Below are 244385 nucleotides of genomic sequence, written 5' to 3'. Positions count from 1 at the left end.
TTCAATTTGTGAAATGTCTATTGGAATTTTTCTTGATTCTGTAAATTTGTTTGTTTCATCCATACTTGGTGATTTATTTTTTTGTTTTTAAGATAATTTTCTGAAAATATATAGATAAATGAAACGATGAACATTAAAACTAAAGTATAGAAAAAATAATAAATAGTATATTGTATGATGAAAGATAATATAAAAGTTGAGTCCAATCTTTTCGGGTTAAAAACTAGAAGAAGTTTAAAAAATATTATTATGACTGTATAAAATAATTGAATTATCAATAGTTCATAACACAAACAAATTTTAAATTTTAACCAAATTTTAAAAATTCCACTCGTATACAAAGAAATATACTTTTGTCTATTCTTCTGACTCTAATGAGTCATATATTAGTATATTAAAACAAATAAAAAGAACTTTTTGATTCTAAAATTAAAAAGAAGACAAAAATGTTAAATAACAAATGAAGATATATAATAAAATCAATTATTTACAGATTTTTAGTCACATATTTGTAATTTAAATATAATTTACATACCACAAAAGACAAAACATACAATTTTTTCTGTTGAAACACAATGTTCTACTTGGGTATTATCTTCTCTGTTTTATGACTAAATGACGAATACAGTAAATTTTATCATTCAGGGGAATTCTTCAACTGGTTGAATAAAACCGTGTCAAGTAACTTAAGATCCCCGAACAAATTTTTTCTTTTTATTCTCATATTTTTTCTATATTTAAAAAGTAATTCTTTTTTTTACTTATAACATAAATATGATAAGTTCTTTTTGATTTATGAAAATATTATTATAACAATTTAATGAATTATTTAATATTGTTTTTAAAGCAAAAGTTAAGAAGAACAATGATTGCAAATCTAAACGGGAACAATTCTGATATGATAGGCAGTATCTTTTATATTCATATGCATATGCAAATGCATATATTTAATACATTGATAAATATTTTAATAGTAAACATTATAAATAAATAATAAATTACTAATTGATAAAAAAAAATTTTATTTAAAATAAAATTTTTGTCAACTGTGAAAATATTTCATTTCATACAGAATTACTTTTCTTTTAAAAATATATATACTATACAAACTTTGCACTTATATACTTATACATAAACATATATATCACAGTTTCATATTGTGTGCAATAAGAAATAGAAGCATTGATTTAAATAAAAAATGAGACATAATAATTTGTACGTTACATTTAGAAAAATATTTTAAGTACTTAACATCACTTTGAATGTCTTTTGAGTTGCATAGATTTTTGTTTGTCACTGCAATCCTCAAAAAAAACTATTTTTTTTTATTATTTACGTTAGATTTGCACTGAACATTGCAAATTCTGAGCCTTGTAGTGGTAGTTTCATATTTTTTCTCTGATTCACCAAATAGAAATTATAAATAAAAAGGGCAGCAGTAATTAGTGTAAAAATCTGAAATTATTACAAAATTTTCAATATTAAAAATAAAATTAAAATTAAATATAAAAATTTAAATAAAATCTTACCAGTGCAAAACACAATAAAGCAGACAGTGAGCCTAAGAAAGTATAAAGAGGAGCGAAAGCACATAAACAGCAAAGTGCAGCTCCTACCCCACAAACTGTCAATTCCTGTAATTTGTAATAAGTATTTGTATTACTTTTATTGAAAATATTTAATAATAACATAATTCAAAAATAAATAGCATCGAAATTTTGTAAAAGAGGTGTTAACTGAGTTCATTAATAAGACTGAATCTTTGCATTTGTATTAATAATAACAATAATAAATTCTTATTAAATATTGTAATAATAATCATCATGGTACATATGTAAATAAACTAATTGCTATGTTTATGATTTAAAATAAAACAATTCAAATGTTGAAAAGAAACAATTGTTTATAAAATAATAATGCTATTCAGTGTTAATTGAATAATTAATATTTTATTAATTTGTAATTATAATTTTACTCACAATTGAATACCATGGATATTTGTGGAAATGTTCGACTTTATGAAGTATATATAACCACATTAAGACATGAACAGCAGGCAGCAATGTAGATATTAAAATTATATAAAGAAAGAAACCAATTAACATTGGCAGTGAGATTAAATGAGGTACTCCTGAAATGCCCCAAATAAAAGTAATTGCTCCAAAGCTGATGAATAACTAAAAAAAAATTAAATTAACATAATATATTTTTTTTTAAATTTTAATTAAAATCAAATATTGAATTTTTTCAGTATTAAATATTTTTAGACTTGATAATTTATAAAATAGATTAATAAATTAGGTTTATTTAAAAAAAAATTACCTGTTGTAATATTTTTAATAAACCAAATTTTGTCCTTATAAATGAAAAATCAACTATTGGTCCAGAATTATATGTTGTAGTTGGAACATAAACTGTATTTGGTGGAATATATTCATCAGAATTTGGTACTGCTGAATGAGAATTCATCTTTTAATTTATACTGCAAAAAAGATTATTTGTTAGCAGATATTGAATAAATTATAACTACTATAGTAAAATTTTTAATAATTAATTAATCTATAAAATTAATGTTGAAAAAACAATTATTTTACATGTGCGCAATTCTATACCACGTGGAACAAAATATTTCGCAAAAAAGAAAAAAACGTAACATTATAAATTATTTATACGCACAGGTATAATTAAAAATTTCCACTTACCGTCAATGAATAATGAAAAATACTTGAAAATTTGTATTAACGTGTTTTTTTTTGTAAAAATTTCAGTGTGTATTTTTTATGTATAATTTTTAATTAATTAACAATAATTTTTTATGTGATTATTGCAATTTAATTTAAAAATGCAGGAGATACAATATAAAATAATAATTTTATAAATACGTTATATACAACTAGAACGTATCACTGTAGAAGACTCACTGAATGTTTTAACTATAGCACGCAGTGGAGTTTCTTTTCTCTCATGTATGAGTAATAAAGTACATTTATATATATACGTATAGTTGTTGAATCATCTAAAACATTTTCCGAAAATGACGTACTCATTTTCATTTATTTCCTGCTTACGTTTTACTATACAACAATCGTTCATTCTTTCTTCAACCTTATAGTAAAATGTTACACTCTATAATTACCTTTCATTCTATTGTAATATTATCAATTAAAAAGTACTTTATAATTTTTGAAAATACATTTCACTCATTGTCCGTTATCTTAGTCTGTCATTAACAAATAATTTCTCTTCACATTCATTCTTGTCTCATTATAGTTAAGAAAATATCTAAGACGTTCCGTTATTGGTCGAACTCTAAGACATCATAAAATGTCTTAAAAATAAGACATTCGTTTTTGCACTAGAATACAAAAATTATAGTAGATTATTTTAAATATATTATTAATTAAAAACTATTTATAAAATGAATGGGACAATGAAATGAAAAAACAATAAATTTGCGGAAGCTCATATAATTTATTAGTATCCTTCGTTACGGAAAACATGATTTTTCACATGCACAGTTGATTTAAAAATTAGTTACTTTTTAATAGATCAAATATTGTAAATTTTTTAATTGTAGATTATAGTAAAATTTTGTAACAAGAAATTCATAATAAAAAAAATATTGTTACATATATACTCGCTCTCCACATATTTTAAAACGCTTTAACGGCGACAATTTTTTTTCTTTTAACTATTGCACTATCTGCGATTTTGCATTGCGGTGCATTAACAAATTTTACTTTAATCGTTTATATTTTCTTTTTTTTGACTTCAATAAAACATTTTACCACAATATCCATATATATAGTTAAAAAATTTAATCTGATTTTAAATCAGTAGAATTATAAAGAATTATATAATTTTTAAGTAAAATTTTGTTGTCATTATTTAAAATGTTTATCAAAAAGAAATTCTAATTTACACATAAATATAAACATAACTTTTACATATAAAAATGTACAATTAGATAGTAATAATGATAATAATAATAAAATTAATAATTTTTAAATTCTTCAAATATTAAATAAGATTTGAAACAAATTTTAGATCCGTGGATCTATCATCGGCATCGGGAATAAAGTGCGGATAATACAGCTGGACTGAATGTCTATATTCTCAATGATAAAGAACAGACACAATCCACTTTTTTTGTCAATCTACGTTTACAAATTTCTATCGTTATCTCATTTCTCTAAAAAATTTACATCACGTGTCAATTTTTCAATCGTGGCCGATATTATAGTAAAAGTTTTGAAGCATTTTTTGTTGACTGCTCTTGTTAGATGGTCCATTTTTGTCTCAAAGATGAGACGAAACAAAGCATTTTTGTTTTCTTTTTTTACTATCGACGATCTACTTTTCCAAACTCTTTGTCTAACTCTCTTTTGTCGCACAATAACACGGATCTTTATTTAATCTAAAATAACTAGATGTTTTTTTTGTCGAATAGGTTTAATAAATATGGACGGATTTCACGAAGTCAGTTTTTTTCCATTAAAATCGAGTCTTATATCATAATCACAAGAATACAGAAAAATGGAAAATATTTAAAAACACAATAAATTTCTTCGAAATATATTAAGTTGGAAGCATCAATGTATAACGTTGATTACTCACACAGAAATATTTTTTGTCAAATCTATCTGATAAAATGATCTTAAAAAAGTACGAATATAAAGTATAAAAATTCATGGTAATTATCAAAAAATTATTGAAACCCTTGCGAAACATAATAATTTTCTGAAAAAAATTTATTATTTCGTTTAAATAAATTATGTTTTTGGTATGTAAATAAGCTTTTTTTGTAATATCAGTATGTGAAAAACAAATTCTCTCGTATCTTAACAAATATCACGTTAGTTTTATTTTTTCGTAAGGGAATCAACTTTTAAAATATCTACATATTGTATCGTGTTAAAATTAAATACTAAATACAAGTCTGTAAAGAGGTATATTTTATGAGATCAACGGGTAGAAAAGTATAAAAAAATGAGATCAATTATTCATACTAACTGTAACTTATCTATTTTCTTTTAAGAAAACAATCACGTTTGGATTATTCAAAATCACAAACGAAAATTAAAATAAAAAGAAATTCTTTATTATTCGAACGTTAATCTTGAAATGTTTTTGTTAAATTCCTTCATTATTTAAAATGAGATGGAGATGAAGATTTTAAATCATATGAAGGTGGAGGAGGAAGGGCTAATGATGGAGGTAAACTGGCAGTGCTAGTTAAGGTTGAATCCAATTTTCGAGCTTCATGTTCCAATAAAACAGCATCTAAAGATGGATCTTGAGATACTGTTCTTAAGGAGTCGCCCAATGCTTGTCGCAATTGTTGCATTTCTCGACCAGCTTGAGTACTACGATAAACGTATAATTGACGACGTTTAATTTCCTGATTTAGTTGATCTCGTAACAATTGAATCTGTAAAGAAAAAAATATTCGCTAAATAGGTTTCCGTGAAGTCTTCGAAAATTTTAACAGGGACGATAATTTTACCTGATTTTCCAGCCTGAGAACTTGTTGGCGATGACTCTGTTCTCTGGCTTCAAGCAATTTTTCTGCTTGTAACTGAGCAGCTCTAAGTCTTTCTAATTCGCTACTTCGACTTCGGGACAAATCCAAAGACGAATGTGAATGAATATTTAATGACTTCACTCGCAAGAGTTCCGCTTCCTTTTCAGCTAATTGCGTTTCTAATCTTCGAATTCTCAGTCGAAGATCACGATTTTCTTGTTCTAAACTTTCAATTGTTGCACACGAACCCAATAATTCAACATGTGCTTTCTCAGGCCGTTCATAACTCTTACTTCGAACACTTCCAGGTCTTATGGATGCCAACTGACGTTCCAAATTACGTTTATCGGACTCCAAATGTTTTACCTGAATTCAAAAGATTTATTATCGAATGGATAATGAATTTTACGACTTTTTTTCTAGAAAAAAAAAAAATAATAACTATGTTTTCAATTTAAATACCTTATCGTGTAAAGCATCAACTTTTCCTTTTAACTCACTACGATCTCTTTGTGCAGATTGAACCTGTCGCACTAATTCTTCCTCTTTATTTGTTCGTTCTTCATGAGGCCAATTTGATAATCGCAATTGTGCCTCAAGTCCTGATCGAACAACTTCATTATTCGATATTTCGTTCTGTAACCTTACATTTTGATCTCCAAGAGTTTGATTATTGCGTCTTAATTCACCGACAGACTGTTGTGCAGATTCTAATCTTTCAGTTAAAATTCGACGTTCATTTTCTAAATTAGATACCTGTTTTTGCAGCTACAATTTATAATAAATTATTTTTATATCAATATAACATTATATAACATTATAACTTTATAACAATTATATAATAATTACTTCACTCGTACATCACTCGCACTTCACTCATACTTCACTCGTACTTCACTTGTACTTCACTTGTACATCATCGTACTTCATTCGTACTTCACTCGTACTTCACTCGTACTTCATTCGTACTTCACTTGTACTTCACTTGTACTTCATTCGTACTTCATCGTACTTCACTCGTACTTCACTTGTACTTCATCGTACTTCATCGTACTTCATTCGTACTTCATCGTACTTCACTCGTACTTCATCGTACTTCATCGTACTTCACTTGTACTTCACTCGTACTTCATTCGTACTTCATTCGTACTTCACTCGTACTTCACTCGTACTTCACTCGTACTTCACTCGTACTTCACTCGTACTTCACTCGTACTTCACTCGTACTTCACTCGTACTTCACTCGTACTTCACTCGTACTTCACTCGTACTTCACTCGTACTTCATTCGTACTTCACTCGTACTTCACTCGTACTTCACTTGTACTTCATTCGTACTTCATCGTACTTCACTCGTACTTCACTTGTACTTCATCGTACTTCATTCGTACTTCATTCGTACTTCATCGTACTTCACTCGTACTTCATCGTACTTCACTTGTACTTCACTCGTACTTCATTCGTACTTCACTTCTACTTCACTCGTACTTCACTCGTACTTCACTCGTACTTCACTCGTACTTCATCGCACTTTATTCGTACTTCACTTGTACATCATCCTACTTCACTCGTACTTCATTCGTACTTCATTCGTACTTCACTTGCACTTCATTCGTACTTCACTCGTACTTCACTCGTACTTCACTCGTACTTCATTCGTACTTCACTCGTACTTCATTCGTACTTCACTCGTACTTCAATCGTACTTCACTCGTACTTCATCGTACTTCACCCGTACTTCACTTGTACTTCATCGTACTTCATTCGTACTTCACTCGTACTTCACTCGTACTTCATTCGTACTTCATCGTACTTCATCGTACTTCACTCGTACTTCATTCGTACTTCACTCGTACTTCACTCGTACTTCATCGTACTTCATTCGTACTTCATCGTACTTCATTCGTACTTCATCGTACTTCACTTGTACTTCACTCGTACTTCATTCGTACTTCACTCGTACGTCACTCGTACTTCATCGTACTTCATTCGTACTTCATCGTACTTCATTCGTACTTCATCGTACTTTATTCGTACTTCACACGTACTTCACTCGTACTTCATTCGTACTTCATCGTACTTCATCGTACTTCATCGTACTTCATCGTACTTCATCGTACTTCACTCGTACTTCACTCGTACTTCACTCGTACTTCATCGTACTTCATTCGTACTTCATCGTACTTCATTCGTACTTCACTAGTACTTCACTCGTACTTCATTCGTACTTCACTCGTACTTCACTCGCACTTCATCGTACTTCATCGTACTTCATTCGTACTTCACTAGTACTTCACTCGTACTTCATTCGTACTTCACTCGTACATCACTTGTACTTCACCCGTACTTCATCGTACTTCACTTGTACATCACTCGTACTTCATTCGTACTTCACTCGTACTTCATTCGTACTTCACTCGTACTTCATCGTACTTCACTTGTACTTCATCGTACTTCATTCGTACTTCATCGTACTTCACTCGTACTTCATCGTACTTCACTCGTACTTCATTCGCACTTCACTTCTACTTCACTCGTACTTCACTCGTACTTCACTCGTACTTCACTCGTACTTCACTCGTACTTCACTCGTACTTCACTAGTACTTCACTCGTACTTCATCGCACTTTATTCGTACTTCACTTGTACATCATCCTACTTCACTCGTACTTCATTCGTACTTCATTCGTACTTCCCTCGTACTTCACTCGTACTTCATTCGTACTTCACTTGCACTTCATTCGTACTTCACTCGTACTTCACTCGTACTTCACTCGTACTTCACTTCTACTTCACTCGTACTTCACTCGTACTTCACTCGTACTTCACTCGTACTTCATCGCACTTTATTCGTACTTCACTTGTACATCATCCTACTTCACTCGTACTTCATTCGTACTTCATTCGTACTTCACTTGCACTTCATTCGTACTTCACTCGTACTTCACTCGTACTTCATTCGTACTTCACTCGTACTTCAATCGTACTTCACTCGTACGTCACTCGTACTTCATCGTACTTCACTCGTACTTCACTCGTACTTCACTCGTACTTCACTCGTACTTCACTCGTACTTCACTCGTACTTCACTCGTACTTCACTCGTACTTCACTCGTACTTCACTCGTACTTCACTCGTACTTCACTCGTACTTCACTCGTACTTCACTCGTACTTCATTCGTACTTCACTCGTACTTCACTCGTACTTCACTCGTACTTCACTCGTACTTCATTCGTACTTCATCGTACTTCATCGTACTTCACTCGTACTTCATTCGTACTTCACTCGTACTTCACTCGTACTTCATCGTACTTCATTCGTACTTCATCGTACTTCATTCGTACTTCACTAGTACTTCACTCGTACTTCATTCGTACTTCACTCGTACTTCATTCGTACTTCACTAGTACTTCACTCGTACTTCATTCGTACTTCACTCGTACATCACTTGTACTTCACTTGTACTTCATCGTACTTCATTCGTACTTCATCGTACTTCACTCGTACTTCATCGTACTTCATTCGTACTTCATCGTACTTCACTCGTACTTCACTCGTACTTCACTCGTACTTCATCGTACTTCACTCGTACTTCATTCGTACTTCATTCGTACTTCACTTCTACTTCACTCGTACTTCACTCGTACTTCACTCGTACTTCACTCGTACTTCACTCGTACTTCACTCGTACTTCATTCGTACTTCATCGTACTTCATCGTACTTCATCGTACTTCATCGTACTTCATCGTACTTCACTCGTACTTCACTCGTACTTCATCGTACTTCACTCGTACTTCACTTGTTCTTCACTCGTACTTCATTCGTACTTCATTCGTACTTCATCGTACTTCATCGTACTTCATCGTACTTCATCGTACTTCACTCGTACTTCATCGTACTTCACTCGTACTTCACTTGTACTTCATCGTACTTCATTCGTACTTCATCGTACTTCATTCGTACTTCATCGTACTTCACTCGTACTTCACTCGTACTTCATTCGTACTTCATTCGTACTTCACTCGTACTTCATCGTACTTCATCGTACTTCATCGTACTTCATCGTACTTCATTCGTACTTCATCGTACTTCATTCGTACTTCACTAGTACTTCACTCGTACTTCATTCGTACTTCACTCGTACTTCATCGTACTTCATCGTACTTCATCGTACTTCATCGTACTTCATTCGTACTTCATCGTACTTCATTCGTACTTCATCGTACTTCACTCGTACTTCATTCGTACTTCATTCGTACTTCACTTCTACTTCACTCGTACTTCACTCGTACTTCACTCGTACTTCACTCGTACTTCACTCGTACTTCACTCGTACTTCATTCGTACTTCATCGTACTTCATCGTACTTCATCGTACTTCATCGTACTTCACTCGTACTTCACTCGTACTTCATCGTACTTCACTCGTACTTCACTTGTTCTTCACTCGTACTTCATTCGTACTTCATTCGTACTTCATCGTACTTCATCGTACTTCATCGTACTTCATCGTACTTCACTCGTACTTCATCGTACTTCACTCGTACTTCACTTGTACTTCATCGTACTTCATTCGTACTTCATCGTACTTCATTCGTACTTCATCGTACTTCACTCGTACTTCACTCGTACTTCACTCGTACTTCATTCGTACTTCACTCGTACTTCATCGTACTTCATCGTACTTCATCGTACTTCATCGTACTTCATTCGTACTTCATCGTACTTCATTCGTACTTCACTAGTACTTCACTCGTACTTCATTCGTACTTCACTCGTACTTCACTCGCACTTCATCGTACTTCATTCGTACTTCATCGTACTTCATTCGTACTTCACTAGTACTTCACTCGTACTTCATTCGTACTTCACTCGTACATCACTTGTACTTCACTTGTACTTCATCGTACTTCATTCGTACTTCATCGTACTTCACTCGTACTTCACTCGTACTTCACTCGTACTTCATCGTACTTCACTCGTACTTCATTCGTACTTCATTCGTACTTCACTTCTACTTCACTCGTACTTCACTCGTACTTCACTCGTACTTCACTCGTACTTCACTCGTACTTCACTCGTACTTCATTCGTACTTCATCGTACTTCATCGTACTTCATCGTACTTCATCGTACTTCATCGTACTTCACTCGTACTTCACTCGTACTTCATCGTACTTCACTCGTACTTCACTTGTTCTTCACTCGTACTTCATTCGTACTTCATCGTACTTCATCGTACTTCATCGTACTTCATCGTACTTCATCGTACTTCACTCGTACTTCACTCGTACTTCACTTGTTCTTCACTCGTACTTCATTCGTACTTCATTCGTACTTCATCGTACTTCATCGTACTTCACTCGTACTTCACTTGTACTTCATCGTACTTCATCGTACTTCATCGTACTTCATCGTACTTCATCGTACTTCATCGTACTTCATCGTACTTCATCGTACTTCACTCGTACTTCACTCGTACTTCACTTGTACTTCATCGTACTTCACTCGTACTTCACTCGTACTTCATTCGTACTTCATTCGTACTTCACTCGTACTTCACTTGTACTTCATCGTACTTCACTTGTACTTCATCGTACTTCACTCGTACTTCACTCGTACTTCATCGTACTTCATTCGTACTTCACTCGTACTTCACTCGTACTTCATTCGTACTTCACTCGTACTTCACTCGTACTTCACTTGTACTTCATCGTACTTCACTCGTACTTCATCGTACTTCATCGTACTTCATCGTACTTCATCGTACTTCATCGTACTTCACTCGTACTTCACTCGTACTTCACTTGTACTTCATCGTACTTCACTCGTACTTCACTCGTACTTCATTCGTACTTCATTCGTACTTCACTCGTACTTCACTTGTACTTCATCGTACTTCACTTGTACTTCATCGTACTTCACTCGTACTTCACTCGTACTTCATCGTACTTCATTCGTACTTCACTCGTACTTCACTCGTACTTCACTTGTACTTCATCGTACTTCACTCGTACTTCATCGTACTTCACTCGTACTTCATTCGCACTTCACTTCTACTTCACTCGTACTTCACTCGTACTTCACTCGTACTTCACTCGTACTTCACTCGTACTTCACTCGTACTTCACTAGTACTTCACTCGTACTTCATCGCACTTTATTCGTACTTCACTTGTACATCATCCTACTTCACTCGTACTTCATTCGTACTTCATTCGTACTTCCCTCGTACTTCACTCGTACTTCATTCGTACTTCACTTGCACTTCATTCGTACTTCACTCGTACTTCACTCGTACTTCACTCGTACTTCACTTCTACTTCACTCGTACTTCACTCGTACTTCACTCGTACTTCACTCGTACTTCATCGCACTTTATTCGTACTTCACTTGTACATCATCCTACTTCACTCGTACTTCAATCGTACTTCACTCGTACGTCACTCGTACTTCATCGTACTTCACTCGTACTTCACTCGTACTTCACTCGTACTTCACTCGTACTTCACTCGTACTTCACTCGTACTTCACTCGTACTTCACTCGTACTTCACTCGTACTTCACTCGTACTTCACTCGTACTTCACTCGTACTTCACTCGTACTTCATTCGTACTTCACTCGTACTTCACTCGTACTTCACTCGTACTTCACTCGTACTTCACTCGTACTTCATTCGTACTTCATCGTACTTCATCGTACTTCACTCGTACTTCATTCGTACTTCACTCGTACTTCACTCGTACTTCATCGTACTTCATTCGTACTTCATCGTACTTCATTCGTACTTCACTAGTACTTCACTCGTACTTCATTCGTACTTCACTCGTACTTCATTCGTACTTCACTAGTACTTCACTCGTACTTCATTCGTACTTCACTCGTACATCACTTGTACTTCATCGTACTTCATTCGTACTTCATCGTACTTCACTCGTACTTCATCGTACTTCATTCGTACTTCATCGTACTTCACTCGTACTTCACTCGTACTTCACTCGTACTTCATCGTACTTCACTCGTACTTCATTCGTACTTCATTCGTACTTCACTTCTACTTCACTCGTACTTCACTCGTACTTCACTCGTACTTCACTCGTACTTCACTCGTACTTCACTCGTACTTCATTCGTACTTCATCGTACTTCATCGTACTTCATCGTACTTCACTCGTACTTCACTCGTACTTCATCGTACTTCACTCGTACTTCACTTGTTCTTCACTCGTACTTCATTCGTACTTCATTCGTACTTCATCGTACTTCATCGTACTTCATCGTACTTCATTCGTACTTCATCGTACTTCACTCGTACTTCACTCGTACTTCATTCGTACTTCATTCGTACTTCACTCGTACTTCATCGTACTTCATCGTACTTCATCGTACTTCATCGTACTTCATTTGTACTTCATCGTACTTCATTCGTACTTCACTAGTACTTCACTCGTACTTCATTCGTACTTCACTCGTACTTCATCGTACTTCATCGTACTTCATCGTACTTCATCGTACTTCATTCGTACTTCATCGTACTTCATTCGTACTTCACTAGTACTTCACTCGTACTTCATTCGTACTTCACTCGTACTTCACTCGCACTTCATCGTACTTCATTCGTACTTCATCGTACTTCATTCGTACTTCACTAGTACTTCACTCGTACTTCATTCGTACTTCACTCGTACATCACTTGTACTTCACTTGTACTTCATCGTACTTCATTCGTACTTCATCGTACTTCACTCGTACTTCACTCGTACTTCACTCGTACTTCATCGTACTTCACTCGTACTTCATTCGTACTTCATTCGTACTTCACTTCTACTTCACTCGTACTTCACTCGTACTTCACTCGTACTTCACTCGTACTTCACTCGTACTTCACTCGTACTTCATTCGTACTTCATCGTACTTCATCGTACTTCATCGTACTTCATCGTACTTCATCGTACTTCACTCGTACTTCACTCGTACTTCATCGTACTTCACTCGTACTTCACTTGTTCTTCACTCGTACTTCATTCGTACTTCATCGTACTTCATCGTACTTCATCGTACTTCATCGTACTTCATCGTACTTCATCGTACTTCATCGTACTTCACTCGTACTTCACTCGTACTTCACTTGTTCTTCACTCGTACTTCATTCGTACTTCATTCGTACTTCATCGTACTTCATCGTACTTCACTCGTACTTCACTTGTACTTCATCGTACTTCATCGTACTTCATCGTACTTCATCGTACTTCATCGTACTTCATCGTACTTCATCGTACTTCATCGTACTTCACTCGTACTTCACTCGTACTTCACTTGTACTTCATCGTACTTCACTCGTACTTCACTCGTACTTCATTCGTACTTCATTCGTACTTCACTCGTACTTCACTTGTACTTCATCGTACTTCACTTGTACTTCATCGTACTTCACTCGTACTTCACTCGTACTTCATCGTACTTCATTCGTACTTCACTCGTACTTCACTCGTACTTCACTTGTACTTCATCGTACTTCACTTGTACTTCATCGTACTTCACTCGTACTTCACTCGTACTTCATCGTACTTCATCGTACTTCATCGTACTTCATCGTACTTCATCGTACTTCACTCGTACTTCACTCGTACTTCACTTGTACTTCATCGTACTTCACTTGTACTTCACTCGTACTTCATTCGTACTTCATTCGTACTTCACTCGTACTTCACTTGTACTTCATCGTACTTCACTTGTACTTCATCGTACTTCACTCGTACTTCACTCGTACTTCATCGTACTTCATTCGTACTTCACTCGTACTTCACTCGTACTTCACTTGTACTTCATCGTACTTCACTTGTACTTCATCGTACTTCACTCGTACTTCACTCGTACTTCATCGTACTTCATTCGTACTTCACTCGTACTTCACTCGTACTTCATTCGTACTTCATCGTACTTCATCGTACTTCATCGTACTTCACTCGTACTTCACTTGTACTTCATCGTACTTCATTCGTACTTCATCGTACTTCATTCGTACTTCATTCGTACTTCATCGTACTTCATCGTACTTCACTTGTACTTCATCGTACTTCACTCGTACTTCACTCGTACTTCATCGTACTTCATCGTACTTCATCGTACTTCATCGTACTTCATCGTACTTCACTCGTACTTCACTCGTACTTCACTTGTACTTCATCGTACTTCACTCGTACTTCACTCGTACTTCATTCGTACTTCATTCGTACTTCACTCGTACTTCACTTGTACTTCATCGTACTTCACTTGTACTTCATCGTACTTCACTCGTACTTCACTCGTACTTCATCGTACTTCATTCGTACTTCACTCGTACTTCACTCGTACTTCACTTGTACTTCATCGTACTTCACTTGTACTTCATCGTACTTCACTCGTACTTCACTCGTACTTCATCGTACTTCATTCGTACTTCACTCGTACTTCACTCGTACTTCATTCGTACTTCATCGTACTTCATCGTACTTCATCGTACTTCACTCGTACTTCACTTGTACTTCATCGTACTTCATTCGTACTTCATCGTACTTCATTCGTACTTCATTCGTACTTCATCGTACTTCATCGTACTTCACTCGTACTTCATCGTACTTCACTTCTACTTCACTCGTACTTCACTTGTACTTCATTCGTACTTCACTTGTACTTCATTCGTACTTCACTCGTACTTCACTCGTTCTTCATTCCTACTTCATTCGTTCTTCATTCGTACTTCATTCGTACTTCACTCGTACTTCACTTGTACTTCATTTGTACTTCATCGTACTTCACTCGTACTTCACTCGTACTTCATTCGTACTTCACTCGTACATCACTTGTACTTCACCAGTACTTCATCGTACTTCATCGTACTTCATCGTACTTCATCGTACTTCACTTGTACATCATCGTAATTCACTTGTACTTTATTCGTACTTCACTCGTACTTTATTCGTACTTCACTCGTACTTTATTCGTACTTCACTCGTACTTTATTTGTACTTCACTTGTACTTTATTCGTACTTCACTTGTACTTCACTCGTACTTCACTCGTACGAATGAAGTGCGATAAAGTACGAATGAAGTACGAGTGAAGTACGAATGAAGTTCGATGAAGTACGAGTGAAGTACGAGTGAAGTACAAGTGAAGTACGATGAAGTACGATGAAGTATGAATGAAGTACGATGAAGTACAAGTAAAGTACGAGTGAAGTACGATGAAGTACAAGTGAAGTACGAGTGAAGTACGATGAAGTACGAATGAAGTACAAGTGAAGTACGAGTGAAGTACGAGTGAAGTACGAATGAAGTACGAATAAAGTACGAATGAAGTACGAGTGAAGTAGGATGATGTACAAGTGAAGTACGATGAAGTACGAGTGAAGTACGAGTGAAGTACGAGTGAAGTACGAGTGAAGTACGTGTGAAGTACGAATAAAGTGCGATGAAGTACGAATGAAGTACGAGTGAAGTACGATGAAGTACGAATGAAGTACGATGAAGTACGAGTGACGTACGAGTGAAGTACGAATGAAGTACGAATGAAGTACGAGTGAAGTACAAGTGAAGTACGATGAAGTACGATGAAGTACAAGTGAAGTACGAGTGAAGTACGATGAAGTACGAATGAAGTACGATGAAGTACAAGTGAAGTACGAGTGAAGTACGATGAAGTACGAGTGAAGTACGATGAAGTACGAATGAAGTACGAGTGAAGTACAAGTGAAGTACGAATGAAGTACGAGTGAAGTACGAGTGAAGTACGAATGAAGTACGAATGAAGTACGAGTGAAGTAGGATGATGTACAAGTGAAGTACGAATAATTGCGATGAAGTACGAGTGATGTACGAGTGAAGTACGAGTGAAGTAGAAGTGACGTACGAATGAAGTACGAGTGAAGTACAAGTGAAGTACGATGAAGTACGATGAAGTACGAGTGAAGTACGAGTGATGTACGAGTGAAGTACGAGTGAAGTAGAAGTGAAGTACGAATGAAGTACGAGTGAAGTACGAGTGAAGTACGAATGAAGTACGATGATGTACAAGTGAAGTACGATGAAGTACGAATGAAGTACGATGAAGTACAAGTGAAGTACGAGTGAAGTACGATGAAGTACGAGTGAAGTACGAGTGAAGTACGAGTGAAGTACGAGTGAAGTACGTGTGAAGTACGAATAAAGTGCGATGAAGTACGAATGAAGTACGAGTGAAGTACGATGAAGTACGAATGAAGTACGATGAAGTACGAGTGACGTACGAGTGAAGTACGAATGAAGTACGAATGAAGTACGAGTGAAGTACAAGTGAAGTACGATGAAGTACGATGAAGTACAAGTGAAGTACGAGTGAAGTACGAATGAAGTACGAATGAAGTACGAGTGAAGTAGGATGATGTACAAGTGAAGTACGAATAATTGCGATGAAGTACGAGTGATGTACGAGTGAAGTACGAATGAAGTACGATGATGTACAAGTGAAGTACGATGAAGTACGAATGAAGTACGATGAAGTACAAGTGAAGTACGAGTGAAGTACGATGAAGTACGAGTGAAGTACGAGTGAAGTACGAGTGAAGTAGAAGTGAAGTACGAATGAAGTACGATGAAGTACGAATGAAGTACGATGAAGTACAAGTGAAGTACGAGTGAAGTACGATGAAGTACGAATGAAGTACGATGAAGTACGAGTGACGTACGAGTGAAGTACGAATGAAGTACGAATGAAGTACGAGTGAAGTACAAGTGAAGTACGATGAAGTACGATGAAGTACGAGTGAAGTACGATGAAGTACGAATGAAGTACGATGAAGTACAAGTGAAGTACGAGTGAAGTACGATGAAGTACGAGTGAAGTACGATGAAGTACGAATGAAGTACAAATGAAGTACGAGTGAAGTACAAGTGAAGTACGAATGAAGTGTAAGTGAAGTACGAATGAAGTACGAGTGAAGTACGAGTGAAGTACGAATGAAGTACGAATGAAGTACGAGTGAAGTAGGATGATGTACAAGTGAAGTACGAATAATTGCGATGAAGTACGAGTGATGTACGAGTGAAGTACGAGTGAAGTAGAAGTGACGTACGAATGAAGTACGAGTGAAGTACAAGTGAAGTACGATGAAGTACGATGAAGTACGAGTGAAGTACGAGTGATGTAAGAGTGAAGTACGAGTGAAGTAGAAGTGAAGTACGAATGAAGTACGAGTGAAGTACGAGTGAAGTACGAATGAAGTACGATGATGTACAAGTGAAGTACGATAAAGTACGAATGAAGTACGATGAAGTACAAGTGAAGTACGAGTGAAGTACGATGAAGTACGAATGAAGTACAAGTGAAGTACGATGAAGTACGAATGAAGAACGAATGAAGTACGAATAAAGTACGATGAAGTACAAGTGAAGTACGAGTGAAGTACGAATGAAGTACGAATGAAGAACAAGTAAAGTACAAGTGAAGTACGATGAAGTACGAGTGAAGTACGAATGAAGTACGAGTGAAGTACTAGTGAAGTACGATGAAGTACGAGTGAAGTACGAGTAAAGTACAAGTGAAGTACGAGTGAATTACGAATGAAGTACGAATGAAATACGAGTGAAGTACGAGTGAAGTACGATAAAGTACGAGTGAAGTACGAGTGAAGTACGATTTAGTACGAATGAAGTACGAGTGAAGTACGAGTGAAATACGATGAAGTACGATGAAGTACGAATGAAGTACGATGAAGTACAAGTGAAGTACGATGAAGTATGAGTGACGTACGAGTGAAGTACAAATGAAGTACGAATGAAGTACGAGTGAAGTACAAGTGATGTACGATGAAGTACGATGAAGTACGATGAAGTACGAATGAAGTACGATGAATTACAAGTGAATTACGATGAAGTATGAGTGACGTACGAGTGAAGTACAAATGAAGTACAAGTGAATTACGATGAAGTATGAGTGACGTACGAGTGAAGTACAAATGAAGTACGAATGAAGTACGAGTGAAGTACAAGTGAAGTTCGATGAAGTACAAGTGAAGTACGAGTGAAGTACGAGTGAAGTACGAATGAAGTACGATGAAGTACGATGAAGTACAAGTGAAGTACGAGTGAAGTACGATGAAGTACGATGAAGTACGAATGAAGTACGATGAAGTACAAGTGAAGTACGAGTGAAGTACGATGAAGTACGAGTGAAGTACGATGAAGTATGAATGAATTACGAATGAAGTACGAGTGAAGTACAAGTGAAGTACGATGAAGTACGAGTGAAGTACTAGTGAAGTACGAATGAAGTACGATGAAGTACGATGAAGTACGAGTGAAGTACGAATGAAGTACGAATGAAGTACGATGAAGTACAAGTGAAGTACGAGTAAAGTACGAATGAAGTACGAATGAAGTACGAGTGAAGAACAAGTGAAGTACAAGTGAAGTACGATGAAGTACGAGTGAAGTACGAATGAAGTACGAGTGATGTACAAGTGAAGTACGATGAAGTACGATGAAGTACGGGTGAAGTACAAGTGATGTACGAGTGAAGTAGGAATGAAGTAGAGTGAAGTACTAGTGAAGTACGAATGAAGTACGATGAAGTACGAGTGAAGTACGAATGAAGTACGAGTGAAGTACGATGAAGTACGAATGAAGTACGAGTGAAGTACGATGAAGTACGAATGAAGTACGATGAAGTACTAGTGAAGTACGAGTGATGTACGAGTGAAGTACGAATGAAGTAGAGTGAAGTACTAGTGAAGTACGAATGAAGTACGATGAAGTACGAGTGAAGTACGAATGAAGTACGAGTGAAGTACGATGAAGTACGAGTGAAGTACGAATGAAGTACGAGTGATGTACAAGTGAAGTACGATGAAGTACGGGTGAAGTACAAGTGATGTACGAGTGAAGTACGAATGAAGTAGAGTGAAGTACTAGTGAAGTACGAATGAAGTACGATGAAGTACGAGTGAAGTACGAATGAAGTACGAGTGATGTACAAGTGAAGTACGATGAAGTACGGGTGAAGTACAAGTGATGTACGAGTGAAGTACGAATGAAGTAGAGTGAAGTACTAGTGAAGTACGAATGAAGTACGAATGAAGTAGGAGTGAAGTACGATGAAGTACGAATGAAGTACGAGTGAAGTACGATGAAGTACGAATGAAGTACGATGAAGTACAAGTGAAGTACGAGTGAAGTACGAATGAAGTACGAATAAAGTACGAATGAAGTACGAATGAAGTACGAATGAAGTACGAGTGAAGTAGGATGATGTACAAGTGAAGTACGAATAAAGTGCGATGAAGTACGAATGAAGTACGAGTGAAGTACGGGTGAAGTACAAGTGATGTACGAGTGAAGTACGAATGAAGTAGAGTGAAGTACTAGTGAAGTACGAATGAAGTACGATGAAGTACGAGTGAAGTACGAATGAAGTACGATGAAGTACGAATGAAGTACGAGTAAAGTACGATGAAGTACGAATGAAGTACGATGAAGTACAAGTGAAGTACGAGTGAAGTACGAATGAAGTACGAATGAAGTACGAGTAAAGTAGGATGATGTACAAGTGAAGTACGAATAAAGTGCGATGAAGTACGAATGAAGTACGAGTGAAGTACTAGTGAAGTACGAGTGAAGTACGAATAAAGTACGATGAAGTACGAATGAAGTACGATGAAGTACAAGTGAAGTACGAGTGAAGTACGATGAAGTACGAATGAAGTACAAGTGAAGTACGAGTGAAGTACGAATGAAGTACGAATGAAGTACGAATGAAGTACGAATGAAGTACGAGTGAAGTACAAGTGAAGTATGAGTGAAGTAGAAGTGAAGTACGAATGAAGTACGAGTGAAGTACAAGTGAAGTACGATGAAGTACGATGAAGTACGAGTGAAGTACGAGTGAAGTACGAATGAAGTACGATGAAGTACGAATGAAGTACGATGAAGTACAAGTGAAGTACAAGTGAAGTACGAGTGAAGTACGATGAAGTACGATGAAGTACGAATGAAGTACGATGAAGTACAAGTGAAGTACGAGTGAAGTACTATGAAGTACGAGTGAAGTACGATGAAGTATGAATGAATTACGAATGAAGTACGAGTGAAGTACAAGTGAAGTACGATGAAGTACGAGTGAAGTACAAGTGAAGTACGATGAAGTATGAGTGAAGTACGAGTGAAGTACGAATGAAGTACGCGTGAAGTACGATGAAGTACGAGTGAAGTACGAATGAAGTACGAGTGATGTACAAGTGAAGTACGATGAAGTACGGGTGAAGTACAAGTGATGTACGAGTGAAGTACGAATGAAGTAGAGTGAAGTACTAGTGAAGTACGAATGAAGTACGATGAAGTACGAGTGAAGTACGAATGAAGTACGAGTGAAGTACGATGAAGTACGAATGAAGTACGATGAAGTACAAGTGAAGTACGAGTGAAGTACGAATGAAGTACGAATAAAGTACGAATGAAGTACGAATGAAGTACGAATGAAGTACGAATGAAGTACGAGTGAAGTAGGATGATGTACAAGTGAAGTACGAATAAAGTGCGATGAAGTACGAATGAAGTACGAGTGAAGTACGGGTGAAGTACAAGTGATGTACGAGTGAAGTACGAATGAAGTACTAGTGAAGTACTAGTGAAGTACGAATGAAGTACGATGAAGTACGAGTGAAGTACGAGTGAAGTACGATGAAGTACGAATGAAGTACGAGTGAAGTACGAATGAAGTACGATGAAGTACAAGTGAAGTACGAGTAAAGTACGAATGAAGTACGAATGAAGTACGAATGAAGTACGAGTGAAGTAGGATGATGTACAAGTGAAGTACGAATAAAGTGCGATGAAGTACGAATGAAGTACGAGTGAAGTACTAGTGAAGTACGAGTGAAGTACGAATGAAGTACGATGAAGTACGAATGAAGTACGATGAAGTACAAGTGAAGTACGAGTGAAGTACGATGAAGTACGAATGAAGTACAAGTGAAGTACGAGTGAAGTACAAGTGAAGTACGAGTGAAGTACAAGTGAAGTACGAGTGAAGTACGAATGAAGTACGAATGAAGTACGAATGAAGTACGAGTGAAGTACAACTGAAGTACAAGTGAAGTACGATGAAGTACAAGTGAAGTACGAGTGAAGTACGAATGAAGTACAAGTGAAGTACGAGTGATGTACGATGAAGTACAAATGAAGTACAAGTGAAGTATGAGTGAAGTACGAATGAAGTGCAAGTGAAGTACGAATGAAGTACGAGTGAAGTACGAATGAAGTACGAATGAAGTACGAATGAAGTACGAGTGAAGTAGGATGATGTACAAGTGAAGTACGAATAAAGTGCGATGAAGTACGAATGAAGTACGAGTGAAGTACTAGTGAAGTACGAATGAAGTACGAGTAAAGTACGAGTAAAGTACGAGTAAAGTACGAGTGAAGTACGAGTGAAGTACGAGTGAAGTACGAGTGAAGTACGAGTGAAGTACGAGTGAAGTACGAGTGAAGTAGAAGTGAAGTACGAATGAAGTACGAGTGAAGTACAAGTGAAGTACGATGAAGTACGAGTGAAGTACGAGTGAAGTACGAGTGAAGTACGAATGAAGTACGATGAAGTACGAATGAAGTACGATGAAGTACAAGTGAAGTACGAGTGAAGTACGATGAAGTACGATGAAGTACGATGAAGTACGAATGAAGTACGAATGAAGTACGAGTGAAGAACAAGTGAAGTACGAGTGAAGTACGATGAAGTACGAGTGAAGTACGAGTGAAGTACGATGAAGTACGATGAAGTACGATGAAGTACGATGAAGTACGAATGAAGTACGAGTGAAGTACGAGTGAAGTACGAATGAAGTACGATGAAGTACGAATGAAGTACGATGAAGTACAAGTGAAGTACGAGTGAAGTACGATGAAGTACGAATGAAGTACAAGTGAAGTACGAGTGAAGTACAAGTGAAGTACGAGTGAAGTACAAGTGAAGTACGAGTGAAGTACGAATGAAGTACGAATGAAGTACGAATGAAGTACGAGTGAAGTACAACTGAAGTACAAGTGAAGTACGAGTGAAGTACGAATGAAGTACAAGTGAAGTACGAGTGATGTACGATGAAGTACAAATGAAGTACAAGTGAAGTATGAGTGAAGTACGAATGAAGTGCAAGTGAAGTACGAATGAAGTACGAGTGAAGTACGAATGAAGTACGAATGAAGTACGAATGAAGTACGAGTGAAGTAGGATGATGTACAAGTGAAGTACGAATAAAGTGCGATGAAGTACGAATGAAGTACGAGTGAAGTACTAGTGAAGTACGAATGAAGTACGAGTAAAGTACGAGTAAAGTACGAGTAAAGTACGAGTAAAGTACGAGTGAAGTACGAGTGAAGTACGAGTGAAGTACGAGTGAAGTACGAGTGAAGTACGAGTGAAGTAGAAGTGAAGTACGAATGAAGTACGAGTGAAGTACAAGTGAAGTACGATGAAGTACGAGTGAAGTACGAGTGAAGTACGAGTGAAGTACGAATGAAGTACGATGAAGTACGAATGAAGTACGATGAAGTACAAGTGAAGTACGAGTGAAGTACGATGAAGTACGATGAAGTACGATGAAGTACGAATGAAGTACGAATGAAGTACGAGTGAAGAACAAGTGAAGTACGAGTGAAGTACGATGAAGTACGAGTGAAGTACGAGTGAAGTACGATGAAGTACGATGAAGTACGATGAAGTACGATGAAGTACGATGAAGTACGAATGAAGTACGAGTGAAGTACGAGTGAAGTACGAATGAAGTACGATGAAGTACGAGTGAAGTACGAGTGAAGTACGATGAAGTACGAATGAAGTACGATGAAGTACAAGTGAAGTACGAGTGAAGTACGATGAAGTACGAATGAAGTACAAGTGAAGTACAAGTGAAGTACGAGTGAAGTACGAATGAAGTACGAGTGAAGTACGAGTGAAGTACGAATGAAGTACGAATGAAGTACGATGATGTACAAGTGAAGTACAAGTGAATTTTATTCGTACTTCAAAAAAAGCCGATGCACAACTCCTCATTCTCCCCTATAATTTATTTTAAGATGTAAAAAAACATACCTGTTTAAGTTTATCGTTATTGCTTTGTGAGGCTACAGTGATTTCCATTAGATTTCTTTGCAGGGAACTAATTTCATTTCTTAGATCACTTTCTGTATTTGATGATCTTTGAAGTGTTTGATTCAATTGCTCTATAGTTGAATTTAAAGAACCGCAACGTTCTTCTAAAGTTGTCATTGTTCTTGTTTGTGTATCAGAACGATCTTGAAGTTTCTAGAAAAAAAGCTGGCAATTAATTTAATTGTAAAATTTGAAATTATTGCATGAATTATTACAATTTTACCTGAATATGAGCTTCTTTTTCTTGAAGGATCATTTGCAATCTTTGAAGATCTCCCTCAAGAGACATACGTTGAAGTTCTAATTTTGTTGTTCTTGCTTCTGTTTTGCCAAGTTCATCTTGTAAACTTCTCTTTTCAATTTCTAATTTATTCGCAAGCTGTTTTAATTTTTCCATTTTATCCTGTACATAAATTTAGATATTAAAATGTCCATTTTTTTAAGATAGTAAAAACCTTTTCTACAGATAGTAATAAAATTTTACTTCGTATTGAGATTTCTCTTCAGTTTCACTGCTAACTGTTAATTCCAAAGTGGTAACTCTTTCTCTTAAGTGTTCCACTTCTGATGTTTTATGCTGCAAAGCTTCCATCTGCGCCTGGCAAACAGCATCTTTTTGAGAGAGTTTCGATTCAAGAACATTCTTGTCTTCCTGGATTGTTCTTATATTCATGAGTAAAGTATTAAGTTTTAAATCTGTTTTATTAGAATTATCACCAGCTTCCATTAGTTGTTTTTTCATATTTTCTATTTCAGTAAAGTAGTCGTCCTAAAGTTAAAATAAAATAAATTTCTAACAAGGTTATGATTAAGTTATTTAAAGAAACAATACAAAACTGGATAACATTTACCCTTTCTCTTTCGATTTGTGCAACTTGTTGCATCAGAGATCTAACACCTTTTCTTACTACTTCTGGATCAACATCAAAAACAATATCACGACCAGCATTTCCATGATCTTGCACTAAAAATAATGAAATGATTTATTTTCAATTTTATTTTTCCTAGTTAATCGATAAATAATTAACGTACTGCGAACTGGACTCCATCTTCGGGAAGGACTCGTGATTTTAAATGGCATATTGACACTTCCATCTAATTGAATTCCAGCAATGCGACGAAGAGTCGTGCCCACGCTACTTAATTTTTGTTCGACTTCTTTTTTTAAAACTTCCAATTGAGCTAATTGGGCATCTAAAGCTCGAACTCTTCCTTCCGAGCCACCCAAACGTGCCTAAAAGAAATTATTAATTGGTAAAAAAAAGAGTTTAAAGACTCAATTTTTTCCTGCTTCATGGGGGAAGTATTTTTTTTTATTTACTTTAAGCTCCTGAATTTGTTGAGATGCATCGGCAAGACAAACTTCCAAATTGTGTTTCTGATCCTCTAGTTTTCTTTCTCGACATCTGCTATCTTCTAGTCTTATCAGTAATTCTTGTTCTCTTCCACGCCATCTTTCATCATCTTCATCAGCTCGTGCTCGTAATTTTGCGAATTCTTGTCTTGTATTTTCGAGACTATTGTCTAAGTCTACAACCTGAAATGAAATTAATGAATTAAGAAACCAAAGATGTATCATTCTAGAAACAGTAGGAATTTAATTTTGAATTTTTACAAAGTTTGCTTCTTCTGAATTACCTGCTTTTTAACTTGATGAAGTTGAAGTTGTAGTCGCTCTCTTTCTTCAATTTCATTAGCTAGACGTCCTTGAAGTTCTTTCTCTTCATTTTGAGCTGTTGAATTCATCGCATGCGATTTTTGTAATTCATCTTGAGTGAAACGAAGTTGCTGTTGCAATTGTGTGATTTCTCGTTCCATGTCTCGAATATTTGCTTGAAGACGAGTTCTTTCGGCATCAAGTGTCGTTTTCATGTCTTCTAAAGCTAAAATTCATAACAAAATTTTGTTTTTATTTCCTTTAAAATAATTTTAACATTAATGGATGTAATAATTTTTTTGCATTACCTGCAATTTTTTGATGAGCTTCCTCTAATGCTCGATTCTGTTCCCGTTTCTCACTTTCGATTCTCTTTACATATTCCCTTAATTCCTTATTGGTACTACTGTATTTATCTTTCTCGAAATTCGAATCCGTTAATTGTCGGCGAATGTCGACTAATTCTTTACGACATGATTCAATTGTATTTTCAGCTGTGAGAATTAAGAAGAAAGTTTATTTAATATTAGAGTTGTAAAAACAAACAAATTAATAATTCTACATAAATAAAAAATACCCTCTTTGAGTTTTCTATCATTTTCATGAAGTTGATTTTGTAAACTATCGACTTTATCTTCAGCCATGTGAAGTTGAACTTGTAATTCCTCAACTTCTCTTTGTGTCGATTCCTTTTCTTTAAGAGCTTCTTCCATTTTCAGTTCTAATTTGATTTTTTCTTCATCACTCTTTAATTTTGTTTCCTCCAATCGTGTTTTCAATCGATTGAATTCGTCACGCAATTGATTTAAATTGATGCGATCTTGATCAGCACGTGTTGATGCTTCTCTTCGAAGTCGATCTAAATTTCCTTTTTCCTCTTCTAATTCTCTATAAACTCCTTCGAGTTTTTCTACTAATGCCTGCTGATCGTGATGAGCTATAAAAATAAAAAATTAATGTATAAAAATTTTCTATTAAAGAAAATTATGAGTTTTTATTTAATACGAAAATTGTACCAATAAGTAAAGCTTGCTGTTTATCATTTTCTGCTCTAAGAAGAACTTCCTCATGTTGTTGACAAACAGTTTCAACGTGCATTTGCAAATCTTGTACATTTTTTTCTAATTGTGCAATTTCACTATCTTTCTCGCCACTTAATTGTGATAAATTTTGTTGTAGACGTTTCTCCAGTGACATTCTAATTTGTTCCTGAAAAAGTGGAAATAAAATACAATATTGATGAAAGCAATTAAAAATTTGAATTCATTTTTCGTAATTTTTTCACCTTATCTTCATTTAATTTTTTAATACTGTCTTCACTTTGTTTCTTTAGATTTAAAATAATTTGTTGAAATTCAGCTTCTTGATTTTCACTCTGTTGAGTTAGAGTATATTTCATATCCTGGGCACGTTTTTCACTATTTTCCAATTCTTTCGTTAAGCGAATAATTTGTCCTTTAAGACTTTCTTGTTTTATTAATAAATCTTGTTGATCTTTTTCTAATTGAGTTTTTTTAACGTGTGTCATTTCAAGATTACTTTGTGTGTCAAATAGAACACCTTCCAATGTTTCTTTCTCACTACGAACTGAAGCTAATTGTTCTTGTAATCTTTGAAGTTCCTTTTCACTTGCTTCCAAAATTACCTGTAAATATAAAAAATAGAAAAAACTTTGTTAAATTAGATTAAGTTTAAGAAAATACCTGTTTTTCCTCATTGTCTTTGACAAGATCTTCAAGATTTCTATTTATTCTTGCATTCATTTCATTTGCTTGTTCTAATCGTTGTCTTAGTCTCATCAATTCTTCGTTTAGGGTTTCTTTCTTTCTGGCTAAAATTGATAATTGATTACTTAAATCGCTACGTTCTCGCGATACTTGCCCTAATTCAATTTCTACTTTTTCTTTCTCGATTTCTAAAACTTTGATCTTTTCGTGTAAAGAAACTTTCTCAGATTCCAAATCCAAACGATTTTGCTCGGCTTGTAATAATTCCTTCTTCAAGGATGATAAGTCACCTTGTTGATCTGTACATTGACTTGCTATTTTTTCTTTATCTTCATTCAACTGTTGAAAAAAAATGTTAAACATTACTTTATCAGTTTTATTATTATTTGCCTGAAAAGTAATTAACAGTAAACCTTTTTAATTTCATCTTGAAGCCTTGCTTTATCTTCTTCATGATTAACACAAATCGATTCCATTTTTGCCAACATTTCTTGAATATCTGATTTCTCCAAAAGAATTTGTTCCAATTCCAATTCTACGTCACCTGAATTTTAGAAATTAAAATTATTTTTTATAAAGATTACTCTATGAAGATTACCAAATAAAATTTTATACCTTTACTCTTTTCAATTTGTGAAATCAAACTGTCTGTTTCTAGTTTCTGTTGTTCTAGCATATCTCTATCAAGTGACGTTCTACTCAATTCTTCTCTGAGAGTTAAAATTTCTTCTCTCATTTTACTGCATCGTTCTTCTTCTAATCGTAGTGTTTGTTCCCTGATTGATGAAAAAAAATTGTTTTAAATGTTAAATACGAAAATATAAATAATTTAATTCTACCTGAGTTCAGCTTCTTTAAGAACTCTTCCGAGTTCATCTTGAAGATACATTTTTTCATCCTCAAGATTCTCGCACAACTTTTGTAATTTGTTATGTGATTTTTGTAATTTTTCATAATCAGAGTTTAATGTTTCCAACTGGAATAAAATAAGATTTATTACTATTTTAAATATTTTAGTAATTTCATTATTAGAATTCATCAAATTCATACCATATTTGTGATTTCGACTCTATTTCGATCGAGAGAATTTTTCTCCGATCGAATTGAATCTAAATTTTTTTGCAATATATCCTTCTCTTGATTTAATTGCAAACATTGAGATCTACTTGCATCAAGTTGAGACATTATTTCTGTAATTTTACCTTCCAATTGTTGTGTCGTTTCTTCAGCGTTTTCACATTGCTTTCGTGTCAATGACAATTGTTCTTTATTTGTTTGTAATTTTACCTAATAAAAAAAAATCAATTTTTTGTAATATGTATTATTTTTCAACAATATTTTGTTAAATACCTGAAGTTCATGAATGGACAATTGGTATTTGTGTAAAGCAGCTTGAACAGCGCTGATAGTGCTTTCAGCAAATGCAGGTGTAGTGGCACTTCTTGCTCCACGTTTTGGCGATTTTTGAGGTATAGAAATTGAAGGCGATAAATGAATATGAGGTGGTGGCTGATTACTTTCTGCATTTCGTGATTCCGCGTCTTGAATTACAGCGTGTGCAATATCTTTCAAGGCAGTTTGTAAAATTTCAATGTCTTCCTGCATTTTTATTGCTTGCGTGACACCTGATTCTGCCTCTCCACATCTTTCATCCTAATATTTAATTTATGAAAAATAAATTGGAAATTTTTATTTATTTTCATATATATTATGAAACTAACAAAAAATGTTATCTCACCAATGATTGAACCTCTTTTAACAATTGATGAATTCTTTCATCTTTCATTCGAATTTCACCTTGAGCCAAATCGAATTGTTGTTTTATTGAAGCTATTTCTGCTTTTAAATCGGATGCACTTTGAATTTGTTGAAATGATTGGGGTATCTAGTGGGAATTTTTGTTTTATTATTATAAATGTAAATTATATCCTTTAATATATACTAAATAAAATTAATACTGACAACTGGTTGAGCTGCTGCCATTTGCATTTTCACGGCAAATTTTGTGCTGGTACAAGCAGAGACCATGTAATTAGAAGCAATGCTAATTTCATTTCGTAACTTGGACAAATCTCTTTCAGTTGATGATTTAACATCGGAAAATAGACGTTTTACAGAGACGACATTCCTCCATAAATTTAATAATCTATTGTGTTCTGATGTATAATATTCATTGAATGCAAGTTCTTCCTCTTTCCATTCATCTTCTTTAATTAATAATTCCTCTCTCATTGAATCCCATTCGTTGCTTAATTTTTGAAGATCATTAGTTAGGGTCTCATTTGTTTGATGGGATTCTTCTAATTGATCCTTTAAAGATGTGTTTAATTGCAAAAGTTTGTCGCACCTAAAATTATAGAAAAAACTCATTTTTGTTTTTCCATTACAAAATGAAGTTAAATTAAATAAAACAAAACCTTCTTCTTTCTTCGGATAATTTTTTTAAAGCAGTTTCTAAATCATGTATCTGCTCTTCTCGTAATTCCCTCAATGTTTGTTGCGCTGCGTCTAAAGCTGAATTTCCTCTTGCTGAAGAAGAGGGAACTCTTACTATTTCCGCAGGAAGTGACTCTACCATTTGACTTTCTAATTCAGAACATCTTTGTTTATATTGAAGAACCTACAATTAAAAATTTTTAATGATAAAGCCAAGTGGCAAATTTAGTTTCTAAACTGTTTTCTAATAGGAAAAAAAAATTTATTTCTGTAATGAAAACTTGCTTTTGCTTGTAAACGTGATACAAGAGCTGCCTGATGTTGTTGTGCTTGTCGATAGGTATCAAGTCGTCTTTTATAGCTTGCCGTTTCTTCTTCAAGTCGATGTCGTAATTCATAATTTTGTCTCAATAATCCATCAGCTGTAGGATCTTCATCACTAACTCGTTCCCCGTCACTGTTACCAACAATTGGCCTCGTTTCCATTTTTTCACTTCGACCTTTGCCTGGCTATAATTAGAGAATTTTAAAAAAGCACCAAATTATTGCTACTTTATATTAACTATAGTTTATGTAAATATAAGGTACGGGAGTCCCACATACTCCCAAAAAGACCAGCAATGAAAAATGCGCAAACAGAAACTAATTTAAAGCTAAAGTAATTTTTTTTCGAGTCAAGATATTAAGGCTAAGTATAGTTGGAAAGAAGGAAAAAATTTTTGTTTTTAACATAAATCTTTTTATTATTTTCTTACAGTGAAGTAACATTTAATAAAATTACAGTAATTATTTTTACAATACCTTGCGCTTAAAGTACATTATCCGTTATGTTTTCTTATTTTATTAATTAATTATTCTGTAACGCATTTTTACAAATTAAGGTAGGTTTTAAGGAAAATAACTTCATTTTTATAAATTAGGTCACAATTTAAATAAACTTTAAACAAAAAATTAATTCACTTTCATTTATTATACAAAGATAAATTACATTTAAAACCTAATAAATTGAATAAAAAAATGCATTATGTTTTCTGACAGCTGTTTATTATGGTTACTGTTTGGCGTCTGCAGCTGTCATTATCTGTTTATTTACCAACATGCTTTCTGACGTCCCCGATAGAGGTCTCAATCAATATTTTATAATTTACAATTTATTATAGTTAATAAATAAATTTTTTAAAAAATTATAACAAATTATAACAATAATTGTTATCTAATTTTTAATTTTGTCAATAAAACTATAAATTTTTAATAAAAAATTTATTTATTAAAAATAAATTATCAACAATTATAACAAGAGAAAAATTTGTGATATGTTAAAAACATTTATTTTACTAATTTATAGTAATAATTGATGAAATAGCAAAATTATATTACCAACCATCAATGTATTTACCATTTGAATTCAAATATCATTCGATATAAAAGATTCCTAACCGTTCATGTCGATAATTTATCATTCAGAAGATAAAATGTCTTCAAAATTTTTACAGATTTTTATCCCAGACGACTGATGTAAAATTTTTTTATAATTTAATTTTTTGCATATATATTTGTAAATAATATTTTTACAGTTTAAACTAATTTAATTAACGATGTAATTTTTAATTTATAAATTGTAATCAACAAATGTTAAAAGTAATATTAAAGTGTTGCGTTTTTAATGAAGATTTAAAGCATTAACATGCAATTATATAACAATTGTATTTTAAACTCAACAATTTGTTTGATAACAATGTGTATATAATATAACAAATTATTTTTTAACAAACAATAATGTAAAAAACCATTATCAGTTAGTGCAAACATTTCTTAGGATTCATATATAAAATTTATTATGTTTTGACTTCCACAAGGTCCATGATCTTGAAAATGGTCCATTAATTTTAGGCCATGTTTGGGATTACATTATAAATAAATCTGGTTTTAAAAATTCTTGAATTGCATATAAAATCCATAAAAGATTATTGATACAAACGTGGTCTCCAATAAAATGTTAAATTTGAGAATTTTTTGACTCTTCTCCGCAGTTAAAAAGAGAAGTTGAAGTTTGCATCATCAACAGAAGTTTTTGCATCTTCATTAGCATTTTTATGACATTTAGCAGATCATCAGATTCTATTTGAATGTTTTTATAGACAATTTAGAAATTCTTATTCTTTAGAATCAAAGCCGAATGTAAGAATCTATTTCGGCGAATCTTGTAGTTTATATTATATGCCATTAGAAAAATTATTATATCCATTAGAAAAAAAGCGAATATTTGTTTATTTTTTTTACCTCCACGTGGTAGTCATGACATTGTAAAAAGTTAGCTAAATAATAATTCAAGGTTAAGCATGTGTACTAAACAATTGATAAGACATTTAAATGATAAATATATAATTTTCCTTATAACAAAGTAAACGTTTTTAACTTATTGACAAGAAAAAATGGGCCTTTATCGGTTTCTTTCTTATTTAATTATTGTAAGTAATTAACTCCTTTTTTAGAAATACAAAAATTGTTTTTGATCATTAGGTTTACATTATTTTCATTTTTTATGTTTTTGATGTAAAACATCTATACCATTTTTTAATACTAAAGTCTACATTATACTATACTTACAAGCATTATAAAGAATAATTTTTTAATTTCTAAAACAGATTCTTCTTATGGGAAATTATGTAAACTTAAGTAAATATAAATTCCAATACCCGAAAAAATTGTCAACTCTTGAAGAATGTAGACGTGTCTGTTCAGATTACGAACCACCTCGTCATTGCTATTATCATTTTGCAATCGAGTATTTTCACACGATGGGCAGGTAATTTTTTTCTGGAAGTTGATAAATAATGAAATACTGGAGAAATAGTTATACAATATTTATTTTTTTCAATATTATAGTCCTTGCTTTCCTTGTCGACAAAATGGCACTGATCAATTATTGAATATGCCAAATTGTCAATGCATTGAAGCTGATGGTAAAAAGAGAACAGTTATATCAATTAACAGAGTATTTCCAGGTCCAAGCATTCAGGTATACATTACTTGGAAAAATCTCAAGATTTTTTGTCTTTGAATATCAAAGAAAAACCTGAACTCATTTTTGTTGCAGTTCTGGACTAATATACTCATTTTGGTTCTTTTTGAGCTCAGATTTTTTTCTGCGATTGTTTGAATTATTTTAATTCGATGATTAATATTTAAGGTATGCGAGCACGATACATTAATAGTAGACGTTGAAAATAAAGCCGAAGGTCTTGAAATGACTTTACATTGGCATGGATTATTCCAAAAAGGATATCAATATTACGATGGTGTTCCAATGGTAACCCAATGTCCAATAATGGCCGGAAGTACATTTAGGTGAATGTTATTATTTTTCTCCATATAAAAGAACATAATAAATATTTTCTTTAATTACAAACAGGTATCAATTTCCTGTTAACAATGCCGGTACATTCTTTTATCATGCTCATGTCTCAACACAAAGAATGGACGGTCAATTTGGTAGTTTAATTGTACGCCAAACACCAAGACGTGATCCTCATTGGCATCATTATGATGAGGATCTTCCTGCTCACGTAATAATGGTACATGATTGGTTTCATCATTTGTCAAGTGAAAAACATCCGGGAATTTACACTCAACCTTTAGCACCACCTGATAATCTTTTGATTAATGGAAGAGGTCGATTTCAGGCAAGTGGGTTCAGAATTTTGTTTCTATAAAGTTTTCTCAATAATAGGGAAGTTCAACCTGAATTATACCAATATTGGTTCAAAATTTGATATCAATGCTCATCCCAACCTCATTTTATGTCTGGTACAATTGTCATTAGCTTTTCTCACCTGGATAGATAGCAGTATATTAGATACAAGGAAAAAAATTAACCTTATTTATACATCGAGTCTATTGATAATAATTAATATTTCTGAATTATTAAGCTCGGGAATCAGAAATAATGTGAGTCAAGAGATAAAACTATCTAATTACAGGATTTGGATGGTAAAGTAACTAATACAACTTTAGAAACATTTTACGTAGAACCAGGAAAAAGATACAGATTCCGTTTTATAAATGCAATTAGTTTAAGATGCACCGCAATATTTACAATAGAAAAACACGATATCACCGTCATTGCACAAGACGGTTCTTCAGTTTGTCCAGAAACAGTAACTTCTTTACATTCCGGTGGAGGTGAAATTATATTTTAATTTACCTCATTATCATTAATTTATCTCATTATCTTTTTTTAAGAATTGAGTTAAAAAATTATTTCCCCTTTCATCAGGTGAAAGAGTAGATTTTATCTTAACAGCAAATCAAAAACCAGGATCCTATTGGATTCAAACAAGAGGATTAATGGATTGTGCAGAAAAAGAAAATCAACAATTGGCAATTATTTCCTATTTAGGTGCTTCCAAAACACCACAATCATCTATGCCTACATACAAAAATTACCTACCTGAAGGAAAAGTACTAAAACTATATAATTAACATAAAAGTGAAATAAGTTTTTCAAAAATATTAGTAATATTTAAAAGATACAAATTTCACATCCTTTTAGATGTATAATCCAATAGATGGTAAATGTGATAAATCAAAATCAAATGCAATATGTGTTGATCAGTTCAAAGGCACAGAATTTTTAGATAAAAGATTAACTAAAGGTGAACCTGATGAAAGATTTATTTTTCCTCTTGATTTACATTCTTTCGAGTATGGGGAGAAAAATCCTTTCTACAGTACCAATAAGTTTCATAAAAAATCTCCCTGTGAGTATTGTAAGAAACAATTTAAAAAAAATTTTAAAACAAATCATCAATTAAAATTTTTCTTCTCTAGATCCAACTTATCCTTTATCTATTACGGCAACGATTGATGGTATATTATTTGTACCTCCTTCGGAACTTTTAATTTCTAGTAATATACATTCAAGGGATACTTGCAATCGAAAATACAATTCTTATAATCAATGTCCAAATCCTTGTTATTGTACTCATGTTGTGGATATTAAGAAAAATTCTATCGTTGAAATCATTTTATATGACAAAGGTATCATAATATTTGATAATTATTATCAATCAATTATTTTTTTAAATTCTAACCGTCATTTCAAATTAAGTAAAAAAATTAAAAAAAGAAACATTTCAGCTGGTGTAGAACCTGTTGTACATCCATTTCACTTACATGGATATAAATTCACAGTTTTAAAAATTGGACCACAAAGGAGTCAAAATTATACTATCAATGACATACATTCGATTTTGAATGATCATAAAAAAGTTTTAAGCACTACTGGCTATAGTCGTCATTTGCCAATGAAAGACACTGTTATTATTCCAACAGCAGGATACGTTATACTGCGTTTCATTGCTGATAATCCAGGTAGATCATCTCACATTCTAGATTTTTATTTTTATTTATACACTAAAAAATTATTTATCTATTATGCCTCATTTCTTCATACAGGATGGTGGATTTTTCACTGTCACATTGATTGGCATATGGTTGAAGGAATGAATATGATTCTACACGTTGGAGAACGTTATGATCTTCCTCCAGTTCCACCAAATTTTCCTAAATGTGGTTCCTGGTTACCAACTATATAATTGTTTTTTGATGACACTAAATCTGTTTTAATTTTAATTAACACATTGCAATTATATTTCAATAAACAAAAATAATTGTTCATAAAAGCTCTCAGATGATGTTTGCAAAATAATTATACTTCTTGAATTAGCTGGTATTTTTTCTTGTACTATAATACCTCAAGATTATATAAATTGCAATTATGCGATTATAGCAATCGTTAATACAGCAATAGTTTGGTACCCGTACACTAACTGGAAAAATATATAGTAACTGGTACCAGTTAGGGTGGTACCAGTCACTGTATGTGGTACCAGTTGGTGTGGTACCAGTTACTATATGTGATACCAGTTAGTGTGGTACCAGTTGGTGTGGAACCAGTTACTGTATGTGAAACCAGTTGATGTGGTACCATGACAGCAGTTACCATAAATTTTTATATTCCTTTTACTCTTAATCATAGAGACCTGTCAGCGCATGAAAAAAATTTATAAATTAAAAATTAATTTTACCTCTTTGACTTTTGAAGTGCCCCTGAGAAACGGTGGCCGCCGCCTGTCCATCTGTCCGCGGAGCGTCAAATTAGAAGTTCCTTTAATAGTCGGTGTCTGTAACAAATAAAAGTATTTAAAACAATATTTAAAAAAAACAAAAACAAACAAATCAGAAATTTAAAATAACTATGTACTATGTCATCAATATTTTTATCATCATCAGACAGTTTTAGATTAGAAATGAAATTAAAAAAAATACAAATTAAGACACAAAGTATTTCCTCATATATATATATTAAGAAAATTACATATTTTTATCAAACTATCACTATATTAAATAATTGACAACACGCGCAAATAATGTGATAGTAGACAGCGTTTGATAATAATATAATTATATACGAAATTGGATGAAGATAAAAAAATTTATGTAGACAAAGTTTGTCTGGGTCTATATAGATTTCCGAATGATGTAATCAACAATCACGTGAATTCTACATGTTTAAAAAACATTCACACTTTAATTTATACCTAATAGTTTGATAATTTTAATTAACAATTATTGTTATTATTATTTAAAAAACTATGTTTAATATTAATTAAGTCTGCAGAAAATATGACATTTAAAAATTAATAAAAAAAATAGTTACAATTTGAATGAATGTAATTTCTACGAAGGTGAATTGTGTTTTTTTGGATATTACACTAATTCATTGTGAACTAATTATTCAGTGGCCCCTTGATTGTTTAGAGTGAATGAACGAAACGTAAAGTTTGTTTCGCGTGACTTGGAATTAGATTTTTTTTTTTTACTTTATCGATAATTATTATTAATTATTAATTTTGTACATCTATAATTATAAAAATAGGAGGATATATTTCTTTAATGACAAGATAAGAGCAAAATGTCTTAACTATTTTTCAAAGCAATTATTTATTTATTAATTTTGTTTTGAAATAAATATTGTTGACTAGTTCCATGATCTAGATGATACATTATGAAATTATTTGAAAGTGAGGGTGTTATAAGACAACTGTTTTATGATATGAAGCAAAAGAAAATGGTTGAAAGACACAAGAGATAATTATGAAGGGTAGAAGAGAACAGTAGAGGGCGCGTGTGTACCTTAAGGGGGTAGAATATCTCCTACTGGAACTCCTATAAAGAGAGTCAGGTGATTTGTGTGAACAAACCAAGAGGGTTGAGAAAGGCACACAAGCCAACACCTGGCACTGAATGGTACAAATCGATAATATACGTATGTATATATCCTCTTTTGCCCAATCCCAATTCACTATATATATGGCAGACCTAGCCAACCAGTTCTGAATGCTATCTTAACCATTCTCCCACACCCCTTTGAAATAACAACACACAGGACTTTCTTATCAGAATGTAATGTGATCTGGTATTCTGAATTTACTCTTCGTGAGCATGCTCTCTCTTTCTCTCTCTTAGAAGTAGGTTCAATGAGCCAGTTTTGGTTTGTGAGGTGGTATTATGTTACCATTTGAGTAGAATATATAGAGATCGAAAATCGAAACCATTTAAATTAGGTGCTTTGAGGTCGTAACTTCTTTTCTTAAATTTCCCATCAAGTCACGAACTCAACTTGCGAAAACGTATATAGTTAAACTTTGCCAATTCCTGAATGGTCATTGGACTTTATTGCACTTCAGTGTAAGCTCTTAAGAACTATGTATATGATTTTACCAAAATCATTTCTCAAAATTAGCACCAGCATAAAACTTTGCTGCGGTAGTAAAAAAATTGTACAGAAAAAAATATTTTATACTTTATAACTTTGCAATTTTATAATATGATGATTAAAAATGCAAATAAATATTTATCGTTATTAGAAATTTCAATGAAAGGAGAAAAAAATAGTGACAAATTTCATCGAAGGGTCATTATCTTACCCCGATTTATAGAAAGAGGAAAAAAAAGACATTTAATTATTTATCAAAGCAAAGCTGGAGTCTGTAAAAATTAGATAAATCTTTCGAACAGTTCGATCCAGTTTGCATCGTGTTGCTAAGTTGACAGCTCAGATTCCACGGCCGCTATATATTTTTTATGAACAATATGACAAATTGTTAATCTCGATATATAAATTATGTAAATTATGACGTTTTAAAGTTCAATCTAATTCAAATTGATGAACAATGAATATTTTACTATATCAATTATAACAGGCTGAATAAATTCATCAGCGATTTTTTTTATTTTTATTTATAAATACTGACAAACAGAATATGCTATAATTTTCATAAACAACTTTAATCGAAAAAGACAAATTTAATTTAATTTTTTTAATTAAAATAGTATTATATGGTAATTTCCAATTTGCGATTAACGCTTTTAATTATTTTTAATTTATAGATAATACACGTGTAATATTAATATATATAAATTATTCAATTTTTTTCCATTCATAAATGCTAATTGTGTCACTAGATATCATTTTGATATCAGAAATATGTTTGTTTCGATTGCAGATTGCGTTGTTCGTACCAATGTTCATTGTCAGTCGCACAATTTTGCACAAAAAAAAACATTTTATACTGCAACAAAAAAAAATTCAATTTTTTAAAAATCTGTTTTTGAAATAATTCTTTTTCGTAGAAAAAAACCTAAAAATTATGCCAATAAGCTAATTTTATATTTAAGTTATGGAAATTGAACAAGAAATTAAACAGTATTGTTTAAAAAATAAGAAAAAACAAAATATTTCGTTTTGGGTTTTAGCAAAAAAAAAAATTTATTTTCAAAGAGAAATTAACAAATTGTCAATATATTTAAAAAAAACAAATAAATGAAATAAAATAAAATATAAATATAATAATAAAATAAAAATAATATTAATTGAAGAGGAGAGAAGAGAAGAGTTCACTGTGCTGAAAATGATGGTACAAAGTCTAAATGACCAGACGAAGTCAATGTTTCACATCCGCGGAAACTACCGCGGTCAATGTTCATCCAAGTTCTCCTCGATTATATACATTTTACTACGTGACGCAATGAACGTAATGTTGATGTCTAATCAAAGTAGACGAGTTAAATTTTATTATCGCGTTAATATATCTTTTGTCTGCCACAAATAGAATCCTTAATTAATTTTTATAAAATTGACACATATAAAAATTTCCCTTAATTATTAACTAATCATATTGCAATTATTAAAATTAATTTAATTCCCCTCAGATAAATATTATTTATCAATGTATTTATTTAAAAATTAAAAATTATATTAATCATTATTATTAGTATTTAAATATTAATTTTTGTAATTAAATTAATAATTTTTTGGAGATTTTATAAATGATTGCATTAAATAAATAAAAATAATAAAAAAAATTATGATTTAAAAAAATTATTTCTAATAAGAATTTTTAATAAAGTTTTTTAATTAAAAAAAATCATAATTCTTTCAACTTATTGTCAGATAAGAATGGACATTAAAAATCCATGTTTTAAAAATTTCAATTTTAATTAATTTTTCATTACAAAATCAAGAACGATTAAACATTTTTCCAAGCTATGATAAACATTTGTATTTTTCCATAATATATAAAATTGTCTTTTTCTATATTAAGAGTTATATTAATTTTGCTATACATATTCTGATTTTCTTGAATCGATTAGAAGAAATTTAAAAATTTTACTATATAATATCTATCACTATACTGAGTGAGAGAGGGAAAGAGAGAAAGAGAATCAATACTTTTTTTTATTATATTTTCATTTAATGATTCATTATTTAATTAGATGATAAATTTAAATGGAAAAATTCATTCAAATGAAATTACAATTGCAAAAAAGAAATAATTTTTTTTTTTAATATTTATGATAATTTATCAATTTAAATAAAAATTTAAAAAAAAGAATCAATGTTGTATACGTATTTTACTGGACGTATAGCGGTCACATGTTACAATCACGAGGGGTGAATGAAGAGATGTATGTAATGGACACGTGACTAAATATACCTATCTTTCTTCACCACCGCCACCATCCCCCTTTTTGAAACTGACCAATAAAGAAATTGTATGCCTCCCTTGTGCGTCACAAAACCCCCTATGAGAAAGTGACCAGTACTGTGGTTACTCAATTATTTTTTTCTCCCCTATTTAAAAAACAAAAAAGAAACAAAAAAATATGTCAATACAGTGAACAAAAAATTTAGATTCAAATAATCTTGACTATTATGAAATGAAAAATTGATTGAATTAAATAATTATTAATATAATATAATATTATTATTTAATTTATAATAATAATTTTTTAAATTATTAAAAATTATAATTTTTCAAAAGTTTTAAATAATTAAAAAAATAATTATAAATTGACACAAATTTTTTGTTTTTTGTTTTTAACAACTTTTTTGATAAACTCTTAATTAAATTAAACATTTCTTTTTTTTGCCGATAATTTCTTAATTAAACCGAATTTCGATAAAATTTTTATTAAATCACTCTATAGATTGTTAATTGAAATATTTATTTGTTTTTTTTTCTTTTTGAAATTATATTGTCGAGATAGGGCAAAAGTTCTTAAAAAAAGAAGTGAATAGATTTGATGCTGCTAAAAAAATCAAGGAATAAACAAAAATACACAAAACTCACCCGCGGCATTGTGTGATGGGAAATTGTGAATTTCTGGTCCCGCGATTGTTTTGAAGGTTGATGATAATGATAATAATGATGATGATGATGATGATGGAAGATGTTAAAAATGTAACAGTCGCAAGGGAGGGCAGGCGGCGAAACGATTCTCAGGGCTTTCCGAAGAAGTGATCCGACTTCGTCGAGCGAACGTTGGGGTGTGTTCGTAACGGCCGACGGATTTTCACTAAGCAACGTAGTGGAGGTGGCTTTTATGACGACGATCCTTACGGCGCCGTCGTCGTTTTCCTGTGGATTCGTTAGATGATCCTGTAGATCATTTTGATGACGATGATCGCGTGTCGAGTCAAATAATAATTTTTTTATCCATCTTCTTTCATCAAAAGTTGGTAATCTAGTTGAAAGTGGCACTTCTTCGTGCCGACGTCGTCGACATCGTTCTTCTTCCGGTTGATGGACTCGCCGGATATTGTACCCGTCATTTTCCAATCTATCAAGATGTAAATTTTCATCATAATTTTCTCATTCTACCAAAACATCTTTTTAATTATTCTTATTTTAAGAAGATTTACTCTTAGTTTAAAAATATTTAATCTTATTTCAAAAATACTCACTCTTAGATTTAAATCACTAATCTTATTTTATATCTCAAATTTAGAATTTTTATGACTATCTACTGATTTTGAAAAAAGCAAATTGAAACTTTTAAAGACTAATTAAAATCTTACCGATAAGTGCAATTGTAAATTTGTTGAAAACCATTTATCGTAAGTAAAATTTCTTTTTCATTTTGACTGTAAACAGGTGTTCTAGTACGAGGATAAAGACAAAGTCCAATAGCAAAATCAACTGGTGAAATTAATTCTTCCTTCTCAATCATAATTGTAAAGATTGTTCTTCTCTAAACATGCAACAATGAGAAATGTAAAAAAGAAATAATTAAATTTTATGCTTCCATAAAAATATAGATTATCTCGTTTTGCTTCTCTTTTTTTTAGAAATATATTGCTAATAGTCTTTAATGAACGAAAAGTTTTCCAAAAGATAATATTTTATCGTCACGAAGATACATTTCGTACCTGGAAGAGTGTCGTCATGCACGCAACTCAAAATGTTTTCTTTCAAAAGAATTTCTTTCCCCATGTCACGCTATTTGAATTGATTCTCTTTTAATAAATGCAAAAAAAAAATTCACTATTTCGATTGTAAACAATTTTAAAAAAATTTATTAACAAAAATTCACTTAAAAAAAAGAATTGTGATTTTTAAAAAAATTAGTTTGAGGTGATTATTCTTTAACGTGCAAAATAGAACTGAAGGACAATTTCTTGTCGCGCATCGAGTACCCTATAAGAGCTTTTATTAAAAAAAATTTCCACTTGTCGATTTCAATATATGATCATTAGCAAAACTATCATTAATCAAATGCCATGAATCTTCTTTGCTGTCTACTCAAGTTTCCTTGAATTTGCTATTAAAACTTTCCTTGCGGGGTGTTTAATTTACATTCGTGTAAGCAAGTCGATTTGCAACTTAATAGGAATTGAACTACCCCCCCCCCCATTTTCACAGACTATATAATCCCCACATATATCCCCAACATTCTCAAAACAATATCTTTCTCAGCGTCAATTCTCTAAGTTCTTTAATCCTCAAACTTTTATTTAAATTTCAAGACTAATATATTTAATAAAAATTTCATTATAAAAATATACTTAATGACCTTTTATTACTGTACAGAATATCGAGAAATTTATCTATTTAGGGTTCCGTTCACGCAGTAAACCAAAACGGAACCCTTATGGTTTCACTTATGTCCGTCCACAAAATCCTATCCCACCCCCCTCTAAATTCTTTCCATTTTAACAGATTGGGCTCAAACTTGGTATACATACGTATTTTAGCGAGTAGATTAAAAGAAAATTATAGCGAACCCGATTGGAATTGAATTTAATATAGTTATAGTACAAAAACTCGATATTCGCAAAAAAGTGTGTGTGTCCCTTAACTTTCACAGCTTTGGAGCTACGATTTTTTTCATGATAGGGGCCCGAGTAGAAATTTGTAATGGCGCTAGCTCGCGGCGCGAGACTCCATAAGCGGTAACATGGCATCTAGCGCTTCCATCCTAGCGCCATTACAAATTTCTACTCGGGGGTTGCCTCAAGGGTGGTAATAGGGGTCTTCCTCTACTCGGATCGACCTGTCAATTTTTTTCTACACTTTTAGGTGTATTTTGTGCAAGAAATTGCAATAAAATAGTCTGCCTAAGAAAAATTGAATTTTTTTGGAAATTTTTTTATGATATGGGTAGCATTTTTGGTGTTAATATTGGTCTTCCTCTACTTGTATTGGTCTGTCAATTTTTTTCTACACTTTTATATGTATTTTGTGCAAAAATTTGGAATAAAATCGTCTGTCTAAGAAAAATTTAATTTTTTATGAATTTTTCTATGATAGGGGTTGCCTTAAGGGTGGTAATAGGGGTCTTTCCCTACTTGTATTGGGCTGTCAATTTTTTTCTACACTTTTAGGTGTATTTTGTGAAAGAATTTGCAATAACATCGTCTGTCTAAGAAAAATCGAATTTTTTGGAATTTTTTTTGATAGGAGTTGTCTTAAGGGTGGTAATATTCTCTTCAATTTTTCCTCAATAAAATAATAAATAAAAACTTTTTTTAGTATTTTCCGTTTATAAAAATTCAGTTTTTCTTTTTGCGCGAGAATAATCGTCTCGAAGAAACATAAATAAATGGATAATTTATCAGCGTGAAATAAATTGACAAATCCTTATCAGAATCGTTGATAAAAGAAAGAGAGAGAAGTGTGGTTTCTCATAATAGGGATGATTGTCATTTGATGTAAACTTGATCAGTCAATGCTGAATGTTGCTTCTTAAATGGTTTATCGTCAATCTGTGAAATAAGCAATTTCTTCTTCTTTATTTTAATTCTTCTTCTTTTTTTTCCTCAGTTTTGCGACGATGTCTCTCTAAAGAAGTGTTTCGATTAGATAAGACTCTAGGTTCATAGTGCGATCGAGATGCAGTCCACATAAGAGACTGAGATTTCACAGAATCCGAGTCAGTTAAGCATCGCGTGTACCGGCAAATCTTCTCAAGGATTATTAATTGAAAGTGCTTTATTTTAGTGCTTATTATTTACATGTGCTAATCAAAATATGTACCCGCGAGAGAATTTGGACTCGCAATCTTGTCAACGATGATAATCAATTTATGACAATATTGTTTCTATAATTATTTTATCGAATTTAATCAGGACCATTTTTTGTGTCGTGAAATTGTATCTTTACTTGTTTTTTCTGATTTATGGAACTTTAAATTTAGTAATTAAAATCGAGTATGGAATAGAATTTGTATTGTAACGGTTTAATTATTATCATCAAAAATGCCAGCTTGTTCGAGTGAAAATTATCCTCGATTTTGGAGTCCACCGCCATCTAGAAGCAGTAGTGCATCACCACCATTGCCAAGTTCGCCAATTTCAAAATCACCGCCTTCTTTATTGGAGCATTTGCCATCTTCTGTTTCACCAATTCCTCATAAGGAATCACATATTTCGACACTTAAAAGAAGTACGTCTAATTTGTCAAATTCGATTGTTATTAATAGTCCAAGACGTCGTAGTCAACTGATGATACAAAATAATCATCAATCCGAACAACAAAGGGCATTTCTACCTGTACGAATTTTCACCTGGTATTTAGGAATGATTTCCAGTGTAATTCAATGGACTTTAAATACAATGGGTTATGCAATATGGGCACCTGGTTTATGGGCTTCGGCCTGGGTTTGTTTATTTTGGATAATGCTTCAATTACCATTGACAATATTAAAATGGTTCATCACAATTCTTCATACGCCCGCTTCTGAACGTTCACGTAATAAAAGATGTGTTCTTATAAGTGGTGGAAGTACTGTACAAACTGTTCGTCTGGCACAAAATTTCTACAAGGCAGGTGCTCGTGTTGTTGTATTTGATTTAGAGGGTCTTTTTGCACTTGCAAAATATTCAACGGCATGTTCAAAGTATTATACAGTGCCAAAACCTGGTCCAGGTAGTGCGGCAGAATATGTTAAAGCTCTTAAGGATATTGTTCAAAGAGAAAGAGCGGCATATTATATTCCAGTTTGTGCAACTAGTGCAGCATATTATGATGCACTTGCAAAACAATATTTGGAAATAATGGGTTGTGAATGTTTTGTACCGGGTGCTGCTGAGGTTACTGTTTTGGATGATCCATTGGAATTGATGAGACGATGTCGTTCATTGGGATTAGCGACACCGACGAATTTTGTTCTTCGTACAGAAGACGATGTCACTTGTTTATATGAGACTGGAAGTTTGAGAACAGGTAGACATGTGATGTTGGCTGCTGGTCCAGCTGGTATGAGAGATAGAACAAAAATCACATTACCACCAACTGTACGCGAATTTCGTCATCAGGAACATGAGATTAGTGAAAGGAGACCTTGGATGGTGATTCGTGATCCAGGTGGTAGTCATTTTATTACTTGTACAACAATAAAAGATTCAAAAGTTGTTGCCAATATAACGTGTAGAGTTGATGAAATAAAGGGACTTATTCCTGAGGAGAGAATTGATGTTAATCATTGGTTGGAGAGATTTTTTACAAGGACTTTTGGAAGTCGTATCAATGGTCATTTAAGTTTTAGACTGGCCATTTCAAGAGAGACTGGGGAATTGATATCAATTGGATGTCGTGTTGGTATTGGATTGCCATACATTTGTCATACGAGTGTACATCCGCGATTGGTTTGGAGACCTTGTAAACATTTTTCGAGGCATAATTCGGGACCACTTGTGATTGGTGAGAGACCATTGAATCAAGAAGCTATTGACACTGCATTAAAATCATCATCATGTGAAAATACTTCACGACTTTTGGGCACTGTTCTTGATAAAAGACAAGCTCTTTTTGTTTATTGGGATCCGTTGCCCTATTGCGCATATTATTATCTTCAATTGCCGTTTAGGCGAGTTGCTGGTGTCATCAGAGCCCAACCTGGGAAACATAATCCACCTCTTGCGGTAGTGCGATAAATGTTTTTTTTTTGTTAAATTATTGAAAAAACTGTTGTGCAATTACGAAATTCATCAGCTGGACAAGGTGCAAAAGAGTGGAACAAATTAATTAATAGAATGCCAACATAGAATTTAAATCTAATTTTCAGATAGTAATGTAATGCCTCTATAGACTAGACGCGAAATCTACATTATCGGCAGAAAATAAAACAGCACTTCTACTTTATCACTCTAGCAAAAGAAGTATAAACCGGCTCAAATTTTTAACTACATTCTAGGGGTTAAAACAACTGTTTTTTTGTTTGTTCGAATTTGGCTTGTCCTTCATCAAAAAATTTAAATATTTCTTAATTATTACAAACACTTGTAAATATCATTTTAGTCATCAAAGAAATTGTATTTATCACTCAATATATTTTATGTAATTTTAACAGTAGTTTCTTCATCATTATTCTTATATATTAATCATTTTACTTACGCTCATTGTTTTCATAGTGAAAAGGGCAAATAAAAAATTGAGCTTTCTGTGAAAAGCTTGTATAAATTATATTATAAAGATTACATATATATAAATACGCAGTACTTGACTATATAAATATATTTATGATTTCTATGAAGAATATTTAGACTGAAGCAGGACAAATTATATAAAAATAACTTCAAAAATTCGAGAGATAAAATATGTTCCTTATTAGTTATGTATAATTTTTATTTTAAGAAAAAAGATTGTTTCCTTACAGTTCAATAAAAAATAGAAAATTTCCTTTAATTTGGAAATTATTTGTTTATTAATAGTATTTAATATGATTATATGTGAAAACACCAATTTAACGATTGGTAACTGTGATGAATATAAGGGATATAATTTTGTCATTTATAATAAATTATTTGCTCAGAATGTGATTTTTTGTTTTTTCTCGGAGAAATTTTGAAAATTTTACTTCACCCTCTGGATAAATCAAAAAATTTTCAAAAGAAGATATTTTTTTAATTTTGGAATTTTTAGAAATTTTTGTCATGGATGATATTTCTTTAAAATAAAATAGAAATAATTAATATTAAATATCATTTTTTAAATTATTTTTTTGCTTTTAAGAAATTTTTTTTTTAATCAGTTTGTGCGTGAAATGAATAATAACTGTCGACAGAATGGAGAAGTGGCCAGAGATTTTCTTTCACGATTGTATACATGAAGATTGCACATAAACGCATGAAACTGTAAACAATTATTGTTATAGATGATGGTAGGTTGACCCGGGGTTACATGGACTGACGGACTTTGACAGGCAGAGGTCGTCTTCCAGTGATGCCCGCATTATATATATATATATATATGTCTCGTTTTTTCGTTACCTCTTTATTTCCCGCATCTTCATGTATATATCAACCAATTGGCATCGACATTCAGGTTTTTCTTATTATAAACATTGCCCCCATTTTTAATTTTATTTCTCCTTCTCTTGCTTTTTCTCTCCAAAAGCTCTGAATGAATTGATTATTTTCTACTTGTTTTATTGGGAAGTGATTCCATTATTTCTTACTTAGTAATAATATTTATTTACTACAATAAACGATTATCAGAACTGCTTTTTTTATCAATTATTTTTTGTCGCTCTTATTTTGATGTGCGTAGTAAATATTTTGGCTCGAAACGCAAGAAAATGATAAAACGTGTATTATTAGAATATTAAAAATTATTATTCAATAAAGAGATTTCCAATAATCTAATTCATTTTCTTGTGTCTCTAAATTAAGTATTTTGAATTATTGATATAGGATCCTTTACTTGATGAATGATTCTGGGATAATATATTTCAAGTACTTGGTACGATAAATAATAATAATAATAATTGAATCTTGCCATGCGACAATATCGAAATGCAGTTGCCTGACGACAGACTCGAAATAAGTCGATAAAAGTCATTTTCTTTAAACCCTCCTCTGCATCCCCTAAAAGAAAACACGCAAGACAAAAGTTTATTCTCTTATTCTTGAATTTTTTTCAGGTTCGAGTCAATTATAAAAATATGATTGTTTTAAAAGTGTCGTTTTCTCTCATTTTTAAATTAAAGCGAAATAATTTTTAAACAATAAAACGAAAAAAAAAATATTTCCTAATAGGGAAATATTAAAAATACAAATACAATAATTAAAATTTACTATAATTAGTAATGAAATTTAGTACTACTTAAATTTAAAATAATTAAAATTAAAAAATTGGTTTTTATTTAAATGTTTTGTTTTTAAAGGTAGTAAATTGTAAGTTTTTACAAGAATAATAAGCTGGCTAATAACTAAAATGAGGAAAATTCATTTCATGCTGGCGATAATAAAGTAGGATTACTTTCCTATGGGATTGTGTATATATGTATATAAACTGAAGTAACTATATAATGTCTATGTACTACCAGGTACAACTCGCTGGGAACTGATTCACCTGTTAGACATACCATCGTTTCGCTTATCATCAATTATTTGAGCATGCAGTGACAAGATTTAAAAATTTTCATATTTAGGCCAAATATATAATTTATATAAAGATTCTCATATTACCTCTAAAAAATTTTGAGAAACATTTTTGGTATCTTAAAAAAGAAATTTTAATTTTTTTTGCTAATATGAAAATAAAAATAATTATTAACTCAAAAAATAGCCTGTACTATATTGTGTACATAAAGTGTATAAAGTTAATAAACTGATATAAATTTATTAGAAAGATTTTAATATTTCAACAGTGATGCGCATTTTTAGCTGTATAAAATTATTTCTCATGTTTGCCAATGATAATAATTTCAAAGATTTTAATAATCATCATTTAATCCTGATCTTTGACCTTGTATATATAGAAGGAAATAAACAAAACATAATTACAGTGTATATTTAAATTTTAATTTGCATTCTGAAAAAAGAAGAATTGTGATACACTAGAATCGCTGCAGTATAGTCGAGCGGTTTAAATCATTGATTCCTGTGCAGCGCTCCTTAAGTTTCGAATCCCCGCGTAGGTTGGAAATTTTATAAAGTTATGGATGGAGGGTCACTAATCATTTAAAAATTAGTTTCTATAATAGAAAAGTTTTCTAATATGTTAAAACACAAAAATTGATGACAAAAAATTAATATTTACAAATATATTGCTAAAAAATAATATTCGAAAAGAAAGTATAATTTTTCGTTTTTATTCTCTATGTAGTAAATATGTTATTTCAACCGCCCAGAAGAATGTCATATTGTGATTCACACGTTTATAATCTTTTTTAGTAAGTTTTGTAGACTCAACAAAACTTATTATTCATTTTAAACGCAAGCAAAAAAAAAGATTATAATTACATATTTTATTAATTAAGTACAATGAAAATTGAACTTTGGACATAAAATTTCGTATGTTATATATTATTCATGTTTATCATTTAGAATAATAACATACAAATAAGAGATCGTATCAAATAATTTACAATGTCGTAAATTTTATTGTTCATTAATATACGTAATACGTAAAATTAAAAATTAAAACAGTATTAATAATATTTAATATTGTTAATAATATAATTACAATAATAATATTTAATTATAATAATATTAATAATAATAAATAAAAACAAGAATATTAACTAAATAATAGATTTTTAAAAATTATTCGAGTTAAAGTAAAAATTCTAAATTGCAGTCTATGGTAAATTGCAGATCAAACACACAAGTTTACCAATTGATTTCTACCTTACCTACAAATGTACATTTGAATTTTAAACTTTTGGCGCTTGATTACTGCCCCGCCTTAAATTCGACCCTGAAAAGTTTTGAATTTAGAAACTGTACTTCATAATAACTAACATTTTAAGTTAACTTACAAAGTTTATTACTTATTATGATATATTAATATTATTTAATCTCTATTTTGCATCATCATACTGCCATATTAGATATGGCATCTTGAATTATAATATTTTTGAGTTCGTAATTAGTAACTCTAATACCCTGTCAGCAGCGTACGTTTTAGAATATCCTATCCATATCCGTAAATTTGGATATCTTTAGGATGTGCTTAGGATATTCCCGAGATATCCTATGGATATCCTAGTTTTTGGTAATACCGAGGACATCCGTAGGATATCTTGAATATCCGGATGCTGTTGAATTAAATTACAATGTAAATAAAATTTTTAATTTAAAAAAACATTAATGTTTAAAAAAAAAAAATTTTTATAAGATAAATAAAATTAATTGTAAAAAAAATGTGCAATTATCAGTATATCCAATAGATGTCAGCAGACATACTATATATGTAGAGAGAGAGTCAGAGGTACTTTCACCTGGAATAATCATCAAATCCCCTCCACGTGAGAATGTTGGGCTTGGGGGCCCACTGAGTCCCCCCACTATTTCCTTATAGCAGCTTCAAAGTCTTAGTTGACTACGTAGACCGTAGTTTGAAAAATTCCGAGGTACTACCAAAGTCGACATTATACTCTGTGTATTATTGTGATTCAAAAAGGTGGTAAAGGCTGATTTAAAAAAATCTCCCCCACCCCTCCCAAGGATTTATTCACAGTTCTACTTGTTTTTTAAGGAATTATTCTTAAATATAGAGGATTCTTCATACAACACGGGAAGTTGTATTTGAAAATAGGTGAGTACGCGATTTTTAACATTTTATCATCGACCTCATTTTCCATCTATATACACACCAATTGGTTTTTCTTTATATATAAAAGTGCGATTGTGAACCGTTAATCGTGGGGAATAAACCATGATGGCCTATAAGCCTCTCATCGAAATGGCTACCACAAACGTAGGAGTAATCCCTTTTGAGATTCAATATATCCGCAGCGCGTCTATATTGACCAATGAAATTCCTCCTTTCTCAAATTATAATCATGAAACAAGGAAAACAACTTTTATGTGAAACTTGTAGAAACAATTTTTTTTCTGTTAACAAAATTCTATCATCTTGTGAGTATATAAAAATCCGGATATTGGATGTTGCCCCGTGATTTTTAAAGATCACAAGAGATTGTACATTCATTTACAATTTTATGGTTTAGCGGCATAGAAAGTGCAATTGATGCAACCTACTTTTATTTAAAAAATTATTTTTTTATGGTCTATTGTTACAGCAAAAAAAAAATTTTAAATAGCATTTAAATATAAAAAATTTCATTATGAATAAATTTTTATATTATTATTAATTTATATTATATTTATGATTAATTAAGAGAAATAAAATCAATTTTAATGAAACTAGAATAAAGAATAGGTAAAACTAATATTTAATAATAATTGTGCAATTCGCAATGACTATTTTTTCTACAGATAACTTATCGCAAATAAAAGAAGATTTAATTTGAAATTCTCCATACCTGACGAATCATATTTTTTAAAATAGAATATTACGATTGACAGTCAATAATTCTTTTTTTTCATTCTACAATTACTAAATTTTACAATTTTATTAATAAAATTAATTTAATTTTGCTAAATTTATAAATAATTTTTTTTATTATTTAAATATCAATATTGCATAAGAAACGATGACAATATATTTTTTTAATTTCTCCACTAATATCGCACGAATTTATATTTAAAAAGAAATGTTTATAAACACAAGGATGAATGATATATATGATGCAATTATAATTATATATAAAATCTTTATTATTTAAAGCATGAAGTATATTTCATAATGAAATTTTCTTTTATTTACAGAAAAATTTAATTTAAAAATAATTTTTTTTCAAACAATATAAGAATGAATATATTTAATTTATAAATTATATAATATTATTATTATTATTTATTTATTTATACAAAACAATGGATTTTAATCTATAAAAATAAGGAATTGATTAATTTATCATTAATTCGTGATATTGAAATAAGTATTGAAACAATTTTTATACAATATATTAGCAGCGTCTTCAATATATATATATATGCATATGTGACAATGTGAGCTCAATAATATATTGATTATGAGTCTTTATCAATACGTGAATTTTTAAGTAGTCAACAATCGATTGATTACTGTCAATATCTCTGTTTAATGTACACTGATCACTTGCGAAGTGATTACACATTTTATCATCTCTCAAGAGTTAGAATTCCTTCAATGACAAAAAAATACAATTCTTAGAAAAATTATTTTTATTATTTAGAAACAAAAATTATTATTAATTTGTGAATTTAGAAAATTTGGTAATAATTTTGGTAGAGCAATTGATTCGCAAGTCCCCTTTAAATACGGCCCTGGACTTTTGTTAAGAAGGATATTTTGTTATAAAAACAAAGTTTTTAATCTCGGAACATTCAACGATGAACTTATAAGGAAATGATGATCGAGACGTTGATCCTATATAGAAATCCATAAAGTTGAATTGACAAATGCAAGATCATTATGACTATAAAAAAAGAAAAAAAATTCTATGCCAGCATTCTCTCAAAATATCCAATCCCTTTTTTTTTGTCTTCACATTAAAGTAAACCAGAAATCCGGACTGGGTGGCGCCAAGAATTTTATTTATTTATTTCCCGCAAGCAAATTGATACATATATTTTTTTTTGCACGGACTAATTGTTCTGATGACTAATTCATTTTTTTTTTTTTTGGTAACTTAATGCCACATGGGCTGCGGTAACTCTATAAACTTCCAGAATTAAATATTAATTGATTTTTTTCATTTATTATATTAAATTTTTGTAAAAATTTGTTTCAATAATAAATATTTATAGAGAAATTTTTTTTTCTAATGTAATCATGTGAAAATTCTTTTTATCTATATATACTATAGGTGTAAATAATTTGACCTTCGAAAATCAAGTTTTCTCTGGTTTCCAACAGTTAATTTTGTATTCGCAACCACGCGGTGAATGCTAATTATTATTGAAAAGAAGCTTAATGTTTTTCAAACACAAATTTTCAATATTTTTTCCATTTGTTTGAAAAATCATGAAAATTTCCTTATAACTCAATTGTTGCATAGAATAAAAAAAATTTAGGTTTTGACAAGTTTTATCATATTCTTATTGAATCCATTTTAAATCCAAAACTATTTAAAACCATTTAGAAATATATGCTTAGTTTTTATTGCAAATAAATTTTTTTATAATGCAGATTTTTATGTAAAAAAAATAGTAATAAATTTTACTACTTTGTTTTATGAAACAAAAGTTGACCTTCATATAACGACGTTGCTCCCAATCTCATATAATATAAGCTTGACGAATTGTAAAGAAAAAAAAGTAATAATTTTTCAAAGTCGTCTTTTTTAGTTCATATATTCACTGTAAATTGTCAAAATAGAAAATTATCAATGACACGTTGTTAAGAGCAATGTCTATTTATACAAGGGGAAAAAGAATGAATAAATAATTTTTAGTTGAGTCACATATAGACGTCCGGTTTTGAGAAAGAACATTTTTTTTTTTTTTTGAAAATGATTATCAAAGCACTTGTAAGTATTTCAATGCAATAAGAGAATCTTAGACGTTCTACTCTCGTCATGTCGCTTTCATCAAAAATTCTTTTCATAAATAAAAAAAAAGAAATTATTCTAACCAAACTTGATTTTAAAATTTATAAACAAAGAACTATTTTCATTTTTAAATTTAATTTATTACATTTTTTCCTGAAATATGTAGTTATTTCTTTTTTTATATATAAAAGCATGTAAAAAAAAATACCATTTTAATTTGGATTTAAATTTCTTTGCGGAATTTGCTAGTCTTGTAGGAAAACGTTAAAAATGTTGACCTATCAATTTCTCAAGGAGTGCTGACATTAAAAAATTGTTTAATAATAATATAAAAAAAAACGAAAAAATAAAAAAAGTGGCTGAGATGGTATTTGTCGCACGATTGGTTCATGCGCACACACAATACAATTCACATGTGAAAAAATATAATGGGTGAAAAAAAGAAGAAAAAATATATATAAACTCTTGTTTAAGTTACTATTGAGTGACGTAAGCAATGGTAAATAGTTTCCAGTCGCATTGCTTTGCAAACGCGGTTTGCATTCCAATCGTTCAAGCAGCAAAAGGTTTCAAATGCTCAGAAACAGTCGCACCCATCACCGCGTTATTCCAAGGGCTTTCCTTGCCATGAAAGAAAGGCGTCATTTACATATATTCCATTCGTTTTATTTTATATTCGATGAGACTTACAGATCGACCTGTCTCTTTTCACTTTTGAAATCTCTATAATCTCTTTCTCTGTCCCCAATGAAATTCAATTAAATTTTACTGGAAATTAGTAGAATAAACTCATTTGTGTCAGACAAGTAAATTTTTTTTGTAATTTTAGTATCATTGGTTAAAGTATAGTTTAGTCAAACTTTTAAAAATCTTGTATAAAATTGAACGTCATCATTTTTTGTAATTTTTATATCAGTAGTAATAGTATAGTTTAGTCAGACATTTGATACTTTTTAGAAAATTTCACGTCATCATTTTATTTAATTTAAGTATCAGTGTTAGAAGTTTAGTTTAGTCAGACTCATGAAAATCTTTGTAAAATTTTGCGTCAGTAGTAAAAATCATTTATTGTCAAACAATATTTATAATTATTATTTTTTGGTAGAAATCACTTTTAAATTATATTTAAAAGAAATAAAAAAAATTCTTTTCTTTTTTATTCTTGAAATTCGTGATGAGAAGTAAATTTTTTTTATTTTAAAAAGAAGCAACGATTTATTATATGACTTTGATTAAACGTTTTTTTCAATCGTGTGGGTTACATCTGACCGAAAAAAGTTGGATCACGACGCGGATGCAGGTTCTCGATTTCCCCTTGATGATACACCAAGCGAGGTCTCAAAAGGTCGTCGACGTTAAATGAACATTGCCATAGTGCCATACCACCGATCCTCGACCTCGAATCTACCGAGTCGATTCGATTTGTGCGTTTGTCACATCTTGTTAATAATAAACTATAAAAAAATTTTTTTCGTTTTTTTTTATTTCTATTTTTTAAAAACAACTCATAAAAAGGTGTAAATATTTTTTTTATCCGGGACAAACAATTGTGTAAATTTAAATCAGTGGTCAATAATTATTTAATAAACATAACTTTAAAAATATTTAATTTTGGCGGGAAAATGAAAAAGACTTGAGAAAATTATAATTTTTCTTAATAACACGAATGTAGTCAAAAGGTGTTTTGATCAAAAGGTATTTGAGACAAAACAAATATAGAGTCAAAAATGTATGAGTGTAATATCAGGGATATTAAATACGCCTGATAAACAGAAATGATAAGACACTCGCACCGCTATCTTTTTTTTTTTTTTTTTTGATAAAAGAAGATGCCTGCTGGATCTATTACATTGTCATGTACATAGAATAAAATTTAAAAAATTTTAATTAATAAAAATTGCAATCTTATTGAAAAAAAAAATTAAAGGTAAAAGATGTTTACGAAAAATGATGAATTCTTAACTAGAATGCAACTTTGAAAAAAATAATAATTACACACTAAACTAACATTATTATTGTTTATCAAATATGTATCTTGCGGACATTTTTATTTTCTTACGCAAATATATTTGAGATGAACGTAGGTAGCGGATTAAAATTCTATTCTCTCATTACTTTCAATTAGCAAAGTCATTGACAATACGCGTATGAACTCTTTTAAAATGACGCTCATCAGAAAGAAAAATGCGACATTGATTTCATAATTTATTAAACGATATATATAAAAAAAATTATTTTTTTTTTTGATGTTGAGTCATGATCTGTATATGCAATTTAAACCTGTATGCAAATAAAGTATCGTTTTGTATAGGACATTCATAATGTGCCAATTTATCCAGATAATATTTATCTCATATATAAATTCTTCAATAACTAATTTTCTCGATTTGCAAACATTGACCTTGAAAGTGATTTGATTTACCTTGATAATTATTTGCAAAAATTATATTATAGCAAAAAATGAAAAATAATTTTCGCAAAAAAAATTAGGAAGAAAATTTTTATTTTTTCTTTCAAAAAAATATTAATTAAAAACAATTATTAATTTAATTAATTAAATTTAATTATTAGATTGATTATTTATTATAATAATGATCTTAGTTATTAAATTAGTCTATTATAATCGCAAATCTATTGTATTAATATATTACACATCATTTTATCGATGACGTTATTTCATTCTTCTAAACTTTTTATAATTGCATATCTATATATATTTTATTGCATCGATTATTACATAAGTCCATTTTGCTGAAGGCATTTTACCTTATTAATTTTATCTTCAATAAAAAAAAGAATATTTTGTTTTCAACAAAACAATCGTTAGCGGAAATTTTAATTAAAATTATTTTTAAAAATTGAATATTTTATGAAAACATTATACTTTTTTTTATTTTGAAAAAAAATTTACGTCAAAGGACATTTAAATAAAAACAAAAATAGGAAAAAGTTTCTTTTTTTTAATTCCAGATAATGTTTTTTTTAGAAATTATTTGTATACGCTTGAGTAAACTAATTGAAAATTCTTCAGTGATTTTAAAAAGGACAAAGTAAATGGAAAAATACTTTAAAATATCTGATGTCAGTCATTTTTCCTATTTTCTGACATAAGCCATTGTTATTTTAGGATTAAGCTGAAAAATAAGAATTTAAAGAATCCCTAATAAGATGTATAACATTCCTCTTGTACCCCAATTTTCACACGCCAAAAATCGTAATAATAATAAAATTATTATTTTTAATTTAAATATTCTTTTGAATTGTTATAATAATTCATAGAATCTTTCGTGTTTATAAATATATTTCTTCAAAAGGATATAAATGCGGAAGAGATTTCCTCTTTTAGTTCCTTTTTTTATTTCGTCTCGTGATATGTTTGCATGAATCTTTCTTTTGCCGCAAAAATATGTCGTGTGTTCCCACAGAAATAATGTGGCACATTCAAACAGATATCGTGTTCCGAAAACCGCATTTTTCGTTTCTTTTTTTGGTCACATCTGTTTTTTTCCGAAAATTATGGCTTTAAAAAAATATAATACATATAACATCAATTAAAATTTCTTTCTTTTAAAATTAAATAATATCTTTTAATTTGAAGGTAAATAATCTTATTTTGAGAGGATAAGTTCAATAGAAGAATTTTCCTAACAATAAGAGATTATTTGTTTCCTAAATACCAGAGCATATTTATATATTAAATAGAAAGAGAAAAAAAAACGTGGTAAATGTTCCGAAAAGAATTTTCAGATTTGGATGAAAAAAAAACTTAGGCAATTTGCTGCTTCTTTATATTATAGTTGACAAAGAATTCCTTTTCTTTAGGCCCTTTTACATTTTGTCAAACGCTTGTAAAAGTTAGTCACAATATTTTCAATGGACAGGAAACTTGAAAAAGATGCTCTTGCGAAAAATACGATTACCAGTTGTTTTGTGTGTCCTTCTACCGACTATATGGTCCTTTTTGAATGAGTGGAAAAAATTTCTTTAAGACCCTTTTCCGATACAGTATATAAAAACTCAAGGACATAAGTTTAGGAACTCGAAATATGTCAAAACATTCTTATCCATGATAAAGAGATACAGATGAAACAAAAATTACCGAATTTTCCGTAAGTGGTTCTTAGAAAAAAAAAATTGAAAAAGGAATTTTTGTACATGATTTTCTCATTTTTATTGTATTTTCTCAAATTACGTCACAAAATTCTCACATAATTGAAAATCAGTTTTACATAAGACCGAAAAATAATCCGCGATGTAAAACCAGTAAAATTTTATGAAGACGCAAACTTTTCCTCTTGAAATGAGATTATTTTATTTCTGAATAAGAAAATTCGAGAAATGAAAAACTTTTTAAAATAGGTGATTTTAATATGATGATATTTAAGTAGATTGTATAGAAAGGTTCCTTAATTTAAAACCACGTAGTCAGGACAGTGAAAAAAGATTTAGTGAAGCCCAGTAAGTAAAACGAGGGCCCCATTTTTTCTTCCTTCGAGCCCATCAGGATCAGAGCAAATGCGGGAATGGGACCACCTGCGCTTATAGTTTCGCTCAGGTAACTTTACCTGACCGATCGGACCATGTTTAACACAGTGAACAAAGGAGCGGACCGCCGTGCCTGTATCGTCGTGCCCCAGCTGGTGCACACTTCTCTTGTGCATCTCGACGAACTATACTCAAAATCAGAAAATGCCATTCTACACCCAATATATCCCACTATGGGATTCCCCTCTTCACTCATCTCTATCTTTCTCTCTCTCTCTCTCTCTCTAGACAAGAATAAGGAAACTTTCGCTTCAACGCAAAATGAAACTCGAGACGTAACGAAATTCCTTCTTCCTCAAAAGAATACGACGTATGTCTAACTAGAGTTATATATAGGAAGCCGAGTAGGAAGGGTTCTTTTTACAGGATCAAGATAAAGGTTTTTAGCCTAAAAAAAATTAGACCAAATAGCACAACATATGGTCACAATATTGCGAATATTGCACGACAATATTGCTGCAACATTGATTATGTCCGCCCTGCAGAAATATTGCCCGAAGTTTCCAATGAGAGTATCTAAACGAAACTGCGCATGCTCCACAATAATTCATTGTCAAGAAAAGGCGGGCTTATGTGAAATGCTTTATTATAAGAAAATATGTTTTTATTAGTTAATTACAATACTTTCTAATCAATATTAATTTTTTCAACGTACTTAAGTATATAATAATCATAATGTTACTTAAGTACGTTAAAAAAATTAACATCCATTATTATGGAGCACAACGATCATTGTAGTCAATTTATAATAAATCTTGAAATAGATGAAAAGGAAGGATGATTTTCAACAGGTGTCAGTTACAATTGACGATTGAATAGTCCGAGTATATAATATATATTCCGCCAATGCCATCAAGGTTATTTGGCCTCAAATATGTAATATACACTAATACTTTTGTGCGAGCAAAACTATTCTTTTCTTATTCTAGAAGTAGAAGGTTCAATTGTGTGATGAAATAATCTTATTATGATTGATGCTGCAAGAATTTTTATTCTCTATTAATATATCATAAAAATTAGTCATTCTCTTCTTTATTTGTTTATAATATTTTATTTTTATTTAATAAAATTTCAAATTGAATTATTAAAATTTACTAAGAATTATTTGAAAATTTAAATGATTTAAAAAGTGCGTAAAATCTTAAATTAGCAGTAAATTTGCAAATTTCACAAAAAAAAAATCTTTTGAAAGAAATCTCCAGAAATTTATAAATATAGGCTTGAGTTTCCTGTCTTTAAAATTGCAAAGGCTAAACTAAAGTATAAGATATCCTCCATTGTTATCAGCAAGCTCAGGTGACTACTGCGTGAAACTTGCTTGACGTGTCAGTCGTATAAATTATCACAGATAGAAATTTTTTTTCTAAAAGCAAAAAATAAAATAAAAAGGAGAAAAACGCAAAAGTTTTATTAACTTCTGAGTAATATAAAATTTTAAAATGATCATTTTCGAGTATAGTAACTTTTACATATTAATATTAATTTTAAATAATTTATATACATATATACGATTATTTCTAAAAATAACTCATTAAATATAAAAATAAATATTAATTTTTAACTTTTATTTATTTTATATTATTTTTCTTTTAAACAAAAAGGGTCGACAAGAATTATTCGTCATATTGATTGTTAGCTGGATCAAAAACCTGAGTCATTTCTTAGATAAGCATTGAAAGTAATAGATAAAAAAATATATAAAGGTGTCTTTTTTTAACCGTAATCCAGAGAAAAAGTTATTCTATATATTTATTTATATACGTTTATAGTTGACGTATTTTAAATATCCGTACAAAGACTTTTTTTTAATTTCCTACTGTTTTTGTTTAAAAAAGAAAAAAAATTACCTTTTTTAAGAAACTATTAGAATTTTTACATTATTTACAAAAAAGCAGTGTAGTTTTTAATTCTACTTTTTTTCACTAAATGTTTTTAATAAGGATACACAAATTTTTTAATATTAACCATAATTTTTTATTTAATATAAAAAAAATTATAAAATTTGTTTATAAAAATTTTCTTTTAAAAAAATTCTTATAAATAAAATTTTATATAATATTGTAATTAAAAAAATTAAGAAAAATTTTATATAATGAGAAACGAAAAAATATTGAAACAATGCACATCTGTTATTCGTTTTAGTATTATCAGACATCTGTGTGAGTGTATGTATGGATGTATGTATATGTAATTCAATGAAAAAGTGGGTGGTATTAGAAGAGGGTGTAGTTGTAAACATTCGTCTCGAAGCGTAGAATCCGGTTGGTGTAATTCAGTCATATTCGAACAATATCGGTGTACAAATCGAAACTTCCGTGGCCATTTTTGATTTCCGCTTTTGTATATAGAGGAAAAATAAATTAAAATTATATATCCAATGTTTTTGTATATTATTGCTTTTTATTTTAATAAAGTGTAAATTTCCTGTTTTTATATATGAAACATTTAAATTTTAATTTCCGGCTGAAGGTGTAATTTCGATAATCATACAAATTATAATTACAATAATAAAAGAAACGTTTTTATTTATTCCATAAGTTTTGTGCATTTAACAATTGAGAACAATAAATGCATTCTTTTTTTTCTGTTAGTGGATTAATAAAAATGAGAAAACAAAAATTTATCAACTGAAGGATTCTGCGAATGAATAAATAATTGTAATTTTATCATGTTTATTGTAGTTGTTGGCTGTTCAATATTATAATTTATTACATATGCCAAATCATCAGTATTAATAATCGGATATTTTCTTTTTTATTTAGTAATATCTATTTTATTATTATTCTAAACCAATTTACATTGTTTTAGAGTAGTCAAAATGGAGCGGAGGGCAGCTCTGCTGCTGCTTTTATTAGGAACAGTAGCAGTAGTTTCTTCTGAGTCGACAACAGAAGAGAATTTACATGAAACTTTTGAAAAATTTAAAACAACATTGACTTCAAATGCTAAGGAGGTTAAAACCACAACTGAGGAAGTATTTTCCATGAAAAATGTCGATTACAAAAAGCTCATTAATCCCAAACAAACACTTCTTGAAGAAATTCGTTCATTGGACGAAGAAATTTCTACCGATAAGGTTTTTAGATTTAATTTTTGTTAATTATAATCTATATTCGAAGTTTTTAATAATCGTAATTTTATTTCTCTTAGTTCCCGGAAGAGGAAGTTGCTAAAGTAATTAAAGCTGAAGCTCAGAAGATTAAACCAATTGCAAAATTACCATTGCTTCGAAAAACTCCAATTGTTAGTTTTAAGACAATCAACAGTACCACGGATAAAAATAATCCTAAACATTTCGTCGAATCTGATGACATGACCTATGATCTTGATGACGATGATAATGAGGATGAGGATGATGACGAAGAATACGATGATGATGATGACGATGAGGATGAAGATGATGATGATGATGAGGATGATGATGAAGATGAAGGTGAAGATGATCCTAATCATCTCAATGAGGATGAAATTATGAATCAATGTCCCGCAAACTGCAAATGTGTCGCACAAATTGCGTCTGCTACTACTGCCAAGTAATTCTTTTTCACATTTCAAATCAGATTTTTAATTCAATTCAGTACCTACTGTTAAATTTATTGATAATTCCCTTTTTTCAATTGTTAATTAAAAAATAATAATTACAGATGCACGAAATTGGACGATAATCAAATATTTGGTCCAGGAATCGCTCATCTTAAGATCGAGAATGCTGGTCCCATTCAATTTGGTCCTCATGCTTTCAAATTAAGAGGTCTTCAACAATTGGAATCCATTACTTTCATAGATACTCCAATTTTGGAAGCGGATAAAACTGCCTTCGAGGGAATTCCTTATCTTTTTGCTGTGAATTTTACGAGAAGTTACTTGGAAGACATTCCAGTGGACATTTTCCAAAACAACAGCCAATTGAGTTTGATCACCATTTCAGGAAATCCAATGAAACGTTTTCAGACCCTTGTCAAGACAAAAACTAGAGATTATCTTTTGAATGCACCAAGTGTCTCGGAACTGGATTTCTCTGATAATTCCATATCAAGATTACCACACACGGCCTTCAACAAAATGCCCAATCTTGTCTTTATTAATCTAAAGAAAAATAAGTTAAAAACAATTGATAAAGCCCACTTTAGTTCATTGGAATCACTCACCGAACTGGATCTTTCCTATAATGATTTACAAGAAATGTCCATTGATCTTTTTGAAGGAAACGCAAAAAATGTTCAAATCTTGAGAGTTGTTGGTAGGGTATTTGGTTTTTTTATTTTTCATTTAATTGCTCCAATAAGAATAATTAAATATTGATTTGAGAATTTTTCATTCTTAGGAAACAATTTATCAACTTTGAGTACAATCATTGCTACAAAAATGACCATTTTGGATGCTTCAAGCAACAGAATTAAAATTATTCATAAAGATGATTTGATTGGATTGCCAAATCTTGAACAGCTTCATCTTAAATCAAATGGTCTTAAGAGAATTCATCAACATTCTTTTAGTCAAAATGATGAGTTAATTCATCTCGATATCAGCGACAATAAACTTGTTTCTTTAACTGATCATCATTTCCGCACCAATTCGAGATTGCAGACCATCGTGATGAACGACAATCCAGGACTTCAAACACTTCCTGTTTTTAGAACTAATGATCAGGAGTATAACACATTCAGGTAAATTTAAGTATTAAATAAACTCAAATTAAATCTAGATCTTAAATTTTAATCCCTTAATCCTTTTTTCTAGCGTTTATCGATTTGAATGCTCCAATTGTGGCCTATACTCCCTTCTGGAAGGAACATTTGACGCAATGCCAGCATTAACAACATTGAATCTTGCCAAAAATCATTTGACAGGACTACCAAGAAATTTGCTCAAATTTCATTCATCACTTATTGAAATTAATTTGTCTAATAATCGAATTAAAACTCTTGAAAATAATATGTTCCAAGGTGCCACATCACTAACAAAATTGAATCTTGCTGGAAATCTTTTGGTTTCCCTCCAAGTTACACCATTCTTGGTAACGCCAAATCTCTCCAAACTTAATGTCAGCAGAAATATTCTTGAGAGAGTCTGGAGTGAAGCTCGAGTACCACTTAAGAATCTTGAGTAAGTAAATATTCTAAAAGTAGAAATAAAACAACAATCTAGGATTTTTTGCACTTATTAGATTTCCATAGATAACAAATTCATCTTAGGAAGTATTAGTATTATCTCTAGTGATTTGATATTACAATATTGACCGAAGTTTAACTTAGACTTCTTTTAATTCTTATTTCAAGGATTCTCTCCAAAGGTCATTTCATAATGTTTGATATGACTTCTTGCAAACAACCCATTTATCGCCAAGATAGTTGCAATTGTTAAATCAAGGATAGATCCTGATTCTTCCCGTCTAAATACGAACTCCCGTTCCCGGTTTAGAAGCACCAGATAATTTATTGAAACTATCTCGGTGACTAAGGCCCTCCTGTCTAGACAAGTCTCCCCTTATTCCGACGACTTACTATTGAAGTTTCCCGCAATGAGGATAGCCCCGCCGAAAGTCTTAAGTCTTTCTTGAAGAGAGCAAATTTTGGCATCGAACTTTGCAATGCGATTGTTCAGGGAGAAATAGCAGCTGTATATACGTACACCTGCCACCCGGACACAAATAAAACCACTGTCTGTCTCCAGAAAATCGCTGATGGTGAGATCCGTTTGAGTTTGAATTTGTTTGAGAATCCTTGCATCCTGTATTGCGTCTGCATCAGATGATCCTATGCTACAATAGGATTGCTACTAGCAGACGAAAAATGTCTCTTGGCACTTTAACGCTGCCAAGAAAGATGGCAGCTATTCCAAAAGCTGAAGAGGCGCTAACTCTATTTAACACACTCGTAGGTAAAGCAGTGCAACTTCCTTGCCCACAGGAATTAAAAATTAAAGTTTTAGAGTTTTTAATGAAGTTATCCGACTAAAGAAAATTTTTTTTTCAACCTTCTTACAAAACCTGAGCTATACTGATCTGCATTATTAACTATTGATGCAAATACATAAATCTAGTTAGTTCCAAAAAACCAAAGACCTCGTCGTCGTTCTCCGAAATCAGTTCTGAAATCTAGTCAACCCTAAAATATACATAAATTTTTTTAAATATTTCTTTTAACAATATATTTACAATTTTCACTAATTTTTAATAATCTATAGATTCCTGGCGGTTCGCGATAACCGTCTTCAGCGAATCACATTAGAAGAATTGAAAGCAACTCCAAAATTGACTGGTTTGGATTTAACGCACAATCCCTTAAAGTGTGATCAAGATTTCAATGATGCTATTCAATGGCTCACGGATCATAGAGTCATGGCTGGTGAAAATCCCAAGTCAATGAATTATATTGTCGCTAAAGATTATTCTGAATCAGGAAGAAGAACACAATGGGCAAATTTGGCAAAAATTGTTTGTGACAGCATTGATGATGGACCACCACCGCGACCAATACCACACAAACCTAAACTCGAGGATATTTTGAAGAATGATTTATCTGACGACATTGCAGTGAGTTTTTGATTATTTTTATTAATAGCATATTTAAAAAAAAGAAAATATTAAACATTTTTACTTGTCTACAGATCGATCACGGCCAAAATCATCTGGATGAATTTGACTTAGATACGTACGATGATCAAGAATATGAGGATGAAATACCGGAGGCAACTGTTAGTTATCATCCATTTTATCGACGATCACTTTGGCCAGTTTTAACAGTAATTGTCGTGACTGTAATTCTTTTAATGTCCATTGTTCATTTTGCTCTCTATTTGGCAAAACGCAGAGGTCGTGGACCAGTCATTAGGCCACCAATGATTCTTCGTCAAGGTCTTGTCGATAACAAAAATTGTGGTTTAGTATACAAACCTCTTCAGGAAGAGATACCAACACCTCATATGCCGAAAAGAGGCGCTTTCTATTCCAGTAGTACTTTTCATTATGACAAAATTGTACCAGAAAGTGTCTAATTCATAATAAAAAAAATTGTCTTCCAAATATGTATTTCTATTGAAATGCAAAAAAAAAAAAAATTGCGGAAGATATTTTTTTTGTATTGTTTATAATTATATAAGAGGATACAAAAACAATGTAGACTTCTGAGACTGAGAATATTACGAATTCGAACTTTTCGTACTGCCCTGAGAGAATGTCTTCGAGGATATATTTATATATATATAAACACATATTTGTGATCAATTGTTATTTTTTTGCTATTCGTGAAAAATGTTGATTCAGGTAGCAAATAAATTTTTTCAAATAAAAAAAAAGTGATATATTTTCAAATTTTTACCTCGTAAATCATTCTCTCGCGCAGGTAAATGATCCTCCTCTTGTCAAGAGTTTCGTTAATTATACGAACAAATGATCATAAATATTACGATATAATAAACAATCGATCAAAGTTTATTTTTTCTATTTTTATCTTTTTTTTGAAAACGTAAACAATGTCGAGAAATTCATGGCATCAAATCTGCTTATAAAGTTCCTTAAAAGACAAAAAAAAACTTCAAAACGTTATTTGTAAATCTAAAAAAATGTGTTTAACTTTTAAAAATTGAACTTTATTGGTTTGTTTTATAATGAAATCCAGTGGCTTCTTATCCAGTATGATTCATGGCGTAAATATATTTATATAATAAATTCGTGGCATAAAATACTTATAATAACTTATATAGTTTTATAAGTTTATAGCGAGTATATTAAAAAAAATCTTTCTTTTAAGATTTAAGACGCGGTCACTATCTGGGTAGTGTTAATAATTTTAAATAATTTGTCAAGAATTTTTTTTAATCCATTTTTTTGTGCAAAAAAAAATCATTCAAAGTGAGAGTTCTGGACTGTTTATAAATGAAGAGAGTTGCCCAGTCATAGTAATATATGATAACAATTATTATTTATGAACCCACTTTTCTTTTTTAAATTTTTATTTAAAAGTACAAAAGTAGAAGATTTTAAGAAACATATAAGAATACAGTAGACAAATTATTGATATAAAAACAAAATAATAATAATTAATTAAAAATTTATTTAAAATTATTAAATTATTATCTATCTTTGAAAATAAAGTTTTAAATATTCATCATATATAATTAATGAAAAACTTTTTAGCCATAGAATGTACTTTTAGATAGAAAAGAAAGTGAGGATAAATAATAAGGGATAATATTTTAGATAAGATTACAAATAAAAGTTTTTTTTTTAATTGTTAAGTGCCTTTTATTAATAAAATTATTGTTAACAAAACTTAGCTTGTCAACGTGTATGCCACGCAATAAGCTGTAAATAATATTTTAATAAAAGATTATATTAATAATATGAGTTGATTATTTAAAACAATTTCAATATAATATTTATTATTAAGTCGAATAATTATTATAAATATATTTTAGTACCATATATAATTTAAAAATTTCAACCAACTTTTCCCCCTTTTATAATCAGTTATTCGTCTCTAAAAATTGTGACGTTTGCATTTGATACGCATACTATAAAAAAATTCAAGTCACAAACAAATATTATGTGGAATGTATTTTATGATACGTATATGTATGTGAAAGTCAATGTAGGAGGGAAAAATCTTCTGGTGGGGCGAACAGCCGGTTTCAAGAATCAAGAGACTACGAGAAGTCAATTCGACAGTCCTAAGTCCACAAAGAGTTTATAAAAGTGATAACTGAGCAGAATTCCAAAAAGACTGTTCAAAGAATTTCTTAGACAAATAAATTTATTTTTTTTTACAATCATGTTGCCAAGAAGACGTGTCGTTGATCTACTGCAGATTATTTCGTCACAATCGTGAGATTTTTAATTATAAAAAAATTACATGTAGAAAGTAAATGGGGTCAAAAATTTCTAGCATTATATGTTATGATTTTATATATTAATTAGGATTGAAACAATTATTAAAAAATTTTAAAGTAGAATTATATGGCAGTAATTAGTATTTTTTTTATTACCTATACAATACAAATTGTTTCTTAAAATAAAGAATCTTGTTGGACCACTTTTATTTTATAAAATATTTAATAAAACATTTTTAAATTAATTTTTTTATTTTCCCAGATGCAAATGTCCAGCTCATGGAAATCCAGGGGGAAATGGTATAATAAATCATGGGAAAACTCGTAGCACTACTAGCACTACAGTTCCAACGAAAGAATATGCTTTCGAGGTAGACATTGTTTTTTAATTTAAAAAATTTTCGCCTAAATTTTGTTAGAAAAAAATTGTAATATTTTCTTTCATTAACTTATTTGTCCTCTTAAATTAAAAATCAGGTGCATATCGAATCGGAGATAATACGCTCTATACAGATAGTGTAATTTTTTAACAATATTAGACTTTGAAGTTATACAAAAAAAAATGAAATAATTATTTTTTCTATTTTATTTATAATTTAAATTAGATTAAAAAACAAAATAGAATATTTATATAATTATTGCAGATAATAATAAATATTGACAATAATTACTGTAGATGGCTTGTTCGACTGTTCGCTATGGAATTGGAGTAACGAGGGAATTAGGCATGGATGCACAAAATTTAGGAGCGAAAAAAATTTGCCTAATGACAGATTCAAATTTAGTGAAATTATCACCTGTTAAGAAGGCTCTTGATAGTCTGACAAAACATGGAGTAAACGTTGAAATTTATGATAAAGTACGAGTTGAACCAACTGAAGCAAGTCTTCAAGATGCGATAGAATTTGCCCAGAAAGGAAATTTTGATGCTTACATAGCTGTAAGTTAATTTCTTCATTTAAAATACAATTTTAGTATTTTCCATTGGTTGAGAACACTGCGCGCGCAGCATGCGAGAAGTAGGGATGACACATACGCACCAATGAACGCGCGCTTCTTCCACTCTTACCAAGTGACGCTCCCAGTGTTCTCAACTCGGACTCACTAGAAGCTTTCAACCAGAATAATAATATTGATTTGGTTTTAAAATACCACAGGTTGGAGGTGGTTCTGTTATGGATACATGCAAAGCTGCAAATCTCTATGCATGTGATCCAAAAGCAGATTTTCTAGATTACGTAAACGCACCAATTGGAAGGGGTAAGCCAATATTGGTTGCATTGAAACCATTGATTGCAGTGCCCACAACTTCCGGTACTGGTTCAGAAACTACTGGTGTTTCTATTTTTGACTATAGACCACTTAAGGCAAAAACTGGTATTGCTAATAGGTTAGCTCGAAGAAAATGTTCCTTATAATATAAACAGTTATACATAGTTTTATTAACAAAAATTGTTATTAAAATTTCAGAGCATTGAGACCAACTTTGGGTATAATAGACCCTGAGCATACATTGACACTACCGGAGAAGGTATGTGCTTATTCTGGATTCGATGTACTTTGTCATGCACTTGAATCTTTTACTGCCATTCCATACACTGAAAGGACACCGTGCCCAACGAATCCTATTTTGAGACCTGCTTATCAGGGAAGTAATCCCGTTAGTGATGTTTGGGCAAGATTTGCACTTCAAGTAATGCGAAAGTAATTAACGATATTTTTGATTATTATTTTAACTTTTAGAAAGAAAGAATTTGTATTTTTCATGGCAGTAGTATCGCTTCTTCAATGCGATTAGGTTGAGAACATTGAACGCGTTGCATGGAAAGAGTGGGGGTAGTGCAGTGTGATTAGTTCTCGCACACTCCCTCCACTATTCGCGCAGGTGTTCTCAACTTATACTTCTGTGGACAAAACACAACTAACAAGATTAGTCAAGACTTTAAAATTTTAATTTAAATATTTAATTTCACTGACAGATATTTTGAACGAGCAGTTTATAATTCTGATGATCTAGAAGCAAGAAGTAATATGCATTTAGCTAGTACAATGGCTGGTGTGGGATTTGGAAATGCTGGTGTTCATTTGTGTCACGGTCTTTCCTATCCCATTAGTGGGAACGTTCGTAATTTCCAGCCAAAGGTTTTTGAATTTATTATAAATTTATTTTTTTGAACCAAAATCATTTTGTAAACAAGTATCATCAAGGAAATATTTATAGGGCTACAGTGATGATCATCCAATTGTACCTCATGGACTTTCAGTTGTTATTTCGGCTCCAGCTGTATTTTCCTTTACCGGAAGTGCCTGTCCAGAAAGGCATTTAGAAGCAGCTCAACTTCTTGGTGTCGATATCACTAATGCAAAACGTGAAGATGCTGGCAAAATTTTAGCCGACACTGTTAGAGAATATATGAGAATTATGAAAGTTGAAAATGGATTAGCAGAACTTGGTTTTAAGAAAGATGATATTCCAACTCTTGTTCAAGGAACATTGCCTCAGGTAGAAAACAAATTTTTTTTTAATTTATTATTTATTTACAAATTTTTACCTATAATTTTTTTTAAAAGATAATCTTAATTAATTTTTATAAATATTAAATTTTAGCATCGCATTACGAAATTGGCGCCTCGAGAACAAAGTGAAGAAGATCTCGCAAAACTTTTTGAAAATTCTTTTCAAATCTATTGAAATTTAAATATAGAGAAATGAAATTTATAAAAAATTAAATGTAAATAATATTACAATTATTTTTATATTCTTTGGGAATTTATTTTTATGTTATTAAATAATCAGGAAATTATAGTTTTTTTTTACAAACATTTTTTATTGAAATATAAATTTATAAAGTATAACATATTGTAAATAGTGTTCGAATTGACAATTTTTTTTGTTAATAACATTATTAATATACATATATAAAAATATAAAAAATATCGTCTACTATAAAAAAATATTCGTATCACGAGAAATATTTACATGACTGTTTTTGGAAAAATTTTCAACTTTCCGATTTTTTTTTTACATTTGTACAAACAACTTACATTAAATATATATATACAATATTTGTTTCTAGATGACAAATAAAAATTTTATCAGAAATATGTTTTTTTTATGAATAATTTTCAATTTCAATTTTTTAATATCTTGAAATATAAGTCGGGATTAATAACTTTATTTAAGATATAAAAAATTGAGGGGAAAAAATGATTTCATAAAAAAAGAAAACATATTAGTCTCTGATTTTAAAAATTACACATGACAAAGTCGTTTGAAATTTCAGGCCAATTGTTTGACGAGTGATAATTATTATTTTCACTTTTTTCTGTATCATTAATAAAGAAAAGGCTCACAACTTTTGATCGTCCTAATGGATTAAAAAAAACGTAACCATGTCTTGTCCCAGATACATTTCTGGCATCACTAAAAAAAAGAAAGTTTTTTTTGGTTTAAAATTGAAAAATTTTAGTTCAATGTTAATGATAAAAATAAATCGTTACAAAAAAAATAATTTGAACTAGTGCCATTTTTTGTAGCAGGCTTTTTACAACAAAAAATGACGCTAATCCGAATCTAAAAAAAAGAAATCTTACTTTTGAAAATAATCATAATTGACTTCCTCGATGTCAGTTAATAATTCCTTATGAAAATCAATGAATTTATAAGAAAATTTTCTTTGCCTTATTTCATCATATCTGTTATCAATTAAATATCGCAGCCAGTTATTAAAGCACACTAGTGTGCTAAATTCTTCGTAATGCATTCTAAAAGATATATTTGCTAATGGAGGAATTGTTCCAATTGTTATTGATGATTTTGATAGACAAAAATTTTCTTCTAAAGTTTTCAGAAGCTCCAAATAATCCTCTTTCATTTGTTTTAAAGTTCTTCCCTGAAATATATTCATAATTAGAAAAATGATTATATTGATATAAATAAATCAGAATAAGATATAATTAACTAAACAAATAATTATTATTGTGAATTATTAATTATACTAATCTCCGTTAATTAAAATAATTATTTATTTATATACTTTTACACTTATTCAATAATAATAATAAATAATTTTTTTAAACAATTGAATATGATTAGCTAATTTTAATATACATACCTCATATATATCGACGGATCCTAACATTATTGTCACTTTATTTGAAATAGAAAACGTGTTTTTCAATCTTCTTGTGCAAGCTCTAATTGATTGTCCGGAGACGCATAAACCGCTATATAATGGGGCTTTTTCTAAAATAAAAATGTTATTTACCAAATTAATTAAAAAAATTTCATTACAAAAAATAGCAATAAATTTCAAAAACTCACCTGATTTCCTATAAAGTTTGGAATCTAAGGTTTTAATTGCAATTTGAAGGGCAAAATCATCTCCAATTAATTGTTGACCGTTCAAAATTGGTTCATTAACATTTTCCTATATTTTAAAAGCAATTAAATTAATTCATTTGAATTCCTTTATTTTATTTAGTTTTGTATCAGGATAAATAATAAGTAAATAAATTACAATAATTAAATTATTAATGAAAAACAACGTACCATTGATTTATGTGGATCAATTGTAATGTCAGGTGTTTGTGATCTTCTGCTTTTGTAAGAAGACGTTGTACGTACAGATGAAGAAGAACTTGGACGAAAAGAAGGACTTGAGCGAAATGAATCTACATATTGAAAAAAATTGTATTAAATTAATTTATTAATTATTTATTATATTAAAATTTACCTTTCGAAGAAGAGTAATCTAAATTTACAGGTGTCACTGTTCTACGAGGCATAGATGTTCGAGCTTTTTTATAAGGCATGAATCTTCCATCTTTTCTATTATTCTAAAAAATAGATTTATTAGAAATGAAATTAAATAAAAAAAAATAATATTTAAAAAATTTAAATGTTATGTAAATTACAATTAAAATGTAAAAATAATAATATTTAAATACCCTTTTCTCATATCTGGGTTTAGTTGGTTTATATACCACCGTAAAAACACTCTCCGTCTGTTTATTTTTAGTAGTTTTTATTTCAGGATAATTTCTTAATAATTCATTTAAACTATTATAACCAAATGCAAGATATGGAATGGTGCTCTTCCCCCATATTTCATATTGATCTGAAAATAATTAATTTATTGAATTAAGTATTAATAAAATTAAAAATTTAATTAAAATAATTCAATTTTAAAATTTATTATTATAATAAATTACCTTCCAATTGTTCAATAGGTAGACCATCATCAAATGATGAAATGATGGCTTTGATCATATTCACTACTTCAACTTCAGACATGGTTACTTTGTCGCGATTTCTTTAATACTAAATTAAATTTTTCGATTATCAAATATTTGAAGGTACAATATTGTTAGAATTCTATTTATACTATTACATATACAGAAAACAATTAAGCACACATTTATTATTCATCTTTTGTCTTTCCGTCATAGTGTCGAAATATTAAAATATGTAAATAAAAACAGTTTACATTTATTTTTCAGTTCAATTAAAATTTAAGAAAATTACTTGATAATATATTAATTTAGATATTAATATATAATGCATAAAATAATTATAAAAAAAATTGATAATTATAATTTTTTATTTCATTGTTATTGAAATTGTTTAAATCAAAATATAATTATTTTTATTTTTAACCATAAAAACAAATGAATTATTATTTATTCTTATCTACATTCAGTGCTCAAATTTCTCAAGTTTGACATATAAAATATAACCTTTTTTAAAAATATTTTTAATAGACATAAAATTCTTTGTTATTAATCAAAATGGCTAAAATAGGTATTAATGGATTTGGACGAATAGGAAGGATGTGTTTGCGAATTTGTCTTGAACAAAATTTGGAGGTGAAATTTTAGAAGAAAAATATTTTCAAAAGTTAAAAGCTAAAGAAAATATTTTTTTTTTTATATTTCAATTTTATTGAATTTTTATTATTTAAAAAAAACAACTATTTTTTGAAATTAACTCAATTATGTTGGAATAATTAAATTTTATACAGGTGAAGCATATTAATGATCCTTTTATTGACATTGATTATATGATATATTTATTTAAATATGATTCAACTCATGGGACATTCACAGAATCCATTGAATGTGATTCTGGAAAAATAATTATTGGTGGTAATTATTTATTGTCTTTTATTATTACAGTTATTTTAAAATTAAATATTAAATTTATTGTAAATATATATATTAAGTTAATATAATTGTTAATACATTGTAAGATATAATTGACGTAAAATTTTGAGAATAATCATAAAAAAAAATTTTATTTTTTTAATGCCTGAGAGAGACAAATAACAACTTCTCATGAGAAAGATCCCTGTAAATTAAAATGGTCCAATGTCGATGTTACATTTGTGATAGAAGCAACTGGAATTTTCACCACCATAGAAAAAGCCGGGGTAAATAGGAATGTTTGATCAGATTTTCAAAATTCAAAATGGCGGATCTAATATGGCGGACGTTTTTTTAAAATTTATCTTTTTTTATCAGTATTAACATTTGATTGAAACAAAATGCTTGTATTTGAAAATATATTTTCTTATTTTGACACATTTTTCTCTAGTCCGGATATATATTAATGGAATAAAAATTTGATTAGCGTCATTTGGATGCTGGAGCAAAACGTGTCATTATCACAGCACCTTCTATTGATGCTCCAATGTATGTTTATGGAGTGAATCATAAATGTTACACACCAGAGAAAGGAGGACAAGTTGTTTCAGCAACTTCTTGTACAACAAATTGTTGTGCTCCTTTAATTAAGGTGATAAACGATCAATTTAAAATCGATCAAACAACAGTCACAACAATTCATGCTGTCACTCCAACGCAAAAAACTCTTGATGGTCCCAGTGGAAAAGTTAGTTGTTTTGAATTTTAATTTTTAATTAAATTGTATACACATAATAATAAAAAAAAATAATTATATATAGAAATGGAGAGATGGACGTGGATGTTTACAGAATATTATTCCAACTTCAACGGGAGCAGCCAAATGTGTTGCAAAAGTTATTCCTGAATTAAGGGATAAAATAACGGCATTGGCATTTAGAGTACCGGTTCCAAATGTTTCAGTGTGTGATATAACATTCAAGTATAAGAAAATAATTGTTTTAATTAATTTAATTTGAATTTTTTTTTAGAAATAATGATAATAAATAATAATTTTTCAAATATAAAGAGGTGAATAATAATTTGCAGATTACATGAAGAAGCAACATACGAAGATGTAAAGAAGTGTGTGAAAAATGCAACTGAAGGAGAAATGAAAAATATTCTTGCATACGTTGAAGACGATTGTGTTTCATCAGATTTTAATAATTCTCCGTTTTCATGTATATTTGATGCAAAAGCTGGAATTCCACAAACAAATAATTTTATGAAAGTTGTCGCATGGTATATAATGTTTTATTATACTATAAATATATTAATACTTGTAATTACAATTCTTTACATTATATGACATTGCATAACATTCATGTAATAAATGTTAAATGAATGTTACACAATTACTTAAAAAAAAATTAATCAATACGTTTCAGGTATGACAATGAATACGGCTATTCTCATCGGGTCATTGATTTACTGAATTATATGTATAATATTGAATTTAACAATGAAAATGCTCAGACTTCCGTTTCCGCTGATGAATATAGTTAAATTATTATTACTTATATTTTACGTAATAATTGATTATTGATTTTTATATGAAATTTTATTTATAAAATTAAAAGGCCAAAATCTGCAAGTAAAATAAAATGTTTCACAAAATGTATATTTTATTTTCGAAACTTTCAGAAATATAAATAAAATAGTTAAACCTTTTCGAACAATATCAATAAGGGAATAAACGTATGCTGACATCTATCATTTAAAATGCGCAAAAATAATATTATTGGTAATGTCACTTACTATTTAAAAACTATTCATAAATGTATACAAGAATTTTATTTATTATTATAATTATACGTCAAATATTGAATAATTTTTGTGTTTATTAGAAATAATTCTTTTTTTATTTTATTATTAATAAGATAATTTAACTAGTTTTTTCTCTTTAATTTTGAACCCGGTAATTTTTGAAATAAACCGCTTTCAAATGGTCAATACAAATTTTTTGAACACGTGACGTTCTTGTCGACCAATGAGAAAGAATATGTTCCGCGCATTCGCACAAGTTTCACACCGGTTATATTACCGTTTCCTGCCCTTCAAATGACACTGTTCCTGTGATTATCATAGTGTGTGGTTCTATCTGTATCTCTCTGTAAGTATAAAAAAAATTGTCTCCCCTTAAATATTTATATTTCCAAAAAATTTTAGATCCATTTTTCTTTTATAAATTTCTCTAATTTCGACAAATATGTATTTCTTTAGATAAAAGTGTTTCTTTACATATACTGACGAAATTTTATAATCAAAATGACTAATACTAACGGGCGTGATTCGTTTTTTTTCTGAAGTATACGTAATTTTTTTTATCTTTAATATACCGGCTGTTTGTGACGTCAGGACTGGAATCTCCTAATGAATTCATTATATTGAATGATTTAATAGTTTATGAAAGTAAAAAAAAATTGTTTAGAAATTGCGTTCGACCCCCAGGACTGTTAAAATTTTTAGTTACGTGTCTGTATACTTGTAAAGGTTCCATTTTTGGATCATCACCTTCTAGACTTGGCCAGTTGAACTCATTGAGTAATGATTTATTATTTTTAATTATTAATAGAGAATTATATAACTTGGATTACGATCAAAACTATTTTTACATTTTTTTTTTCAAAATTTTCTTTTCACTTTAAGGACGACATTTACTTAATCCAGAGCAGACGATTTTAACCGAATTCTTCACCCAATTTATTGTAAACTACCGCTAATCACGTGATTACATTTTAACGATCTTTTCCTTTAAAAATTTATTAACAATATTTTTATTAGTATAAAAAAGATTAAAATTCAATTTTACACTTTTATGACTTACAATTACATATATATATTCTCACATAATTGAAGGTCTTTTAAAGGAAATTAAAAATGGTGGCTTTAATATTCCTGAATCTTTATTTAATATTTCTTTGTATTATATTGACATAATTATTACATAATCTTGAACTTGAAACTGCTTTTTGATTATAAGATTCGAATGAATCTACCATAGGTACTTTTTTTGATGAAAATGTAAAATTTCTTTTAATTTTTTGAATCTTTATTCTATATAATTTATTGACATTGAGATGGGGAGGGGTAATACAGTTAAATTCGTTGCAAGGTCACAGTGAGGGAGGTATTCAAATTCTGTGACCTTGTATGACCTTCAAAATCAACTGAAGCTCCTGAATTTCTTCTTTTGATGATGCTCAAATTTATTTTAGCCTAATATTAAATTAATTAATATTTATTCATTTTTTTGAGAAGGAATAACTTTTTCAAACTAGAAAATTTGTATGGAACAGATGCATGTTCTGTATTGATTTCCAAGAATGTAGATTTGAGAGGGGGGAAACATTGCATCAGATATTTAGAAATATATATTCATTAACGTAGCTTTATTTATTTATAGACCTTCTATTAAATAATTGGAAATTTTTTGTTGTTTTCTATTTTTTAATTTGCAATATATAGCAGACAACTTGTTATACTTTGTGGCGTTTGCGCCGGTATGTGCATGCGTTCTAATCATCAGCCAATGAGAGTATGTTTTACAAACCGCGCGTATTTTGAAAAGTAGAATAGTAAAACTTAAATTTAAATAATAAATTATTATCAATTAGTTATTATTAATAATTACTATTATTTAAATAATAATATAAAATACAAAAATTTAAAGTAAATAATAAAAACAATTTTGTTGCAGTTTTACAAACAACAAAATGAGTAAAATCGGTATCAACGGATTTGGCCGTATTGGTCGTTTGGTATTGAGAGCTTCCGTTGAAAAAGGCGCAAAGGTATTATATATTATTTGATTTTTATCATCTAAATGTTTGTATCTAGTAATACCCTTTTGAAAATTCCTTTCAGGATCCTTTATAGGATCCCTTATATTAGAAAGGCTGCTATAAAGAATTCCTTTTTTCATATTTACAGGTCGTTGCCATCAATGATCCTTTCATTACAGTTGACTATATGGTCTATCTTTTTAAATACGACTCAACTCACGGCAAATTTAAGGGAGAAGTCAAACATGAGGGCGACTGTTTGGTTGTGAACGGTAACAAAATCAAAGTATTCAGTGAACGTGACCCAAAAGCTATTCCATGGGCATCAGCTGGTGCTGAATATGTTGTAGAATCAACTGGTGTCTTTACCACCATTGACAAGGCTTCGGTTAGTAAATTTTCAGTTAGAATTGTAAATTATCTTTTGTAAAAAGAAGAGGAGAAAAATATTTAGAAACAAAATGTATTTATTTTCCAATTGTCTGACAATATTTTCAGGCTCACTTGGAAGGAGGAGCAAAGAAAGTTATTATCTCAGCTCCTTCGGCTGATGCGCCCATGTACGTTGTTGGTGTCAATCTTGATGCCTACGATCCAAGCGCTAAAGTCGTTTCGAATGCTTCATGCACAACCAATTGTTTGGCTCCTCTTGCTAAAGTCATTCATGACAATTTTGAAATTGTAGAGGGTTTAATGACCACCGTTCACGCAACAACTGCCACTCAAAAAACCGTTGATGGACCCTCTGGAAAGGTTTGTGGTTTTAATTTTTTTTGCGCTTCATTCTTGAATAGAATTATTACAATCATTTTGAATTTTCCAGTTGTGGCGTGATGGACGTGGCGCTGCACAAAACATCATTCCAGCCGCGACAGGCGCAGCGAAAGCTGTTGGAAAAGTAATTCCATCGTTAAATGGAAAATTAACAGGAATGGCCTTCCGTGTTCCAGTTGCTAATGTATCCGTTGTTGATTTGACAGTACGTCTTGGTAAGCCAGCGACATATGATGAAATTAAAGCCAAAGTAAAGGAGGCTGCGACCGCAGGTCCACTTAAAGGAATTCTCGCCTACACTGAAGATCAAGTTGTCTCATCTGATTTTATCGGTGACAATCATTCCAGTATTTTTGATGCCGATGCTGGAATTCAATTGAGTAATCAATTTGTTAAACTCATCTCATGGTACGACAATGAATATGGTTATTCCAATCGTGTTATTGACCTCATCACATTTATGCAATCCAAAGATCAGTAAAAATTTTGAAACATAAAAAAAAATAAAAACTAGAAGAGATTTCATTCTGAAGCAAAATGGTCTCCGCAATGGCTGCAAAGGACGATTTACAAATTCTGGTCACAATATTAATAAAAAAAAATAGTTGTTATCTTTGAGAGAAAACAAAAATATAACAAAATCACGAATTAATGACAATTTAGAATTTTGCTGTTTTAACTGTTTAGAGATTTAAAATTGACATGATAATTAAATTTTAGTCCTTTATTCCTTTTGATTTGTCATGCTGTGAAATTTTCTTGAAATTAATGTATATCTTTTTGTCATTGTGAAAAGTTGTTCTTCATTTTGTAATGTATCTTACGTGTTACATCGAGTTCACTATGTCAGTAAGATTTTTTTTTTAATTCAGTCGTTGACTTCAATAAACGTTAATTACAACGTACATTTGTCTTTTTAATGTCTCCCAATAATTTAAGTTGTACAATTTGTACTAATTTTGGAATATTTTTGATAAGAAGGAAACAAATAAAATGAAGTTAACTTCATTTTATTAAAATCATTACCTATCAACAAATTGTAAGGGTTAAGTTAACCAAAGTTACCAATTTTTCCTTACTTTCAGTAGTAATTAAAATTAATTAATGAAAATCAAGTATTCTTCAATATGTGCAACGTTGGACTTAATGGTTTTGGCCGCATCAGTCGAATGGTTTTGAGAGCTTCCATTGATAAAAATGTTCAAGTATAATTTTCAATTTTTAATGACATGATAATCAAACATGTTTTTAAATAAATATCAAATTAAAGAAAACTGTTTAAATATTATATTACAGATAGTTGCAATTAATGATCCATTCGCTAATGTTGAATACATGGCCCATTTGTTCAAATACGATTCATCGCATAATAAATTTAAAGGTGATGTTAAAGTCAATAATAATTGCTTATTAATCAACGGCTGTAAAATTCATGTCTATAAAGAGGCAGATCCCAAAAAAATCCCTTGGAAAAATGCTTCTGCTGAATATATAATTGAATCATCGGGTGCTTTTACTAACGTTGAAAAAGCTTCGGTAAATCAGTGAAATTCTAAAATTCTTTCTTAATTAAAAATTGAAGGAAGGGAACAAAACGGTTTTTATAGGGACATTTGACAGGAGGTGCCAAAAAGGTGATCATTTCTGCACCATCTGAAGATGCACCAATGTTTGTTTTTGGCGTCAATCATGAATCATATGAACCAAGTGTTAATATTGTTTCCAATGCTTCCTGCACCACTAATTGTCTAGCTCCACTTGCCAAAGTAATCAATGATAATTTTCAAATTTCCGAAGGACTCATGACCACTGTTCACGCAATTACTTCAACACAAAAAACAGTAGACGCACTTTCTGACAAAGTAAAGTATATCAATATTATCCTACTGATGTTAAATCATTGAAAACTTTTATTACATGAATGAGTTTTTACTTTTCTAAAAAGTCTGTAGGGTAGTAAACAGTTAAATATTTAAAGAAAAAGAAATTTTAGGATTGGCGATCAGGACGCGGTGCCTTGCAAAATATCATACCAGCATCAACTGGAGCCGCTAAAGCCTTAGGAAAGATAATTCCTTCATTAAATGGAAAATTAACGGGAATGGCATTTCGTGTACCAGTTGCAAATGTTTCGGTAATTGATTTAACAGTAAGACTCTGTAAAGCGGCAAGCTTTGATGAAATCAAAAATAAAATCAAAGAATCAACATGCGAGGGAAGTCCTCTATGTGGAATTTTGGGTTATACCAATGATGATGTTGTTTCTTCGGATTTTATGACCAGCACTTATTCCAGTGTTTTTGACGCCAAAGCCAGTATTGCATTGAATGAGCAATTTGTCAAACTTATTTCATGGTATGATAATGAGTATGGTTACTCAGTACGACTTCTTGATCTCATTAAATTTATGGAAAGCAAAAATTAATTTTAGAAATTATGTAAAGTATTTTTTAAAATTTATTTTATTAAAAAGAATCACCTTTTTAGTAGACAATATTGTATTTTAAACATGAAAAATGGAAAAAAGTCGAAAGTTTACAATAATTAGGCAGATTTCAGAACCTGGGGGTTAACGACACCAGTGACACTGTATTCCTTTGATTTTCCTGATAATGCCAAAAATTGTTCAGCAACTTCAAGGGCAACTCTTTGTTGTGCCTCTGCTGTGCTTGCGCCTGTAATTAAATTTTTTATTGTTTCATATTAATTACAAAAATAACAAATATATTTCGAAAATTTAATTACCAAGGTGAGGAGTGGCAACAACTTTTGGATGTTTAATAAGTTCCAAAGTAATTGGATTCTTTGGCGGCTCCTCCATATAAACATCTAAACCAGCTCCTCCGCAATGACCAGTTTTTATTGAATTTAATAAATCTTCCTCATTAATTATTCCACCTCTTGCAGCATTAATTATATAAACTCCTTGTTTACATTTTGCCAATGTCGTTGCATTGATCAAATCTAAAATCAATAAATAAGAAAATTTTCTTTTCCTTGAAAAAATTAAAATGTAAAGATATAGTTTTTTGATATTTACTCTTTGTTTGAGGAATTAGAGGAGTATGTACAGTGATGTAATCAGCAACAGGCCAAACTTCATCTAAATTAGCTTTTTGAATTCCTAATTCTTTAGCATCATTATTCTGAAGCAATGGATCGAAAGCAATAATTTTCATTCCAAACGATTTCATACGAATTGCAACCTCACGACCAATACGTCCCATTCCTACAATACCGAGTGTTTTTCCATACAATTCAAATCCGGAATATAATTTACGATCCCAACGGCCTTCCTTTAAAGAGTGACTCGCTTGAACGACATTTCGCGCAAGTGAAGATATTAGGGCACATGTCAATTCACAAGCACTAATACTATTTGCAGCTGGTGTACTGTTGACCAAAAGAAATTTTTTGTGATTTACTGTAATGTCAGGGAAAAAGTTGATTTATACAATTCAGGCGTTTTACAGTCACTTTACGCTATGTGTTTAGCATGTATGAAGTTCCCATTTTAATGCCCAATGGTGGGGTAAAAAGTAGGATAAAGTGATCATAGAACGCTTTTCTGCACATTATACTGTTGTACAAATAAATAAAAAAAATACATTTACTTTAAAACGATAATTCCATTTTTCGTGGCGGCTGTGACATCAATATTATCAACTCCCGTACCGGCTCTTCCAACGACTTTAAGATTAGAAACACCTTCTAGAACTTCGGCTGTAACTTTTGTCTCTGATCTTACAATTAAAGCTTGATGATTCTAAAAACAATGAAATAATTTTATTTAGGTTTAACCCAATTTTTCTGTTTAATGGCATTTGTTGAAGACAATAAAGCATCATCTGCTACAGGACCTTCATAGATCAGAAATCCTAATGAAGGTTTTATTGAAGTAACAGATTTTGTACTAGAAATTACCTCTAATTCCTTAATAAGTTCGTCCTTTGGTAATTTATATTTTGCAGTCACTTGAATTCCATGACTAGTTAAAAGTTTGACACATGATTCGTCCACAGGATCACTTACAAGGACACTTTTGATTTCTACAGACATAATGGTCCTAGAGAAAGTAAAAATTTTTGATAAAATTTTTTTTTAAATATTCAAAATCGAAAAATTGTGAAATTCAATCACATTTTATTTTTGCTGAAGGAATTTAAATAATAAATATTTGTTCCCATGATTAAATTTTATCTATAATCTTATCATCATCAGGTAATTTTTATCAATTTTTCTTTTCGTTAAGCGACAATATTTTAGGGTATAAAAAATATTTTTAAATGATAAATCAAATATAACACAAATTTATCATAAATAAATTTTATATAAATTGTAAAAGGGTGTAAAAAATTGTACAAAAAGTACTAAAAAGAAAAAATTAAATTGTTTCATTTTCAGTGTTAAAACATTTTATTTATCAAAATTATAAAAAGCTTCAAGATTTATTCACTGTGGTTGACTTTGGCCTTGAATTAAATTAGATGAATGTGTGAAAATATACCTTGAGTTTATTGTGCTTTGGCAGAAAGAAAAATAATTTTATTTCGTTAGAGACTTAAAACATTTTTCGAATTTATAAAATGAGTTCTGCATATTTTAATAAATTAATTTAAATTAATCAGTCAATATTGGTAGAATTTGAAGAAAAAAACTGTAATTATAAAAAAAAATTGGTTCTTTTCCTTGTTTTATAAAAATTATTGAGAATTAAAAATTTAATGTTTCTTAACATTAAAATTATAATTCGTGTAGATTTTTATTTATTGTAATAGAATTTTTAACTTGAATCTAAAACTTTAATTTTACTTTACAAATTATGTACATATATTTTTTATTATTCATTATTAACTGTTTTAAAAAATTTAAATATTATCATACATAAGAAAATGTATTTTACAAGAAAAATAATATTTTTTATAATAAATTAATTTTTAATCACCTTGAAAATTCGGCCAAATACTGAAAAATTATTTTCTGATTTAAAGACGTCAGGATCCTTTCCAGTTCGAATTTAGATCCCAGACAGACTGAGGATTCTGGTTTCAATTTGATATATTTCTCTAACGTCCCCTCTACTCCCGGCCACGTCATAACCGGCGATTGGAGTGGAATGTTGTCTGGAGAAATGTTTCAAAGCCGGCCAGGCTCAGTGGCTGGAAAGAAAATTCTAAAACGAATTTAATTCATAAACTCTATATTAAATATATTCTCCAATTTTAAATTAATTAATTAATTAAATTCTATAGCAAATGAAAAATTACATAGTATGTATACAAAAAAAAATTCAAATTTAAATAAAGAAATTTAAGAATTTTTACAAAATCGTGTTGGAAAAAAATTGTTGTTTATTATTGACATTCAAAAATATTTTTCAAATTAAAAACAAAGTGTTATGTTTTATAATAAGTAATTTTAATAAAAACGCGAATTTTTTTTTAAATTTTATAATTATAATTGATTGTCATGAAACTAAGGGTTAAAAAATGTATATATAAAAAAATAAGTCAAATTCAATATATGTATGTAACATTAATGTCTATTTTCTTAGCTTCACCTCTCATTAGATTAAAACCCATTGAGAATCTTTCTCTCTCTCTCTCTCTCTTTATATATATATTACACTGTAATTACATTATAAATTTTCCGTGTAATGCTAGGGTAAAAATTACAAAAAATTATAATACACGTAATTTTGAAACCCTAATAATAATTATTGTGAACGAATAAATTATTTATAAGTATATTTATGATCCTGACTATATATATATATATATGCAAAATTCTGGAGGGCACAAAATTAGTGTGTCAGATACGAGTGAAAAAAAAACGATGACGAAGATACATTTAACAAAATGTCACATCGCATTTTATGGCACAGAAACGTTTAAAAAAATTTAAACGCACTAATCGCAAATTTTTTTAATAAATATATATATATATATTTATTTATTTTATCAACTCCCTCCTCGTTAATGTCAAGGAATTTAATTATTAAAATTGATAAAAATTTACAAATTTAAAATTCATTGTTTCTAATTTTTAAATTTTATAAATCTGACTTCAATAATTTACAGTTCTGTACATGTTACATTTTCATTAAAATTTCCTGCTAAAAATTCAATATTTTCTTCTAGAAATCGATTTACAAATTTAAATTCGTTTAGTGCCTTTGGAAAAGTTGATAATATTAAAAAAAATTCAATTAAACTATAATCAAAATATAAGGCTATAGAATTATAGAAAATTTAAAAATATTTTTATACAATTCGCTATTAAAATTCTAATTATATGTAGATTCATTTTTCTATTATTTCCCGCTGCCCATTTTTGAATATTTTGTTTTCGTAAAAATTCGATATAGGCAGATTTCTATATATGTATATATAATATATTGTACAAAAATCATTTTTAAATTATCGAAAGACTATATATTTATCATAACTAAATTTTTATATATATAGTTGTTAAAAATATTATAAATTCCGAAATTTCAATAGTGATAAATTATTGAATTTTCAAATAATAATAATAATAATAATAATAATAATAATAATAATAATAATAATAATAATAATAATAATAATAATATCAGTTAATAGATTGATGATGAGATGAAAAAATTAATTTGTGTTTATAAAAAATAAATTAAGAATCCGTATATAGAAACCAATAAAATTAAATTAAAAATGACATAATGAAACTTCGGAAACATAAAATTTATGTTCTATTGGTTTCAAACCAATTATAAAGAATTTGTAAAAAAAAGACTCGTAAACTAATTATAACAATATTTTAAAACTTAATTAAGAAATTAACATCGATTAACGTGCGGTAAATTGTACAAATATTGAGAATTAGGTGCTTATGCAAATCGTTAAAATTAAAACTTAAATGTTAAAATTATTTTTAAAACAATAAAAAAGCAGATATTAAGTCTTAATTATAATAAATAAAAACATTTCTATTTAATTAAATCGAAGAAAATAATTTTTTTTTTCTTCTAAATGCAAAAGTTGAAATATTTTGTAAAAAAATAAATTGCCCATCACAGGGTTGTAGAAGAGGGAGGGGACAAAAAAACCTGACTTCGCAACGTATGCGCGATAAAATAAAAATTTAACATAACTTAAAAATAAAGGGAAGATTGACGAAGGGATCATGTCAATAATAAAAGTTTCGCACGCAAATTAATTCGTTCTTGAAGAGCACCAGCTAATTCTTTTGTTAACTCTTCGCAAACTTGCCTCAATTCGGCATTTCTCTCTCGTAATTCCTGTAAAGATAAATTGTTGCTATCTTCAGCATCGTCGATTGCCGCATCATGCTGACCAGCCTCACGCTCTGAAAGGACCAAACCTAAATTGAAAATCAATTCCAATGATTAATTCAAGTTTCTCTTCTCACGATTGGACTTACTTGGACTAGGTTTTCTGTAGATATGAAACGCACCACAAACTCCGGTGAATTGTTGTGAAGCAATATTATCAATTGCTTGTGCCTCCACAACTTCTGGTTTTGTTGAGAACTGCGAAAAATCAGCAACAAATCCTTGACACTCGCTTGCTGTCCTTTGAGTCTCGCCTTCACTTCTTTGACCAACTAATTTCCTTGGAGTAGTCTGTAATTTTGCGAAACAGAAAAACAAAGTATTCATAAAATCGGTAGAAAAAAAGATTTAAAATTAACAACCGATTAGAAAATAGAAAACTTACGATTCCAGGAGATACTCTTGGTGGTACAAGAGGAGGAGCACCTAAAAAGCTCTGGCCATTTTTTCCTGTAAGATAATTTATTTTTAATAAATCAATACAATGGATGTATCAAGAAATTGCGTTATTGTTATTTTTACGTTTAGAAAATGTAATCGGAAACAGGCAAAATACCGTTTACATTTTAAGGAAAAATCAATGGTGAAATTCCTACTCTACTTTTGTATTTTTGTGACGAAAAAAAAATTTCCTACTTACCAAAAATGATCAATATTTTGAAAATATATAATATGAATGTAATCTCCTTTTAACCTTTTATGTTTTAATATTTTTTGAGGGGGGTCAGAAAATCTCAGTTTGCGAGAAACATAATTTTAGTTAGTATTTTTTACAAAATTCGAAATGCCCATGATATATTGTTTTCCGCAAACCAACCCACAGTAAAGAGTATTCATAACCACTTCACCCGATATTTAAGGATATCCTCAGGACATCCATTTGCTTTCGGCAGTTTTGATATCCCTAGGATATACTAAAGATATCTTAGGATATCCTAGGGATACCTAATCCGCCGGAAGCAAATGGATATCCATATGATGTCCCAAGGATATCCTTAAATATCCGTGCTGTGAGGGAAGAAATTCTTATTTTGAATTACATCACGATTTAGTAGATTCTGCACTCATGAGAGTAAAAATTTGTGGCAAAATTATTCAATAGCATATGCTATAGAATTTGTAAAATATAATATAAATTTCTATAACATATGCTTTTGCTTTTTCGCAGTATATGTGAACCATTGTCATACCACCCCACATGGTTCCAAATTAAGGTACAGTCACATGGAGCAGATTAGTAGATTAGATTTCAGCCAATCAACGTTTGATCCGTTAATGCACTATTCTGTTCCATGTGTACTATACCTAAAACAATATTTCTACAAATTTAGATACTGTATGGTCATGTTTAAGGATTTTTTAAATTCGTTAGTGTTACAGTAACTTACCCAATTTATTAAGATCAAGACTAGAACTCCTAGTGTGCGTCCTGTAAGGTCTAGGAGGAGGAGGTGGTGGTGGCTCTTTTTTAGGTGTGACAATGACACTCTCTTCTAGAGGTGGTGGTGGCTTCTTAGCAAGGGGTCTTTGCACTAATGTAGTCGAGGGAATTTGTAATTCGTCATCTCCTAAATTAGATCCAGTACCATTGCTGCCATTGGCACTAGACGCTAAAATTGCAGCATCTGGGGTCAGTCTCAGTGGTACAGGATGCAAAATTTTTGGATCTCTTTCAACAGCTGCTTTTTGAAAGTCAAAATTGACTGGTTTCGGTCCTGGACTTGTCAATGATCCAGTTCCTGTTGGTGAATCCACAAATTTGGTCCACTCTTTACTCTTTTCTTTACTATTGTTCCCAGAATTTGAAGCGACCAATGGAACGTTATTTGGCTTTTGTATTATCAGAGAATTGGACAATGACGTAGGTAATACGTCAGGTAGAGGTATGTGATTTTTTCTCAGTACAACTAAATGCATTGCAACGTAAAATTCCTGAAGGCTCAATGCACCATCTCTTGTCACATCTGCCAATTGCCAAATTCGTCTTAATTCCGCAACTGGAAGACGTGACTTCTCGAAAAATGTTCGAGCCACAGGACCAGCAAGAAGACCTTCAGGATCCGGTTGCAAGAGTGTAAATTGTGCTGCATAATATTCTCTCTGCTCGTCATTGATTGTCCAAACCTCTTCAGGTGGGAATCCATCTACATCGCCATCATCACTGCTGTGACGTTCAGAACTTTCTTCTTCTGTTCCTAAAAGTTGACGTTGTTCCTCAGAGACGAGAAGACCTTGCCATCCACTGGCGACAGTATTGTGAATTGCTTCACTACCAAGAATATTTTCATTTCGTTCTTGAGTTACGCTATTTGTTGGTGTTGGCGAATCTGTACTTCCACCAGTTTCACGTGGTGATTCTGGCTCGCTTTCACTCTCAGTGGTACTCTCAAGAACACGATTTCCTGATTTGATTTTCATCATTCGTACAGAATCAATAGTTCGTTTCTCTTCTTTTTCATCTTCGTTGGACCATGTAAATCTTGGAAGAGCTATCTCATCAAGAACCGATGTTACTGCATCATTATTAACCTCCAATCCTGCTTGATGAGCAGCTACTAATTTTAATATTGCGTAAAATTGTTTACGGCTAATATTACTATTTTTTGATCCTCCGCAAATTTCCAGTATCTGTTGTAATTGAAGAATTAAATTAATTAGATGAATTTAACAATCGATATGGTAAAACCCCTCATAGCACTCGGATATTTAGGATAAACTACGGACATCCTAAGTAAACCTACAGATTACTGTCCGTAAACATCCTAATTCTTAATATCCGCTTGCTATGAGGGACATAACAAAGAATGTAGCAGATGTAATAACTGTTTCTCTAAAATATTTCTCAAAGCAACATAACCTCAAAAATAATCCCCCTCAAGTTTCTGTTATAGAAAATAAATCAGCTTTTGAAATCAATATAACAGTTATTATACCAATTTGAAATTAAAGTAATGTAAATTACAGAAAATGAAGCTCTTAAAATTAAAGAAGAAATGATATTATTACAAAATTGTAATAAATATTTTTTCTATATACATATATACATATATGTGAATGAATTTTAATGTATAGCTAGTGAGTAATTAATGACGCACAATGCAAAAAATCGTGATGAGAAAAAAAATCAACAAACAGAGTAATGTTCTGATTGTATAGATTATACCTTTAATGTGATATTACGAGGTAAATTGGCAGATCGAAGCAAATCAGCGACCTTGACCATCGGCACAGTAGTATCGGTGTCAGAATTTTCACAACAATAGATGAAAATATCACCGTAATATCTGTGCTCAGTTTCAGTAAGTTGTAAACTCGATAATGAAACTGATTCCCAATCCATTTTTTTACTCTGATATGTAACAATTAGGTATTATTCTAAAGCACCAAATTCAATACTACTTTGACCTGAATCTTAAAATCACAAATGAGCTAAAACATGTATATATATACATATATATATACTACTGTAAACGACTACCTAACCTTCCAAAAATTTTGTCTTAAATATTTAATGATGTATTTATAAAATGTTTAATTAAAAATTGGCTCAAATATAAGAAAAGTATTTTGTTGTTGTATTATTTGTAAACTAAAAATGACCAATGACAATAAATAATGATAATTTATTAAAAATTAATAATCATTTGAATTTGTATAAATTATTATAGACTCTTCAATCGTATTCATAGAGATGTTAATATGAAGCATATTAATTTTTTGAAGATAATATTTTACAATTGTTTATAAAATATTTCTATTTTTATAATATGCTCAACAATTTTTAAGTGTAGTCCTTGTGTCCATCTGGTGTCGATATTTTAAGCCTGTCTGAGCTTGTCTAAACTGGTCTAAACCCTATGTAGTCATCTTTGGTGATTCTACTGTAGTAGCAGGTAGTTGGAGGTAGTAGTCAGGCAGGTCGGTAACATATCAACGATTCTTCGTTTGCAACAGTACTGACAGTCGTCGAATCATGTCCTTATTCTATAATAGTCATCAGTTTACTTACTATATAAATTCTTTTATGCTATAAGGTACATTGTAAAGTAATTTTGTTAAACTATTCGTTTACGCAGTGCTAAGACTACAGTGTTTCATATGCTAAAATAAATAGCCAATAGAAAACTACTATTTTAGCATTATGAAACATTTTTAGCATTACCTGAACAGCAACGGACATTTCAGAATATCCTATGGACGTCCTATCCGTATCCAGAAATTTGTATATCTCTAGAATGTTCTCAGGTTATCTATGGATATCCTACTTTCTGATTATACCTAAGACATCCATAGGATATCTTAAATATCCGGATGCTGTTAGGGTTGTAAATGAATATAGTTTAGCGGAAAATCATACAAAAAAAGCAATGTTCCTTTATATAGGTTTTCTTACCTATCTGCAAGGAAAAATGAATTTCTAATAGGGGATCATCTTCTAAATACCGAAGGAGAATTGATAATTATAATTTTTATTCTAGTAAGGGATGCAGCAACAGATATTCTATAGGCATATTCAGTGTCTAGGACATCTAATATGGATATCCTACCCAGTGGGTATCCTTATAGGATATCCTTAATATCCGAATGCTATTAGGGTTACTTTTTGGAAGCCCGCTAGGAGCGTGGCTTAGCAATAATTAAAATTGCACGCAGTAAAATTTAAATTAAAATTTTAATAATCTGCTACTAAAATGTTTTTCCTCGTAATAAATATGTGTAAATAAATAAAATACAGCTTCGATATCTCTTTTATGTTTTTATAAGATTTTATTTTTATACGGTATAAACAGGAAAAATTGATATCTTGGTGATAATTTTAGAAATTTGAACAACGCAGTTTTTTTTATACATATATAGTAGTATATAAACCCCGTTAAACCTCCAGCGAATCAGTTAGTTAAAAAATGTATTTTGAAAAAATTGTAATCTTTGCACTTTTGTGCATATTTGCCTTCACAGTTTCAATAGTTAGTGGCCAATGTCAAGGAAGAACTAAACCATGTGTATTTGATTCAGATTGTTGTAGTAGAAAATGTATACAATGTAAGCCTTATTTTATTTTCAAAATATAAATATAGAATTTATTTTTATACAATAAGAAATTATAAAATTAAAAATTTTTTATTGAAAACAAATAATTTTATTTAAATTACAGATTCTAGTAGATGCGTCTAAAAATTTCCCTTTGGTGATCCTTTAATGAAAAACACATGAAAATGTAATCAAATTTCTATGAATACATATATATATATATATATAGAAAGAATAAATACTATTATCTATTAAAATATTGTAAAATATTTATTGTGAAATAAATGTTAAAATACATGAAAAAAGAATTAATTCGCCGATGAATCATTTTTGTATATAATAATTTAAAGTCCTTCGATGTAAATTCTCATTGTGTCTAGAACAAAGGTACATTTGTTTTATGTTTCTAATTTATAGTTCCCAATATACATAATAAATAATTTTTATAATCTTAACCATGAATTTTTGCCACTTTTCTTTCTTAAGCTTGTAATTCATTTCTAATGTTCATTTCTTTCGAATAAACTCTGCAGAAATCACTAAAAAATAAGACAGCTCCTATAAATGAACACACCTGAAAATAATAATTCGGATTAATTTAATCAATTACATGATAGTTCATTTTGTTAGTTTAGTTCTTTCAATGTAATATTTTTATCTAAAATTCAATTAAATCAATCAAATTTTTAATAAAAAGAACTTACAGATGCTATGAGTAAAGTGAAATCGACGAAAATGTTATATTCGTTAAGCAATAAGTAGGTGTATATTGCTAAATATCCACAAAATATACTCACAAAACATGAAATAGAGTAAAAAAAACATTCCTGAAATGTATGTTTTTTAGTAATTTTTATAAATAATTTAGTTTTTTTAAAATACATGTACTTACAACATAATAAAAAGTCTTATTCTTAATCTTCTCCCTTATTTCAAATACGTCGAACACTATTGTTATATTTGTAAAAAATACAATAGCAAAGGTCAAACATTTGTAGCAATAAAATCCAGTTATTAAAATTCTTTTTGCTTCAATTATTATATATTCTTTTTTAACGTCACTAATAACATAATCATAAGTTGTAAAGTAAAAATTATAATATGCAACAAGAGAAATTAAACTAAACATCTGAAAACAAAATCTGCTTTAAATTATTTTAGTTTACTTTGGTGTTATATAAATATTATAAGAATATGTTTATTTTGATATAAAAATTTCGAATATCACTTACAAATTCAGTAAATTTTAATTGTCCCGAAAGAGATAATAAATACCAATATGGTTTTTTGGAAACTTTTGTTTGAATAGAAAATAAATTAATTTGGCTCGGATTGAACGACGTCATTTTAACACTTATAACACAAAACTACTATGTTTAATTTCTATACTCTATAGACTGAACAGCACAAAGAGAATATGTCCTATGAATAAAATTGTCCCCCACTTTCATAATATAATAAATTTTATTTCATTTCTCCATAAATGTAGTAGAAAATTTGTAATATATAAGTTTCATCAAGGACTTCATTTTTGTAAATGATCCATTGGGGTAATTTTGTAAATAGGATACTTATTGTAATTCGTTTTTTGGCTTGTTGGGAAAGAGGAGGGAAAGGAAATATATCAAAATAAAAAAATATAGAAAAGAAATGACATGATTATAAATCGATATCAAATAATTTCGTATTTTCAAATTATAAATTTTGATTCGATCCAATTTTGATAATTACTTAACTGGTGTTGTTAGTAAAAAGTATATCAATTCGATATATTATATTTCCTGTGTAATGCCACAATAAGAAAAGTAAAATATAAACAATTACTTTAGTTATTGTTTCTTCTGCAAATTAAATTATTCTTTATATCCAAAAAGAAAATCAACTGCATTAAGAAACCAAATACCTGTAAGTTAATAATTAGAATTACAAATATAAATTATATTAATTACAATAAATTATAAATTATTAAGAAATAATTAATGAAAATTCTTACCACCAATGACGAGAGAGGATATGTAATATAAAAATGATACATAAAAATTATTCCAAAAGTGAGCCAAATATATGAGAGAAACATAAATATACAGAATATTAAATCCTAAAAAAAGATAGAAATTTGTATATTTTTGTTATGGGATTTTTATGTTATATATTTCTATTATTATATTTTGCATATACATATAACTCACCCATTTGAATAGATTGTTATTATCAGATTCATTATTTTTCTCTTTAATATAATTGCCTAACAGAATTAGTGTACCGCAAAATCCAACAATGCATATGAGACGAGAATAAAAATCAAAAACGTAAGACATTCTTTTTGGTTGCAGTTCTAAGACAAGTATTAATATTGCGCTAAGAAACTTAAAAAAAACGCCCATTTAATAATTATTAATAATTTTACTAAAGAAAATAATTTATTGAAACATACCATTTCTATAAATTTGATAATTATTTTATTTCTCATGACAGTATTCACTTGACTATTATCATTTTCACGTAATAGAATTTTCCGAATATTCTCAGTTTGTATTTTATAATTATTTTCTGAATTATTTTTTTCTGAACACATTGATTTAATATCCATTATTTCATTTGTCATTGTGTTTCTCTTATTACTGTGAATCATTTTGATGATTATCATCAATTTCATCTTTTCTAATGTACTCTTCAAAATTTGTATTAAGTTATTAATTTTTTGAATTGACATTTTTTCCATAAATGAAAACTTAGTTAATTTTGATTCATCATCACCGAGATTAGAAATATCCGAAACAATAAAATTATTTTCATAATGATTGTCAATAATTGTTAAATCAGACAATTCATTGTCATCAAAAATTGATGAATTTATTTTTATCACCGATTCCCCATTATCTTTTTTTGTTGTATTTTCCTTTGGTACTTTTATCGTTACATCAATTGAATAAGGTGATTGAACTTTATTAAAAACCATGGATTGTTTTGTAGTTAGTAATGAATTTTCCATTGAGCCAAGAATTGATGCTAAATATATATATATATATAATATTTATATTATAATCTTTTAAAAATAAAAAAAAATTGACAGGGAAACACATTTAATTAAAAATGTTTTTGCTAGTAATAAATTTTTGAATGTCACGAATGTTGGCGTTTGAAAGAATAAATTTATTTTTTTATAAATTTTTTTATCAAAAAATAGAAGGAATTTTTGTAATGTACAAACCTTGTCATGTAATTCCCTCTTTTTTTTAATGCAACCTTTTTTCTTCTTTAAAGTATCAACTACAACTGTTCATAACTAAAACTACAAGGTTTTTTTACATCTCTAAAAATACGCATAAACTTTTCTCAATGTCTTTGTGCAGAGTGGGGATTCCGATTATGAAACTAAGTAAATATCTATATATACTCAATTGACTGAATATTATTCGATTTATTTCACTTTTGTTAATTAAATGTAAACGAATTAAAAATAATTTATTTTTTCATGTATTCATATGTTCATTTTTAAATTTTAATTTGTTCTTTTAAAAAAAATTATTTTTAAAAATAATAAATATGAAGAGAAAGAAGAAAATATTTTGTTCTCTTTTGTCTATTGTCGAAGTTAGAAAAAAAGGAGAGAAAAATGTTTAATTAACATTAGGAATCATTATCAATAGGAAATAAAAAAAATATTTCAAGATTAAGGAATTTATTAATTCAAATGTTTATTGTTTTTTGCAATTTTTATTTATTTTTTTCCTTTTTGTTGTTAAGTTTCATTTAAAAATTATCATCTCTTGTAACATGTTCGAATTAAAACAAGTGCATTTCCTGCATAACATCCCATTGCAACAAATCCAAAGATCTGAAAATGTGGTAAACATCATTTACATTTATTTTTCTGGAGATTAAAATTAAATTTTTTTTGAGAGAGAATTTTTAAAAAAATATGCTCACTACAGCAATGGAGGGTCCATTTTTTTTTACTTCCATATGCCATAGTAATAGAGAAGTGGAAGTACACATTAAAATTGTCCATATTATGCAGAAAATGGCATCCTGGAATAAAAATTTTTTTTCGATAATTCTCTCTCTCTCTCTCTCTCTCTCTTTTATAAAATTGCAGAAACATGAGACAAAGAAAGATAGAGAGAGAAGAAGTTTTGAACGGAAAAAAACCCGCAGTCGGGAAGAATCGAACTCTGGACCTTCTTACCGAAAATCCAGTAGAGTAGCCACACGGCTGTCCCACAGGTAAGGATTTAAATTTCAAAATGCTTTATAAAAGAGAGTAATTTCTTGAAATTATGACTTACAAATGAACATACAGTGGGATCAAGTTCATTGATATTGCTGGGTATAGAGATCATCAGGAAACATGCTGATATCGCAAATCCTAGCATGCTGGTTATATTGTAAAAAGTTGTTGTTTCATAATCAGAAGGCTCAGTTGAGAGCTTAAGAAAAAAAAAACCAAAAATGCTAAAAATCTGAAAATCAAATAAAATTTGATAAATTGAAAAAATTCTTTAAATTAAGATTATTCTGCATATATTAAAAAGTATATCCCAATTACCATTTGACATATTTTTAATGATCTCGAGAAAGTATTTGCAAAACGAGTCGATTGCGATTCAATTTCATTTCTTATTGAAATAATTTGTGCTTCAGTTTGTGCAATTCTCAATTTCATTCGATGTGAGCAAATATTTTTAATGCCTATTATTTTTTCAAATATTTCTTCTCTATCGGAATCAGTCATTTTTGAAAAATAAGTTTTACTTATTGTCACGGCATTATTAACTGCTGCCATAAACATATCTCTATCTTCAACTGACGATGATCCTGTGAATGATGATTCAATTTTCCACAAAGCACGTATAATTTCCTCTTTTTCTAAATCAGTTAAACCTAATTTATTTAATGGGACATGATTATTTGATGACAATGTGGAACGTCTAGTGTCTAAAAAATTTAACGAATCAAAACCATTTGAAATGCAAACTTCAGTTTCAAAAAATTCAGCACTTGGCGTATATGATATATTTGGTAAAAGAATTGATGTTACTGGCGTTGTTAACATATCAGCCATTCTAATACCCACTGTTGGTACTGCCATTTTTGTGGGTGTTGTTACTAAAAAAAGGAACAAAATTTATTTTCTATATCATCGAAAAGTTGAATGCTACTTGTCTAATTTTGTAATAAAATTATGTAATTTTCTTTCTATAAATTATTTTGATATTTTTAGGTCAATTTTATTCTATATTTTAGCGAATAATTATAATTTTTGGGTCAATATTATGCAAGTCAACCGACAAATTGTAATTATAGAAACACAATTGGTGAGTGTTCAATTATAGCCATTCTAAAAAATAAAAAATTGAAAATGAAAAAATTTTCAAGACACGTTTTTTTTCATTGAGTTGTCAAAACGTGAAATTCAACAAGTATCAAATATACATGTGTAGCAATTATTTTCTCAAACCAAAAATAAGCCAGGTTCAGATATGAACGACCTTGACACATACGAAAATAGAAAATTTTCAACAGCAAATAGAGCATATATATATATATATAAATATATAAAAAAAAGAAGAAGAAGAAGAAACTTACCAAATATTAGGATTGGCAATTATTTGTTGATTTTGATTAAAGAGGCACTCTGTTCGTTGATCTTACAATCTATTTCATTGATGTAAAATCGATAAAATTTTGTTTTCAATGTAAATTGGAATAATTTATATTTACAAATTGAATTATGATTGTAAATTGATAAATAAATAACTTAAAGTAATTTGTTTAGGCTTCACTGAGTTACTAAAACGAGCTACTGAGTGTTTTTAAAATTTGCTAATGCCGACACGTCTGACTCTCTCTGTTACAAAAATAGAGTATAGTTAAGCACGTGCGTATTGTGTACATGATATTTAAGAATATGGACCCAGCTCTTTGTATAAATCTTTTGCAAATTTTTTTTTTTTTTGTAAGAAAGTAGTGAAAGTAAATTTTAGTCAGACAATAAAAGTATATAGGTAATTTTGATGTAGAACTCAACATTTTTTTTGAATTTTCTAATTAAAAAAAAGTACGTTAAAAAATTATCTATTTGAGTTAAATTTTTTCAAAATGTTTCTAATTTTTGTCAATAAGTAGTCAAAACGAGTTGTAGTCAGACTTTTTTTGATAATTGAAAATTTGATGATTAAGAATCTTATAATTCTATATATATATATATATAAAAAGTAATCACTGGAAAATGATAAAAGAAATCTTGTGCGTTTAATTTTTTGGTCAAAAGTAAATTATAAAGGTCAAGTGTGAAATCTTATGTGCTAGCAAATATTGAGTCTCTAACCGTTTTAATCTCCATTATCTTTTAATTAACAAATTTGTGTTTTTAAATTATTATTAATGACTCTTCATTTAGTATAAAGCATCGTGTCTCAAGATGAAGTTTCTTATGTTCTACATTTTAATTGTTCTAATTGTAAATTTTTCTTATCAAATGGTACAATTGAGTAAGTAATTAAATTTTTTTAGTCACAAATGATTCTCTTTTCTTTCATTGACTAATTCCTCAAGGTCATGAAGTGATATCCAATCATCAGTTCGTGACCCAAATATAAGAAACTTATTTTACTTATTATTATATTATTTTACACAAATTATTATTTTGTAAATTTTATTTATTTTCTTTAATTTTTTTTAAAGTAAAATGTCCTGAAGACTTGATACCAGTAAAAAATCCACAAGAAATTTGCGCTCGAATAACTTGTTTATCTGCTCAGAAACTCGACATGGTGAGGTAATTGTCTTTTTTCAAATTGAAAAATATTTTATAATTTTTTTTCTTTATATCAAATTTGTTATTTATTTATAATATTTTTATTTAGATGTTCAGATATAAAATGTCCTGAAGGAAAACAAATTGGATTCAAGGAAATAGATAATTCAAAACTATATCCTGATTGTTGTGGAGGACCTATTTGTGAAAATTAATAAATAACTAAATCTTGCTTTTTTAAATTAAATTAATTTATTTTTTTACACGAAATTAAGAAAAATGATATAATAAATATTAATAAAAAAATCTTTTTTTTTACATGAAAATATTTTTACGTTTCAATCAAAAACATATATACATATATAATAAATTTACAATAGCCATTTGTATAATAATATTAAACAAAACATTTCTTCGTTGTTTTTATAAAGAAATTATTTATAAATACAAATTTTTTTGTTGTAAAAAATTTTTCTTTTTAATATACACTGAAATGACAATATAATAATCTCATTAGATTTTTTCGTCTCAATATATCACAATAACAATGCTGGAATAAACATTCATTTTTTTCTCTACATTTTCAATTGATTAATTTATAATCGGAAAATAGGTCTTTCTTCTATTATAAGTATTTTAATCCCTGTCATTCTTTCAAAGACGATTAGAAAAATTATTATTATTATTCGAGTCTTGGAATTTTTAAATTTGGGTGATTATTAAATTATGATGTTAATTATTATGTTCTATAATACATAGTCACATTAATTTTCCATATACAGAAAACTCTCTCATTACCTTTAGCTTATTATAACAGTGTAATTTAAACCCAATTGATTTTTTTTGTTTTTTTCCAAAATTCCTTTTTTTTTTGAAAAAAAGTAAAATTTGCTTATTGACAAAAAAAATTGTATTTAAAAAATAATGATACAACCATCGCTTATGGCGTTCAAGTCATAAGAACGTGTCCAATGATCATTTGGATCATTATTGTTGCCATTAGACGAATCTGTACCATTGTATGCTTCACTTGCTGGTTGATTCCATCCTCTAAAATAATCACAAATTTTACTATTTTCACGTTCCACTTGTAATTCCTTGTGTCGTTGAACCATTACTCTACAATTTAAACACGCCTCAATGCTATAAAGTATCATTGAAGCGAACCCGTAAATCTAGAGAGAGAAAGAGAAACATAAATGATGCAATTTTTTTCAATAAATTCAAAAACTAGAATTAGAATTTTTTTCTTATTAAAAAATATATAAACATTTTTTTACGCACTGGTGCTTTGTTGGAATCACTTTTAAAAATTCCATTACTATTGGCTAAAAAACTAGACGCCGCTAAAAACGCACAAGCCCACAATATACAGAACACATATTCCTGTATAAAAACAAAGAAAGTAATTAAAAAAATATATATTTTGTTAATAATAATAAATTAGGAAATTACACTTACAAATGGAAGAACTGTAATACAAGGTTTTTTGAAAGCACCACATGCATATAATGCTAACAAGCAACCGGTAATTGTAAGTCCAAGGGACGAAACCAAACTAAAACATATTCCAGCTGTTGTATTGGCAAAAGGCGATTCTCTCACTGTGATAAAACTAATAACGTTGAACACCTGTTATCCAAAAAAAAGAAATCAATAGTAAACAATAGGTTTAGAAAAAAACAGATTTTAATTCTCTGAATTTAGTATCAGTAGTAAAAGTCCGTTTTCAGTCAGACAAATTTTGCAAATTATTTTTTGTATTAATAGGACAGGACTGTTTTAGCCAGACAAGTTGTTTCAAATCTTTTTAATATAAATCAAGTAAAATATTACTGGAAAACTGATTTTTACTATCAGTAGTAAAAGACAATTTACGTCAGACAAAAAGATGTAACAATTTTTAAAAAAATAGTTTTTAGTTCTAATGTTTGTATTTACGTATCCAAATAGATGATGTCAGTTTATTGTCAAACAAATTAAATTTAAATTTTGTTGTCAGTAGTAAAAGAGCGTCACATACAGACAAAAAAACAGAAAATATAAAAATTCTATTGTAAAAAATAGATTTAGCCTGATTCATCTAATCTTTGTATATACAATTGAATAAATATTTTCACAGAACGTACCATTTCTGCAATTTTTACAATTATCACTCCACTATTCACTTGCGACATATGTATTGTATATTTTAGGCTGTCATTTTCATTTCTTTCTCGTCTTCCAACAGAATCAACAACTGTCAATTCTAATGGATGATTTGTTGTATTTATGGAAGATGCATTTTCTCCCGTTACAGTTGTTTGATAAATTGGCAATTCTGCAATTGGTGTTGTTTGCGATGCTGCTGGTTCACTAACATCTTTAAATTCTATAGCCATTCTTCTTAACACTGAATAACAATAAAAAATTATTAGATTATTAAAATATATTTTTCATATAATGCAACAAAAGATAATAGACTCACCTGTGCTTTATATTTTTCGACATAAAACTGAAAATTGATCCAAATTATATTTTACGTATATGGTTTATTTATTTTTTTCGATTTCACCACTGTCAGTAAATTCAAGAAACATGATGAGAGCAGCTGATGTAGAAACACCAAAATTTTTACAACTGAGGATGCGCAAGACAAGATATAATATATATATTTTTTCAATAAAATTCTAAATGAAAGAAATATAAAGTTATAATAAATTGTAATATCTATATATAAATGAGATGATCCATTTAGTTGTATTTACAATGTACGCAGTTGGAAGACACAAATTAACATACGTTATTCTTTAGTGAGATGAAAATTGTAACTGAAAGAATGACGCCCTCACTTTATTTCAATTTTTTTTCTCTCTGTTCATTCAATGTAAGTAAAAAGAGATCGAAAGATACAATCATATATAAAAGTTACTAGAATGATAAAAGGGGACCCTAAACTCACCCCTAAAGAAAATCGATACTGAACACATAAATATATGTATACTATGAATAAAATATTATCCATAGGGATATTTCTTTTGTCAAAAAATGTAGGTATATAGAAAAAATGTTTATAAAAAAAAAAATTTTAGAAACTTCAAATAATTTAAAAGTTATTTTATCAATATTTAAACTCTCATTTGAAAATAAAACCACGTTAAATATATTCATAGTTAACAATATATTTTATTTTATATTTTCATATTACATGTATACATATATATAAATTTTCATTATTATATACTATTTAAAATTGTTAAAACGTCTAATAAACAACTTTTTGACATAAGTGTTTATTAGAATTTATTGTGGATGAACTACAAATATTTGTATTTATAATTGAAAAAATTTCGCATATAAATATTGTGTATAAGGCTATGATTAACATCATTATTGGTATCATTTAATGGCAGTACTTGTAATCACTTATTTTTTATTTTTATTAGATTAAGGACGGATATTTCAGCATCACAATATTAAGTTACAAATAAATAAAATAAATAATAATAATAATAATAAATTTAAATTTAATAACTTGAATTTATTCAAAACAAAGATTACTATAATAAAATGTAAAATATATCAAACCGCAGAAGAGTATAAAAAATAATGTAATAATCTAAAATATAATTATATAAGCGATAATAGAATAGAATATACTTTGAGCATTTTTGAAAATAACTAGTATAAACAAGCAGTGCTTATTTACTAATTAGCCTTTTATATATGATTATTATATGTATATGTTTAATATCACAGCAAATGTATATTTAGCAATAAAATTTCCAAAGAAAGTCAAGCGCGTAAATTATCATACCAGAAAATGTATATATCTGAAATAAGAATATATTTAGCATTAAATATTTTTTTCAAAAAAATAATGGGTGAAGTAACAAACCAGTAAAATATTAATATACTATAAACAAATTTTTGTAAATTAAAAAAAAATTATTAAATTTGCAAAATATATACAATATATAGGTATCATATTTAAAAATTTACCGAATTTCCATAAAATGGAAAATAATAAGCAGCTATTGCACAGCCTGTTGCACTAAATACACAAAAAATGCAGTCCTAAAAATAAAAAATTATTAAGAATTATTTTTAGAAAATTTTTTTGATAAATATTTAAGTTACTCGTTTTTTTTATAGTGCATTATACTAAACAAAAAGTATATTTACCATTATGCGAATATTGCGTGATTTATTAGCGTCACACCACCAGTAATATACCAAAAAGCATGTTGAAATTATTCCAATTAATTCAAAAAACAATACGAATAAACGTCGATTTAAAGGACGTTTAGAATCAGTTAAATTGACAAAAACTGTAACACTCAATGCCTGTAATTATATTTATATATAAAAATTATTGCTTTCAAATGATATCAGGTTTTTTTTTGTGATAATAATAATAATTTATACCACTTCAAAAATTTTCAGTCCAATTGTCACAAGATTTTGGCGCCATTGAAATTCATTTTGTGTAAGTCCATGATTTTTGACTTTTTCATCGTTTCGTATTTTATTAATTTTCCTTATTTCGGTCAAAAGTTCATCCTTTTCCGAATTGGTAAGTCTCGATTCAACATTATGTAATAATTCAATTACTTCATCTTCAGCAAGAGAAAAATTTCTCTTCTCCTCATGTGATTTCCATAAAACATTGTCCTTCATTTTTGATAATGCAGTTAAAATACAACTTCTTTCATGTTCAGTTAAACCTGTTTTATATTCAATTTCATCAATTGATGGTGCAGTTGGTATTTCTGGATAGAGACGTTTTGTTAATGGTGAATTAACATCACCATTATTGCAATCATCGTCTGTTGATTCGGAAGCATATGGAGGTGGTTTTGTGATTTTTGATGAAAAATTATTGCCATCAGATAAATTTGTTGTATAAGGTGGTGGATTTTGATCAAATGACAAATCTAAATGATATGGAGGTGGAAAAGTATTTTTTGTTTCTGTTTCAGAATTTACTTCATCTGGTAAATAAGATGATAAAAATCCTATTCCTCTTATTGGATCACTTTTCTCATTAATATCATCCATTTTTCTTTTTTTATACTGGTGGACAAATTTTTTTTCCTGAAAAGACAAATTTAAAATTATTATTTTTTATATAGTAAAAAAATGTATATGTGAAACAAAATGTTAATAAATTAATTATAAATTTTAAAGTGCATATTCTTTTTGATTATATCAAGAAAAAGAACTTTCATTTAAAGTAAAATGAAATTAAATTAATTAAAATTATTACCTGTGAATAAAAAACAAATTGTAAATTTAACTGCTATTGATTTTTAAGATCAATGATAATTTTTTAAACATTAAAAATAGAAAAATTCTAATTTTTTGCAAAAGAGATGGAAAATAAATCGACTATTGTGTACAGAGTCTCAAGTTTTACTGAGGAAGTGAATCGATAAATTCCCATAAAATTCGCCATACCCGCTGTTGGATAAATAGAAAATTAATATTCATATAATATTTTTCACTTTCACAATATGAATTATATGTATTTTTTTTACTGTTTTATAGTAATTTTCATTTTACATAAAATATTTCATAATGAGATACGTAATAACGTAATATACACGCATATTAGGTGTATAATATATTCAATGCAAAAGTAGGACAAAAGTACTTTATTGATCTTCTTTATATTTTATGCAATTATTCTTTCTCCTGAGATGTAAAAATAAATTTTAAGAATGTAAAACTAATTTAAAATTTTGAGAAAAAACTTTAGGAATATAAAACAAATTTTATAGTTGTGGAAATAATCATGAAGAATATATATATATTAATCGACGTCGCAGTAATCAGCTTCTTGACATCCAGAATTATCTTCGCAGTTATCATTATTATAATCTCCTCCATAAGAAATATCATTACAAGTGTTATTATAATTTTCTTCAGTATTATAATTTTCTTCATTATTACAATTTTCTTCATTATTATAGTTTTCTTCATTATTCTCTTCATAAGTACAACTATTATCGTCAACTTGAAACTTATCAAATTCGTTGATAGAATATTTGATAAATGATAATTATTAAAAATGTAATTTGTTCGATGGGAACTAGTTTGATTGTATCTCTTACTAGATCCCGAATGATATTTCACGAAATTATGATTTTTTTTATGAAAATTAGAGCTTTTTTGTGGCTCATCAAAAGGCAAAATATAATTGGAATAATTATTTTCTGATGATATTAAATAGATTTGAAAAATTGATTCTCCGAGATATATCACTCCTACCAGGTACATTATTTTCTAAAAAATAAACATTATCTATAATTACATGCATTTTGTGAAAGAATATTAAAAAAACCAAATATCATATAAATAAATTACCTTTATTAAAGAGATTTCAATTTCTGTTGGAAGAAAAAGTATGTAAACCCAACTGAATATAAAGCTGAATATTATGTCCTGTATAAAAACGATAAATTCATGTACTATAGTAAATAAATTATATATAGCAATAGTTTAAAAAAAGAGCTTTGTTATTTGTTAATTTTACATTGTCGATAAATATTTTTTCTTTTATATTTTAAGTTCTGTAAAAAATATTGCCAATACTTACTAATAGAAGAACAGATTATTACCTGTATAATATATTAACAAACAACGAAAAAAATTATAATATTACTTACAATCGAAATAATCTGAATAAAATTTGTTGAATTAATTGGATTGTTAAATTTTATTTTTTCAATTTTTGATTTGGAAATTTTATTTTTATTCATTTTCTTCAACCTAGTCTCTCTCTCTTTTATAACATCATTTCTCTCTGCCATTGTAATTCCTGTTTTATAATTAATTTCCTCAATTGATGGTGCAGTTGCTGTAATTTTATTTACATTGGATGCTGATAGAACATTTTTAGAATTAAAGAAAGGAAATTGCCTCCTCAATAATTCATTATCAATTAAAATAGAAGGAAAAGAGGAGGAATCAATTTTGATTTCCGTTAAAGGATTAAAAGAAGTAGATGAAGTGTTATTAAAGAAAGACGAAGAATTTTGATTTAAATTGTCATTTGGTAAATAATTTGGTAAAAATCCAATGATTGGATTTTTATTAATTGTTCTTATATCATTTAAATTTGAAAATCCTTTTTAATTTTTAAGTTAAAAAAAAGTAATGAAAACATTTGTTTGAATGAATTAAAAAAAATTGGTTAATTGTGTATAATTGTTTTGGATTAATAGAAGAAAATTAAATCCAACAAACATATTTCTATAAGTGAAGATAAGGGAAAGAAAATTTTCATTTCTATGGCGCAACCAATGAAAGTCACGATTGTTCAATCGTGATTATTTGAGAATAATCTCAAAATTAGAATGTATATATAATTTCAATATTTTCAACAACATCTTAAAAAAAACCTACCAATTGAACCTAAATTGCAGTAGACTAAGAATAATCAATTTTATTCCATTTTTTTGAATAGAATGTTTTCCTGGAAAATGAAAAAATTCCTTACAAATTAAAATTAATTAATTAATTTTATCTGTTCCTAAATAATAGAAATAATTTACAATCTACATTTTTTCATTTATGCAATTTTCTACAGAAAAATTGACACTTTTCTTTAAAATTTACTCTTTTCTAATAAATGACTTTTTGTGAATACTGATTAATAAAAAAAAATATTATAAAATAAAAAAGTGTATATTCTTATGAGTTTTAAGTAACATAGAATCACTTATAAAACCATCACGAAACTAAACGCATGTTTTATATATTTTCGAGGCTACTCGAAAAAGAATGATATATATATATATTATTTCCCTGTAGACCAAAAATTGATATAGCTTCTTTTAATTTGTATATATATATGTAGGTAAAACAGGTTTGTTAAAAAAAAGTGTTTCTTCTTTTAAAAAAAGTACACAATTTAAACACCATAATTAGTTTAAAATTTAATATTTAAAATTAATATTTTTCATATTTTTATTGAAATTTTGATAAATAAAAACTATTTTGAACCCTTAAATGCAATATGATAATTTGTCTGTTTAATGAGTATATATGTACAATACTTAAATATTTAATTTGACTTTGAGAATTCAACATCTGCAAACGATTGAAATAAAAAAAAAATAATGATAATAATTTAAATAAAATTCAGCCACTTAGTCTATCATTTAATATTGACATCATAAAAACTTAATTGTGCAATTATATATTTTAAAAATACTCTATAGAAATAGTCCATTATATAATTACGGACAAGTTTTACAGATTTATGTATAACCCTCTAGACGTAAAGACCATACCACATACCATTTTGATATTATTATAAAATTGAAATCTTAAAATTAGTACTTTTAAATAAAAATATATTGGTTAAAATTCTATTCTGTACTATTCTCACTTTATGAGAAATAAAATCTTCTTTTAATTTTTTCTCTTCTTTCACTTTAAACGGTTTAATGTGTAATATTTATTTAATTTTTTTCCTTAATTTATTTAGCTTCATTCAAAATTACAATAGACAATTTTCTATTATAAAAATTGAATTCAATTAATGATTAAACGTTACATGACAAAATGATAAATGAAAAGAAAGTTGATTTAAATATTGAAAAAGTAGATGAAAAAGAATTTAATCCCTTTGAAAATGAAAAGGTTAATTATTATTATATTTTTATATTATACTTTTGTTTAATATTTATTATTATCGATAAAAATCATCAACATTATGACAATATTGCTACTCAAGCGGGATATAACTGTTGTTTACAGCAATATTGACTCAATATTAAATATGATTATAATAAATAATAAAAATCTTTTGTTTAGTATTTTGAATACTATCTTATTTTCTTCGGTGTTTGGCCATTTATCAATAAAAAATATTTGTTTACGATGCGAGTAGTGATTTCTATTCTTTTTATTTCAATAACTATACCTATAGTAAGTATACATATAAAATACATACGTAAATAATTTAATTTAATATTTTTGTAATAATCTAATTTACGACAAATTATACATAGTTGTTTTTCTGCGTATATGTTTCAAATTTTCAAATTTGATTTATTCATTATAATAAATCTATAAGTCGCGAAAACTCAGATTCCAAGTTTAATTATTTTGGATAAATAAAAAAGAAAATATTATTATTTTAAATAACAAAATTCATTTATTCCCATAAATAGTCTTTAAATCTCTATGAGGCTCGCCATGATATGGATTATTTTTGTGAATGCCTGACAATGGGAACAGTTATACCACTGGCATGGATCAGTTTCTATTTTCAAGTTATTAATACATCTTTGGTAAAAATTATTTTATATTTGTTTTGTATTTGAAACATATTTTTAATATATTCGTTTAAAAATTAAATTTTCTGCACTTAATTATTGATTTTTGAGGGTGACCAGACATATCTTGATTTTTTAGCCTACAGTGGTAATGTCCTGATTTTCCAACTAAGAAATATTATTATTTTTTCAATCAATAACCTAACATATGCATTAAATTTTAGATAAGATCTATGTACTTAAGCATTAATAATGATTTTGAAGATATAAAAAAAAACAAAGAAGAATACGAAATATTACTGAAATTTTCAAAAGTAACTAAACAATTTTCTACTATATATATAGGTAAATAACCGAGTTAATCTTTCAATTTAAATTAGTAAAAATTTCAACTAATTTGAATTACCGTTTCACTGTTTGCTTTTGAATTAGTTAAATTTTACTATTTCAAAAGCAAAAAATGATGAGTCACTAATTGAAAAATTTTGATATGTCGCGAGTTGTCAATTAAATAAATTTTTATTTATATTGAATTTTTAATCAGCGTCAATGTTAATTCAAGATTGAATTGAATGGTGCAGTTAAAAAAATAACTCTCAATCTCTAATAAGAATTAGTGCGACAATTTTAACCAATTTGAATTAGTGTCTCACTTTTTGCTTTTGATCTAATTAAATTTTACTAATTCCAATTTAGAGAACAAGTTATAATTTTTTTAAACACAAAATCATTGACCCGTAAATAAAAAATTAAAAAAATTTTTGACATTGTATTCAAATATGTTGAATGAGTTACAAATATTATAAACCGAATTTTTTTATTTGGACACACAATTTTGTATTCTAATCAATTTTTAAAATTGATGTTTTTAATAAAAAATTGTAGTTTGTTATATTTTTAATTTTGTATTAAACCAAGCCCACTTCTGGGCCGAAAGGCTGAAGCTTAATTAATAAATAATAAAAAATTGTATTATTATTATTATTTGAAATTAAGTTTATACTTCAACGACGTGTCTGTTTTATTGTATGTTTGGAGTAATTCCTATATGTTTGGATATTTTCATGCCATTGAATGAATCGCGTCCTAGATATTTGCCAGCTCAACTTGAATACTATTTTTTTGATAGAAATGAGTATTATACATTTACATATATGCATTTTGGTATTATTGGTTCATATGCTGTCATGCTTATTGTAATAAACGATGTTGGACTCTTTACATTTTCTCGACATGCCTGCGCAATGTTTTGTGTCTTACGGTAAAATAATATGCAAATATTTATAAAATCTTGTAGAGTTTGATACATATTTTTTTTGAAAAAATTGATGTAAAATTTTAATAATTTCTTTTAGATACAGATTAAAGAATATTAATAATAATGAAGATGGTGAACGTATTGATGATTCTAACGTTCATAAGATATATAAAAATATACGATCTTGTGCAATACTACATGATAGAATACTTATGTTCGTATAAAATTGAATCTTATAATTTTAATAAAATTAATGAAATATTCAATATAGCTAATTTATAATGCAAAATTAAAAAAAATAAAACAATGACAATTTTAATATATATCTATATATTTATGTATATGATATATATCATTGTAATAATTCTGAATGAAAAATTATTTAATATTTTTTCTTCACTTAACAGATTTTTAGAAAATACTAATTCTTGCTTTGCCATGTGTTTATTGTTTCTAATTTGTGTGACTATAATAATTATGAGTTTTAATGGTTCAATGGTAAGCAAATAGGTTTTTTGTTAAGTTGGACATTTTAGAAATTGAAATAATTATACAAATATGAGGGAAAAAATTGTTTAATGAGATTATATATTTATTATAGATAATCCTAAATATGCACGACAATACGTATTTATTGAGAGGAGTAAGTGTTTCCATGGGACAAATTATCCATGTATTTTTTAATTGTTTTACTGGTCAGATGGTACAATCTCATAGCGCAAATATGCCAAATTATATGTAAGTGAAAAATCATAAATATAATGATTGGTTAAGTAAATATTTCTTAATTTAGTATTATATTACAGATATGATCACGAATGGTATAATTCGAATCATAAAATCAAAATGGTAATATATTTTATGATATTAAAAAGTAAAACTGAATGTTCTTTATGTGTTGGCAAAACTGCAGTTTTAGGTTTAGAATTATTTACCACGGTAAGCATATCACTGTGAAAAGAAAGTACTAAAACATTACCGATTTTAGATATCAAAATAGAACCAAATGACAATTTAGTACCTGAAGTCGGTATTAAATTAATACCTTTCTTTTTACAGTGATAAATTGATGCTATATGAGGTGTTTCAATTTAATAATTATTTTCAATTTTTTTTTCAGATTATGAAAACAATTTTTTCTTATTTAAATCTTCTAAATTCTCGGAATGTTAATTCAAATTAATAATGGATATTTTAAAACAATAAAATAAAAAGTATTTGAAATACAATTATTTTTGTAACTTGTCATTACAAATAAACGGTTTACTTTCGTACCAAGAAAACACTTCTAAGTTTTAATGATATCATAATTAATATATATATTAACAATACAAAAAGAAATTATAATATTATAAAAAATAATACATATAATAGTAAATAATTCCACTTTGAGAATTAAATTTTTTTTGAGATTTTCTCTTCAACAATATTCGTTCAGTATCTGCGATGACTAGAATTTTTTCTTAAACAGATAATTCCAACATTTCCAACATACTTCACTTCCATAAGGTACTGATGCCAAAAATCCAAATGCCTGAAAATATAATTATAATTTATTATAAAAAGAATTATTACAAAAATAATAATGAAATATATATATATTTTTTTGGTTTACTCTGAGTTGTTCATCGTCAGTAGAACAAAATGATACGATCAAGAAGATAAAAGTACACAGGAGACTGTGAAGAAACTCCTAAACAAAATAAATATAAAAATAATAATTTTTTCTTGATTTTTGGACAATAATATTTAAAAATAGTATTAAAAATACTTGCAGAAACACGAGTTCTTTTGGTTCGTCTACATGTACAAAATAATATTAAGTAATATGCTGTAAAAAGTGCAGCGCTTAATGAAATTGTAAAATAAGTTGCGCCTGAAACATTCATTAAACCCTTCATTGCTCCTTTCACACATAACACGATATCAACTACCTGAAATAAAAATTTAAAAACATTGATAGCCATAAGATTAAAATATATTGGTAACGATGAAACTTTAATTTTAATTCAAAAATATTCTTACCAATTGAGGAAATTTGGGTAATAGAGAAGATATATCAAATATACATTTATTATTTGTTTCATTTGCTTCATCACTGCTGTCTTTTCCATCAATTTCTTGTACATTCTCATCACGTACAATTATCTTTCGAATATCATCAATTTCCCTCATTTTTTTTTCAAAATCATTTCGTTCATCGTCAGATAATCTCAATTTAATACTATCAATTTTCATCAGCACTTTATGTTGATCATTTAAAAATGCTCTCTTTTCATCATCAGTTTTACCTAGCATTCGAATTTTCAATTTGGATAATTCTTTTTCAATTTCTTGCTTTTCACTGTTTTTTAGAATTTTTACATCATCAATATCAACAACGTTTGGTGCTGTTGGTAATGTTGAAATTTCATTGAGTTCAATGTCAATGTAATTATTATGATTTAAATTATTAGTTACCATTGGAATGGAACTTGGAATAGGAAATGTTCCACTTGATGAAGCATCAATAGGATATGGCGGAGAGAATTTTCCATTTGATTTAGTAGCAACATTTTTTGATGAATTTGGCAAATAAGATAAAAGAAATCCAATAGGCGATGGTTCTTTATTTGTATTTGTTTCAATTATATCAATAACTTGTGTGTCTCTTGTCATATTTGTTTAATTGAAGCTATTTTAAAATAAAATAGTCTATTATTTAATATGTAAAAGAATTTATTTAATACTTATTTATATTAAATAAAGTAAATTATAATAAATTTAATATATTTACTCACCAATGTGCCGAATTATTGATAAAAAAAACAAATCTCTTCAAGTTTTTGTTTTAACACGAGATAAAATTGTCAGTTTATTTAGTCACATATGAAGTCTATTTTAATAAAAAGTCATTAAATGATAAGTCGGAAAAGCAATAATACCACATTGGAAACTGAACAGGAGAATAATATAGATGACAGATTAATGTTTGCTTTCGCGAAGCTGCCTTCTTTATATCTGAACAAAGTTTGATTACAGGCATCTTACGGAAAGAAATTTTTCCTATCAGTCAATAAATATTATTAGCATATATATTCATGCAACTTGTTCCAGCACAAGTTATTAAATTGTTATATTTAAGAAAATAATTTGTATATTATTATATATAAAGTAAAATATGATTTAAATTTAATATAAAAAATTAATATATTTTTATTATTTTTTATCACGTGTTATCAATTTGACAGTTAACTGCTGTCAAATTATCAGTACGAATAATATCAAAAAATTATACAAATATATTTTTTAAGCTTAACTTTTGTATACAAAAATACTTTGCGTAAAATACTTATTTAAAAGCTTAGTTAATTAACAATTTTCCCTTACATTGATTACATTAATCAAATTAAGAGAGTGCAGATTAAAAACAACATTCATTACAATCTGCACCATCAGGAGTACAAAAATCTCCACAATCAGCACAACAACAATCATCAGGACCCTCACAACAACCTGTACAATCACAACAATCACCATCACAGCAGTCAACATCATTATCATTGGATTCACAACATCCATTATTTCCGTAACAATATAAAAAGGGAAGGCAATCACAATCTGGATTAGATGAAGAATAGCAACAAAAGAAAGAATCGTAACTACTATTGTAGGTAGAATAATTTGTGGTATTGGAAACACCCTGTTGATTTGTGTAACTAATATTCTCAGCAGAATTAAATCTTGTTTGATTTCTATAATCTATACCATTTATCTCAATGAGAAAAGTATTAATCGTAGTCTCCAAAATTTGAATTGCATTTATTCTAGGATCAAGATGATTGTTAGGACTTTGTACAATAACTGAATTTGATAATAATTTATTGTCTCCACTATTCTCATTTGATGATTCACATTTACTTGTAGAAACATTTTTATTCCAGGTATCATGTTTATTTATAATACTAATGTCATTGCATGACTGTCTTCTTCTTTTGGTTCTTTTCGAATTGTTATAATTAAAATAGAATTTTAAACATCCCTGTATAATGCACGTTATCATTGATGTAAATCCGAAAATCTGCAAAACATATTGGAAATTTGTATTTTCGTATAAAGTTATAAATATTTTTCTAAGTTAGAGGCATCATTGTTATACTTTTATTGTTATTGGAGCCTGAGATAAACGTGCAGTAACCATTATTGTAGTAACTCCATAAAGCATCGTCCATATCATACAGAAAATAATTTCCTAAAAAAAAAAATTCAATTTCTAAATCATTATTTATCAAAAATATCAAAAGTTACAAAAACCACGCACTTACAAACTTTCTTTGTTTTGATTCGGAAAGAGTGGATACTATTATAAAACCTGTGAATACAAATCCCAGTATATTCACTCCAAGAATTACCATTGTTAAAGGTATTAATCTATATTGACTGACTAAAACTCCGGACGCAATGTCTAAAATCTGAAACAAATGTCCAAAATTAAAAGGAATATTAAACTCATTGAGACTGTAGTCTCTTATTTCTTTCATAATAGCTATTAATTTATAGTCTCCAATTTTTATTTCAATACATTTGATGAAAAATTATTGTCATCAAAAGTAGCTTATGAAACAAAATTTCACCCCCCCCCCCCTAACCATATTCAAATTTGAATTATATGTAAAATATTTAATATTTACCATTCTTAATAACATTATGGTTATCAGAAAAATAAGGAAGCAACCAGTTGGTATAGTTTCTTTCTCTGTTTGACTGGAATTTTTCAGATGAATTTTTCGTCGTTTTTTCATAATATTATTTAATTCGTCATTTATTAATGTTGCCTGTAATTGAGACATTTTTGATCGTGTTGAAATGATAAAATTATTAATTCCTTCTAGTTCTGCTGTTAATTTTTGTTTCTCTATATCTTTTGATTTTGAATATTTTATTACATACTTTCTTGCTTTTTTCAATGATGATGCTAATGAATTCATTTCACTTGAAGTTATATGGTAATTATTACCCTTTAAAATTTGAGATGTAATTGGAGGTATCGATCGTCTATTAGTGTTGGTAATAATTGAGGTATCAGGTGATGTAGAACTTGTCGGAATTGTTGTTGTGAATGATATCATTGGTGGTTCTGATGACACATTCTTTAAGGTTTCACTTTGTACAGGTAATAAACAATTTGTTTCTATTTCTCTTAATTGCGATGAAGAGGTATCACCAGATTTATGTAATGCATTGGTTGTTGAAGTTATTGGAATTGTTGTTGTCACATTTGTTGAAATGGATGATGTAACAATTGTAGCAACAGAAGTTGTTGGTACCATTGTTGATACCATTGTTGTTGGTACCATAGGTGATGGTGTTGAAGATGATTGGAGAACATTTTCCACAAATTTCATAGTCATGTTATCTACTAATTTAAAAATTTTTTTTATTAATTTTTATTATATATAATTTATTAATTATTAATATGTGAAGCAAGTTAGGAGATTTTTAAGAATCACTGATAACTATTATCAATGATGAGTGGTACACAGTTTTAAAAGAACTTAAAGAAAATTTTATTTCATAAAAATGATTACCACTTATCACCGGTTGCGTAGTTATTTCCAAGGTGAATGCCAAAAAAATACTTCATTATTTTTAAGTAAATACTTTTTATGACTATTTATAAATATGAAATACTATTTTATGACTTTAAATTTATAATAAAAAATAGTATACATCCAGTTTGATGCAATTAATAAATATTAGAATGAAAAGTCCAAATAATAGTTTCATATCTATATATTATTTAAACAATTTTTTAAAGAGTTTATACATTTTTATTTCATTTGTATGGTATTTAATTTAAATAATAAAAAATTAACTACATACCAATAAGAATAATAAAATTATATAGTTTTTATAAAAAAGTTTCTTTTTTATTATACATATTATTTTGATCATTCATATAACGACGAAATTAATATTCAATCTACGTAAATACATAGCCAGTTTCAAATATACACTGCTATATGATTTTAACAAGCTGGCAAGTTTTCAGATATTTCTACAGTGTTGCCATATAAAATCTCAAAAGGATTTAGACAGATGTTCAAACAGAAATTAGGAGTAGGAAAGGGGACTATATGTAGGAGAGTTATCTGTGTTGAATAGAAAAAAAATTCCCATTTATTTCTTAATAAATTAAAAATATTATCAGATTTGATTACTAATTTATTACTATTTAAATTGAGGGATAAGAAATTTATAATAACAATTAAATAAACATTAATGAAGAATTTAAGAATAATTTAATTTAACTTATTCTTCATTATAATATCTATGTAATATCGTGTTTCATTACAATATTCGTCCTTTCTCAATATTTATGAAATTTGCATATATTATTAATAATTATTTTTAAATCAATAATTTTTTTTGATCATCATTTTCTCTTCATTTATTTACATTCACAAATTTTGAATTTATCATCAATTTTTGTACTGCGCATCTTTCCGTCTGCGTCTGCGTGAGAAAAGTCTTCTGCTATGTAAGGTATGTTCATCATGTGTTAAATGTAATAGATGTTATAATTTATTTTACTGTATAAGCGACTAATTTATAAAAATGATTGAAGTAACTGATCAAAATTTCGAGATACTATATCCTAAAATAGAAGAAACTTTAAAGAATGCTACATTTTTTTCTATGGACACAGAATTTAGCGGCATTAAGACAGATTTCTTCGTGAAAGAGAGGTTAGCAGTTTTTATTATAAATTTTTAATTAATTTATTTCTTCTTTTACATGTATATATGTGTAGAGTGTAAAATGTAAAATTGAAATTCTTCTATTAAATCAACTACATAATATTTATAAATTAACAAAAAAAAAAATTTTTTCAGCCTATTTGATTCGCCAAATGAACGATATGCAAAATTAAAGAACAATATTAAACCATTTATTATAATTCAATTTGGTCTCACAGCATTTCAACATGTTCGGGAACAAAATACATATAATGCCCAAACATTTAGCTTCTATCTCTTACCACGATCGATTCCATCAAAAAATAGACATTTTCTTTGGCAAATTACGTCCCTTGAATTTTTATCCATTTATAAATTTGATTTCAACAAAGTAAGTCTTATAAATTAGTGACAATAAATTTATAATTGGATGTTATACATTTTGTTACTATTTTTTTTTATCAGTTTGCTTACGATGGGATCTCATACTTAAATGAAGTAGATGAAATTGATTTAAAAAATAATTTACAAGAAGATATTTTAATGCAAAATTTAGAACGATTACTTTGCAATCGAGATGCAGACGAATTGAAAAATTCTCGTAATGTTGTTGCTGATTGGTTGATTCAAAAAATTGAACCTCCCGCTGTATTGGAAATTGTTTCAGAATCACAATTTTTACAGTATCTTATGGAAAAAGAACTTAGAAATCAATTTCCAGATATTTGGACATATTCTGGAAAGAAGACAGTAAATAATATTTCTTATGTTTAAAGAAGAAATATAAAACTTAGAGTAAATTTTTATTATAACATTTTGCAGGTGACTGTTATGAGAATTGGAAAGGATGAACGACAAGAATTGGAATTAAAAGAAAAAGGAAGACTTGAGGAAAAACTATTAAATTACTATATTGGATTTTCTAAAGTTTTTAAACTTCTAGTCAAGTTAAAAAAACCAATTGTTGGACATAATAGTTTAGTAGATTTAATGTATATGCATCAACAATTTTATAAACCTTTACCAAGTGAGTTTACTTTCAATATAAAGAGAAATTGCTAGAAACTTACTACAAAATGTATATTTTATTTTTCAGAGAAATATACAATTTTCAAGAAGAATATTCATGAACTTTTTCCAACTGTTTTTGATACAAAATTTCTTAGTTACGAGATAAGAAATTTTTTAAAAAAGGAAGGTTTGTCTTTTTTATTATTAATTCTACGACAGTTTTAAATTTCAAGTAATTATTCTAATGGCTGATTTTTTAGAGAAATTTTCTTCTAATTCACTCAACACTTTGTATTATTATTTCAAAAATGAGAAGGGAAGATTTTTGTCTTTACACTCGCCGAAAATATGCTCAGAAACATATTTAAAAAATGGTAACTAGTGAATTTTGTTTGAAACAAAATTTTACTATTAAGATTTTAATTGAAAATAAGAATATATTTTTGTTTCAGATGAGGATAAATTTCATGATGCAGGATGGGATTCATATTGTGCTGGATATTGTTTTATACGATTGGCACATATATTTGCTGCAAAGAAACGTGGAGAGTAAGAAAATTCTTTGTTTATGTCAAAGGAAATATTTCACAAAGACGTTTGCAATATTTTTAACATTTCTTTTTTATGATTATTTATTTTTAATGTAAATTAATTGTTTTATACATTATCTTTTATTTCAGAGGAAGCAATTACAAACCAATGACTAATATTGAAATTTTAAATGGAGTAAAGTCTTTTAGCAATCGTATAAATATTATTCGAGGAAATGTACCTTATTTGGTAAGAAATTAATTTAGTTTGCTAATTTTTTATTTTCTGTTTCAAGTTCGAGAGTTCTCTTCGATAGACAAGAAAATGAACTTACAAAATGTTCTTCATTAATCCTAACAGCATCCAGATATTTAGGATATCCTAAAATATCCGTTACTGTTAGAAAAATCATGAGCCAAGTGATTCACTGCTCAGGGTAATCAAACAAAAAATGATGAAAACATTTTATAGTGTTTCAAAAAGTACTAAAAAAGCGATTTTTTGACACTTTAATCTCGTTTTTTATGGAACTGAACGAATGAAATTTTTTTTTTTTGTATTTTCTTGTTCAGTGAGACCTAAACTTTCAATAAACACAACATCACCATTTTTTTATAACTCAGTGTTATAATATATAAGCCACATGAGTCAGACCATGCCATATTAGTTATAATATATATAAAAATATCCCTAGGAAAGTTAAAAACATTCGGTCCATTACATGGATCTCCTACGAAAGTCCTACACGGAAAGAAGGTTTCATCTATAAACCAGATGTACAATATGATAGCTGAAATCAAATTTCAGAAATTTCAGATGACGCACATAGGGACACTCTAAATTTCATTGCCGTGCAGCTATCGTGGCGCCACCGTATTAACCAGTAAACGTCATGGAAAATTAAGGTTTTTCGGTAACTGCACAATGATTATAGGTGAAACCTTCTTTCCGTTTACTGTCCCGGAACAAAATGATATCCCTATGTCATCAGTAGAACATACTGGTATAGCCCCTTAATGTTAAATAATAGAACAAGCAATATTATTATTTCTATACTATATTGAATTTTTAAATTTGTAGAATTTCGGTGGACCTGATCCAGTTTCAGAGAGACCTCAATGGCTAGTTGTACAGCCAAAAGGTTCAAAAACATTTTGCGTTTCTGAGGTACTTGAACAAATAAGCCGTATAACTTAAGAACTATGTATTTAAAAAAATATTCATTTTTTAAACATAGATTTTCTATTTACGCGTTTTTTTTCATTTTTTAGATCGCAGAATTATTATCATCCTATGGTAGTGTTGATGTTAAACCATTTAATTCGCGCTATGCTCTAGTCGCTGTCTCTAATCATCGAAGGTTAGTCTATTTGTTTAATATTATATAAATTATCCTTCTAATTGTATTCCAATATAAATTTCAAACTCGGAATTTACATGTAAAAATATTTCCTTACTTGAATTGCAGACATTTTTTACTTTTATTAATCGAGAAATAAATTTTAAATGACATAAGTGTTCAACATTTTCAAAAATACACTTTGTAATTCTATTTTATAGCATTTCATGAACTTGTCATCTTAAGAAAATATTATTCACTGCTGTATCTTGTCAAATTGACATCGACTTTTGCTTTCTGAGAAGAGGAGGTCCTTCCCTTTAGTCTGATTTTGTTTTGTGGGTTAACATAATAAAATTGCCCTAAAGTCAATACATATCTCGAAGAAATCTTATTTTTATTTTATTACTGTTTGCTTTCATGTGTTATTTTTGCAGTATCTTAAACCTACAAATCGAGTTGTTGGTGGATATACATACTTCTTAGAATAAGTTTTAAAAATTATATATTTAATGCACATGTAAAGCATAAAGAAAAAAAAGTTTTGCTACTAACATTTCATTTCACTAAAATCTACAAATGTTTAATACGCAGTTTGTATTTAAAAGTATAAACTTTTGCAAAGTAAAGGAAGCGATTTTGGATCTCTTTCAAGGATAACTCGGGTGTTTATTTATCCTCGTATTTGCCGAATTATGATATTAATGTGTCAATTGCTAAAGACAATGTAATTGCTTTTCTTGCAAATTTCTAAAATTGTAATATATAGTATTTTTCTTACATTCTTTTTTTTGAAACAAATAAAATGGAAAACATTCATAATTCCTTTCATTCATTTTTCTTTGCTTCTAGTGCTCGAGATATTTTACAACACTTTAAGTCACATGCAGAAATTCAGATTTTATTTTACAATCCAGTTCGACATTCCACAAAAGTGAAAATCTTCTGTTGGTATGTTTATCAATAAACAATGATAAAATTATTTACAGGCAATTTTGAAATATTTTTTTTTTTAGGTCCAGCTTAATTATTTCTGGATGTATTATCTCTTTAATATTGCATCGGAGAAGTTAATTTTATCAATATGAAAACTGATTGTTAAGGTATTTTGAAAAATTAAAAATATTACTTTTTAATAATAAAAAAAACAGTGATTTCAAATGCAGTTTTTCCTCGAAGAAAAAGACTTCGAAAACGATTGTCATTAAAATTGTCCTCGAGATATAATTAATCATAGGTATTTTTTTATTTATTTTTTTTTTTTATTTTCTGACGTAGGTTGCTCGGATAAAAACTGTCAACATCTTGACAAGTTCTCTAAATAATACGTGACGAAATACTTAAACGAATTCTTTCGAATGTCTTTTTTTTGTTCACTCCGGAAGCACCTGACACAAGAAAAAATGTTTTTTCTCAGATTAAATGTGTTAATAGACTTTTCGAAAATCAAAATATCTCATTTTTTAACTGATCCCCGTAGAACAGAGAGGTGGAAACGAGAATGTCTTCAATTTTTTTTTATTTTGTTGCAGTTATTTAAAATGGAATATCGTATATATAATCAACGAGAAAAAAAGCAAAATATCATGTAAGCCTCTTTTTTAGTTACAGTAGACGACAGGAAAGATGTCGCCGCTGTCACAGTCGTTTAAGATGCAATTTTTTGAAATGTCGAAGAGAAAATTCAAAGACGCAAAGGAGCCGAGTCGTAGCGTTCCCTAATATTTCAAAAGTTTTCTCTGGCCAAGACCCAAGGCCAAAATACTCAAAATAACGCAGCAGAGCAATTCATGTGGGCGAATGGATAACCGTTCTATCGGTCAGATTGATCGCTAAGGCAGGTGGAGAACTCAAGGCTCAATCCTGTCGCATAGAAACATGTCTTTTCACAAAGTGCAGAGGTCACACGTGAATTTTCATCTCTTTCGCGGAAATTTTTTTTAAATTATTTTTTATGTATATATATATATTATTACGACTAGATAATTCATTAAATTTAAATTTATTTTCGAACTATTAACATATATTTATATGTAAATATCTATTGTAACAAGGAGAGAGAAATTGTTATTATTTTTGTATATTTTTATACATTTATAAAAATAAAAATTATCCCGTTCTTTTTTGAAAAATATTTTTACTGTTTCTTTTTATATTACCCAATTGAACTTTTACTCTTACAGGATTTCGACTAAGTTTCAAAAGTTAATTTTTTGATTAAAGTATACCAGTTAAGAAAGAATGTGATACATTCGTCAATAGTTGATATCCCTTTTTACCTTCTACATCGAAAACCACTGTCGAATTATTTTTGTCCATAAGCTAAATGTGCCAAAATAGACTAGCCTAGTCCCTGGCCTAGAGTGTAGGCTTGACCTGTCGCTATATCAACAATAATAATTCAAGGATTCTTAATTTAAAGAAGACCAAAAAATAATTTATAACATATCTCTTTCTTTTTCAGCTATTCAGAATACCATTAGATGGTAGTAATGTTTTCTCAGATCAAAGTAAACTTTCCAAGTTCATTCAACCGTTTTATTCTTGTCCTTCCTTGTTTATTTCCAAAATGTCTCGAGAGATAATTTAAAACACAGTTTTTGAGATAATCGTGTAGCTAGTCAAAAATATATTTGATAAACTATCACAAAAACTGCATTTTTGGATTTTAAACGTTATGGGATTTTTGAACGGCATGTCCGTCCGTCCGTCCATTGTACACATAGTTTGGTTATTATAGCAACCGTTATCATGGCAAGGGAGACCATACCAACCGATTTTTTTTTATTTTATTCATATTGAAAGAGATGCATAATATTTTCGTTGAAGGTATAAAGGAAAAAAAAGAAATAAACTTATGTGAATATTACGAACATTTAAAAATAATTCTGATTGATGATGATTTCAAAAATGTATTTGTCAATGTTTGATGATAAAAAAAAATACATCCATCTTCTTCGAATATTAAGCTTTCAACCTCCAGTATTTGCTCTCTGACAGGTGACACGAAGCGTAACTGATTTTAAATAACTTTTGTCCTTATATTTATTTATAAAAAGAAAAGAATGATTTAATTTTCATTTCTTTTAATAGTTTTGTTCTTTGATGACACGCGTTGTGTCTTAAATTTCGGCAAATGATTTCCGTAATCACACGTGATATCCGTACATCTAACACGTGTGCACCATCTGTTCCTCATGAAAGACAAACGCGAGAATTTATCAATATTTCAGAATTAAAAAAAAAGATTTTTCTTTTATAATAAATTTATCTTTTTCAATGAATTATTGTATATGTTTAATTTTAATAAATAATAATTGTTTGAAAGAATATAAAATTGTAAAAGCATATTCTATAATAGTATATATATATATATATATATATATAAAATTTAAAAGATTTAAGTTATCAGTGCATAGATCAAAAGAATTTATGTTACAAAGTTCAAAAGACGAAAATAATGACTTATTGTTAGTTTTGAGAGAAATAGAGAGGGGACCGGTGCATGACATAAATATCGAGGACGTCGTTTCGGTGCTCACCAGAAAATGCTACAATACCTCTATTTCTGTCCATTTCGGTCCCTTGGCACGAGCCATATACACATATGAACCTTTATAACACTTATTAAAACAACGCCATTATGTAATTAAGAAGAAAATCAAATTTTTTCAATTACAATTTTTTTTGCATATCCAAAGAAATTCGAAAAATTTTTATAAAATTTCATTGATAGAATTTTATCGCAGAATTTATAAATGCTTAATTATTATACAAACTTCAAGTAAAATAATATGAAAAAATATATTATATGGTTTACGAAAAAAATGCTATTATTATAACAAAATCACATCATATTGTTATCAATGAACCATATTGTATATGCGTATTTATTATGTATGAAATATTGAATATCGTTTGAAAATCGCCTTCTACTTAAATCCTATTACACTTGTTGTAAAACAGCAACTAAATACGACCTCGTAATATCCTTGTGACTATTTTCGAGATACATGTTTCGACATGATAGATGAGAGTTTTCTGCGTTTCCACGCGACGACCAAGCGTCCGCTCGGGATCTGCCAAAGTTTCTCGTCGCGTCGTTGAATGCATCGAACAATTTATTATAAGATCGCGAACAATACCTGTGTACTGCGAACTTTATAATAATAAATTATTGTATATAAAAGGAAAAAATAAACCAAAAAAGAAAATTACAATTACAAATTACTTTTTTAAAAAGATTTTTTTTAATCCTCTACCTACGATTAATTACTCCCTTGTCGATTTTTGCCGATAACGATTATCTTCTTCGGCTGAATTTTATTAGATTTTCAAATATTGCCGCGAAAGATGCCTGCGCGTCATATATTGAAGTTCAGCAAATCGCTCATAGGTTGCGTATTTATTCTCTCACAATCGAGATACTCCTTTTATTTGATTAAAGAAGGGATATTGATAACTTTATTTATGAAGTATAATAAAAGAAAATACGTATTATTATATGTAAAATAATTATTTATATTTTTTAAAAATTAAACTTTAGTTTTTTAAAATAATTTTCCAGACTGAGTAGTTTTTGATTCAATGTCCTCGACACGTGGTGACGAGACTCGTGCAAAATGTGAATTACCGGATTGGAATGATTCCGAGACGCTATGCGAGATCCTGGATGAGTAACATTGAGCTGAATATAAATAGGACGACCAGGTAATTTGTATCTTGATTATCTACGAGACTGTGGTAATTCACGATGCGATGGAATCGCATTGCTTGGTCTTAAGCAGAATGATGTAGCGACCTCACTAAAAATACGTGGGTCCAATCAACGGCCAAGTGGACCAAAGTGAAGTAACCGTGTCTCAACCTCCCAAATATAGTCCGACATCTGCGAATGTTATATAGTGCAAATGCTAATAATTGGCATAAGAAAAGCGCGACAAGGAACATTATACTAATGTTTGCCACTATTTACCGAAAGTTGTTAATTACAGCTCATCGATGCAATCAAATTGACTCTTGGCTAATTTTGATCATCCAAATAGGCGACAGATTTTAAAACATTGAATTTGAAAATTTCATCATTTTCAAAGTAACAATTAAGGATTAAAAAAAAATTGTTGATAATTTTGTTTTATTTAAAAAGAAAAAGTCTGAACATGTCCACCCGGAAGACATTAAAGCTAAAATCTTTTGCTCCGGACATTGCGAATTTATACTGAGATCACAATGTTTGGCAAGTGTCCCGTACGGAACTTAAATCACTACAAATCTTAATAAGCTAAGCAGTAAGCTTGAAGGATGTGACACACCAGAAAATATTATTGTTTTTATATACGCAAAAAAAATTCTATATATGTATAAAATAAAGATTTCAAATGAAAAATAAAATATTAGATTTATTTCAACTTTTTGGCTTATAGTTATTAAAATTTCTCTTTTACAAATTAATTAAAAAAAATTGCGAGAAGTATATAAGATATTTCGAATTCCATCGCTGTCACCAAAAATTATTAACAATAATCATAAAAGGTTTTCTAAAAATAAGGATCTTCCGGGTTGTCTCAGACATATTGTGAATCATTTGTCAATAGTCAATTGATGTATGTGCGTACGATAACCCGAAATCTTTCTTCACTCATCGCGCCAATAGAATTGCAAATCACATACCTTTAAGAATACATCGCATACAACATGTATGTCATTCTAACAAATTAATCCTTTAACTGCCTATATAGTGATAGAAAAATTATTTAAGATATATTTTCTATTAAAGAAATTATTAATTAATTTGAAGTCTCTCTAAAATTAATAATTATTAACTATTTATTTTTCTATCCACTAAAATTATTGTGATGAATTTGACATTGATTGAAAATTTGACACTTTTAAAAGTAAATTATAGAAAAATTTTCTTATTTCATAAGGAATAAAAATATCTTTAACTTCGTTAGGCAGGTTATTTTTAAAAAATGTTGATTTAGTCAGACAACCAATATGAATATTTATAGATGTATATACTCGGTAAATTTTTTTAAAAATATTAACAAACTAATTCAATTAAATAAAATAATAAATTTCTTATTTTTGACCCAGTGTAAAAAAATTTAATTAATTTATTTAAACTCTAAAAAGTTTTTAACATTAATTATATAAAATTGCTGAATGGAATGATTTGTGGTTTTTTAGGGTCCTTAATGTAATAAAAATGAAACTAGATGTTTTTTTTTGTTAGACGTTTCGACCCTTCGTTTGGGTCCTCTTCAATAATATTGTATTTTCTGTAAATTACATAGTTTTTAACAGTAAGGAACATAATTCTATTCAGCAATTTTACATTACTATTAATTATATATATATATATAGTACATGAATTTTTTTAAAATTTAATAGTTTACAAGAAAATAACTCTTATTTGTACTTCTATTAATCGCGTTAAATGTTTATAGCTCAATATATTTTTTTTTTGGTAAAAATGCGTTTTTGTTTGAAAGCAATAATGTTCAGTAAATCAATATTAAGCGAGAGATTTACATAACATCCGATGAGTTCAACTAAAAATACAACATCCACGCGTTGAACTACAAAGTCGAAATAAGTGGTGAAATAACGATGTCTATTTCTGCGGTTCATAATGAGCATACCGATAAAACAAGCGATTCGTATAATATAATGTCATTTTAATCAACTTTAATAATTATTAAACAAGTTATTAAATGTTCCTAAATAATTTTTAATTTATATATATAATATTTAATTTAATAATTTAATTTAAATAATTACTAATAAATTCCGCAGCTAAATTTAATTGTCAGATTTATTTACACGATTTTTATTCAATAATAATTTACCTTTGTTTGTTGCTATTCTGAAATTTTGTTTATATTACTAATAATAGTAAAAAAGAAACTAATAATGCTAAATCATAAAATTATATATAGTTAATGTTGAATTTCTTTATACTTTCAAGTGCAAATCTTCAAAATAAAGAAATGAAAATAATAATCAAAGTAAAAGATATGAAAGTGTTATATTTTATGTCCTCATAAAGGTTTTTACGATTCAAACGATAAACGCCGCTAAATACTTCACATTATCGAATAACAAGTAAGCTTTTATATATAGCTTCAGAATTTAAAAAATACCGGACATTTAAAAATTTAAATAAGAAAACTTTCCTTTTTTTTATTTATCAAATTGGCTTTGAAAAAAGGGAGTGAGATTTGAATAATATCAATGAAAATATTAAAAATAAAAAAAAGTTTTCTCTTCCCTTTTTCATAAAATTTTCGATCTAAAGAATTAAAATTTTATTTCTGCCATGTAAAATCAGAAAAAGGTATGATTTTTCCATTCTTTTCTGTGAAGGTTGCATTGAAAACAGAACAGCCTATAAAACAGCCGGGATCACTGGCTCGGGTCCAGACTTTTCCTCGTTTAGTGTCTTGCCACTAGGGTGCGATGTTGATGACTATTTAAACGAATTTCAACGTCGCCCGTCGCCCCGTTTCGTTGAGCAGCGCAGGCGTTGCGACGTTTGTACGATTGTGTGTTTTTTTTTATTTACTCACGCACGACGCACGCAAAAAATGCTCCAAGAGTAATTACGAACACGATTCAGGGGCCTCGTACAAGTGTGATTAATTATTAAATGTTTTTTTGGTTTGTTTATTAATTAAAATATTTCTATATTAAATTGTTCCGATTCGAGGTTTTTTGGATTACTATTGTTCTCGCCGGTGGAACTCTTCGGGTTCTGGTGATTGTTTAAAGAATTTGGTAAGTCCCCCTTAGTGAATTTGTGAATTTTGTTTTTTGTTTTTATGTGAAACATAGTGAAACAAGACGAGAAAATGAAAAGAAAAAAAAGGAAACAGTGATTTGTGAAAAACAACAAAAGCAGGATTTATAATTTGAAGAACAAGAATTTTGTGCTTTGAAAATAAAATTTTTAGCGCGTCCTTCAGTGTGTGATTGAGCATGCGCGAAGGATTATGGAAACAAAAACTCTCGGTGTAACGAGGATTATGTGCAAAAAAAAGGGGATTTACTGCAATTTGTGAGGGGACGGAGGATAAGAATTTCTTAATTTAATTAACATTATATCTACCGAATTAAAATCAATCGTTTAATTTTTTTTTATTTAAAGTATCAATGGTATAAAAAATTTGACAATATAATACTACTTCAAATTTTCTCATATTTTTACTTTTTAATTCATGGAAATAGTACTTAATTCATTGAAATTGTTTTCGATTGAAAATTCTTTAATTTATTTGTAAAAGTTTAAAATAATGAAATAATTTACAAACACTTGGGCAATTAAGAATTGTCTATTAAAAAGAAAATCTTTTAATAACCATTAAAATCAAAACTGAAAATTTTAATAAACTATTTAAATTATGTCATTTTGTAATATGAAATAGAGTTCACTGTATAATCAGACATAAATAGAAAATTTCTCTTAGGGTCATAAGAAGATTGTTTCCAGAGACGAAACAAGATCAATGAAATCTTAGTACTTTATTTAAAAATAGCTTCAGCTTTTATGCTGAAGAATATTATAATAGTGATAATAACTATTATTTATCGTAAATTTAATTGTTTTAAATAAATTTTGATTTATCTTGTAAAGGAAAAAAAAATTTGACGAAACATTGAAGAAGTATTTTTTTAAAAGTACTTTTGAGTATATGTATGTAAAAGAATCTTCGTTGCACTGAGGGTGCATTATTAAAAAGGTAACTCATAAATTACAATTTAAACTTTTAAAACAAAATCAGTTTTAGTTATTCTTACAATCTGCGAACTTATGATCTGCTTTTCTGCACTTGAAGTTGTAGTCTACAGTTTTCTATTTTGTACTTATACCCTAAAAGATTCTTAGTTTCAATAACTGCTAAAATGAGCTTTAGTAGGACTATCAGTTAGACTTCTGGACTATCAGGATTCCTTATTTTCATTAGGGACTTCAAAATAGTAACTCTCCTAAGAATTGAACCAGAAATCTACGATCCTTACGTAAACCAGACTAATCCTAAAACAAACACTAAGAAGTGCATTCATCATTTTCTGCTATTTTCAAATAAACAATGTCAGGTTCAAAAATCTTTCCTTAATCATAATATAGGCGGTCTATAGGACATCACAAGAAGCTATAACTCTTCTTCCTGCGGCTTTGTGCATTTGTTACCTTCTTTGATAAACTGCTGGCTGAACTCTCATCCAGAATTTCTTCCTTCTCCTCCCACGATGATCTATACGATAATACTAATGTTTGAGCAAACTTCATCTTTTAAACTTTCAACTGATTTGATGTATCAATGTCAACCATTGCTTCACTTCCTCTTTCGCGATTACTCCAATTGAATAAACAGAAGATATTTTTGTATACAAAAACAATTTCTTTTTTTCAACTAATGAAAATATTACATTAAAACATTATATATTAAACTACATAGTATACGCTTCTTGCAAGTGTTGTATATTTTCTTCGCTTTTTTTTAATGACGTTGACGAATTGCTTCGTAACTTATAACGACATAAATGACGCGAGTGTAATGCAATGATTGTGTGCGTTTGGCAATGACGTAACTTGGCAAAGCACCACATAAAGTGTAGGTGGCACTTGGTTCTCACAAGTTTTCAAATAAGTGCCAGGAATGCATATATATATAAATTCAAAATTTTATGAAATGTCGTATCTACTTTATTCATTTAGCAACACTGTAACATAACAAAATTTTAATTATATTGCGAAACAAATGTATGTATTTTTGGAAAAACGTATTCAAAGTCAATGTATAACAAAATATTCTTTCTTAAATTCATCCAAAAAGAAGTTTATAATTTCGAACTATAAGGACTAATTTTTTCATATAAGTTAAGCCTGAGGAAATTTTACGATTCGTTCGTGGTGATTGTGATCGAGTCCCTGAGATCGAGTTGGCAGTGTAGTGAGCACGACTATAGTTCTGCCAAAATAATTAGGAAGTCGTCTCGGGATGTGCTAAAAGCGTTCGCTCGGGCACGCGCGATTTGGCTGCGTTAGCCGCGTCCCGGGCGTTTAGAGAAAAGTAATCTTCGTGGGTAGCAGATCCAGACCGGTTCCAAATTCGCCAGTTTGTGTACTGACACCGTATAGTCATTGAATGGTATTGATCTTTACTCTATTTTTTATCTCACTATTTTCACGCGATTTTTCTATAGTGCCCATGATACCCGATTTCATATTTGCCGCGTATCGCGATCTCAGCGCCTCCATATTTAATGACCAAACTTTGAGGTATTTCGATTTTCGATACTTACCTACTGTTGTGTATACCTCTCTCCCTTCAGTTTCACATATATGATTTCTATGAGAAAAAATGTTTTTTTTTTTTTATTTCAATGTCAAACTTATTTCATTTATAAAAAAATTCAATTCAGATATTAATAACTCAAACAAAAATAATTTAAATGACCAAAGTATTGTGTATAAATTACATATTGTATATCTCATGCATTCAAAAGTTGAAAACTAAGATGACAGTGTTTTTACAATATTTTGTATTTTGATACACTGATGTTATTTATCTATAATCTTATTACTATTACGATTTGGCTTTCTAAAACCCACATTAATTGATGATCGTCTTGTTGCACTTGATTACGATACGGTTTTCTAAAACAATCACATTAATCGATGATCTTTTTGTTGCACTTGATTACGATTTGGTTTTCTAACACATTAGTTGATGATCCTCTCGGTGCACTTGATTACGATTTGGTTTTCTAACAAACACATTATTTGATGATCTTCTTGCAGCTGATTACGATTTAGTTTTCTAACAAATACATTAATCGATGATCCTCTTGTTGCACTTGATTACGATTTGGTTTTCTAACACATTAGTTGATGATCTTCTCGGTGCACTTGATTACGATTTGGTTTTCTAACAAACACATTATTTGATGATCTTCATTTTGCAGCTGATTACGATTTGGTTTTCTATAACACATAAACACATTAATCGATGATCCTTTTTGTTCTACATCTAAATGTAAATCCTTAGAATCCTTCAAAGTACCTGTCTTTTCCTTATCGATGATATTGCTATTCCATCTGAAACAAAAAAAAGTAAATTTAGTTTAAAAAAAATTAAGACAAATAAAATTTAATTTCTTCGGCTATAACTGTTACGATTTATATTCTCACTTTTATAATCAATACTTCTGTACTCGTAATACTCTCTTCCTCTAACTGTCTATAATCGTTATGTAATTACAATATAGATAAATTTTCACTTTCAAGTGTGTCAAAGTACGCGCCAAGGAAATAGCCCTAAAATAACAGAACATACTTCCCTCTCTACACCAATCAGATTGCTCCACATGCTCCTGTCTTTTAAAATCATATACGTTAATTCGAATATCTTCCGCCAAAACATGTTAAATGTTATTTTCAATTTAACATCTTTTCTCACATCAAAAATTATGTTTATTGTATTAATGAAATTATAAAACATTATGTTACATTCTTTCATTTGATTTATGTGTGAATATTAAATAATTGATTTATGAAATTCAATAATAGAAATAAATAAATTACTTACCAAGTGGCGTTGCAATCGACATGAATCGTATGTTCCGCGAGGCGGCGCACGTGCGCAGACAATTTTTCCAGAGGGGGATGGAATGATTTGCTGTTCATCGTGTGGTCGTGTCAGTTTTCTGAAAGGAAAGGCAAGCTGGATTGTGTGATAATGCGGTCTAAGTGTTTGCGACGCTTGAAAAAATGACGTATACCTTAGATTTTAGTGAAACCGGCGTCTTGTGATGATTTTGTAAACGTGATTAGTTTAATTATTTGTGGTGAATGTGTGTGAGACTTGTCGTTATCGTCGTTGTGCATTTATAGTGTCACAGAAATAGCAAACAGACAATATAGTCATTTTCTGTCATTGAACTTAAAAATTGAATTTTATTATACGCTTAAATAGTTAAAATATTAGTTTTTCGATATTCTTTACAGAGATTTGCATTTTTTGATGCGTTTCTGTATATAAAAAAACAAAAAACGGTAAGTTTTCTTTGACACGTGCTTACTCCGAAATTTTTTATTACTATCTTATAGTACAGACTTAATATTTATTTATGAAAATATGAAAAAAATGTTTAAATTACATAAAATGGATGATACTATATTGCTCTCTTTATGTTAAACATTATCTGTTACGCTTTATGAATTTATGTAAATGGAGAAAACAGCTGACGTTGATATTAAGTTAGGTTTAAAAATGTAGCGAAATTATTTTCGAAATAAGATTTAGAATTTATTTGCAAAATCTTGATGAATTTATTTCTTTGTTTTGTTTACCTAGTACCATTCGTTATATATATACATGTATATGTATATATATAGTGTAACGAGTACAGGGAACACGGAGGAAGTGAGGTTAGGTATGAAAATAGATTCATCCTTCGTGGCGTGGCTTATAACAAGTTTATCTTTATGTGAAATACATTTACTTTGTCTTGATTCCCTAACCTACCGAAATGCCAAGTTCATTGCCTCGTATCGGTTTAATAGTTTAGATATAGTAAATTATAAGTAAGGAGTAGGTTAAGTAAAAATTTGCATTTTATTAATTTATTTTATTATTTTTTCTGTATTTTACTCCATTTGTCGTAAGATATATTTATTAAGCCTTTACAAAAAAATACTATAATATTTAATGAAAAATTTGTTTCATTTCAGAAATTATTTGGGTGAATGAACGTACATAAACTTTAACAAGACTGGTCACAAAGTAAAAGAAAGCAATAATGGAGGACGGCCACTGTAAAACTGTGGACGAGGTGGTGAATTTTTTCGGTGTTGATTCTGAAAAAGGATTGGCTCCTGATCAAGTGCGAAGAAATCAAGAAAAATATGGTCTTAACGGTAAGTGATTTTATAAATTTATTTACTATTTTATCATCAACTCGCAGATAACTTCGGACATGCGGGGTCTAAGTTTCTACAATCAAATAAACTACAGAGTTTAAACCCTAACAGTAGAGAACATTTCAGAATATCCTATCACTGTAAAAAGTAATATCTTATTTTAAGACGTTTTTGTAGCGTTTTCAAGATATCAAGACATTTTAAACATCTTAATGTCTTAAAAACGCAATAAAACATTTTAAAATAAGGTACTTCTTTTTGCAGTGTATGAATGTCCTATCAGTATCCGGAAAGTAGGATACCTCTAGGATGTTCTTAGGATATCTATGGATATCCCTGAAACATCCTATAGATATCCTACTTTCCGGTTATCCATAGAACATCCGAAATATATCTTGAATATCCGGATGCTGTTAGGAAAGTGTACATACCTACATACATACATACATACATCACAGTACATACAATAAACAGTTTATTTTAAATTAATAAAAGAAATTTTTCATTGTTTTAATCTATCCTTTGAGAGATACAAATAAAAATTTAGTTATTATAGATTTAAATTCTATAGTAAGGTTGAATCAAACAAAATTTGCTTCATTCCATCATATCATGTTTCATTCAACCTTATTTTAGTGTTTATATTTATGATAATCAAAACTTTTGTTTGATTCAACCTAATCTAGATGTAAGATTTTTAAATTATGAACCCTTGAGTGCGAAAGAGACAGATTTATACAAAACGTTTATTTTCCTATATGACAAAAAAGTCATAGTGAAACAAATTCGCATGAGTGAATTTAAAACAATTTTTCATTCCTATAATAATTTTCTAGTACAAAAAAAGAAAGAAATAGCTGATATAGACAACAGAGGGCAGTGACACTCATAATAAATGAAATAGTTTTTTTCGGGATTCGATTTGGGATTCATAAATGATTAAATAAAGGGAAAATAAATTGTGACGATGATAATTAAATTTTCCAGATCCATAAAGTGATAACTAAAGTACTATATGTTCTCTGAACTGTATTATCTTCTGGGTTTGCAGATGCAATATTACTCTAAAAGCGACTGTATTAAGCAATTCAAGGAGTTCGCGTGTACTCCACGTGCTCTGTTTCTGTTTATGTGTTTCACTTTATCAAATGGCGCACACATTTCGTGCTTCCCCTCACCCCCTCTTTTTATCTAACTTGCAGTCATGAAACTTATTAACTAGTTAAGCTCTTTCTTTCTGTCTATATCTATTTCGATAAATATTGAGGAAAATTTTTATAAATTTTTTTCTAAATATAAATACTTTTTTTTATAAAATTCTCATAGAATTAGTAAAAGTTAGTAAACGAATCTAATAAAGACATATGACGCTCCATCAGAGAAGGGATATATTCCCGAAATAACATTAGGCTCAGTTTTCCGTGTACTGTACATGAAAACTAAGCCTAATGTTATTTCAGGGATAGGTCCCTTCGTGGAGCATTACATATATATTTATTAGTTAGAGGTTTACTATTAAGATGTTTGTTAATTAGTTTTAAGAAATTCGAAAAAATTTTAAGTTAAATGATTATATAATAAATACAGATTTTTTTTAATTTATAAAAATTGTAATTTTTAAAATTTTAATTACGTAGTTAAATAGGAATAGAAAATTCATGAAAGTAACATTCGAAATGTCTGTTTCTGCTTTATTTGCAACTTGAGTGTTTCAACTAATACCGGATGTACAGATTAGAAAAGTGGCTCCAAGATCTTACCTTGATGTATTTACGCGTCACATTATATATATATATATTTTTTTTATGCATATACTCTTGGTAAAAGTGGAATATTTTAGATTTTGAAAAGTTTCCTCAGTAAAATGATATTAAATCATAAGTCAAAGTTTATTATTAATGAATTTAATAAATATTTTTGAAAATTATATATCTTTCGCAAAATAGGTATTTCTAGGTAAAGTTTATATTTTCATATAGTAAAAATTATCCCGGCCAAGATTAGTTTCTATTCCTGTGCGAGAAATGTTCTAAAAAGCAATCACGTCATTTTGCCTCTTCTATCATTCGTTGATATTTTTCTTCAGCATTCTCGTGTATCTTATTAACAAAATGTTCGTTTAATAGTTTTTTTTCAATGAAAATTAGAACTTAACAATTTATAAATATTTTCATTTAAAAGAAATAAGTTTAATAATAAAATAAAAGTCTATTATTTAATATTGCTAATAATAACATTAAATCAGTGAAGAAAGTCGGTGCCCTTTATACATATATGAAATAAAAAGAAGATTAGAATAAACGTGTTATAAATAAGAAGATAAAAAATGAAACTAATAATTATCGAGCGTCGTCAGTCAAAAAGCCCCACTAACTTGATGGAACAACGAGCAATGTTCTAATAAAAGGTATCTGCTCGTGTATCTCGTAGGGTTAACTAATGGTAGCTCTCTTATTAATAGACACACTTCTCATTATGTTTAACCAGTATCTGTGTTGTGTTGGCTATATATGTGAGGAAAAAAAAAAAAAAAAAAAAAAAAAAAAAAAAAAAAAAACCCTGAAGCCTTTTCCTGCACGAGCAGATTATACGTTGCAACAACTCGCTGCCATTGCAAACAAAGCTCTCGTGGAGATTTTCAGTACAAAAAAAAGTGCAACGGCCATGAAATACAAACTATGACCGAGACACATTTTTTTGTTACATAATTCAAATGCTCGTTGAATTTATTAAAGTATGCACGCATAAATTATTTTTAATACGAAAATAATATTGTTTTAGTTATGAAAATTTGTAAAATTAAATAGGAATAGAAGAAAAGAAGGGGAAAACGATTAGTTTATTTTTGGCATAGACAAAGTTACTTATAGCGAAAATTTCTTATACTATATAGACGCGATTAAATCTATTATTATGTATATTTGGAAACGAATAAAAATCACGTTTGAAAATTTTTTATATTTATTTCATTCACTAAAATGTATTTGCGCTTTTCAAAGGCTTCACTTAAATTTATTTAATCTGTAAATATACACATGAAAATTATTTCAATTAGCATATACATTTTCCTTGGAAACTTGAGAACTGAAAACAAAATGTTTAAAATAACAAATTTTCAATTTTTAAAAAACAACATTAATATCAATAATTATAGAATGTAGTATAATTTGAAAATTTCATATTAAAAAAAATTGAATTTCATTATTGAATACTTTTTTTTGCTATTTTAAGGAATGACGTTAATGTTATACAGAAGACGTCATATACTTTTTGAAGCAGATTTTTCGTACGGAAATCGCGTGCTAAGTTGTCGACACTTCATTACAGTTCATTGTGCGCGTCAGCGAGACGATTATTGCGGGTTCGAGAAGTCGCTTATAATCTTATTAAAAAGAAAAGAACAACTTTAATAATTTTTGCTTGACATCGTAGAATTATAATTTATAGTTAAATATCATTTGAATGAACAAATTTTCTTTTGTGTATAATTAAATAAATATTTTTATAATAAAATAATTTATAATTTATTATAAAAAAATTTTCATATATTTTTTTATGAAGAATTGGAATATTCTTGTTAATTCACTGAAGAAAATTAATTTCATAATTTTTTAGTTCAGCGAAATTAATTTATATATAGAAATAAGCACTGTTTTGAATCAATCAACGAACTTTATATACGTTTAAAAATCCTTGAGAGCTCTCTGTAAATGAGGTCATTGAACTTCCTTTTGAGAAAATAGTATGTGAAAATTAAATAATTTTGAATTTATTTTTTTAAGGGAAGTACAATATAATATGTTTGTTAAAAAATTATTTTTCCGTTTTATTTACATTTTCATAATACTAATTAAATATATAAATGATTAATTTTTCAAATATTTTAATTTACGCGGGAATATTAATTTTTTTTTTTTTTAAAAAAGAGAATATTTTAATATTGCGAGAAAAAGGAGGAACTGTTTAAAAATTCTTTTGTTCGTTATTTTGAGGCTTGAGGGCTTAAAAGAAACTCGTTATCTCAAGTGCAGTATATATAGTTAGGAAGTATAAGAACATAGTTTTTCTTTCTTATTTTCACATTAAAAATATTAATTCTCAAGAATCTGGGTCGTCATAATTGAAGTTCTTACAATAAATAGCAGTAGTTTATTGGGAAAAGTTTAATTAAACATTCAATAGATTTTTTTAAAAGTATTTCAAAGTTTGGCAATATATATAAATCAGTTAAATTCAAATCAAATATTTCAAAGGATTCTAGTTCACAAGGGGGGAAGGAAACATTCTTTAAGTGACAAAACTAATTAAACTTGCTTTATATTCAAATAGAAAAACTTTAAAAGTTACCAAACTTTGAATGCATTTCGTTTGTATACTATATATATAAGTTGTTGAGAAAAGTTTTAGAGTAAGTTTTATGAGAAACTTAAAAATATAGAATGAAGTTGTTTACATTCTCTTCATTAATTATTATTTACCAAATATAATTTTCATTCAAATTTTATATTTTTAACATGTATTTATTTCATGTTATCAGTGACGAAAATAAGGCCTTCAAATTAATCAATATATCTGCAGATATTGTCGTGTTTCTAAATCAACATCAAGTCACATATATCTACATTTTCACCAATTTACTTAATGTTAATCAAAGGTTAAAGTTCATTGATTTTTTTAAATTTTTTATTCTGAATATTTAGTAGTTTTACCTAATATTTAATATAATTAAAAAGAATTTATCTCTATATTGTCTGATGAAGACTATTTTTCATTAAATATTAATATCGGACATTATTTTTTTTCTTGCAGTGCGTTTGAGAATTTTTTATTCAAAGCGCATTTTAAAAAAAGCGCGCTCTTTTTGGACCAATGAGGTAAATTTTGGTTTTTTTGTCGCGCGCGGGAAATATAACCTCAATATTCAAATTCAAAAAAATAGTTTTCTTTTTACAAATAAATTAAAGGAGATGTCTTTCTGAAATACTCCCAATGGGAATTACGGAAGTACAAACACATATGACGTGGTCAGTCACAAGTAACCACGTCAGGTACATAGTCCCTTGGATGATTCATTATTAATGACAACACGTGTTGTACAAACTGTAACTGTAACAAGCTCTTGTGGTCCAATAAGTTACCATATATATTAATAATATATGTGTCGCGCTCTAAAGAAATGGACCTAAGAAGCCAAAAATTATAGGTTATGTTTTTAAATAAACAAAACAAATTAATTACTTAATTATTAAATTATCATCTTGACACGTTTCTAAATATAGTCAATGTTAAAATTAATCCGCTTTCTACATATTCTATTATGAAATATATCAAGACCGTTAATGATGAAGCTTGAAAAATCGATAAAAATAGAATTTGACCGAAAATTTTACTCTGACTCAGAGGTAAAAGATCTTTGAAGTTTTTTTGCATAATGATCATTAACGATGTGTTATTTTTAAGCTTCCTTTTTGTCTTTCAACTATGTAAATGATTCTATGGCTTGTCAAGTAAAAATAGATTTTGTCAACTTTTTTTGACAATGTAAAAAAAATAACAAGATTTAGAAAAATTTGAATTTCAACGAAATTTGAAAAATTATAAAAAAAAATATTTTATTCTTTTTTTTAATAACATTTGAAGAAGAATTATTTATTTTTTGTCTTTGTAGGAATGGTTCTAATTTGCGGTTTGCCTTCAAGAAAATTTTTATTGCAGGCAAATTTTTTTTTATGTATTTTTCTTTTCGTGTGAAGACGACGAGATTATATAAACCGTGCCTAGTGGTACATTAACGATCTCGTGAAGTTGATCTTAAATCAAACTGGAAGTCGTGGTTAGCCAAATATTTGGACTGATTACAGAAAATTTGCACAAGTTCTTGCTTACGTTTAACTGTGATAGGAAGGAAAATACATTTATATATATATACAATTGAGAACAGTGTTCTTTCATATATATAATTATTCTCGTTTACCTAAATTTCTTAATTCGCATTTCCCTAAAGTGTTTAAAATTTTTTTGATTCGAAATTAATAAACAGTTCCAATAATTTATTGTAATTATCTTATTTATTTACCAAAGTTTAAAAAAAAATTCTTAAATAATATTTTTACATAAAAAGTTACTTTTTTATAGTATTAGCGTAAAAATAGTTGCCATTAATTGCTTTACTTTAAGATTTGTAAGCAAAATGTAGGCGTTTGATTAAAAAAGAAAGACAAAAAAGAGGATTCATTTAAAACCCTTTTTTTTCTTTCTCGCACAGAAACGACTATTTATCGCTTCTTTTTCTGTTTCTGTTTTATGTTATTACAGAAATCTTCTGCACTCTTTTTTTCACGTTCATTTTTGTAAACTGTTTTTAAAATAAAATTTTATTATACTTTCTATGTTTGTAGATTCCATTTATCAGTCAATAAAGGGGTCTTTATTTAACTAATTAAAATTTTTAAGTACAAATGTTATTTTGAAATTTTTTTTTTAATTTTTGTATAATTTCTGTTCTTTTAAAAACAAATTTCTTTGAGAAAAAAAAGAATGTGAGTAAAAAGTTTGTAAGAAATGAGGGGAAAAAAATATTTTTTAGGAATAGTAGAAAAATAGATTTTTTGTTAGTAAAAAATAAAAATAAAAAAAAAATGATTGCTGTTATCAGCTTTGGATTCGTCCTTGCACAGCACAACTCGTTGTCGCGTGATAAATTCGAGCCATGTCGCTTCCAGCAGTGAAAACTCGACCTTCCTATATATCCACTTACAACTTTTCTCACTGGATTAACACCTCTTTTACTTTTGCATACATCCCATCGACGTGTTTATATTTTCCAGTTCCCTGATACAAAAAAATTTCTTAGTTTTTTATTTTCATCAATATATTAAAATTCAACAATGTCTCATTTTTTTTCTCACTAAAAACCTCATTTCAATAGGCCTCTTTTATGTTTCTTGATTAACATAATTATTAATGAAAAAGAGTACTTTTTTTTTACAAAAATTTAGAATTAGGTGAAAAAAATGTTTTTCTTTTGTTCTATTATAGGGTTTTGAAAAAAAATATTGTAAACAAATTTAAATAAGTCTTTTTCTGAGAAGAATAAGAGTGTAATAATATAACAATATAACAAAGTAAAAGAATAACAGTGAAACGATTTTTCTAAAATGGGATATTTCAGTGGTTTTTTTTTAAAGGAAGAAAATGAAAAGGATTCTTATGGGAAATAATTATATAATTTCTTGAAGCGCTTGTCACCCTTAGAAACATGATTAATATACTTTATTGGAATAATACAAGCTATTAGAGTGTATGCAATTGCGATCGATACTGTTTTACCTGATGAACATAAAGTCCATAAAGTGAATTGTTACAAATTATTTAAAAATTATTTTTATATTAAATTTAATTTGTATATTAATAAACAATAATTTTAAATTAAAAAAAAAATATTTTTAAATTCATAAAATTATGCTTGTATTAAAAAACTATTTTTATTTAAACCAAATATTTTCTATCAGGAAATATTTAGATTTACAGAAAATCATTTTTATTTTTAGAAAATAATTCATCATGTTTTTAGTTTCCAAAATTTTTTTTAAAAATTAACTATTACATTTTAGTACTGTGAATCATTATTATAGAAATTTATTTACATCTCAGAAAATTGGGACAATAATTAATAATTTTCGTATTTTATTTTCTGTTTCAGAATTGCCAGCCGAAGAGGGTAAGAATTTATTTTAATTATATAAGCTTTAATTTACTCAACATACGATACATAGAAAATTAAATAATTTTTTAATTAGTCTAAAATAAATGTTAATTAATAATTAAAAATCGAATTTGAAGTTGAGTTCATTTTAAAATTCCACTTAAGAGAAAAAAAGTTTTGTAATTTTCACTTTTAAACTCTCGTTTAATTATTTTGAAATGAATTTGAGGGTGGATTAAATTGATTTATGAACGATTGATAAGAATGAAAGGAATTTCAATAATACAGAATTCACAATGGACGAAAAACGTGCAGAGAAATATTAATAGAATATTATATTCTCTCAAGTAGATTATATATATATAGAACTTTATTTTTCACATGAAAAAAATAACACGTTTTCTTTAAAATTAAAATAAATTTTTCGCATAGTTTTTTTTTCCTTGAAATACGAAAATTTCAAATTATTTGATTTTGTTAGAAATAAATATCGATTTAAGTTTTCGCGTGCTGAAGTTAAATTGAAAAACCAGTTAATCGAAATTTCATTATAATCGTTTTTTTTACTGTTAAAATTAGAATGTGAAATATTATTTGTTACAAAAAAAGGAATAGAATTATTTCTACTCTAATAATTAATTATCACACTGTAAATTATTTTTCAAATTAACAATTATTTTGAAATCTATTTTAAACATTTCAAATTTAATTCTAATGTTTTTCTAATCAAAAGATTAATATCAAATTGATGACGTAACAAGATAAAGATCTTGTGAGGAAGTGTGCCAAGTTTTCTTAAACAGCTGTTTAGATTTACGTCAAGGTGTCGCATCTCTCTCTCTCTCACACACTCTTTCAATCTGCAATATTTTGCGTTGTCGGATTTCTGATTAATTTATGTCGAAAATATCTATTATCGCGTTTAATAATATTTATTCCTCAAAAGGAAGATTTGTTTGAAATTTTGATAATTTAAAATAGCGCAATTATTATACTGTATACTTTGAATTTATAAAATGTAATTTTACAAATATAATTTGCAAAAAGAGAATCGAATATTTTTTTCTTTATTGCAAAATTTAATCATTTAAATTGTTAATAAGAAAAAAGTTTTCATTTTGAAGAAAAAATAATGTTTCAATTGACTTAAGAACTGAAAATTTGATGAAGCTGTCGGTTCAAAGGAGGGAGGAAAAAATGAACATTTCTTTGAGCAAAATACATTTGAGTTTCTGACATTGTCGAAGAAAAAGAAATTTATAAATGTCATGGGATTTGTCGCTATCGAACTAGGTCAGCTTTTATCCAATGCAATTTATGTGGATTGACATGAGCATTACGGATATATCTTATTAATTTAGTTGTACGAGGCATTTGAATGAAAAATAAAAGAGAAAATTTAATAATAAAATTTAATGAAATATTTTCAAAAAATGTTATATATAAATTGCAAAATAAAAAGAAAAACCGCTTTTTTACAATCGCAGTTTGAGTGAATTTTTTGTCAGATAAGATTATATCAACGTGGACAAATAAGTTGAACGCACGTGTTGCACTTTCTTCGATTAAAGTTGAGTCAGTGTTTAATAGGTTTCTAGCCTCATCACTAAATTGTAATTAATGAAATCGGTAAATGCAAACCAAGGAACAATATATGACGTCAATTGCTAATGGTAAAGGCACTTGTCATCAAGGTCATTAGACTTGCTACCATTGTCATTCTACTCTTCTATTGCAAAATTATCTTTTATTCTCTAAATACATTTACAAACAAAAAAAAATTTGCAATAATTTAGAAGAAAATCACATTTTTTATACAACCAAAAACAATAATTTTTTAAATATTGAAAAAAAAATTTAAAGAAGAAATTTTTTTCGATTGTAAAATAAATAAATTCTTTTCATAATAAATTATATATATAAATTAGTATAAATGAGAATTTCGAAAGAGAATTCTTGGAACAAATGAAAATTGCCAGACAAAAGTAAATTAATTTCAAGACAAATTGGTCAAGTGTTTTTCTTTTTTTGTCGAATGAGCAAAATTTGGAACGTTTCATGACTATTAATTTGTGTGTTAAAAGTTTCGAAATTTCTGAAAGCATTCCAATTACACTATAGTCGTTTCAATGTCACGATGTTAATTCTGCTAATCCTATTATGTGTGTGTGTGTGCTGGGTGTATAATCATATTAAAAATAGTCAGCGGCACAAAACTTGTGGCATTTCTAACAATAATTAGATAACAGAATGGGGCAAAAGCGATACCAGTTTCTTGAAAATGTACTATTTCTTACCATCAAGGTTTTTGGCCAGTGACACTGAAGTCCAAGGATTCTAAGCGTTTATTATTAACAGAAAAAGAGAGAGAGAGAGAGAGAGCTTGTCAATATGAGGCACTTATTCGAGCGTGACGTTAAAGGCAGACTCTGCGTTGAGCTGCTTGTGACGCAAATTCTTTTTTTAATTTCCTGTCGTATTAGTCTCGGAAAATCTACAAAGATCGTTTCAATAAATAAAGAAAAAAAAGAAAGACAATAAACACTACATTTTTCTTTTTATTATTTACTTACAGGAAAATCCATCTGGCAACTCGTCTTGGAACAATTCGACGACCTTCTAGTTAAGATTCTTCTATTAGCCGCTATTATTTCTTTCGTACGTATAATGTAAAATTTTGTATCCATAATTTCAAAATTAACTATTGAGAATTTGATCCAAAAAAAATTTCCTTACAGGTATTAGCTTTATTTGAAGAGCATGATGATGCGTTCACAGCGTTTGTCGAACCATTTGTTATTTTGCTCATTCTTATTGCCAATGCCGTCGTTGGTGTTTGGCAAGAACGTAATGCAGAATCTGCAATTGAAGCCCTTAAAGAATATGAGCCCGAAATGGGCAAAGTTGTCAGGGGTGATAAATCCGGTGTTCAAAGGATTCGAGCTAAGGAAATTGTACCCGGCGATATTGTTGAAGTATCAGTTGGTGATAAAATTCCAGCTGATATTAGATTAACGAAAATTTTTTCAACCACCCTCAGGATCGATCAATCAATTCTGACCGGTGAATCAGTCTCAGTTATAAAGCACACGGATGCCATTCCAGATCCTCGCGCTGTCAATCAGGTTTGTATCATATAATTAGTCTAATGGGGAAATTTTAAAGAAGTATTATTAATTTTGCAAAGCTTGAAAGACAAATTAATTTTTATAACGGCTTATAACAATGTTTGAAATACATTTCTGTTGTTTTTTGAAATAAATTAATTAAGCATATTCGGTGCTATTTCTAAAATTGATAGCATCATTAAAAAAATAGAGAATCAAATTACAAACATCGCAATTCTCACTAATTATCACTTTGCATTAATTTCAAATCAATTGTGTAATTTGACTATTCATCTGACTCAATTTTGCAAATATCAATTATTTTTAGGAAACTAATGCAATTATATTTCTCTTTTTTTTTAATTATCTATTAGGACAAGAAAAATATTCTTTTCTCGGGTACAAATGTTGCTGCTGGTAAAGCACGTGGTGTTGTCATTGGAACTGGTTTGAATACTGCCATTGGTAAAATTCGAACTGAAATGTCAGAGACAGAGGAAATTAAAACACCATTACAACAGAAATTGGATGAATTTGGAGAGCAATTGTCAAAAGTTATTTCTGTGATTTGCGTGGCTGTGTGGGCTATTAACATTGGACATTTCAATGATCCAGCACATGGTGGTTCATGGATTAAGGGTGCAATTTATTATTTCAAAATTGCTGTTGCTTTAGCTGTCGCCGCCATTCCAGAAGGTTTACCAGCTGTCATCACAACATGTTTGGCTTTAGGAACAAGACGAATGGCGAAGAAAAATGCTATCGTACGTTCTTTACCATCAGTTGAAACACTTGGTTGCACATCCGTTATTTGTTCTGATAAAACTGGAACTTTAACCACCAATCAAATGTCCGTCAGTCGGTACGTATTTTTTAAAATTCCATTCCTTAAAAATTGAAGATTTACACCCCTATTGACTTAAACATAATTTTCTCTAATGAAACCCCTTTTTTAAATAGAATGTTCGTGTTTGAAAAGATTGAAGGTAATGACAGTAGTTTCCATGAATTTGAAATAACTGGCTCGACATATGAGCCAATTGGAGATGTTTTCCTAAAGGGACAAAAAGTCAAGGGCCAGGATTATGAGACACTACATGAAATGGGAACAATTTGCATAATGTGTAATGATTCCGCAATTGATTTTAATGAATTTAAACAGGCTTTTGAAAAAGTTGGTGAAGCCACTGAAACTGCATTGATTGTATTGGCTGAGAAGGTAAATCCCTTTGGTGTACCAAAAACTGGCCTTGACCGTCGTGCAAGTGCAATTGTTGTTCGTCAAGATTTGGAAACAAAATGGAAGAAAGAATTTACACTTGAATTTTCGCGTGATCGTAAATCAATGTCGTCTTATTGTGTTCCATTGAGAACAACGAAACTTGGTTCTGGACCAAAATTGTTTGTTAAGGGAGCGCCTGAAGGTGTTTTGGACAGATGTTCACATGCACGAGTTGGATCACAAAGATTCCCACTTACAACGACATTGAAAAATCGAATTCTCGATCTTACACGACAATACGGTACGGGTCGTGATACACTTCGTTGTCTTGCTCTTGCAACCGCTGATCATCCAATGAAGCCCGATGAAATGGATCTTGGTGATTCGACCAAATTCTATACATATGAGAAAGATTTGACATTTATTGGTGTCGTGGGAATGTTGGATCCACCAAGGAAAGAAGTTTTCGACTCAATTGTTAGATGTCGGGCGGCTGGAATTCGTGTCATTGTCATCACAGGTGACAATAAGGCTACCGCTGAAGCTATCTGCAGACGTATTGGTGTTTTTGGCGAAGACGAGGACACTACTGGAAAATCTTATTCGGGTCGTGAATTTGACGATTTACCAATGAGTGAACAAAAAGCTGCTTGCGCTAGAGCGCGACTCTTTTCCCGTGTTGAGCCATCTCACAAATCCAAAATCGTTGAATTCTTGCAAAGCATGAACGAAATTTCTGCTATGGTAATAATTTTTTTATCATTTATAATTTGAGGATGCTAATTAGAGTAATAATTATAAAAAAAACAAATTTCCAGACTGGTGACGGTGTAAATGATGCGCCGGCTTTAAAGAAAGCTGAAATTGGTATTGCTATGGGATCAGGAACTGCTGTTGCAAAATCAGCATCTGAAATGGTTTTAGCTGATGACAATTTCTCTTCCATCGTGGCTGCTGTTGAAGAAGGTCGTGCCATTTACAACAATATGAAACAATTCATTCGTTATCTTATCTCTTCCAATATTGGTGAAGTTGTCAGGTAAATTGTATTTCTAATTTGATTTTACAATCAATTTTGCATTTGATTTCATTTATATTTGGGGGTTTTTTTACTTGCAGTATTTTCTTAACTGCTGCCCTTGGTCTTCCTGAAGCTTTGATCCCTGTTCAATTATTGTGGGTCAATCTTGTCACTGATGGTCTTCCAGCCACGGCTCTTGGTTTCAATCCTCCTGATCTCGACATTATGAGCAAGGTAGCTTTTTTCTAATTGTTGAAAGTTGAAATGACCTTCTAAAAATTTAGTTTTGAAATACAATAAATTATTTGCAGCCACCACGTAAAGCTGATGAATCTCTCATCTCCGGCTGGTTGTTCTTCCGTTATCTCGCTATTGGTTTTTACGTTGGCGCTGCAACCGTTGGATCAGCAGCTTGGTGGTTCTTGTACAGTCCAAATGGACCACAAATGAACTATTATCAATTGGTAACAAACATTTTTTTGAAAAAAAGTTAATATAAAAATAAACAATGTTAAATTTTAAACAACATTGTTAAATTCTTGTTTTCTAGACTCATCATTTAGCTTGCATTGGAGGTGGCGAAGAATTCAAGGGTGTCAATTGCAAAGTATTCCATGATCCTCATCCCATGACAATGGCTCTCTCCGTTCTTGTTACAATTGAAATGTTGAACGCGATGAACAGGTAATTTTTGCTACTAAAGAAAAAAGGAAACTTATTTTTATTTCGAGACATTAAATGGAAATAAATTTTTAGCTTGTCTGAAAATCAATCACTCATCACGATGCCACCGTGGTCCAACTTGTGGCTCATCGCTTCGATGGCACTATCATTTACACTCCACTTTGTCATTCTATACGTTGATGTTCTTTCGGTAAGTTTTTTTAATTTAAAAAAAGGTCTTATTCCATAGAATGTATAATATTTTTAACTTTTATTTTCAGTCCGTATTCCAAGTGACGCCATTAACAATCGAAGAATGGATAACAGTAATGAAGTTCTCAATTCCCGTGGTGCTTCTTGATGAAACACTTAAATTTGTTGCCAGAAAAATTACAGACGGTGAGAATCCAATTTACACCGTTCATTGGATTGTTCTAATGTGGGCCGTGTTTTTTGGACTTTTACTTATTTGCCCCATCTAGATCATCCAGGAAAAAAAATTTTTTTCATTCTTATAAAAATTAGTTTAATTAAGGGATACTTTTCCTAAGGAAAAGGCATCCGTCTTGGACTTGCAGTTGCATTTAACTAAATGAATTTTCTCTTCGACTTGCGCATGAAGAGAGAAAAAAAAAACAAAACAACAACAAACAAACAAAGCCTAAAATTGAATTAATTAATGAAGTGTGTCTAAGTCTGAGATTTTTAACCGATTTGACCGTTACGCATGGTGTTAGTCAGTGCAAAGCAAAAAAAAAAAAAAAAAAAATATCGATCAGAACGTGGTCCACCATTGCCTGGTCGCCCATCACATCGTACCCCGGCAGATGTCGCCGCTAACTCAAATTTCACATTGTGATATTTTGAGCGATTCAAAGTACCCGCCCAATCGTATAATTGACAAAATACGATAGATGTTATTATTATTTTATACGAGTGCCTTTTAAAAAAAAGAAGAAGAAGCATTACTAACATTTTAGCACTATTCGGTTTAGACAATAAATTCTCCAAACAATTCTCTTAAACTTCAAGCCGTTCATGCCAATAATGTTTTACACGCTTATTGCTTTTCACATTTTCTAGGCTGCTCTTTCATGAACAATTTTGGCGAAGGTAAAAAAAAATAATACGATGTTCATTCACCTGTACAATTAGTGGGCATTATTCTCTTTCTACTGGCAATCGCATATTTTTATTTTGAAAAAAATATCACGTCATCTTTAATTGATATGATAAAAATAATATTATATTTCAATAAGCATAATGAGGTTTTGTAAATTCAATAGTAAATTGAATAGTAAAATTATTTTCTAGTCAATTATTTTTTTTTTTTATCACGAGAATATTATTTATTAGTTGACGAATTTAGATGTCATTTTTTGAAAGAAAATATATTCTCTTTAGTTGTAATATAAAATAATTTAGTTTTCATATTGTGCAATTTTGAGAATGATTCGATGATTATAATAAGGGAGAGAAATTTGTGGTAGTTTTTTTTGTAGATGTACAAAGAAAAAGAACATATCAATTAAAATGATGTGCATCATTTAATGAGTTGACATATAAATTTTTAAATAAGTAAAATTTTATTAACATTTTTCAAATAGAAATATTTGGATGCGAGTATGAAATGAAATATTGAATAAAATACGCTTTTTGCCCTTTAATAATAGTGAAAAAAAAATTAAAATGACAAAAAGTGTAGTTTAGAATACACTGACTAATTGCATGTTCCATCCACCGATTCTCAGCCAATTCTCAAATTTCGTACGGTGATCGTGTCTTATATCTCTATATATACAATAAATGTTTCCAACTGGCTGCTCCTTTGCATCAGTTGATCTTTATATATATATAAATATTAAAGTGTAGTGAAGATGTTAAGAATTTTTATTCTAATGTCATTTGCACTTAACGTATACTATTCGAATTTCGAGGAAGTATAAACACGTTACGCTAGCTTATATATATGTAATAATAATATAATTAGTGAGAAACGACTCGAAACATCTATTTATACGATTTTTCCTAGAAAATAAGAAAGAGGTTTTTTCTATAAAATATTTAATTGTACATAACAAAATAGCGATTACAATGCTGTACATAATGTTACGAAAGCCGTTGAGAAGTTTGTTCGTTCGTTCGCCGTGCATAATTTGTTTTTTCATTTTTCCCTTTTTTTTTTTTTTGTCAATTTAAATGGCGAAATCGTTGGTGGGAATTGGAAAATATATTTTATTTTAAATTTCGCTAATTAATTGCTGTATCTAATTAGCCACTGCTTTTAAATTATTATTTTGCCTATATATATTGTTTCATAATCCGACTGTTGAAAAGTAAATGTTTTCTGATGTTCTTTTTGGAAATATTAATTTGTCATTGTCTCTATAAGCTTTTTTGGTTTTCATTATATGGCTTTACTCGTATTCGCTCTATATATTAGGCTTTGGATGCACTTTTAGTAATAAAATGAAAATGTGAAACAAGAAGTCACTGATGATATTTCATTCACTTGTGACACATCAAAGATTGTGCATCAACTTTGAATTAATGTGCTCTAGGCTTGTAAAAACAAAACAAAAACCAAAAAAAAACGAAAAAAAGAAACCTGCATGTCTTCCTCTATTTCAAAACTTTATGCATGTATATCTTTTGATCACAGTGCGTCTCTCTCGCTTCCTATCACATCCTGACAAAGAATTTGCAATGTACTTTTTTAATAGTGTCAGAAAAATGACAAAAATTCATAAATTTTGGTAAAAATAAAAAAAAACTGTTTTTTTTCATTGAATTTTAATATAATGGGGAATTTCTATTTACTATAATTTTTATTTAGTCTGACTAAATATTTCTTTGACTACTTATAATAAATGAAAGAATTTTTTAATTTTTTTGTCATTAAATATTTTTTTTAAATAGTGAGGATTCAAAAAATTAATTCTGTCTGACTAAAATTTACTTCTACTACTGATACAGAAGTTTACAGAAATATCAACAATTATGTCTGACTGGAACTGACTGTTACTACTGCGAATTTTTAAAAACGTTTCGTCTGACTAAAATTGACTTGTACTACTGAAACTCAATATTCGGCAGATTTAAACAATATCTATCTGACTAAAATTTAGTTCCACTACTGACAGTAAGATTTTTATCAACATTTTTGTCTGACTGAAACTGTCTGTTACTACTGTTGAAGTTTTCAATCGATTTAAAAAGCTTTGTCTGACTGAAGTTGACTTGTACTACTGAACAACAAAAATTCGTTATTTTTAAAAAATATTTGTCTGATTAAAATTTACTTCTACCACTGATACCAAGACTTTAAGGAATACAAAAAATTTTCTCTTACTAAAAATTAATTAATATTATAATTAAAAATATAGTAGAGAAATTACAAATAAGTCAAATAGAGATTTTTTTCTTTTGATTTCGTTTTGTGTAAATAGAAATTTCGCATATATTATTTTTTTTGGCTGAAGTTTTCCTTTCAATTTAGAGTTTGCCTCATTTCTAAAAAAAATCAAGACTTTTAGCGCAATTAAAATATCTCAACTGAAAGGAAAAGTTTAACTCGTAATGTGTTGGAAATTATTATTTTCATCTAAATCAATAATTCATTTGTTTGAATTTTTATTTTATGAAAATAATTTTTATTTCCTAATATTTGTAATTACTGGTTATAAAAAAATAATTTTCAATCTTTTCTCTCGATCTATTTGCATGCTTGATAATTTTTAAGTGCTTGATAAAATTATCGTAATATTATTTTTTTTTTTAATTGTATGATATATTTATTGCTCAATCATAATGGCAACTATTTAAAATTCCATTTGCAATGTTTTTTTCCGAGAATTTTGTAAGATTTGGTATATATCGAAATTGAATTATCTTTTTAAAAATATCTTACAAAAATTTATAAATATATTTAAAAAGGAGAATCTTTTCGATTTATCGAATCTTCTATATGTAAATTTATTATTACACAAAATTGATAAATTATTTTGGGGTAGAAAAAAGGCGTGAGTTTTTCAGAACGATTTTTGATGAATTTTTTAGTGAATGATTGGTTGTATAAGTGATTGTTGGAGGAAGAAAAGAAAACTATATGAGTGTGTAAAGTAATTAATTTTTTTTGTTTTTAACTTTTATTTTCGTCAATTTTTATTTTTCATTTCGAAGTAAAATTTTTGGAAATAATTTTTTTTTCATCAATTAAAAAAAAAAAGTTTTTAAAGACTTGTACTCATTGATATTGTTACAAAAAAAACGAGATAATTATGTGTGAAAGAGACGGTTGAATTTTAATTTAACTCAGCCGTGAATATTATCTGGAAAAAAAGTTTTGAAAGAACACGCGAGAATTACGCTTTATGAAAAGGAAATTCCGTTTTCTCTTCACTTTGCTTTCAAAATTCCGGAAAATTATTTAATCGGGTTTTAATTACTTCTGTCTTGGAAATATAAATTTTTTTTTCCCCTTCTCTTGGAATATTTTTTTCTTTTATTAATGAACAAGTCTTTTGAACTTATATTTAAAAAATTAGTAGACAGTAATTTAGTACTTGCATTTGTGCGCTTTGCTTGCTGGAATCTTTTTATAAAAACTGGTATATCATTTTACATTTAATATATTTATTGTCTCAAAAAATAATCGTGAAAAAAATGAACTCTTTTTTTATTTGTCAGTACTGCATTTTTTTTTTGTATTTACTATTTTGTAAAAAATTTTTTTTATAAATTCGCAAAAGAAATTAAAATTCGAGTTAAACAAAAATTTAATGACGAGTTTTATTTTTATTTTTTTGAGAAAGGAATCTTTGTAAAAATTGACAGAATATTTTTGCGTGATTAAGTGAAATTTAAACGTGTGTAAATTTTACATAAAAGAGGATTACTGTTTATTCGTTGACATATTAGACTTGGTAATGCAGAAAATGTATTAGAACTCGAGCATGTAAATTCACTTTGAACTTCCGAAGGTGCGTGACCTAATTTTGAGCCCCAGTAAACGTAACAAGACTGATGACGGGGTTTGAGGAATGGGTCGACCACACGAGACACATTCGCACGAGCAATGCGACTCAAAATGTCTCATATTCTCAGCTCGAATTGAATTTCGAAAATTAAATTTTGCCGAGTTCGCCAATTTCAACTCGAAAATCAAGCTAATAAATGCCCAATTAAAACGAAACTTACACATTAAAAATTTTAAGTATAACACTTGCAGCTTATTATCAGTAGCTTATTATATCAATCCTATTTTAGAAAAAATGTCTCATAATCTTTTTTGGTTTTTTTCCTTCTTTTTTTTGGGGGTGGAAAAATGATTGAGATTTTGAGTACCGCGGTTATAAATAGTAATCGGTACAAAGATTCTTCAAATCGATATAGTAAATTTATAATATTATTGTGAGAAGCAATTTATCGTTTTTCATGTATATTTAGAGTTATAATAATAATAATAATGTTAAATAATTAAGGCATGATACTTTGGCACGGCCAAAACTCAACTTAATAGAGGGGGGGAAAATTGAAGAAAAATCGCATTATTTTTTTTTTTTGCAAATGTCGTCTACAGAAAAATCTTCATTTTTTTTTATTTCATCTCTTGGACGGGAGGGATTCGATTTTTTTTTTCTCTTTTTAAATAGCTTCATTCGAACAATTTTTATGAGCGTTTTGACACATTCTTGACGTCACATGTCGAGACATTTTTCCTATTATAGAGAAAAATAATCATTTCTCGAAAGTGAAATTCCAAAAGGAATATTGAAAATTTTTAATGTCTTGAAAGGTGACGTTTTTATGTGTCACGTGATCATAAAAAAAGTTTAATATTTTTATAAATATATATTAGATTTTAGATTGATATTATGAGTCAAAATAATTTTCTGTTTTTTTTTAATTTTAGTTAAATTTTGAGAAAAGAAAAAGATAGTTTTAGATTAATTTGAAAATGAAATATAAGATTGAAATCAATTTGCGAAAAAGGTCTCCGGAAATGAAAAATTGGGGTAGACAAGTTTTATCTGAAAAATTGAGAAAACTAATTTTAGAGCTGCCTGCGGATAAAAACGGTAGCAGTACTGAAGACAATATTGTGATTTTATACAGAGCTACGAATTTTTGTATAATCAATTAATTAAGCATTAACAAATAGGGAGTTTTTTGATAAATTTCTAGGAGGAAATATCACATTTTTTAAAACAATTTTAACAATCTGATCGTCCAAGAGGGGGAAAAAAATAATTAGAATATAGACTAGAAATTTTTTTTTCTGTTTTTTCAAATGTTTGACGATAAATTTTAACAAAAAAAAAAAATCTTTTAAAATGCTGTGCTCAATTAATTGCTACGAAATGTGTTTGATCGAAAGCAGACACATTGTGCGTTCTTGAGTCCAGGAAGTACCTATTATTACAAAATATTAAATAAATGAATAAATATATAGATATATTGAAATATAATAATATATTTATATATTATATAAAAAATATAAATTTATTAATTAAATATGTAAATTTATATTTATATATTACATAAATATATAATTATATGTATATTAGTTATTACAGAGTTTGGCAAAAGTGCGATATGTGTGTATGGGTGTGTGTTTGTGTGTGTGTGTATGTGAGAGAGAGATTTTCTGTAAACGTCATCAAAATGCCAATAATGTGGCTCCAAATGATCCGAGCCCGGTGTCAAATCTGAATTTATTCAATGACCTTTTACCTCTCAACGGGATCGTTAGTACCCGATTTAATTATTGTAATTTTGTATGCAGAGCACGCATCTATAATATTACGAGATACCAGTCAAATTGCCTCTTATCAGCCAATTATTGAGAAAATGCTTTTTTTGCGAATTCCAAATTAATAAATTCTAAAATAAATTATATCTTTACAAAACAGTGATAACATTTTTTTTATTGACAAAATTCTTAAATAATATAAACAAAAATTAATTGTCATTAATTGTTTTTATTTTGTGAAATTCGATTCGTAAATTAAATTATTTAACTAATTTAATTTATTTTTTTTATTTATATTTAATATATTGACGAATAAGATGGCTTTTTCGACTAAATCATGATTTGAAAAAAGATGCGATCTGTATTGTGTATATATACATATATATTTGGTATGTATTGTCATGGGATTCATTGATGAGTCAATAGCGAGGCTCGACGAATTTTTTTTTTAAACTAGCAACGATTTGTTTATTTATCGTCTTATTTATCTCTAATGTACATCATGGAATGCCAGGATTAACTGGAAAAATATTATAACAAGTGAAAGTATAAGGATTATTCCTCTAGTGCATTGCCTACTTGTTATAATAAAAAATAATAATAATAATAATAATAATAATAATAATGTGTTACTAATGCCTGTTTTTAGTCAATGATCGGCCTACTAATAAGTTCATGCGGCTATTTTAAACAATCCTTCATTATACCTGCTGGCAACAAACTTCAATACAGTTATGAAATTATTTTCCATTTTTTTTCTACTTTTAGCTCCTATCAATAATTCAATCAATATCCCAAGAAAAAATTTTTGTTTTCAAATTTTTTTTTTCATTTTTTGTTTTATACTTTTTTTTATTATATTTTTCTCTACTTTTATATAGTTTTTGTTTTGAAATATGTTTAGGTATTTTATTCATTTAATCCTTTGTTTTAAATTTACTACTGCCAACTTTTTTAACCTTTCGTCCACCTAAAATTGACTTGTACTACTGAAACTCAATATCTGACAAATTTAAACAATATTTGTCTGACTAAAATTTAGTTCTACTACTGACACGGAATTTCATAATTGATTAAAAAAAAATTAAAAAAACATTCTGAATATTAATGACATTTTTTATTAATCAAAAAAAAGGAGAAAAAAACTTGTAATATAATTTGCAAAAATAATTTTTTCTTGGGAATTATATAGAGGCGTTGATTTTCTTTTCGTTTGAATCTTTCTGCTTTCGTGCGCTCTTCCTTTATCCTTGATACCATATAATTATTCAGGTGTGGAATTACTTTATCCAGTCTCATCAATTTTTATTACGACTAAAAGTTTCTAAAGTCTCATGTAGCATTTTTAAAAGTTTTTAAAACCATTGTTTTATCATTTCAAAGAAAGAAACGGATCTTTCTTTTGAGACTTTTTATTCTCCCTTTATATAATTATTTTTCTCAAATTATTTTCTTAAAAAGAAGAAAATAAAATAAATTAATATCACTTTTATTTTTTTTTTTTTGAATGATTCTGGATTTTGTAATGTCAGACGAATAATAATTCGAACAATTTTTAATTTTTGCTTCGATTTAGTCATTTATTTTAAAAATTATTGTCTATTTTTATAAGATAACATGTTGCGCAGCTAATTACATACAGATCAGGGGTCACATTAAAATGTTATTCTTTGCCATATTTTAATCAAATTTAAATGTTTTCTCACAATTTCAAATGTTTCAATTATTTATTGAATGTTAGTTAATGGTACATCTGTGTCTTTATTTTCTTCTCAAATCTTATTGTTTTTTTTCATAATGCATGAACAGGGATGTAAGTTTATTGTCTAAAGAATTATTTTTTAAATATTATAAAAAAAAATAATTGAATTACATTATAATTTGTAATTTTTAAAAATTTGCAAGAAATTAAATTTAAACAATTTCTTTGCACTTACATCTCTGAAATCAATTGAATTAATGTTGAATATACATTTTTTATTTATATACATGGTTACATGAAAATCCCGAATGGCAAGATTATCCAAAAGTTGACCCCGATCGTAGCTTTTCGTTTTTCTTTGCTATATTTCCTGCCTGCTGAACTGTTAGTCCACTCCGTCCAAAAGGAAAGCAAGACTTCGAGGTCGTAACTCTGGATTTAAAAAGGTAGAGTATATTTATTTCTATTACGTTTAATTTTTGGCGCTGCTATATTGTAAATTTTTGTCAATTTATGCTTTTTTTTGCATTTAGAAATATTTTTCAAAATGATTATTCACAAATATATCATATATGAAATATTTCTGCTTTAAAAATTTACATTTACTTATATAGAGAAAAGTTTTCTCATATTGTTAATAAAAAACAATTTTTCTTTATTCCATCATTCCATATTGGAAACAAATTGATTCATATCGATTTCATTTTTTTAATTTGCAAAAAATATTAATTTTTTGTATAATTGGAAAAATTTAATCACATTTCACTTTTTTTTGTAAAAAAATTTAATAAGTATAACTTTTTTAAATTTTATTAATAATTAATTTTTTAATTTAATTAATAAATTTTGTAATTTTCTATTTTATTGAAAGTTAAAAGAATTTCAGTAGTGGCAACGAATTCGAGCTTTAATGAGATTTGAGAAGATTAATTAGAATGGATTCAATTTTCTTTTGCAACTATCGTTTCACATAGTTCTTTTTGAAAAATTAGTAATTCTCTATTTATACTCTAATGATAAATGATTCACTCCACTTGGAAAATGAGAATAATTTATAAAATTACCCGGCTTTAACTTTATAATTTAAAGCGATTTAAATATAACTTGAAACATTCTCTCGTAGAAATATATAGAGTGAAATTTGAAAAAATTTTCCACAAAATTTATATACGTTTTTAATTGCAATTCATTCACGATGTTCTATATAAATTTTAATTTGAATAAAAATGAAAATTGTGAGAATATTTATTTTTAATTGCAAAAAAAAGTTTATATATATATATATATATCAATTAAGAAAAAGAAACAAATTTTTAATTTAATAAAAAAATTTCAAAATCTCAGTATAATGAAATTATGAAAAATGTCATAAAATTATGAATGAGTAAAATAGTACAAAATTTTTTTCCAGAAATTCATATATAAAAAAACTTATTTTCCAGTTGAATGTTTCTGGTGCTCCATCAAAAAATATATTTCGTGTATTATCAAAATTTTCTAGATTTATGCATTTTACAAAAACAGTAATTTTTGTTGATTCTGGGTTCTTGTTAAGATACGAGTATACACTACTTTTATTAAAAAAGAACAAAGGTTCATTTATTTCAAATTATGCAAAAGAAAATTGAAGTTCGAAAAATCGCAAATTTCTAATTTGTAAATTAACAATGACAAATTATAGAAATTCAATAATAAGTAATTAGTTATTAATACTTTCATTTATTTTCATTTTTACAAAAAAACGAAAATAGAAATTCCGTTAGCTGTCGAGAAACTTTGACTTTCATTTTTACATTCCTTTTGATTTCGATTGGAATTATTCACTGAGAAATGAAAAATGAAAATGAAAGTGAAAACGAAAGTGAAAGTGAAAGTCAAAATGAAATTCGCATTTTTTTCTTTAAGACGTGGTTCATAATGAAAAAAAATACGATTGCGATTTTCACTGACACGCTAGGCAACTAACGAGCCGACACAAACGTGAGCAAATAAATTCTATTTCACTCAGAGAATTCAGTATAGCTTTTCGCTTTTAGTGCCAAAAAGGAGAAATGTTAAATAGGCCAGTCAAGATAACCCAGTTAAAACCATGTGTTCACAGTTGCACCAGCCGTCAAGCCAACGAAGTAAACTCCAAGCCGCCGCTTGATTCGGCACCTGCAACCACGCACAGGAGATAAACATATATTGTCAAACAATTCACAACATTTGCGTGTGGCAAACTGAAAAAAAAAATTTGCGAAAAAAAGAAACCAATCCCTCTTTAAACAATAATCTCCTCGTCGTCAAATAATGACTATCCTTCCAGACTGAATATGTCCCTTAAAAAAAAATTTTATAATATAAAAAAGAAAACAAAGGCAAAGAGAGAAGGACAATGTTTCTTTTTTATTTATTTTTTTTCAATTTTAAAAATCATCCTTCCTTTAATTTCCCACATTTCTCTCTTTTCCTTCGATTAAAAAAAAATAATAATAATAATAGCACAGGGACACTTCAAGTGGTGATATACAAGCAAAGACTCTCGCTGATCAAGGACCAAGAAGGGGCCGAGGATTGATGGAAATGTTCAACTCAAAATAGTATTTCTATATATAGATTACAATTGTAATTACAATTATTGATAAATTGTTTCCGGAGAATAAAATTAGCGAATAGAGTGGGGAGATGAGAATGAGACAGAAAAGGCAAGTCTATCTCTCTCATTCTCATCTCTCCATCTTAAAAAACTACTCTCCATTTAACACTGTCAAAAAAAAAAAAAAAAACAAAATACAATTTATTGTATACAATTTTATTGTAATATCCAAATAATCCACAAGTGTATAATAATTTAGATAAAATGAGATTTTTGGGTCCCAGGACTGTTTTCTCTCTCTCTCAAAAAAAAGATCTCATTCTTTCCCGAATTGATCTATTTATATAAATATTTAATAATAATAATATATAGATATCATTTGTGGTGTCATTGATTATGGCGTTTGCAAATCATCCTGAGAGGTTTAATTCAATCATTGTGTGTGTATATTATGTGTGTTACAGTGGGCGAGGTTGTGGTCGACAAGTGGTAAAGCCAACACGCAATATCATCCATGCCAATTATTGCACACTGTCAAAAGCTTCCCCGTTATTCGCAAGGGAGATAACTCGCGCCATGATAGGCTACAGCTACTGTCGCCGATAATCACAGCCAACACGATAATCCAACAAGCAATATTCTAATGTTATATAACCATAATAATCGTATGCGGGACGCTAGACGCGGGAGAAATAACTCCTATTTTATGTCTAATAAGCTTTTTGATAAAAAAAAAACATTAATCCTTTAATTAAAAAAATTCCAATTATTAATTTTTCTTCTTCACTGCAAAAAGAAGGTACTAAAACAGTACCGATTTTAGGTATCTAAATAGAACCAAATAACAATTTAGTACCTAAAGTTGGTATTAAATTAATACCTTTCGTTTTACAGTACTAAGTCTGCTTATCTTCTTTTTTTTGCATTCTCATTTGATCTGCAAAGCAAAAAATTTTAGGTTATGTTTATGATAGTTCTACATTCATCATAAGCATAACCTATAATTTTTTTTTTGCATTTTATTCTTTTAAGTTTTTGAAACTTTTTGATTAAATTTGTTTTTTTTAATATCTTTTTTTTCATTTCTTGTCCTCTTTATTTAAGCAATGTTTTCTCGAATTTTTTCTTTCCCTTCTTTATCCGCTTACCGTTATATAACCACGCAGCTTTCATACAGACGTACATGCAACCCGTACACTTTACAGCTTTTTCCACTTTTATAAGCATTATTTTTAAGCCACCATAGTCGACCAACCACATCATCGACCGTCGCCCTTCTTTTTTTTTCTTTCTCTCTTTTTTTCAGTAAAAAGTCCTGTTCGTTGGATTTTGCAAAGTAACACCATTTTCACAAACTCTTCACTTACTTTAAGTTTACATGGGACTTTTAGAACTTTTTTTTTCTTTTTCTTTTTATAAACGAATAGTTTTTTTTTAAAGAAGAAAATTTCGACCAATATTGTCATTATAGGATAATAAAAAGAAAACTGATATTTAAATTTCCCCGCTTAAATTTTGGCGGGAAATTCAAATTAAAGTCGATCGAATTTATTTTTTACAAATGACAATATTATTATTAATATTTTGTCAATGAATTATATCGCAAAAGAAACCATACGTCTCAGTATCATTTGTGCACATATTCGTTTCATTATAATATCAAGATTATTTATAGTTTTCGAAATATTAACATTGCTGATATCCAATCGTTTCCAATTAATTTTGGCCTTTGGAAAACGAATGATGTTCAGTTATTAATAATAATAAAAAAGAAACCTATAGTTGACTAGTGGCCGCGTGGATTAAAGGAGTCGATTGTTCTCTCAAACACATCAATTGAGGTTCGAGTCCCCAAGGCTGACAAAATTTTTTAATATAAAAAAAAATGATAACTATCGTTCATATCTTTGTTGTTCCGTCTTGTTCCTTTATCAGAGGGGATATAATAAAGACGTATATATATATAAATAATTAATGAAATCATGGATTCGAAGGAGATGTCTTCTTTCAACTTGTAAAAAAGGATGGTTACAATGGTTTATACGAGAATGTTTTAGTCACGCGAGAAGTGTACCAACGAGTGCCCTTCCCCCCCTTCACTACAGAAAAACTCGTGTGCAAATTTGATAATCTCCATCTTATATATATTATTAGTGATATTTTCATTTAAATTAATGGAAATTCTAGACGGATCTCGCGCATCAAGATCCGTCATGCGCTGGAAAAGACCATTTTCACATTTTAATAAAAAATAAATAAATGTGAAACATAAAATATCCGGGGATTATTTCCCCCCACCCCCATCAAAGGTCAACATCAAAGAGAAATAAATAATTAATTGTTAAATTATAAATAAATAATTAGGCTCGAAAGTTTTATCTTACAAGTAATGTTACAATGATAACAAATCTTGTACGAGACAAATTATTGTAAATATATACATAATATATATATATTATATATATATTATATGAAAAAAAGTAGAAAGAAAATATATATTTTAAACCAAGCCAGTATAAAAAGTATACATACAACGTTGTTACATATATTCTTTCTGCTACACTCTGATTACTGCACTCTTATTATTACTATAATTATATTTATTATTATTATTATTACTATTATTATTATTATTATTATTATTATTTACTATTCTTAATTATTATTAATATTATTCTTACAATTACGATTATCATTCTGTCAACCAGGTGAACATTACAGTAGAATTAATACATTTTTAGCACAAAGTTTTTATAATTTAACTTAAAAAAAAATAATTTTTTTCATAAATAAAAAATTATTTTTCGAAGACATAAAAATTTTATATTTTTACATTTTATTTTACATTTAATTCTTTGTTACACTTTGTTATAGTAAGTAACACTTTGTAACTTGTCATTTGTTTTGCTTTATTAAATAAATTTCTAAGTCTACAAAAATTTTTGTTATTGTTAAAATATAAAAAAAAAAATTTTTAATTGATTCCTCATGCAGAATTACATGATCTGTGATTTTTCACTTTGTGTTTGATTAATGTAATAATTGACTGTAATGTCACATATAATAAATAAAATTAATGTAATGATTTCTGCTAAATCATTAAAGAAAAAAAAAACGTCCCATTAGTGCGGACGTTATAAACGACAAAAATTCAAGGAATAAAGTTATGTTGACATTTCCTAATTTTTTTTTTGAGTTTAGTGACCTTTCTGTAAAAAAAATAAAATTAATAACCAATAGAAAAATTTTTTAAAAATAACATTTAAAATCTTTATCTCTTTCTTATAGAGTTAAAATAAAAATTAATAAAAATTCAATGACAATTAAAATTTAATTAATTAAATAAAAATTATATTAATAAATTATTTGCGTATATATCTTGACATGTATTTTTAATCATAAATATTAAATATCATATTTGTCATCAAATTTTAGTAATAATTATATATTATTATTGAAAAAAAGTTATTAAATCAATTTAATAGAATTTAATAAATTATAAAATACATATTTTATATAAAATAATATATAGAAGAATAAAATATATAAATCTGTATACAGAACAATAAAATATAAAGTTATACAAAAATTTGCTTATTATTAGTGACAAAAAAATATAATTTCGCGAATTCCGTGACCTAATTTCGCGAAAACTGTGATCTAATTTTGCGAATTCCGTGTCCTAATTTCGCGGAATTCGTGGAATTTGATTACGGTTCTGCGAATTTCACTAATTATATATTATTATTAAAAAGAATTTTTATTTTTAATGAAAAAATTAAATAATAGAACAATGAAAAAAGAGATTGTTTTTTCCCTTTTAAAGGGAAGTTACACGAATAGAAAAAATAAGTCATTGAAAAAATATTTATCGATTTTAAGCGGCAATGCACATTTTACTGAAACTGAAAACTTTTTGAATTTTTCCAATATTCAGAGATCTTATTATATTGACAATATTCTTCAAGAGCATTAATTAAAGAACGATAGCTGAATTACTTAAACGTTTAAAGTAAACAAGTCACTTTTTTCTCTTTTAAAATTTCGAGAATCATGCTTCCATTTTATATTCTATTGATCTTATTCCTTTTAACTGTTTAAACATTTCATTTTTAATTATAATTCAATAGAGAGAAATATGCTTTATTATTTATATATGTTAAAAACAAAAAAACATAATTTTAAAAATTTCGTGATATTGAAATTTGTTATGTTAATTATTTTTTTTCAATTTCACAGAGTCGATATTCACGTAGTCGTTCAATTGTTTTTGATAGTCTCTCATTTTGTCGTGTGAGTTCTTTGATTTTCTGCTGATTTGAATTGAATTGCTGCGTCATGTCTACTTCAGGGTTATCCTCAGATTTCACGACTGACTTCATTCGTGAATAACTGTTAGAATTGGTTTTTGTCAACTTTTCAACACTTCCTGTGCATCTGCAATTCTGATTATTCCTGTTAGTCAAGGATTTTCTCGACACTTTCTCTTCTAGTTTTGCAATTCTACATTCAAATTCTCTTTTTATCTGAAAATAAAATTTGTTTCTCATCAATTTTTTTGTTCCTTTTTTTTGTCACATTTTCATAATTCAGAAAAATTGAATAATTACTTTTTCTTCATTAAATATGTATAAGGTTTGTACTCTCCACTAGAAAGTTTTGTTACTTTCTGAGTGAATGTAACTTTTTATATATATCATATTATTAGAATTGGAAATTGATTGTAAAAACGAATTTTAAAATATTTTATAAATTTCAATATTTTTTGTTTATTACTGAACTTACATTTATATTTTCCAGTTGTAAATTACTTATAACATCATGTAAATTTTGAATCTCGAAATTTGATTTCTCTTTATTAATTTCTAATTGATTGTTCAGTGTATCAATTGTTTTTTCCAATGAACTTTTTGTAATAATCACTTCTATTAATTGTTTCTGTATTATTTGATTACACTCTACTGTAAAAAAAAAAGAATAGAGATGTAATAATATTTTTATTTGAATTAAAAAAAAGAATATTTTAATATTATTAAGTTTGTTGTTGTTTAAAAACTAATTATGAAAAAACTGAAAAATTATTATTAAATAGCAAAATATATATTGTTCTTTTTAAAGAGAACAATTTTTCTATTCGTTTGTACGAGGAGAAAAAGAAGACTGAATGAAATCGTAAAAGGATTAAAGTAAAGCTTGCAACAGGAATCATTTGACATATATATATTTTATATCTCATAATGTATGGAGAGTATAACTCATAAAACTTGTGCATTTTACATTTTTACTTTACATGCAGCATAAATATTATATTCTCTCTCTTTTTTTTCTCTACCATCTTGATTTTAAGACAAACATAAATTTTTTTTCTTATCATTTGACACGACAATTCCATTTCCTTTTTTCAATCTAAAAATTGATCTTTTTTGGGAGGATTTTTTTTTAAGAAAAATACTTTTCTTTTTTAAATAAATTTTTTTTCTAGAGATTTATTAGTTTTAGTTAGATCCTCATTAGAAAAAAAAATGTTTAACCCAGAGGTTTAATTTTACAAACCGAGACTAGACATTTGTCCTCTTGTTTCCTGCAATTCTGTAATTAAGTCAATGTTTTTTTGCTCTGTTTCGAGTTGATTGTTTCCCACTTTTTCCATTTCAGACACAACTGTAAAAGTGGGTCAATGCGAAAAGCGTTTTATAAACTTTAATCGATTTTCTGATTAGGATATATTTATTTTAATTAAATTAAAAAAAGAATTTTTTTTTAATTACCATTTTGTATTTTTTCTTCAAGATTAACATTTTTCAATTTTAATGTGTCAAGTTCAGATATTTTGCTTTTCAAATTCACTTGTAATCTCTTCATAGTGTTATCGTGATCCCTTTTCACCGATTCGCTGATTCGCGCGTTATCTTGCACGAGATTCAGAATGATCCTCACGTCCTGGTTTATTGCTTCCGCCAGTTTGCTCATTACAGCCCATTGGCTCTTATCCCAGAGACCAAACTTGCTAAGTTCCCTGAAACGGATTTTCATCAGTTGATCAGTGGAACTTCAATTTATTACCTTCTTCTTTTTTGTCCTTCTTTTAAAAGTTTAAAAATTTCAAAAACTACTTTTATAATGCACAAAAAACTAATAAAAAAATTTTTTTTTTTAATTTTTAATTATAATTTTAAAGTTGTCTATTAAAATTTCTATTTCTATTAAAATTTGATTTTTATTTAGCCCAAAAATTTTTACTATTCACAGTAGAAAATTGAATTTTGTTTTTTTATTTTAATACCTTTCCTTGGCAGCAAAAGATTGGAGTTTATATTCGTGAAACGTAATTTCGATTTCTTTTACCAGGTCGAGAATCGTAGACGAGGCGAGGGAACAACTTCGACAATCTTTGAAACAACCGCTGACGGCCTGGGAACCTCGTGAGATTTTCTCGGTGAACGATTTGTCGTCCATGTCTTTCATCTTCGCCTAGATATGCATTCCACTCGAATAAATGCACGGCATAAGAGTCTAAGTGGTTCGTCCCTCGAAAGACTCAAGATTTCAAATTTTATTTTATTTTTTTTTACTCCTGAAGACTTCTCCAGTCGGTCGTAAAAAAAATGTCAGAAATAAAAGCGCAATTTTTTTTTTTATAAAAAGGCATTTTCCATCGATATATGAAAAATTTTAAATTTGATTTTTGAAAAAAGAGAAATTTGTTTTTCAATAAAAAGAATTTTTAATGTGTAAAGAATTTATTGATTTAAAAAAAATTGATACATACAATTTTTATGGACTCGGGAAATAATTTGAGTCGTTGCCAAACGAGTTGAATGATAGCGGCTATTGACATAAATTTAGGCCTCTTAAAATTTTTAATTTCTTTTGTATAATCCTCCAAGGTATGATAAATATCCATGAATTCAACGATAAGCCGCAAGACAAAATTAATTCTGCTCATAAAACATGTCATATATGTGTAAATATATTGCACATAATTTAGCATGAAATTCAATAGATATTGTTATTGGTAATTTTTTTTCAATATCGCGACAAAATAAATTAATGAGTTTATGTTAATTAAAGGGGCATTTATTATCAAAATTCATGATTTTAATTATTTATAAATTGTTCTCTATTTAAAAAAAATGAACTCGAATAGATAATATAACTTGAATTTTTACATTTAAAAAAAAAATATATCTGATGAGTACTCGAGGGAAATGAAAATGTTATATCACTTGCAAGATATGCAGATGCAATAATGAATTGCACTTGTTATAAATTACAGTATGTACAACGAATCTCGAGAGTAACATTTCTTTTTTTTTTCTCCCACTCCCTTTTTCACTTATTAGATTCGTGGAATAATTAGAATCTTCTGGATTATACAAAACGAATGAAAGGGTTAATTAGGTGAAATAACGTTGTACATTTTGAATAAGAGTTGGAGTACTAGGAAATTTTTCATTTTCATTATAGTTTATTAACTTTCAACTAGATTCAAATATAAAAAAAGGTTCTGAAGAAATTATTTTACTGAAATATTCATATTTTCTTTATTTCTGAAATCTATAAATTTTTTTAATATAAAGAAAAAATGATTGAAAAATTTATTAATAAATATTTTTATGGAATTTAATTTAATATAAAAAAGCGCATAGGAAAATTTATTAAAAATATTTATGTAATAAATAAATTGCTAATAAATGTTATGTATATAGGAAAATAAAAAAAAATAGAGAAATCAATAAATTGATTGAAAAATAGTGATTGAAAATCATAAAAAAGAAAAACTTGATATGGGCATTTAAAGCGTTGAGTAAAGGAAAATAGAGAGAAGAGTCGAAATCGAGTCATAAAATACGAAGTAAAGCACCTGTCGTAAGCAAGCTCAAGGAGCAGGATGTACATTTCGCCTGCGGTTCCTTTGTGAAGCTCTAAAATTTCCAGGACGTTAATGTTCCTACAATTTTTTTTTGGGAATTTCCATGACTGATGTTCGATATTTCCAATCAATGGATAAATTTCATTACTAACATTAACTAATTCTTTCAAATCACCAATAATTGACATTAGAATGTAATTATTTAATTTTGGCATTATTATTATCTAATATTGGTGGAAATATTAAATTTACACTGGAATTACTTTTAGGTTGAGTAAACAACTGACAGTTTAAATTTTTAATTTGTTACTTCCTTCATAATTATAAAAAAAAAATCGAAAAATGTCAAAGGAATTAAGGAAAAGGAAATAATTATTGACACTAATTTTACGATTTTAAATATACTTTTTTTTAAGAAACAATATATGATACAGATATATATTATAACTATATATATGTATAATAAAATTCCATACATAGTAATAAGTGTGCATGTTATTTACAGTATTAATAATATGTATACATGAGTATATTGTGAGCTCATTTTTTTTTTGTATTTTTCACATTTTAAATACAGGCTTTTATAGACTGATTGTTATTTTATTTTATATATATATAGAATAAATGACATTTAGTACATTCTTTTTTGAATAAAAATATGCAATAAACTTTTTTTTTATAAATATTATTCACGCAAAATTTCATACAATCGTAACAATTCTTATAAATTCTAACCTGGATTAAAAATATTTTTTTTTATATTGTAAATAAAATAAAAATAGTAAAAATTACGAACAGTAACATTTAATTAGAATTTTTTTTAGAATTTTTCTGAAAAGGCAGTTTTTTTAAAATCAATTAACAACCAGTCCAAAGAGCAATAAAATTCTGTAAAAGTTTTTTTTTTCATTTTATAACTTCAAGTAGTGTGTTAAATATTTTAGATAAAATGCGCATTCAGAAAATAATTAAAACTCTAATAAATTGATTGTGCAAAATTGTTTTGAATAAACTAAATATTTTGAGCAAAATTTTTTTTTAAATTTTCATTATTTATTAATTTTTTTATAAATTTTCTTTAATTTCTATAATCAAAAATAGTTAACATTCTTTTATTTAATTAAATAGAATTTAAATCATTATTTTCGCCAAAATTTTGGTATTTAATTGAATAAATTAAAAGAAATTATTTTTTGCGTTAAATTGTTAATTTTTACTTATTATTTTGCTAAGAATTCAAATATTTCCTAGTAAAAGTTAATATTTGTATTTTTCATGAAATTTATTTAATTACATGTGTTTATATTCTCATCAGACAAGAATGTTTTATTTTAATTAAAAAGAAAATAATAATTAATACCTATAAATTTTATTGTACAAATATAAAAATCTCTTTTGTTGATTAAAAATTTTATACATAATGCAAATAAGCAAAATTAATTAATATTATTATTTTATTTAATGATATAATCTTGTTTACTATCGAATCATGTTTCATAAAATTTATAACAATATTTTATTGGAATAATAATATTATAATAATGATTTAATAAATGAAAGGACCTATTAACAATGATAATTATCGGATAATATTTTTTATTTCGAAAAGTGCTACAATATTAATTTATTTTTTATTTAAAAAAATTAATGTTTAATTTTTAGAAAAGGATAATATAAAAAAAAATTCAATTAATAAAACTAATAATAATATAAATTACGTATATATTAAAATTGCAGTATTGTAAAATATCTATTAAGTTTTGAAAAAGATGTCTTTTAATTTAAATTACATATACACTTTATATACAAGTTTCTATACGATTACATTTTCACAAACATCGCTTTTCTTCTATATCACTTAGAAGAAGAAAAAAATTGGATGTTGTTGGTTTTTTTTTCGATTCGCTCGTTATCGCTTCTTTTCTACCGTTTAATGCACTCATGAGTAAATTCTTCAATTGTACGGAAGTTCTTTTACAAATTTTTCCCTTTACACAAAAGTATATTCGCTCATGTATTATTTTTTTTTTCCTTTTGAAGAATTTAATCACTCTTGCGGGAGTCTGAAATGATTCACAATAGGGGAAGAAGAAAAAAAAATTAACTCTGTTTTGTATAATAGAAATTTCTTGCTGATTCATATTTTTTTCCCCAAAAAGCTGTATATTAAATTAAAAAATATTTTAATAGTAGTTCAAAAAAGAATTTAGGGTAATATAATTGAATAAAATAAGATTTATTTCATAGAATTAAATAAAAGAAAAAGTTTCTCAGAAATATTTACCTAAATCTTAAAGATACGAGATAAAGTATTTTATATTTTATCTTTTTATCTGTAAAAGCAGTTTTCTTTTGTTCCAACACAGATAAAGGGGTATATTTTATTTTCATTAAAAGCATGAAAAATTCTGTTTGACTAGTAAATGTATATTCCATGTATTTGATATTTTTCCTTTTTTTTTTAAATAAAAGTTTCGGTTATAATAAATTCAGTGACTAAAAGTTCATTTTTAAATTACTCCATTTATTTTTTTCACAATATTTTTTTATTATTAACGCTGTGTATAATTAAATATTCCTCGTATCAAAAGATTTGGTATAAATCCCTGAAACTTTTATTCCCTTTTTTTTAAATTAAAATTAAATGAACATTTTCTAGATTATATTACAAATATAATTAAATAAATTTCATAAACAATATCTTTTATTTTTTTGACAATTGAAACAGGAATTAATTTTTCTATTTTACATTTTTTTTAGAATCTGAACTTTAAGAAATTTTATTTTATTCACAATACTTTATTTGTAAATAAAGTATTATGGAAAAATTATATTATTAGAAAAACATTCGTTCATTATTATTATTGCTTTAATAGCACATTAAAATTTTATTCTTTTTAGAATTTATGATAAAATTGACAGAGTGCTTTTAATGAAATAATTAAAAGAAAATGGAACAAGAAATTATAAAAAAATATTCTTTTGTGATAAGTTTTTTTGCAAATAAGGATTTAAATAATAAATTAAATAATTAATGATGAGATCATTTGGTTTTCGACTGGTATTCTTTGAGAAAAGTTTACAGTAAAGAAATAGTAATTTAGAATGTTGTGATTTTTAATTTTATGGAATTTATTTAGTTTTTAATTTTCAATAATAAATAATTTGATTTTCAATAATTGTTCTTATTGAGTTTTTGTTCTCAAAAATTAGTTTTCATATGCAAAAAATGTAAAATCTCAAATTATATCTTTGAATATATGGGAGGATATTAGAGATTGCGTGACCTTTCATTCAACAGTGCAAGCAATCAGCATTCGCACAATCTGCCTGATAGGTGAAATAGTCAATTAGCGAATCGCGTAATCTCTCCAATGAACTGGACAGTCAATCAGCGTTTGCGTATACTCTCGAGTGAACAGAGCATGCCTGAATGAATCTTAAATAATGATTGAGATGCGCGAACGAAATCATTAATAATAATAAGTGTTTAAAAATTAATTGAATTTTTAATTATTACAAATCTAATAAAAAATACCAATAATTAGAATTATACTAACCTTAAAAAGAACATACAGCCATATTTGTAAGTGGAAGAATTTTCAAGGTTCTTGATTTCCCAGTAAGAAGCGAGAAATTAAGAATTATTTCTAATACCATTTTAGTTCCATTTCTGTCCAATTAATGGAACAATTGAAAATAATTTTCTTTAAAAATCGTATGCAGAAAAAAATGGTTGGTCCGAGGATTCGAACCCTCGATTATCATTGGGGAAATTGAACAATTTGTCCGCGCAACTATACTATAACCGTCGAATACAACATTCTAAATAATATCTTTACCATTGCCTTTCTCTTAAAGTATATATTTTATAGAAAAACTGATTACTTCTAGATAGATTCTAACTATTAACACCTCTGGTACTAGATGCGCGTAGAACTAGCCAGAGTTTTTTTTTTAGTCACAGTTCTCCTTCAATGGGTAATACAATTTTTCTTTCTTTCTTTTTTTTTACAAGATTTATCTTATTGAGTGATCACTTTGGTCCACAATGAACATTAACTTTCCGTTAGCGATAGTAACAATAATAAGAGTGTTTTTATCAGTAGGGTATTAGTGATGAGATGATTACGATTGGCGGTGGCAATTGATTTTGTTGGTGGATTGCGAGCCTGGTCGTTCATCACGTCACTAGATATAGCAGCACTATTTGGTTCAGCAGAAGGACAACTGATTGGAGCAATAGTATCGTTCAAAGCGGATTCTCTAGAGCAACGACTGGCATGATGATCGAGGCATGCGGCATACGAAATTGCGTGTGGAATGTAACTCTGATCCACACTACCAGAAAATAAGACTGTTGCCAATGGTCCAATTGCAAAAATTGGCACATCCTCACCGCCATGGGTTGCCCATGTTCTTGGAACACCAGAACTCTGAAATTTATAATAAAAATATTTTCTTAATTTTTTTTATGAAATTTAGTTAAAAAATTTAAATTTATTGACGCAATATAATGACAGAGGATAATCTCAAGCATTATATTAACATTAGTAAAATAATTAAGAAGATTGAATTATAAACGAAGAATATAATTAACGATGTAATTATAATTTAAAGTAACTAAGTATACATCGATCCGCTTTGGTTCTCTGACCGACATTAGGATCCATTACCGCAATTCCCAATAGCTCCTTAATGCAAGATGCCAGACGAAATAAATTATTCATTTCGAATTAGAAAAGTCTCGTGCAAGTGAGAATAAATTAATGTAATTAAAAAAAAAATTCTCCTTTGCTAACTTTTTGACATGTGCTGCTTTTACATTATTAAAAAAAATTACAAAAGTAATTGTATTTAATTAATTTTTCATTTGGTGTTAATTATATAATAGAAAGATAAATAATTTAAAATTTTTATGGTATTTTACTGTCTTCAAATAGAAATAGGTGATTATAAGGATATAAGGATCATACAAGGATATAAGAATTATAAATATTATATAGAAAGCTTCTTTTTGGGGAAAAGAAAGAAAATATATACTTTTTCTTGCTTTTGAAAGATTTTATAATTTTTATAAAATATTATGAATGCCCTTAAGGTATATAGATGAGATTTAGCTATGCCTTGAGTTTAAAGAAGGAGTTTATTGAAATAAGAGAATATATAGAGAAGTGAAAGAGACAGTTATTTACACCCTGAGCTCGTTTCTTGAAAACGTTTGCGAAACTTTTGCCGAGCTCAAAGCTTTGCGGCGACTAGAGCTTCGCCTTTCCTAAATGGATGGGTAATGTTCGGCAATCCTGTGAAAAATTGCTTTTCCAATGACTGCTACCTTAAAGATCTCTCTCTCTCTCTCTCTTTCTATCTTTCTCTCTACGTTAGTAATGAAGATGAAGAAAACGGTTTTTGAATAGCATAAATTCTTTGCACCTTGTTTTTATTTCCAATGTTTGCTTTTTTTATTTTATTGCAAATAATTCAAAAATATTAAAATTTTGCCTATTTTCTTAATTTTCTTCGTTTAAAAAATTAAATGGTTATAAAATCAAAGATAATTAAATAAAAATACATACTTTGTGCTTCTTTTTTATCGATAAATGAAATAGATTTGTGTTTAGTTGGATAGAAAATATCAGAAGATAGTTCATGTAGAAATAAATATTAGAATTGAGGTCGCTGAAACTCTCAGAGGTATTAAATCTATATACGAATATAAGCGTAAGAGAATCTCTTCACCTTCACTGGCTTATCAATAAAATATTTTCCAATAGAGTGTCGAAAACCGATATTTGCACATATACACATACAATTATAGGTATTTTCGACATATACGGTTGATGGATTAAGCGGCAAGTTTAATATCGCGATTCTCCATGTTTCGTCCCCGTAAAACTAGAGCGATTGATTGTCATGAAATTGGAAGGAAAACCGTGCGAAATTTTTTTTTTTTGTTTTTTTATTCATTTTACCTGAATGGAATCTTTCCCAGCTTCCCGCACAATCGATCTTGGGTCTGTATGACCTGGACCATTGCTGTATAAAAGAGTTGTATAAGGTTTGCCATCGACATCTGAAACTTTGCTGTCTGATCCTGAAAGCATATTTAATTTCAATTATGGAATTAATTATAATTTAGTATTGAATTTAAAAAATATTTTTTTTTAAATTTCCAAAAAAAGGAATTTTTTTCAGATATAAAAATAGAACAAACAATTGAAATAAATATTCAACTTGTAATACAACAATTGTTATTCAATTGACGGTGAATTGTCGCTGCATTTGACCTCAATGACAATTCTCATTCGTAAAAAAAATATTAAAAAAATCTCCAAAAAAGATTAACATATTATTATTAAAACATTTTTCCGATTTTAATTTTCTTGGGTTATTATTGTAGTGCGATTGTATAATTTTATTTTGTCTGTCACTTTAACTTTCATTTTCACTTTCACTTTGATTGTCACTGAAATTTTCCGCTGGAAAATGGAAAGTTAGTCAAAGTGTAAGTCAAAGTGAAATTAAACATTCGCACCACTTTTTTTTTGTTTCAGGTGTTATTTCAATGACTTTTTTTTTTGTTTTCATTCGTCAACTTCATATTCTCAACTTCTTGAAGTGAGTTTCAAAATATGAGCTATGGTTTTGAATGTCGTTTAATTAAATTGGTCCTTGGAATAAGTCTTAATTTTCCAGAATCCTGTAATTATAGTTAGATCGGTTAATGCTGCATGGAGAACCGATTCGAAGAAATAAACTCTCAGCAATGTCAGACGGCGCCAGAAATGTTCTCGAAGGAATGAGTGGCTTCACGAAATCACTTTAAAATTTCAAAGGAATCTACGATTCCTCAGGGATTTTTTCTTCTTCTTTTTTGCAAAGTGTGTTTTAGATAATTGGTTTCTTTAGCTTGAAAATAAAGTTTAGAGTTTCGAAGAAAAGCCATCAAGAATAATATATATATATCAGGGACTGTCTCGAAATATTTGTGTCGTGTCCGTGTAGTGTCGCGACTCGACACGTTTGAAAACAATTAAAAGTATCGTGGTGAGACCCGACACTTTTAAAACTTTTCAAACGTATCGTGGCACGACCCGACACAGTTAAGAAATTCATAATTGTATCGTGGCGAACCACGATACATTTAGAAATTTGTAATCGTATTGTGGCAGGACTGGACACGTTTACGAATTTCCAAAAGTATCGTGGCGCGACTAGACACAATAAAAATTTGAGAATCGTATCGTGGGGCTGAACTACACGACACAATATAAAAATAATTATGAATTTCGTGTCGCATACAATGAAACTTGTTGATCAACATCTTGACAGTTTATTAATCCTTCAATAACATTTCAAGAAATAAAATTAAAATAAAATAGATATAGATTGAATATATATCAAATGTAAATTATTATATTATATTATATTATATTATATTATATTATATTATATTATATTATATTATATTATATTATATTATATTATATTATATTATATTATATTATATTATATTATATTATATTATATTATATTATATTATATTATATTATATTATATTATATTATATTATATTATATTATATTATATTATATTATATTATATTATATTATATTATATTATATTATATTATATTATATTATATTATATTATATTATTTCCACGAATTTCTGTTTTCATCCTATACTGTTTATTTTCATGTATTTCTTTTTGTATTATCAACAACTTATTGTCTAGTATGTAAACAAACCACACTTAAAATTAAAAATAATTTTGTTCAATAAAATTAATAGATTAATTTAATTTATTAACATTTGAATATTATTATGATTTAAAGAATTGAAAAAAATGTAAGACTTGATTACGAATTCAATATCAGTTTTTTAAAATTCAAAATGGCGGATCCAATATACCGAATCAAAATAACTAAAAATGGGCAAATTCGTCTAAACCATGTTACCCAGGGGTTTTCGGGGTCGCTGATTACGAATCTGACATCAGTTTTTCAAAGTTCAAAATGGCGGATCCAATATGTCGGAAGACAAAATAAAAAATTAATCGGATTGTATTAAAAACCTATTACTCGGGGGTTTTCAGGCTCATTGATTACGAATTGTGACAAAAGTATTTCAAAATTTAAAATGGCGGATCCAATATGGCGGACGACAAAATAAAAAATTAATCGGATTGGATTGAAACCGGTTACTGAGGGGTTTTCAGGGTCGCTGATTACAAATGTAACATCAGTTTTTTAGGGTTTCGTGGCCCATGGCCGAAAGCCTTATAGTTTCACTTTGGCGTCCGTCTGTCCGTAGTATATTTTGGGGCACCACAACTCCCAAAATCAAATTTTAGGGCACAGATCCCAATTTAAAATTTTGGGGCACCACAGATCCCAATTTAAAATTTTGGGGCCCCACAGATCCCAAATTAAACTTTTGGGGCACCACAGATCCCAAATTCAAATTTTGGGGCCCCACAGATCCCAAATTAAACTTTTGGGGCATCACAGATCCCAAATTCAAATTTTGGGGCCCCACAGATCCCAAATTAAACTTTTGGGGCACCACAGATCCCAAATTCAAATTTTGGGCAAACATAGCTTCCAAATTCGAATTTTGGGGCACCACAGATCCCAAATTCAAATTTTGGGGCACCATAGCTCCCAAATTCAAATGTTGGGGCCCACAGATCCCAAATCTCCATTAACTACTGAATGGACATTTTCCCGAATGGACATTACATAAATGGACATTACATGTCCCATTAGTTAACATGCCCCTATAATTGACATGTCCCAGTAGTTGACCTGTCTCAATAATTGACATGTCCCAATAGTTGACATGTCCCAATAGTTGACATGTCCATATAGTTGACATGTCCCTATAGTTGACATGTCCCTATAGTTGACATGTCCCAGTAGTTGACATTAAAATTTAAAGCGCCACGAAACCCTAAATGTAGGCGCAATTGCGCCTAGTTCTTTTCCTATTTTTAATATTCAAAATGGCGGATCTAATATGCTGAACAATTTTTTAAAAAGGATCGGATCTTTTGAAACTTGTTACTCGAGCGTTTTTTGGGACATTTTGAATTTTGAAATACTTTTGTCACAATTCGTAATCAATGACCCTGAAAACCCCCGAGTAATAGGTTTTTAATACAATCCGATTAATTTTTTATTTTGTCTTCCGCCATATTGGATCCGCCATTTTGAACTTTGAAAAACTGATGTCAGATTCGTAATCAGCGACCCCGAAAACCCCTGGGTAACATAGTTTAGACGAATTTGCCCATTTTTAGTTATTTTGATTCGGTATATTGGATCCGCCATTTTGAATTTTAAAAAACTGATATTGAATTCGTAATCAAGTCTTACATTTTTTTCAATTCTTTAAATCATAATAATATTAAAATGTTAATAAATTAAATTAATCTATTAATTTTATTGAACAAAATTATTTTTAATTTTAAGTGTGGTTTGTTTACATACTAGACAATAAGTTGTTGATAATACAAAAAGAAATACATGAAAATAAACAGTATAGGATGAAAACAGAAATTCGTGGAAATAATATAATATAATATAATATAATATAATATAATATAATATAATATAATATAATATAATATAATATAATATAATATAATATAATATAATATAATATAATATAATATAATATAATATAATATAATATAATATAATATAATATAATATAATATAATATAATATAATATAATATAATATAATATAATATAATATAATATAATATAATATAATATAATATAATATAATATAATATAATATAATATAATATAATATAATATAAAAATTATATATTATTGTATATTATTTTGTATGCATATTATTATTAGTATTATTATTATTCTATATATACTATATTATAATAGATAATACATAATAGATAAGTTTAAATTAATTGAACAATTTTTTTTCATGCGACACGACATATTTATGCAGAATTATCGTGTCGTGGCAAGTCATGATACGATACGATTCTCAAATTGTTAATGTGTCCAGTCGCGCCACGATACTTTTGGAAATTCGTAAACGTATCCAGTCCTGCCACGATACGATTACAAATTTCTAAACGTATCGTGGTTCGCCACGATACAATTATGAATTTCTTAACTGTGTCGGGTCGTGCCACGATACGTTTGAAAATTTTTAAAAGTGTCGGGTCTCGCCACGATACTTTTAATTGTTTTCAAACGTGTCGAGTCGCGACACTACACGGACACTTTCTTAAAATTCAACAACATTTCGTGTCCGAGACAGTCCCTGATATATATATATATATATATATATATATATATATTATTCTTTGAGATAAAACTTTAATATAATGAAACATACAAATTTAGAACAGGCGATACAAATTAAAATTACTGTATATAGACTATCTTTACTCTTTTCTATTATTTCAACAATTGTAAATACGTCAGTAATTTGAAATATCAAAAACTTTTAGAACTTCGCATTTCAATGGAAAGTAAAATAAAAAAGAAATCTGATCACGTTTAAGGTCGTACGCTTTTTATATTCGGACCAAGCAAATCATTCTCAATTTCTCATTTAAACTATGACTCAACCTTTTTTTTTCTTTCATTTTAACTTCTTTTTTTACACTTTTATACTAATATATATAGTTCACCTCAATAAAATGGAAAAAAAAAATTTCGCTCGAGGAGGTACGGCTAGTAATCGCTTTTCTACTAAGTGTGGCGGCTTTTTTTTGTGGATTTTATGCCATTGAAAAAATGGTTCATTTTCTTCATTATATGGCGCTTTTTTAATCAAAGGAAATGAAAATAACAGCCCGCAGGAATAAAAAAACAATGAATTAAAAAAAATGATTCTGAAAAAAAGATTTAAAAAAAGAATGATTAATAAAAAACATATGACCTTATTTTTGATTTAAGTCTATAAAATAAAAAAAAATTAGAATACTTAATTTTTTTTCTTTATATACTCTTTTGTTTGAATTTTTCTTATCATAAAAAAATTATCAGTTTTCGTATGCAAAAAAAAGGCAACACAAGAAGATTATGGCTTCACGTGTGTTTAAAGAATATGTGGTTTTTTGTTTACTTCAGTCGATGAAAAACAAACGTAAAGCAGATGGTTCCAGATTTTGCATGAATAGAAAAATATTTAGTTTTCACCTTCCTCGATATATATATATATATATAGTATGCAAAAACTATTGAAATCAGCATCTGGGTCGTTGGTGGCTCAAGCACCCAATGGAAAGCCATTAAGCGATAGACTGAAAATATAAAGACAATAGGCTCCAAAGCATAAAGCTTCAGCTTAAGTTCGACCGAGATTCAGATTATGAGAGACTCTTTCTTCTTTTTTTTCTCTTTCATTCGCTTATATAATTTTATCTTGAAAACGCGAATTCGATTCCTTGTTAATGGTTATATATTATATTGGATTGATAGAACTTAATTTCATTGAAAATATAAAGTCTATTAAAATTTTAACCTAATTACATTCAATATTGACATCATCAGAAACTCGAGAATTATAATTGGATCATTTCAAAATAATAAATAACATTTAATAAAATTAAATTGAAATTTAAAAATTAACAATTATGAAACAATTACATTTTTTTTATGAAACTAATTAAATTTGCATAAACTGTATTGTATTTCTGTAAATTGTATTGTATTTTGTATGAAAACAAATTAATTGAATAGAATATGTAAAACATTTTTTTTTTTTTGAAACTAAAACATCAGTTACTTTACATTTTTGTAATCAATTTCAATGTTATCCGCGTTGGCCAATATAATTTTGTCTGTCAACACGTTTTTAACTATGTAATAGTTTTTCACTTCTGCAGACAGTTACAAATAGTAGCTCTGAATGTCAAATATATCACGACTCCAAAAAACAATCTTTTTATTCCAAACCAACGAATCGTCTGGAGTGCAAATGCTTACACTGGATCATAGAACGCCACATTTATCTCGCGAGGTATTACATATATATATATACCTATATATTTTTTAAAATACTGGTTAATTTTGGGGTATATAGTCAAAATTTTAAATTTCTTTGTAAATTAAAATTTTAGTCCTAAAAAAAATTCTATCAATATAAAGTAAAAACATTTTGAATATTTTTTGGAATATAATCCAAATGAAAAGTCTAAAATGACGTCATAAAATTTATGTTGCCTTAAATTCAAAAATAAAGTCAGTATAAACAATGTTAGAAGAAAGACAATTAAAACAGTAAAAAGAAATATAAAAGTAAAGGTCATGTAGTTGATGCTGGATCAAGTCGCAAAAAAAGGCGTTTCAACATTCACGAGTTGTGGACAATGGCGATGCTGTATTTTTTTACTGCTTTTCGTAAAAAAAAGTATTTTATAAAAATGAAGAAAAATTAAAAAAATTAAAACAAAACTCTTTCTCCTATATTTGATATTAATATTTTTAAAAGTTAGTTTTCAAAAAAAAATCTATTCATTAAATCAAGAATAATTTACAAGTGAATATTTATTTTGTATATTTAAAAATTATAGATTATTTTAAAATAAATATTCTATAAAAAATACAGCAAAATATTTTTCACTATTTTTGTAAAAAAAAAATATTTTTTCTAAATAAAAAAACATTGAATAACATAAAGAATATTTAATTTTTGAATAAATAATAAAAAATAATTTTTTTTGTTTATTCCTAACATATTTGTAAACGAATTTTAATAATAATATATATAAAAATATTTTTTAATTATACAAATAAACTTTTAAATTGAAATTTTTTAATTTACCAACATTTTTATTTATAAAAAATTTTTAAAAAAATGCAAGATATATTTTTAAACAATACATTTTACTTTATTAATAGAAAAATATACATTCCGAAGCTTATAACAAATGTTCAAATTAAAATTCATATCGACAGTGGGGATTTTTTAAATTCCACCATTATTGAACTTTCAATTCAAGTTAGATCGTAATTCATATCAAATAATAAAACTTTTCCTGCATCAAAATAAAACCAAAAAAATTTTTTTTAATTAAAATCTGTAGCAAAAAATTATTTTATAAAAAAATGTATTTTTAAATTACTTTTTCTCATATTCTTTTATATATAAATTATTTAATATAAATTTTAATGTATTATTTTGTGTATAATAAGATAATGTTTCGTGTTTATAAATTATGTAATTAAAAATTTTATTATATAGTTGCCTTTAAATGATATATAATATAGCATAATTTGTTTTGCAATATATAATAATGAAAAATTAAATTGAGAGATTAATTTTTGCTCATCGAATAACTTTTGATATAATATATTAACTTCTCGTGTCTCTGCAATTTCCATGTATATATATATATATATATATATATATATATGAGTAAAATCAGTATTGCAGCATCAGCTGCCAATAAATTATCTGCGAAAAAACCAATGGAATTTTATTAGTTTTTCTCATTTTTCACAGTTAAATCAGTGGGAAATTCAGTGATTTTCCATGATTGAATTATACAGTTGGAAATATAGGACACGTAAATGTCTGTAACATTTCACTGTGAGAATTCAATTGACAAGAATAGATAAGTGGCTTATAAACTGAATTAGCATATCGATATGAGAATATAAAATTTTGTCTACGATATGTATATATATATATATATATATATATATATATATATATATATATATATATATATATATATATATTTAAAATGAAAAATAGTCAATGTTTTCTTACTCTTATCTAAACTAACAGAAAATAGTTTTAAAAAATAAAATTTCAGCAGAAATAAATCTCTTTATGAGTTATACATATATATATATATGTAAAACATCAAGAATAATGCATGATGAATATTAAGAGATAAAGTGCATTAAATTGATTAATCTTTTTCATCCAGCAGACAATTCTGTAAGAATAAAATCTCTCTCTGTATATCAAAAGAAATTAAATGGATTTAATTTTTTTAGAAAAAAAAAATATATATTATAATTTTTTTAAAATATATTTCCTGCATATACTTTCGTGTATAAAGTTTAAAAAAATTCAATTAAACATTCTTCCTTTTTTAAGGGGGAAAAATGAGAGAAAAAAGGAAGCTTACTGCAGAGGAGTAATATTTGAAAAAATTAGCAGTCGATTTATTGATTAGAAAATTGGTTGGCGGTAAAATTTTTTCACCGAGCGGAAATAATGAAGCATAGATATAGCAGTTGTATAATGGGTAACGTTTTAGCCACCTAATTTCATAGCCTTTACTGAAATCCATTGTCCAATTTAAACTTGCAAGACAAAATTTAATACACTTTCGTGAGACCTTAACACGACTCTCGTAAGTTCTCTCGCGATCTGCTTTCCTGATCTTTCTGTTGAGGGGGTAAATGGGCTCACGGAACATGCAATACTCGTAGTTATACTGTAGCTAATATATGTGATAATGACGTACCATGTAAAATCTCTTATCATTTCTAAATGTAACTCAAATTAAATTTTCCCAAATGTGACATAAAAAGATGTTAATGTTACTGAAGAAAAAAAATGGAATTTTTTTCATTACATAAAAAATACTTTTTAATTAGTCAAAAAAAAAAACATTTAGAGAGTAATTTTTTTAAAAAGTAAATTATCACAAAAAACTTTAATATTTTTTAGAAAATAACTTTAAAATATTGTTTCGCCGAAAGCAATTTACGACTATATTTCACGAGCCTTTAAAAGAACAACGCTCTATTCGAGTTTAGGGTCATAAAGTTGTGAATAGTTTTTTTTAAAATTTTTATGGTTTTTACTGTTGTCGAATAAAAATATATAACAAAAAAAAAAATTTTTATAAAAGTAAATCATATTTGAAATTTTTTTTTTTTTATAATGTATACTTTCGAGTTTTTTTTAATTTGTAGAAAATAAAACTTTTGATAGAAATACAAATGTTTAAAAAGTGTGATTAAACATTGATTTGTACTACTGATTTTTGTATTTAGTTCGTATGTCTGACTAAACTAAACTTTCACTACTCATACAATAAGAAAAAATTAATGAAGTCTGACTATATATTGACTTATACTACTGATTTTCTAATACAGTCTTTATGTCTGATTAAATCAGATTTATACTACTGAAAAAATTTAATAAAAACTGACTGAAAATTAACTTGTACTTCTGATTTTCAAATTTATTCATTATGTCTGACTAATACCGATTTATACTACTGACAAAATTACAAAAATCTTAAGTCTGAGTGAACATTTATTTACACTACTGATTATCTAGTACAGTCGTTATGTCTGACTAAAATCGATATATTCCACTAATTAAATTGTGAAAACTCAAAATCAGGCAAAATATTGACCTTTACTACTGATTTCATGATATAGTCGCTATGTCTGACTAAAAATTACATAAACTACTGATAATATTACAAAAAATCTTTGGTCTTACTAAACATTGATTTGTACTACTAGTAAAATTACAAAAAATGAAAATATCAGTTTAAATATTAAAAAAAACCTTTGGATTTAAATATATTTACACTTTGTAAAAAATGTAAACGTGAATAGTGAAAATAGACGATTGAGAAAAAAAATTCGTTAGCTACCAACTTTGAATTCAAAATAATGTTGGTGGATGGGATTCAAAGAAAAATGCTTTTGGAAGAAGTTCGGAATGCAAAACAAGGAAACTTGACGAAACGAAAGTCTTTTCTGGTAATATTGAAGGCAAGCTTCAGTATAGTAAGCACTCTAAAAGTTATAGCTATATTTTCTGCATCTCATTTTCTTTGGACTTATTATAGAATAAATATGGAGAAAGATAATTCATTTTTTAAAAAAATAATATATTTTTAAAAATTGTCTCTTTATAAAATTATATCCTCTTCGACTTTAATCATATGATACTTTCATTGTCAATTTTTCATCATTAATAGCTTTTTAAAAAATTCAAAATAGGAAAAATTTTAATTGTGTAAAAATTGATCATCACAGGATAAATATACATTTTGTTTAAAAAAAATATATTAAAAGATAAGAAAATTTATCATCAGACATACGCTTTAGGATCTCACTTTACGCGCCATTTTCCAAGATCCTCGCTTGATTAGCTCGAAAGGAACTTGTAGTCTGACTGTAAGTCGACCTTATCTATTTCACCGTACTTATCCTTCTTCCCCTGGATCTTACGATCTTAGGGATCAAAGAACTTGTGTGATCAGATATTGGAATTGTTATTAGAGCTGCAAGTTAAGAGAAAATTTATCGATTGAAAAAGTAATCTCTGCAGATTTTCCATGAAAATATGTTTGAAATGATAAAAGTCAGTTTTTACCTAATTGATAATTGTATATTTTTAAAAAAAAAGGATTGACACTGGATGTTATGATAAAATGAATTTTTAATATAATACAAATTATGTTTCACGTAAATTAATAAATTTTAGTATGAAAAATAAACTTAATTATGATAAAATGTTTGTCATTTATGTATATTATAATTTTTGAATTTAATGGCAAATCCATATATGAAGTAAACATCAATAAAAGTATTTTACGACTGTCAGTGACTTTTCAGGACTAAACCACTCATATAGATATCATAAAGTTGTACTAGCAACAAAAAAAATTGAGAAGAGCGGCAACAAGTTGAAACAAACATGCCGCAGTATTGTTAACTGGTGATTTTATTGGCAAACTTTATCGCGTTAGAAGAGTAATTGGATTTTCAACAAACTTTTTTTGTAACGTTTCAAAAAAAAAATATACGTCAAGTAAAAAAAGGCGACTAGGGACTCATAGATAAATTCAGACAAAAAAATTCACTTATTTTTATCCTTGAAAAAAATATAGTTTCGACTTTAGATGAAAAAGTTTTTTTTTCTTTTATAAAATTATAAATAATTGAAAAAAATTTTTTTTTGTATCAACTTTTTTATATAAAGTTACATATTCTTTAAAAAAATTTCTTTTTTTGCTAAACGAAATCTATTTTTAACATTTTAACAATTTGAAATTCAATTTTAAAATTGAAAACTGGTGATTATTGAAGGATAACAAGTTAAAGAAACTGTTTCTTTTCGGAAAATATATCCAAATCATTCATCCGGTAACAGGAGTTTATTCGATAAGAAGGACTGAAGCGTCGTTAAGGTAGGGAAAATTTTTCTCTTTTACATTTACTGGCGATTCGATTTAACACACACACACACACAGATATTACATATGTATGACGTTTGCGAAGATTGGATCTTATTGAATTGCGAGTGGATACAGGAGAAAAGGTTGAAGGCGATTGGACGGTACAACAGGGACTTGAGGAAAATCGGTCCACCATTGAAAGATATAAATAAGTTTATAGTATACACAAAATGTCCCATAAAATTCAGTGTCGTAAAAAATTTTTCAACCATAGGGAATAATGTTTGAAAACAAGTAGTTTTTCTTCTAAGAACATAAAAATTTCACCGTTGATAAGTAATTGTTCCTTTCTATATATTTTTTTTTCGAATAATCATATAAACTTGAACGAAAAAAAAAGTGATATACTTTATTGAAGCAGTTTGATTAGGCAGTAGTCTATAAAAAAAAGTTGAAAATAAATGTTTTAAAGTATCTATAAAGACTTTAAGGATTGTACATGTCATAAGATTGCGTTAGGATTTAGTAAACTTTATATGTATGTTTCGCTATATCAAGTATAGTGATGTCAACAATTCCGTTTTTAGATATCAAAAACCTTTTTCTTTTTTTTTATTACATTCGCCCGAGTTTTATGATTTATGACCTAGTAATCGTGAGTGTCCCTGTGTAGTAATTTTTATCAGTTTGATCCTGACAAAGTAATTTCTTCTTTGGCGACGAACATTTTACAAACAACAAAAACAAAAAAAGTGAAAAAAAATCTTTTGCGTTACAAATTCAAAACTTTTTTCTATATATAATGTCAATGTCGTTATAAATAAAATGTACAACTAAGAAAATTACAAAAATTTAATAAGTCTTATTAAAAATTTACTTGAATAACTGAAAAACAATTAAAAGTCAGTCTAAATATTGACCTGTACTACTACATTATGTCCGACTAATATCGATTTATACTACTGACAAAAGTATAAAAAAATCTTAATTTTGACTAAACATTGATTTGTACTATTAATTTTTTTTATTTAGTCAATATGTCTGACTAAAACCAACTTCTACTACTGATAAAATTACAAAAATAAAATTGTCTGATTAAACAGTGACCTTTAATACTGATTTTCTCATATCGTCGGTATGTCTGACTATAATAAATATTTACTACTAATAAAATTACAAAACAATAAGTCTGACCAAACATTGACTGATTTTATCATATTATAAAAAAAAGAATTAACTTTTTCATAATTCTAAAAATAAAAATTAGATATATATTTAATAAACTAATTAGCTAATGCATTATTGTATTATACAATGTAATTTACAAAAAAACAAAAAGATGTTTTTTTCTACCAGTTTACCGTATATCACCACAGTACTTTTTCTCGGATATGACTCGTTTTTCCTAAAGACTAAAACCACTCTCTCAAGAATACATTTTGTTGGTATCACTCGGGTTCTTTCGAGCGTTCACACCATTGTCAACAAAATGCACTTTTCCATTTCATTTTAGAGCTATCCTCATTTCTTTAAAGTAACGTGTGTTTATAAAGAAACGTACGCAAAAATAATAGATAATAGAATTAAATTAAAATTAATTAGTTTAAAAAAAAATTGTAAATACATGATTTGAGATAAATTAAAATAAATGATGATGAATTTATAAATAAGTAAAATATCGTCTTACCGAAAATTGGATTCCCTCGATGAGTGGCAAGACCACCAAGTGTTAAAACATGGGAGTGATCAGCAGTGACAATTAAGAGGGTTTCTGAGAGATCCACCTCATCCATAACTGCCTTGACTGATTCCTCTAAAGCCAGTGTTTCGTCTAAGGCGCGATAAGCGTTGTTGTAGTGGTGGGCATGATCTATTCTTCCACCTATAGAATAGGAAGTAAAGCAAACCACTATCACGAAACAGAGATGGAGAACCATCACCCTTTTAGAACTAGTATATATATACGGTCGAATGCAATCGAGTGTTACAACCACGCCAATCCATTAGCAAAGATGTTGGGTGACTACTGCTACCACCATCTACTCTGAATTCACTGTGTTTCTGTCTACAGTTTTCTAACTATATAGTCTGATTGGTTGGACATTTAATTTCCACTTTAAATTTAATTTCAAACCACATGCTGTCTATGTTTAAATTTATTACACACATATATATATATATATATATTTATTTATATCACCCTGAAAATTGTAATAATTTTCTTGACAAAAGAATATTTGCGAGAAAATTTAGCATTTTAGAAAAATAGATTTAAAACATCACAAAATATACATAAATATAGGAGGGTAAAATTTTTATAACGAACAAAAATATGGGACAAAATTCTGAAAAGTAATACGTAATTCGCATAGTAGACCCTTTAGAGCATACATATTGTATGTGAGTAACATTTTTTACATCTTTTTTTTATGTCCCTTTTTTCCTTATATGTAATATTTTTCAATAGGGAATTTATTTTTTACTCTCCATTCAAACCAAATGCTTTTGGATGATTTTTTTTAATTCTATAAATTTACTAAAATATGTACATCTTCAATCATTTCCAGAAAAAATGGACAATTACGAAACACAATTACTGAATTTTTAATATATAGTCTTTTCGTCTGACTAAATCTGATTTATACCACTGATAAAATTACAAAAATCTTAAGCTTGACTAAATATTGATTTGTACTACGGATTTTTGTATTTAGTTACTGAACTTATACTACTTACACAATAACAGAAAATTATAAAGTCTGATTATATATTGATTTATACTACTGATTTTCTTATTTAATTAGCCTGTCTGACTAAAACCGATTCATACTACTGATATAATTATAAAAATAAAAATGATCTGACGAAATATTGACTTTTACTACTGATTTTCTAATGCAGTCCTTATGTCTGATTAAATCAGATTTATACTACTGAAAAAATTTAATAAAAACTGATTAAAAATTAACTTGTACTACTGATTTTTCAAATTTATTCATTATGTTTGAGTAATACCGATTTATACTACTGACAAAATTACAAAAATCTTAAGTATGAGTGAACATTTATTTATACTACTGATTTTCTTATTTAATCATCCTGCCTGACTTAAACTGGCTTATACTACTGATAAAATTAGAAAAATAAAAATAGTCTGACAAAATATTGACTTTTACTACTGATTTTCTAGAACAGTCGTTATGTCTGACTAAAATCGATATATTCCACTAATTAAATTGTAAAGACTCAAAATCAGGCAAAATAATGACTTTTACTACTGATTTCATGATATAGTCGCTTTGTCTGACTAAAAATTACATAAACTACTGATAATATTACAAAAAATCTTTGGTCTCACTAAACATTGATTTGTACTACTAATTTTGTTATAAAATCAGTATGTTTTACTAAATCTGATTTATACTACTGATAAAATTACAAAAAATATTAAGTCTGACTAAACATTGACATTTACTACTGATTTTCTAATTTATTCATTATGTCTGACTAAAATGAGATATACTACTAATAAAATTGCAAAAAATTGAAGTCTGACAAAATATCTACTGGGAAAATTCGAAAAAACGTTAAAAGTCGATCGAAATATTGTGAATAATTTGTTTTTCTCTTTTACTAATAATGTAAATCTTTAACTCTTTTCACTAATAAGATTGAAAATTTTATTTGGAATATATAATAAATATTCGGATAATTTTTTTTCGTTACTTTTTTTGTTAAGAGTTCCGTATATATATAGAGAGAGAGAATTGAAATATCACTTTTCTTGAGTAACTGAAGAGTGTAAAGGAAACCTGTCCCGGATTCACTCGGGTTCAGACTTAACTAAAGAATAGGGGAGCATTAAGATGGCGAGTAGAGATCTCTCTGAAGAAAAAAAAGAAAAAAAAGGGAGGGTTGTAACAAATTTCTTCCTCGATATCATTCTGACAAGTAAGGGTTACTTGGGGTCTGCTAGCTTTCAAAGAGAAATATTTTACAAATTTCCTGTAAAGATAATATTAAAACTAATTTTGTAAATTGTTAAACTTTTTAAATTCAAGCGATATAATTATGTTGATAAAATAATAGTAATAACTTAAAAAATAGAAAATTACTTAAATTGTTATAACAATAAACTTAATAAGTATTACAATCAAATGTATTTTTTTTTAAGGAAAATATATGTCCATTGGTTTTTATATAGGCTTGAAGCCAAAATCAGATTTCTTTATTGTAACGAGCAACTAAATCCAACTTTAGCATTTGGCACAAGTTGCCATCAGCCTTATTTTTAAACTTCATTACAATAAATAATAATAATAATAATTAGTATTATTATTTTTATTATTATTATTATTATTACATTGTTATTAATTTAAAAAGTATTATTTTTATAATATAGAATTTTTTGTTGATTCAAGGTGACCAGAAGATGAGATTGTCCATATTTTTTTTCAAATGAAAATCTACGATTTTTCTTTTTTTTAAAAAAGAAATGAGAATAATTTATTTTTTTTTGTTTTATGAATTTTTTTTCTCATAAAACGTAAATTCTTCAACCCACTTGAGTTCTGAAAGTTACATTTCGAATTCAAGTCTACTATTTTCTTTTATGCACCAATGCTCAGCTTTCTCTGCGCTTTATTCAAAAGAAGAACTAAATAAGCAGGTTGGATGTGGTTCTCTTTTTTTTGTCACGTAGATAACGACAGTATCCAACTAGACGGAATAGGAAAAGTCGAGATTGGGCTGAGAGGGTAAGGAAAGTGGCTTATACAACTTCAGGAGCAGAATTTCTGAAGAGATAAGATTATTCGCCAACGACAACAGTTCACTTTGTCGACAACCTCTCTGCCATATAGTTCGCGTTAACGCAGTTGATGCTGTAAGCATTTGTACCTCGTTACATGACTTATTCAATTCAATTTCATAGACTATATACATTTCTATTTTACGCAAATTGTATATATTCCAACGAACTTGCACAATATTTCCAATGTCACAATTTTCATGTTGAATCTTATCATATTCCTTCTTGTTAAAATAGTTTAGTTAATTACGATTGTTTATATCTACAATATTCTTGAAATTTGTCGACTTTAAAACTACTTTAAATGTAATGTAAATGTACTTTAAATCTACTTGCATTTATTACATTAATAAAAAAGTTTCAATGTAAATGAAATTTAAAGTTTAATTTTATTTGTTTCCTTTTTCTTCAAAAAGAGCATTATGCGTGCCAGAAAAAAGCATTAAAAATGATATTTCGCTTTGCTTACCTTCAACAAACAGGAAATACCCTTCGGGATTTTTGGCAAGAATTCGAAGTGCTTTAACCGCCATCTCGGCAAGTGAAGGATCACCACTGCCATTTGTATTTCGATCAACTTCGAAATCCATATGTGAATATGAAAACAAACCTGAAATTATTGAAATTCTAATTAATGTAGCTGATATAATGTAAAATAATTAAATTAATAATAATCATTAATTAAATCGATTCAATATTACATAAATTTAATAACGAGGTAATTATTCTAGTAACTCAATATTACTCTGATAATATACAATGCGTGATAACAATTAATAGGGAAATAAAAAAGGTACATTATATCAACAATGAGAAATTAGATAATAAAATCTTTACATATAATTAACAACAGTAATTGTATTTGGATAGAATATTTGCTCATTGCTTCTGAAACTCAGTAGAAGGAGAATTTGAGAATGAGTAAAGAAATTAAATTCTTTTTTTCTACAAAAAAAGAAAATATAAAAAAAATAAATTTTTAAAAATATCAGAATGAATAATGCATTACCTAACAAATGATTCACTTTTCTTGGATCGACTTTATCGAATTGTTCCTTGTTTGCGACGTATTCGGCGGGAAGATTACGAAGTCGTCGGTTTCTCGACCATTCTTCGATTAGATTTCTACCATCAAGTCGTCTACCCTCCTTTTCAGGCTCCTCTGGATCCAATGCCACTTTAGGAACAAAATGCCTTCGACCACCACCCAACACCACCTGATATGGAAATAATTGACGCATTTTACTTTTTGAAACCGTTTTAAGAGAATATAAAGTCAAAATTTGAAAACTTCTATCAAGTTTTAACATTTTTTTTTCATTACATTATAAGGTTGTGTTCATAAAACTGCATTCATTTAGAATTGAAATGAAAAACTTAAATTGCAAATCTTGTTTGTTCACAAATCAAAAGATCCTTTGGTACAATTCCCGTAACTTTTTAATTTCATTTAATATTTTCCCTTTCACATTATTTTCTGTTAAAAAAAAAAAAAAAATTTCTGATATGATAAAATGACTTACTTTTATTAAAAAATAGTGTAATTTAATAAAAACTCCTTGTATATAAAGCTATACAATTTTTAATTAAGTGAAAATCTTTTAAACTTCAGAAAGCAAAAAAAATGTAAATCTCCACTTTATGATGAGTTGTAAAAATTTAACGTTGTACTAAATTACAAGCTCGAGCGATATTTTGATGTAAATGAAGTTATACGAATTCTTTTTTTTTCGACAAAAATTTTCGGATTCCTTACACGTGTTTCGCGTATATTTTATATTTTGTGTGTGATCTAAGAAATAGCATGTGTTCAAAATGAATAAAATATATATTATTTTCTCAGCAAAGAAGGATATATTTTAAATTCGTCGTATATGTATATAGGAGAAAGAGAGTTTTGAATTTCAGATGACGAAGTGAATTAGGAATGCAGACTTTATAAAATTTCGTTTACTTTTTTTTCTAGATAAATTTAATTAAAGACACGATGAACATAATGTCATAAAGATCAGTTACTTTCAAAAACTAATTTCAATTCTTAAAGCTTTGGGCTTAAACAGCATTATCTTTCGCGTTTATTTTACGTGAAAGAATTATATACATCACAAAGAAAAGAAAATCTAATAATCAACAATGCAGTTAAATAATAAATAAGGTATATAATAATCGCGCATTTGAAAATTAAAAAATTTACAATAACATTAATAAATTATAAAATATGAATTTTTTTATGATAGGGGTTGAATTAAATGTTGGTAATAGGTGTCATCCTCTACTCGGATCGGGCTGTCAATTTTTTTCTACACTTTTAGGTGTATTTTGTGCCAGAAATTGCAATAAAATAGTCTGCCTAAGAAAAATTGAATGTTTTTGAAAATTTTTTTTTGACGAAAATCGCTTTAATGGTCATAAAATTGGTGTTCCTCTACTCGGATCGGGCTGTCAATTTTTTTCTACATTTTTAGGTGTATTTTGTGCCAGAAATTGCAAAAAAAAAGTCTGCCTAAAAAAAATTGAATGTTTTTGAAAAATTTTTTTTGACGAAAATCGCTTTAATGGTCATAAAATTGGTGTTCCTCTACTCGGATCGGGCTGTCAATTTTTTTCTACACTTTTAGGTGTATTTTGTGCATGAAATTGCAATAAAATAGTCTGCCTAAGAAAAATTGAATGTTTTTGAAAATTTTTTTTTGACGAAAATCGCTTTAATGGTCATAAAATTGGTGTTCCTCTACTCGGATCGGGCTGTCAATTTTTTTCTACACTTTTAGGTGTATTTTGTGCAAGAAATTGCAATAAAATAGTATGCCTAAGAAAAATTGAATGTTTTTGAAAATTTTTTTTTGACGAATATCGCTTTAATGGTCATAAAATTGGTGTTCCTCTACTCGGATCGGGCTGTTAATTTTTTTCTACACTTTTAGGTGTATTTTGTGCAAGAAATTGCAATAAAATATTCTGCCTAAGAAAAATTGAATGTTTTTGAAAATTTTTTTTTGACGAAAATCGCTTTAATGGTCATAAAATTGGTGTTCCTCTACTCGGATCGGGCTGTCAATTTTTTTCTACACTTTTAGGTGTATTTTGTGCAAGAAATTGCAATAAAATAGTCTGCCTAAGAAAAATTGAATGTTTTTGAAAATTTTTTTTTGACGAAAATCGCTTTAATGGTCATAAAATTGGTGTTCCTCTACTCGGATCGGGCTGTCAATTTTTTTCTACACTTTTAGGTGTATTTTGTGCAAGAAATTGCAATAAAATAGTATGCCTAAGAAAAATTGAATGTTTTTGAAAATTTTTTTTTGACGAATATCGCTTTAATGGTCATAAAATTGGTGTTCCTCTACTCGGATCGGGCTGTCAATTTTTTTCTACACTTTTAGGTGTATTTTGTGCCAGAAATTGCAATAAAATAGTCTGCCTAAGAAAAATTGAATGTTTTTGAAAATTTTTTTTTGACGAAAATCGCTTTAATGGTCATAAAATTGGTGTTCCTCTACTCGGATCGGGCTGTCAATTTTTTTCTACACTTTTAGGTGTATTTTGTGCAAGAAATTGCAATAAAATAGTCTGCCTAAGAAAAATTGAATGTTTTTGAAAATTTTTTTTTGACGAAAATCGCTTTAATGGTCATAAAATTGGTGTTCCTCTACTCGGATCGGGCTGTCAATTTTTTTCTACACTTTTAGGTGTATTTTGTGCAAGAAATTGCAATAAAATAGTCTGCCTAAGAAAAATTGAATGTTTTTGAAAATTTTTTTTTGACGAAAATCGCTTTAATGGTCATAAAATTGGTGTTCCTCTACTCGGATCGGGCTGTCAATTTTTTTCTACACTTTTAGGTGTATTTTGTGCAAGAAATTGCAATAAAATAGTATGCCTAAGAAAAATTGAATGTTTTTGAAAATTTTTTTTTGACGAATATCGCTTTAATGGTCATAAAATTGGTGTTCCTCTACTCGGATCGGGCTGTCAATTTTTTTCTTCACTTTTAGGTGTATTTTGTGCCAGAAATTGCAATAAAATAGTCTGCCTAAGAAAAATTGAATGTTTTTGAAAATTTTTTTTTGACGAAAATCGCTTTAATGGTCATAAAATTGGTGTTCCTCTACTCGGATCGGGCTGTCAATTTTTTTCTACACTTTTAGGTGTATTTTGTGCAAGAAATTGCAATAAAATAGTATGCCTAAGAAAAATTGAATGTTTTTGAAAATTTTTTTTTGACGAATATCGCTTTAATGGTCATAAAATTGGTGTTCCTCTACTCGGATCGGGCTGTCAATTTTTTTCTACACTTTTAGGTGTATTTTGTGCCAGAAATTGCAATAAAATAGTCTGCCTAAGAAAAATTGAATGTTTTTGAAAATTTTTTTTTGACGAAAATCGCTTTAATGGTCATAAAATTGGTGTTCCTCTACTCGGATCGGGCTGTCAATTTTTTTCTACACTTTTAGGTGTATTTTGTGCAAGAAATTGCAATAAAATAGTCTGCCTAAGAAAAATTGAATGTTTTTGAAAATTTTTTTTTGACGAAAATCGCTTTAATGGTCATAAAATTGGTGTTCCTCTACTCGGATCGGGCTGTCAATTTTTTTCTACACTTTTAGGTGTATTTTGTGCAAGAAATTGCAATAAAATAGTATGCCTAAGAAAAATTGAATGTTTTTGAAAATTTTTTTTTGACGAATATCGCTTTAATGGTCATAAAATTGGTGTTCCTCTACTCGGATCGGGCTGTCAATTTTTTTCTTCACTTTTAGGTGTATTTTGTGCCAGAAATTGCAATAAAATAGTCTGCCTAAGAAAAATTGAATGTTTTTGAAAATTTTTTTTTGACGAAAATCGCTTTAATGGTCATAAAATTGGTGTTCCTCTACTCGGATCGGGCTGTCAATTTTTTTCTACACTTTTAGGTGTATTTTGTGCAAGAAATTGCAATAAAATAGTATGCCTAAGAAAAATTGAATGTTTTTGAAAATTTTTTTTTGACGAATATCGCTTTAATGGTCATAAAATTGGTGTTCCTCTACTCGGATCGGGCTGTCAATTTTTTTCTACACTTTTAGGTGTATTTTGTGCCAGAAATTGCAATAAAATAGTCTGCCTAAGAAAAATTGAATGTTTTTGAAAATTTTTTTTTGACGAAAATCGCTTTAATGGTCATAAAATTGGTGTTCCTCTACTCGGATCGGGCTGTCAATTTTTTTCTACACTTTTAGGTGTATTTTGTGCAAGAAATTGCAATAAAATAGTCTGCCTAAGAAAAATTGAATGTTTTTGAAAATTTTTTTTTGACGAAAATCGCTTTAATGGTCATAAAATTGGTGTTCCTCTACTCGGATCGGGCTGTCAATTTTTTTCTACACTTTTAGGTGTATTTTGTGCAAGAAATTGCAATAAAATAGTATGCCTAAGAAAAATTGAATGTTTTTGAAAATTTTTTTTTGACGAATATCGCTTTAATGGTCATAAAATTGGTGTTCCTCTACTCGGATCGGGCTGTTAATTTTTTTCTACACTTTTAGGTGTATTTTGTGCAAGAAATTGCAATAAAATATTCTGCCTAAGAAAAATTGAATGTTTTTGAAAATTTTTTTTTGACGAATATCGCTTTAATGGTCATAAAATTGGTGTTCCTCTACTCGGATCGGGCTGTCAATTTTTTTCTACACTTTTAGGTGTATTTTGTGCCAGAAATTGCAATAAAATAGTCTGCCTAAGAAAAATTGAATGTTTTTGAAAATTTTTTTTGACGAAAATCGCTTTAATGGTCATAAAATTGGTGTTCCTCTACTCGGATCGGGCTGTCAATTTTTTTCTACACTTTTAGGTGTATTTTGTGCAAGAAATTGCAATAAAATATTCTGCCTAAGAAAAATTGAATGTTTTTGAAAATTTTTTTTTTAAGGAAATCGCTTTAATGGTCATAAAATTGGTGTTCCTCTACTCGGATCTGGCTGCCAATTTTTTTCTACACTTTTGGGTGTATTTTGTGCACGAATTGGAAATAAAATAGTCTGCCTTAGAAAAATTGAATTTTTTGTGAATGCTCAGGTTTGTGTTCACGCAGTGTACCAATTTTTTATATATATTTTAATTTTTTAATATATTTATTAGTATCTTAGTTGTTATATTCGAGATATTTTTTTTTATTAATATAATTTTTCGCAACTATATTGTTTAATGGAGACAAGTTTACTAACTTAATTTAATAAATTAATAAAGAGAATGTGAAGCATTTATCACAAAATTAGAATCCTCCCGTTTATGACATTCATATATTTTACAAATACGAACTTTGTGAATGCAACTTTGTAACTGGAAAGTTTGTGTGAGTCATGCACTAAACAAAAACTTTCTATATCAACTTTGTTCGATGCAAGCTGCTCGTTACTCTGTTTAAAATTCCTCTTTCTCCCTGTAATATTTGACAATTCATTGAAGTAATCAAAAAGTATTTTTCTCTCTTGTATTTTTCTTCAAGATTTTGTAATATTTTTTGCAAAAAAAAATATTATGCTGAGGGTATTTAATGGTATTTTATAAAACCATTTTGATCATATTTAGTAAATGACAGTTTTTATTAGTTTTTGATGAAAAAAAAAATTGTAATACTAACTAAATGACAGTTTTTATTAGTTTTTGATGAAAAAAAAATAATTGTAATACTAACGTTAATGCTTCTACCAGGCTCTTCTTCTAGAAGTTGACGAGCTATATCTTTACAAGTTGTTCGTGCTGCTGCTGGCACTTTACCATCATCTTCCCAATAACGACTTGGTGAATGTGCGTATAACGCAGCAGGTGTCGCATGCGTTACTCTTGTTGTTGTAACAAGACCTGTGGATTTGCCTATAAAACAGGAATAATCTTTTCAGCACATAAAACAGCTTTGTGTAAAATATGCCTGGAAAAGCGAGCACATGTTTTGTTTTTTCTCTTTTTTACGACATAAATAGAAAATATATTGCATGTAAAAATTATTATTCTGATAAAAATCGGTAAAGGATTTTTTTTAAATAAAATCCACTGATCTTCATATAGCTCCATATATAGCTAAATGTCCATTGAAAGACTCTTTCTTTTAGAAAAATATTTATATAATATAATTATATATTTGGAAAATATTATTGTTAAGATACTATATTGTCAGGAAAATTTTCACGTATAGAGAGAAATTAGATAAGAAAATTCGAAATGATAAATCTAGTGGAATTTCAACGTGACCTGATACGAGGTTTCGTAAATCTTGACAAATCTTGAACATTTTATTTTATTATATTATGTGGGGGGCACTTGGAAGATATGGAACACTTGTAATTTGCTCCTGCGTTTAAATGAACAGCGTTACCTAAATACATTGAAAAGTAGACTGCAATTTACATCTTATACACTTGACGAAATATACACGGCGAAAAGAGGAAATACTGTGGATGGAGTACTTTATGTAGTAGTCGAGAAATCGAGTCGTGAATCGTATTTTAATTAGGAGTTGGCAATATCTTCTTTCACCCTTTTCAATCTTAAGAAATAAACGAGGTTGAAAAAAAGAGTGAATATTTAACTAGTAAAATAATACGAATAAAGGGAAATATTTTTGTGTTTTTTTTCTTGTGAATAGACTAGGCGCTTTTTATTTAAGGAAAATTAAATTTGCATTAAAAATTTAGGTCACTTGGAAATAAATTTTTTGTTTCTTATTGCCTTTTTGTGCAAAATAAAATATTATAATTGTTGTACAGACATTAGGTTAACAATGAGATAAAGTGTCGATATAGTAACAGTTGAAAATCCTCTATAATTGTTCAGTGCAATGGATCAATGATCATTATTCAGTGATCGCTTTGAGAGAGTAACTAATGCATTGATCTTAAAGGCAATGCACATGACTTGCATCCTGGCGAGGACAAAGACAAAGCAATCATCACCTATAGCATTGAGTCGTCTGTTACAATATTGGATTCCCCACGCGTCCTTGATGTCAAAACTTTGTCTCGTTTCAAATATACTATTCCTATTTTCATTCTGATGATTTTAGTTGCAATGTTAACTTAAAATTAAGTAAAATTTGTTATATTTTTTGTTTTGTATATATGTTTATTTGGTTCGTGTATGTTCGTGTCAGACTTGTGCGAACAGATCCAAACTTGACCGAACAATGATATAAAGAAATAAAATGTATTATTGTTTTTTTTGAATATAAAAAATAGAATATATCTAGTTAAAATTTATTACTTGAAAAAAAGAATTATAGTTTTGAAATTGGCAAAGAAGGACCGATATTGACGGCTTATGGATAAGCATGAAAAATATGTGAAACAAAAATATATTGAAGATTTAGCCGATGTAGTAAATAAGTTACAAAAGATGAAGGAAATAAAAGCCCTTAAACAAAAGATGGACCGGAAGGCATTTATTGGATTAGGAAGGGCAGCTTTTACGCTTCCACATCGCATCAGCTTGATGTCGACACCAAGCGTTGTGTGATTAATCAACTCGGCAATTCATCTTAAAGACTGAATTGAGGTGGCAGGTTTGATCTAGTTTATCAGCTGAATATACACGTAATTTGTGCATCACGAAAAACGTGATATGTTTTAATGAACCACGCAACATTCATGAACAATATGTAATTAATCAATTAAAAAAAAAGATATATATGTAAATATAAAACACAAAATTTTAACACGCTACATTTGAATTAGTTATCGTTGATGAAAGTTTTTTAAATTGTTTTTGCTAATTTTAGAATTAGAAAAACGTTAAATAAATACTAAAAAATAGATTGTCAATAACTAAATTTAAATTATTTATTAACAATATAAAAATTAATAATTATAATAGTATTCATTTTTCTAGAAGATATAAATAGTTCAATGGTATATACAATAAATAGTGTTCTACTTTCTTATGCGTTTGTTTTTCCCTCCAAAAAAGGTTGGACATGTCAGTTTTGTGGTATATCTATTAATATTCAGCAGAGTTAGCTTGACGGGGCTTTTATCTTTCCAGAGATTGAAAATGTAAAACTATTATTTACATTTTGATTAATTTCAAGTGCAGGAACATTTATCATTTTCATTGATAATGAACTCAATAATAAATGGTATTTCAAATAGCAAGCTTACTGAACTCTAAAGATCTTGAAATTCTTTATAGGAAAATTTATATGACACTTGAAATTACAATTAAGTAAATTATATTTTTAATAATTTTTAATAAAATAAATCCAAAATTAGAATCTTTTTACATTATCATAAAAAAAATAACTTAAATTTAAAAATTATTTTAAATTCTACAAGAATAAAAAAAACTCTTATATTCTCGATTTTAAAACAGTTAACATAATCTATCTGAAAAATATTTTCGCCTAAGTTTCAATGAAGAAAGTTAACCAACTTTCTAAGTTCTTTACTCTTTTCTTAAAGCAAAAGATCAACTGCTTACGGTTCGTGTGATATTCAAGACACGATTCTTTCACGAAAATAAAAGAAAAGTAAATCGTAGAAACCCCAGGTCTCTTTTTCCAGCTACAGCTGCAAAGGTTATTTTGTATGCTTTGAAACTTTTCTTAACTAAAGAGTTAAAAATTCTGTTTGTACACTTTTAGATTGATCTATAATATTAGTTGAATTGAATTTCTACTTCTTTTACTCATTGAGACTATATTTAGGTGTTTTTTTTATTTCACATTAATATTAACTTCTTTTTTATTGATCGAATCATTAGTGGGAATATATTTTGTTTTTTTATCCAATTCATATAGAATTGTTAACGAAATATGTTAAATTTTCCCATCAACAGTGACGTTAGAAACATTTTCAGAATTAATAGCAGGTTACATTTTTCAGTTTCCCAAGAGAATCATATTTTGTTCGTTTAATTAACTCGAATGAATTCAATTTATCTCGAAACACTAGCTCAACGATCAGACTCTGCATAATTAAAATCCTGAGTATAGTGTCTACCATTCGATTTAAAAAATTTAATGTTTCATTATTCATTTTTCAATATGTAAATTTCTACATGACAGTATTTTTCGTAATGTCCATTAATATTACTATTATTATTATTTTCATTTTTACTATTTAGTATTATTATTATTGTTTTTATCATCTGATTACCTTGTTTTTGTGCCCAATTCATTAAAGATGGAACTTTTGCATTAAAGGCAGAGAAACAATTTTCAAAGCGGGCTGATGAATCTAAACCCACTGTTTCATAATTTGCTTTCACTCCACAAAGAAGTGCTGTAGCACATGCAGATGATTCTCCAACTTGAGCGTCCTGGTTGTACGTCTGAAACAAAAAAATATTTTATTTTCCTAAAAAAAATATTCATATTTTTCGCTTGTAAAATAAAATTATAATATTAGAACTCAAAATGCAAAAAAAACAACTTTTTTCTTAATATAAAAAATGAAATTGATGATCATTTTCAATATGCGAGGGACCATTATATAGTTTACTCATAAAAATATATTGGTGTTCGATTATGGATTATGATAATCATGATTTCTCTAACCTCATAAGCAGATACTGCTTAGAATGCATAAATCTTTATTGGTATTATAGGAACGGAAATAAAGGATCCTATAAAATAGTACTGACGTCAGCTTATATTAAATATATAGTTCATTATTGGGAAAATTATTTTTTCTTATTGCTGAAGAATAAATAAATTATTTATTCCTTATATGGTTCAGTTTGTGTTTATTAATATAGAAAAAAAATTCATCTTAAGTCTCTTGAGTTTTATTCAGAAAGCTCGGTTACAAAACATCATTACTAACTCTTGACACAAGGTTTTATAGTAAAAATTTCTATTATAAATATCTTTCTTTACAGTTCCCATGACATTTGTTTCATTTTTTTAGAAACATATCTTTTTCTTGTGTATTTGAAAGTAAAATTTTTTTTTAACTATGTCATAATAGTTTTTATATTGAGAAAATTTAAAGCAGTTATTTTTTTATTTCTTTAGAAAAAGAAAATATGTAATAAAAATTAAATGAATTATTTGCGGTAAAATATTTAAATTACAAAAATAAAATATTTATAACACATTAAGAGTGATTCAAAATGGGTCAAATGGTATGGAATTGAAAGTGTGGTTTTAATGAGAATGTGTAAAATAAATTATAATATGGTATATTCACATGAAAGCATGTCGCATTCTAGCCACTAGTTTATGATTGTTTATACGTGTTTAATACCACGTTCTACGATATATACACGATGTCTCATTAGAAGCTCTGTAGGTACACGTGCGTACGTAGAATGTACATAATATGTAGACGCATGATTTATGCGTATCATGTACAGTGAATGTCAGCATACAAATTCACGAAGCTTAGAAAATAATATTTTGAAAATGTTCATATATATATATATATATATATATATATTTTATTTGTAATATTCAAGAAATAAATAATTTAATTTAATCTAAAATCTAAAAAATATTTTCTACAATATGTATTTTATCTTTTCATATATTAAATATTACAAGACCATAATATGTACATGAAAGTTTGCGTCCAGTATAAAGAGCCCTTTGATTATCAAATTTTTTTTCATCAGAAAAAAAATTTCCATCCTTAGGAAAAAAATCTGATGAAGGTAAGTTCGGATCATAAAAATGTATGTGGCCTTTACATTCAAAAACTTATGGTATCTCTAATGTAATTTTTTCTAGATTAGAAAATTCCTATATATTTCATAGTTTTTTTTTTCTCCGATATTTTTATCGAAGTTAAAGTCAAGTTTTTTAAATATTGATATATAGAAAAATATAATTGAGGAGCCAAGAGTTTTCTGTGAATTTCATATATACACTAACGGGCTACAAACGAGAAAGGGGTGGAATATGCCAATAGTGTTCGTACGATGTACACGAATTTACTGTTGCATATGGGTCGTACATGGAGATTAAAGTTTATCCATACACGATGTACTTGATATCGTGCCAAAACCGATTCCTGTTACTGAGAGTTACCTTATTTATCAGCATAAAGTCGATTCTACTTGTTTCAAGTGAAACGTGGAAATCGCGTGTGCAATATGGAAAAAAAGTGAATGAAAACAAAATTTCAAATTATAATGCAGATTAAATATAAATATATATAAAATGAATTTATAATTTAGCCAATATAATTAATTTAAGAATCACTTTTAATCATCAATAATTTTAATGTATTTTTTATTTATTTATTAATATTATAATATTGAATGAAGATTTTTTTTACCGTTAGCGATAGTGGCGCAGTCTGTAGGGAAAAGCGTTGCAACTCAGGTGGAGTTTGCAAATGGCTGAATATGCTTATGGTTCGTGTATGTTCGAACCTGTGCGAACAGATCCGAATATGCATGAACTTTACTAATATTAATTAATTAATTAACAAAAACGAGAATTGAATAAATTGACAAGAAGAATTATTTTATTTGAAGTAAAGAAATTTTTATTGTAAAATTATAAAGTGATTATTTTTCTCATTGTTAAAGATGCCCTTTTATATAGCGTTTGATTCACGATAAGATTACATCTAGTGTGGTGTTGATTGTAGTAAAAGTGTGAAGAATTTTTACTTTTTTCACAAAGTGTCTACTATAGAGTAAGTTTTGCAGAAAAAAAGTCATAGAAATGGAAACACGAATTCCATTCTCCAGACATGTTGAATTCGAAGGACGTTTTCTTGGAGGATAAAGTTCGACACTATGACATAGATGGATGGTTATTTAGAAAGCCAAAGTAAGAACGTGTTTTTCTCGAATAATACGTTTCAAATAGTTTTGTATATATTTTAAACTAAATATAAAAAAAAAGTTTTTTTCTTTATTATTAACATAACTAAATTAGTAAATTCAGTTATAGTTAAATATTATTAAAAAGATTATATTTTAAAATTCTTTTCTAGTATTGTCTAAAAATTTAAAAAAAAATAAATTACCTTCTTTCTAGTAGCAATAAAATTTTTTGTCATACTCTAAAAAAGAAAAATCGTTTTACCAGGAGCTAAAGTTATTATCAGTAAGCATATGAATATAAAAAAAAGATATGGAATCTAATAGGTCATATTACCTTCTAAACGTCACAATTTTCCACCTAATTTTCGAAGCATTTTATTCCCTCGTAAAAGTTTTATTCGTTTTGTACTATATGCGTATATGAAGGAATTGAAGGAGTCTGGATAATTTAAATTCATGTCAGTAAACGGCAGGAAAAGAGATTTACGAGTCGATCAAACTTCTTAAACTCTGTCCCACCTCATACAAGTTGCATTGGGAATTGGATTTAATAGGATGGAATTAGTAAAAATAATAATAAATTTTAATTTATATTACAACTATAGTTACTAAATTTTTTTTTACAAAAGAGAAGAGACATTTTTTTTAAAGAGAAAACTTGTTTAAATATATATGGCAATTTTGTATACTATATCCTCAACAAAAAATTGTCAAGAGTTTACAGTTGTTAGCGCGCTTGAAAATTCTTATCTTTTTCGACAAAAAAAAAAAAAAAAATTCGCTAGTCTCTCCTCTTAAATGAGACACATTTTTCCCCACTGTAAGTCTTTCTGGCAACATTTCTAAATCCAAGAATATACATTTTTTAAATTCTCATTTACAATGTTTAAAAGGTGTGAAATTAGGAAAATTGTGTAACGCGACATACGAAGCGTTTAAGTAAAATTCTCCATTTACTTCAGAAAGAATTGCGAATAAAATATAATCTCTATTCTTCAAAATAGATAAAATTACTCATTTTGATAAGTGTTTTTATTTATTTTGATTTTTTCTGAGACAACAAATTTTTATTGTTATTAATTATGACATTTCTGTTTTTTTTTAACATAAATATAAAACAGATACAAAATGAACAATCACATTTCTCTTTTCTCTCTTTCTCACTCTGTAAAGTGTCAAAACTCGTCGACGGTGAATTAACACTTGTCCATATAGCGAATTTCTGCGAATGCGCAAACCTATATATATAGAGCCAGAATTTGATGAAGTGCTGAGCAACCGGACATTGGCTAAAGTCGTAAATAAATCGATAACGGTGAATGAATGAGAAATAAAGGTAGCGACACGTATAGTTTATTGGTGAAGCCACGCCGACTTTGTCTGGATATAAAAACTAAAATTGTGGCAAAAAAGATTAATGAACCAATTTGTTCGAGGGAAAAAATTCACGACCTTATATACATTGTATAATATAAATATTACAATTCATATTTTTAGATACGTGAATTGTTACAAATTTTTACCGCATGTTTCTAAAATTTATATCAACATCTTTTTTTCACTCTCAATGCTTCATCAAGGTTTTGTTTTTTGTGAAATATATTTTTTTACTTTGTAAAATTTAAAAAAAATAATATATTAAGAAAATTTTCCTCAATTTAAGTTTACTAATTGCTTACATTGTTTACTTTCATATATATTTTTTTCATTAAGAGTAAAATATAAAAAAAAGAAAGAGAAAAACTTTATAATATATCAAAAATGGATTTTCAAGTACACTATAATGAATATCTATTTTACCTTTATCTTTTGATACTGAATCTTGAAAGTTTTGAAAATGAAATCATGAAAGTTACCAAGCTCTTAAGAGAATGTGGCTGAGATGGCAAATTAAAATTTATTTAAACTCAACTTTCGAATATTTTACTTATGCTTTCTAGAAAGTCATGCTTTCTTTGAACACTTCACTTTGCTTATAAAATGTAAACTTTTAACATTAGGAAGGAAAACTTTTTAGGGAGCTACCATGCAAAATAGTTACTTGTCTATACTATTGAAATCTCAATTTACAATGTAAAAAAATTATTATTATTTTTCAGTGTTGGTTTTCACTTTAAAATTTCAAATTTTTTTTCCTTTCTTCAAAATTAATAATAATTTGATAGAAAAATTTTTAATTATACGAAAATTAAAAAAAAAATTGTTACTAAAGAAAAAGGATTAAAATTTTTGACAAAAATAAAATCAAAAATTTTAAAATCCTTTCATTTCAAATTGATATTTCAGCTTTAACTTTTTTGACTTTCTTTCGGTGTGTGTGTTTTTTTATCAAATTCTCTTTCAAATATTATTTCTTTCATATTGTCTTCATGTTTCATATCTCCTTGTTTGAATTTTCGTCATACAAAATTGTCATCATTGTACAATGACAATCTGTCGATATGTTCGTTGTGGATCAAAAAAAGATATATTCTAGAATCGTCAGAATGACATTTAAACGCTTTTAAAGAATATGCATTTGTTCACAAGCGGAAAACAGTGCTTTGAAATGAAAATTCTCTGCGGTGGAGAAAAATGTTGAAAGCAAATTTAGTAAAGATAAAGAAAGAAAGAACTATATAGTGAAAGGAATAAGGAACAAGAGAGGCAGTCACTTTTTATATCGTTCTTTCTTCCTGTGTTCACCTTTCCCTTGGGAATTTCTGTGCGGTTGTTCTTGAAAAAAAAAACTGTCGTCATCTTGATGTGAGAATTTTTCTTTTCTGAGAATTTTCTCAACGAATTTCTATAACATATTATAACGCTTTCAATTTCACAAATTTTATAAACAAAAATATAACAAATATTTGAAAAAAAAATTTTACATTCCTGAAAATTAAATAGAAAATTTAAAAGCGATTTTGTTTATATAAAATTATTGGTATAAATGTTATTATAAGTGCGGAATAATTTTTAACATCAGGGATAAGATTGTGAAGACCATTTCACTGTTATATATGCATAAATGAACTTTCGAAATTGCCATTGAGATTAATATCTAATACTGTTTTGTGCCAACATATGGTTACATTCATATTCGGTTTATCAGCGTATTGTGCCTTATCTTAACTGGTTTCCAATTGTATTGGAAGCATTTTAAGCGCCTAATCTTATTATTATTATTATTACTGCCGTAAAAGTAAAAACAAAAGGTGCTTAAAACTCAAAATAAAATTGATTTTACAACTTTTTCTTTTTAAATTAATTAATATTTTACGTTTTTTTATAATGATAAAATTTTATTTTAAGTATTTAAAAATAAATAATTTAATATAATTTGATAAAAATTATTATTTTCTACAGAGAGAACACTCAATTAGAGTTCATGTCATGTGGATTTGAATTTTGAAACGTACGACATAAATCACAAGTGGTGTGAAGTAGCCTTAATCTTTAATCATATAAAGTTTGAGAGGATGTCTCCCCGAAATGTTACAATTAAGGATTGCAGGGATTTCAGCAGAATCTTAAAACGTCATGACTTTGCAGTGAGAGTTTAAACTGATCTCAATGTCAAGATTTTCAAATTAGATAGATAAATCATGCTAAATTTATATGTTTTAAATTTTTTTAAACTATAATTGAAATAATTTTTAATTTAAGAAAGTAGGTGATAAAAGGTAATTTGATGATCTGATGTTTTATTTTCATTTTAATATTCACTTCGATTTTCACTTTTTATTTTCAGTTAATTTCAGTCAAAGTGAAAGTGTAACTGTAAGTGGAAGTAGAAGTCAATGTAAAATTACATACAATCGCACCTCAGCGGCAAAACTGAATTCTGTTAATCGAAAGCTGCTCAAAAATAAATTACAAGTCTATTTTTTCTCCCATATAAAAGTGAATTACCTCGTATTACATAAATTACAATTTTTGAAGTCATGCAATTTCGATCGTGTTTGGGGAGTTACTTTTCAAACTTACCATCCCTATAATCAGCAACGGATAGTTGTCTCCACCTTTTTCTCATAAACATGAAACTTATTCTATTGATTTTTACTTATCTATGTAGCCTATAAGAATAAATTTAAGTAAAATCAGTTTTTTTTCCTGTTATATTCAAACTATCAATTTTTTCTTCAATCTCATTCTTATTTTTCTTTTTAAATATCGTTTAAGTAATTATAAGTTTCAGACGAGATTGACAACTTTTTTTTCCATATATTCAAAAGTAAATGTTATATTATTGAATGAGTCGATTTTTCAGTAATTTGCATTTTTTATTTGAAGTAAAATGAGGTTGTTCAAAGTTTTTTTAAAAATAAAAACTATTTTATCAGAGTTGATAAGTAGAAATGTTATAAATCTTTAATAGTGAACATCGATTAAAAAACATTTTAAATATTAAATAAATGTTCCAATGAATATAATCAGTTACTTTTAGCGACATTATTAAAAATATTTTCAAAAAATTTATACTGTTTCAGAATTAAATTTCTTTTTTCTTCTGTTTAAATATGATTGATACTGAATTAGAAAATAATCTCCGGTTTTTAATGAATCTTCTTAAAGTAAATGGTTATTGGCCATTTATAAATAAAAAAAAATTAATAATGATGCGAACATTTTATTTTTTTGTTATAATGTCATTAACTGTACCAATTGTAAGTTTATTTTAGTTTTAAAAATATATTTAAAAAAAATATCAAATTTTCTTTCTAAATAGGTACAATATTTAATTTGATTATTAAATAAAAATTAGTTTCCAATTGTAAAATTAGATTATATTAATTTTGTACTAGCAAAAATATTTAAAACAATTTTACAGTTAATATAACATCTAGTCTATAAATAAAAAAATTATTATTTTAATTAAAATGATAATATTTTAAGGGTATCAATCTCTATAAGGCTCGACATAATATGGATTATTTTTGTGAATGCGTGTCTATGGCAGCTATCATACCATTAGGATGGATTTCCTATTATTTTCAACTTTCTAAAACATCAACGGTAAGATAGAAATGATTTTTTTTGTTTGTTTTACGTTAAAATTTTTTTTAGCAGATTGCTAAAATTATTACAATTATATTGATGAATAACACTGCAAAAAGTAGTATCGTATTTTAAGATACTTCTTAAATCTTAATATTAAGATTAAAATACAATTTACATGTGTGTTAATTTCTTTTTAGTTGCGATCACTTTTCACTAGCATGTTCAAAGATTATGAAACATTTCAAATTAATAAATACGAATATGAAATTTTACTGAAATTTGCAAAAAAGACACAATTCTTTGTTATGGTATATTTAGGTAAATATAGACTTTTTAAAAAATGTATTTTGATAAATTAAATTTATGAATTAATTTTTTTTAATGGTAATTATATTAATATTTTATTTTAAGTTTATACATCATCGACGTGTATTTTTTATTGTCTAATTGGACAAATTCCTTATTATCTAGATTTTATCATACCCCTAAATGAATCACGTCAGAAATACTTTTCAGCTGAACTTGATTATATTTTTTTTGATAAATATGAATATTATATGCCAGTAAGTATGCATCTTGCGACAGCTGGTTTGTATATTATTCATCTTATTGTACTAGCCGATGCTATTCTCTTAACGTTTGCTCGACATGCCTGCGCAATGTTTTGTATTTTACGGTAATTTCATATATTGTACTTATTTATATATAAATGACCCGCTATTAATAAAATAATTATTTAGTGATAAAAAAATATCTATTTGAAATTTTAATAATTTTTCTTCAGATATAGATTAAAAACTATTAATGTCAATGCTGAAGGCGAGCGTATAGATCATGACTATGATCAAATGTATAAAAATGTTCGTGGTTGTGCAATACTACACAGTAGAATACTTCTGTTTGTATATAATTTATAATAATTAGTTACAATAATCCTAATTTGAAAAATTATTTAATACTTTTTTTCATAAAACAGATTTTTAGATGATATTAACTCGTGCTATGCAATGTGTTTATTAATATTTATTGGAGTAACTGTGATTATTATGAGTTTTCATGGATCCATGGTAAATATCTGTTTTTTATTTATAATTTTTAAACATTTTTGTTTGGTAATATCTACTCTCTAAATTTGAATCAGCGATAAGTATACCACTGGTACCAATCAGCGGATATACGCTGAAAAATCAGTGAAATTCCACTAATTCATCAGTGCATATAAGCTGATTGGAATCAGTGGTATACTTATAGCTGAGAATCAGCGAGATTCCGCTGATTCAAATTTAGAGAGTACAGTGAAAGTGATAGTGAAAGTGTATTTTTAGGTAATACGATATTCTAAGAACGTAATTTTATGACATGACATTATTGTTATAGATGGTCCTAAAACAGCACGACCTCACGTATTTAATAAAGGGATTGGTTATTGCCGTGGGGCAAAGTATACATGTATTTCTTAATTGTTTGACTGGGCAAATGGTACAAACACAGAGTGCAAATTTATGCAATTACATGTAAGTAATTCGTGATCCTGACCTTATTGTAATAATATTTCTTACTAATTTAAATTTAAAGATTAGGTGAATGGTAATAGGGTTTATTTACTATTTTATTATATAGTGTTTTTATATTATATTATAGATATAATTTTGAATGGTATGAGGCGCAAGAAAAAGTAAAAATGTCAATTTATTTTATGATATTAAAAAGTGAAACAGAATGCAATTTATATGTTGGAAAAACTGCAGTTTTGGGATTAGAATTATTTTCTACAGTAAGTTATAATTGTTTTATAGTATAGTTATTTTATAAACATTCCATCTCCTAGAAAAAAATTGTTGTTGTAGGTATTTTTAATAAATTTAAAAAATTTTTATTTCAGATTATGAAAACCATTTTTTCTTATTTAAATGTTTTAAATTCTCGTAATTAATGTTTATTAAAATATACAAAAATTAATCTGCCTAACTGTTCTGTAGTAAATATGTAGTTATTATTTCACTCGCAGTCGAGATGATTTGCTGAGGGTATATAAGGTCTGAGTGTTAGAGCACCAGCCAGCAAAGATTTGCCGCCTAACGGCGTGTAGGTCTCTTGCGCACTTTCAATAAAAGGTTCTTTTAACTGAACTTTTCTAGTTTTCTTTCACCCTACTACCGTAGGCGTACTAATCAATTTCTATTTTCAGGCCCCAACCCTCTTTCACACTCTCACTAACGTAAAACGTACGGGGAGTCTCTCTCTACGGGCACCTATCCGATACCGGGAGTCACTCTCAGCGAGTCGGTTAAGGTACGGATACAGAGAGCACGCAAACCCGCCTAACGATACGCACGGGGAGTCACTCTTAGCGAGTCGTTAGGCTACGCGTAAACCCTCCAGCAATTTTGGTAATTTGTTCACATTTTCTTAGCACTTAAAATTTCTCGTTATTATTAGATTATATATACATATATATCTTTGCTTTGATAATGAGGGTTCTCGAGGGTTTCTACTTGCAATTTGTTTCGTCAAAAACAGCCTTCGGTTGAGGGTTTATTTTCTGTTATTGTTTATATAAGATGGTCGATGATCGTTTAATTACTATCCTGTAAGGGGAAGTGGTGTCCCCCATCTTACCAGCCGCGCCCGAGCTATAACCATGTGGTTATACTAAAGAATCAAAATCAAGAAGAAAATCTTTGGTGCCAGCACCTTTGGGTTAAATTGGTTTAAAACACATCGTATAGGTTTATTGTACTAAAATTATAAAACTTTAGAATATTAACATTTATATTTGGAACCATATATGCTCGTAATCGTGAAATTCTGAGAAATATGTCAAAATAAATTAAAAAATGTTTATATTTAAAAATTTTATAATTTTGATGAAAAACTCAATAAGCGTTATAAAATAATATTGTCATTAAGTCTGAGAACGCCACACAGGCCCCCCGCTGTAATTGACTTACTTGAGGTCGAGGGAAATTTGTTTTCTATTATTGTATACGTGACATAGGTGATGACCGTTTAATTCCCGTGAGTGGAAGTGGTGAAACCATACTTTACTTACCAATGGCTATGCCCGATAACGCCACTCAGGCCTACCGCAATGTCTGCCTTACGCGAGGTCCTAAAATAGGCCCAGTCCGATAGAGTATAGTTAAATGTTTCGAAGTGTAAAAAAGCCGATTTGGACTAAGAAATATATAATTTTTTAAAAAGAAATAAAAGAGAAATGTGACAGATTTACCGACAATTTTAACATGTGAGTTAAAACTTCGCTTTTATTTCTTTTCAAAAAATTATATATTTCTTATTCCAAATTGGCTTTTTTGCACTTCGAAACATTTATTCTATTTATTTATAATGCTAACTCTAATAAACAAATATCAATTCAAATGTTCAACAGAAAAGAATTCATGGTAAGAAAAAAATAATTCACCGTAACGTTCCAATTCGCAGCCTTTCGCCAAACCGAATTCAGCTTAAATTACCACCTATTCTTTTCGCTTACTCCCAATTATTTTTTTTACTGTGTTGGCCAACATTGGCAATAAAGATATTTGGATTTTAAGCATAAAATTGGTATTGAATATATTTTGATATTGGAAAAATATATTAATTATTTGATAATATGGAAGCTAGATTTTGGAAAAATTTGTTGGTATTGGATAACATTGTATATGTAGGCAAATAAATATAAAATCAATGAATAATTATTATTTACTTTATTGAGCCGTTGGGAACTTAGAAAAATATATTGTCACCGTATATTATACCCCTCTCTGCATAGAGAGAAAAAGCTACTTGTTCTGGTAGATTGATAGCGTTAGTAAATCCACTAGTAAAACGGAGAATGGTTCTCTTTTAAAATCGTACGATTCTTTTCTTTTTCAAGCACAAACAGTTTTAATTAAGACTGGACATATATATTAATATATTTTGAAACGGTAAAAAAATAGAATTAGAGCTGTTAATTTTAATTGATTAAAAAGGTATATATTTAAAAGTTGCGTTTGAAAAAAAAATCGATGAAAGTACTAATGGGCAGGTATAGTTAATAATTTATCGATTTGGCAAAAGCATCATAAATCGCAGCTTTAATCGTGAATAATAACCATTAGGCGCCTAATGGGATCGTGGGAGCGACGGGTAATCGGGGATGGAAGAGGAATAGATAACGAGACATGGATGATGAAGAGTGTGAAGTAAAACACACCCACAAAATGTATTATGTGCATCATTGCGAGTTCAATAATATAATTTAGGATTCCATTTCTCAGTCGTGTTGAATACAAAAATCCATAACATTCAATATTGGGGTATTAGTCTGTAATTTCACATTCACTTTCGTAATCCCTTTCACATACTTTTGCACCACTTTCACTTTCCTTATGTGAAAGTGATTGTGAAAACCTGTCGCCTAAACGAAAATTTCAACTATTTTAAAATAGGGTAATTTGAAAATATGGTAATGACAGAGACAAGGGTATCCTCATTCACGGATTTTCCATTTAAAGTGACACGAACTGTGGAAAATGCATCACTGGCAGTCCTTGTAAATGTCGGCAGTTAAAGTTTAATTGAAACATGGTAATACGTGCGTGCTATTAGCCAGAAATAGTAGACGAAAAGCACGAACGAGTCCGCTAACTTTCTCGGTCTGCGAGATATAATTATTTAAAGAAGTTAAGCCAATACAATCCAACCGCAAAACAAAGTTATTTCTAATTAGAAAATTCTAGAAAAAAAGTACATATATCATCAAAGAACTTTATAAAATTAAGTCCTTTTTCTCATATACAGATTGCAACATCTAATATTATTTATTAATCTAAAAAGCAGAATTTTTATATCAAATAGCAATTTTTTATTTGCTTTCTATCTTTGATAAAACGAACGAATTTTCTATTTTCACTAAATATATAGAAATATGAAACTTAAAAAAGTTCATTTTCCTTTGAAAACGTAAATTGAATTTTCGAAAATCAACCTCTTGACTTCTTTTAACATCAATGTTATACGAATTCAATGATCAATATCTTTTAAGATAGTCTCGCTAATTTAATCATCTTGTAGCAATATAATATTTCCTTATAGTTCGAAAGTGATATAGTCCACCTCTCCCCCATTTAATACGATGTATCCGAAAAGTTGAAATCTAGAGAGTAAACTCTCCTTTACTGGTTAGATGATGGCCACGAGTAAACTGTGCCGTTCCAATGCTTCCCCAAGATGACATTGTTATGATTCTCTAACGCGAGTTGAAATGAGCTTACCGAGTTTTGGGAACTGTTGAACCATGGATAAACTCAGATAGGACGCCATCGTGTGCTTTCGGAATTCCGCATGAAGCTTCTTATTCCCACCGAAATATGCATCAAGTTTGTATCTTCTTATATGCGCATAATAGGATTATTTTTTAACCCAAACAAAAAACTTTTTCGTTTACTTTAATAACTTAAAAAACAAATAAAAATTACCCTTATTTTAATTTCAAATTATTTTTTATAAAATGCAAAATTAAGTTATCTGGTGAGAAATTAAATAAAAAGATATTTTGAAACAATTTTTTTTTGCTTCAATTTTTTTTGGAAGCACTACATTTTTAATGTTTTGTATACTAACATTATGTCAACATAAAAAAAAGGATAAAATAAACTGTGTTTGCAAATGTGCTGTATCTTCTTTTTTTTTGTTACAAATCCGTTGTATATATTGTCCTACAGCCAGAATATTTGCTCTTTTTTGTTTTATTTTAACCACAGACGAAAACTAGTGCGCTCTCTTTCTCTCTCTATTTTTATATATGTATATATATATTCACATAAATATGATTGAATAACTGAAAATGAATATTCGTGTTTGCTTTTTAACCTTTATACATTTTCCATATTTGGATGCATCAGTTCATTGATGTCATTTTAGTACGTCGTTCATATTACAGACATTTCATGCTTTATGCGTGCTTTTAATATGAAATGTCATTTCACTACTGCATATAAATACCTTACGAACCATCTGTGAATCATCGTACAGGAAAATTTCATTTCATTTTACAAAATTATTTATTTTATAATGTGTATGCTTCATGCATCAGTGCATCATTAAAAAAAGGAACAACATTAGTATTAAGTGAAATTTAAAAATACGTACACCAATTATTATATAATATGATAACAAAAATTTCAAATTATTAGCAATTTAAATTCGTTGGAAATTATTGGGTAAAAAAATTTCCCAAAAATCAACTTTTATTATTAAAAATTTTGTTAAAAGGAAAATGTCATATATTTATAAATTCATAGTTCAATGGAGAAATTGAAATATACATTTTCAACGAGTGAAAATTTATAAATGACTATTTTCCCGAAGTCATTTTCCAGGTACGTTCTGTATAGTCATAAATAGAAATCCCCTATTATTCACAGGTGGATTGATGAATGCTTTCATTACAGCCTCGATGGAAGATCATTCGAATGCTGACTGCTTTCTGTCATGACGCACGGCGAATCAGAACTTTTACATACGACCGACGAACTATATATATCCAGTTGATACTCTGTGGAATTTTTTTTTCACCACTGACAAATGCACAACTCTCATAGGAAAACCGAAATTGTTTTTCATACAGGTATATATGTATATATGAAAAATTGACGCTATTCTCTTTTTACGTAAAATAGAACAAAAATTGATTATTTTTTTTTCATCTCTTTTTTTCTTGCAAATCCATATGCTCACATTGTATATATACCACAATTCAATTGAAATCCCAAATTTATTGAATAAAATTTAACCCATACAGTATAGGATATATTTTTAAAGAGATTTTGATTTCTAAAAGAAAAAAAGGGTATTGCATAATTGAAACCCTTTTTTTTAGATATACTCTTACAGAAATGAAGAAAAGTGAAAGAATAATATATAAGGAAGATATTCTAAACTTAAATGATAAGGCAACCACTAATTATATAAGGAAAAGTTTAATTAGTTGAACTCTGGTTTGAGAAAGTTTCAAACGACAAAGTACGAAAGAATTTCATAGTTTTATATATCTCTTATGCAAAGTCACGTGTTGACAAGTACTCTCAGAAGATGAAAAGTATATAGAAGAGAGAAAAGAGAGAACTTAGACTACATGTTTGATTATGCTCATAATGTTTCAAAGAAAATTTTCTAGAGAGTAGATAGAGAATACAAATACTAGTTAAAAAAAAAATTGGAAAAATATATTCAGACAGAATTCAAAATTATTGTTACGTCAAAATATTGAAGCCACTATTCAAATCTTCCCTAGATTTTTTTCGTTTTAACTCAGTTTGAAGAAAAGAATGAGATTAATAAAAAAAAGAGATTTACTTTTACCATACAATTTTTTTTTATTTAATAAATTAGAATTATTAGTTGTCAATTAAATTTCATAATACCATCAAATTAAATTAATCGTCAACAATATTCACTGTACGATGCTTTTACATTACTATATGAATGCCTACATGCTGATGTAGTACGAGTTATCCTGTTGACATTAAGTGTTCTATTGGTGCTGTCGAATTATGCTAGGGTAAGAGGTCAAAGGGTCTGCTGGATGAATTGGCGAATCTAATTGGATTAAACCTCACTTCCAAGTAGTCCATAATAATCCTGTTGATAATTTTGGAATTACAAAATTTTATTCTTGTTCAATTTATAAACGTAGTTTTATTAAAATATTATTTTGATTATAATTAGAAATAATATTTGGTTCTTTTCTTCGATAGAATTTTTTATTGTTTTAAATTCTTTTTAGATAGAATTCCCGCAGACTTTTTTTACTTCTTAAAATTTTCTGAAGCATAGTATGACGTGCTCTATTTTCTCTAAAAAGAGAGAAAAAATAGACATGAGTTTTACACTCACGTCGAATGATCAATAAAACGTGGACAAAGCAGACCCTAGTGGAATTCACGTACTTCAGTATTATAAGGAAAGCTAAAGGCATAGTTATGTTCACCATAGTCACACACAAAAATGATGTAACTCCTGCAACTTCACTAAGATCGCAATGGGTAAAATAAATTACGATTTTTCAATTTTGAAATGTTTTTTTTGTAATTTCCTACTATTGATTCATTCTTTTCAAATAAAAATTATATCAGAAGTCTGAGAGAATAGAAATGGTAAAGAATCGTAAATTAAAAATAAGAGAATCTAGTTGGTGAATTGTGATATATTTAAATTCTTCTTTCGTGCCACGAAGTCATTTCCACATTTTTCTGTTTTGCATTTCTGAGAAATTTAATATTTCACGTACACTTGTAAGAATAATATTTTTGTTATGAAAATTTTATAAAGCAACCTAGTCGAATCATGAGTGGAACACTATTTGATAATATGAAAAAACAAATATAAAAAGAATTTTTAAAAACATAATCTAGTATACAAATATAATTATTTTGTATATATATATATATATATATATATATATATATAACTGAGATAGTATAGCTTTTTTTGAAGCGTCAATTGAATTCTATACGTTCTGAAAACTCCCCGAGTTCGTTAAAGCGGATGTCCCTAGGATTTATTGAATTGCCCACACGGTATATGTTGCGACAACTCGAAAAAGGAGTGCAACCGTAAACCGATAAATTATCTGAGCACCATTTCAAAAGGCGAGGGGATAAAAAAAAGGAAGAGAGAAGGGTGGCCAAAGGGCAAGAGGGATATGAAAAGAATGAGGCAAAGGAAAAACCAGAATCACCGAGATGTACCGCGTGCAAGTCGCGAGAAATGGTTTATATACGGGAAATGAAAGATGAAGAATGTTGTAAGCCAATGCGATTGCGTCTTGCAATTTCACTCAATGGGTATACTTTAAATTTTCCTTCCGTTATTATCTTGTGTGTGCGTTAAAAAATTATTTAATAAATTAAATTAGATGAAACATAATTGCGGAATAATTCAGTTATACTTCACTGAAAATTAGTTGAATTCTCTACTGATTGAAGCAGTTAAATCTATTTTACAGATTAACGATAACGCAGATATAATTGCAATGAAAATTTTACTGAAGTGAAATTTACAGTTATGCAAAATTCTTTTATTAATGTCAACTTTTTTGTGATAACACGCGTCCATCCTGAAGATTTGCACATTTAAATAATGATAAATCCTCAAGGTTTAGTGATAAGCTTAGCTTACATTTTGATTAAATCCAGACAACTTTCAAGGATGGAGCTTTAATGTCAGCTTAACTAAAGATTGAAATGTCAGGACTTTGTAATTATTTCTAGCCATCTTAATTATTTCATTTAAAGTTTCTATTCAATGAGGTAAAATTTAAAGCACTCGCAAGTGTTAGAAAAAGCAATTTCAGTTTAATTTTAATTACAAATTTATTTTTTTTCTCACTATTCAGTTAATTTTAAATAATACAATTTCCTTTTGGTATCATTGTATAAAAGAGTTTTTGTTTAGATAAAATTCGAATTAAGTTAAAAAAAGCAAAGAAAGAATATATACGCTCTCTTAATTTGAATCAGTGAAATTTCACTGGTGAAATAGCTAGAAGTCGGTTACTAAATCATTTAGTGAAATTTTCACTGAAAATCAGTCATATATCACTGATTTCCAGTGAAAATTTCACTAAATGAATCAGTCAATCTGTATTATCGGTAATGGGTAAAACAGATTGACTGATTCATTTAGTAAAATTTTCACTGGAAATCAGTGATATATGACTGATTTTTAGTGAAAATTTCACTAAATGATTCAGTAACCGACTTCTAGCTATTTCACCAGTGAAATTTCACTGATTCAAATTAAGAGAGCGAAAATAATTGTTTTTGTATTGATATTTTTATTGATTTGTGGTTTTTTTTTTGTTATTTTCAAGTTACTATTTCTGACGAAATCCGGATGCTGGATTTTGGTTTATTCAGAGTATTTGTAAAAAATTTTGAACAAAGTGCTGAAATTCGTGACCTACTCACTGTGTTGACTTTCGTCAATCGCCGCGTCGCCATCGAGTACCAATTCTACATGCCGCAAAATCGGCATTTTCATGAAAGAAAGCAAATTCCGTCTATAGTATCAATGCTGACGCGACTCGTTTACTTCACACAAAAAGAAACGATAAAATCGAGCAGCAATCAAATCGAAAGCTCCTGAATCCTATGCACCCCCCCCCCCATCTCCTCTTAAAAGCCCAAGTTTCAAATCAATTTCGTCATGGAAATATTGAAATTCATCTTTGAAAAATAATAATTTGTTTGTCACATTTTTCCATAAGAAATCAATATCAAATTTTACGGTATTTTAAAAGTATACTTATATTTCTGAATATCGAAAATAGTTTCTTTTAAAATAACTTTAAGATGTACCTGTTATATAATTATCTAATTATTTTTCCAAGTATTACATGCGTATGGAATGCTTTGGAAAATTTTGCGAAACATGTTTTGGTTTACCATGTGAACGATGTAGAAAACCACATCATATAACACATCAAATCACGAATGCAAATACGATGCAAACGCTTATCCGGTGTGATTTACCAATATTTGAATGGTGTTACGCAATAGGGAGTGAATCCGCACTCTTGTCGTTTCGAGTAAATCAAAGCAAAAGTTTCACGCGGATCTGCATCGAATTGCACTCGGTGTACGTACATCCGCAATAAATTTATTAAATCTCGAATTTTTTGGAATTGAATTCGCATAACTGTGTTATAAATCAACACTTGTTTATTTTCAATGCATTTATGGTTAGATATTTGCATTCTATTGCCAAATATGAACTCCACTTGGTACCTAGTTTGAAAGATTTAAAAGCATGTCAACCGGATGTACAACTATCAATTTATCTACTATATATGAAAAAGAATTTCATAAATTTATATAAGTTTTGTAAAAATTTTTCCTAAATAGATGCAAACGAGATCAATAATTTTTATTCAAATTATAAATATTGTCATAAAATTTTTTACTACTTTATTCGTAATTAATTTCTTAAAATAAAACATTTTTGACACTTTGATAAAATGTTTTTTTACTTAAACTATTTTAATTAAAAAAAAAATTTAATATCAAAAATCAAATTAATTCAATTATTTAATTTCACGTACTTCTATATATATGTGGTACTAATAAAGTGACACGAGTAGATAATATCGATTGTGGTCAGCCAATAGAGAAAGTGATGAATATCGACAAGCTTCACTTATCTTGACAATTTGTCCGACCAAAATCGTTTGTAACCATTTACGTGCGCGTTTCCTCAAAGGTAATCAATCATTTTTTTTTATCTTTTTCACTCTTTTTTGGTGAAAAAAAAATCTATCCATATTTTCAACAAATAAAAAAGTTCAATTCTTTTATTTTTCTTAAATTTCTATTCTACAAACAAAAATTTCTATTATAAGATTGAAATAAGGATTTCTAAAGAAATCGCAATTTTAAAATCACTTATCTTTGTAGAATGTCTTATTTTTTTATAACAGAAATAAATCTTAGCTTGTTATATAAAAAAAAGATAACAAAACTTGTCGACAAACATTCTGATGAAAATATGTACTTCTTGTGAAACAAAAGAATCATGATTGAGGACATAAAATTAAAAGCTATAGGAAAAGGTTTTTTAAAAAAAACTAAAAAGCTTTTTGTAGAACAAAAGTAAAGTCGACATTTAGTGGGTCAACACTTATACAATTGTCAAAACGTTTGCTTCATATTTGGTATTTTCTTTTACAAAGTATATATATATATGCCTCTTTTCTCTGTATATGCGTCTTCCTCTCTCTTTTCCTAGCATACCACACTATAATTCCATCCGGGTGGTATTTTTGTCGTTTCTCTATTTCGTATTTTCTACTTTCCTTTATTTTATCACAAACTCCGTTCGCATTAGCTGTACAAGCTGAATTCTTTAAAAAACGTCGAGCTCCAACGGCGAATAAATCTCCGCCGGCGAAATGTTTTTTTTCAATTTTATTTCGCACAATTGTATGGGAAATAGATGACCATCGAAGCCAGTGTTTTAAATATAAGGCAGGAAGGAAAAATTAAGTCAATTTAAAAATTGAAAGTGACCTAATTTTTTTTTACTTAACACTCCATTTATTATTATAATTACAATTTTTTTTGTTATGTGAAAAAAGAATTGTATAAGATCATATATTTTTAACTTAGTAGACATGTTTTTATTGTAAAAATCAATTTATTTAAAAAAATATAGGGAAGAATGGACAACAATGAATCATTTCAGTTTTCTGAAAAATGAATTACAAAAATGCTATAAAACTTATTATAGTTGGTATAAGTTAACTTCATTTATATTTAGAGTTTAATACAGTTTTTAAAAATAATTTTCAAAAAAAAGAAATGATTCACTGTAAACCACTGATCCACTGTTGTTCACCCTTCCTCTATATGTTTGGTACGGCATAAAAGAAGTATACATTGTATACTGAATCAAAATCAAATTTTAAAAAATACGAAATAGTATTTACATTGCGAAATTGTTTTATCTGGATATTTGTTTTATATTTATTTGAATTCAAGTTATTTGTTTGAAAATTTGATTTTCTTTGAAAAATTAAATTTTTTTCTACAGCAGTGTGGATTTCATCGTTTGCATTGTATCTGGACAAGCTTTTCTATTTTTTGAAATCTACTGGCGTATGCATTGGAAATATAAGTAACAGATTGTTTTTACTTATATTTACCACACAACTCTTTAGTAAATTTATTCTAACTGACATTCTGCGAGAATTGATTAATTGAATTAAATAATTGAAATTTGTCATTATTATATAATCATAAAAATTTTTAAATACTTATGATGAAAAGTAATACTATCCAGACTGAGTTTGTTGGAGTTATCTACGCCTTTTGTTTACCCAGTGTGTACCTGTGACAACGAGCGCAAGAACACCCTTCATATTCTAATTTGAGTGCAAACGGGAGTCATGAGGGTTGTTCTGTTTCTGTTAGACAACCCTGTAGGAGAGACTTGAGTCGTCGTCGTCTGCTCTCAGCATATATGACTCGAGAGGATCTGTCGCGTGAGGTGGTAACCGAGAAGAAAACTAGGGAGAATTGTACAAGGCAACATATTCGCGAATAATGATATCTCGCTTAAAATGAATTGTGAAAATATTCTAACGTGGAGACAAAAAATGAAAAGACAAATATTAATTATTTTTTGATAACAAGTATGTAATGCCAAACAATTTTTGTTTCATTACTACAATTCGCGACTTACAACGTTAAAATTATTATTGACAATTCTAATGATGAACGCTTAAAAATTATAACAAGTATGAAATGCCAAACAATTTATTATTTTTTGTAAAGACGATGTTACAAAAGTTTAAACAATTTTTGCTTTTTTTTAAGGAAATGTCCCTGTCAAGTTAAGTACAGAAAAAAATACAATGAAAAGAGAACAGAAGACGTGAACATATGATTGTTAATAGCCGACGTGACGAAAGGGGATGAAGACGAGGGAAAGTACGTTGGCTCTAAAAATGAACTTTTCTTCTTCTGAACGACTTCGGCATATAAACGTAGTTATTGTGAGCTTGTAAAGTGTAATTTGCAGAAGTCTGATGATGAGTTACGAAAGCAATTTAAAAGAAATGGTCAGTAAATTTGTACAGTTCACATTTATATAGAAATAAAATTTTTACTACCGTTAGTAAAATAAATAAAGTAATTATGCTACCGCACGTGGAAAAGATACTATAAAGTCTTTTTAGGGCAATTAAGAATGAATTGTTTAATTATACTAAATATATCCTCTTATTTTGTAACTCGCGTGAAAAAGTCGTCAATGAGATAATAGAAAAAAATAAAGACTAAAAATTAAAGTTCTATTTTGAATAAATAGAACTTTTTTTTAATTTGCGAAAATGGACTTGGATGTAATATAAAAAAATACTTCTAGTTTCCCAATCAAATTCGATAAAAGCAAATGAGCTTACGTTGGTCTGAATTCTGTCGGGCAGCATTTATTCAAGTATTGATATTAAATCCGAGTTAAGTGGAATGCACTTTTTGCGCTGAAAATTAGAAAGGATTATTAAAGCAAGTTAAAATTCTGTAAATACAAGAGAAAACTTTTTTATTTAAATAAAAATTTTCAAGTTTTATAAATAGTATGTAATTAAATTTTTTAATTTTATAAATTAATTAAAAATAAAAAAAAATTATCAAATTTTCTTTGCTTTCATTTTTATAAAACATGTTAGAGATAATTTTCATTCAATCCATAACTCGTGTCATATGCCAAAGGAATAATGTTTATCACTTAAAGAAAAATATTTCTCTTGCTTTATTCTTAGCAGTTCTAGAATCAATAAGATTATTTCTCGATGTTGAAAAAAGGATACTAAGTAAATCCTATATTCTATATTAAAGAGAGAGAGACAGAGTTTAAAAAACTTTTTATAATAATATTGTTTAATATTTTATCACGAATATACATTAAATAACTTTAAAGTTATTTTTTAATGATATAAAATTTTAACAAAAACCATAACGAATTTCTACATATTCAAAAATAAAATAACAAGTAGTAGTCTGTAACAATAGATCATATATATAATTTTAAAATTATTCACTCTAGGAAAAATTTATATTATTTTATGGATTAAAATAAAATTTAAAAATATAAAAAAATGAATTTTGGTATAAAATATATGTATATATAAATGAAAAGTACATTCTTCTGTCAGGTGAAAGATTGAGATAAGTATATTAAATTTCCATTATTTATATTTAGCAAAGAATTCACTTAAAATTAGGTCTATCAATCATAAAATTCAATACATTTAATCTATTGACAGTTTTTAAAATTCAAATAGTAGGTGTAAATTTTTAATTATTTAATTATTAATTTGTGTATACGACAGATTTTTAGAGTCTTTAAACATGATCGAAAAGGATATGAATGACATTTTTACAAGCTTGCAATTTAACTCTTGACGTTTTTCAAAAAATCCTTTTTATATAAAATAAAATGAAACGTATCATTACATTGAAAAGACAGGGAGTTTTACATCTAAAAATTGACCGGAAACAAATTGTCACTTTTAAAGTAATATACTAGAGAGCTTTCATGAACATTGAATTATATTTTTAACTTTTTTAAGTAGATATATATATATATAAGTTTATGTCGAAAAAAATATAAATAAATTGCTTGAATATTTTAAAGTGGAATTTTGTAAAAAAGCAATTTTAGTTGAACGAGCAAATGGAAAGTTTTTCATAATAATGATTGCCAATCGACACAAGAACTCTCAACAGAGGACTCAACCATTTAGTAATTCAATCCTACTGATAGCTTTGTATGAAGGCCGACTTTGATAACATTCCTACCGAAATATGTATATATACGTAATTATTCACTGATGTCAAGCACACTTCATAAATACAGTTGTAAATGTACGCTTAATTATTTACGAGACTTTGACAAAACATATTTAATTTGAAATTTTATTTTTCTACAAATCATAAACAAAAACTTTTTAAATATTACATTTTTGTTAATTACTTATTCTAATTTCAAAAGTAAACTAACTAAATTGAAATAAAATAAAATTAATGATATTAAAATTTGTAATGTGATTATTAAAGTTTATAAAATATAATTAAACTCATTATTTTATAATAGTTTTCTTTTCCAATTTGGATAAAAACCGTGCGAACAAAATTTCATGTTGTTATATATAGCTTATCTTTTCATTTTATATTTATGTTTCCGTTTTAATGTAATTTTCGATATGTCAAGTCAAGTTAAGAAATAATGATATAACGTGTAAACTGTAGTCACGATAAAGTGAAGGGATTTTTTTCAAAATTATTATCACATAAACTCACGTAAACTTGTTTCACTGGGTTTGTCAAGAATATGAATTTTCCTGTTCCTTGAGCTTCTTATCGTAAAATATGCATTCACTCTGCTTATCGAGAAGCCCACTTTCTTCAATAATAAGTTATCAGAAAGCTCGTTTAGAAACAAGTGCACATTTACTTAGAATTTTGTTACGATAGAACTTCGTTGATCCGTGAGAGAAGCAGAAAACCACGAATCGATGCTTTAATCCATAAATATAATTCAAATGCATTTATTTAACTTTGCATTTTATGCTTCGTTCATTTATTCTTGGAAATCTTTCTATATAATGCTATTAAAATTTACTAATAAATAATAAAATAATTTCATTATTTCAGTAAATTCCAAAAAGGACAAAATTAAATTAAATCAAAATTTATATATATGAAATCTACTTTTATATGAAATTTGCTTTTTGAATTTTAAACATTCTCAAAATAAAAAAATTAAAGGTTTTTACAATTTTTGTTCAATTACTACAATTTGCAGCTTAAAACGTTAATATTTTAATTAACATTCTTAATGATAAACTCCTTGAAAATTATAACAAGTATGAAATGCCAAACATTTTTTTTCCATTACTACAATTTGCGACATGAAGCGTTAATTTTATTATTAACATTCTTGATTAATAAATCAAAAAAGGTATTTTATTGAAAAACAGAAAAAATAGAAAATAATAAGTATAATAAAGTCCTTTGTATGTACAATTTCAGTTGGAAAATTCTGGAATGGAATAAAAGATACAGCAAAGAAGTACTTATTCAACCCTTATTATAGACTATTTTTGATGCAGGTCTTGTTCAAAAGCACTTGGGATTCCAAATATGGTACGTTTAACCTTCTAATGTTTGTTTTATTCATCTAATGGAGTCATGGTTAATAGTGTTTCACTGCTTCAATTAAATTAAATGTTCATATTTCTGAATTCATTATCTCTTCAAAATTCTTTCTTTTCTTTATTCATGATAAAAATATATTACATAAATATTTTTTACAAAAGAATGACACTGTTTGTGATAAAATTTTTCTTGTTTCTGACTGTAGTTATCTAACTTGAATTTATCATTTACGTAACAGTATCTATTATATAATTTTTTTTTTATTTTTATATTTTTTAGCCCACGGTTTTTTAAAATTTAACATCTAGATAATGCTGTTAAAAAAATAAAAATTTTTGTTTTGTATTAAAATAATTCTTAACATTTGCAAATTATTTTCTATGTATGACAATAATTGAATCCTATTGTGAATCGTTATTTCTATCCTCCACTTTATATATTGATTTTACGAGGCGCATGTGATGAGCCTCTATATTCCGAGACTAAAGTGGCTACCAAACATTATTCTGGAATATTGCCAGACCTTCTTCGCTTAGTTGTATTCACTGGAGACCTGCTGATTTGCGTATTGACACAGTTACTTATCCCGCACCTTTAACGGTTAATTGGATTATTAGTTTAACTAGAAACGCGAATTTCGAACTCAAACTACTTTGTTTTACAAAAAGCTTTAGCTGTATAAAAGCTATAAAATTTAATTCTAAAGGAAAAATCAAAGGCTTTGTGTTAATAATAATAAAAAATCTTTTATTTTTTTTAATTATTTACAAATAATAATAATCTTTTTTTAAAAAAACTTAAATCTTTTTTTTAATGCTATCTATTCAGTATTCAATAGAAAAGGTTTGAGATATATGATATTTTATTTTCCTGTGCAGTTGATTTTAATTAAAGCAAACACTTGATAAATGAGATCAAGTGACATTAAGCGTTAGTTCTTTAAAAGCGAGCATTCAAACTGTGCATTTGATCTTTAAAAAAACAATTATTCTAAATAATTTTCATTAAAAAAAATTCAGTAACGTTGAAAGAAAAATACGTTTAAATATATATTCAAGGTACCTCACTTATTGTTGACGTAAATAAACGTTAAAACCACCGCGCACCGTTAACCTACTTTGTTAAAAAAATGTATACATTTTGCTTGTTAAAGAAAAAAAATCACACTTGTAATAAAAAGTTGTCCCGTATCTTTCACAAAGTGCTTTGCGAACGATACTACATACAACAACAACAACTGCTACTGCTCCTGTAAAAGGAAAGGCAAACGAATGACAAATGATGAAAAACTGGTGGTACTGAACATTTTCTACAAAAAAAAACAACGATTGGTAGTTTGCTATTTGCCATTCGTTTGTCTTTCCTGTTTCCAACTGTTTCTACTTTAAGCTAAAAGGGTGTTTTTGCTTTAAATCTCTTCTGCATAGATGGGAGCACACATTCAGAGAATTAAAAGCTTATTACAGTGAAAACAATATGTTTCAAAGCATTGTAGTTTTATTGCACTGAAATTTTAAAGAACTGATGATATTTCACTTGTAATGATTAATGACAAAAGATAGATGCTCGGACTCCATTTATTATGGAAACAATGTTTGGTTTCTGTTCCTTACAAATTAAGTTCTAAAAAATAGTTCAGAAAAAATTGTTTTTCACTGAATAGTCTAACAGAAAGGTGAAACCTTTTTGAACATCATATTATTCGAATATCGCTATAAACCTGGACCTAAAGATAGAATTCTAATCTATTGTTTATTCTGATTTCAAGTTTTTGCTATAAAGAAATTTTCTATAGTACAACAAAAATATAAATAGTAAAAACTTAGTTCCATATAGAGCAAAAGATTGAAGCTCAATTTCTTCAGTTAAAGATTAGCAAAAGTTTAATGCAGAATAACTTTCACTTAGAAATGAAACTGCGTATTATGAGTTCCCAAAGGAAATGGATAACGGTCAGAGAGTAAAGATAAGAGTAGAGAAAATGATTCTCATGGGATACTTTCGAAACAGTAGACGACCTCGACTATAATGGCTAATAGGCCTTTGACTAAAGCTTCTCATCAAGAGCAGAAGCTGCAGGAGTCAACTGAGGTTTCTCATACCAAAGTCTGTCTTTATCTTCTGATAGAAGGTGATACATGAAAGTTTCATATTCCATAGTTTCGCTGGGAATTAACGGAACAATGTTAATGGAAATTTCTATAACTAACGGTCAAAGTCTTGTGGTTTAGTTTCATTTTACACTTTTAAACTAATATACGCTCGTTCACATACATACAAAAAGTAGATGTTCATTTAAATATTTAACGATTTATATTAAAATTAGATTCGTATAATTTTGTAGCATTGAAATAAAATTTTTAAAATCATAATCTCTTAAAAGAATCTAAAGATTTTTGATATTCTGTAAGTTATTCCATTATCAAATTAATGAGAGTTCTATATTTTCATCTCTCGAAAAGATGCGACGTGATGATTTACATGTTCTTAATCCATTGATTTAGCAATCTCACTTTTTTACGATCAGCAGAATATTTTATTATCCTCATATTATTTTAGCCATAATCTTTTTAATGCGCCAAGAAACGCCAGGATTTTCAACTTCGCAAAGAGACTCACGCCAAGGCAAGGTGACGAATTCATGAATGTAAAGCAGTTGAACCATTCAATTTTATGACTGCCGTCTGCCAGCAATCTGAGATTCGTCCCTGTATAATCTATCTTACTTTGTTATATAATGTATGCGAATTTTAGAAGCGGCCAGAGGGAGACATGAAAGAACCGCGGCCGATATTTAATAAGAAAAACCTCGAGATGCGCTTTCAAGTGAACCATGCTATGAACATTTTTTCTAAATTCTTTATATCCTTATTATTATACAATGAAAATACATTCTCAAAGAGAAATATTTTAAGTATAATACTTTCTGTTTTATTAATAAACTACTACATCTATTTTTTATTGCTGTATCATTTTACAAATTCCTCATATTCACATTCACTTGTATATATATTTGTGGTAGATCTCATTTCATCAAACATGCTTTTGGTTCAGATTGATATTGTACACATAATATGTTTCCTAGTCACAAGACAATGAGTTTCAATGCGCTTTGTATAATAACAAATCGAATCAATAATTTCAATTGAATTGATATATGAAATAATTAGAAATCGTATTACACATCTATATTTAGTTATATATATATATATAAAGCACAAATCTAAATTTCAAATATAATCAACAAGATTTATTACCCTTTCAAAAAGTTTATAATTTACTCTTAATTTTATAATTGCAATCAAAATTTTCCGCAATCGAGTAACATGAGAAAAAATAGAAATAATTTACAAAAAATAAAGAACAATGATGAATGAAGGAAATTAAGAATCAAATGCATAAAGCTTTATTCTTTCTCAAAGTTTATACACTAAATAATAAATTAAACTCTGAGTGTTCGATTTAATGTTTAACTTCTAAAGTTGGAGATGAGCCAACAACTTCTCTATTAATACTATCATTATTATGGAAAATACGCAAAACTTTAACAGTATTTTCTTTGAAATTGAGATATACTTCCGTTTAGTGAATATTAATTAAAGTTGGATGAACATAATTGCAAAGCAGAAGCATGTATATATGCATCAAAATACTTTTGGATATAAACAACACTCATAATTACAGTCTCTGAATACTGGTGTCACGTCTGTTACTTTTTTTAAATTATTTAAAAAATTGGTATTAAAAATGACTCATTTAAAAATATACACTTGTAACCTAATTAAAACAAAAATCAATAAAGGTACCGCAGATGTTTTCCACGAAATATCCTCTATAGAGAAATTTTTATTAAGTCTGTTACCAAAATTAAGAATTCAATTTCGGCTAAGGTGATAACAGTAACTTCTTTATATGTAGAAAATATTTTTGCAAAAAAAATTTCTTTTTGTACAAAGAAGGAATTAGAATATTTTAAAGTTCATGTAAATCAATTATTATATATTATAAAAGATAAAATAAAACCAGAAAATTATTTGTTGTTCTTTAATTAGAACATGGATACAAACAAATTCAATTCTCTGAACATAATTTTCTTTGTTTTTCAAAATGAAAGTCTATTTATTGATGCAAATGTAATTAAAGAGAATTACTGAAGCAAATGAACAAAGGTTTATTAAACTTCAAACAATTCTCTAATTCTCTTTCATAGTTCTGTATATATAGTTACATTAAAATGGTCTAAAATCGATTGGGATTTGAAGCTCGATTTTCCAAGTTGCATGATTGATGCCACTTTGATATCATAATTAATTATTCAAACATTCTAAAAATTATTCACAAAAATTTTCATCTCAATCCGATCAAAAGTATATTTTACCAGAAAAATGTAGGTAAAAATTATCAACTCTCTTGGGATACCTTTTGTGTTACTCCAGAGGGATTAATTCGAAAAATTAAAATTCCGAAAACTTTGAATTATGTAATATTAACATAAACTTTTATATCAAATAAAAAAATGGTCTCGCAATAATAAAAATCAAACAAAATCTAGAATCACTGGTATACAATATTGTTATCTGATTTTCTCCATTTGGTCAAACATTGTTCATCTTATTATACCCTTGTTTTGCAATCTGTTCCTTAAGAAATAAAAATGTAGTCGGACAATGCCGATGAACAGATAAGGGAGGAAAAAAATAGGATTAAAGAGAGAAAAAAACTCACCCTTGCTAGGGCAACTGCTGGAAAAGTGTCCCAGACAAGTTGAGCTTCCTCGCCGGTGCCTCCATGACGTTGACCCGAAAGTATACGTGATGCTGTGAGAGTACTCATGCCCATACCATCACCTACAAAAAGCACAACACCACGTGCCACACCACCGGGCGGTGTTGACCCGGTACCACTTGCACTTGCAGCAGCACGAAGTCGAGATTCGATTCCACGCGTTGCACTCTCGTACCAGATCTTCCTCTCTAAACAGACGAACAAAAAATAGAAATACAGAATATCTTGTTAGCCATATTTTTTAAAGCAAACACAGAAAAATAAAATGTCCCAAATTTCACAACCTTGTTAGCTGAAAATTTAGAAAATTAAAATATAAAATGCCAATGTAAATTACAACTAGAAATTTATAATCGAGAAGCTATTCACTGAGATTCGAGAGATCCAGTGACAATTAGATGACAATTAAAAGAGAGGGGCCAAATAAATGTCTAAATTTTATTTATTAAATAAATATTTTACATATGTAGAAATAATTTATATTTTTCACTTGTAAAAGAGGAAGAAAAAAAAACAAGTGTATTTCCTCTGTAAATGTATCAGAATACAAAAGTTTTCATTCAAGGAAATGAAAGTTCAAGAAGTACATTTTCAAAATCTCATTTCATTCTCTAGATCATTCTTTGTCCGTTCTTGAGTAAATATGCGAAATCGAATGTAGGAAATGTTTAAGAATACTAAAACAGGGCCAAGATTTTTCTTATATCAAAAATGCTATCAAGATTGTGGGCGGGGTAAAAAAGGTGACATTTTCGATTTTCCTTTGTGTTTGCTGTCTTATTTTTTATTTATTTATTCATTTATATATACATATATACACAATTGTCAAACAGAATTGTAAATTGTTTCGTTCGTATATTTGTCTGACAGATGCAAAAGGCATCTCTCCATTTGTGTGTTGCTCGAGGTTCCGTTTCGGAAGGAATTACGGAACTTGAAGATTTGGAATGCGGCTACTTCGAACTTGCGAACCACTTTGTTGCGAGACGTGCCTCTCATATTGCTTAAGGATCAAGCGATATTGCATCAGGAATTCATTAAACATGGAATGTTACGAACACAAATGGCTTTGTAGATGGCCACATTATTGTAGAACGATTCTATAATTTAACGTCAATTTCAAGTTTTCAACGTCTATATTTTGATCAATAGTATATTCATAGGACCAGTTACTCTCTCCCTCGAATTGTTTCATTAAAATTTAATGTTTTGTAACAATTTTATTGAATTTTGAGAACCATTTAATTCTGTAAATCAATTTAGTCAAAAAAATTTTTAGTTGTACTTTTTTTGCGTGTAGAATAGAATTATTATATAGCAGATGTAGGGTAAAAAATGTGGATTTCTCGTTTATATGTTAGACGTATACCATTTAACCTCAGTTTCTTTTGTTATTGAAACTATTTTATAAAGTAACCGAATTCTTTCTTCGGGAAAGCAATTCGTAAGGAGCAACTTTATCAAGAGAATCAATATAAGACAGAGTTGTCTAAATCGTATTGTTTAAGGTTTGAACAGAAATCTCATTAAAACTGGAGAATAGGAAAAGAAATCCTTATTCTTTACTTTAAACTTTAGTTTCCTAATAAAACACACTAAGTAAATATTACTTTTTGTTTCTTCTTTTTAACAATAGATACACATATATACTTAAATGTAATGCCTGTTAAAAATATATCACAGTTTGTTAAAAAAATTAAGTAGTATTTAATAAATTTCGATATATAATACATTTCAAATGATGCAAATTTTAATTTTCCTTTGGCAATTATTTTTTTTTACTTGAGAATCTCATTTTTCCAAAATGGATCATTCTGGAATAATTTATAAAGTTTTCGACTTTCTCTCACTGTCTGTATGTCTGTCTGACTCTCTCTTTTCTAAGTTTTGAAGTTACAAGACTAAGTCATATAGAGATAGTGAGCGCCACTCACTGTTTGAAGTTTATCGTCTAAACTTTACGGATATGTAACAAGAGTTGATCGACTTACGAATTTCTAGGAAGGCAACTTTTTGTTTTATGTTCGCACAAGTACTGGGTTTTGCCGTGTAAGAAAAGTTATTTTTTGATGAATTGCGTAATCATTTGAATTAAACTAAAATACATGCTGTTCAAAAATTTTAATACAAGTCATATTTGTTATATAAATAAATAGAAGTAACAGAATTATAATTACATTTAAAATAATAAAATAGTAACAGTTTTTAATTAAAAAGCAATTAAGGGATACAGTTAAAATAGATTAACTGACTAACGTATGCTATATAATGCATATATAATATATTCTGCATGTTTCAGTTTTGCATTTACTTATGTACATACACATTGTATGCAGTTATTACTTCTAAAGTTCTAAGTTACCTTTAGTGTTAAATCCGTTTATGTTTATCCACGAGTATATTTATGTTTAATGTTCGATATGAACGTGTGCTTAATGAATGTATTTTATAGACTTGAATCTATGTTTAAATTCAATATATTTGAGTATAAAATTTTTTTTATGAAAAAATGTAGAGAGAAAAAGGTCTAATTTTCCGTTAAAATTATTATTAAAATTTTTTCAATTTAAAAAATTGTTTTTTAATTCTCTAACTGGTACTTTTAATTGTAGTGCACTTTCAATAATTAATTGACTTTATCCCTTTCATTTATTTCAATTGTACTGGTTTAATATTAGATACACTAAATACAAATTTCAAATTACTCTGAATTTCAAATACATTGAATTAGTGAGAATTCCACTAGTTTCAATTGATTTCATGAACAATTGAAGAGGTCACGTGAACTTCAGAGTAGAGACTTCAAAGGATAATATTTAAACCTATAATTTGAAGAAAAACTCTTAATTATCATTAAAAAAAATGGTTTATTCTTTGAAAACTAATATTTTGTTTGTATATAAAAACTTGTTGTACTAAATTGAATAAAAAGTTTATGTATCATAATAAAATGGCTACTTTAATTTTTAAATCCTTTTCCAACTGTTTGTGGCTGAGATAAAAATTATATTTAATTGGCTTTATTTTATTTTCTGTTTTGTAAATTTCAAAGTTAAAATTAATATTCCTTTTTACTGAGCGAAATTAGTTTTACCCGAGCGATTGGTGTACAATTAGGAGGAATTAATATATTATATCATTTTAAGAATTGTATGAGGAATTTAACTTTAACGGCAAGAAAGGAAGTAGCAGCAGATGTTAAAATTTTCTTCGTTATTGGGCAAAGATAATATCTGCAGTTGAACAATTTTGTATGATGTACAATATATATATAAAATTTGCTGCAAGCTCAGTGGTAAGTGTTTCACGGGCATGAAGAGCTTCAAGTAAACTCTCGTCGAGTCTAATGCATGCCGAGCGTTAATGCAAGTTCGCTTGTATTGTATATACACCAATGAGCTTTGTGGCATAAAAGCGAGGCTTACTTTTTGATCCGCGCTTTTAAGAATTCTAAGCACACGAAACTAATGGAAGAAGAAAATGAAAAGCAATGAATGTATTGCAATGTAAGCTTAAATCGCCACAGTGTGTATGGTTATCTTAAAGCTCCACAGGAAATGAATTAGATACGTGGAAAATTCATTTGAATTAAGCCAAGCCGAGCTGAAGGTTTTATGAGTTGAGACATCGTAAACTTTTATCGCTCTTACGATTTTGTTTCAACAAGTTTTATCTGCGTGAGTTACGGCATTGTCTTCTTTTCAGTTCGTTTTTTTACTCCTTTCTTTTTTTTTTATTTATTTTCTCTCTTCGATTCGTAACGATTTGAAACGTTTTTGAAATAAATATCTCAAGATATATTAACGATCCTTGAGAACAGTGAAGGTTTTAAGCATTGATTACGAAAGTTATTGTTCCACTTTGAAAAGTGAAAACCTCCAGTATTACTGCAGAGAGTTTTCGCCGCATGCGATTGTAAAAACTAAAAGACGCCTGAGTTAAGATAAAAGGAAAATATAAAGAGCAATGAAGAATATGACATAAAAACTAGATAGATTTTAAAAGAAGGAAAAAATCAGTAGACTCGATACTTAGTTAATTTTTCCAATTATTATTTATAAGAATAGTGAGGACGATACAATGAAGGTGATGGCAAAGCTATTAGATGACAATTGTCTGCTGATTGGTAAAATCACCAGAAGTGATTACACCAATTACCGGCAGGTCCTTCGGTAATGACATTCGCGGTTAAACTCAATTTACTGCCCTCTACAATAAATCGATCTATCCATCTTGTAGAAATATATTCTAATTCAAAAGTGGTAAGTGGTTATTTTCATTAGAAAAAAGTTATAGCCTTTGTTGATACTCAGTTTTACATTGAAAGTTTATGCTCATGAATCAGCTCTGATGTGCTCTAAAAATAATTAACTAATTCAAAAGCGGGTTTAAATAATTTGTAAAGTGTCTACAACTCTTAAGAACTCCTGACGTAATTCATTAATTAGTCCTTAACTCCTTGACGACGGCTTCTCTAAATACTAATCTGTGAAACTTATAACTCTCTCTCTCTCTCTCTCTCAACAGTTTCTCTATTCCACTTTGTATTCTATCACTTAGGGATTTTAGTATATATTTTAGTATATAACATACTTTGTTGTCATTTTTAATCTTTGTATACGAAATAAGAAAACAGTTCAAAATTGAAACATATAGATTTCTCACAGTTAACTAATATTTTCCACTGTTAGAACGTAATTAATTTATAATCCCTTTTTTTCAAAGCATTATTTTTACCTTCAGGGATTATTCGCTTGAAATATTGTAACACGATTGCCGTGAGGAGTTTTGTAACAATAGACAATTTATAATAAATTAATTTTTTTAAAAATATTTATTTAAAAAAGTGTCTTAATTGGAAGTAAAAGTTTATGATGCTGAGTCTAATGATATCATATACATTTATGGCCAATTACCAATTTCCGGGACACTGAAGTGCTCGGGATGCAGAAATGGTCTCTACACTTGGCTTTGTCCTGTCCAGCAACAACGGGACTATTATTGGATCCGGATATTTTCCCACTATCTTCACTCTCTACTTGCTTCCTCGTCCGAGTTACGCTTTATCGGCAAATCGATTAATTAATTTCACCTCGATAGGTTGCAAAAGTGTAATAAATAAAAATAAACTTTGAAAGGTATATACACAAACGAAGGTAATTTAATTGCCGCGTTAATAATTAGAGAAATGGAATTTAAAAAAAAAATACACACCCGATGTTTAAATAATTTTATCTGCAAATTTAATTTTAAAATACTGTTTTATTAATTAATAATCAATTTCTGAAATTAAAATACTATTGGATATTTTTTTTCCAAGATTAATTTTGTATATTTTTTTTAATTTGATCAATACGATAATGTGGAGCAATAGTTCAATATAAATTTATAATTAATGACAATTGAAAAGTTTCGTTATCTACTAAATCTGAAGGAATATTATGATATCTTAAGTGCTTGTGGTTGAAAACACCTTTTGCCAATTGATCGAACGTTCGCTTCCATAATCCTCTATAACCGCTATGTAATGCAAACTTGCTCCCAAATTTCACGTTCGATTCCGGTTCCTCGACCATAAACTAGCTCCACATATAATTCTGCTCAGAAGTGCTTCTAAGCGAAAGCAGAAATTCGGTTACAGGTTCGTTTCTATTGAGTGGAGGTACTATAATTTTGTTATTTTGTATGCGAATGTGAATCAGAACAGTGGAGGAAGCTTTTAATTCATTAAATCCAATAAAACTTTATAATAATTCAAATTTCTTACAAATTATTATTCGTAAATAGAAGAGAAATTTATCGATAAATTATTCGACACAGAAAAAAAGTTGGTGTTATTATTGTCGCTGGTACTTTTGTTGGCGCCCTCAACTAGAATAAAATTTGTTGCGTTTTACTTTAACACGAATTTTGGGTTTAAATAACACTTTGTTTTTCCTGTGGTAATGCAAGAATTTTACCTTTTTTGTCTGCTAAACACAAAATGCATGCGAAGATGATCATTTTTATGTCCGCCATTCATCTCTCACCTGAGTTGCAACAGTTTTACCGCAAGAGCGCTAGTATCGCTAACTAAGTAGACTTCAACAGAAAAAAACGTGATCAATCTAAAAATACCACTAAACAGCAGTTGGATGTATTATTGTTTTTAAAATATTCCAAAACTTAGGAAAATTTTATATATGTAATAAACGCATTACTCTATATTTTAACGGTCACTTAATGCATAGTTTGACAGATGCAACGCAAGAGTTGAACTATTAAATCTATACACATCATAAACATCAAAATATAAGTGCGAGAATCTGAGGGATGGGGAAGGGGAATTGTGGGTATGGGATTTATTGCAATGTGATTCGCAAAACAGCTCTATAGTATAAATTACGACCTTAGGACCTTGTGGGCTACGATGTTGATCGTAAATTTGTCAGCCATAGGGGGTCACAAATACCATTATGATTGTGTGTGTGTTTGTATGTATGTGAGTACTTGTCGGAGTAGATTAATAGGAATTTGGCAGCTGTGGGGAATTTCCTTTAAGTATCTTTAAACGTTCATTATTATATCGTAATTTTGATGTAATATATCATGAACATTATATCCATAGGAATGCCAATTCAAAAAAGCCTCCTTCACTCATTTATAAACATATTCCAAAAGTTCGCCTATCGTTTTATTAAATCCTGCTGGGAAAAAATTTTTCTGAGAAATTCACTCCTGCGCCCTCTATGTTAAAGTTTCTATTAAAAAGCTGAAATTTTTCAATTCTATATTCTCTGTTAATTAATTTTCAAGTTTTGCTTTCAATTACAATTGTAATACTTTAATATATATATTAGTTATGTTTTTCAAACAAAAGTAAATTTCCCACTGGGTTAGTAATTCTTAATGCATTGAAATCATACGGAATTCCATAGCAAGCACCCAAATTACTCAAAACAATGACAGAAACTTAGAAGCAACCCAGCAATATCCATATATCATTCCCATTCCCCCACAACCCTTAAATAACCTCCGAGTCAACAGTAACCACTGCAAATGAGGTTTTGATAACAATATGGAACCTTGAAGCATTAATTTATTTCCTACATTCGCTAGACGCAAAATTTTGTAATTTCGGTAACAATTTATATCCCTATAAAATGTACATATTTTTTTGGATTTAATTTCTAAAATAAATGTTAAAAAAAAATTTGGTTAAAAAAAGTAAATTTGTTGTTTTACAGAATCATTTAATGTTTATGCAACTTTCAGTGGAATATCAAAAAAGTTTTTTAATCTTATGGATGAAGATTGTCTCTTAAAAAATAGTTTTGAATTTTTGACTACATTTCCTAGAAGTTAGCAGATAACAAGAGATGAGAAAGAATTTCTGCCATCTTTGCAAGAAAGATATAAAACTAAATGACGAGTGCGATATTGAAGGAAATATCTTTCTTTTTTTTTGTAGATAGAAGTAAAAGCATTGGAAAAATAGAAGGAAAAACGAAGCGGTCGACAAACGTGAAATATATTGATGGTAAGAAACCCCTTGAAAACTTTGTTACGATTCTTGCATCGTCGCCAGTCGCAAAGAAGTTAAACGCGCGATTTTATGCGTTATAAGGGGTGTCCCATTGGAGAATACGAATGCTATTCACTTCCGTTTACAGATAGGAAAACTTGTTCTCAACAAAACTTGCCTCATTTCAAGAAGAAGCTCTCTATCTACCGTCGAGGTTAAGAAAATTAATAAAGAATAAAAAGTTGGCCTGTAGTTGACCAACTTTTGAAATGAATTTGAATAGAATCTACAATAACCCTTAAACTCAACTTTCTTCCGCATAATTACACCATTAAATCATGGTTTTCATTGTCTTATTTCGAATCATAAAAAAGCACCACGCACCAAAAACTTTAACTAAAATCATTGCCACCAAATGACTACAATATACACACAAAAGCAATGCGCACCAATAAAATCTTAAACTAAAATATGACTTAAATAGTTTTCGAGAAATCGAAGATGATATGAACGCCAATTTTTCTGACTGGCTCCCTAGACTTCGGATTAAGACGTTGTCACGTGAAAATGTTATCCTTTTTTCAGTTCTTTAAATTTTTTTTCTCTCGCATCAGTTCATATTATAGTTTATCAAATTATATTATTTGTAAGTAATTAAATTTCGCTTGTGTAAATCAACATTTTTTTTTTAATTTTCCACACTCTAGTCACATATAGAATGTTTTTCAATTTTCATATATATTGCATATCACTGCTACTGGTCACGTATTCCAAGCAATGTTTACGATTCGAGAGGATTAATGTACTCGGCTGGAACGAAGCAAAAGCTCGATGAAAAAGGTACGTTTTATTTTTTCGTGTGGTGAATGAAGCAGAAAATATGCCATACGTTTTAAAAAAGAAGAGAAAAAAATGTCTGCATTCTAAATAAGTTCTGCATCATCTCAAGCAACTAATTTAGTTTTCCAAAAAAAAAAAAATATAATAATCATTGCATTTTTTTTTTCGTCATTATTGTCGATTTTAAATAAAATAGAAATGACGATTTGAATGAGTATGCATTTATACTGCTGATGTAAATCAGTTTCTGTGTATTATTATTATTATTGACGTAAATAACAGGGTGATATTTCGAACTTTCGGGTAATCCATCGCCGTGTATTGAGAGCTGTTCATCATTTAGCTGATTATTATGAAGATTAACACTATTAGGATCTATGAAACAACTATAATTATTGGCTTTTAGAATAGTAAATACGCAACAATGAATCAGAAAATAAGATTAGTGTTTTTTATTATTAATATTCAGTTAAATATAGAAAACAAATTTTTAAATAGCTTCTATTCTCTTTCTTAAAAAAAAAAATTTAACCGCAATTGAAAACTCCAATGAGATACACAATGCGTCAAAATAATTTTCTATTTTTAATTTATAACTAATTAATTTATTTAACGAATTCTCAAGAAACGAAAACCCTTCTTACAATTATATCTTTCAAATACTAAAGGCCTTAAGGCTCTCTCAATCAGCGGAAGTTGAATTTCCGCACGTCTGCCTGCGTTCAAACGGACGGAGAAAAAAAAGGGGAAAAAAAATTTACGAGGAAAATCTAACTTAAAGCTTTTTGTCTTCAAGCGACGTGGCTAACGACTCCAGAGGGGCAAAAATTACTCCAGTCTCTTTCTATATATATATATATATATATATATATATATATATATAGAGAGAGAGAGAGAGAGAGAGAGAAAATAATATAAACTTATACTTTCATGCAAATCGCACGTTCTCGGTGTTTCTTGTCTAATTCTCTAGTGCGAGCAAGAAAAAATAAAAAACGGATTTAAAAATATCTCTTATTGTAGATTATTATTTCGATTATTTTAGATTTCAATTATTTTAGATTTATTAATTATATACCTTTAAAAAAAAATCTATAAAAAGGGAAATGAATTATTCTCTTGATATTAGAATCAATTTTCTAACTGCCAAAGATATTTTTCACGAAATTCATATAATCTATGAGAGCATTTATAATTCTTCCTTTAACTTTTATTGTGTTCAATGGCGTAAAGCAAGTCACATTTATTTTGCTTTTGCGATTTGCCCTTGCAATTCTCAGTGACCACACAGCGCCATTCAAAAGACAAATTAGGTACATATATTGTGTTGGTTATAATTTAACTAACCGACAAAAATTTACTTACTTCCTTTAAGAGCTTTTATTAATTACTTTTATAATTAAAATTCACTAACTTTCAACTATATTCCGTGACTTATGATTATAAAATTATACTATTATTTTAGTAACTAGTTTTTTTTTGATTAAAAGGAGAGAAAACTTTTTTTTTATTTAAAAAAATCATTACAGTTCAAAAAAAGAAAAACTATTTTTTTAATCTTCCTTTTCTATTGGATTTACAAAGTTTATTACCTTTTACCAATATAGAATTTTAAACTCTCACGTTTATTATTTTATCAAAGCTAAAAACGTTTCGATATTTAAACTTTTTTTTATGCTTTTAACTTTTTCAAAATGAAAAAAGGCAGAAAAATAGAGCATGCATCAAAGAAAATAAAAGTTATTTTGATATATAGTCAAAGTAACGTTTTGTACAATGAAAAGACAATATTCTAATGTTAAGAGATAAAAGAAGTAAAAGGTGGTGAAAAAATATATATATAAATGATCATAGAAGCGAATATATATAGGGGTGATGGTCACTGGGAAAATAGAAGGCTTGATGTTTATAGAATGTTCGCCAGTCTGTAATGTTCTGGTCGATTAGGTAAATTGACAGAGGATCGAAAACATGTTGTAACAATGAAAAGTTTGCTCGTTGTTGGTTTAGAAACGACGCTAAAAATTTTATGCGCGAATATCCCTGGATGCTTCTACTACTACTACTACAACCGGGATAATCCTTAATCCCTTGATGGAGCGTTCTACATTCTCGGGTGCAGAATTCGCGAGCGAGCAATGTCATGAAATATGATGAAATTAATATTTTCCCCGAGTGTTATAACAGACGACACACACACACATATATATATATATACTCAAGTTTTATTCTTATTTGTCACTCTCTGTTTTTGCAATTACTTAGTTAAAAATTGATATATACATGTCTCTATAAAAAACTGACAACACTATATCTGCCATGTTACATATTTTAATTGCATTTAAATTGCAGCGAGAAACTCTCTATCATTTACTTTTTCATGTTAATAAAAACCTAATTAAAACAGGTGTAAAAAGCTAGTCTATTAATTTTTATTATTGTTTTTTAAAAAAAATAAAAACACACAACAATTCTAAAATAAAAACAAGTTTGGAATATTCATTACTATAATTAAAGGCGTATAAAACATTTTTATATTAAAGAGAAACAATAAAAAAAAAAAAAAATTTGTAAAACTTTTCTCTACTAATGAGAGAAATAATGCTCTAACAAAAAGCCAATTATATTAAAGTTTTTTGCTTTAATTTTTTTTCGTTAGTCTGTTTATGCTTTTTGACGCATCAAAATTTGTTATTTATTAAGTAAATTAAAGAAAATGTTTTTAATTTTTTGTTAGTATTTTTCATTTTTTTTATTGAATTTTTTTTCACAAACAAATTTCAAACTTCAAATTATAGAAAAATGAATGTACGGAGAATGAAGAATATTTTAAAATACAACATTTGAAGCAAATTATATTCTTGTCACTCAAAAAAAAAGAAAAAAAAGAAAACGAGAAATATATCACACGATGTGGTAAAAATGAGAAGATTTTATCTCCCGACAACGTAAAGTACGTGGCACATTGTGAGAAATGATCAGTTTCTTTTTTTTTTTTTTTTTTTTTAAATAATTTTCTTTACTGTCGTTATTTGCAAAGTGCCTTCTATTATTTTTAGAGAAATTTTTTTCTTACGAACTGCAAAGAGATTATAAAAAATACCTTTTTAAAGTTTAACTAGTTTTCAAGTTAAATAACTAAAAAAAAAATTAATATTTAAAAATATTTTTCAAATATGTTTTTTAACAAAAAAATGTTATTAAATATCAATGGACAGCTACAAGCGTTATACGTGAGAGTGATTCTGTCTGACCAAAACATTGTTTCTCTACTGAAAATGTCAAGACAATGAAACATGTGAAAGTGCTTTGACCTGTGTGTATATATGTATTTTGTGTAATTTTAAACACTAAATAATATGTCAACTTTGATTAAAAAAAATTTTTTTACATTTTTTTATCAAGTTCTTCTCTAGATTAAATAACTTTTTTTTTATTTTATTTTAAAATATTTCTCTTTATTTAAAAATATTTCGTTTTTTATCAATTTCCATTTTATAATGTTTTATAAATATTACACACATTACGAAATTAAAGGATAACAAGAAAGATTTACACAAAGATAATCTTATTAATTAATTAGAAAAAACCTTGAAATATTGATTTATCCGAGGATTTATCACAATTTGCAAATATTCGTATTTTTTTTCTCTTCTATTAAATAAATATACTCATTTCACAAAAGTGTTTGTTTTATTTCCTTTATTTTATTTTTCAGTTTAGTTTTACTTGTCAATTTTTCTGATTAAGCTTCGGGATTGTAGAAAAAAAATTGTAATACATTTATTTGTACTCATCCTTCTCTTTTTTTAAATCTTCAATATATATATATATATATATATAGAATGTAGAGTTCGCAATTGACGTACCGATAATTTTTCCCCCAACTAAAAAAATTTGCGATCGAAAAATTTAAATTAATGATGTATAAAATATCTCGTAACTTTAATGTAAGGCACAGGTAGTAGTAGTAGTTTTACCTTCTGGACAGTTTCAAGTGAAAATCGATTAGATGCTTTAGTGAAAAGTCCAGAACAGAGACTCCTGATATTATGTTGAGCCCTCTAACACTGCCCAACAGATCGTTCGATTTTCTCTTTACTCTTCTAACACATTGATTTAGTCGTCAGACAAAAATTTATTATCAGAACAAATTGCCCACAAACTTTCTTACAACGTCAGCAAATTCAACTTCTCTAACCTAGAATGAAATCGGTTTTAAAAACTTTAAACTTGTACTCATGATTCATATTTTAGTTCCACTAGAAATATATATATAATTTCAGCAAGAGAAAAAAATTTTTTAAAAATCTTTTTTCAAAATAAATTGTTTACAATACAGAAGAAGAATATATTATAATTATTATTATTATTTTCTTTTGATGTGGAAAAGAAATTGAACAATTGATGAAAGTAGTTTGATTGTTCCTCAAATTAAAATTGACTTATGAGGTCGTAAACAATCTTTAATCTTGGTCATTTTAACTCTTGAGTGCCAAGAATGCCATATGGCGCCAAGCAAAAAAAAAGAAAAAATACTAGAGACGCCATATGGCTTTGTGGTGAGAAAATGCATTTTTCCGCTGCATGGAATTTGAAACTTGTGTTTTGTAGGTCGATGAATTTAAATGAAGCAACACTTTCAAAATTCATACAATGCAATAACTATAATAACATTGTACATCAAAAATGAATTATTAATCATTTATCACAGAAAACAAAAATCCATTTTCAAATTAAAAAAAAATTTTTAAATCCTTCTTCGTTCTATATATGATTTAAAAATTAGGATTAACAACTATTTTCAGGGATAAACAGAATTAAAAACAAGCAGAGTGCAGACGTATGTAGAAAATGCTTTTTGAGAAAAATCTAAATGTCACGTTGAGAAAAAGAATAAAACGTCAGAGACTTAAATTCCAAGTTTTTTTTTTTTATCACAAAATGCTTTGATGACGTTAAACACTAATATTGACTTAATACTTGCGACTAAAACAGAAAAAACTCAAAAAGGCGAATTCTCCACAAGAACTCGGAAAAGTAATTCACCACGTACATTGAATTTTTAATTACTTTAATTGAATATTAAAATCATTTTTAAAATAAGTTTTAAGATAATTTTTAAAATAATAATTTTTGAAATAATTCATCATTTTTCGAATTGTAATGTGTAACAGAAGTACTATATTGTCATTTTAATATTTGCTATGGAGAGGAGTATCTTTATTTAATCAAATTAATTTGATTATAAAGTTAGTTAAATTAAATTAATTAAAGTAAATTTGTCATTTATTAAATGAATAAATTTACTAAAACTCAGATTAACATTTTGAAACGTAATTCGTTCTTATTACATTGGTATCTATTCTTTCGGAACACGAAGCGCACACTGGGTCTCTGAGACCCTGCGCATTTTTCTCAGCCTCTTTAGTTAAATTATTAAAACATTTACAAAATAATTTTTTTTTGTTTTGGAAAAAGGTTCATATCTGAGTATTTACAATTTATGTTTTAATGCAAAAAGGATTTTTTTTACCTTGTTCTCCGGCAATGACGAGTGTCACGCGACTCGCCAGCTGGAGGAGGAAGGCAAAGGTGAGAGCAATAAATCCCAGATAGTGCCTCATCTCCGAAACGAGGAGGATGGAGGATTCTACGTGCTTTCTGAACGTATCGTCATCCCCATTTGACAAATGTCCTGGAGTTGATTTTCCGTCACAACTGACGTTAAAAAAGTGAATGTCATAAAACTCTCAAATTAGACGTCGATATAGTTTTCAATGCATTTTATCGCATAAAATTACCGCCTTGATTGATAAGGAAAAAAAATAAAATACACCTACACACATCCAGCGACACTAACTGAGACAAGTTTGATTTTAAATTAGAACGCACGAACGCGAACAAGTCTGAATTCTCGCTGAGATTACCAACTAGAGAATTCGTCGTGTCTAGGGAAGTGCACATCACGTATTCGGAACGCGATACGGAAATCGTATACTACTCTCTCGTACCCACTTCCTCCTCAGGCGATTCACTCCACACACCCTTCAGAATATTAATACAGTTCTCTCATTTCAAATTATTCTTATCACTTCTCACTTTTCACTTCCGATTCGCACTTATTTACTTTTAACTTTATCGAAATTCACAATGTTTTCAACTTTTTTCTTTCTCTTAAAAAAGAGCAAAATAAAAAGAATTCTTTCAAATTGTAATTTAACGCCCTTATTACATATCAAGAATAAAGTTTTTTACAAACAATTTGGAATTTAATTTTATACAAACACTTAATGTACATAATTTACAATTTTCCCCAAATGATAAATTACCCATTATCTCAACTATTAACTATAAATCAGTTTCCAAGTTTTTTTCTCCTATAGAGAAAAAAAAACAAATTGAAAACAAAAATCACAGTAAATTTAAAATCCTGTAAATGAAAATCCGCTTATAAAAGTAAGGATAAGTTGCACAAGCGCACGTTCACATTGAAATTTCCAAGGAACACGAGCTTTCCGAGCAGAGAGTTCGCGGCGATATGAAACAAGTTTGTATGCCGAATTTATCCGAGAGTCCGGGATGTAATGTGTTCGGGACCAGTACGAGAGAAGCCGAATGTTTTGCGCGCCTCAATGCGAACCAACGCGCGCGCCCTTCCTCACATTGCACAATTGTCTTCCAGCTTGTCGTTCTGGAGCAGAAACTCAACAGGGGTGCGCGCGCGGAATTTTCCCAGCATCCCATATATATATAGAAAGAGAACTGAGGAATCCCCCTTAGATCGGTTATCATCTCATCATCAAGTACCTTGTCTTTGCGCGCTCCCACGGAAGAAGCGTCTAATCTCAAATATATATAATACGTAAATCTTCATTAAATTGATAATGCCAATTATAAATTCAAAGATAGACGATTGAAAGTATTTTCTTTGAGGAAATCAATCTGGCGATCTAATATGTGCGATTCCATTTTTACAAATTCTTATTTTCAGTCATATTTCCACTTTCACTTCCAAATATAATTCTAACCCCAGTTAGCACGTAAGCTTGCAGCAACCTTGCGGCATGCTTACCGCGCAATATTGCCAACCTTGCACGGCAAACTTGCCGCAGGCTTCAAATGTCCCACCTGACCCAAGCTTGCATGGTAAGCTTACCGAAAGATTGCCGTGTAAGGTTACTGCAAAATTGCACAATAAGATTATCATAAGATTGCTGAGTAAGCTTGCACGTTAAGCTTGTAGCAAGATTGGTGCAAGGTTGCAAATAACTTTGCTTTAAACCTAAAAAATGAGACGACAAAGGAGTCTAGAATAATGAACAAGATCAAAAAATGAATTTTGAGGACATAACTGTCACTATCAGATTATGTTAACAAACTGAAATTTATTTATATTTTTTTTTTACTCTTCATCTCCTTGAAAATTCTATCAAAACACTAAGAATTCTGAAAATATTAAACTGTTCCCTCTCTCTCTCTATATGATAAAATACGTTGTAATAAAAATGAATTACATGTACTATTTTCCATTACTCAACATGAACTCGAGTTCAAGACAAAACTTATTTCCGGTTGTTGGGCAAAAAAAAAAAATTTATTTTTTTTTTTTATTTTTTCCCAACGAATAAGTATCACGCAATCGAGAAATTTAGAACGTAATAAAAAGTAACGTACATTTTGCAAGATGATAATAATTCGAGAATTATAGTGAATAATTATTATCCGGATAAATTTAATATTTTTTTTTTTTTTCAAAAACAAAAAAATACTAAAAAAAATGTGTTCGAATTAAATATTTAAATTAACTACAATAATTTGTTTCCTATGGAAAAAAAGTGATATGTTATATACAAAAGCATAAAAATAATTTTCGCATCACAAAACCTAGAATATCATTTTCTCTTCAGAAGTATGAAAATATAATACCGCAGGAAAAGAACAAATCTGGAAGTATCTCACATTTTTATATGTATTGAATTCCATACAATTGATACCTTTACAGAGAAAGCTATTTTGCACGAAACAAATCTAACCCAAATGGAATTTTATTAAATCCTTGAAATCACTGACAAGTTTTTGTTGTTCTTTCAAATTGTTATATATGAATTTTCCAATATGTTTGTAATTTTTTTTTTTTTTTTTTTTTTCTAAACACATTTTGGGAGAATTCTATTTTAATTGTAAAGTATTGTCCTTGAGTTTTGTCACAATGACAAACATGAACCCCTAACTATTAGCAGAATAGACGTCGATCTGTCGAAGTGAATATAGTCATCCTATCTCGCGCCTTGTCATTGTTCACGAAATCTATGGTCGGTTGGCTATGTCTTTGTACTCAGGATAACCGGAGACCCAACCAACCAACAATGCTCTCCTTTGTACTCACGTGGTCAATTAGTTCATACATTGCACACGCGTTACATTTACCAGGGGACAAACATTCAAAGATTTAAATCTCGCTTCGTTCGTTACATTTTTCTCAATTCAGTGACTTTCTGTCGCTATATGTATACAATCAAATTTTCTCATGCGTTTATATAATTTAAAATAGCATTTCACTTTTTTTAATATAAAAAAATACTTTAAATTACTTTTTATTCTTGCCAAGCATAAGTCAATTGAAAAGTTATAAAGAAGGTGAATTATATATTCAATTATATAGGTTTTATGAAGAAATATTTTTTGATTCATAAATTTTTAACTAACAATATTTAAATGGACTGGGACATAAAAAATTTTTAACTTCAGTAAGCAATATTTTTTCTTCCAATTTCTACAACAGCCATGGGAACATTACATCGCGCTTGTTTCGGCTTTTACTGCCGCAATTTCACCTGCGAAACATATTTCTTGCGCAACAGTTAAAATTGATCAGTAATTCATGAGTTTGTGTGAAATTAAATTACAATTGAAATCGCTTATTGAAATTAGTTTTTACTTTTTGTTCAACGTAACTTATTATTGGCTCACAATTTGATTTATTGTAAAGTTCTTTTTTTTCCAAAACCAAACAATAAAAATAGAATTCCTTTTTTTTATTTTTCATTTAAAAAAAAAAGTAAAGAAAAAATATATTAATATTATATATTACATAAAATATTTAACAAAAGAAAGTAAATTGTGGAAAATTAAGAAAAATTTCTCAAGGGTATAATTCATTTTTTTTTCTTTTTAAGTTATTTCTTTTATCTAAACATCAGATGACATATATAGTTAGAAATATTTGCACAAATTTCATAATTTTAATTAAAAATTAAATTTAATTAAGTAATTTTCAACTTTCGGCTAATTGAGCGGAAAGACTCGAAATGACTCTTGTTAATTGGAAGAAATTCATTAATACTACATTGGCGGGGAAAATTGATTTGAAAGGCAATTTCTACTCATTACACATTGAGAGCACAGGTGGTAACAAATTGGAATGAGTGGTCAAGCTCCCCCGAAATATCCTAATTTGTTATTGCAATTACAAAATTATCTTTGCACAGACTGCTACTTTAATATAAGCGCAAGTAAAAGTTGCTTTCACTGAAATTGCACGGGCAAGATATTTCTCACTCTCCGACTTGAGGAAGAATATAATAATATCTTAATATATATATTTTTTTTTTATAAAATGAGATATGCTTGACATAAAAATATGTTTTACGATAGCAAAGAAATTTTCACAATGTGTCAACGTTACTAAAAGCGCAAAAATTTACTGATTTTTCAAAAGAAAGTATATTCAATAGTTGTAACACATTTTTATAAAGAAACCACTTTTTTATTAATGAGACGTAACGTAACGTAACGTAACGTAACGTAACGTAACGTAATGAAATATTGAATATTTAAATATTAAAGGAAAAGAATTTTCAAATTAAATATCGTGGTCAATTCTATCATAAAGAATTCACATATATGAGATGTTACTACATTTCTTATACATTCTGTCAGAAATTATTCTAAAATATAGAAGATATTTGCGTTTTTAATTAAAAATATAATTAAATTTAAAATTACTTTAATCTCTTCAATATTCTTTTATAAATCTAATTTTATAATATCACACGAAGTATTGATTTTAAATATTTATAAATATGCAAAAATGTGTTCTATATAAAAGTCTTTGCATTTTTTTAAAGAATTTAAAAAAAAAACTCTTTTCGTATCTTAATTAATTTGCTGGTTAATGATAGCTGACTTTTCAGCTACTCTAAGATAAACTTTACTCTGAATTGTAGGAGTAACATCAAGTATTACAGTGAGAGTTACCTGCTTGTTTTCCCTTTTCCCCACACAAGGTCCTTTATCTAAACTTTGTTTACCATTTAACAAGAGGCTGAACTGATTTATGCTGGTTCAATGCCAGAGGGCTTACAACCACCAGTTTATATTGACATTTTCTTGATTGCTTTGTTTGTAAAACTAGACCAAGTTTTTGGTGATAATTATTTTTTTTTTTTTGAAAGATATATAAAATATTTTAATATTCTATTAAGTTACTATATTTTTCGAACGATATTTTACGACAGGGATAGAAAAACTTAATTTTTTCCCTAGGGAAAAAAATGCGTTATTTTTACCCTTGGAGAAAAATGCCATTTTTATACGAATAAATGAATGGCGCTATCTGAAAGCTCCATTTTTGTGCCTGTGGGATAAAAAAAACTATTCTGGTTCAGATTCAATGAAAGTAAACACATACTCTGTCAGGCTGTCGCATTAGTTTCCACATATAAAGGAAATGAGTAAAGCTTTAGATTCATATAGAACAATAAACTCATCATTTCCAGTTCAGTGGCTAACCAATGGCGTCTACTTCTACAATAACTGAAAAGCTTTACTATTTTATCCAGATAAAATATACAATTTATGTGAACTAATAAAAAAAATTACAACTTGCTTTCAAATAAATAAACAGAAAATTTTTAAATAAATTTTCTTCACAATAATATTGATAACGAATATTAATTAAAAATGATTTTTAATAATATTCGCTTGAAATCTTATTGGAGATCGAAAATAAATTGTGCACACGAAAGTTTTATCCTTGAACAATTTCTGCAAATCGTTAACCGCCGTTACAGTCATAGTACCTTAATGGGTGTAATCATGGTTCGTGTGGAGCCGCACTGATTACAAGAATCGTATTTCGCTCGAAAAGTTCATTAAAGGTAGCGAAGCTTTTCTGAAACATTCTCGAAGGTGTGTTGAAAGGAGGCCAAAGAGACTTCAATGAATCCTTTTATTGTAAATTTATTTCGAAAAACCTTTGACATTATCAGACAAAAGGTGGAAGCAGAACAGTGAGAAACTTTGTGAAACAAACTTGGTTAGGAGAGTCAATGTGCGCGCATATAACAAGCAAAATGTTCTTTATCAGCAATTTGTCATTCTTCCAATTCTTTTTTTTTAAACTTTTCCTATTTTATTTGTTATTCTTGTAATTTTCTTTCCCTCATCTCCAATATTGAGAAATTAATTTAATTCAAGATTCTAATGGATTTTACACTATGATGTTGATTGCTAAAGTAAGATTGTTTTAAAATCTATATATAGATCAAAGATTTTCTACACTAACATTTGTAAATTATTCTAATGCAATAAAACTCCATTAAATCAATTGAATATAGATTTTTTCAACAGAAGAATACCACTTTTAATATCGTATAATTTTATGTTCTCTCGAATCTAATCTGCCTTTCCCACGTACACATTTCGTTTTGACTTTTTAATTTTCACTCCCCTGCATTTATTCTCTTTACTGTGAACTGACAGCGATAATGATAAATATGGAAAGTAAAGAACGAATTATGAGAATTCTGGACCTGACTTTTTAAAACAAAAAATAAATAAACATGTCTAGAATCAAAAAAATAAAAATATATTTTTTGATTAAATAGTAATATATGTCTTTACATTAGTTTCTTTCAATTCTGCGTTCTTGTCGATTTCAACTCTCCAATCTATAGTAGAGCATGTATTCCCTATATTCTACTGTCGAATATTTAGGAAACCATTTAACTATTCATCAGTGACAAGTGTGGCATCCACTTTAGCAAGAAATACGTTGCGAATTGCACTACCACTTGCAATTTATCCAATCTATGGAAAATACGTGTACATGTTGAACTTTCAACAGCTAAACAGCTTTCAATTTAGCACAAAATAAAGATTCTCAATATAAGAAAATCTGACTTCAGATTCGAAATCAGTCAACCGATTTAAAGTGCTTCAAAATTTTTTTTTCTTTATAAAAATGAAATGTAACTTTTTTCATTCTAAATTTTTTTCACTCAATTTTAAATACAAATTGTAATTATAAATTTTATGTATTTAAGGCTGATATCCAGAACTGAATAAATAAAAACTTTTTACACTTAAAAATATAATATTTTAACTACAGAAATAATTTTTGTTTTGCCATGGCCATGGCATCAGTTACTATAGCAACAGTTACCATAGCAATCGTTGGTATGGAAACAGTTACCATGGCAACAGTTACTATAGCAACTATTCCCATGGAAACAATTACCGTGGCAACGGTTTCTATAGTAACTGTTGCCATGGTATAGTATAGTAATTGATGCTATAGTAATTGATGTCATGGCAACGGTTAATATAGCAACCATTTTCATAGCAACGTTACCATGACGCCCTCTGAAAACAATAAATAATTTTAAAAAAATTTGTTTATTTTAGTTAACATATATTTTTAAACGTAAAAATGTTAAAGGTAAAATAAAATAAATCAATTCGTGTAGTTTTATTCATTTTTATATTAACTTCAATATAAGCTTGTCTTATAACTGAAAACAGTTGTGAAAAGAAAACAAAAAAAAAGAATTGAAAAGAATTTTCATAAGAATTTCAGAGAAAGGCTAGTCAAGAGAGAAGTGTTCACTATTTTGTGCAAAATTGAGTCAAAATCCTTACATATCCTTGTATCAAAGGAAAATATACTTATTTTTAAAGAAATGTATTCAAACGTTTCTAGCCATGAAAATATAGTTGAATTTTTGTGAAGACTGTGACATGCTTTTTAAAATAAAATAAAATAAAAAAAAGAAACACATGAAACGAGAATGTCACTGCTGACATTCGATGGCAAGGTGGGATTCCCTGAGGTATATTGAAAAATGGAAATGACTTCACGCGTGGACTTTGTACAGTAGAAGTCAACCTACTAGGTAGATAGTCAACCTTCATTTCAA

At 28.3% G+C, this 244385-nt stretch overlaps 24 protein-coding genes and 1 long non-coding RNA gene across 44 annotated transcripts; 12 read left to right on the top strand and 13 right to left on the bottom strand.

Moving 5' to 3' along the window:
• Positions 1 to 1005: 1005 nt before the first annotated feature.
• On the bottom strand, positions 1006 to 2933 carry LOC127278253 (uncharacterized). Of its 2 annotated transcripts, none has more exons than XM_051299866.1 (5): positions 2703 to 2933; positions 2323 to 2482; positions 1980 to 2177; positions 1530 to 1634; positions 1006 to 1455 (listed from the first exon to the last, which is right to left on the bottom strand). In XM_051299866.1, the coding sequence occupies exons 2-5, from the start codon at positions 2467 to 2469 to the stop codon at positions 1333 to 1335; spliced, it is 573 nt and encodes a 190-aa protein (XP_051155823.1). In that variant the 5' UTR covers positions 2470 to 2482; positions 2703 to 2933; the 3' UTR covers positions 1006 to 1332. The 2 variants fall into 2 exon arrangements, with proteins under 2 accessions (XP_051155823.1, XP_051155824.1); XM_051299867.1 differs by lacking the exon at positions 2703 to 2933 and adding an exon at positions 2595 to 2649.
• Positions 2934 to 3451: 518 nt separating this feature from the next.
• Positions 3452 to 41491, bottom strand: LOC127278251 (rootletin). Of its 2 annotated transcripts, XM_051299862.1 has the most exons (28): positions 41277 to 41491; positions 40926 to 41098; positions 40198 to 40687; positions 35590 to 35685; positions 29786 to 30010; positions 29482 to 29684; positions 29027 to 29411; positions 28803 to 28949; positions 28415 to 28717; positions 28115 to 28351; positions 27904 to 28040; positions 27680 to 27840; positions 27478 to 27608; positions 27041 to 27403; positions 26623 to 26982; positions 26354 to 26546; positions 25915 to 26274; positions 25646 to 25831; positions 25319 to 25563; positions 25002 to 25217; positions 24713 to 24914; positions 24532 to 24644; positions 24165 to 24449; positions 23904 to 24083; positions 23621 to 23833; positions 5987 to 6292; positions 5507 to 5890; positions 3452 to 5431 (listed from the first exon to the last, which is right to left on the bottom strand). In XM_051299862.1, the coding sequence occupies exons 1-28, from the start codon at positions 41292 to 41294 to the stop codon at positions 5147 to 5149; spliced, it is 6597 nt and encodes a 2198-aa protein (XP_051155819.1). In that variant the 5' UTR covers positions 41295 to 41491; the 3' UTR covers positions 3452 to 5146. The 2 variants fall into 2 exon arrangements, with proteins under 2 accessions (XP_051155819.1, XP_051155820.1); XM_051299863.1 differs by lacking the exons at positions 35590 to 35685; positions 40198 to 40687; positions 40926 to 41098; positions 41277 to 41491 and adding an exon at positions 30302 to 30558.
• On the top strand, positions 31865 to 35227 carry LOC127278252 (uncharacterized). Its single transcript, XM_051299865.1, has 11 exons — positions 31865 to 31968; positions 32146 to 32306; positions 32387 to 32519; positions 32691 to 32848; positions 32913 to 33183; positions 33481 to 33682; positions 33777 to 33961; positions 34053 to 34260; positions 34331 to 34540; positions 34640 to 34873; positions 34958 to 35227. The coding sequence occupies exons 1-11, from the start codon at positions 31933 to 31935 to the stop codon at positions 35095 to 35097; spliced, it is 1938 nt and encodes a 645-aa protein (XP_051155822.1). The 5' UTR covers positions 31865 to 31932; the 3' UTR covers positions 35098 to 35227.
• A 1593-nt stretch (positions 41492 to 43084) lies between the features above and the next one.
• Positions 43085 to 45694, top strand: LOC127278254 (uncharacterized). Its single transcript, XM_051299868.1, has one exon. It carries the CDS (start codon positions 43605 to 43607, stop codon positions 45279 to 45281), a length of 1677 nt encoding a protein of 558 aa, XP_051155825.1. The 5' UTR covers positions 43085 to 43604; the 3' UTR covers positions 45282 to 45694.
• Positions 45695 to 49662: 3968 nt separating this feature from the next.
• Positions 49663 to 65619, top strand: LOC127278250 (slit homolog 2 protein). 2 transcript variants are annotated; one of them, XM_051299860.1, is made up of 8 exons: positions 49663 to 49890; positions 60086 to 60353; positions 60428 to 60810; positions 60922 to 61517; positions 61602 to 61944; positions 62018 to 62383; positions 63464 to 63812; positions 63887 to 65619. In XM_051299860.1, the coding sequence occupies exons 2-8, from the start codon at positions 60096 to 60098 to the stop codon at positions 64271 to 64273; spliced, it is 2682 nt and encodes an 893-aa protein (XP_051155817.1). In that variant the 5' UTR covers positions 49663 to 49890; positions 60086 to 60095; the 3' UTR covers positions 64274 to 65619. The 2 variants fall into 2 exon arrangements, with proteins under 2 accessions (XP_051155817.1, XP_051155818.1); XM_051299861.1 differs by lacking the exon at positions 49663 to 49890 and adding an exon at positions 59563 to 59934.
• A 282-nt stretch (positions 65620 to 65901) lies between these two features.
• Positions 65902 to 68912, top strand: LOC127278436 (probable hydroxyacid-oxoacid transhydrogenase, mitochondrial). Its single transcript, XM_051300166.1, has 8 exons — positions 65902 to 66101; positions 66369 to 66477; positions 66783 to 67046; positions 67264 to 67496; positions 67577 to 67810; positions 68086 to 68248; positions 68328 to 68609; positions 68715 to 68912. The coding sequence occupies exons 1-8, from the start codon at positions 66049 to 66051 to the stop codon at positions 68796 to 68798; spliced, it is 1422 nt and encodes a 473-aa protein (XP_051156123.1). The 5' UTR covers positions 65902 to 66048; the 3' UTR covers positions 68799 to 68912.
• Position 68913: 1 nt separating this feature from the next.
• Positions 68914 to 71488, bottom strand: LOC127278437 (uncharacterized). The gene is made up of 8 exons (XM_051300167.1): positions 71321 to 71488; positions 71057 to 71226; positions 70843 to 70945; positions 70659 to 70780; positions 70431 to 70536; positions 70222 to 70352; positions 69701 to 69999; positions 68914 to 69530 (listed from the first exon to the last, which is right to left on the bottom strand). The coding sequence occupies exons 1-8, from the start codon at positions 71400 to 71402 to the stop codon at positions 69353 to 69355; spliced, it is 1191 nt and encodes a 396-aa protein (XP_051156124.1). The 5' UTR covers positions 71403 to 71488; the 3' UTR covers positions 68914 to 69352.
• A 135-nt stretch (positions 71489 to 71623) lies between these two features.
• On the top strand, positions 71624 to 74020 carry LOC127278439 (glyceraldehyde-3-phosphate dehydrogenase-like). 2 transcript variants are annotated; one of them, XM_051300170.1, is made up of 8 exons: positions 71624 to 71974; positions 72130 to 72253; positions 72422 to 72537; positions 72738 to 72998; positions 73072 to 73232; positions 73340 to 73534; positions 73681 to 73820; positions 73937 to 74020. In XM_051300170.1, the coding sequence occupies exons 1-7, from the start codon at positions 71897 to 71899 to the stop codon at positions 73796 to 73798; spliced, it is 1053 nt and encodes a 350-aa protein (XP_051156127.1). In that variant the 5' UTR covers positions 71624 to 71896; the 3' UTR covers positions 73799 to 73820; positions 73937 to 74020. The 2 variants fall into 2 exon arrangements, with proteins under 2 accessions (XP_051156127.1, XP_051156126.1); XM_051300169.1 differs by lacking the exon at positions 73937 to 74020 and having other exon boundaries at positions 73681 to 73913.
• A 271-nt stretch (positions 74021 to 74291) lies between these two features.
• Positions 74292 to 77756, top strand: LOC127278441 (glyceraldehyde-3-phosphate dehydrogenase 1-like). The gene is made up of 5 exons (XM_051300171.1): positions 74292 to 74405; positions 75993 to 76086; positions 76226 to 76465; positions 76576 to 76830; positions 76901 to 77756. The coding sequence occupies exons 2-5, from the start codon at positions 76009 to 76011 to the stop codon at positions 77330 to 77332; spliced, it is 1005 nt and encodes a 334-aa protein (XP_051156128.1). The 5' UTR covers positions 74292 to 74405; positions 75993 to 76008; the 3' UTR covers positions 77333 to 77756.
• A 122-nt stretch (positions 77757 to 77878) lies between these two features.
• Positions 77879 to 79345, top strand: LOC127278442 (glyceraldehyde-3-phosphate dehydrogenase 2-like). The gene is made up of 4 exons (XM_051300172.1): positions 77879 to 78056; positions 78148 to 78387; positions 78459 to 78713; positions 78845 to 79345. Exons 1-4 carry the CDS (start codon positions 77979 to 77981, stop codon positions 79274 to 79276), a joined length of 1005 nt encoding a protein of 334 aa, XP_051156129.1. The 5' UTR covers positions 77879 to 77978; the 3' UTR covers positions 79277 to 79345.
• LOC127278438 (D-3-phosphoglycerate dehydrogenase-like) lies at positions 79296 to 81948 on the bottom strand. The gene is made up of 6 exons (XM_051300168.1): positions 81797 to 81948; positions 80776 to 80917; positions 80466 to 80617; positions 79892 to 80244; positions 79597 to 79815; positions 79296 to 79526 (listed from the first exon to the last, which is right to left on the bottom strand). Exons 1-6 carry the CDS (start codon positions 81946 to 81948, stop codon positions 79396 to 79398), a joined length of 1149 nt encoding a protein of 382 aa, XP_051156125.1. The 3' UTR covers positions 79296 to 79395.
• LOC127278435 (ralBP1-associated Eps domain-containing protein 1) lies at positions 81886 to 87634 on the bottom strand. 3 transcript variants are annotated; one of them, XM_051300165.1, is made up of 6 exons: positions 87348 to 87634; positions 85573 to 86812; positions 84570 to 84634; positions 84274 to 84475; positions 84102 to 84198; positions 81886 to 82024 (listed from the first exon to the last, which is right to left on the bottom strand). In XM_051300165.1, the coding sequence occupies exons 1-6, from the start codon at positions 87522 to 87524 to the stop codon at positions 81988 to 81990; spliced, it is 1818 nt and encodes a 605-aa protein (XP_051156122.1). In that variant the 5' UTR covers positions 87525 to 87634; the 3' UTR covers positions 81886 to 81987. The 3 variants fall into 3 exon arrangements, with proteins under 3 accessions (XP_051156122.1, XP_051156120.1, XP_051156121.1); XM_051300163.1 differs by lacking the exon at positions 81886 to 82024 and having other exon boundaries at positions 83429 to 84198; positions 87348 to 87632; XM_051300164.1 differs by lacking the exon at positions 81886 to 82024 and having other exon boundaries at positions 83429 to 84213; positions 84307 to 84475; positions 87348 to 87632.
• Positions 87635 to 88717: 1083 nt separating this feature from the next.
• LOC127278338 (uncharacterized) lies at positions 88718 to 89527 on the top strand. The gene is made up of 2 exons (XR_007842474.1): positions 88718 to 89227; positions 89340 to 89527. It is a non-coding gene; the product is annotated as an uncharacterized LOC127278338 (long non-coding RNA).
• Positions 89467 to 92555, bottom strand: LOC127278336 (uncharacterized). Of its 2 annotated transcripts, none has more exons than XM_051300021.1 (8): positions 92427 to 92555; positions 91650 to 92224; positions 91405 to 91581; positions 91209 to 91313; positions 90448 to 91118; positions 90108 to 90357; positions 89920 to 90042; positions 89467 to 89789 (listed from the first exon to the last, which is right to left on the bottom strand). In XM_051300021.1, the coding sequence occupies exons 2-5, from the start codon at positions 92205 to 92207 to the stop codon at positions 91041 to 91043; spliced, it is 918 nt and encodes a 305-aa protein (XP_051155978.1). In that variant the 5' UTR covers positions 92208 to 92224; positions 92427 to 92555; the 3' UTR covers positions 89467 to 89789; positions 89920 to 90042; positions 90108 to 90357; positions 90448 to 91040. The 2 variants fall into 2 exon arrangements, with proteins under 2 accessions (XP_051155978.1, XP_051155977.1); XM_051300020.1 differs by having other exon boundaries at positions 90108 to 90344.
• A 366-nt stretch (positions 92556 to 92921) lies between these two features.
• LOC127278242 (uncharacterized) lies at positions 92922 to 95063 on the bottom strand. 3 transcript variants are annotated; one of them, XM_051299847.1, is made up of 5 exons: positions 94805 to 95063; positions 93765 to 94324; positions 93505 to 93678; positions 93146 to 93247; positions 92922 to 93053 (listed from the first exon to the last, which is right to left on the bottom strand). In XM_051299847.1, exons 2-5 carry the CDS (start codon positions 94305 to 94307, stop codon positions 92979 to 92981), a joined length of 894 nt encoding a protein of 297 aa, XP_051155804.1. In that variant the 5' UTR covers positions 94308 to 94324; positions 94805 to 95063; the 3' UTR covers positions 92922 to 92978. The 3 variants fall into 3 exon arrangements, 2 of the variants coding, with proteins under 2 accessions (XP_051155804.1, XP_051155805.1); XM_051299848.1 differs by having other exon boundaries at positions 93517 to 93678; XR_007842466.1 differs by having other exon boundaries at positions 93036 to 93053; positions 93405 to 93678.
• A 1450-nt stretch (positions 95064 to 96513) lies between these two features.
• LOC127278339 (uncharacterized) lies at positions 96514 to 98870 on the bottom strand. Its single transcript, XM_051300022.1, has 6 exons — positions 98723 to 98870; positions 98443 to 98644; positions 98105 to 98367; positions 97437 to 97607; positions 97260 to 97361; positions 96514 to 97150 (listed from the first exon to the last, which is right to left on the bottom strand). The coding sequence occupies exons 3-6, from the start codon at positions 98354 to 98356 to the stop codon at positions 96890 to 96892; spliced, it is 786 nt and encodes a 261-aa protein (XP_051155979.1). The 5' UTR covers positions 98357 to 98367; positions 98443 to 98644; positions 98723 to 98870; the 3' UTR covers positions 96514 to 96889.
• A 598-nt stretch (positions 98871 to 99468) lies between these two features.
• Positions 99469 to 101386, bottom strand: LOC127278241 (uncharacterized). The gene is made up of 5 exons (XM_051299846.1): positions 101224 to 101386; positions 100383 to 101051; positions 100140 to 100301; positions 99957 to 100031; positions 99469 to 99787 (listed from the first exon to the last, which is right to left on the bottom strand). The coding sequence occupies exons 2-5, from the start codon at positions 101013 to 101015 to the stop codon at positions 99725 to 99727; spliced, it is 933 nt and encodes a 310-aa protein (XP_051155803.1). The 5' UTR covers positions 101016 to 101051; positions 101224 to 101386; the 3' UTR covers positions 99469 to 99724.
• A 4880-nt stretch (positions 101387 to 106266) lies between these two features.
• Positions 106267 to 107583, top strand: LOC127278381 (odorant receptor 22c-like). Its single transcript, XM_051300088.1, has 5 exons — positions 106267 to 106505; positions 106600 to 106716; positions 106910 to 107000; positions 107104 to 107240; positions 107309 to 107583. Exons 1-5 carry the CDS (start codon positions 106273 to 106275, stop codon positions 107457 to 107459), a joined length of 729 nt encoding a protein of 242 aa, XP_051156045.1. The 5' UTR covers positions 106267 to 106272; the 3' UTR covers positions 107460 to 107583.
• Positions 107584 to 107795: 212 nt separating this feature from the next.
• LOC127278377 (uncharacterized) lies at positions 107796 to 109639 on the bottom strand. Its single transcript, XM_051300085.1, has 5 exons — positions 109283 to 109639; positions 108528 to 109176; positions 108278 to 108436; positions 108118 to 108195; positions 107796 to 108036 (listed from the first exon to the last, which is right to left on the bottom strand). The coding sequence occupies exons 2-5, from the start codon at positions 109158 to 109160 to the stop codon at positions 107953 to 107955; spliced, it is 954 nt and encodes a 317-aa protein (XP_051156042.1). The 5' UTR covers positions 109161 to 109176; positions 109283 to 109639; the 3' UTR covers positions 107796 to 107952.
• Positions 109640 to 109765: 126 nt separating this feature from the next.
• Positions 109766 to 112524, bottom strand: LOC127278370 (uncharacterized). 3 transcript variants are annotated; one of them, XM_051300074.1, is made up of 5 exons: positions 112365 to 112524; positions 111173 to 111900; positions 110807 to 110953; positions 110641 to 110733; positions 109766 to 110562 (listed from the first exon to the last, which is right to left on the bottom strand). In XM_051300074.1, the coding sequence occupies exons 2-5, from the start codon at positions 111890 to 111892 to the stop codon at positions 109906 to 109908; spliced, it is 1617 nt and encodes a 538-aa protein (XP_051156031.1). In that variant the 5' UTR covers positions 111893 to 111900; positions 112365 to 112524; the 3' UTR covers positions 109766 to 109905. The 3 variants fall into 3 exon arrangements, with proteins under 3 accessions (XP_051156031.1, XP_051156032.1, XP_051156033.1); XM_051300075.1 differs by having other exon boundaries at positions 111173 to 111897; positions 112365 to 112517; XM_051300076.1 differs by lacking the exon at positions 112365 to 112524 and adding an exon at positions 112070 to 112212.
• Positions 112525 to 112999: 475 nt separating this feature from the next.
• LOC127278372 (pre-piRNA 3'-exonuclease trimmer-like) lies at positions 113000 to 118236 on the top strand. Its single transcript, XM_051300077.1, has 13 exons — positions 113000 to 113230; positions 113378 to 113612; positions 113687 to 113971; positions 114044 to 114248; positions 114318 to 114419; positions 114493 to 114606; positions 114685 to 114781; positions 114913 to 115012; positions 115844 to 115930; positions 116035 to 116123; positions 116955 to 117053; positions 117119 to 117205; positions 117708 to 118236. The coding sequence occupies exons 1-12, from the start codon at positions 113100 to 113102 to the stop codon at positions 117174 to 117176; spliced, it is 1602 nt and encodes a 533-aa protein (XP_051156034.1). The 5' UTR covers positions 113000 to 113099; the 3' UTR covers positions 117177 to 117205; positions 117708 to 118236.
• Positions 118237 to 123589: 5353 nt separating this feature from the next.
• Positions 123590 to 156965, top strand: LOC127278367 (calcium-transporting ATPase sarcoplasmic/endoplasmic reticulum type). Of its 7 annotated transcripts, none has more exons than XM_051300071.1 (14): positions 123590 to 123881; positions 128842 to 129027; positions 136733 to 136750; positions 139311 to 139393; positions 139474 to 139860; positions 140217 to 140704; positions 140803 to 141808; positions 141883 to 142103; positions 142184 to 142319; positions 142397 to 142549; positions 142636 to 142769; positions 142842 to 142959; positions 143030 to 143147; positions 154247 to 156965. In XM_051300071.1, the coding sequence occupies exons 2-14, from the start codon at positions 128910 to 128912 to the stop codon at positions 154273 to 154275; spliced, it is 3009 nt and encodes a 1002-aa protein (XP_051156028.1). In that variant the 5' UTR covers positions 123590 to 123881; positions 128842 to 128909; the 3' UTR covers positions 154276 to 156965. The 7 variants fall into 7 exon arrangements, with proteins under 7 accessions (XP_051156028.1, XP_051156027.1, XP_051156021.1 ...); XM_051300070.1 differs by lacking the exon at positions 154247 to 156965 and adding an exon at positions 153306 to 154068; XM_051300064.1 differs by lacking the exon at positions 154247 to 156965 and having other exon boundaries at positions 143030 to 150138.
• Positions 156966 to 157670: 705 nt separating this feature from the next.
• On the bottom strand, positions 157671 to 161929 carry LOC127278374 (centromere-associated protein E-like). Of its 2 annotated transcripts, none has more exons than XM_051300081.1 (7): positions 161647 to 161929; positions 160552 to 160720; positions 160066 to 160366; positions 159551 to 159798; positions 159336 to 159443; positions 158568 to 158743; positions 157671 to 158308 (listed from the first exon to the last, which is right to left on the bottom strand). In XM_051300081.1, exons 3-7 carry the CDS (start codon positions 160245 to 160247, stop codon positions 158000 to 158002), a joined length of 1023 nt encoding a protein of 340 aa, XP_051156038.1. In that variant the 5' UTR covers positions 160248 to 160366; positions 160552 to 160720; positions 161647 to 161929; the 3' UTR covers positions 157671 to 157999. The 2 variants fall into 2 exon arrangements, with proteins under 2 accessions (XP_051156038.1, XP_051156039.1); XM_051300082.1 differs by having other exon boundaries at positions 160066 to 160363.
• Positions 161930 to 163087: 1158 nt separating this feature from the next.
• Positions 163088 to 237865, bottom strand: LOC127278369 (alkaline phosphatase-like). The gene is made up of 9 exons (XM_051300073.1): positions 236720 to 237865; positions 222780 to 223027; positions 193746 to 193920; positions 190295 to 190473; positions 184631 to 184838; positions 184091 to 184231; positions 180499 to 180693; positions 167628 to 167749; positions 163088 to 166091 (listed from the first exon to the last, which is right to left on the bottom strand). Exons 1-9 carry the CDS (start codon positions 236808 to 236810, stop codon positions 165714 to 165716), a joined length of 1737 nt encoding a protein of 578 aa, XP_051156030.1. The 5' UTR covers positions 236811 to 237865; the 3' UTR covers positions 163088 to 165713.
• LOC127278373 (odorant receptor 46a-like) lies at positions 200787 to 203474 on the top strand. 2 transcript variants are annotated; one of them, XM_051300080.1, is made up of 9 exons: positions 200787 to 201011; positions 201241 to 201360; positions 201543 to 201663; positions 201817 to 202021; positions 202130 to 202243; positions 202322 to 202412; positions 202723 to 202859; positions 202987 to 203119; positions 203228 to 203474. In XM_051300080.1, the coding sequence occupies exons 1-9, from the start codon at positions 200865 to 200867 to the stop codon at positions 203276 to 203278; spliced, it is 1119 nt and encodes a 372-aa protein (XP_051156037.1). In that variant the 5' UTR covers positions 200787 to 200864; the 3' UTR covers positions 203279 to 203474. The 2 variants fall into 2 exon arrangements, with proteins under 2 accessions (XP_051156037.1, XP_051156035.1); XM_051300078.1 differs by having other exon boundaries at positions 201757 to 202021.
• Positions 237866 to 244385: the final 6520 nt, after the last annotated feature.

Source organism: Leptopilina boulardi, unplaced genomic scaffold (genome assembly GCF_019393585.1).
Source record: "Leptopilina boulardi isolate dan_hultmark-lab unplaced genomic scaffold, ZJU_Lbou_2.1 LbouV2_202, whole genome shotgun sequence".
Taxonomy (NCBI): domain Eukaryota; kingdom Metazoa; phylum Arthropoda; class Insecta; order Hymenoptera; family Figitidae; genus Leptopilina; species Leptopilina boulardi.
Note: the sequence above shows the minus strand (reverse complement) of the source record. Positions and strands in the feature narration are given on the sequence as shown.

Excerpts from the sequence above, each read along its gene's own strand:
- LOC127278242 (XM_051299847.1), bottom strand. The coding sequence starts at position 94,307 with ATGGCAGTACCAACAGTGGGTATTAGAATGGCTGATATGTTAACAACG. Across the intron at positions 93,679-93,764 it reads CATTAAAAATATGTCAAATG|ATTTTTAGCATTTTTGGTTT; the intron begins GTAATTGGGATA and ends TTTGATTTTCAG. Across the intron at positions 93,054-93,145 it reads ATGGACCCTCCATTGCTGTA|ATCTTTGGATTTGTTGCAAT; the intron begins GTGAGCATATTT and ends CCACATTTTCAG.
- LOC127278241 (XM_051299846.1), bottom strand. The coding sequence starts at position 101,015 with ATGGATGATATTAATGAGAAAAGTGATCCAATAAGAGGAATAGGATTT. Across the intron at positions 100,032-100,139 it reads CACGCAATATTCGCATAATG|GACTGCATTTTTTGTGTATT; the intron begins GTAAATATACTT and ends TTTTATTTTTAG. Across the intron at positions 99,788-99,956 it reads TTCCATTTTATGGAAATTCG|ATATATACATTTTCTGGTAT; the intron begins GTAAATTTTTAA and ends TTCTTATTTCAG.
- LOC127278374 (XM_051300081.1), bottom strand. The coding sequence starts at position 160,247 with ATGAAAGACATGGACGACAAATCGTTCACCGAGAAAATCTCACGAGGT. Across the intron at positions 159,444-159,550 it reads TGAAGAAAAAATACAAAATG|TTGTGTCTGAAATGGAAAAA; the intron begins GTAATTAAAAAA and ends CCACTTTTACAG. Across the intron at positions 158,744-159,335 it reads AGGACAAATGTCTAGTCTCG|TAGAGTGTAATCAAATAATA; the intron begins GTTTGTAAAATT and ends TTTTTTTTACAG.
- LOC127278439 (XM_051300170.1), top strand. The coding sequence starts at position 71,897 with ATGGCTAAAATAGGTATTAATGGATTTGGACGAATAGGAAGGATGTGT. Across the intron at positions 72,538-72,737 it reads CCACCATAGAAAAAGCCGGG|CGTCATTTGGATGCTGGAGC; the intron begins GTAAATAGGAAT and ends AAATTTGATTAG. Across the intron at positions 72,999-73,071 it reads TTGATGGTCCCAGTGGAAAA|AAATGGAGAGATGGACGTGG; the intron begins GTTAGTTGTTTT and ends AATTATATATAG.
- LOC127278369 (XM_051300073.1), bottom strand. The coding sequence starts at position 236,810 with ATGAGGCACTATCTGGGATTTATTGCTCTCACCTTTGCCTTCCTCCTC. Across the intron at positions 167,750-180,498 it reads TCGAGGGAATCCAATTTTCG|GATCAGACAGCAAAGTTTCA; the intron begins GTAAGACGATAT and ends ATATGCTTTCAG. Across the intron at positions 166,092-167,627 it reads CTGGGAAAGATTCCATTCAG|AGTTCTGGTGTTCCAAGAAC; the intron begins GTAAAATGAATA and ends TATAAATTTCAG.
- LOC127278251 (XM_051299862.1), bottom strand. Across the intron at positions 27,841-27,903 it reads CTTAAAGAAGCTGAACTCAG|GGAACAAACACTACGATTAG; the intron begins GTAGAATTAAAT and ends TTCATCAATCAG. Across the intron at positions 27,609-27,679 it reads ACAAATTGAAAAGAGTAAAG|GTGACGTAGAATTGGAATTG; the intron begins GTATAAAATTTT and ends TCTAAAATTCAG.
- LOC127278377 (XM_051300085.1), bottom strand. The coding sequence starts at position 109,160 with ATGACAAGAGACACACAAGTTATTGATATAATTGAAACAAATACAAAT. Across the intron at positions 108,437-108,527 it reads TACCCAAATTTCCTCAATTG|GTAGTTGATATCGTGTTATG; the intron begins GTAAGAATATTT and ends TTTTTATTTCAG. Across the intron at positions 108,037-108,117 it reads CTGACGATGAACAACTCAGA|GCATTTGGATTTTTGGCATC; the intron begins GTAAACCAAAAA and ends TTATATTTTCAG.
- LOC127278437 (XM_051300167.1), bottom strand. The coding sequence starts at position 71,402 with ATGTCTGAAGTTGAAGTAGTGAATATGATCAAAGCCATCATTTCATCA. Across the intron at positions 71,227-71,320 it reads ACCTATTGAACAATTGGAAG|ATCAATATGAAATATGGGGG; the intron begins GTAATTTATTAT and ends AATTATTTTCAG. Across the intron at positions 70,781-70,842 it reads AGATTACTCTTCTTCGAAAG|ATTCATTTCGCTCAAGTCCT; the intron begins GTAAATTTTAAT and ends TTCAATATGTAG.
- LOC127278252 (XM_051299865.1), top strand. The coding sequence starts at position 31,933 with ATGGGCCTTTATCGGTTTCTTTCTTATTTAATTATT. Across the intron at positions 33,184-33,480 it reads ATGGAAGAGGTCGATTTCAG|GATTTGGATGGTAAAGTAAC; the intron begins GCAAGTGGGTTC and ends ATCTAATTACAG. Across the intron at positions 33,962-34,052 it reads ATTACCTACCTGAAGGAAAA|ATGTATAATCCAATAGATGG; the intron begins GTACTAAAACTA and ends ACATCCTTTTAG.
- LOC127278373 (XM_051300078.1), top strand. The coding sequence starts at position 200,865 with ATGATTGATACTGAATTAGAAAATAATCTCCGGTTTTTAATGAATCTT. Across the intron at positions 202,244-202,321 it reads CTACACAGTAGAATACTTCT|ATTTTTAGATGATATTAACT; the intron begins GTTTGTATATAA and ends TTCATAAAACAG. Across the intron at positions 202,413-202,722 it reads TGAGTTTTCATGGATCCATG|ATGGTCCTAAAACAGCACGA; the intron begins GTAAATATCTGT and ends TTATTGTTATAG.
- LOC127278441 (XM_051300171.1), top strand. The coding sequence starts at position 76,009 with ATGAGTAAAATCGGTATCAACGGATTTGGCCGTATTGGTCGTTTGGTA. Across the intron at positions 76,466-76,575 it reads CCACCATTGACAAGGCTTCG|GCTCACTTGGAAGGAGGAGC; the intron begins GTTAGTAAATTT and ends CAATATTTTCAG. Across the intron at positions 76,831-76,900 it reads TTGATGGACCCTCTGGAAAG|TTGTGGCGTGATGGACGTGG; the intron begins GTTTGTGGTTTT and ends TGAATTTTCCAG.
- LOC127278435 (XM_051300163.1), bottom strand. The coding sequence starts at position 87,524 with ATGGATTGGGAATCAGTTTCATTATCGAGTTTACAACTTACTGAAACT. Across the intron at positions 84,476-84,569 it reads CAAGAGTATCTCCTGGAATC|ACTACTCCAAGGAAATTAGT; the intron begins GTAAGTTTTCTA and ends GCAAAATTACAG. Across the intron at positions 84,199-84,273 it reads CTACAGAAAACCTAGTCCAA|AGCGTGAGGCTGGTCAGCAT; the intron begins GTAAGTCCAATC and ends TGGTCCTTTCAG.
- LOC127278336 (XM_051300021.1), bottom strand. The coding sequence starts at position 92,207 with ATGGAAAATTCATTACTAACTACAAAACAATCCATGGTTTTTAATAAA. Across the intron at positions 91,582-91,649 it reads TTATCAAATTTATAGAAATG|TTTCTTAGCGCAATATTAAT; the intron begins GTATGTTTCAAT and ends GTTTTTTTTAAG. Across the intron at positions 91,314-91,404 it reads ATAACAATCTATTCAAATGG|GATTTAATATTCTGTATATT; the intron begins GTGAGTTATATG and ends ATCTTTTTTTAG.
- LOC127278436 (XM_051300166.1), top strand. The coding sequence starts at position 66,049 with ATGTTGCCAAGAAGACGTGTCGTTGATCTACTGCAGATTATTTCGTCA. Across the intron at positions 66,102-66,368 it reads CAGATTATTTCGTCACAATC|ATGCAAATGTCCAGCTCATG; the intron begins GTGAGATTTTTA and ends TTATTTTCCCAG. Across the intron at positions 68,610-68,714 it reads TTCAAGGAACATTGCCTCAG|CATCGCATTACGAAATTGGC; the intron begins GTAGAAAACAAA and ends ATTAAATTTTAG.
- LOC127278254 (XM_051299868.1), top strand. The coding sequence starts at position 43,605 with ATGCCAGCTTGTTCGAGTGAAAATTATCCTCGATTTTGGAGTCCACCG.
- LOC127278381 (XM_051300088.1), top strand. The coding sequence starts at position 106,273 with ATGTTTGGAGTAATTCCTATATGTTTGGATATTTTCATGCCATTGAAT. Across the intron at positions 106,506-106,599 it reads GCAATGTTTTGTGTCTTACG|ATACAGATTAAAGAATATTA; the intron begins GTAAAATAATAT and ends AATTTCTTTTAG. Across the intron at positions 107,241-107,308 it reads GCAAATATGCCAAATTATAT|ATATGATCACGAATGGTATA; the intron begins GTAAGTGAAAAA and ends ATTATATTACAG.
- LOC127278253 (XM_051299866.1), bottom strand. The coding sequence starts at position 2,469 with ATGAATTCTCATTCAGCAGTACCAAATTCTGATGAATATATTCCACCA. Across the intron at positions 2,178-2,322 it reads TATTAAAAATATTACAACAG|TTATTCATCAGCTTTGGAGC; the intron begins GTAATTTTTTTT and ends ATTTTTTTTTAG. Across the intron at positions 1,635-1,979 it reads AATATCCATGGTATTCAATT|GAATTGACAGTTTGTGGGGT; the intron begins GTGAGTAAAATT and ends TACAAATTACAG.
- LOC127278372 (XM_051300077.1), top strand. The coding sequence starts at position 113,100 with ATGATTGAAGTAACTGATCAAAATTTCGAGATACTATATCCTAAAATA. Across the intron at positions 114,249-114,317 it reads ATTTTATAAACCTTTACCAA|AGAAATATACAATTTTCAAG; the intron begins GTGAGTTTACTT and ends TTTATTTTTCAG. Across the intron at positions 114,782-114,912 it reads GCTGCAAAGAAACGTGGAGA|AGGAAGCAATTACAAACCAA; the intron begins GTAAGAAAATTC and ends CTTTTATTTCAG.
- LOC127278370 (XM_051300074.1), bottom strand. The coding sequence starts at position 111,892 with ATGACTATGAAATTTGTGGAAAATGTTCTCCAATCATCTTCAACACCA. Across the intron at positions 110,954-111,172 it reads CCATAATGTTATTAAGAATG|ATTTTAGACATTGCGTCCGG; the intron begins GTAAATATTAAA and ends CATTTGTTTCAG. Across the intron at positions 110,734-110,806 it reads AATCAAAACAAAGAAAGTTT|GAAATTATTTTCTGTATGAT; the intron begins GTAAGTGCGTGG and ends TTTTTTTTTTAG.
- LOC127278442 (XM_051300172.1), top strand. The coding sequence starts at position 77,979 with ATGTGCAACGTTGGACTTAATGGTTTTGGCCGCATCAGTCGAATGGTT. Across the intron at positions 78,057-78,147 it reads CCATTGATAAAAATGTTCAA|ATAGTTGCAATTAATGATCC; the intron begins GTATAATTTTCA and ends ATTATATTACAG. Across the intron at positions 78,388-78,458 it reads CTAACGTTGAAAAAGCTTCG|GGACATTTGACAGGAGGTGC; the intron begins GTAAATCAGTGA and ends CGGTTTTTATAG.
- LOC127278367 (XM_051300064.1), top strand. The coding sequence starts at position 128,910 with ATGGAGGACGGCCACTGTAAAACTGTGGACGAGGTGGTGAATTTTTTC. Across the intron at positions 141,809-141,882 it reads TGAACGAAATTTCTGCTATG|ACTGGTGACGGTGTAAATGA; the intron begins GTAATAATTTTT and ends ACAAATTTCCAG. Across the intron at positions 142,960-143,029 it reads TATACGTTGATGTTCTTTCG|TCCGTATTCCAAGTGACGCC; the intron begins GTAAGTTTTTTT and ends TTTTATTTTCAG.
- LOC127278339 (XM_051300022.1), bottom strand. The coding sequence starts at position 98,356 with ATGGCTATAGAATTTAAAGATGTTAGTGAACCAGCAGCATCGCAAACA. Across the intron at positions 97,362-97,436 it reads GTATTACAGTTCTTCCATTT|GAATATGTGTTCTGTATATT; the intron begins GTAAGTGTAATT and ends GTTTTTATACAG. Across the intron at positions 97,151-97,259 it reads GTGATTCCAACAAAGCACCA|ATTTACGGGTTCGCTTCAAT; the intron begins GTGCGTAAAAAA and ends TTCTCTCTCTAG.
- LOC127278438 (XM_051300168.1), bottom strand. The coding sequence starts at position 81,948 with ATGACGTGGCCGGGAGTAGAGGGGACGTTAGAGAAATATATCAAATTG. Across the intron at positions 80,618-80,775 it reads AACTTATTAAGGAATTAGAG|AATCATCAAGCTTTAATTGT; the intron begins GTAATTTCTAGT and ends CATTGTTTTTAG. Across the intron at positions 79,816-79,891 it reads TCTAATTCCTCAAACAAAGA|ATTTGATCAATGCAACGACA; the intron begins GTAAATATCAAA and ends TATTGATTTTAG.
- LOC127278250 (XM_051299860.1), top strand. The coding sequence starts at position 60,096 with ATGGAGCGGAGGGCAGCTCTGCTGCTGCTTTTATTAGGAACAGTAGCA. Across the intron at positions 61,518-61,601 it reads TCAAATCTTGAGAGTTGTTG|GAAACAATTTATCAACTTTG; the intron begins GTAGGGTATTTG and ends TTTCATTCTTAG. Across the intron at positions 62,384-63,463 it reads GTACCACTTAAGAATCTTGA|ATTCCTGGCGGTTCGCGATA; the intron begins GTAAGTAAATAT and ends AATAATCTATAG.